The sequence below is a fragment of the Eschrichtius robustus genome, chromosome X, assembly GCF_028021215.1.
Source record: "Eschrichtius robustus isolate mEscRob2 chromosome X, mEscRob2.pri, whole genome shotgun sequence".
NCBI classification, from domain to species: domain Eukaryota; kingdom Metazoa; phylum Chordata; class Mammalia; order Artiodactyla; family Eschrichtiidae; genus Eschrichtius; species Eschrichtius robustus.
This window is the reverse complement of record NC_090845.1, coordinates 131,624,449-131,840,063: the sequence shown is the minus strand read 5'-3', so window position 1 is coordinate 131,840,063 and position 215,615 is coordinate 131,624,449. Positions and strand designations below refer to the sequence as shown.

Here is a 215,615-nt window from a genome sequence, read left to right as displayed (position 1 = left end):
TTAGCCTTCACCTCTCTGATCATTAGCTGCTTCCTCTGTAAAAAGGAGTCGAAGGCCACTTCCCAGGGTTGCTGTGTCCTAGCACAGCAGGGATAGGGGTGAGTGTGCGGTAGAGTGTCAAGGCAGCAGTGTGCCCAAGCTGCCAGGTGGCTGATGGGAAGAGAGGTGGGAGAGGGCGGGAACAGGCCCCTGGGCATTGGCACGAAGGCCCCTGGGCTCGTGCTAGCTCTTCCATCTGTTGGGTGTGTGACTTTGGGCAAGTACATCTCTTGGAACCTGGATTTCCTCATCTGTGAAATGGGGATATTAATATCTACTTCATAAGCTTGTTGTGCAGAATAAACACATGAATGCCTAGGACTAACTTCTGCTTCTAAAAGAACCGCAAAGTCCTTCTGCTGCCTCCTCTCCACCCCGCCCTTTATTTAAAAAGTAGCCTCAGCAGAATGGTGCAGCCACTTTGGAAAAGAGTTTGGCAGTGAATTATCAAGTTAAATGCACACACGACCAAGCAATACCACTCCTAGGTACTTATCTAAGACACAAGGAAACTTATGTTCCTAAAAAGACTTGTATTCAAATATTCATAGTAGCCTTTTAAAAATAATAGTCAAAAAGGTAAACATCTCAGATTCCCATCAGCTGATGAATGGCTAAACGGGGATAGGTCCACACAATGGAATACTACTCAGCAATAAAAAGGAAGAACCACTGAAACGTGCTACAACAGGAATGAATCTCAAAAATGTTATGCTAAGGAGAATACATAATATACAAAATGTTATATACTGTATGATTCCACGCATATTACATTGGGGGAAAGGCAAAACTATACTGACAGAAAGCAGATTTGTGGGGCCAGAGGTATGGGAAGGGGATTGACTGCCAAGGGACAAAGAAGGGAGTTTGGGGGGTGATGGAAACGTTCTGTGCTTTGATTGTGATGGTGATTACATGACTGTATACCAATGCCCCAAACTCATTAAACTCTAAACATGAAATAGGTGCATTTTGTTGTAGAGAAATTATACTTCAGTGAAGTTGAGTTTTAAAGGGCGGGAGGAAGTAGCCTCAGTGAAGGTTCCTGAGGCTGCCCACAATTGTTCATATGCTTCTGTTTGGTTGGTTGGTTGGTTGGTTGGTTTGTTGGTTGTTTTTAAGAGGCCCAGGGCCTTGAAGGGTAGAGGGTGGTGATGCTTGCCTTACACATACCAAGGGTGTGCTGTAAGGCAAAAGCTCGGGTGGGGCTAGGGAAGAGCCACCACCAGGAGAAGATGGTGGCCCAGCCCCGTAGGGGTGGGATGAGGAGTGCTTACCTGGATGGAGCATGACACTTGTGGGCCCCAGGGACAAGAAGTTTCCCCCTCCTTCTCTCTGGGAATTGCCAGTGACCTGTGGCGCACACGGAGGGACTCCAGGATACTGTGGGGGTCCACCTGGACCCTGTGTTCATCTGTAGACCAGGGTGCTGTTGCTGCCGTTTCCCTTCCAGTTCCCTGCGAAACTCAGTGTTGAGTCAGGGCCTCCTCGGCGGGGCCCCGCTGGTCAGCAGGGTCTATTTTCCCAGGTGCTGGGTGGAAGTCTGAGCCAAGGAATGGGACATGAAAACACTTACACACAGAGAGAAACCCAGATTTTTTTTTGTCTCAGGGCCCCTTAGACACAGGGACCAGACATGCAGGGATTATTGTTACGACGTCACAGTATTTCCAAGGGCCACCTCCATTTGTCTCCCTCATCACCGCTAGGCAAATAGAGGGTGTTCAGGGACGGCTTTGAGGTTTAATCCACAAGCAGCCTGGTGAGAAAATTGCCCCAGGCCCCAGTCGGATCACACATCAAAAGGAAGCCACTCGGAAGAAAGGCCAACTCACAAGATACCCTCCCTCTGCCCCCAATTATGAGTTTTATTTAAAAATCTCAGTTTCTTACACTAAAATTTTTTTGAGGAAGTAAGCCCCATGAGGAACTATTTCATGATACATTCGAGTGTGTTTTATTCAAAACAGATTTTTAAAAAGAGCTTTATCTTTTTATTTAAAGGGGCTGGCCTGATTCATGTTGAGGTAAATAGTACGCTATTTTCAAACACTGAGAGATTTGGAGACCCAAGATTGAAACTGAACAAGAATATATGAGAAAGGGAGAAATGAAAGGGGAAAAACATGAATCTCAGCAAATATTTGCTGAACCTGAATCAAATTTTGTTATTTAAGATTAATTAATCAAAAAGAATAAAATACTTAGGAATAAACTTAACCAAGGAGGTGAGAGACTTGTACACGGAAAACTACAAAACATTGCTGAAAAAATTAAAGGCAAATAAATGGAAAGACATCTGTGTTCATGGATTCAAAGATCTAATATTATTAAGATATCAGTAGTACCCAAAGCGATATACAGATTTAATGCAATCTCTGTTGAAATCCCAATGACATTTTATTTTTGCAGAAGTAGAAAAATCCATCCTAAAATTCATATGGAATTTCAAGGGACCCCCGAATAGCCAAAACAATCTTGAAAAAGTAGAACAAAGTTGGAGGGCTCACAGTTCCTGATTTTAAAGCATACTACAAAGCTACAGTAATCAAAACAGTGTAGTACTGGCATAAAGAGAGACATACAGACCAAGGGATAGAACAGAAAGCCCAGAAACAAATCCTTACATATAGGGTCAAATTATTATTAACAAGGTTGCCAAGACCATTCAGTGGGGAAAGGACAATCTTTTCAATAAATGGTGCAGGGAAAACTGGATATCCACAGGCAAAATAATGAAGTTGGACCCTTATCTTACACCATACACAAAAATTAACTCAAAATGGATCAAAGGCTTAAATGTTAGAGTTAAAACTATAAAACTCTTAGAAGAAAACAGAGGGAAATCTTGACATGGATTTCTTAGATATGACACCAAAAGCACAGGCAACAAAAGTAAAAATAGGTAAATTAGACTACATCAAAATTGAAAACTTCTGTGCATCAAAGGACACAATCAACAGAGTGAAAAGGTAACCTATGGTATGGGAGAAAGTTTTGCAAATTGCATATCTGGTGAAGGATTAATATCCTGAATGCATAAAGGACTCCTACAACTCAACAAGAAAAAATCAAATAACCCACTTAAAAAATGGGCAAAGGACTTGAATTGACATTTCTCCCAAGAAGATATACAAAAGGCCAAAGGCAAGGGAAAAGACGCTTGACATTGCTAATCATTAGGGAAATGCAAATCAAAACCACAGTGGGATACCACATCACACCCATTAGGCTACTATCAAAAACAAACAAACAAACAAAACCCCAGACAGTAACCAGTGTTGGCGAGGATGTGGAGGGATGGAAACCTTGGGCACTGTCAGTAGGAATGTAAAGTGGTGCAGCCACTATGGAAAAGTGTACGGTGGCTCCTTGAAAAGTTAAACATAGAATTGCTATATGATGCAGCAATTCCATTCTGGGTATCTACCCAAAAGAATTGAAAGCTGAGTTACAAAGAGATTTTTGTATACCCATGTTCATAGCAACAATATTCACAATAGCCAGAAGGTGGAAGCAACTCAAGTGCTCATCCATGGATGAATGGACAAGCAAAATGTGGGCTACCCACACAATGGAATATTATTCAACCTTAAAAAGGGAGGAAATTCTGACACTTGCTACAACATGGATGGACCTTGAAAACATTATGCTAAGTGAAATAAGTCAGGCCCGAAAGGACAAGTATTGCATGATTCCAGTTACAGTTATGTGAGATACCTAGAGTAATCCAGTTCATAGTGACAGAGAGTTAAATGGTGATTACCAGGAGCTGGGGGAAGAGGGACGGGGAGTTATTGCTCAATGGGTACAGGGTTTCAGTTTTTCAAGATGAAGTTAGAACCCTTCACAATTGCACAGCAATGTGAATGTACTTAACATTACTGAACTGTACACTTAAAAATGGTTGAATGGTAAATTTGATGCTTGTAAGTATTACACCACTATTTTTTAAAAAGATTAATTAAGCCTCCACAGTAGTCTGAGCTAAGGGGACCAAAAACCTAGACTCATTGACAAGGTCCTTCATGGTCCATTTCAGATGTGATTGTACACTGCCAAGGTCAGCTTCCACCCAGGACTGGAGGTCCCGTGTCCTGCTTCAGAAACAAAGCCTCCCACAGGGAGCCAGAATTAACCAAGAGCCCCAGTCCCAGGCAACTAGAAGGATGAGGGAAGCAAGAACACAGGTTCTTTCCAAAATAAATACTACCACCTCTTCTTTGTGTCACTGCCAAAAACTCATGGGAGTTGTGGAGGGAGAGCCTTTCCCAGAATGTCTTCTAGACCCTTCCTCTCCACTCCGGAGGAAAAACACCAGGGAGAAGGCTGGGGTGTGCAGAGGAGCAGGATGCAATGGAATTGCCCTAGAAGCGGCCTCCTAAGGGTCACACCTATCAGGGGTGGGGAGCTGGGGGGAGTTCTTTGGGAAAGTGCCCCAGAGAGAGTCTGAGCGAGGCGCTTCATTCCCAGTTAGAGCTTCCAGGGATCACTTCAAAGAAGTCCTCAGCCAATGGGGGGGGGCATGTGCACCCCCCAAAGGAGCTTGTTAACCCTATGAGTCTTCAAGTGGGGGCCTCCAGGGGTAGCTATTTGTGAGCAGGATGGAGCCTCAGCCATCTCAGCCCTACCGCTGCCCCTGTGGGGCCTCTAGGGAGTAAAATACCAGTGTTTCTAGTGACAGCTGCAGACCACCCACCTGCCCTTCCTCACACCATGGGGCTTATGGGAACAAAGCCGAAATGCTGGGGAATGAGAGCGCTGGCAACTTTTCAGACTGCTAAGGGAGCACCGGCAGAGCCCGGGCCTCAGTGCTACACGTGGGAACCTGCTTGGGCTAAGCTCCCCCTCCCAAATCCTTGCCCCTGCCCCCAACACAGAACGTGGCGCATGCACTCTGTTAACAGTTTTATTGAGATATAATTTCTACACGATAAAATTCGCCCACATAAAAGGTACAATCCAATGGTTTTTAGTATAGTCACGGAGCTCTCTAACCACCACCACTAAGTCCAGAATATTTCATCACCCCCAAAAGAATCCCCATATCCGTGAGCAGTCACTCCCCATTTCTCCCTCCCCACTACCCCCTGGAAACCACCAATGAATTTTCTTTCTCTATGGATCTGCCTGTTCTGGACATTTCATAGAAATGAAATCATACAATGTGTGACCCTTTGTGTCTGGCTTCTTTGGCCTAGTATAATGTTTTTAAGGTTCATCCATGTTGTAACATAAATCAGTATTTCAGTTCTTTTTTTAATTGAAGTATAGTTGATTTACAATATTATATTAGTTTCAGGTATGTACTTCATTCCTTTTTTTAAATTTTATTTATTTATTTATTTATTTATTTAGGTTGGGTTGGGTTGGGTCTTCGTTGCTGTGCATGGGCTTTCTCTAGTTGCATCGAGCTGGGGCTACTCATCGTTGCGGTGCGTGGGCTTCTCATTACGGTGGCTTCTCTTGTTGCAGAGCACGGGCTCTAGGCACACGGGCTTCAGTAGTTGTGGCGCACGGGCTTCGTTGTTCCACGGCATGTGGGATCTTCCCGGACCAGGGTTCGAACCCGTGTCCCCTGCACTGGCAGGCGGATTCTTAACCACTGTGCCACCAGGGAAGTCCCTTCATTTCTTTTTATGGCTAAATAATATTCCAGTGTATGTCTATACCTACCACATTTTGCTTATCCATTCATCCATCGGTGAACATTTGGGTTGTTTCCACTTTTTGTCTCTTATGAATAACGCTGCTATGAATACTCGGGCACAATTTTTTGTGTGGACCTATGTTTTCATTTCTCTTGGATATACACCTAGGATTGGAATTGCTGGGTCATATGGTGACTCTCATGTTTAACATTTAGAAGAACTCCCAGACTGGTTCCCAAAGTGGCTGCACCATTTTACATCCTCACCAGCAATGCATCTGCGTTCCAGTGCCTCCATATCCTCACCAATGCTTGTCATTGTCCATCTTTTTTATTCTAGACATCCTAGTGGGTATGAAATGGTACCACATGGTGGTTTTGATTTGCATTTCCTGGTGACTAATGATATTTACCGTATTTTCATTAGCTCACTGGCCATTTGAACATCATTTATGGAGAAATGTCTATTTAGATCTTTTGCCCATTTAAAAAAATGGAGTTACTTACTTTTCTATTGTTGAGTTGCAAGAATTCTTTATATATTCTGGGTACAAGTCTGTTATCAGATATATGATTTGCAAAATTTTCTCCCATTCTGTGAGTTGTATTTTCACTTTCTGGATGGTTTCTGTTGAAACACAAATGATTTTCATTTTGATGAAGTCTGATTTGTCTTTTTTTTTTTCTTTTGTCACTTATGCTTTTGGTTCCATATCTAAGAAATCATTGTCAAATCCAAAGTCATGAAGATTTACCACTGTTTTCTTAGAAGAGTTTTAGTTTTAGTTCTCACGTGTAAGTCTATGAGCCACTCTGAGTTAATTTTTGTGTTTGATGTGAGGTAGGGGTCCAAGTTCACACTTGTGCATGTGGATATCCAGTGGTTTCAGCACCACTGGTTGAAAAGATTATTCTTTCCCACTGAATGGTCTTGGCACCCTTGTTGAAAATCAATGACCATATGTGTATGTGTTTCTTTCTGGACCCTTAATTCTAGTCCATTGATCCATATGTCTAGCCTAATGCCAGTACCATACTTCTTTCTTTCTCTTTTCTCTCTGGGTTCATTAGGAAGGCCACCTTGGATGGCTCCTAATATACCCAGTACTTTCAAGTTCCCCAGGCCCTCTCAACCCCTCTTCTTCTCTGGTCCACACAACAGCACTCAAGGACAAATTAATAAGGTGATCATACCTCTTTTACAGATGAAGAAACCAAGGCTCAGAGAGGCTACAGGTAGCTCAAGGTAACTGTGTAGATAGGTGGCAGAGCTGGGACCAAAACCCCAGTTTTCAACTATAAACTCAAGCTCCCTCCTGGACAGCCCAGCTCTCTTTAAACGGCAAGACTCTGAAGACATGCTATTTGACCCTTTGAAATAAAGGCCGCTTCCGCTTCTCCTTTCCCTGCCCTCGTTAGTTTACAGAGGTGTGAGATTCAACGTAGTTCATTTAAGTGAAAACGTTTTATAAACTCTCAAGGACTAAAATACACATGAGGAGTCACTAGTCCTGTGTTTCTACAATGGCTCTTGCCTGAAATCATCTGGATCAGGGGCTGAAAAGGGCCATTTCGCACACCTTCCCCTGCCCTGCAACTATTGCTGGACAGCAGACTACTGTCACTGTATCACTTCTCCATCCCAGTAGAACAGTCACTCCGAGACCCACGATTGCCCCAGTTGCATTTATTGTCCAGGAAGGCCCCAACATCACATGGTATTCCCGCAGGGAGGGAAGAACATACAATATCCCTTTTGACTCTTAGTATTGTTCAGCCACTGAGTTACGTTCTTAAATAAAACACGATCTCAGTAAACAGGCATCGAGCCCTTGGATGTTCTAGACACAGTAGCAGGTGCTAAAGGGGAGAGAGGGGATGAAGACACAGCCAAGATCGGCAAGAGGTGACAGCTTTACAGGGAGGACAAGAACTTAAACAATCGCTTGTGATGTTTCTTCATTCAAATTGTGTGCCAGGACACAGACCTGGTGCCTGCCACCAGTGGGCGGGAGCAAGTACTGGATTACCATCACGATAAGACTCACCCAAATAGCTCATTACAGCCCGGGCTACAGACCGACCACGAAGGGAGTGGAGCCCATGGTACCATGAAAGCAATGGCCAGGGCTCTGGGCCAGTCAGGACATCAGGGAGTCATCCTGAGAAGAGCTGATTTGAGCTGACATGACGTAGTGACAAGCATTGTGAGCTGGAACTGTATCAACTGCCCTGGGGACCCAGAGGACAGATTGATGAGAACTTGGCTGAGGCTGGGTATGTTTCACAGAAGCAGTGATATTCAAAATGGGCTTTGACCAACGAGTAGAAGTTTACCAGGTAGAAAAGGAGGATCACTCAAGCTGGAGTTAGCACAGACAAACGTTAGTGGGACCACAGGTACAGCGTCCAAATCAGGATGCCTTTGAAAAGGGGCACTGTTCACCATTATGCTGCGACGACGGCCATAAGCCGGGACTGTTCCTGGAAACCCGGATGCGTGATTCCTCCGAGCCAAAGCACACGATGGAAGTGGCGAGGCTGCTGGGAGCGGGTAAGGAACAGAGCAGTTGGAGTGTGAGCTTTGAGGGTGGGGGAGGGATCCGCGGAAGGTGCGTGCATTAGGGCTTCGGGAACAAAGTACAACAAACCGAGCGGCTTAAGCAACAGAAATGTATCCTCTCGGTTCTGGAGGCCAGAAGCCTGAGATCAAGCTGGCCTTTCTGTTCAGATGTCCCTTTTTTATGAGGACACCAGTCATTGGACGAGGGCCCACTCTGAAGACCTCACCTTAACTTGTTACCTCTGTAAAGACCCTATTTCCAAAGACGGTCACATTCACAGGTACTAAGGGTTAGGACTTCAGCATACTTTGGGGGGGGGACACAATTCAGTCCTTAACAGTGAGGCAGAAGATGGAGACAGCTGTGAAAGAATGACAAGCTAAAGAGTCTAGACCATCCTGAAGGTCATGGGGGATTACTACCAGTTGGTAGGCTGGCATGTAACACGATCTGTTTCAAAACAGTCACCCTGGCAGCCCAGCCCTTCAATTTAGTCCAATTAGAGATGGACAGCGCTTTGGGGGCTTTTTTTTCCCTCCTCACATTTACAAAAATATCTTTTCTTCGTATTGCACTTCCCTTTGGGAAATCAAAGAAAGCAAAATATGCATCCTGAAAACAATGGGATCCCTTTAATAGAAAGGGTAGTTCCTCACTCGAAAACCATTTTCACCACCTGCCTTGCAAGATAACAATTGTTAATCTGTTAAAGTACACCGTGGAGGCTGACTCTCAGTGAATGCTTTGGGGGGAGTAGAATAAACAGCTGTGTCATTTTACGGGGTGAACTTTAGGGGTGGTTGTCAATGCCTTGGTCCTGTGTGTGATGTACAACCAGCACTGGAAAATCTCATTTGCCTTTGATTCCTGACTTACGACCAGGGTTTCCACATGGCTCCTGGTGCCCCAGGAAGTACCCCGGGGACTGCCCAGAGGGTGGGCAGGGCAGACCGGAAGGGCTCAGCTTGGACTGCTTTTACACTTGTCAGATTTGTCTGAAAAAATGCCCTGTACTCTTTTGTTAATAGCTGGGAAAACCTGGGACTTTGTGCCCATGACCGGCTTCTCTCACCCGAAGGGCAAGTCCTTTGGGCCATTAAATGGATTTCATTGTATTTATTCATCTGGCAAATGTTTACTGAGCACCTACTATATACCTGGTACTGTTCTGGGGACCGGCATACAGCAGTGGTCAGGGTGTGTTTCTGAGGTAACACCGTTAGAGGGGAATTTGGTGATGATGGAAACCACTTTGAAGCACATTTTTGTCAATTAACAATATTCTCACAAATAACAGCTAATAAAGATTAAATCTGAAATGCTTACTTTGGCACAAATTTCAGTTAGGAGTGTGTAGTGGGTTGAATAGTATCCGCCCGCCCTCCCATTCATGTCCAGCCAGAACCTCAGAATGCGACCTTATTTGGAAATAGGGTCTTTGCAGATGTAGCTAGTTAAGGATCTCGAGATGAAATCGTCCTGGCTTTTGTGTGGGCCCTGCATCCAGTGGCTGGCGTTCCTGTAAGAAGGGGAGAGGACAGGACGCAGAGACACAGAAAAGAAGGCCACGTGGAGATGGAGGAAGAGATTGGAGTGATTCAGCCCCAAGCTAAGGAACACCTGGGGCCACCAGAAGCCGGAAGAGACAGGGAAGGATCATCCTCTAGAACCTTCAGACACAGCACGACCCTGCTGTCTCCTTAATTTTGGACTTCTGGCCTCTAGAAGTGAGACAATAAGTTTCTGTTGTTTTGAGCCACCCAGTTGGCGGTAGCTTGTTCCAGCAGCTCTACAAAGGCCTTCCAGCAAGTCTCTGCAGACCCCTTATTTAGCCTTCTCTCACCAAAAGAGGGACAGACCACAGCCGTTTCCACCCACACACGGCATGACACGGTACAGCACCAGCCCTGCTGGAGCAGAGAAATGGGCTGCTTCTCGTTGCTTCTCGGCCTTTTCCTCAGCTGCTCACTCAGAGCATGAGTGCTGGGGCCCCTCCGCTCCAGAAGGCCCCTGGGAGAATCTAAACAAGAGGAGGGGCGGACAAGTCTGGATCACTTCGGCCCCCCCCACCGCCCCCCCCCCGCCTCCTGTCTCACGGCAAACACGCTTTGCACACGGTGATCTCAGCAGCAGCTCCAGCCCTCTGCACACCCCGGCCTAACCAACCCAGGCTGGCCAGCGCAACCTTGGTGGATAAACATTAACCAGCAAAGCCCGGTTCCCCTCTCCCCACACGGAGCCATCCATTCTGTACCCTCCACCCTCGCGGCATCCACTAGGCCAACAGGAAGCGGGGTGCAGTCAAGCCCGCACCAGGCGGGTCTTCACTCAGTGAAGAGTGCAGAGCGAAGAGTGGTAACTGTGCGAACAAAATGCCCCCAGCCTGACGCCCACAGCTTCCTGTCTGTGGGCCATTTATTAGCTCTGACTCTGACAAGAGGGTCCATTTCTTGAGCCCTGAACAGAGCTTCCCATACAGTATCTTATTAAATCCTCACAACTGCCCTGCAAGGTCAGGATGATCATTAGACCCATTTTAGAGATGAGGAAACAGAAGTTCAGAGAGGGTCGGGGGCCATCCTAAGGTCATGTGGCTCTTAAGTGGCACCCAAAGCAAACTGAAGCCAGGCCAATCCTGCCCAGAGCCCACGCGTGTGCCCTCCACTATGGAGAGGGCGAGCCTGGTGCCTCAGCCTGCACTGGGCCGCTGCCTCATCTGCTTGTTCATTGTGGTTGTTTAACGGTCACTTCTAAGATGGATGGGCTACTTCCCAAGGCCTCCAATTCCTACAGTAAATGTATGGGAGCTAGAAAGAAGGCATTGCCCCTACCTTCCTCGGGGCAGGTGTGTGTGTGTGTGTGTGTGTGTGTGTGTGTGTGTGTGTGTGTGTGTGCGCCTGTTTCAGGAGTGGAGCGATCTAGACCTTTAAAATACTGTCCCCCTCTAAAATGCTTCTAACTTGTGCAAAAGCAAACAAAATCATTGCTAGTTTGCAATTTCTTCCTGTTCGCATCTTTTATTATAGGCCAAATTAAGTTCTGGTTTTATGTGGGCCATGTACACTTTGTGTGACCTTGTACACTTTGTGTGTCCCGGGCCCTGTATAACCCATGTCCAGACAACATCCGTGCCCTGGTGAGCCCTGATACCCCTTTTCTCTATTTTCAGTGCTTCTCGGGATTTAGAGAGCTGCCTCAGTTCCTGGGGGCCACACCTGCACCCTGGGAGCCCTGAGTTGCTGTCAGGACCAAAGCCACTCACGCTCCCTTCCCCAACTCGACCCCAAGCCCTGCTGGGGAAAATGACGAATTCCACAGCCTCTCGGAGTTCTCAGGGCATCGCTGGCCTGGAGCTCGGCAGTCCCTTCCAGAAATCCTCTCCAGGAAGCCTCTAACCCTTCAGGCCTTTATTCCGTGGGTGGGACTCATCCTAATTCCTCTCTTCCTCCCCTCCCCCACCGGGGGCTGCCCCTCCTTTATCACACAGGGTCCAGGGCACTACTGGACAACAGCTGCCGCTCGTTCCAGGGCTCCAAGTTGCTGTAGAGACAGTTTCATTCTAGGGGGTAGCGGCAGACTGGGGACTCTAGTCAATGACCCCACCGCTGCTCTTCCCAGACAATGTCCCTTTGGGCCATTCCCACACGGCACTCCCCAAAGTTCCCAGATTTAGAAAATAAAAATACAGGTTGCCCAGTTACATTTGAATCTCATGTAAACAATGACTATTTTTAGTGTAAGTACATCCCATGCAATATTTGCGATATACTTATACCAAAGTGATGCCCTCACCCCCGTTTGTTTGTTTGCTTATCTGTAATTCAAACGTACCTGGGCATCCTGTATTTAACCCCATACCTCGCACCCTGCAGCCCCATGATTCACACCCCACCTTGGTGTTTGCACAGGGCAGCGAGTCCCGCTCGCAGCCCGCGCTGGAGCCTGAAATGACTGGTGTTAGCAGAAAGCCCAGGCCCGCTCACACTGCATCCTCTGGGCGCGCAGAGTCAGGCCTCGGGCACAGCACTTCCTGGCTTCCAGTCTAATTAGGGGTTTTCTCGTCTTACTCTCCACTGGGCTTTGGGAGCTTCTTGTGGGCTTCTTGTGGGGTGATTCATCTTGACTCTTGTCCCCCACTCTCTCCAGCCAGCCCTCCGTAAAATGCCCAGCAGAAGTCGGGACCCAGGGTGGGGAGAGCTCAGAGGAACACCCACAGAGATAAATGAGCCTCTGATGGCATCTAAATACAAAGGGCTGGGACACTAGAATGGCGGGTCCGTAAGGGCAGGAATCTTACCTGTTTCCAGCCCTACTCTATCCCCGCCCCCCGCTCACCCAGCAGGCGTCCAACACCCAGCAGATGCTCAGTAAACACACTTGGCTTGAATCAGCGGTTGCTTTCACGGCGACTGGCCCACCGTGTCTGCTACCCACCTCCACTAACACTTCAGAGCTGCCGGGTCCCCAGCTCCCACGGAGGAGCTGAGCTGAGTTGACAGTGACCGGCTGTTAAGTCCAAGGGCCGGAGGGCAGCGGGAGGGAGGCTGAGGGACGCAGAAGGGGCGCACGTAGGGGGGGAGCGAGCAGCGAGCCGGCGGCGGAGCGAGGCGGGGGCCCGAAGGGGTGGCTGCGCGCGGGGGACTTGCGAGAACCCGGCTCGGCGGCCGCTCTGAGCTGCCGCCCGCTGGTCAGGGCGGCCGCGCACGTGACCCGGCGGCCTATAGGGAGGAGGCGAGGCCCGCGGTCAAGGGCACGGGTAGCCGCCGAGGCCCTGGGAGGGCCGTGCTTTTCCGGGGCGCTGTGGGGTGGAGGGGGACGGGCTGCCCGGAACCGGCTGGGACTCCCCCTCCGGCCGAGTCCTCCGGGAACGGGACTCCTAGTGCGGCCCGACGGGGAAGGGGAGGCGGCCCCTCAGCAGCCGGCCTGCCCTCCCTCCCGGGGAGCCACCCTCTGATGTGCGGGGGACAGCTTCGGAGGCCCCCTCCTCCCTGTTCCACACACCTGGAGCCTGAAAGAGGGGCAGAGAGGTACCCAAACCCTAGGGGATGGTTAGTGAGGGAACCCCATTGTTCACGATCAGCTAGGCGGGGCTGGATCACTCAGCCCGCACCTCACAGCCCGCACTTTTAGTAGGTGCTTCCCAAGTATTTGTTGCTGAAGAAGCACGTGACCGGTTGAACGAAGGAATGAATGAATGAGGCCTCGGCAAGTGCTGCAGAGGCTGAGGACTGGCCTCTTGGGGGATGCTTCCCGATCATCATCGTGGGTGTCTCCATCTGAGGGGCTGTGAGCATTCTCCAGTGAAGTGTGACTTTTGCTGCTGTTCTCTTGTTCCCAAATGGAGTGACCTCAAGCCAAATAACCACAGTGCCCCCTCTGGGGGGGATATCGGAAGTCTGAACAATATGATAATACAAGTCTCCTTCTTGTCCCAATGTCCACTCCTTCCAGCACCGCTGTCTCAGGCAGGGACCCTCATGGGGTCCCCACTGCCACACTTTAGGGGCCCTCCAGTTCAGCAAAGCCAGCTGCTGGACCTCCTTCTTCCACCAGAGGCACGGAGCCCTCCCTCCCCTGGACCTCCTGCACTTTGTGTCATAGTTCCACCCTCTGGGCGGGTCCAGTCTCCTGGAGTCTGAGAAACCTGGGTTGAAATCCTGGCATCCCCACCCCCTAGCTTCTGTCTTTGAGCCTCTTTATCTGCATCTATAAAACTGGATGGTCATAATAGCACTAGGATCATTATGAGGCCTGAACGCAACGATTCCTATAAAGTGTCTGGCACAGAAGTGGGCCTTGACAAATGGTAGTCCTGGGGCTGCTGGAGGGCAGGGGCTGGATCTTCTTAGCTCACCACCGCATCGAGCTCCGAAGGCTCTCAGACAGCCTGGTGCAAGTAGGCACTCCCGGGAAAGGCGCTGAGTGAGCTGGGCAGGGCTGGGCTTGCAGGCTGCTGCTGGGGGAGGGAGGGAGGCTGACCAGTGTGGGGTAGTAGTTCAAAAGTCCCCACCACCGAGACCAGTTGGGTCTCTTTTAGAGCTGGGTGTGGAGAACTGCCTTCCTGGGAGCTGAACCCACAAACAGGAATCAGCCTGCTTGGCTGTCCCCCTAGTTCAGTGGCATCCACAAGATGGCTGCTTCTGGAGGGCTGGGCAGCCTTGAAACCCCACTGCAATTTGCCTAGTGACCCAGATTTGTGGCCAGGAGCCGGTCTAAATCCCAGCTGGTTTGGCTGGAGCCAGGGTTTCCAGTTTTAGCAAATAAAAATACAGGATGTGCAGTTAAATTTAAGTGTCAGATAAACAATGAATAATTTTGTAGTATAAGTATGTTCCATGCTATCTTTGGGACATACTTACACTACAACACTATTTATTGTTTCTCTGAAAATCCCATGTAACTGGACTCCCTGCATTTTCCCTGGCAAACCTAGCTGGAGCTTGTCCAGCCGCTGGGGATTGGAAGGGACTCAACCTTGGGGGAGTGGAGAGGGAGGGGACTGCTCCCACCCAAGGCACTTTGAATTGATGTCAGAACAATGGCATGGGTTGTTCTGTTTTTCTTTGCATAGAAAAAGAGCATTCCATGTCACTCAAAAGAAAACAGAGCGGTGGATTGCAGCTCTGCCTTGCTCGACTGATGTTGACCCGGAACATGCCTGGATTCTGAAAGGGATATTGACTCTTAGACAAGTGGCTCTTTCATCTTTCTCTGCACCACGCCTTCTCATGGTTGGTGCCCACCACCCCGTGGCCTGTTTGAAATACACTCGGGATGGGATGCGCTGTGGCCATTTGCCTCTCCAGAGGTCCCTGTTCTGCTGGGCTATTTGGATGCTCCAAGTACAAAGGCCAGTTAGTCAAGTGGCTTGAGCAGTGGACCACGGAACAGATACTGTAAAACAAAGAAGGGTAGTTCAATTTCCCGAGTACCTCTGAAGCATCGGGCCTTTTACGTCACATAACTTCTTCACAACAACTCTGAGAGGCCATGCCATTATTCCCATTTTACAGATGGGGAAACTGAGGCCCAGACAGGGAAAAGCCTTGTGTGGTGTCATACAGCAAGCACGTGGTGAGGCTGTGGTTCAGACTCCGTTCTCTCCGAATCCAGTGCCTAAACTCTTCCGCCTCCAGCCCCCTGCCCTGTGACCCTTGTGCCTGCCAGCTTGCTCAGTCCCTGCTCCAGGCCTCAGTTTCCCCATTTGGTAAATGAGGGGAGACAGACGAGGTGATTCCTGAGGTCTGTGCAGAGATTGTCTTTTCACTCACCGTTTTCATGCATTCGCTAGTGGCAGGAAAGAGACTTCTCAGGATATTGTCCTTGTCTCAGAGCAAAAAGACTGACCAACATTCATATTGCAAAACTTGGCCAGTAACACCCCGTCCCCCATAGCATGGGTCTGGTGGCTGTATAAACACACTGAAGGTCAAGGGCTCACAGCACTTCGTATGCAGGCTGCAGGCCACTGCAGAAAACCCTTGGTCTTGAGGCCTGAGTAGGAATGGGGCAGTAGGATTAGCTATGTGCCCAAAATACTGTGCACATAACCCACACGTAACTCATGAAGCATGGGCCCGGCCTCTTCACCTGGACTCCACTCCCCCAAACACCATGAGGACACAGGAAAAAGCAGGTCTGAGAAGACTTGCTCTGCCCTCCCCTCCCAGACCTGCTCTGACCCAGCAAGTGGCCAAGATGCCTCATAGATGCTGCCAAAGCACCTGCCAGTTGGCGGCTGTGCAGCAGCGTGACTGGAGTTGGCTGGGGCTGGGGACCAGGAGGCGACGCTCTTTCTCAGTGGGAGCAGCCTTGTGGTCTCAGGAGTTCAAGGCTTTCCCTTCTGATAGGGAAGAGCAAGTCTGACTCCCTATGAGATCTGTTCCTTTTACTTTAACCGTTTGTGCTTTGTTGCCTGTGCTTAGTCATGCTGGCTCTGCACCTTTTGTAAAAGAATGTTGCCAATAGCCTGAAATATACAAGATAGACCATTCTCAGGACTCTGACCTTTAAGAGTCCATTCATATAGAGATAAAAAGTTGCAGAACAGAGAATAACATTTGTTCTGTTGGAGGTTTACAGGAACATCGTGACCTGACCTATGTGGACAGCGGCAGGAACGAAGGATTCCAGCACCAAGAAGTCTGCGGCAACCAACCTTGCCCCTCCCTCACCTTGCCTTTAAAAATGCTTTGCCGAAGCCCTTTGAGAATTGGGGGGGTTTGGGGGCAGGAGCCACCTGTCTTCTTGCATGACCCTGTAATAAACCTTTCTCTGCTCCGAACTCTGGCATTTCGGTTTGTTTGGCCTCACTGTGCGTCCGGCACACGAACTTGCGTTCCGTTAACACCCCTTCTTCCTGCCCTGGTTGACTCTTGCCCCATTCTTCAAGGGCCAGCTCAGGAATCGTCTCCTTCCCTGCCCTCACCTGCTCACCCAGACAGAGTCGGCACCCTCCTGTGTGTCCCCCCAGTACTCCATGCCTGTTGCTCTCGGAGTGATTTCACTGTCACTCAGCATGTCTCCCCCACTGGGCTGCGAAGGTGGAGTCCACGTCTTTCTCATCTTGTCCTGGAGTGGCCTTCTCCCAGCTCTTAGTGTGACAGGCTGATTACCTTCAAGTCTTAGCTTAAATGTCATTTTCTCTGAGAGGCCTTCATTGACCTCCCTGGCTAAAACCCACCCCACCCTGGTTGTTCTTTTTTCAATGTCTACATAGCACTAATTGCTACTGAAATCAAGTCATGTATTTGGTTTTCATGGAGGTGAAATTCACATAACCATCTTAACCTGTACAGTTCAGTGGCAGTTAGTATATTCACAGTGCTGTGCAACCATCACCTCTACCTAGTTCCAAAATATTCTCATCACCCCAAAAGGAAACCCAATCCCCATTAGCAGTCACTCTCCAGTACCCCCTCCCCCAGCCCCTGGCAACCGCTATCTGCTATCTGTCTCTGTGGATTTGCCTATTCTGGACATTACACATAAATGGCATCATACAATACGTGGCCTTCTGTGTCTGGCTACTTTCACTCAGCATAATGTTTTCAGGGTTCCTCCATGTTGTAGCAGGTGTTAGTACTTCATTCCTTTTCATGGCTGAATTATACTCCATTGTATGTATCTAACACATTTTGCTTTCCCAGTCACCAGCGGATGGACTTTTGGGTTGTTTTCACCTTTTGGCTATTGTGAAATATGCTGCTATGAACATTGGTGCACAGGTTTTGGTGTGAACATCTGTTTTCAATTATTTTCTGTCTATAGCTAGGAGTAGAATTGCTGGCTCAAATGATGACTCAATGTTTAACTTTTTGCACAACTGCCAAACTGTTTTCCAAAGTGGCTGCACCCTTTCACCTTCCCACCAGAAATGCACAAGGTCTGCAATTTCTCCACATCCTTGCCAACAATTGTTATTATTTGTCATTTTGATTAGAGTCATCCTGTGGGTGTGAAGTAGTATCTCATTGTGGTATTTTTTTAAATATAAATTTATTTATTTTATTTATTTATTTTTGGCTGCGTTGGGTCTTCATTGCTGCTCACGGGCTTTATCTAGTTGCGACGAGCGGGGGCTACTCTTTGTTGTGGTGCATGGGCTTCTCATTGCAGTGGCTTCTCTTTGCTGTGGAGCACGGGCTCTAGGCGCGCAGGCTTCAGTAGTTGTGGCTCGAGGGCCCCGTGGCATGTGGGATCTTCCCAGACCAGGGCTCGAACCCGTGTCCCCTGCATTGGCAGGTGGATTCTTAACCACTGCGCCACCAGGGAAGCCCATTGTGGTATTTTTAAATTTCTTCTTGTCCTTCCCTCCCGAATGTGGGTTTCACGAGGTCAGGGGTCATGCCTGGCCTGGCCTTTCCTATATCCAGCTCCTGCCCCTGGCACATGGAAGGTTCTCAATACATGGAGGTCAAGTCAATGCATGAGTGAAATTGTTCTTGCTGAATCCTCGGCTCACAGCCCAGGGCCTGGCACAGAGAAGGCCAGTAGTGGCTGTGTGTTGCGTGTCCTGACCCAGTGGGCCCAGGATGTGGTCTGGCCCCCAGGGGAAGGGGCTCTCAAGGACCACCCAAAGGGAAGGACCCCAACCATGTGGGTTGTGGCTCAGAGAAGTGGTCCTGCCTCCATGGGACCTGGAGTAACAAGGCAGGGACTGGAGCTGGGGCTCAGCCCATGACAAGGATCCCTGTTCCAAGTGAGGGTTTGCAAGGAGGTGAGTAAGCAAGGCAGCGGCACCCCAGGAACACTGGCTCACAAGCTGACGGCTCCTTGGCAGTCCCCCTTCATAACTCCTCCTGTAGCAGCCCCTTGGGAAGTTCCTTCTAGCCTGGCCTCCGCATCTCATGTTGCCCTTTGGGATTTGGAGACCAGGCTCTGGGCTATCAGCCTGTGGGGACTGAACCTCTTCAGATGCAACTCCTGGTAATTATCTCTCAGCTGCAACCACAGGGATGGGGGGCTCCTCTCACTGCCTGGTGGGGGAAGTGTAATAGGGAAGAACAAATCTGACTCCATATTCAATCGGTTTCCTACTTTAACCTTCTTCTTCTATTGCTTTTGCTACAAGTTAAGAATGTTGCCTCTAGCCTGAAATATACAGCGTAGACCATTCTCAAGGCTCTGACCTTTTCCATTCATATAGAGACAAAAAGTTGCAGAACAGAGAATACCATTTGTCTTGTTGGAGGTTTGCAGGAACATCATGACCTGACCTACTTGGACAGCTGCAAGAACAAAGGATTCCAACACCAAGAAGTCTGCAGCAACCAACCATACCCCCTCTCCTTTTAATATAGAAGAAGCCTGAATTCTGACTTGGGGAAGATGGTTCTTTGGGACACGAGTCCACCATCTTCTCGGTCTGCTGGCTTTCCGAATAAAGTCGATATTACTTGCCCCAGCAACTCGTCTCTTGATTTATTGGCCTGTTGTGTGGTGAGTAGTTCAAGCTTGGACTCGGTAACAGTTTCTCCAAAAGTTAAGCACATAGAGTTACCCTGTGACTCAGCAATTCCACTCCTAGGTTTGTACCCAAAAGAATTGAAGACAGATGTTCAAGCAAAAACTTGTGCACAAATGTTCATAACACCATTATTCACAATAGCCAAAAGGCAGAAACAACCCCAATGTCCATCAATGTACGAATGTATAAAATGTGGTATTTTATTAAACTATTAAAACATGAAGTATCAAATCAGTATGTTGTACACCTGAAACTAATATAATATGTCAATTATATCTAAATTTTTAAAAAAAGTAATAAAGTATTGATCCATGCTACACCATGGATCAACCTTGAAAGCATTATGCTAAGTAAAAGAAATCAGATATAAAAGGCCACTTAATGTATGATTCCATTTAAATGAAATGTCCAAAATAGGCAAATACACAGAGACAGAAAGTAGATTACTGGCTGCCAAGGCCTGGGGGTAGGATGGGGACTAATGGCTTAATGGGCACGGGGTTTCCTTTTGGGGTGATGGAAATGTTTTAAAAATAGGTAGAGATGTTAGTTGAACAACATTGTGAATATACTAAATGCCACTGATTTTTTTTTTTTTTTGGCTGCGCCACGCTGCATGTACTAATAGGATCTTAGTTCCCCGACCAGGGATCGAACCCACGCCCCCTGCAGTGGAAGCACGGAGTCTTAACCGCTGGACCGCCAGGGAAGTCCCACTGATTTATTTTAAATGGTTAATTTTATGTCATATGAATTTCGCCTCTATTTAAAAATTTAAAAAAAGCAGTCTTCTCTACCCAATGCCCGTTTAGCCTCAGGATTGCAAGTCCTCATCAGGGCTCCGTTTCAGGTGAAGGCAAGAACATGGTAGGCAGCCTCATGCCAGGAATCACCGGACTTTGGCGTAAGAGCCCGCTCAGGCCCTGTCACCCTGCTGACAGCTCAGGCCCATGGAGCCTCCCCGACCACGGCTTCCTGGCCTTTGTCCATCACCTCAACTTGCAACGTCACTATGCCCACTTTAAAAAATTTAAACAGGAAGGAAAGTTATTCACTCATAACAGGAAGTCCAAAGGTAGGGCAGGCCCCACAATATCATCAAGCACTCAGATTTTTCTGCCCCTCTTCGCTGTCAGCCATAGCGCTCATCCAAAGGCCGACTCCCCTGGGGCCCCTAATATGACAGCGGATAGCAATTCTGGCTCCGGGACTTCTTGTTTGCATCAAGAAGAGCCAGTAAAGAGCCAGTAAAGAGCCAGTAAAGGTTTATGAAAGAGCCAGTAAAGGTTTCGATGGGCCCGCTTAGTTCACAGGCTCGCCCGTGGATCAGTGACTGTCACGGAAGGAAATGCCACGTGCCTTTGGCTTAAACCTAGGTTCCCGCTTTTCACCCTGAACTTCGGAACTGCACGTGTGGCCAGGCCCCACCCAGTCCCCACCCCCTCACCCCGGGCTGAGTCAGGCCTTCCCTTCTCGGGGCTCCCCCAGCCCCTGAGCCTCCTTATCACAGCAGCGCTGCCGCTGTGTGTTCATGGAGGGTTTTCTTTTCACTATGATCTCTGGGAAGATGGGGGGTGGCGGGGCGGCTGTCTTGGATGCTCTGTGGCCCTAGGGACCATCCCAGAAGAGCTGCTTTGCGTTACTTGTTGAATGAAGGAGAGGATGAGTGAGTGAGTAGTTGGGTGGGTGGAATGCCAGGGATAGGAAGGAGTGGGGGTGAGGGCAGGCCATTGCTACGGGCAGGTCCTGGGGAGTAGAGGCCAGAGTTGAAGCGGGATGTGCCTGCGTGTGAGCGCTTGGAGCAGCTTGAAGTCCCCAGAACTCTCCTCCCATCTGGAAGTCCTGAGCTGCAGCCACAGGGAGCCCCGGGTGACCAGAGGCCAGCCTGGTGTGGTTCCTTTAAGCAGCTGGGCCCGCACCAGGTCTGACCCATCCTCCCTCCCTCATACTGGCCTTTCCTGGCCACTGACCTCACTCCTCCTTTGCCTGCCTGTCTCACCCTCTGGATTTGACACACACTGGTGCCCTCTGGTTATTAATAATACTCCAGGGTCATGCTAACAGTGCCTGTTCCCGGAGAACTTTCTCAACGCCAGGCCCTGCGCTAGGGGCTGCACCAGGCACTGGATCTCCTTCCAGACACGCAGTGACGTGGGAGTCATCACCCTGATTCCCAGAGGGCACTGGGTTGGGGGCGCAGGAAGAGGGGTGCTGCCTGAGGGGTGGAGACTCTGCAGCTGTGCCTGGAGAGAACAAAGCTCAGTTGAGGCCGAAGTCAGGGTGCAGCGCAGTGCAAAAGCTGCAGAGCCCTCTTTCCAGGGAAAACATAGGTGTGTCCCTGTAGAAAGATGGATGACGATGGACCTGCTGGGGCTGGGAGTTGGGCACAGGAGCCCTGCCTCTTCAACTCCCCATTTCGTGCTCAGTGGACCCTGAGGCTCAGCCTGTGCTCGAATCTCATCTCTGCCACTTAGTAGCTTGGTGCCCTGAGCAAGTGGCCTTAGCTCCCTAAGCCTCTGGTGGACCATCTATAATGAGGGGGGGTGGAGGGGGAGAGCCGGGAGAGTCTTCGCCTCTGAGGATTCTTGTGAGCATTGCTTGGTGTGCTCGGTGGGCTGCCCAGCACACCTCCCTGCATTCCGAGGACCCCTTCAGAGTGCAAGCCTGCTTTCCCTGTAGCTCTCCCCATCCTCTCCCAGCCTGCCCTGTATCGCCTGTGTTCCCTCCCCATCCCTGCATCCGCCCATCCACTTATTCATGTGACAAATCTCTGTCGGGCACCTACTATGTACCAGGCATTGAGCTGGGCATGGAGACCCCGCCAGGTCTCTGCCCTCACGGCACACTTGTGATCATTCAGCGTCAGGAGAGTTGGACTAGGAAGGCATCCCTCTCCAGCCTCCAGCCGTTGCCACAGGACCAATCCATGAACATCTCCCCATGGCCCCCGCGCTTGCTGCAGGGGAGGCTCTGGGGTGCGTCCTGATGGCGCTGGGAGAAGGCAAATGATGCTAGGCTAGCCTCCCGCCCCCCCTCCCTTGGCCAGGCTTTCCCCAGGGTTCTGCTGGTGCCCTCAGCCATGCACATGTGCTGGACAGTCCTGAGCCCAGGAGACCCCCTCGGGGCCACTCTGGGTAAACCCTTTGGGGCTTGACTCAGGCAGCTGGAGAACCCCTCCCTCCGCTGTGAACCTAAAATCCCTTGAAATCACAGTCACTATGGAGGGGAAGACAGCATTTGATTTACAAAAATCCTGTGCATATATGTCCAGCAGCCTTGAGTGACTTTCTGGGCACTCTGTGGTTTGCCACTCTCCTAGTCCATTTGGGCTGCTATGACAAAGTAGCACAGACTGGGTGGCTTATAAACAACAGAAACATATTTCTCACTGTTTCGGAGCCTGGAAGCTGAGATCAGGGTGCCAGCATGGTCGAGTTCTGGTGTCAGCCCTCTTCCAGGTTGCAGACAGCTGACTTTTCGTTGTGTCCTCACATGGAAGAGAGCAGAGAGGAAGCAAGCTGTCTCGCATGACCCTTATAAGGGCACTAATCCCATTCACGAGGCTCCACCCTCATGACCTCATCTAATCCTAATTACTTCCCAAAGGCTTCATCTCCAAATACCATCACATTGGAGGGAAGCGCTTTAATGTGTGAATTTTGGGAGGACACATTCAGTCCATAGCAGCCCCCTTCCCCTGCCATAGGCATGGGCATGGGGAGTTAGGGGGATGCCCCTCCAATGAGACAGCTACACCCTCCCTTCCCCCCGGATCCCTGAACTGGGCCAATGGGGCCCTACTTTGGCAAGCTGGGATGCCAGGTGGACGCACGAGCTGCTCATGTGCTCACGGGTGCTAATCTGGCCTGCCAGCCTGGTTCTCATAGCACACACGTGGAGGTACTTGGAGATCCTTAGCTGAAGAGGGTGGTCGGTTCTCTGATTATTGAAAGGTCAGCACAATGGCAGGAGCACGTGGTGTTGGCTTCACCTGGAACGCCTTTCCTTCCCCAGACTCTTAGGGGTCCTTCTTGCCTCATCGTACACATCACTTCCTCCAGGCGTGACCCCTCCCCCGGCACCCCCGGCCCTGGCCAGGCCTGGCCTCCTCCTTTGCGGTTTCACAGCTCCCGGAGCTTGCCTTGACCAAGACACCTACCAACCTACCATCCTGTACTATCATGTCTTTTTCCACCATGACCCTGTGATCACTTCCTTACACCCCAGCTCCTGGCCAAGGACCTGGCATAGAGTAAATGATCCAGAGCATGAATGAGTGAGCATTCCACTGTCGAGGATGTCTTCAAGGGCAGGAGAGATTAGCCATACGGAGCCCGCCAAATGCCTCCGATCGCCCAAGCACAGCCCTGGCATCTCAAGTGGTGGGATGCAGGGCCCATTGCCAGGCCTGGGGGCATGTAGGGGCCCTGGGTTGCTGCCTGGCTGAGGTATGCAAGGCCTTGAGCCCTCACAGGGGCCAGCAGCACAGACGGCCAGCCAGGGACGGCATGGGGCCACCAGGAGGAACAGGTGCCAGTGCTGGGAGGGGGAGTGAGCAAGGTCAGGAGGACCTCTGCCCCATGGGGAAGGGGGAAGTGGTGAGCACTTGTTAGTACTGAAAGGCAGCCTGGAGCAACGCCAGCTTTCTCCAGCTGGGATCCCTACAGCCTATGCCCTGTCTTCCTGGAGGGTAAATTTTGCTCCAAAACTGGGATGCAATAGTTACTTTAACTGGTCAGTAATGTAAAGATTAGGTTTTTCTGTTGAAACAGACATGGATGTAGTATGCCTTCGAATGCAAACTCCATATGGAGTTTTGAGCTATAACATGAGGTATCAAAATGGCAACTTTGGGCTCTGACCCAGCCCATCCTCGGGGGCTGCACCTCACTCTGTTCAGTTGTTAGGGAGACGCAGCTGAAAAACATGAGGGGCACTGGCATGTTGGGGGGGCCTGGGGAAGGTGGCCTTCAGCGTCAGATGGGCTTGAATTTCCATCCCCCTTCCCTCCATAGCTTGACCTCCCTCCCCATGGATGAGACCTCTGGGAGCTTGAGCAGGCAATTCTTTTTCTTTTTTTTTAATTTAATTTTTATTTTATATTGGATTATAGTTGATTTACAACGTTGTGCTAGTTTCAGGTGTACAGCAAAGTGATTCAGTTATACACGTACATATGACATATGTATATGTATCATTGAGCAGGCAATTCTAATACTTGGGAATGACGCCTACCTTTGAGATGGGCGCAGGATGAGAGACCAAGGAACGATGGCAGGCCCTGCACCGACCCCGCCTGGGGCCAGGAACCCAACCACCTCCCCCCATGGGCATCCCCATCGGAAGTGCATGCTCTTGCTGTCTGGTGGAGGTGTGTGTGTGTTCCTGCGCTTGTGAGGCGTCTGCTGTGCCAGGCACTGGGCTGAGCTTTTACCCCCATGATTCCCCGCCATCTTCCTTGCAACTATGGAAGAAGTTCGGGGGCCTCTGGGGCTTTGGGGGAGAAGGGAGACGGGGGCTTGAGGGCCCAGGAAGGCTCTAGTTTGGACACTGAGTGTTGATTGGCTGCTCCCACCCTTGGAGAAGCGCCCTCCCTCCCTCCTCTCTGGCCACCCCAGCTTGTGGGTCAGCCTTCCCCGGTCTGGACTCTACATGACCCCAAGCAGTAGACTGACTCAGCCTGACAGCCTATTCTGCTCGCTTGGCCACGGTGACACCTGGGCCTCCATGTGGGGCAGTGGTCCGGTTCCCGGGCCCAGGCAGGACTCTGGCAGGGGCCGCCGTCCTTCCTCAGTCTCTCGTCCTCACACCAGCCTTTGAGCAGGTGTCATCAACCCCGAGTGTTAACATCACCTGCTCAAGGGCCCAACGATCTTCTCAAGGGTGAAGTCAAATTGCGGAGGGAGGTTGTATTAGTTTTCTGGGGCTATGATAACAAAGTCCCACAAACTGTAAACAACAGAAATGCATTGTCTCCCAGTTCTGGAGGCTGGAAGTCTGAGATCGAGGGGTGGGCAGGGTTGGTTTCTTCTAAGGGCTGTGAGGGAGAGTCGGTTCCAGGCCTCTCTCCCAGCATCTAGTATTTTGCTGGCCATCTTTGATGTTCCTTGGCTTATAGAAGCATCCCCCCAATCTCTGCCTTCATCTTCACTTGACTGTCTTCTCCCTGTGTGCTTGTCTGTGTCCAAATTTCCCCTTCTTTTAAGGACCCCAGTTGTATTGGGTGAGGGGCCCACCCTATTCCTCTAGGACCTCAACTTACCTAATCACATCTGCAACGACCCTATTTCCAAAGAAGTTTACATTCCGAGGTCCTGGGGGTTAGGATTGTAACATATGGATTCTGGGGCGGAGGGGGGTACGCAATTCAACCCGTAACAGAAGTGAAGTGGAAATTTAAATTCATCTGATACCAAAGGCCACCTTTGATCCCAATTCGCTGGTGCTTCTCAAATTTTGCCACCGAGTCTCCCTAACAACTGAAGAGAAGGAACTGCATTCCCTGGGCCTCCGTTGGAGGACTTGGAGTGACCGACCCCAGTCCCACCCTCCCAGGGTGCCTTTGCTCAGGGCCACCTCCTGCTGCTTCACATGCCTTGGTCTCCCATTTCCCATCCCACCCCCAGCCCAGGCCAAGTCCAGGGTAGGTTTCAGCTCCCCAGTTTGTTCTAGAGTCCTAATTTTGATATCCCAGCCTTCCTTCCAGAAGGGAAGGCTGGGAGCCCTCACGCAGAGAAGATTCCCATTGGTCTACTACCCAGAGCATCCCTAGTGGCACCTGGGTTCGGTTTCCATGGGCACCCTTCCTGCATTTCATCGTCCCACCCATCTCTGGCTTTCCCTAGACTGGGAGAGACATCATCCTGGCCCAGGCTCCTGTGTTTGTTGGAAGCCTCCAGACTGCGCCTTGAAGAGCAACTGCTGGGGGGGCCACGTGGAGCCCTTCCCTGGAAACGTGCCTCCTCGTTCGTGCGGTCTGTGTCAGTCAGAGCGTAAGGTTTCCATGATTGCCTTTGCTGCATGCTAACCGCTCATTTATCTGGACTCCTCTCGGGAAAGCACCTGCGACTTGATTCCTTTCAGCCACACTGTTACGCTGCTCTACCCTATTTCTATTTAACAGTTTGAGCACTGAAGTGCCTTGATTAGAATAATCAATTCTGTACCAAGAAACAGCCTCCCCGGGAATGCAGAATCCAGCCAAGTGCCCAGATGCTGAGTAAACAGACCTCTCTTCCCAGCCACCTCCCCCAGACCTCAGGAGAGCTGTGCGTGGTGGGCTCCCCAGTCCCCAGGTCCTGCCACTGTGAAAAATGAAATCGATTTTGACTGGATCCTTCTCAAAGGATTTCCGAAGGCAGGCTGCCCCTCCTGCACCGCAGCCGCAGGTTTGAGGCTGGTCGGCATTTTCCCGCAATCCCGTTGGTGGTAGGCGCACTTCAGGACGATCAGGAGTGTGTGATAACAAGATGCGAATCGCTCGCCCTCCTGGAGCACTCCTGGGACAGCTGCTTTCCCTGCGTGAGGAATCTCACTTGATCCCTGCAAGCCTTCTTCAGGGCAGCTCTCATTATGACGCCCATTTTACTGATGAGTAGACTGGGGCTCAGAGGAGGTAAGTAGCTTTGGGATAATGTAGTTAGGAAGTGGCAGCGGCCAGATTCAAACACAGATTGTCTGGCTCCGGGCCCCCAGAATAGAATCACCCTGCGGAGCTGAGTGATGGTGCTGGAAAGAACTTGAGGATTTCATCAAACCCCTTCGTCTCTAGGTGAGGAAACTGATGCCCAGGGAGGGAGGGGAACCTGCCCAAGTTCATAGAGCAAGTGTGATGTCACACGTCCCCACGGTGGGTGGGGGGGTGCGTCGAAGGGCACTGGTGGCGGGTTTAGTGGGAGACTCTAGTCCTTTGGTGAGGTCCACTCGCTGCTGCCCCTTCAGGGACACCTTGCAGTGGCATGGCTGCCAGAGGCGGTGGGCAGTGGCGGCAGCAGAGCAGAGGAGGAACGTGGCCTACGGCAGAGGTCAGCTTCTGGCCGGCCCTGGCAGGTGGTGACTTCCCGCCGGCAGCAGGGGACCAGCTGTCCCCTTCCTGCCACGGGCAAACTTGGTTTTCCCCAAGTCCTCTCGGGTATCAACTGCAACCGGAGCCTGAGTTCCTGATGCCCACAGGAAGAGTTCTTAGCCATCCGGGAGGTCTGTCTGAAGGACAACAGACACTGGACCCTCTCCTCAAACTTTGTGAAGCCTGAACTAGGCACCTGAGGAAGCCCCCTGAAGTCTTCACGCCAGGAGCCTCGCAGGGACCACTCAGGACCTGCCGAGCTTCTCATCTGCAGAACCTCGACTGGTGACTTTTATAAGAACTGACGTGGTGAACTGATGGCCCTGGAAACCCGACTGGAGTGGACTGGGGAGACAGTGGGCACGAAGAAATGACAGCAGGCTGTATAGATGACTCTTCTAAGAATTTATGCTGTGAAAGGAAGCGGGGAAGCGAGGCAGTTAGCTCAGGGAGATAAGGAGTTGGGGGAGGGAGATACTAGAGAACCGTGCAGAGAAGGGAGAAATTGACAGTGCAGCCGTGAAAGAGCATAGCTGTAGGAGCAAAGCTCTTTCGAAGGTGACGAGACTGGGATCCAGGATCCTGGGGAGGGGCCCGGGGCCAGGTCTCCTGTGGTAACAACAGGGAAGGCAGGTGAGTGGTTCCAGTTATGAGTCCTTGGTAGGTATGGCGACCAGAAGATGAGACAGTTCTGGTCTGATTGTTTCTACTTGTGGGTGGGAGGGAGGTGAAAGTGTGAAATAGCTGTTTAGGGAAGTGGAAAAACACGTGTACTTGGGGGGTGTAGTTGGATAATGGACAGTGTGGAGGGCTCAGATGCTGTGTATTGTTATCATTCTAATTCGGAAGACAGATAACATCATGTCCTGGCATCACTACTGGGCAATGTGGTATCACGGTTAAGAGCACTGGCTTTGAGCGTCTGCATCTTGGATTGGCCCTTCCTGGCTGGGGAGCCTTGACTGAGGCACCTGAGTTGCCCAGGATCACACCGCCAGAGAGGGACTGAGCTGTGACTCAAACCCAGAGCCTGCATGCAGCCTTCCCCCTGGGCCACGTGGCCTCTATTCACCAGAGAAAATGTCAAATACCAAGAAATAGCCAACGTGCTTCTGCCATTAAGATATTGTTTGGGAAAACATGACTTTGGGGGCCCTGCACTTTGCCTTATGTTCATTTCTGGTTCTTCCAGCCTGGGTTTGAGAGACTCAGGAACGCTCCCTGGGCTGCCCCTGCCAGGTTCCCAGGCTCTGCTTCTTTCCTCTCCCCAACCCTTGGGCAGCTTGTCCCTGGCACCTCTGAGCCCCTCTCTTGGGGCCTGGAGCCCAGCCCAGCCCAGATCAGCTCTGTGCATCGAGAGTTTTGAAGAGAGACAGCCTTTGTCAGGCTCTGTGGGATCCTTCCCTCATTTTCCCAGAACTATGAGGGGTGAGGCCTGGGACTCTCTGATGATCAAAAAAAAAAAAAACAACCCCAAAAACAAACAAACAAAAAGCTTCTCCAAGGATCTTGAGGAGACTGGCAGAGGGGCAAGCTTCCACCTCACCAGGCCCATTAAAAACGCTCAGCCCAGTGCCGGGCGTTCACAGAGAAAACACAGCAAGCACTATGATTGGTGTTGAAAAAAACTTTAGAGGCGAAGATATTTTAAGCCAAAGACAAAATCTCTTATCAGAATTTTGGGGGGAAGTCTTCCATTTTTAAAAACGTTGGCAATGAACTCAAATCAGAACATGACATTGAGTGCCCCGCACTCCTGTCCTTGTCATAGCTGCATCCCAGCAGAACACGAGCCTCTTTGGTGGATGGGGGAATACGGTCACCATGTCTTTAAGGCATCCATGGAACCCAGAAGAATCACAGAGGTGTCCAGTTGACTTTATGGGTGAATTGAAGCTCTGCTTCGTCAAGGAACATTCTTGGAGACTGCCTGGAGTCTTTTTTTTTTTTTTTAAAGATTTATTTATTGATTGATGGATTACTATGTTGGGTCTTCGTTTCTGTGCTAGGGCTTCCTGTAGTTGCGGCAAGCGGGGGCTACTCTTCATCGCGGTGCGCGGGCCTCTCACTATTGTGGCCTCTTTTTTTGTTGCGGAGCACAGGCTCCAGACGCGCAGGCTCAGTAGTTGTGGCTCACGGGCCTAGTTGCTCCGTGGCATGTGGGATCTCCCCAGGCCAGGGCGCGAACCCGTGTCCCCTGCATTAGCAGGCAGATTCTCAACCACTGCGCCACCAGGGAAGCCCATGCCTGGAGTCTTTTTGATGTTCTAGTGCTGTCTGCCTTTTTCGGGTTTGTAGCAGGCCATTTTGATGACAGACTTGTGTACTGCTGACTTTTATGAGCACGTGCCCGACACCGCGCTGTGACTCTGTGGGTGCCTGCCAGGCACTGTCGTATTTGCCTGCTAGAGTTAGAACAGGAAACCAAGAACCGTCGACACTGGCCACGCATATGGGCTTCATTTCTGTCCAACTGGGACACCCTTCAGCAAGGGCATTTAACAAAATGCTCTCAGATGGGGAGTGGGGGGTTCTCTTAGCTTTCAGCTTCCCTGGACCACCTTCCAGTGTGGCCCCAGCCCACACGTAGCCTGCACGGGACTCTAGCCCCAAGTGGGGAGGTGAGACTTGCTTGTCTACTTCTCGCTCTTTCTTCCTTTTCCCACCATCCCTTTGGCCTGAAGTAGAGTTGGGGGGATGGGGGAGGGGAGCCCTTACCGCCTCTTTTTCATCTTATCTGGAGTTTCTGCACCTCTAGCACGTAAGAAAATGGGCTTGGTTCTTGATCTGATGACAATGGGCACTGCATCAGTCAGGGTTCTACCAGAGAAACAACCAGCAAGAGGGAGAGAGAGAGACGGAGACAGAGAAAGAGGGAGAGAGAGTGTGCGTGTATTAAAAGGGATTGTGATGGTGTGGGCTGGCTAGGCCAGCCCACATTTGCCGGGCAAGTCTGCAGGCTGGAAACTCAGCAGGAATTGATGCTGCAGCCTTGAGGCAAAATTTCCTCTTTCTCAGGGGAATCTTAGTCTTTGCTCTTAAAGCTTTTCAAGTGATTTTCCACTGGATGAAGCCCACCCAGATGATGGAGGATAATCTCCTTTACTTAAAGTCAACTGATTATAGATGTTAACCACATCTACCAAATACCTTCACAGCAACAACTGGATTAGTGTTTGATTAAATAAGTGGGGACTACAGCCTAGCCAAGGTGACATGTAAAGCTGACCATCACAGTGAGGCAGGAGATAGATGGGCCCCAGGCTGAACAGTTTCTCCCCTGTGGACAGAAACTCCATAATAGCAGAAACTCAATAAAAGCAGGATGATGGAGGAGGCTGGCCCCGCCCAGATAAGAGATAAAAGACGACATATTCCTCATTCTCGAAGTCAAGGAGACCTCCCCGACTACACATGCGCAGAAAGGCTCCTTGGAGGTCAAAAGGGAGGGGGCGCCACCTCATAGTAAGTGACGTCAACTACCCATAGGCCTCTTCGCTAGAATCCATCTTGGCTAAGAGATGCGCACGCACACAGGGGAGGACCCTGAGTTCTACCAAATACGGACTCAGAACCAGGCAAAGCAAGACGACTGGCCAGAGGAAACCCGGAAGAAACGCCCCATAAAAGTGATTCAAACCACCACGCGGGCGCGACTCTCTCTCTGAGCCTGCTCGTGCGTCTGTCCACACGTACTGGACTCTTCTGCCTCCTAATAAACACTTTACTTGCTTCACTACTTTCCTCCTCTATGTGGAGGTTCATTCCTACACAGCTGACGGGCCCGGGCCTTGTCACGGGCCGCTGGTCCCTGGCGGTCTGGTGGTGAGGGTTCAGCGCTCTCACCGCCGCTGCCTGACCTCCACCTCTGGCCGGAACCGAAGCCCTGCTTCAAGCCGCTGCACGCCGAGGCCCCCGGAGATCACCAGGAGCCAAAGGAATTTAGAAGAAAAATCTTTTCTCTGTAGATGAAGTCTGGTTTTCCAGGCTGGTCATGGACACAAAAATCCTATTTGAGGTATCAAAAGTTGTCTTTATCTTTCTTGTTATCTTCTTCCCGTGATTGGAATACTGTGGGTGGAATATCTCCCACAAGGAAATGTGATTGAGAAAAACATATTAATAAATTTTTAGTGTGACATTTTGCCCAAGGAAGGGCATTTTGTCTTTACGATTACAAATCATCTCCTTGAAGAATAAAAAGAAGCAACTAATGAAACCAGCGAGCTCCCGTTTGAAAGGAGCACGTACAAGGGTAGGTGGCAGAGTTTGTCCCCCGGCTGGGTGGGGGGGTTGTCCCCGGGCACGATGGGCACAGACTGCTGGAAAAGTGCCAGGAGAGCCAAAGCTGAGGAAGAGATGAGGGCTCGGAAGATGCCAAGGGTGGAGCAAGGGGCGTGTTTTGAGCCCCGCTTGGCACTTGGTGACCCCAGAGGAGATGGGTCCCTTGCTTAGGGAGGCAGATTTAATATGAGCAGCTGCTAGAGGTAGAAGACCAACTCAATCCCTTATTTATTGCTCATTCAAGAGACAGTCTCACCCTGCAAAGGGTCCAGCTAACGTCACCACGTGGGAACAGCCACGTGAGACAGGGCGGGGTGGCAGCCTCCAGCTCCCCTCGGGGACTTTTGTCTCCAGGGTCAGGCTGACCCTGACTCATGATCGTGTGCTCCCAGAAGACTCGAGGTGGACGTGGGAGGGAAAGAGGTCAAGGTGGCCATCCGTGTCTGGTAAATTTCCCTACCGGTTGCTCGGTTGAGGCTCCCTGACCCACCCTACCTTCTTTTCTCTCAAGGGCCTCTGCCCTCCCCCGAACCGGAGGCCCCCTCCTGGGCAAGGCCCCGGTCTGATGCCTTGATCGTCGCAGCCCACTCAGCGCCAGGCTGGGCCCAGAGGTGGGGAGTCGGGTGCTTGGGCTCTGCGTTCAAATCCCCCGCGGCGGTGAGGCTCGCAGGAGAGGGCAGTGGCTGGTGTCCAGCACTATTCTCCAGGCTTCACGTGTGTTGCTGCTTCTGTTTTTAGAATTTAATTCAATGGGAAAGGACAGGTTTTTGGAGTGACAGTTTATTTTCAGTAACATAACATTTTTGGTTGTTTTTTTTCACACCAGTTTTGTTGAGATACGCTTCACATAGCATACAGTTTACCCAGTTAAAGGGCACAAGTCAATGGTTTCGAGTCGATTCGCAGATCTGTGCGGCTGTCACCACAGTCAGTTTTAGGTTTTCATCACCACAGTCATTTTGAGAACGTTTTCACCACCACAAAAAGAAACGTTATACCCTTTAGCTGTCGCTGTCCTGCCCCTCCATCGCCCCCAGCCCCTGGCATCCACTAATTTACTTTCTGTCTCCTTGGATTTGCCTATTCTGGACTTTCAAATGAATTAAATTATATAATTTGTGAGATTTTGTGACTGTCTTCTTTCACTTACCATATTGTTAAGGTTCATCCAAGTTGTAGCATGAATCAGAATTTAATTCCTTTTAAAGGCTGAATAATATTCCACTGTATGGAGAGACCACATTTTGCTTACCGATCCATCGATGAACATTTGGGTTGTTTCCACTTTTTGGCTACTATGAGTAATGCTGCTATGAACATTGGTGTACAACGTTTTGCGTGGACATTTGTTTTCATTTCTCTTGGCTATTGCCCAGGACTGTCAAGTGGTGGAACTCTATGTTTAATTGTTTGGGGAAGGTATTGGCTCTTTTCCTCCTCACAACAGCCCTCTGAGGTGGAGATACTATTATTTTTTTTTAATTTATTTTAATTTTTTAAATTAAAAAAATTTTCTTTTAAATTTTTTGGCTGTGTTGTGTCTTTGTCGCTGCACGTGGGCCTTCTCTAGTTGCGGTGAGCGGGGGCTACTCTTCATTGCGGTGCGTGGGCTTCTTGTTGCGGTGGCTTCTCTTGCTGTGGAGCATGGGCTGTAGACGCACAGGCTTCAGTAGTTGCAGCACGTGGGCTCAGCAGTTGTGGCTCAAGGGCTCTAGAGCGCAGGCTCAGTAGTTGTGGCGCACGGGCTTAGTTGCTCCGCGGCATGTGGGATCTTCCCGGACCAGGGCTCAAACCCGTGTCCCCTGCATTGGCAGGTGGATTCTTAACCACCGCACCACCAGGGAAGTCCGGAGATACTGTTATTATCTTCAGATGGGGAAACTGAGGCACAGGACGCTGAAGTGGTTTGCTGACCTGACCTGCCCCAGGCCCCACAGGTATCAGGAGGTTGAGCCGTGATTTGAACCCAGGGGCTTTGGCGCCAAAGTTCCTCGGCTTCACGGCTGCCCCGTGCTGCCCCTCGGCTCACAGCCTCTGTCCAAGTCCCACGAGGCCCTGGGCCAGCCAGGCGCTTGCCTTTGGCTGGAGTCCACACTTGCCAAGCCCTCCCACTTCTGCTTGCAGGCCCAAGTGGTCAGCGTGCCAAGCCTGTCCCCTTGGTCCCCAGAGGAGCTTTGTAGCCATGACCACTCGGAAGGAGGCAGGGCTCTGGGTTGGCAGGCAGGCAGGGCAGCCAGGGCTCTGTGTGATGTCTCCTCATTTGTTGCCAACTGTGGGCCACGTCGTTGAATGCAAGCAGATCGATTTATCAAATCCAAAGGCAAAGGACTTCCTTGGTGGTGCAGTGGTTAAGAATCTGCCTGCCAATGCAGGGGACACGGCTTCGATCCCTGGTCCGGGAAGATCCCACATGTCGTGGAGCAACTAAGCCCGTGCACCACAACTACTGAGCCTGTGTGCCACAATTACTGAAGCCTGCACGCCTAGATCCCGTGCTCCGCAACAAGAGAAGCCACCGCAATAAGCCCGCGCACTGCAATGAAGAGTAGCCCTTGCTTGCCGAAACTAGAGATAGCACGCGCACAGCAATGAAGACCCAACACGGCCAAAAATAAATATAAATAAACAAATTAATTTTAAAAAAAATCCAAAGGCAAAGTGACGCAAGGAGGCTGCACCTCTATGAAGGCTCTGTGCCCTGGGCCTTGCTTCTCCAATGACCAGAAGATTCAATTTACAAAGAACCAGCATTCGCTGCTGCGGCGGTGGTGAGGCTCTAGATCTTCCAACAGTGAAGCCTCCATTCAGGGGGACGCCCTACAGACATGGGGAGGGGGCTGGAAAGAGAAGGAGGAACATCCATGCCAGAAGAAAAGAGATGGAGCTGGCCTGGGCCGTAGAGGTGACCTGGAGGCTGGAGCCGAGGCCAGGCAGACGGGCCAGGACGAGAGCCTTTTGCAGTGGGGTCTGGAAAGCCCTGGGCTGAAATCAACAGCCCCAGTGCCATGTCAGCTTCGTGAAGGCCTAGCCTGAAGCCCTTTCAAAAGTGGGCCAGCTGACTCTGGGACAAATGAAATCTGCTGGAAGGCAGGGCTCTATGTTTCAGAACCACAACAGCAAAAGCAGGAGTCCCCCTTGCTCCTGCCCCAGGGATAACCTCTGGGAACAGCTCTGGGGACCTTCTTCCTGATGAGCAGACTGGGTTACTGCAGGTGGCAAGAACTCTTGTGAAAATATCACTCTGTGTGTGTGTGTGTGTGTGTGTGTGTGTGTGTGTGTGTTCTCTCCTTACAGGTCCCCTACGTCAATGTCAAGTGGCGAGCCTGGCCTGGCTTCTTCAGGCGTCCCTGTCTCAGGGGAGGTTAGAGAGGAGGGAGTAGTGCCTTGAAGCCCACTTCCTTTCCTACCATTTGAAAAGCAGATTGAAGTGATGATGCAGAGTAGTGGGTGGGCAGGGCATGAAGGGCAGGGAGAAGCAGGGCTTGCACTGCGGTGGGTCTCAGGTATGTGCATGGGGTGGGGGCGGAGGGGGCTCCTGCCACGCCCTTTGTTTTTTAAGGCAAACTGAGTTTTTAATGGTAGGTTCCTTTAAACACATGTATTTGGTACTGAAAATGGAAAGACAATTGGTATGGAGCAGAAAACACTTACCTTAATGCGATCATGTTTACTTAAACTATACAATGTCAAATCACCAATGCCTATTTCCACATCTCTTTCTCCCAACAGTATTTTGCTTTATACTTTACCCTTGATACAGGGTCTACTCTTACCATCCACCTTGGAATCTGAAGACACACATGTGATGTGCCAAAGAAGGGCGAATCAGTACAAAGGGACTAAGCACATTAAAATCTGAAAGGCATTCCAACTATGTAGATAACTGTATTTATTTATTTATTTTTTTGGCTGCTCCATGTGGCATGTGGGATCTCAGTTCCCCGAACAGGGATCGGACCCACGTCCCCTGCATTGGAAGCTCGGAGTCTTAACTGTTGGACTGCCAGGGAAGCCCCTATGAAGATAACTTTAGATTGTAGATAACATGGAAGGGAGAAAGACAGACCTGGGAAGGAAAAAAGACAACTGCCATCACAGAAACCTACCAGCTTGCCCCATCGTGATCCTAAGATTACTAGTGGAAAGTTTGGATACTGGCCCTGAAATTGAATCAAACCTGCTGCTAATAAGATTCTTTGAAACACAAGAGAAGGAAAAGACCTACAATAACAAACCCAAAACAATTAAGAAAATGGTAATAGGAACATACATATCGATAATTACCTTAAGTGTAAATGGATTAAATGCTCCCACCAAAAGACATAGACTGGCTGAATGGATTCAAAAACAAGACCCGTATATATGCTGTCTACAGGAGACCCACTTCAGACCTAGGGACACATACAGACTGAAAGTGAGGGGATGGAAAAAGATATTCCATGCAAATGGAAATCAAAAGAAAGCTGGAGTAGCAATTCTCATATCAGACAAAATAGACTTTAAAACAAAGACTATTACAGGGACAAAGAAGGACACTACATAATGATCAAGGGATCAATCCAAGAAGAAGACATAACAATTGTAAATATTTATGCACCCAACACAGGAGCACCTCAATACATAAGGCAAATACTAAAAGCCATAAAAGGGGAAATTGACAGTAACACAATCATAGTAGGGGACTTTAACACCCCACTTTCACCAATGGAGAGATCATCCAAAATGAAAATGAATAAGGAAACACAAGCTTTAAATGATACATTAAACAAGATGGACTTAATTGATATTTAGAGGACATTCCATCCAAAAACAACAGAATACACATTTTTCTCAAGTGCTCATGGAACATTCTCCAGGATAGATCATATCTTGGGTCACAAATCAAGCCTTGGTAAACTTAAGAAAATTGAAATCGTATCAAGTATCTTTTCCGACCACAACGCTATGGGACTAGATATCAATTACAGAAAGAAATGTGTAAAAAATACAAACACATGGAGGCTAAACAACACACTACTTAATAACCAAGAGATCACTGAAGAAATCAAAGAGGAAATCAAAAAATACCTAGAAACAAATGACAATGAAAACACGACGACCAAAAACCTATGGGATGCATCAAAGGCAGTTCTAAGGGGGAAGTTTATAGCAATACAATTCAACCTTAAGAAACAAGAAACATCTCAAACAAACAACCTAACCTTACACCTAAAGCAATTAGAGAAAGAAGAACAAAAAAACCCCGAAAGTTAGCAGAAGGAAAGAAATCATAAAGATCCGATCAGAAATAAATGAAAAAGAAATGAAGGAAATGATAGCAAAGATCAATAAAACTAAAAGCTGGTTCTTTGAAAGATAAACAAAATTAATAAACCATTAGTGAGACTCATCATGATAAAAAGGGAGAAGACTCAAATCAATAGAATTAGAAATGAAAAAGGAGAAGTAACCACCGACACTGCAGAATACAAAGGATCATGAGAGATTACTACAAGCAACTATAGGCCAATAAAATGGACAACCTGGAAGAAATGGACAAATACTTAGAAATGCACAACCTTCCGAGACTGAACCAGGAAGAAATAGAAAATATGAACAGACCAATCACAAGCACTGAAATTGAAACTGTGATTAAAAATCTTCCAACAAACAAAAGCCCAGCACCAGAGGGCTTCACAGGTGAATTCTATCAAACATTTAGAGAAGAGCTGACACCTATCCTTCTCAAACTCTTCCAAAACATAGCAGAGGGAGGAACACTCCCAAACTCATTCTATGAGGCCACCATCACCCTGATACCAAAACCAGACAAGGAAGCCACAAAGAAAGAAAACTACAGGCCAATATCAGTGATGAACATAATGCAAAAATCCTCAACAAAATACCAGCAAACAGAATCCAACAGCACATTAAAAGGATCATACACCACGATCAAGTGGGGTTTATCCCAGGAATGCAAGGATTCTTCAATATACGCAAATCAATCAATGTGATACAGCATATTAACAAACTGAAGGAGAAAAACCATATGATCATCTCAATAGATGCAGAGAAAGCTTTTGACAAAATTCAACACCATTTATGATAAGAACCCCTCAGAAAGTAGGCACAGAGGGAACTTTCCTCAACATAATAAAGGCCATATATGACAAACCCACAGCCAACATCATCCTCAGTGGTGAAAAACTGAAACCATTTCCAGTAAGATCAGGAACAGGACAAGGTTGCCCACTCTCACCACTATTATTCAACATAGTTTTGGAAGTTTTAGCCACGGCAATCAGAGAAGAAAAAGGATAAAAAGCCCAGAGATAAACCCACGCACATATGGTCACCTTTATCTTTGATAAAGGAGGCAAGAATAAACAGTGGAGAAAAGACAGCCTCTTCAATAAGTGGTGCTGGGAAAACTGGACAGCTACATGTAAAAGAATGAAATTAGAACACTCCCTAACACCATACACAAAAATAAACTCAAAATGGATTGAAGACCTAAATGTAAGGCCAGACACTATCAAACTCTTAGAGGAAAACATAGGTAGAACACTCTATGACATAAATCACAGCAAGATCCTTTTTGATCCACCTCCTAGAGAAATGGAAATAAAAACAAAAATAAACAAATGGGACCTAATGAAACTTAAAAGCTTTTGCACAGCAAAGGAAACCATAAACAAGACGAAAAGACAACCCTCAGAATGGGAGAAAATATTTGCAAATGAAGCCACTGACAAAGGATTAATCGCCAAAATTTACAAGCAACTCATGCAGCTCAATATCAAAAAACCAAACAACCCAATCCAAAAATGGGCAGAAGCCCTAAATAGACATTTCTCCAAAGAAGATATACAGATTGCCAACAAACACATGAAAGAATGCTCAACATCATTAATCATTAGAGAAATGCAAATCAAAACTACAATGAGATATCATCTCACACCTGTCAGAATGGCCGTCATCAAAAATTTACAAACAATAAATGCTGGAGAGGGTGCGGAGAAAAGGGAACCCTCTTGCACGGTTGGCAGGAATGTAAATTGATACAGCCACTATGCAGAACAGTATGGAGGTTCCTTAAAAAACTAAAAATAGAACTATCATAAGACCCAGCAATCCCACTACTGGGCAGATACCCTGAGAAAACCATAATTCAAAAAGAGTCATGTACCACAATGTTCATTGCAGCTGTATTTACAAGAGCCAGGACATGGAAGCAACCTAAGCGTCCATTAACAGATGAATGGATAAAGAAGATGTGGCACATATATACAATGGAATATTACTCAGCCATAAAAAGAAAGGAAATTGAGTTATTTGTAGTGAGGTAGATGGACCTAGAGTCTGTCCTACAGAGTGAAGTAAGTCAGAAAGAGAAAAACAAATACCGTATGCTAACACATATATATGGAATCTAAAAAAAAGAAAAAAGAAAAAAAAATGGTCATGAAGAACCTAGGGGCAAGACGTGAATAAAGACACAGACCTACTAGAGAATGGACTTGAGGATATGGGGAGGGGGAAGGGTAAGCTGGGACAAAGTGAGAGAGTGGCATGGACATATATACACTACCAAACGTAAAATAGATAGCTAGTGGGAAGCAGCCGCATAGCACAGGGAGATCAGCTCGGTGCTTTGTGACCACCTAGAGGGGTGGGATAGGGAGGGTGGGAGGGAGGGAGACGCAAGAGGGAAGAGATATGGGGACATATGTATATGTATAACTGATTCACTTTGTTATCAAGCAGAAACTAATACACCATTGTAAAGCAATTAGACTCCCATAAAGATGTTAAAAAAAAAAAAGATTCTTTGGCAAAATCCTGCATCGTGTTGCTACTTGTTCATTCCTCATTGCTTTCAATTCCTAGAAAGCATCTTTGCAAGGCAACATGGACATTCACACCTGTATCCAATCTGATCTCCATCCTATGAGTAACATAAGCCTTTACACATAAATCACTGGTGTCTCAGAGTTTCTCTTTCACGGAGAAATGCCAAGTCCCATTTCTGGTTGGATCTTTCCTTCTTTGTCCTGCTGTTGGAATAACTCTTCTAGTTGGTAGGACTGATGGTCAAGTTACTGAGGTCCTTAACTGGCATCCTGGATGAGGACAGATGAGAGGATCTGAACAAGAAGGTGATGCGTGAGGCTCTCAAATTGGTAGAAGTTGGCCTGGGAGGGATTCCAGCCTATTTTGGACAGTGGAACCCAGACTTCCAAGAAATGAGAAGTCGCGCGTGCTTTTTAACAGCTGCGTAATACTCCACTGAATGGCTTTAACTGGCCCTTATTTTGGACACTTGGATTGTTTGTAATTTAGGGCTAGGTCCAACAACGCTGTAATCAACAATTTTGTGCCCAGATCTTTGAATGCCTGTGTGAGTTTTCTCTGTAACAGACTCCTATCATGTCCAAAGCCAAGCCAGTTATCCTCAATCCTGGAGCTTTAAATACAGATTCCTGGGCCCCACCCTAGCCCCTCTAAATGATATTCTTTGAGGTTAGGGCACAGGCAGTTGTATTTTTCAAAAGCTCCATGGGTGGTTCTGATGCATGGCCAAAGTTGAAATTCGCCCAATAATTGCCAAACTGTGCCCACAAAAGTTGCATGAGTTTGTCCTCCACTCAGGAGTGGAGGAGAGAGAACACATGTGTGCCCAGGCCCCAGCTTCACCGACTATTATTTGTTGTTACGTCTGAGGCGAATCTGATAGAAAGGGCTTGACAGAGCACCATTGGTGCTATTGGCCTTCCTTTCATTACGGGGGAGGTTTAGCATCCTCTCTGTGTTCACTGGCAATTTCCATCTCTTCTGTTAACTGACTACTTGTGTCCTTTGCTCATTTCCTCCTCCTTGGGCAGTTAGTCTTTCTCTTAGTGATTTGAAAGAGCTCTATTTTAATTTTTTATGTAGTACATACAAAAGAATAAATGCTTATCAAGGTAAATACTTTAACTAAGAAGATGAAGATAGAAACATTTAAAAAGAACAGTTAAAAAAATATTGACAGACATAGAAAACAAACTTATGGTTACCAAAGGGGAAAGGTGGGGGGAGGGATACATTAGGAGATTGGGATTGACATATACACACTACTATATATAAAATAGATAACCAGCGAGGACCTACTGTATAGCACAGGGAACTCTACTCAATATCTTGTACTAACCTATAAGGGAAAAGAATCTGAAAAAGGATACATATATAGCATAACTGAATCACTTTGCTGTACACCTGAAACTAACACATTGTGAATCAACTATATTTCAATAAAAATTAAAAAAAAAAAAACCACTTACCTGTGATGAAAAAAAAAGAATATCGAGCCTATAGAGATAATTCAAGTGAGCAAAATGTTGTCAGAAGAGGTGAGATAAAACCAATTTGTCTGGTCCTTTCATGTAGTGATTGGCTGTTGAGGTGCCTGTAGTTTTGTGCTCAGCTATGCTGGCTTCCGGAGAAGAGGCCGTAGGAAAATCAAACATTCCTCTTCCTTCTCCCAAATACAAACTTGGTCTCTATGGCCTTTTCCTTCCACCTCAAATTGCTAGATTTGTATTTTAAAAGCACCCTCGTACTTTTAAAAATTATTTTCCCCCAATATTTGATTATGAAAATTTTTAAGTCACCAGAAAAGTTCGAAGAAATGCATATTGAATCCTTATAGACCCACCTCCTAGATTCTAAAAGATTAACACGTTTTTCTACTTGCTTGATCACATCTCTCTATCTCTCTACCCATCCCTCTCTCCATCCATCAAGCATCTTTTTTTATGTGTTTCGAAGTCAGTTGCAGACATGAGTATACTTCACCCCTAAGCACTCCAGCAGATCATTAACTAGAGTTCAATATTTAAGATTTTTCTATTTTAGGCAAAATGTACTTAACAACAAGATGTCCTGATCTTCAGTGAACCATTCTCTGAGTTTTGGCAATGCATACACACGTGTAACCCACATCCTTAGCAAGACAGAGGATTGACCATCACTCCCGAAAGTTCCCTTGTGCCCCTTTTCAGTCAACCCCCATACTTGTTCTGATTATTTTTCACCACAGATGGCTTTTGTCTATTTTACCACTTTATATAAATGGAATCATACAGTACGTGTGTTTTTGTGTCTGACTTCTTTCTGGCAGCATAATGCATTTGACACGTGGCCGAGGAGTATCACTCTGTGTTGATGCTGGTATTGCATTGCATGGACACACTGGAGTTGGTTTATCCCTTCTCCTATTGATAGACACCTGGGCTGTTTGCAGGTTTTGGTTACTGTGAATGAAAGTGTCATGAATTCTTGTACCTGTCTTTTTGGAGACAATCTACTACTTTTATTTGTAAGTATCGAGTAAATCACCCTGTGTCTGTCATGTGTTCCAAATCTTTGTTTTCTAAATTTGTCACTTATCTTCTGACTTTCATGGTGTGTTTTTCTGTATGCAAGTTTCAAAATTCTATGTGGGCAATTTTATCAGTTTTTTCCTTTATGGCTTCTGGATTTCATGTCATGATAGGAGAAGGTTGATTGACCCTGATATTATAAAAATACCCACCCTTGTTTCCTTATAGTGCTTTTCTGGGTTCTTTTTTCTATTTTAATCTTCGAATCATCTGAATTTATCTTGATGTCAGGAGTGAGGTAGAATACCCAGATTTATTGTGCAGATGGCCAGTCAGTTTTTCCAGCACTGTGTATTTGAAATGCCACCTTGCTCATTGTCTTAATTCCCATATATGCTTTTCATCTATTTCCTTTCCACTGACTCATCTGTCTTTTCCTGTGTCAGGGCCACATTGTTTTAAATACGGTAGCTTCACGATACATTTTAATATCTGGTAGTGCTAGAACCCTTTCTTGATTCTTCTTTTTTAGAAGTTTCCTGGCTATTCTTGTCTTGTTGACCCACTGGATGAGTCACCTTGAATCATTTTGTCATGTTCCAGAAAGTAATCCTGCTGGGATTTTTATTGTGATCACAGAGATTTTGCAGATGGATATGGGGGAGAAATCCCATCTTCCCAGGATACAGAAGCGGTGAGAGAAAGGCAAACATCGAGGATGACTCCCAAGTCTGGACTTGGAGACCAAGTGGATTTGGGTCCCTTAGCAGGCTTGCAGGCATGATGAGGAGTTCAGCTTAGACCTCCAGAGCTGGGGATGTCCAGGGGAAGTCCTCATGGAGAAGGAGGCCTTCCACACTGGCCGCCCTCATTCTTTCTGGAGTCCATCCTCCACATGGGTTCAGGAGTGACCCAAGGCTTCCCTTGAGGAACCAAGACAGCCTCCAGGGCCCTGCCCTCCTCCACACCCCCTCTCCTGCCTCCCCCCCCCATCTTGCTCACTGGCCCCACCCACCGACTTCTTTTCCCTTCCTCCCCGCATTTGTACGTGCTTTTTCCTCTCTCCGGAATATCCCTGCCCGAGCTCTTTGCGTGGCTTGCTCCCTCCCATCCTTTAATCTCAGCTCAAATTTCACTCCCTGAGAGTTGTCTTTCCCAAGTGTCCCCACCAGCGCTACCACACTGGGGTCTCTCACTCTCTGCCCCTTTTGTGTTTCCTTTGTAGACCTTAATGCAACTTGTTACTATTTTCTTTGTTAATGTGTCAATCATCTGTCCCCCTGTCAACTCGGCTTGGCTATATGGGCCAGTTATTTAATCAAATACTGATCTGCTGCTGTGAAGGTATTCTGTAGATGGGGTTAACAGCTAGAGTCACGTAAGGTGAAGGAGACTGCCCTGAATGATCTGGGTGGGCCTCAGCCCATCAGCTGAAAGGCCTTAAGGGCAAAACTGAGGTTTCCTCGAGGAAGAGAAAATTCTGTCTGTGGACTGCAGTGTCAACTCCTGCCTGAGTTTCCAGCCTGCTCTTCTTGATAGCTTGTCCTGTGGATTTCAGACCTCAGACTGGGGTTTACACCACCGGTGCCCCTGGTTCTCTGGCTTTAGGAATGACACTCCCGGCTTTCCTGGGGCCCCAGCTTGCAGATGGCAGATCATGTGGCTGTGGAGAACACACACCCACGCACACACACACACACACACACCCCCACATCTCCCCCTGGTTCTGTTTCTGTGCATGACCTTGACAGACGCACCCCCTGGTGTACTCCATGAGGCTGGGGACCATGTCTGTGTACCTCCCGGTGCCTGGCACAAGCATGCTTGTTGAATCATGGAATGGCCACACACTAGTGAAGCCAACAGCGTGTGCTTTTTCCGAACCTCGTGTCCACTGCCAGATCCCCTGACTTTCTAGGCTGAAGGGGGACAGATGATAAACAGACCTCCAGGGGCCTGAGCCTGCTCTAAGGGAGGACGGAGGCTCCGGGGGGTCTCACACACCTCCCTGGGGACTTCTGGCATTTACCCCGGGGCTGGCCTCAGAGTTGGGGAGCGGGGTGATGGGACAGGGTGCGTAGTCACCAGCCTCCCAGCTGGTGACTGCGGGTCTTTGTGCGGAGGCCTCAGGCCCCACCTGCAAGCTCCTCCCAGCCCTCCCAGTGAAGGACCTGTGCAGGCCGGGGCCTGGGAGGGGCTCCCATCAAGGCTGCTGTCTGATGCAGGCTGAGGGTGAACCCTCTTGGTGGGGCGCACCCAGCAGCCTCCAAACTCTTTCACTTTTTCTTCAAGGGGCCTAGAAGGCTTCAGCCCAACGTGCAGACCGGTCCAGCAGCGATCCCCTGGGGACTGAAACTTAGGGCCCTGCCCAGACAGACGACGCTCTTTGTGGCTGGACTGTCAAGATGCTGAGATGCTGGGGTGCTGGATGCGGGCTCAGGGACCTGCTCGTCTCCCAGGGGAAGGAACCGGAAAATAGGGAGAGAGGGAGAAGCCCTAGTTGGGTGAGAGGAAGCTACGGAAGGAGCAATGTCTCCTTACAGAGCGGCAGGAGAGAAGGGACCTCAGAGGGGAAGAAGCGTCCCAGGGGACTGTGGCTCCCAGGACCCCGGGGGCGGTGCTGTTCTGGAAGGAGGGAGAGTCCTATGCTGCTAGAGGGGCAAGTCCACTGAGAACTGAGAAGCTTCCATTGGGTTCAGGCCTGGAGGGAGTTGGTCCTCTGGCCAGTGTCCTCGGGGAGGAGCGGGGACGGGAGCCAGATGGCTCTGGGCTGAGGAGTGAGTGCGGGGCGTGGCAGCAGGGCGTTGGAGCTGGAGCTGGCCGGGCTGAGGTGGTGAGGACCTTTCTCACGTAGCCCAGTTCAAAGCCCCTGAGAAGAATCCAGGAGAGGAGAGGCTGACGGTGCCGGGGGTGCAGGAGAGAGGGGAACTGAACGATGGCAGAATGGTGGGAGCTGGTGTCTCCGGGCAGGAGCAGCCTGGGACGACCACCGCCAGGAGCAACAGAGAGGGCAAGGCCTGCTGGGGGTAGTGAGGCCAGGCTGGGGTCAGGTAGCAGGAAGTGCTGGGCGTGGGTGCTGCCCACGCTGGCTCAGCCTTGAGGTCACCACGTGCTTGAGGTGAGAAGTGAGCCCTCTGGGAATGGAAGGCGGGACAGTTCAGCAGGCCAAGGTCAGCTTTCATTTCGGACTCTGAGGGCTGGCAGAGCTGAGCGGGGACAGCTGTGGCTCCAGAAGCCCTGGGGCGGGCTGAGGAGGCCCCGCTTCACGGGCTGGCCTTCAACACCCCAACTGGCTGGCTGTGAACAACAGTCTCTGGGCAGGTGGGTCCAACCCTTCCTGCCCCTGGGCCCGCAGGAGAAGTGGGCCCAAATGCCCCGGTGTGGCCCTGAGGGGCAGCCGGGGCCTGCCTGGGACCTGGCACCACTGGGGCGCTTCAGTCAACACTGGGGGAACAGAGGTCAAGCCCGAGACCCAGAGTCGTGACTGGCGCTGAGGGACGCCCGCGGCACGTATCCGTTCCCCAGACCTAAGAGGAACGCTCTGCGGGAAGCAGGAGGGGCCTTGTGAGCAGGTGGGCCAATTGCCCAGGCTTTGGGGCCATGACTGTTTCCACGACCCCTCTGGCCCGCGGACTAGGGAGGCCTGCTTCCCCCTGTGGATCTTTGCCCTCAGTCACAGCCATTGAGAGTGGCGCGTGGCGGCATCTTCTTAGCATTTCAGGCTCTGCTGGACAGGACAGGCCTGCCTCCGTGCACCTGGCTTCCTCAGCCCCCAAAGTTCCAAAATGCGTTGGAACATTGCGTACCTTGAGGATGAGGATATAAACTCTCCCTGCCAGTTAGGGGACTAAATGTGTGTATTCAGTCTGGACCACACCTGATCGCAGCTGCTGCTTCAGCTGCGCTCTTACAGCACACGGTGTGTGTGTGGGGGGGGGGGGGTTCCCAGCTAGCTTCCTGACTACCTTTGCGGAGATGTGGTTCCATCTGCAACGCCCCTGCCACCTACGTGCCAGATCCTGGCCACCTCGTGGGAAAGGCACAGGTCCCACCCATCTCTTTAGGGTCCCCTTCAGAATGAGGCCACATTTCAATGAAGCTCTGTGGCAGCCACCTTCTTGCTGTGAGGGGGGGGGGGGCCCGAGTGTGAGGTGACAGGAGTCCCTGTAGATTTCGTGCAGTTTAAATTGGAAACAGCCTGCAGCCAAGATGCTGGCTGCAACTGCTGGTGGGGAGGGCGGGGAGAGGAGGAGGCCGAGCGGGGATTGAGTAGCAGGTTGGGGCGGGGCTCCAGGAGCCTGACGTGGGAGGGACGGCGGCACAGCCCCTGGGTCCCATCCGCTCAGCACCCCTGGCCGCTGAGCTCTACCCGCTCCAGTGCTAAGGACGAACAGGGCTGGCCTTAGCTTAGACTTTGGGGGAGGGGCAGGGGACGAGGAGGCGGGAAGACCCTTCTCTCCCGGGACCACGCCTTCACCAGGCTCTTCTGACTCTGTGAAGTGATGGACAACCTCCAGCCGCCCTATGTGGGTCCCCCTTACGTGGGAGGAGCTGGATCTTTAGTTGGGTGTGTCACTCTCTCAGTGGAAAGAGGCTGGTGGTGGGAGAGTCTAGATTCTCAGCGCAAGCCTCCCCCCGCCCCCCGCCCCCAGCGCAGAGTCACCTTAGCGGCTCCCCTGTCTCGTCCTCTGTAGGAGGCATTCGAGTCAGAAATGATGTGCTTCTATGCTGTGATGTGAAAGGATCGCGGCGCACGCTACACAAGCTTCTCACCCCTCTCCCCTCGGTGCCCAAGCATCCCAAGACAGGCAGTGGCCTCAGAAAGGCCCGAAGACACTAGCGGGCTTAGCTGACAGGGGTTTGTAGATACTGAATGCTCCCTGGAGAAATGAAAACATAGAGGCACTTTTCTCCTGGCTGTTTATTACAGTACGAAGAAAAAATGCACTGGTTTGAAACAGAAGCCAGGTTTCAAATGTAGAGGTGAAATACGAGGTGGCAATTAAAATGTGATTACACAGAATTTGGACACTGAGAAAAGTTTACAGGACAGTGGGTGTGGGTTTTCTATAACAGACACTTAAATACACATGACGATAACCGCAGATAGAAACCATCAAAGACAAAGCCCGAATCAACAATTAACGTTTACAGACTCATTTTCCCCCAGACCACAGAGCCTGACATCAAAACAAATACCGAAAGGCTTTAAACCGGGGGCATCTCGCCTCCACCCTGCAAGGTGCGGCTGGAGTAGTGCCAACCGTCTGAGTGATAAAGGGAGGGCGCTCAAGATACTCAGACAGTGCCCAGCTCACACATTCTCTCTTTGCTTCTCCCAAATCTACAGAACTCTCCGGCCTCCTGGCAAATAATTCCTCTGAGGGGCACTTAACGATAAAACGGCTTGTGCTGTAATATGCTCACCAGGAAAGAGCTAGCAGAGACTGAAAGGTTTGCGAAAGAGGATAAGAACCACACAGGGCGACAGAAGTTTCAGTGGAAATGGCAATAAATGGCCAAGTGAGTTTCTATTTGGTATTCGTCAGTTTGCACAACACCTCTTGATCACATCCACCATTGCATCTAAAGCTTACATGACTCCACCACCTGGTTGATAAGGTATGGCTGGAGCGAGGAACACAGTCTGCGTATTTGCAACAATGTACAACAAACACAGACAATGCATGATGAACACAGCTCTACTGAAAGGAAAGCCGTCACTTTATTTACAAAGTCACAAAACGAAGTATAAATACTTCTGTCATGAATGTTTAGGAAAACCATTTACAAAATTTTCAGATATGTACAGGTAGCTTGAAAAATCACCAGCTTTCCATTTTGTCACAGGTAGAGAGAGGGGTGGGCGTGGGCTGACGCCCCTCAAATTGTAATGAGGCAACAAGCGTGTGGCTACGTGGGACCAGCTGCGAATTTGCTGTGGACTCACACCGCTCCCCACGTGGAGGTTTCTCTGGGCATTTAAAGCTCGCCAGCGTCCTGCGGGATGTGGCCAGCCTGCTCAGGGACGTGGCCGGCACTCTGGGCTGCGGCAGTCTGGGCAGCAGCGTGCTGTTCTAGAACGTCATCGATCAGCCTCAGGTTGCACACCCAGTTTTCATCTGGGCTCACGTCGGGGCCTTTCAAGAGAGCTTCGATGAAATCCACCTCAGTGCAGTCAGGGGGTGAGGTGAGATCGTTCAGTGAGGCCTGGGGCAACAAGGCATAGGGTGGCAACTCAGGGGGGCTCCCCACGCTGTTGAAGGGACCGGGGGACGGGCTGGCAGCGACGGTGGAGGCGGCGGCGGCGGCGGCGGCGGTGGCAGCCACATAGCTTGGTGGCTCGATGCCCTGGATGGGACTCATGGGCCTGAAGCTGGCCATGCCTTGCTGGAGGGACTTGGTGGCGTGCGGCGGGCTCTGTCTGAGGCTCTGGTGGCCCAGCAGGCTGAAGCTGGGGTTGGCGGGGGCAGCACCCACCTTCTGGCCGGGTCTGCCTCCCGGGGCCACCTGACTGGGGGACACAACTGCCTGTTGTGATGGAAACTCTGGGGCTCCCAGGGGGACTCTCACGGGGGCCTTGGCAAAGAGGGAATTGCTATCGAAATGCTGCTGGATGCCACGGGCTGCTTGGCTCGGGGGTGGCTCCCTCAACACCGTGGTGGTCAGAGCTGCTGCTGCCACCCAGGCAGCGCTGTGGAGCACGGTGGGCACTCTCGGCACGCAGGGCTGTCTGGACTGGTGGGGACTCAGGGGCTGGCTGCCCAGGGGGCTGGGACAGAAGCCGGGCAGGGGCACTCCCGTGGGGGCGGCCTTGGGAATCCGCGTGCGCTGGCCGACGGACCCGAGGCTGCCCGCGGGGTTGTGGCTCAAGTGCAAGGGTGTGGGAAACGGGGGGCTGAAGCTCCCTTGCTGCTTGCCTGGAGTTGGTGAGATCAGGCCCACGCCCTCCTGGCTCTGGTGCCTGGTGGGTGGGAGCATTCCTGGACTCAGACTGTTCTGAAGGAGCCCAGCTCTGGGTGGCATCATGGGTTGGCTAGGTAGGGAGCTTGCCTTGGTCCGGCTACACTTGGAGGTGACTTGATCTTGGACGGCTACAGAAAGAGAGAAGTGGGGGTCAGTTCCAGCACTGACCTCTCACCTTCCGCCCCTGGCGCCTCCCGAGTGTCCCCCGCTCCCCTGGTTCCTCCACCCTCAGCCTGGATGGCAGTTCTTGGCGGAAGCCCTCCCAGACCCCCTGGGTCTGTGCTCACAGCTCCCCCTCCACCCAAGAGCAGATCATGTTGCACTGAAAATGCCAGTAGGTTGTAAGCTCCATGAAGCCAGGGTCTGGGTCTGCTTTTCTACTCAGTATCCGTACGCAGGCCTGGCACCGCCCACCCCCTGAAGGATGTCCACTCCAGCCTGGGCAGGTGCGACATTCAGCTGGTATCAGGCCCAAAGGAACAGGGGTCTTTGCAAGAGAACGGAGGAGCAATGGGCCATTGCTGGCCCCTGGGCTACAGTGAAGCTGCTGAACACCTGTCGGAGGGCAAGCAGCTTCCCCCAAACCCCCGGCAAGAATACCCTTGGGCTGGTCCAATGTCACTACTGGCTGGGGAGGACTGCTTAACGCATGTCTCCCCTGCTAGTCTGGCAGAGACCGTGTCTGGTTTTTGGCTAACAGCTGTATCTGCGGCCAATCAATGTTGATTACAGTCATAGCTGCCATGGTTGAATCAATCTCTTGAATCAAACAGTGATTTCAGAGTCATTAAGACTGAGCGTTTAATTGGGACTCTGCTTAAGCTTTCCATGTGACAGATCCAACCAGGCTGCTACGGAAGTGCCTTGCAGGCCTCCTCTCTTTCCCTCAATGCTTTTCGGAAACGTCTCAGTAACTGTTTATGCTGGAGTGAATTCTCCCCCAACCTCACACACACTCCCCCTGTCCCACCCTTTCGAGAACATTGACTGTTAAGTGCTTACCTTGAAATTGACTCAACTGTTGGGCGAGATATGCTCTCTGCTGTTCAGGGATCATTGCCATAAGACCTGATTTCTGCTTCTCTTGCTAAATAGAAGACGAAAAAGAAGTGTTAGGTTAGGGCTACCGAGAAATACTAGCCTTGGGATCTCTGTGTGGGGACTCAGGACTTGGCTTTGGTGTAGCAGAAAGCATGAGTGAACACACCAACACACACTCGCATGCATGCCCCACCCTCCCAAGCAAAACTCCGCAGGTATAAATAAAAGTAGGATTCTGCACCTGGGTTAAAAAACCAACTGCGACAGCGTAGGATGGGGCGGGAGACACAGAGCTTAACAGCAAGAGCACGGGGGAAAAAGATTTAGGCATTCTGGATGTCCTCCTGCTCGGGATGGGGCAGCAGTGAGATGTGGTCACCAGAAGAGCAAATGTGACATTAGGCTGCATTAATAGAAGCAGAGTATGTAGAAGGAGGGAGGTGACAGTCCTACACTACTCTGCCTTGGCCAGACCATGTCTACGGTACTGACAAGAGTTCGGGCATGCCAGCCTCAGGGAGACCCAGACAAACTGGCCGCGCTCGGAGGACACTAAGTGATGGAGCCTGTAGGGCTCGGACTCCCAACCACGAGGGCAAAGAATGGCTGAGCGAACCGGGGATGTCGGGGCCGTCATGGGGAAAGGGCCAAGGCTTGTTCCGGGTGGTCCTGGCACGAAGGGTGGGATGACCACACGATCACTCGGTCCCAGCTTCCCTTCGCTTGCCTGACCGGCCGCACATGGGCCATGGGAACGGGCTCCCGGTCTCCATCTCCAAGCTGGGTGGGCAGGGGGAGGAGCCGCGCTTGAGGGCTGCAGTCCCAGCCCTGAGTCTGGGAGGTGCTCAAGGGGACAGCCGCGAGAGCGCCAGCTGAGGGCCAGGAGAAGGCACGCCTGGCCCCAAGCCCCTCGGCCCTTCGGTGCCAGGTTGAGACTGGGTCCCAGCTCTGACTCCCAGGCCAGACTGCTCACCCGCTGCCGCCTCTCTCCCCTTCTCAGGAAGTCTGCTCCCGCGTGCGCCACCAACCAAGGCGGCTCTGTCGGGGAGCACACCTCCCTGAGTTTACTTTCGGAACAGCGTCCCCCGCCCCCCCAGATGCCAGAAGACTTGACCCGACAACACAGGCTGCCCGGGGCCTGCTTCTCTGCACTCGGAGGGCTGGCGCCCGGGAGAGCGCCCGGCTCCCAGGCCTGTCGGGCAGCTCTCGGCCTCGGGTCCTGCCAAGGCAGAGAGGACTGACACGTGGCAGCGGGCGGACCACGCCGCAAGCGATTTCAGCATCCCGCCCTCAGCCTGCTTCCTGTCCGAGCTCTGGCCCCCCTTGCCCTGGGGCTGCTGGGAGATGGGTGCCAGGGACGCTGTTCTTCAGCCCTGGAGCTGCCGTCTTCCTGCTAAAGCGTGGGGTGCGGAGACAGGGCCTGAGGAGCACAGGGGTCACATGACCACCCAAGGCCACCCCCCCCCCCGGGAACTGGGGGAGCCCTGCGCTCTGCCTGAGCTGCTCAGGGCGGGCGGGCCTTTCTGAAGGCAGCCCTCTCACCTCTGTTCTTCCCATCGAACCTCCCACCAGCCCTAGGAGATCTGGCCAGAAGACCTATGGCCCCAGCTTACTGACATGACAACTGAGGCTCACAGAGGGTAAATGACTTGCTCAAGGTGACACGGCTGGGGAAGCGCAGGGTCTCCTAACCGCAGATCCAGTGCTTCTGCCTCCCCAGCCCGCTGCTGCCAGGAACCGGCTCCTGGGCCCTGCTGTCTACACCAGCCCTAACGCCATCCCCACCAGCTGCTCCAGTAGGTTCATCAGGTAACAGAAAGTTGTACAGAGTGGGGGAAGGGCAGGGGGAGGCTACAGAGTGCGACCAAAGACAAAGCAGGGGACAGGCAGAAGAGTCCAAAGGGAAGGAGGTAGAGAGGGCCTGGGAAACCAAAGTGAAGGCGAGGCTGGGGCAGAGGTCAGAGTGGAGGAAGTGGGCAGTGTCTGCCAGATGAAAGGGAGTGCTTCTCGAACGGTCCACGGTTACAGGGACAACGGGATGTTGGCCAGCGTTCATCCAAGGAAGCACAAAACTCCAGAGCATCCAGAGTTCAAGCGAAAGTCTGGTGAGCGGCACGGCTACAGAAACTCCCAAGTCCAAAGGGCACGGCCGACGCCGGCCTGGGGGACGGGCCTCTGCCATCCTGGGGTGCCGCCATCAAGCGGGGGGTCTCTTCACGCTGCTGGGGCATCCGGGGGGCACCGCCAGCCCTCTGCTCCCGGCCTGGCCTGTTGTCCCTGGCAGAGCAGCCAGAGCATTCTCTCCAGGCCTCCCGAGGAGGCTGCTTCCTTTGTTTTGCAGGCGGAGGCCCCCATCCTTTGTTCTGAATCAGTGTGCTCCAAAGATAAGCCCCAAGAAAACAGTTGTTGCCTTTTGACACTGACAATTGGAATCGTTGGAAAATGGAGAAAACAGGAAATGACAAATGTTTTCAGTGACCAGGAGGAAGCAGTGGCTGAAAGTGGCTGCTTAGTGATGGACACTCCGAAGGATGGCCCAGGCAACCTGTGGCTTTTCACCGGCATGGTTATGGAGGAGCTCATCCAAGGACTGCTTTTCCTAGGGCTGCGGTCGGTTGTCGTGGAGCTGGGTGCTGCTGTACCAGGTGACGCCGGCGGGGCAGCGTCAGGTGGGCCCTGTGTGAACCTAGGTGTGCTTCCCCACGTGGTCCCCGGAAGGAAGTCTCCCCAGGAACGAGGGCCCTGGCTCCTCCTCCCACCTGGCCAAGGGGCCACCTTCACAGACAGGCCTCAGCCAGGATGGTGGTCCAGGAAGTCCTGGGGCTGGCTTTCTAGGAGCTTCATGCTGATGCCCAGGAAGCTCTGGGGGCTCACTTGAGGGCTAGCGTTCACCTGTGGGTGCTAGGCACAGGCAGCAGCAGAGACAGGCGAAGGGCCGGCCCGAACCCCAACACAGCAGAGCCCAACCCTGGGCCCCCCAGGAGGCCAGGCCGCCCTATGGGCCTCACCCTTTGGCCACCACAGGAGGATGGCTCCTGTGAGCCCCAGAGCACGCACCTGATGCGTCCTCTCCCCACTGCAGGCCAAGAACGGTCTCATGACTGATTCAGCCACTTCATGAGACCCAGGGACGCTCTAACTGCATGGGGGAGGGGGCAGAGGCAGAATATCAGCAAGCCTTCCACACGGATGTGCACCCAGGGTTCCTGCGTTTCGGGCAGATTCGGCCTGAAGTTACTTTTGCCCCACGATCCCCAAGAGGAGAGCGTTCGGACTGGGAAGGGGACTCCAAGGGAATAGCTCTGGGGGAATGCAGGGATGGATCTGAAGCCTTATTTTGTGCAGCACAGTTAAGAGAGGGAAGGAGGGGGGAGGGAGAGAGAGGAGAGGACAGAGAAGGGAGAGAGGGAGGGGAGGGGGGAGACGGAGACAGACAGGAGGAAGAGGAGGAGAAAGGGGGAGGAGGGGGAGGGGGAGGAGGAAAAGGGGCAGAGGGAGGGGCTTTCTTTTTCCAGCACCAGGCAGCTCCTTGCTCCTCTCTCAGTAGACAAGGCCCTTGGGTGCCCCACGCAGAGCCAGCCTGCCACAGCAGAAGCCACTCGCCTCTGTGTTAAAGGTTCAAAGGTTAGTGAGCTCTAGTGTGTGGGTTGGTTGGTTGGTTTCTTCCTCCAATAGGAAAAGCACCTTCTTTTGTGGTTTCGGGAAGCCAGATTTGGAAACAACTCACCCGCTCTTCTGACTTTTCCTTTGAAATGACGGGAAGACAGCGTTCTGCATGGAGATCTGAATTCTAGGGACTCCCACACGCCTGTGCACGGGGACCCCTCAGACCCGAAGCCCTGTTTGAGGGGGCGCGATTGCTCTTAGGCTAAACTCTCCCCACGTGTCCTTCAGAAACGGGCTGCCCACAGCGAATGGCAGGCCAGCTCCAGTGTTTCCTAATCCCCGCTCCTAACTCTCTGAGCCCGTGACTCAGTTTCTCCAGAGTGCCTCCAGATGGGAGTGCCGAGTGGGTCATCAGGCCACTACTCTTCCCTGCGGACCTCAGAGGCCAAGGCCAGGGCGGGGGCAGGGGCGGCCGCACACCTGCCCTTCCCTTGGGCCTCTGCTCAATGCCTTTCCCTGCCCGGAGGGCAGCCTCCCTGACTCCGGGTGGGAGGTGAGCCCCTCTGTCAGTCAGCTGATAGACATTTCTCATGGGTCTACCATGGGCCAGGCTCTGTCCCAGGCATGGGGGTGGCACTGTGTGTCTCTACTCTCATGAAGCTTACAATGGAGGGGGCAGCTGACAAGACGCAAGCAAATCAATCAAAGAAAATCACTGCCAGTGGTGGCACATCTACTAAAGAGAATACAACAGAGTGAAGGGATGGGGAGTGGGCGGGCATGGCAGAAACCCAGGGTCAGGCCGTGGGGCCCTCAGGGTACACGGGAACCAGCCACACCCGGAGGCCGGGGCACCAGTGGCCTGCTGGGGTCTTTCTTTGACCCTTGGGGCCTCTGGAGCAGGAGCCAGGGACCTCCCCCACGGTCATGATGCTGCCCTTGGGTTTGAACCGATCTGAAGCTGCCGCTGGGGACTTCACAAAATCAACGCCATTGAATATGACCAGAGCTGTAGTTCAGCTTTTTTCTTTTCCATTTTCTGCCTTTGCAGTTGACCTCCAACTATATGAACTCTCTCCTGACTCCAGACTCCACCTCCATCTCGGTGGTTTCAGGGCCGCCTGGTCCCGGAAGGGCTGGGTCTACATGCTGGGATTGATCTGGCCGCAAAGGAAACAAATGTCTTTGCAGCTCGCCTTTCTTCTTCCCCTGGGGTGCCTGCATCCTCCGTCTCACACTGTGTCTGGTCTTCCTGAGTCATGGCTGAGCTGGAGGTCCTGTCCCTCAAAGCCCCCCGAGGTGGGCCCAACTTCCAAAGCTTCGTAGGGAAGATCTGAGGGCCAAGCCTCTGCCCCACCCTCCAGCGCAGGGTGGAAGGCCTGGCTTGGCTTTGAAGAGAGATAATAAGGTGGGGAAATGAATTCTCTCGAGGCAAGCTAGCTTGGATCCCTCATTTTTTTGCCTTTTGGGGACAGGGCAAAACAGGTCAGACCAGGGTGGAACTCAGAGACGTCCTGAGTGGACGATGTCCCCATCCATTTTGTTAATTCTGTTTCCCTGGCAGCTTTGTGCTGGACAAGCCGAAGAGCACTGTCACTCTGAGAGCACGCAGAGAAAAGGGGAAAAAAAAGAGAGAGAAAAATCGATAGCCCTTGACTGGAAAGCACTGCTTGTTCTTGCGGGCCGAGGCACGTGGGATGGGGAGAGCAAGGCCTCACATACCGAAGCAGCATTTCCATTAAAGGCCAGAATCCCGGAGGTCCTTTCAGCTGGATGAGCATCTTCTGATCGCTATCACTCAGCCAATGCTCATTTCTCTAGCTTTCTCTGCAGAGAGGTCTGACATCCTGTACACACTGATATTTCATGCACCAGAACAACAACTCCACGAGCCAAATGAAATTCTCTGCAAAGGCCCGCTCTGGCTGGCGTCCACCATCTTGCTCTCACGACCACTAACGTGACTCTTCAGGGCATATGCAAACTCACAGCCATCTTGGACAGGCTTGGCTTGGCTTCCTTCTGCCCCCGCCCCGGGGCTACCAGTCCTCCAGCGGGGCGCGATCCAGCTTCCCACTTCCTGGGGTGCGTGAGTTCCAGGTGGGGTCAAAGAACACCTTGGGGTTGCGGAGTCCACGGCAGATCGCTGGAGGGAGAGGCGGTTCCCGAGCGCCCACCAGCTATGGAGCAGGCAGGCACGGGGTCGGGGCGGCGGGGAGGGATTCGGAGGTGCAGAAGCGCAGCCCCTGTGCCCCACGGACTCACAGCCTGGCCGCACGGACAGACAGGCAGGGAATGCGCTGGGGTGCTGGAAGGCCAACAGCAGGGAGGGAGCAACTGCGCCCAGGGCGACCCCCACTCAACGCCCCGGAGATGAGGTGCCTGGAGCACTCGCTTGCTTGGGTGGTCTCTCTGCTAGAAATCCCTCCTAGGTGAACAGAGCTTTACCGGCCGGGCTGTCACCTCCTCTGTGCCTCCCAACAACCCTGTGCGGCAGGCGGGCAGGCTGAGCAGGGGACGGTGCCCAGCTGACAGATGAGGAAAGCGAGGCTGGGGGAAGTGACTTACCGACAGCGTCGCAGCTAGGCAGTAGTGGAGCGGGCACCTGCCTCCAGGCCTTCGGATCCCAGCCGCCCCAGGGCGCTGCCTCTGAGGTGCTGTACGAGGAGGTGACTCGGGCCAGCTCCTGAGCAAAGGAGCTGCCGGGCAGGAAGGACTCACTCCCCAGGGCCTGGCAGGATGGGGGCTGTCGCCCGAGGCTGACCTGGGGGGGCCTGGCTTCCCCAAGCTTGCAGGCTTTGTCTACATGAGTCTACAACAACCATTGAACAGTCCATCAGCGGCGTGGCCACGACATGCCTCTGACTGCTCTTGTCACTGCCCTGACCGCCTAGCGGGGTCGTCTGGGTGCTTGGTTAGACACACCAACTGGTCTGGGCCAACCAAACCCAACAGCTTTGTGGTCTTAATTATTGTCTTGGGTCACAGACTCCTTTGAGAACCGGTTAAAAGCTATGGTCTCTCTCCACAGAAAAAGCACTTACGCTGGTGTCTCCCCCTTCCCAGCCCACCGACATCTTACCTATAATCTCAGGGGTTTTCTGGACCACTTACTACCCATCCGTGGGTCTCAGTTAAGGAGCCTCTGCCTCCATCAGTCACTGTCTTGTTGGACATGGGAGTCAAGCTAGGTCATCAGCAATGACCTTGACCAATCCCGATCCCTCCCCACGCCCCTCCCCCCCAACAGAGCACACCATTCTAAACTGGTTTGTAGGTACGTGTGTGTAGACACATGCTGAGGAATCTGCAAAACCAAATGGTGAGTGCAAAACCAAGCAGTCAAGTGGCAATCTCACAGCAGCCCAGCCCTGAGCGGCAGCCCTCACTGTACTTCACCTTGCCGGGGCCCCCACGTCTCAGGACTTGCGTGTGAGTGGCACCTCCCCCTTTCCACCATATTTTAGAAGGCAGGGATTTCGCCCGAATTGAACATCTGACCCAATTCTTTCAGCCAAAGGCAATTAAAACCCCTCACACTTGATATCCACGTCACAGGAAGCCTCAAGACTCCAAGGAGCTGCCGAGACAGCTCTGACATCCTGCCGAGCGCACCGAGCGCTCGGCCACAGGGGTGCCCAAGAGGACCAGGGGGAGCCTGCCTTGAGGAGAAGGTCTTTCTACGTGAAGCAGCCTCTTCACTCTCGTGCTTTTAACACCTGAGCTTTGCATGATCACCTGTGTCTCTATCAAACAGCCCAGTAGCAAGGGAGATATTTATCCTCCGAATCTAAGCTAAACAGTCGGAGTCAATTCAATTCATGACAATAAACACGACTAAGCGCCTACTGTGGGCAAGTCTCTGCGATGGATGACAGGCCAGTAGATATTTGGATGCCGTATTTGAATTAACGATAAAAACTGCCACCACTGAATTTATCGAGCATTTGCTACGTACCAGGCACTAACCCAAGTGCTTTCAATACTCAGTCTCACTCAATCCTTGAAACAGCTGTATATGAGGCAGGAACGATTATTGTCCTTATTTTACAGATAAGGACACTGAGGCCCAGAGAGGTTAACGAAGTTGCCCAAAGTCACACAGCTAGTTAGTAGCAGGGGAAGATGCAGATCCAGGTTTGCCTGGTTCCCAAGTCCACATGAAGTTTGGCATGGTGTGTGCGTGTGTGTGATTAGCTTGTCATATGGAAAACAAGTTTTGAAATGTAGAAACTGTTCAAGTGTGTCATTAAGAAAAGTACAGGCCAGGTTTTACAAGGGACCCCCAGGCAAAATTTTAAGAACACATTATAAATACTTAAAGATGGGATTAGGAAGAAAACCTAACTACTTGGAGAGTTTTAGAGATGACACCCCTCTCCCCAAAGAAAAACAAAACCAAAAAACCACGTGAAATACGCTTAGCAAGTGAACTCACTGCACGTGGGAAAGAAAACTTCTTTGCCATTCTGACGATAAGCCAACTACAGAGGGCCCGGCGCCCCTCCCCTTGGGCTGGTGCATTAGTGCAGAGCTGAGCTCACTGGCCACCTGAAGCTTCGCTTCGTCAAGCTCCAGTGTGTCCTTGGACCAAGGTCATCTGGGACATGAGCAGAAACGTCGCTCTCTACAATGGACTATTCTTTCTGCCTGCATACCTAGCGCCTTGATAATTCAAAACACTATTTTATAGCCACGTAGGAGTTTTTACAATCCCCATATGCAACTATTCCTAGAGGTCTGATTCCTTGCCCACCCCATGACGACACAGTCTGAAAGCAATGAGTGGGGCTCATTTGTAGGGAACTGAAGCATTTTAAGCTTTTGCTCAGGAATCCCTGGTAGCTTCATGTGACTTGTAGGATATTAATGACGGGTCAAGAAGCAAGAACCCCCATCAGCACGAATATATACGCTCACAGTGCCTCGGTAGTTCATCAGGCAGAAAAAAACCTGCAGATGGCACATGGAAATTACCAGCGGCAGAAGATGCCCCGACCGTGTGGGCAGTTCTGTTTCGGCAGCAGTTGGGAACGGGGCTGCAACCACCCATTCGAGTGGAGCAGAATGGGAGCAGGCGCTTCGCGGACCGGTGTAATCCTCGGTTAGAAAAAGAAAAGAAATAAACTAGATGAGATTCAATCTTGACTCTGACTGACAAGGAGCTCTGTAGCTGATGCTTGTGTATCTTCTCCGTTTTATTTACTTTGGAAAAGAAACTGCTGTCACACGCCCTGTAAGTGGGAGGTCCAGCTTCCAAAGAAAAAGTGGTTGGGACTTTTCAACGCCTGGAGGTTTCCACACATAAGGTAAACCCATCTCTCTCTTTGGAATCACCGAAAATCTCAGAAAAGCAAGTCAATCCATAATTGGTGGGCATGATTACTACCTCTCAGACTGGCTGGTTCCACGTGATTCCAAATTTCAGAGAATCAGACCCTGGGATGGATAGTGCCTGATGTGGTGCCCGGTTTCACAGAGCTCACACCCACTGGGCTTCCCGTGATTGCTAGAGAACTTGCTGGAACGAGGTTGTCCCTGGGTCGCTCTGATGGCTTGCAGCCACTTAGAGCCCCAAGCACATCCTGCTAAACTTTGCAATTAGGGCTCTTTGTCCCTTGGCCTCCTGCCTTCTTGGCAGGCAGGTTTCCTGTCCCATGGTGTCAGGTGCACTACCCCGCAGTCATACCCACGTCCTTGGAGTTCCCCCAGACAGGCTGCCGCCTGTGTTCAGTCCCCTGTGCTCGCGCTCCTTGCTTCGCCAGCCCAGAGAGCCCTTTCTCCAAGTTTCCCGTCTGGAACCCTGCGTGTCCTTGGAGATCCACCCTGGGAATTCTGTCTCTCCTTTGGTCCAGCTCCTCTGGCTGACTGATACATCCTTGTCGGGCCAAGTCTTAATCATCCTTAAACCCCTCTGGTGCCCAGACAGTGCCTGGCACAGGCAAAGGGTTCAGCAAATATTTGGAAAATTCAACTGACTGTATCTGTTATGAGCTTGGCATGATATCCCGGGCACTCGGGATATGACAGTCCAGTGAGCACTGTTAATGATAAAAGTGAGCCTTGACCCTCATTTTAAGCACATTTACTCATCTCTTTTCAACGCTGTTGGGTTAATAAGACCCATCAGTAGAACAGAGATCATCATCACACCGTGGAAATCACATCAGCTAACATTTACTGCACTAACCGTGCACACACACATATATTTGAGACTGTCCCCAGTTTACAAGACAAGGAAGTGGAGATAGGTTTACCCAGGACGCACAGCAGGAAGGTGGGTACAGGCCTGGACCTGATCTACAGAGTGACTAAAACCCAAGCAAGTGCTGGGTTTGGGAGAAGAGGGCTCCTTCTCTGCACACGGAGAGAAGCAGTCGGGTGTCCTTCATCCACACTGGAGTAAACTCCACGTTGTTGGCTATCCTGTGACCTCACCGTAGAACAAATGGGCTCTGATGTAAGGAGCTCAGATTATGACTAACCTCCACAGATACTCAGACGCTTTGCAAGAAGCAGATGACTGCTCTGGCTTTATCAATTATTGACTGGATTAGATCTTGGTCCAGTCTTCGCCGTGGAGGTCAGAAGGAAATATATGTGCATTCACAAGGTTACAGTTGTGTACTGTAATTCCACTGGCTTCTGGGAGCTTGTTGATCTCTAGACTTACTCATCCTGAAAGTTCAGGCAACAAATCCTGTTCAACTCCTCCTTTACTTTACTAACCGTGTAACAGAGGCGAGCAGAGAGAGCCCAGAAGAAGGAACAGGAGACTTGGTGCATGTGCCAGAGACTCTCAGAGGCCAAGGTCACTCACGGCTGGGCTGACTTCAGAAGCCAGCCCCAGCTGTTCAAGTCACGAGTGAGATGAACATGCTAGGGTACTAAATGCTATCCAGATAGCTCAAAGAGGGCAAGGCAGAGCTGCAGAAGAAGCTGGATCTCTGGGCAAACGGATGAATGTGCCGACTTGTCAGAGGTGACAGGAGACGACTTTGTAAATGTGAAGTAATGCTTTGGGAAACCAGGAAAGTGTAATGTGAGTCAGACTTCTTGGCCTCTTACTTGCCATTACACTACTTGGCCAAATGCAAATGGGATTTCAATATATCACAAGCATGCATCTATTAATAACACTAGGAGAAAGCTATACAACTCAAGCCTGAGATTTTGTAAGAAACAGAATCGTAGAAGCTCAACAAAGCAGCATAGTCCCACAGAACTTTGCGATGATGCTCAGTCATCCTCCAGAAAGAACGGAATGCTCTATACCTGCGCTGTCCAGTATGGTAGCGCCTGACCACATGCGACAGTAGAGCACCTGAAATGTGTCTAGCGCAAATGAAGAACTGAATTCTGAATTGTATTCACTTTTAATGAATTTAAATAGCCCCCTGTGAATGCTGGTGACAGTAACGGAGAGCACAGTTCTTCGCCATACTGGCTAAGAGTGCAGGCTCTGGAGAGAGAGGGTCTGGACTCGAATCGTGGATTTGCCACTTCTTAGCTATGTAACTGGGGGAAGTTACTTAACCCTTCTGTGCCTTACTATCCGCATCTGTAAAGGGGAAGTAATAGAAGTGCGTCATTCACAGAGTGGCGGAGGTTATGAGGATTCACCGAATTAACTAACACACGTGTAGTGCCTGCATGCTGTATTCTCTGAAGGTTAGTCAGTGGTAGTCTTAATCAACAATAATACCTCTGCCATGTATCAAGCACTTTTACAATGTTCCAGGCACTGTCCTGTGGGAGGAGGTGAGTTGCACGTCCCTTTATTCCACCATCTTGATCCGCTCCTCCTAGAACTGAACATGCTCTAAGGCGTGGTCTGGCCAACATAGCTCAGCGGAGCTATCACTTTTCCTATCTCTTGGTAAAATAGACTAATAATAATAATAAACGACGATGATAATATTAGAAACATTTACTGAGAACTTAATCTAAGGCACTGGGTTCAGCCCTTCCCTGGAGTCATTTCAATTAATTAATTCTTAGAACAATCCGAAGACGGAGGCACTGTTATGATCCCATTGTAAAGATGAGGAAACTGAGGCACAAAGAGAAAAGGTTAAGCAACTAGCTTGATGGAGGTCACTCGTTAGTAAGTGCCAGGGCCTGGACTAGAATCCAGACATTGTCTGACTACAAAGCCCAGGCCCCGAGTTTTGCTTGATCCAATTGCCCGACTGAAACTTTTGCTAATGTGATATACAAGCAGACCAGCAGCAAGAAGATTCTGGAGTGCTGCTAGGGTCTCATAGCTGTGCAAGGGCTGCTGGGTGGGCTACTGTGTGACCCAGGTGTTGTTTTCCTTTTATAACAACTGTATCCTAAAGTGAGGAGAAGTCCAAGTTGAGGGATTTCTGTTCTGATACATGTGGTACAGGGAGTGGGAGGGTCACTAGAGAGATTCTGCAAGAAACCCTCTAAGGCAGCACCAATCCTATCATTTGCTGGATCTCTTCTGTACATTTGCATTTTGTAAAAGTTTCCTTTCAGCTTTTCTGGACTTTTCCTCTATAAATGTATATAACTGAATGTTAGTATTTCCAGGTTTAAATGTCTGGAGCTGTTTTTCCGTGGGGCGTTTTTGCAGAGTGGCCAGGGCTGTGCCCGTCGTTGGTAACGCTGGGTTATAGAGGAGGAAGACTACGTGTCTGGTCAGGCTACGTGGGCCACTGGGAATCACCCTACGGGCAAGGTGAGGTCAAGATCACTGCTACGAGGAGCGCCAGGGACTGGGTCAAAGGACACCAAAGCTCTCGACGAGAGTCCAGAGCCTCTGGAGCCAGGCTCTGACAGCTTCTGGAAGGCTCCGATCGTCTCATGATGATGGGGGAGATGACGATGAACAGCTGCCACGTCCAGCACATAACCCTTCTGCTTCTGCGCGCCGAATCCTCCCCCGTTCCGTCCAGTGTCTCCCCGCCGGGTGCAGTAAGCACTGCTGACAGGCCCCGGGGTTCCAAAGAAGCCATCCGACTAACCATCACATTCAGGCAACCGAGGAAGGGAGCGGCAGGATTTCCTTTGGAGACTTCCGGATCGAGACAGCAGATCTAATGCATGCATCTAAATTCACTCCCTCACAAAGCCCCACTAAAAGTCCCGTGAGGGGTTGGCCTGGTTTGGTTTTTAAAGACACAATCCTGCAAGAATAAGGCGAATGCATCATCCCAAGCTCAAAAGCAGTCAGACCAGGGTTAACTGGCTCCACGGCCCCAAGGAAGCTGCATCACAGAATGGCAGAGGGGAGGGTGGAAGAGCAGCTTGGTCCACATGGCAGGCTCAGGAACAGCAGCCCCAGGTGGTCTCTGGCGCTGGCAGGTGAAGTGCACGTGGGTGGCCAACACAATGAGGCAGACGCCTGGATGGCCATCCCGCCTCCACACCCCTGCGTATCTGCCTCTCCTCCCCTCTGGCAGAGATCTGGCTTGACCATTTGCTGCTGAATTTCCTGCTCTGCCTTCCATATCCTGCTGCCCGGATTTGCTTCAACCCCACAGAGGTGTTCTCTGTTGACCTCCACCTGGAAGCTGGAGGGCCTGGAGGCAGGCTGTGGTGAGAAAAAGCCCTCAGGCCAGATTTCTTCTGCCTGTCCGGTACCATGCCCATGACTCCGGTACCATGCCCATGACGCCGGTACCATGCCCATGACTCCGCCAGGAGTCCTGACGGCGGCGAGCTCTACAAGTGGCCGGACCCGTCGTACCTTTAGTCACTGGCTTCCGTAAGAGGGGAGCGGCTTCTCTTCTGGAAGCCTCCACTGAATAGTGGCACCCTGACCCTTTGCTGCCTAAGCACCTAGATGGTGCCTGCCACTTGGCTCTTCAAAACAAATCGATCGCTTGTTGAAGAGTTCATGAATAAGTAGTGGAACCATATAGAAAAGCAAGAGAACGTTGGAATCAAGATAGTGGTTAATTCTACCAGAAGGGGCACATGGCAGCAGGGGTATGGGGTCTACTCGGGGGTCGACCATGTTCTATTTCTCAACCTAACCAGCAGTGACACAGGTTTTCACTTTATACTTCTTTAAACTGTTCATATAGGCCTTGCATACTCTTCTGTATCTATGTCACGTTTCACAATAAAAGGAAATGCTATATACACAGCTCAACGCCAGTCATGTGAAATACATATTTTGGCACAGAAAAAAAATAATGTGTATTCCAGCACGTTAACAGCGGTTATCTCTGGCTAATTTATACATTGTATATTTATGTATTTTATTATCTCATGGGATTTGTGTTTTTGCTACACTTTTCTGCATTTTCAAAGTTTACTACAAAGAGCATATATTATTCTTGTAATCAGAAGATCTTAAAACATACTGGAAAAAGACAAGGTCTCCAGCTAAGATTGAAACTGTGGGAATCTATGCAGAAAATAAGTACCTAAAGAGACTGGTGATGCACCTAATCTAACTAGAATGAGCTCGAAGGTCACCAAGGAGCATGACTCATAAAAGGAAATATTGATAAATTAGCCTTTATCAAAAGTAAAATCTTTTGCTCTGTGAAAGACACTGTGAATAGAATGAAAAGCACGACTAGGAGAAAACATCTGCAAACCTCCTATCTGATAAAGGACTAGTATCTAGAATATATAAAGAATCTCAACAACTCAACAGCAGGAAAACAAACTACCCAATTAGAAAATGGGAGAAAGACATGAAAAGACATTCCACTGAAGAGTTTCTACGGAAGGCAAATAAGCACATACAAAGATGTTCAATATCATTAACCATTAGAGAACTGCAAATGAAAGCCACAATGAGATACCACTACTTACCTATCAGAATGGCTGAAATAAACAGCAGTGGGAACACCAAAAGCTGGTCAGAAAGTGGAGAAACTGGACCACTCACTGCTGGTGGGAAATGTAAAACTAGCCATGCAGCTGTAGGATGACACAGCACTTGCACCCTAGGGCCTTTGTTCCAGGGTATACTACTGGTCAGTTTGTAGACTTCATCTGTAATAAATAATCTGCCTTCTCTAAATAAAGAATTTTCAGGTTGGGTTGAATTTCATTATAAAATTATACTTAATAGTAGGGAATTACAGCATTGGGGATAAAAAGTGTACGAAGGGGCTTCCCTGGTGGCGCAGTGGTTGAGAATCTGCCTGCCAGTGCAGGGGACACGGGTTCGAGCCCTGGTCTGGGAGGATCCCACATGCCGCGGAGCAACTGGGCCCGTGAGCCACAACTACTGAGCCTGCGCGTCCGGAGCCTGTGCTCCGCAACAAGAGAGGCCGCGATAGTGAGAGGCCCGCGCACCGCGATGAGGAGTGGCCCCCGCTCGCCGCAACTAGAGAAAGCCCTCGCACAGAAACAAAGACCCAACACAGCCATAAATAAATAAATAAATAAATAAATAAATTAAAAAAAAAAAAGTGTACGAAGTTCATATCTCATTCCCAGATCTGAAGCCACCTGTCTGCTTCAAGATGCAGAATTCGTGAGCCCAGAGTCTGAGCCAGGAGTCAGGAGACTCAGGCTGTTGCTTGGGGCCAGGCATTTCAGGGCCTCGCTAGACTCACACCACCCCAGGGGGAAAATGCGGGCTTCGCCCAGACCAGCTCACTAGGCCCTGCTGGGTGGGGCATGCTGTGAGCTGCGGGGGGCTTCCACTGACTTCACCCAAATGCCTATCTCCAAACTATGGGTGTGGGAGGGGTGGAGCTGGGCGTTCAGGAAGCTGCTGTCTGGAGAGAGGAGGCCCAGGGTGCCTGGTAAGGAGATACCTAGTTCCCAGGTGCCAGGTTCCCAGAGAGAAGGCAGGAGGGGTATGAAAGATTTGGCTGCAGTTGCCAGGGACCCTGAGGCTCTCTATCAGTGTGTTTGTTTCTTCTGAGGGCTTGTCTGTTTCGTTCCTTTGGAGCAACCATCACTGCACATAGTAGAACGTATAGTATAGATTGTTCGATAGCTTTCCTTGTAATAAAATACGGTGGCTGGAGTCTGCTCACAGTCTGCCTTTTATAGCATTCGTGCAACACATATTTACTGAGCACCCACCAGGATCCAGGCCCTGTGCTGTGATAACACTGGTGGACAAAGCAGAGATGGTGTTGCCCTCTTAGAGCAGGCACGTTCATGTAATGGAGATCACTTAAACGGGATTTATAACAAAGGTGGTTAATTAAGTGCTATAAGGGAACACTGCAGAGAACAACAGGAGAACCCAGCCTGGCTGGGGTGAGGGGTTAGTGAGAGGAGGCTTCTTGGGGGAACTGAACTTTAAGCTGTGACCTGAAGGACAAAGAGATGTTGTCCAGGTGAGGGGGTCCTGGGCAGAAAATTGGCGAAGTTCTCAAATCAACTTTATCTACATCACAGCTTCACCCAGTGCCACTCCTATCCCAAGACCTGATGGATACGCAGATTATGTACGGAGAAGGCTTTCAAAATGAGGCCTAAGGATCTGGGTTCTCCCTGGAAAAAGGGCTGCTTTCTGGAGTCACACAGAGTCAACCCAAAGAACATCGTGCTGCAGTGGATGGGGGCGGGGAAGACAGATGAACAATCTTCGTATTTCTATTCCTAACTTATTAAATTCAAGAAAGTCGTTGGCTCTCCTGAAGCCCTAAGCCCACTTGCTGAAAATCAGATAACAAACCAAAGCTGGGGGTCTGAGATGTTTTTAGCTATTCACATGGTAGGGTAGGGTGTGTCCCATTTATAGAACAATCTGTTGTAAATCAACGTAGAACGAAAGAGATAGCTAAGAAAAAGCTGAGTCCCAAATGTCAGAATCAGCAGGGCCTGTGGGACTCATCTACACCAGAGGTTCTCAAAGTGCGAGTCGTTGGGCCAACAGCAGCAGTTAGAAATGCACGTGTCTGGGTCCCACCCGGACCTACTGAATCAGAAACTCTGCAGGTGGAGCCCAGTACTCTGCACTTTCACAAACCCTCCAGGACACACTCCAGAGAGAACCACTGCTTTAATCCAACCCTCTCGTTATACAGAAGAGGAGACTGAGGCCCGGAGAAGCAAGGAACCCCTAAGCCCGTGGATGCTGGGCTAGTGACCACCGTGTGTTGCTTTCCAATTCCTCCTTTCCAAACGGGAGCTTCTTTTTTTTTTTTCCTGTCCTGTACTTCTGCTTTTTCTCTGCCAAGGTAAGCGCGATGGCCAGGGGTCCCGGGAACAGGAGGGGCTGTGCTCTGACCAAACTGAGGGGATGGCACGACATCTGCAGTTTCTGGATTGGAACTGAACCCCTCTGGGGAGGGTGTACATAGGTTTTCTGGAGGAGTGAGCATTTCGGGAGGCATACGCATGGCAAAGAGGGAGGGTTTGACTGTGGATGGCCAAAGAGGCCGATTACAGCAAAGACAGATGATGGCTAAGCTGGCACCTAGTTCTCCTGCTCTCAGTGCCTTCCACAGTTTCCGTTCAGGCGGCCTCACTTGCCCCATGTGCCCATGTGCTTTGGGGAAACCTGGCTCCACCTGGGCTTGCAGAGGCCGGGCACCGAGCTCCGCTTACACGAAGCCGAATAGTAGGCATGTGATCAATTCAGGCCACTGTGCCCAAAGTGCCAGGGGCTTTCTGGGAAAGACGCTTCCTTGCTCTTCTGACAGACCTTCTCGAAGCAACTCTCTCTTCTGCTCCCCTGGATGAGGGCAGGAGGCGGCCTGCAGCCCCTGGAGTTGCTGAGGGCTATCGTGTGCCCACAAGGGGGAGCCGGCCTGAGGATGAAGCAGGGAGGAAAGAGCATCTTTGGTGACACTACCTGCAGTTTGCCCAAGCGCCGGACTTCCACTTACAGGACTCAGTCAGTTCCCTTTATTGTTTCCTGCTATTTGCGACTCAATACATCCTAACTGCTAAAGACTCTAGCCTGGCCGGACCTTCACGACGTCTGCGTCACACCTCCAGCCTCACGCTGGAGGACAGCCCATCTCTGACGATGACGCCTGGGGCCTGTGGGACCCTGCTCAGCCTTGAGTCATCTTCCTTTACCCACAGACCAGTTCATCTAAAGAGAATTCTAGCACGCCTAAGCTGTCTGTACAACGTGACCCAGCAAACGCATCGAGTGCGGATCCCAGATTGCAATCTTGGGCTCTTTGCTCAGATCTCAAGTGTGGTACTCAAGCTCTTAAATACTCTATTTTGCATTAGTTGAATGTGATCCACGTTTTAGCAGCAATAATCTAGCTTAACAACATTATGAATTCCTGGATCAAATTCAATTCCGACGCTAACTCGAATATGTACTTTGTGGCTTTCTGTGAAGAAAATAATTGACAATCCAAACTGGAATTCATCTATAGCAAATAAGCAGTGCTGGCTCCTAAAAGCAATTACTGGCACCGAGCTCCTAAATTTTTAAATCCCTTGAAAAGTCCAAGACCATACCAGAAAGTCAAGATTTGATTTCAGAGGTAATAACTGTAAACAAAAAATTAAAAGCCTGTAAGAGGTGTTGGTGACTCGGGTGCTGATGGCTCTAGGAGGGTTCATTCTCTCTCTCAAACCCTAGTCCAATATTATATCAAAACTTTATCGATTAGCAGATATACACTAAGGTATATAAAGTAGATAACCAACAAGGACCTACTGTATAGCACAGGGAACTCTACTCAATATCCCATAATAACCTATAATGGAAAAGAATCTGAAAAATATATATATAAAGGAATCACTTTGCTGCACACCTGAAACTAACACAGCATTGTAAATCACCTATACTACAATAAAAAAAAAAAAAAAAAAAGAGTGCCAAAAAAACACCTTTTATCTACTGAAGAGTGGGAAATAGACATGGGAAGGCGGAGTCACAAGTTGGAGTTGCCTGGGCAATGAGTGTGGGCAGGGCAGGTGGGGCTGTGGCTACTGCCATGGCAGGTGAGATGGAGGAGCAGGAATGAAGCGGCGGCGTTGCTGGGAACAAGGGGAATGACCCTCCTGCTCTCCCCTGCGCAGGGCTCATGCACCTGAAGCATTTGGGTCAGTGCGGTAAAGCCTTACCCACCCAGAGGGCCTCACGACAATGCCCTGTGCTCAGTTCAGAGAGAAATAGCCAGGAAACGGGCAAAGAATTGGGGGTGGGAACATCCCAGTTGTCTTCAAACCTCTGAAGGGCTCTGAATTCTCAGAGGGCATATTGGACTACAATGTCTTTTATTTTTTTTTAAATTTTTTAAATTTTATTTATTTTTTTATACAGCAGGTTCTTATTAGTTATCCATTTTATACATATTAGCGTATATATGTCAATCTGGACTACAATGTTGATCAACCTCACGATTTTGTAATTTGTTTCCAAAAATGGGGCACATGGAGAAGGATCCTAAACTCTAAACTGGATGTCAATCTAGCTCTGACAAGTCACAAGCATATTTGTTGCTTGCAGCGGAGTCCGGTCAGTTCCTGAGGCCATGAGGTCATTCCGATAGTCGGCTGACATAGTTTCATCAAAGGATGGGTCCTCTGCTACAATCCTGCCTTTTGCAGTGAGGATGGGGTAACCACAGCGCTTGGAAGAGCAGTACTGCCCACCGGCTGCTGAGGAAAGGGCCAGGCAGAACAGATCTATATGATGCTGGAGCTCTATGAGTTCAGAGGGAATCGACAGGGTCAAGGCCATTGCCAGAAGCTGTCCTTTTCAACCCCATTCTGCTACTTTGATCTGTACCAATCTCAAACTCTAACAGCTAATATAGCAATAGGGGACATCAGGAGATCTTTCTGGAGGGTGCCAGGAAGGAATCTCTGTGATGTAATTATTCTGCTAAAGAAGACACTTCCAAATGAAAAGTGAATCAAGCAAATAGAAGAAGCTAACAATACAGCTGTCAAAATGACAAAAACAAACAAATCAAAACGAAACCCCCAAAGATCATTTCCACAAAGGATATAAAAATCTGTGCTCATGAACTAGTAAAAAAAAAAAAAAAAAAACCTTTTAATTCTTTTAAACCAATGGGGAAAGCTTATTCAAATACAACCAACTGTTCTTATAAGTTAACATTTAAAGTCTGACAGGACAAGAACACACGCTGAGCAGCCTTCAAAACTGAAATTGATTGGGTTACGTTAGGAATAACAGTGCCGCCCCAGAGCGGCATAAGCGAATCTGAACTGGGGGAAAAAGCAATGGAATGAGTGGCCTGAATTTCTAAGCCAGCTTTTTTTTCTTTTCTTACATCATGTGCTGCTGTCATTGTGGTATGTGAAATAGCAGCCAGAGGTCTTGTTTGTCCTTCTAAAATGCACGAAACAACCGCTACCACCGCAACAGAACAACCAGTGCAAATTACCCCTGGAGGTCCAAAACTGTGCTATTTGTTAGAGTTTGAAGAAATCAAACGCATTCAGATAGTGCACTTGTAGAATTGTAGGCAAGTGTCTGTCCTCGTGGACAGTCACAGTCAGGGGGGGTAGGGACCCTGCGTGCAGAGGCGGAGCTCTCCCTTCAGTCCAACACAAGAATCTGAGCTCATCAGCCTCCTGGGCTTCGAAGATTGGGGATTTCTACCAATAATTACTCTAAAACACTCAAAATAATCTCGGGAGCGTCATTCTCAGAGGCCAGCAGATGCAACTGATTTATAGGTTCATTCCTTCCTGCCTTCTTCCAGTCATTTGTTCAAAGGCTCCTCGAGCTCACGTTTACAGACCTAGATAAGACATCATGTGCCTGAGGAATCTGCTAGCAAATGGGGGCACAGGCAAGACACAAACGACTCTGATTAAAAAGTGGACACTGCCAGGCCCTGAAAGGCAGAAACCGAAGGTCTTGAGAGCTGGGGTGTGAGTGGGGACACAGTGACCAGGTGTGTCAACTTCCCAAAAGTCATTTGGACAACGGCTAGAGGCTCCTGTTTCCTACTTTGTGTGTCAGTGTCACGCCTGGTTCTCACCGTAGCCGAGACCCTTAACCTTTTCCAGAACTCGACCCCAGGGCCTAGCACTTGCTCCAGAGGGACACTGTGCACAGAAAGTGAGTCCCTAGCATTGTTCCGTTGGCTCTTGTATTAATCAGCAAACTGTGAGCCATCCTAGCGTTTCTAGGCTTGCAGATGCACCAGAGAACCCATGAAGCCAGTGGGCTTTCTTACCCCATTCCGGAGCAGAGACCCCATTCTGTCTACATCACTTCTTTGTTCCCCCATCCACATGTTGTCATTTCTCTAAAATGCCCAGAAAAGGACAGAAGTTGTGATCAATTTATCAGGAAAGTTCTTTCTAGGCGTTGGCTATGCCCAGGAACCCTACGCCGTGCGTGTAACACGCATGCACTAAGTGAAAAGGGGAAGTGCACGCATGTCACTAAGGCATCTAGGAAGTGCAGCCGGCCTGCACAGAAGAAACATGGGTATGGTACCCGTGCAGTCAGTACTCTCCTCTCCATGAAGGAAGACAGGCAGCTCAGCTGCTGCCACCTCGACATCACACGTTAATATTATCAAAATTAAACACTGCCTTGACTAGGAGAGGATTAGCTCATGTTTTAAAATTTGCTTTTTCTTTTCTTTTTTTCTTGCTGTTAAACTGACCGTTTTAAGCGCATAGTTCCATGGCATTAAGTACATTCACAGTGTCGTGCAACCATCCCCACCATCCATCTCCAGGACTTTTTCATCTTCCCAAACTGAAACTCTGTCCCCATTAGACACTAACCCCCAGTGCCCCAGCCCCAGGCAAGGACCACTCTGCTTTCTGTCTCTATGAATCTGACTCCTAGGTCCCTGTTATAAGTAGAATAATATGGTATTTGTCCTTTGGTGACTGGCTGATTTCACTTAGCATAATGTCTTCAAAGTTCATCCATGTTGTAACAGGTATTGGAATTTCCTTCCTTTTAAGGCTCAATAATATTCCACTGTGTGTGGATGGATCACATTTTGTTCATCCATTCTTCTCTCTATGGACATTTTGGTTGCGTCTACCTTTTGGACATTGTGAAAATGCTGCTAGGAACACTGGTGAACAGATATCTGTTCAAGAACCTGCTTTCAATTCTTTTGGGTATATACCCAAGAATGGAATTGTTGGGTCATATGGTAATTGCATGTTTAATTTTCTGAGGAACCACCCTACTGTTTTCTACGGCAGTTGTACCATTTTACATTCCTACTAACAGTGCATATGGTTTCTAGTTTCTCCACATCTCACCAACATTAGTTTTTTCTATTTTTTAAAAAATAATAGCCATCCTAATGGGTGTCAAGATTTTGTTTTTTGACGACATGAAACTAGAAAGCCATATTTGAGAGCTTTGCCTGTTCACATTTTCTAGAGCTCATCTTTGAAAGTGTTGCCTGATAGAGGGAAAGGTCATGGAATTGTTCCCACTTACTGCCACTCAAGGGTGGTTGGAGGCCTCCCACATCTTTCAAAGCTTTGTCACATGGAAATAAATGATCATTATGCAAAACTGCGAATAAGGGGTCCACCTTCATCTACTAGCCTCCTGAGTCAGCTGGCTTGGCAAATTCTTTTCACGTGCCACCCAGACATGGGCCTGTAGAAAAGTCTGGGTCCCCACAATTCTGCTCACTTCCTCTGCTCAAAAATGGCCAAACATGGTAGCATGCTGCAGGGGGTAAGGCCAGATAGAGCCTCCGCATTTAGCTTCAAATCCAAAGCTCCCAAAAGCAAAGCAAGAGTTGGAGTAATTTCTGATGAAGTAGGGCTATGCATCTTTCAGGCTTCCAAGGTCACATTTAGGCCAGGACTTTGTGATCATTTCCTGGACTGCCCACTTCCCCTTTTCCCGTGCACCTAGCTCTCCATCACTGAGTCAAGGTCTACGGGCTCTGTGCGAATCCATGCTGCCCACTTTCTAATCTAACATGAAACTCGGTTCACATGGGGAGAAGGAGCGAAGGATGGAAGAAATGGAGAAATGCTGCCCCTTTCTTCCACTGTCTTAGAAGCTGTTATTCCCCTGGGAGGCAGGAGCCAGGGAGGGCTCAGCTCGGGGCACCGCATGGGCTCTCAGGACCGCCACGCACGCACGTGGGCCTGGGGTGGAGGTGTGATCTCTTTGGACCTTTACGCTGCTTTTAGCTCTCAACAACCTCACTGCTTTTTGTTGGGAGAAGCTAACATGATAAGCCCTCATCCAACAACAACAGAGCACAATCAGACAAAGCAGCGCTTGTCACTGTGGGCAAAATTCACGAGATCAAATCAAAACCTAAACTTTTTCAACTCCTTAGGAAGAAGCAGAAACTCTCTGGGGGTAGGGGTGGGGTGGGCTGCTTTCATCCGCTGCCCCCTTCAAGCTCGCAAGCCACCAGGAGCATATGCACACTGTTGCTTTGCCCAGCAGGCCCAGGTTGTGCGATTTGACAACCCCCAAGGGACAGAAGAGGCTGAACGTACAAACGGGCTCAGGAGAGGTTGCCATAAATTTGTGCTATGGCGCCACGAATGGATTTGAGAGAGGGAAGCTGGGGAGGGTGCAGGAAGGAGGGGCAGGGGTGCAGTGGAGCCCCCTTAGGACACATCCCTTGCTCGCCCGGAGGGTCGCATCTCTGACCTGCGTTGCTCCTCTGGCGCCATCCTGAACTCAGCGACAACGCTGGCTGTAGGTGCTAGGGTCACAGCCGAACGGCGCAAATCCACTGTGACCCTCCATCTGCCCTAGACATTTTTTCTATTTTGCTAACTTTTCACTTGGGGTCATAACAGTAGCTGACCACTTCACTTTCAAACCTGTTTTATGTGTGGAAGTGGACGGCCTCTCCTTGACGTGGTCTACATTTTGGGTTTGTAGATATTCATAAGCAGTTACAGTTTAAAGGAACATAACACAATGATTTATTTCTGTCCTCTTCGACTCTTTGAAAACTGAAGTCAGATTCCTTTCCTTGCTTTACAGTGACAAATATGCAGCTTGTCTCAATGAACTTAGTATAAAATAATTTACACACTTCATTTTTAAAACGTCTTATTTTGGGCACCCCAACTTCAGCAAAGTTTAGTGTTCCTTTCAGGTATGTAAAGACAAAAGGAACAAACAAAAAACCAAACAAAAACTTCACAGGAGGTTTCTGAAAATGGCTGCCTTTCTAGCTTTCATGAGTCAATTGTCAAGCAATTAAAAATTAAGGCTGGTGATCGCCATTATGGAGGCATCTGAACTGGGGGGCTTTGTGCATCCCCATTAATTTTCTTGTTGACCTTACTAAGTGATGGATCATTACTCCAGGGGCAAAAAGTAATGCTGCCTCATTGCAACGCGACGTTTCACTTATTCTTCAGCTTCTGGCACAGAAAAAGCTTGATGTTTAAAAAGTTAGCATTTGATAGGCAGCTCATTTAAAATTTCCACTTCTTGAAATAAGGACATAGCTTTGAGGTGGAGGATCATTAATGGTACTTAGAAACCAAAAAAGAAACTGAAAAAAAAAATCTGATTCTTGGTAACATTAGTACCAAGTTCTGAGCCTGCGTTTTGCCAAACAGACTTTCATTTCCTGGCAATTCAGAGTGGTTAAAACAAAACTTATTCAACACAGAGATGTCGGTCTCTAAATTATCAAAATGTATTATTACAGTAAGTCCCCTACATATGAATGAGTTCTGTTCTGAGAGCGCATTTGTAAGTCCAATTTGTTTGAGGTCCAACAAAGTTAGCCTAGGTACCCAACTAACACAATCGGCTATGTATCACTGTATTGTAATAGGTTTATAGTATTTTTCAGACAAATAATACCTAAAAAACTAACAAAGACAAAAAATAAAGAAAAATTTTTTAAAAATTCATTAATTTATTTATTTTTGGCTGCGCTGGGTCTTTGTTGCTGCAAGTGGGCTTTTTCTAGTTGTGGCGAGCGGGGGCTGCTCTTCGTTGAGATGCGCAGGCTTCTCATTGCAGTGGCTTCTCTTGTGCGGAGCACGGGCTCTAGGTGTGCAGGCTTCAGTAGTTGTGGCACGCGGGCTTAGTTGCTCTGTGGCATGTGGGATCTTCCCGGACCAGGGCTCGAATCCATGTCCCCTGCATTGGCAGGCGGATTCTTAACCACTGAACCACTGGGGAAGTCCCGGCAGGCGGATTCTTAACCACTGTGCCACCAGGCAAGTCCCAAGAAAACATTTTTAATCTTACAGTACAGTACCTTGAACAGTACTGTAGTACAGTACAACAGCTGGCATACAGGGGCACGTGCGCATCTTTGAAAGCTCATAACTTGGAGGTTCGTATGTAGGGGACTTATTGTAAACTTTGTCTAATTATATTTCCTCCCAAAGCAGCTAAAAAATGTTTCCCCAAACTAAATAGTTCTTTGCTGCCCAATTTAAAAAAAGAAAGGAAAAACTAAGCTTGTATGTACAATCGTGCTTAAATACAAAATAAAGATGCTTAGGGACTTCCTTGGTGGTCCAGTGGTTGAGAATCCATCTTGCAATGCAGGGGACACCGGTTCGATCCCTGGTCAGGGATCCCACGTGCCGCAGGGCAACTAAGCCCACGCGCCGCAACTACTGAGCCTGAGTGCTACAACTAGAGAAAAGCCCGCGTGCCGCAACTGAGACCCAACACAGCCAAAAATGAATAAATAAATAAATCTTAAAAATAATAATAATTTAAAAACAAAATAAAGATGCTTATTCAGGAAAATGTCCTCATGTCTGGTAGAGAAGACGTGTGTAAGGCGAGGCCCGAGCTCGGACACATGGGCTCTCTGAAATCTGACTTGCCTGCCCCGCTTCTTCCTTAGTGCACCCAGAGCTTCCCCCAGGGGCCTCTGCTCTTGCATTTCAGCAGTACTAACCTTTGAAATGAAATCTGTGATGCTTCTCACCAGAATTCGTAGAAGACAAAGGCGAAGAAGCTTTCCTCATTACACGGGGAGCAGTGCCGCTCTGCCCTGCCTCTTAGCCTCAAAACAGCAGAAGAATTAAGGGAAGCTGCTGAAAGGACTCTCAAGTCCAAGGTCACAGGCCCTTCCTTGACAACGTGTGGTACATCTGATCCCACGGGGGTGTAGTATTCTGGCAAGATAGTGGTCACTTGCTTTTAAAGGGCCATGAACGATGTTGAGGCTAGGAGCAGACTCACACGCTGCCATTTCTCCTGACTCTCTTCCTCCAGTGTAAAATGGAGCCGGCGTAACTTTGACAAGAATAGGGAATTCTCTCGGTCTAACTAACCTGGTTTTATCATTTTGGTTTGCAATGGGAGGTCACGGTGTGAAGGGAAAGATTTTAATTTGCAGTGTTAATCGAGACAGCAGTAATTCAAGGTTCTGCTCTACCGAGCAGTCGAGTCCAACCTCGGAAGTCCAAACCAAGTCACCACGCTGAACCAGCGCTCCTGGCGGCGTTGGCGCCGGGGGGCCGGCAAGGCTGGCCCTCACTTGCCCTCCATTCTTTCTCTCCGCCCATCAGCAGCAGTCCCTCTGGATCTAGAAACCCAGGCAGCCCTCGGCCTGCTGCAAGCGGCGGGGTTGGGGCCCAGCTGAATGCAGGCAGGATTTGTTACTGCCGTTTGTTACTCAGCACACACGCGGGGATGGTGCAGCCCCCCGCATGGCTCCCAGCACCTCTGCCATCTGTGCTTGGAGGGAGAATGGCCAGCACTGTCCCCTCCCCACTGGCCAGGGTGCTCGGGAAGCTGCAGCCGGGCCCGGCTGCTCTGCTCCTTTCGGGGGTCACCAGTCTGTGTCTGCCACTTGGCCTCCCTGACACCCCACGGCTGGAGAGCGCTCCCCCGCCCCTCCTCTGCAAGCCACCACCCAACTCTGGGAGCCGGAGGGGAGCCTGGCAGCCTAAACGCATTCCACTGGGTGCCGAGTTTCAAGAGCTTTCTCGAAACAGTACAGCTAACATCGGTGGAGCATTATTGTGTGCCAGGCCCTGGGCCAGGCACTTTTACCTCATCTCGTTGAATCCTCTCAGCAGCCCCATTTGATAGGTATACTAGCATCTCCATTTTGCAGATGGAGAGACTGAGGCGCAGAGAGAGGAAGGAGCGTGCCAAATGAAAAAGTGGCAGAGCCGGGATTTGGACCTCAGTGATCCAAGCCTCAAGCCCAGTCCCGGGGCCTGCACCCTGCCAGGAACCAAGGGCCAAGGCCCCGCTGTCCCTGGCTCTGTGCTGTCTCCCTCCAGGCCCTGGGTGCTGGGAGTGCTGTGCTTCAGGGGCTCAGTTCCCAGGGACAAGAGGCACCCACGGGTGAGGGTGACAAGAGGGCTTCCTCACGGTCCCACTTCAGACCGAGGCGCCCAGATCCCCCTCCGGCCCAGCCCTTCAGGAGGGTGGATGGCAAGTTCCCCCGATGAGCCCGCGCCTCCACCATTGCTGGGTGCTCACTGCTGCCTAAGCACGGGAGACTGGCGGCTGGCATTAAAGGCGGAAAACGGGGCAGACGCAGGCGAGGGCTCGTCCAGCCTTCCCAGAGGCAGGCTCAGGTCCCCTCTCTCGCCCCTCTCAAAATCTCTCCAAACCATAGCATGCGCCTCTTTGGTCTATTTCTCTGCAGCTGCCCACCCCCCCACTCGGCCTGCCTCAAGGATCAGATTTCAGGCTTTTTTGTTCTTATTCCAACTGGCCACCATCCTCGTTCCTCCTCCCCGCCATGCTACACTCCCAGCTCTGCAACCGCACGTGCACCCAGGGCGCTCTTGCTGCCTCTTGCTTCCCCGACTCTTCCAGAGCACAAGTCCCATCTCCTGGACAGAACTGTCTCTGTCTTTGAGTAAATGTCAGTTCCTCTGCCAGTGGCTGATAGTCAAATTGAAGTCCTAACCCTGATGTTCACAATACCCTAAGGTATCCTCGATGGTTTTCAGCGAGAAGGGGCATTCAATTATGGCAACAAAATTCATTTTGCCTCACTTCGATTAAAAACAGAGAGAAGGGCTTCCCTGGTGGCGCAGTGGTTGAGAATCTGCCTGCCAATGCAGGGGACACGGGTTCGAGCCCTGGGCTGGGAAGATCCCACATGCCGCGGAGCAACTAGGCCCGTAAGCCACAACTACTGAGCCTGCGCGTCTGGAGCCCGTGCTCCGCAACAAGAGAGGCCGCGACAGTGAGAGGCCCGCGCACCGCCATGAAGAGTGGCCCCCGCTCGCCGCAACTGGAGAAAGCCCTCGCAAGGAAACGAAGACCCAACACAGACAAAAATAAATAAGTAAATAAAAAACCAACAACAACAAAAACAAAACAGAGAGAAGTCACCCAGCCTTGGGAGTAGGGTGGGGAATACAGTGAGGAGATTTGGGGGCCTTGAAAGTCAACACACCAGGGCTGGGTGTCACGACTCCATAGTCCTTTCCTTAATAATTCTAGGTCCACATCCCTTATCTGTAATTTCAAGGCCAAAAGCTCTGAAAGCCTATTTTATTTTTGTAAATTTGGTGCCAAAATTTATTTGGGAACAAAACTTGACCTGGGCTTAGTTAAATATTCATATTTCTCTGCAAAAATAATAAAATGCTGCCCCAGATTCCACCGGAGGGTCGTGTCATATTTGGTATATGCACCATATTACTTTTCTAAAGTCCCCAAAGTTCTGAGTTTGGAAACGCGTCTGACCCCAGGGGTTCCAGATCCAAGTCCGGGAGCCCACGCCTGCCATGCCTGGGCGCGGAGTGTGGGCCGGGCAGGGGTCTGAGCGGTATCGGTTCAGCATCTCCTGTCTTTCAAGGCCTTACGAGATGGGGCCCATCCCTTTCCCCAGGCATGGCAGTCTGGAAATAAGAACGAGCTCCTCGCGACAGCTGGATTTGGCATTTCAGGTTTAACATGAATGCCCAGTCCTTCTGTGGTAACCACTACCATCCCCGGAGGTGCGACGAGCTAGTCAACGCCATCCAGGGGGTAACGAGTGTTTCCCTGAGGCTCAGCTTGGCCATCAGTAAAACACGGCAAGTTCTCCCTGCTGGGAGCAAGAAGCATGTACTTGCCCACCATGGGGGCCTCAAACACTCGCCTCTCCCTTTCTTCCACCTTCTCCTGGACAAGTGACCGGAGCTGGGTTCTCAGGCCTTAAACTGAATGCGGAAAGGCCACGAGAAGGAACAGCGGAGCTGCTGATGTGCCCGTTTGGAGGCCTCGTCAGTGCATCTTGGCTAAAAGAACGCCGTGCACAGAGCAGGGTGCTGGGAAGCGGGGTGGAGCCAGCGCGAAAGCACAAAGGCGGCTCCTTCCCCTCGCCCAGCGGGCCTGCGGTGGTCTAGGCAGGGCAGGGCCTAGGACGAGAAGAGCCCACGAAGCTAGTGGGCCCCACCACTCCTGTCCATCTCACTGGCAGGCATGGGGTCTGGAGAGAGCACTGCTCATATTCTGCCCCGACACAGCCCCAGGTTTGAGAACCATCTTCGCCCCCAGGAAACAGATCTGGAGACTCATGACTAGGAGTGAGAGCAAGCTTTCGTTGGCAGCTTTTGCGCCAGGCTGTCTGGAGTGCTTCAGATGCACTGAATCGACGCTTTTAATCCTCAGACAACCTCAAACAACCTACCATCACACCCACTTTGTAGAAGAGGCAACAGTTAGGAGGTCAAGGCAGGAACAAAGGGCTCTGGAGGCAGGGCCCCGTGCGTGGGGTTACAAGTGTGGGCTCTCTAGCCGGACCCCCTGCTCTGGCCCCGACTTGCTGTGTGACTGTGGGCAACCCTGGGGACTTCTCAGCTTTAAAGAGAACGATAACAGCCCCCACCCCTGAGGACTAAGACGAGAAAAGGCAGGTGAAGTACCAGGTAGCACGCCCAGCCCCTGGGCACTGGCCAGTGCTGGCTGGGAAGGTAGCTCTTGGCAGCAAGAGCATCCCATTGGGGAGCCCAGCCTCCTGCCTCTGTCGGCAGAGATCACCTGAGCCCCTCCTGGCCTGGGGAGCTCGGCTGCATGCGCCTTCTCCCGGACACTTTCTCCAGCCCCACCTAGCGAAATCAGTCCGGTGTGATTTTCACGACCCTAATCATGAAAGGTTCTCTCTGTGAGCCAGCTGGTCTGGCTCCGAGGCAGCACAGTCAGGCTACACACGCTCCCCACTGAACACAAAAGAAACCAAAAAGGCTCACAATGTTAGATGCTGACATGGCTCCAGGCTGAGGATCTTGCCTGCTAGGATAAGGGCTCCGGTGCTGACGCTGGCGCTCCCCCAAGCCAGCTGCGGAAGTCCACGAAAACAGTTGGCAACAGGCCTATAACAAAATCAAACCAAAGTGCTCCTGAACTGTGGACAAGGGCTGGCCGCTCACCCTGGCCACCCCCACGGGTGCTCCCACTGAAGGACCGATCCCTGGCGTGGAGCGCTCTGCTTGGTGATGCTTCATGAGACCTGGATGAAAAAGACACGGTCTCTCTCCTCTGGGGACTGCCACGGCCATGGTCATCCAGGGCCCTCAGCAAAGAGGTCAGCCCACACCAGGAGCTTCCCTTGGGCCACATTCCCAGCCAAGCACTTTACGGCCACCTACTCCTTGGCTTCTCTACAGAAGAAGGAGGCAGAGTGGGAGACGGAAGTCCAGAGGACAGTTGGGGAAAAGCTGCCTGGGGGGCGGGGGGGATGGTGACTGAGCCTTAGGAGCTGTAAGAGTGGGACAGGATAGCAAAGGTGGGCAGGGAAGGCCAGACACAGGCCAACAGTGGGAGTCAAGGCCAAGAACGCAGAGTGGGCCGGGAGCTGCAAGCCCTTTGGGGCCCGATGGACACTGAGTCTAAGGAGGTAGATGGAGCCAGCTTATGGGCCTCCAGAATCTTCCGAGCAAGTGTGAACATGATCAGGTCTGTGTTATAGCAAGGTAATTCTCAGAGGAACGGATGGTTTATTGGGGCGACCAGTTTAAGAGTCAACTGTACGAGTTCGGATGAAGAATCAAGAGGGCCTGAACTTGGGCAGGCCTGAGAGCAATGGAAAAGAGGAAGCATGAAAGACGGTATTTGGGGCAGGGAGACATCTAACGTGGTTCCCAGGGATCCCTGCCTCCTGGTACCCTCCCCAGCCTGTAATCCCCTGCTGGTATTCACATCTTCATGCTCGCGTCTAATGAACAGAACACTGCACACGTGATGCAATGTCACTTCCCAGACTAGGTGATACAGACTGTGACTTCTGACTTGCTGGCACTCCCTCTGCCTCTCTTGCTGGCACATTCTCTTTTGCTTGCTCTGATGAAGCTGGCCGTCATGTTGTGAGAGGCTCTATGAAGAGGTCCACGTGGCAAGGAACCAAGGGAGGCCTCTGGCCAACAGCTCATGAGGGACCGAGACCTCAGTCCAACAACCCGCAAGGAACTGCTTCCTGCCAACAACCACAGCAGTGAGTTTGGAAGCCAGTCCTTCCCAGTTGAACCTTAAGATGACTGCAACCGTGTGAGAGACCTGGGGCCAGAAGGCCCTGCTAAGCTGTGCCAGGATTCCCAGCCCCCAGAAACTGTGAAGTTATGTATGTGTCTTGTTTTAAGCAGCAGTTACGGGCTAATTTGTTACGCGGCCATAGGTAACTAATACAGGCAGAGGTCAGAGCAAACGAAAAGTGGGAACTATGATAGACACCGCCCAGGGAGAAGTAGCTGAACTGAGTGATTGACAAGACTGTAGGAGATGAGAGAGACATCATGGGGATTTTGAGAAGAGCACGGGCTCTGGAGCAAGCCCGCCTGCCTTCAAGTTGCTGCTGGGCCTCTGGCTAACTGTGTGACTCTGGGCGAGTCATTTCAACACTCTGAGCCTCAGTTACTTCGTCTGTAAAATGGGGATGGTAAGAGTAACTACCTGACACGTCTCTGACATTTTCATTTAGGACCTGCCTCAGCACCTGGCGCAGGGGTGAATGGCACGCTGCCGCTGCCCAGCAGACGTTTGCTGTGACACTTCTAGAAGGCTCGGTGTGCAGCCTTACGCCAGCAGGGAGACAATTTAAATGCTTCAATGCAATTTCCTTGCATCCTATGAAGGCTTCACTGGTCCTGGGTGAGGGAACGTGCCTCACGGCCCAGTTCTGTGTGATTCTGACTCGTCTGCCCTGGTTCCTTCCCCTGGCGGCACCTTGTGGGTGCACTTTTCTCCCAGGGAAGCTAAGCGACCTGCACAGGAACTGAAACCATAACCTTGACCTCATGAATACTGTGCTTCGACCGCGCAGAATAAGTTGGCTTCAACAGACTTTTCCAGAGTGAAGTCCACTCTCAAAGAGGACTACAGCCTGGATCTGCCTCCAAAGCCGGCTCTCAATACCATGAAACATGGTTCTTATTTCCAAAACCAAGGGACGCAACCAGAGATGAGATCGGCTTACCTGGCTGGGCAGAGAAGGCATGGAATCCGAGGCCACCGACCGCTGAACGCGCTGCGGCTGCTGCGTCACGTGCTGCAGAAGGAACGAAGCAGCGTCCGGCTGCTGCTGCAGCTGCAAGCTGGCTGTGGCCGTGGACGAGGCCGTGGCAGAAGAGGCCGGCGTCAGCGTCGGCTGCTGCAAGTAGTGGAGCAGGGCAGGCTGCCGAGACGCGGCGGGCACCAAGGGCATCTTCGGGGGGCCCGGCTCAGAGACGAAATGTGACAAGGGCTTGGTGTGGCCGAAAGTAAAAGGCTCCGGGGCTCCCGGGCTGGGGCCGGCCAGCCCCTGCTGCGTGATCAGGCTCAGGGTTCTGGGTGAGCTGGTGGCCATGGGCTTGAGGATGGTACTGGCTGGCGGCGGCAGCGGCGACAGCTGCAGCTGCGGCTGCTGCGGGCCGAGCGGACTGCTGGTGGGAGTGAGGCTCCGGATCAGGGGGCACTGCGGCAGGCCGGAGCTGGACAGCTTCTCTGGGTGGTAGGGAGTGGAGGGCCCCGGGTTGCTGGTGGGCAGAGTGGATAGCAGGTGCCCTTGAGGGTGTTTGATGGTGGAGGACACCAGGTTGGCGAGGATGGAGGGCTGCGGGCTGAACTGCGGCTGCTGCTGGAGCGCGGGGCTGGGGAGCTTCTCGGGGGCATAGGTCATGGCCGGCCCCAGGGCAGCGCCGCTGCTGGGCGCCACGCTGGACAATAAGGCATTGGGAGAGCCCTGCAGAGCACTCGCCGGCAGGCTGCTCGACGACATGCAGGACACCATGAGGCCCTGAGGGCTGAAGGGCTGCAGCGGCTGTGGTGAGGGCAGCGGGCGGTAAGGCGGGGAGAGGCTGGGAAGAGGCAGGCCAGACCATCTGGGAGCGGGGCCCGGCTGCTTCGTACTAGAGCCCTGCTTGCTGGCCGCCAGCGCCTTCAGCTGGTGGGCGTGGTGCCACTGAGGCACTGGGAGCGGGGGCAAGGCAGCCGCAGGGAGCGGGGGCAAGGCAGCCGCAGGGAGCGGCGCCTGGACCTGGCTCTTGGCCTGTGCTGTTGAAGAACTGGGGGAGACCATCTGCTTACTGGTGGAGGGAATGACGTAGCTGATCCCCGCAGAGGAGGGCGGGATTTGAAGCGACACCCCAGGGACCTGGCTGCAGCTCGAAGCGAAGTCCTTGCTGGAACCAAGGCTCTCCAAGTGTGGCATCTGAACCGCAGGCTTGGGAGTCACGCCTAGGGTGGCCGGGGGGTGATCTAAGACCAGCAGTTCTTCCGGCTTGCTCCCCAGGATTTTTTCAAGGTCGAGCTCACTCGGAGAAGGTTCTTGAATTTTTGTTAGCTCCTCCAGCAGATCTTGAAGTTCCTGGTCCACAGCAGGCACAGTGTTGGTCTTGTCATAGTAAGAAAGAGGGGGGCCTTTCAGTCCCATTTCCGCAGTTGGTGGCACCACAAACGGTGAGCCCATTACGCTGCCGTTCATGGGGTTATTTTCGAGTAGTAATGAATGGCCAGCTGCTCCCATCGCTGCAGAGCTAGGGTTCATGGCTAACGCAGGAACCTGCAGCTCTGCACAGGCTGTGCTGGGATGGGCGCCGGGGCCCATCGAAAGGGTGACATCTTCAAGGCATGGTCTCTTAATTTTATTAGGGTAACCTCCTTCGGCCATGCCTGAAAGCTGGAAAGTTTCTCCTTCCTGTCTCCTCTTAACGGTTCCCTGTGGCTGGAAGAGAAAAGAGGGGTGGGGAGGAAGGGCGGGAGGGAGGGAGAGGGAAGGGGGGAGACAGAGGAATGTTTATAAAGGCTTGGCACATTAAAGCTATTGAACAGGAAACTTGCAAGATAAAACAGATCTCTCAGTTTCAAGACTTAGAAAGAGTTGTCAAAACTATACAATACAGCCTATTTTTAGAACCATGAGGCTTGTTCTTTTGTTGCTGTGTTTCATTTAGACTGTCGTGTTACAGTTCAAATAAAGCATTATGCTGTCTCTACACCAAACACTACAGAAAGTCACGCGAAGGATATTCTCTGCCCCCTTAAAGGAGCTTTCAGCGAAACTATGCAGAAGGCACGGAGTGCACTGGGCCGCGGGCAGACATTGGAGGGCAAAGGAGAATCGCTAAGAAACTTGCAATTCCCACCTGTCTACTGGTAACCTGATTTTTTAAAAGGAAAAGCGTGACGTAGACATTGAACTTTTTAGGTTGCTTCCCTGTCTCGGTTAAATGCATCAGGCTCTGGTGAGAAAATGGGATAAAGCAGAGGCTTTGGAGGAGTGAAGTAGATCTGGCGTGTTCTTTTGGGCAGCTGTCTGAGAGACACTGTTTGGAGCGTAACACAACTGCATAACAGTCACTATAGCATGGTTCCATTTATCTGTACACACACAGACACACACATGTGCACGCACATTCACACACATTGCTATGAGTGCACAGAAACACCTTGGAAGGAAGTATATGCAACTCTTTGGAGTAGTCATCTTTTGGGGGTGACTGGAAACTCACTTTCTATTCTCTGTATTTTTCTATTGCTTGTTTTTAATGGAATAACTTACAATCCTCCACCAAAAAAGTATAAAGCTATCTAATTAAGAAATGCCTCCGTGCAGATGCATCCTCAGGTTGGGGAGATAGGAAACAACAGGAAAAGGCCCCGATCTGTGATCTGCACTTGGGGGAACTGCCCGCCATTTATAAAAGCCTAGCCTTTGGGAACAAATCAAAGAAGTTACTAATGCCGTATTTCCTACTCTTTCAAGGCTTCATACAGTCATCCGTGGCTGTCTTGTAAATGACCATGACCTGCAGTGAAGGGGAAGGGAGTGGAGTGGAGGATTATGTGTGGGAAGAGATGGGCCTGGAAATCACCTAAAGGCCAGCGCTCTACCAGATACATTTCCCCTGAAGCACTTTTGCACGAAGAAACCTCTTTCCAGCTTTGAAGTCTTACTGGGACATCCACTGCTGATCCTCTGACGTCCCCTTACGTTTGGCTCACTGGAGGGTCAAGGCGTGCGTGAGGGCCACCTACTAGCACGACAGTGGCCGTGACTCTTACAGCAGAGTGAACGTCAAAAGAGATCCCCCAGGGCTGCACATCTGGATCCTTGGAACCCATCAGATGCACTTAGAAACCCCCAGATTCCCAGGCTCTCCTACCACAGCTGAACTGCTTCAGTCTCCTCCGGGGCGGGGGCGGGGCCCAGGCACCCAAGGTTTGTTACAGCCCCCTGGCTGACTCTCAGTGGACTGCCAGGTTGAGAGCATGGGTGGAGGCAGGATGGCCTAGGGCCCTGGTCCCGAGGCAGACGCAACCCCTACGTATTGGCCTCCACACAGAATCTCTTGAGTTCTGTCTCTTCATTTGTAAAATGAGTGTCATTTTAGTTCCCATCTCAGGATGCTGCTCGGGCTATCATGTGAGACGGGACAGATTCCATGGCACCTAGTGGACCCTCATTAACTAGTAGCTGGCATTACAGAGGGCAGATCTGGAAGTGCTCTGGGAGTCCAACCCTGGCCTTTAAAGACAGGGAGGGCCCCTGAGACCCTGGGATGGGCAAGGCTTGCCCCGAGCGGCTCAGCTAGAGGGCCCCAGGGCCCGGGCAGATACAGGGGCCTGCCACCGTCACTCAGCTGCTCCCCGACCCGCAGCCTCCATCCTCCCCCGCCGATGGCTGGACACTGACCGTCCCATCCCCGCAGAAAGGGCTCCCCCTCTCTTAGCGAGGGGACTTGCCTACTTCCCTGCCTTTCCTTTTGAGATGTCCACCACCCGGAAAAGGGCACTTTGAGGGGCAGGTCCGCCACCAGATTCACCTGAGGCCTGACTACCACGGGGCAGGCAGGAAGGGGTTGGGGGGTGAGGTAGAGTAGGCACAGGAAGAGGCCTCTCCAGTCATCTGCTCCACTCTCCCACCCAGGAGTGCTCACTAGGTATTTGGCCCACGGCAGGTGCTCAGTAAACAGAAGCTGAATGAATCCGTGGACCAATGAACACAAATGACTCAGCACCCAGCGAGCTCCGCCTCGTGTTTTCCTGGCCGTTCACTCAATCCATTATGGGCCACAGAGAAGTCACTGCATTTCAGGCTGAAATTTGGTCTCTTCTACATTTTCCCAAAGACTTAAAACAAATCCAATATATTGAAAACAGAAATGTCTAAAATGGATCAGTAAGGAACGACTCAGTGTGGGCTTTACATAGGATCCCCTGCCGGGAGTCCGAGCTGGCGATGGCCGTGCCCAATGCACTGTTCGTGATGTCTTGGACTCAAGGCGAGTTTAACGCCAGTGAAGTCTGCATAGGACCAGGCGGGGGAAGGATGGGCTTGGGGGATGGGAGGGAAAGGAGGGAGGGCAGGAGCTGTGAGTTGGAACGGCCTGGCAGATACTAGGGCTTTCATTTAATTGTTGGTCTGCCATTATCCTGTTGGGACTAAGGTGGCAGGAGGTGGGGAAGGTGGGACGTGACCACCAGATGCTAAAGTTAATACTGGGAACCACTGGCGAAGGAAAGGGGTCTCCAGCTCTCTGAACTGAGAGTGTGTGTGCCCCCAACTTTTCAGGCCCTCAACCCCACAGCGGACCCCAGGATGCCCCTGCGAGGTGCTGGGGGCCGCCGTGCTGCTGGTGGATCCCATCCGCTGGAGCAGGTGCTACCCTTGCTGTGCCAAACCTGCAGCCGGACGCCGCTGGTGCTAGCTTCCCTGAATGCTTTGGGAGGCTCCCTAGTCGGCGGGCAGGCTGTCCTTGCTGTCCCTGGGGGTCCAATGGGGGGCGCTGGTTGACTCCGCAGTCTCAGCGGCGGGGGCAGGCGGGAGCCTCTTCCCCGCTTTCCTTTCTCAATGGACTAAACGAGACTCCACTTTGCTAGAGGCCGCAGCTCTGCATTTCAGATTTTACGGGGAGAGCTTTCAACAGATTGCCTAAAGCACCCTGGCCGGATGGCCAGATCCCCAGCCAAGCCTAAACAAGCCGAGGGAAGGCGGCTGTGTTGACATCTACTACGAGTTAATTTCACCCCTAGCCCCAGGCTGCTGCCACCACCGAGGTCAGCCTGTCTGGGCTGTTGTGCTTGACTGAACCCCGTGGCCACACTTCTAGATCAAGTGCAGCAGAGAGCTTGCTACCCCGGAATGACTTCCCCTCTCAGCGTCATGCTGGGGGTGGCAGGTCCCCACCAAACTTCCAGACCCTTCTAAACAGCTTTACCTATGTGCCGTTTGCCAGTCCCTGTGGACTCTGTACAGCAAGCTATGGGTCCCAGCTCCCAGCCAGCCCCTACTTCCTTCAGGTCTTGTACTACACGTGACTCTGCCCACTCACTGGGAGGACATTTTTTTTTTTTTTTTACCATAAGTGAATCAGTAGCCGCTAGCAGGATTGCTAGACAACACATCTCAACCTTCACTTTTTACAGAAAACAGAATGGGTGGTGATTTGCTTGTGGTCCCACGGCTAGTTAGGGGCCAACACCAACACTAGACCCCAGGAGGCCCAGCCCTCACAGGTCCGGGCAGTGGCAGGGCAGGGAGGGGGAATGAGGGACGGTGTCCTGGCGTCTTCTAGAAAGGAATGATTTTATCTCCATCCACCAGTGCCGGCGGAATCCCATTTCATAATCGGGCAGACAAAGCCACCAATGTGATCCCCACGACCTTATAGACATTCATTAAAATGCATTTCAAAGCATGTGATGCCTTCCCCACCCCCTAAATAATGAGAAAACAAAGGCAACCCTTCTGATAGAGGCCAAGTTCAGCTCTGAAGTCAACATTATTTCTGGTTCTGTCTGAACAATGACATATGGCAATTCTTCCCTTTCTACATTTTTTTAGTCCAGAATGGCAAAAAGGGCAAAGATTTCTTGGTAAAGGGTCTAGAGTATAAGAGTACAGTCCAGGCTCAGAAAATGGGCATAAGGAGAAGAACATATATGTATATATAATATATTTAATATATATATATAACTCTTTCCAAAGAAGTCTGGCAGGTTGCTATAAACACTTGATTTTGAACACTCTAGCTGGAGGTTTAACACAGACATCTACAAAAGGCCAGCAAAAATATGCACAGTCCCTCCTGGGTAAGAATGCAGGAAGCCGAAGGTGTCCAGGAGAGATTGGCTCAGGCAGCCTCGTTTTTCCCTCCAGAGAGCCCCGGGCAAGATCGTCAAAAAGCTGGAAATCGCCTGTGGCGTATTTAGTCTCCCCTTCCTCTCTCATTAGCACCTCCCGCGGGGGCAGCCCCGGCCAATCTGCTTCTGCTTCTCTCAGCCTCTCTCACACGAGTCCACGCATGCTCCATCAACACCTTTCCTCAGTACTGTTACATATGCTCCCTGGGAGTTCCCAAGAACCTCACGCTGGCCAACTAGCTTGCATTTCAAGCCCTCTGAGACAGGAGTGTTCCCCAGTAGACTTGCTCAGAAGAAAGGAGAATAGCTAGGACACGATGCAGCAGGACTGGGTTTGCAGGAAGAGAGACAAGGAGGGAAGGAGGGAGAGAGAGGGAACCTGCCTGCGTGTAGACATGGGATCAGAGGAGCACCCACAGCTGCCTGTACTAGCTGATGTATCATTTGCACAGTTGTTTTGCAGAACGACGTCCCCGCAAACTGATCTTTCTGTAGAACAAACAGGACTTTCAGCATTTCCAGAATTGCAAGACCTGAGGCTCTGGAGAATCCCAGGGTGGATGGGAACTGCAGGGAATCCTGACTGGCTTCAAGAGGAGTCGGTTTGTCTCAGGAATGAATCTCTGCTAACAGGTGGTTTGGAGCAAGAATCTCACCCTAGAAAGAGGGGCTGTATTGGTGCCGCGGGCTTGCCCCGAAGTGACAGAGACTGCACGCTCTGCAGGCAGAGGCGGGCTGGGGTGGAGGGAGGAGCATTGGAGTAGGCAGCAAAAGACCTGATGGAAGTCCTAGCTCCTCCATTTGCTGTGTGACTGTGGGCAAGTCACTCCCCCTCTCTGAGCCTCAAGTTTTCTTCTGCAGAATGAGTCCTCGGCCTTCCCTGGGTGCCTCACAGCACCTTTGAGGAGTGCACATCAGAAGCAGTCACTGTCACTGATGTCACTCTCCAGGCCCTGGGTCCCCAGGCTGCCCCAGTGCCCTCCAGTGTGGGCCTCGGCTTGCTCTCTGGCAAATAAGGACACATGCTCTAGAATCGGGACATGGGGTGGGAGTGGGGGGAGACGAGCAGCCTGGCACCGATGGCACCGACCTGACAGCCAGCGCCCACCACTCTGGGCTCCACCGCACCGTCTGCACCCTCAGGCTTCCCAACATGAGGGTGTGGCTTCAACAAGCTTCAACCAGAGCGGCCCCAACAAATGCAGAAATGAGCAGACCTGGGGGTTTTTGAGAACCGTGCTCTCCCTTTCTGTAGTGTAGACACACCAGCTGGAAGAACTGGCAACTCTAAGAATGGCCCCAAACCGATAGATGCATGTGGATTTGATGGGCTCATAATTCAGCTGTACCACCCCCCGAGACACCTCCAAGTATTCCGTCATTGACCAGGCGTTTCTGGAGTGCGAGCCTTGCACTCCTAGGCTGTCAGAACTGCCAGGTCCTTAGTGACAGGCCGGTCCCTCCCATTCACATGAGGGCTCATGAGGCTGAGAGCCAGGAAGAGATGTGCCCGTGGGCCAGTTTCTCTGACTGCCAGGTTGGCCTCTTTCCACTGGAAGAAACCCTGCCCCGGTTTCCTCCAAAGGCCTTCCCATGTAGCATCGTTAGTGGGATAAAGATGACCACTTGCGGGGAGAAGAGAAAGGTGGAGTTGGTTTCAAGCACCCGGACTTGATGAGGTTGGCCTAGAGATCAAGCAGGTGCTGCCTGCGGAGCCACACTAGAAGCCGAAGGTCAAAGGCAAGGGCATCGTCTCAGCCCCGCTGAGTCTGTCTGCGCAGGACTGAGGTTGACAAGCGTCATCTGTGTCTCACCTGAATTAGGCTGACGCGCCCGGAAACATGCAGGCAAGAGGAAAAGCGAACGCAGAGCCGGGGCTGGAGACCACCAGGGCCACTGGGCAGACCTGGGTTTCTACATATGAAGAGGGCAGAAGGGCCCTCGGAGTTCATTTAAGCCCAACTTTCTCACTTCTCCCAGGGATCTGCTTCTAAGTATTGATATCGTGTGGTGTGACCTCTCACAGGTCCCTTACTCACTCTGAGCCTCAGTTTCCCCACCCACAAAGTGAACGGGTCCCAGCTTTGGTAAGCTGATGCTATGACTTTCTTTCTGGACTGCTCCTGCAGAGAAAAGACGAATGCTCTTCTCCCCCACCTAAGAGGGCCTCTCTCCCTGGGGTGCAGATAGGCCAAGGAGAGCCTCGTGGTTCACAAGTGTCCTTGCCATGGGCAGGAGGTGTACATCACCTCCAATTCCAGACCATGTTAAAGAAAGCACAGCTTGCCCCAGACCAGCTGGGGTCAAATAGCTCTCCATGCCCTTTCAACAAGGAATGACTGGAACAGTGTGTGTGTGTGTGTGTGTGTGTGTGTGTGTGTGTGTGTGTGTGTGTGTGTGTGTGTGTGTGTGTGTGTGTGTGTGTGTGTGTGTGTGTGTGTGTGTGTGTGTGTGTGTGTGTGTGTGTGTGTACGTACGTACGTACTAGCTGTGTTGATCTGGAGAGCGGCAGGCAGCCACGTCTGAGGAGCCAGTAGCTTAAGTGGGAAGAAGAGAAAACCAGCTGGGGATTGATCAGTACCTCCTTCCCTGCGCCCAGGTTCAGACCTCTGCTTTGTGGGGACTGAAGTTTATACAATGTGAGGCACCAGCTTTATAAAAGGGAATATAAGGTTCAGAGAAGAAAATTACGTCCCAGACTTTGTAAGGTTCGAAGGCCAGTCCTGAAGCTTAAGCAGAAGGGGACTTTGCTTCTGCCTGTGTCCCAACAACGGGCTAAATAAAATGGCGACAGGCTTTAGACCGTGGCAGGAAGTTCCCTGCATGAGAAACCCAACAGCTGTGTAGGTGGGGGAAGAATCCAGAGACACCCGGTTAGTCCAGTGTATTCTGGAGGTCACATGCTTACTGAATAAGCACATTTTAGTGGCTAGGTGCCAACTTCCGGCTCTAAAATATACTAATGGCCTGCAAATGTACGCACCCTAGTTAGTAGATCTTTGAGCCAGGCTGTTGGAGCTCTGATGCCACAGAAGCAGAGGCTGCGAAGGGACATGGGCTAAGGAGCTTCAGGTCAGTGCAGAGACCCTCCCCATGGTCTAGGTCCTCTCTTTTTTCCAGCTTTACTGAGGTATGATCAACAGCTAAAAATTATACGTATTGAAGTTGTACAATGTGATTTTTTGAAAAGTGTGCAACGTGATGATTTAACATATGTATACTTAGGTCCTCTTTTTTTGAAATTGAGGCAAAATTTACAGAGCATGAAATTAAGCTTTTGCAAGTGTACAATTCAGTGGCCTTTGGTACATTCACAGTGCTGTGCAACCAAGAGGGGAGAGTTGAGGCCACCTCACAAACTTGTTATCAGAATCACATGAGCTTAGACGTGGAGATGGTGTGAGCGTAGTGCCTGGCATGGTGTTCATACCAAATAAATACTCTCTCTCTTTCCACTCTTGAAAATGCAAACACATTCTTGGTGGTCCTAAAATAGCCTGTAACATAGTTACTCAGCAGCATTTGCCATTCAAGGCAGATCTGCCTTTACTCATTGGCTGCATTCCTGAACAGCTGTGTGCAAGGCTAACTTTTGTCAACCAAATCATAATAAAATGCAACAAGAATCTGCCATTGAAAGGAAATCCTCAGTAAATCCTTTTATGAAGTGAAGATCTCTCATCCAAACTTATCTGTCTTAAAGTTGTAGTACTCGGAGATATTAGCCTTTCTTGTAATGAATCCTAGTTTAATTTTGGCCACAAACACATGCTGATGTTCCATAGTGCCAAAGCTCACAGCAACAAGAGTAGATTACATAATGAAAATAATGAAAACCTGAAAATATTTCTTTCTTTCACTGTGTGTGGAAGGTGTCTGTGATTACATCAGGGAGCATGTCATAGAACCTGAAAAATTTCCCGTGTGTGTGTGTCTGTGTGATGGTGTTGGTGGTGATGGTGGTGGTGGAGATGGTGTTGGTGGTGGTGGCGGAGATGGTGTTGGTGTAGGAGATGGTGTTGCTGGTGGAGATGGTGTTGTTGTTGGTGGTGGAGATGGTGTTGTTGGTGGTGGTGGTGGAGATGGTGTTGATGTAGGAGATGGTGTTGGTGGTGGTGGAGATGGTGTTGGTGTAGGAGATGGTGTTGGTGGTGGAGGTGGTGATGCTGGTGGTGGAGGTGGTGATGGTGGAGATGGTGATGGTGGAGGTGGTGGTGATGGTGTTGGTGGTGGAGGTGGTGATGGTGGAGGTGGTGTTGATGTAGGAGATGGTGTTGGTGGTGGTGGTGGAGATGGTGTTGGTGGAGGTGGTGGTGATGCTGGTGGTGGAGGTGGTGATGGTGGAGGTGGTGTTGATGTAGGAGATGGTGTTGGTGGTGGTGGAGGTGGTGATGCTGCTGGTGGTGGTGGTTGGTGGTGATGGTCTTGGTGGTGGACGCGGAGGGGTAGTGATGCTGGTACTGGTAGTGGCCGGAGTGCTGACCGTCAAGGGGCTGTTCCTACAGAGTGATTCCTCCTCGCTCCACCTCACTGTAAGGAGCTGCCCTGAGTGGGCCGGAGAAAGAAGACTCGCCCTGAATGTGTTATTAACAGAGACCTCAAAACTGTCTCCTTGCCATCATTCGTAATTACTTTTTTCTCACTTGGAAAATTGAAGCTGAATTACCGGTGAAAACACAGGAGATTTTTGTTTGTTAAAATGCTGCCAATAAAGTAATTTTATGTCAGATTTAACTACAGGAAAGGGCAAGGCATTTCTAAGTTCCTTAGCTGTCCTGTGGCTTAAAAACATAGGACAGACAGCACTTAGCTACCGTACACTTAGCTCTTTGAAGCCATATATTCAGAAAGCAGATGTTGGATGTTGGTGTTTGGGGGCTGACTTCCTGGAGGTATTTTATATCGGCCAAGTTCATTGTTCTAAAGCCCAAAGGCTTGACTTAAAGGAGAAAAAGAGGCAAGAAAATGTTGAGATTTTCTGACAGCATCACACAGACAGCCCTAACACTAGACAACTTTATTGCCTCAAGTTTATGTTAGAAAAAGAGGCAGCTAGCGAGTGGCACTGAGCACCTGCCCACTACAGAGACGGAGGTGTCTACTGTACAGAGCAAGGCTGTCGAGGGGGCCCGGAACAGAAAGCCCCCTGAGAATGAGCACATGCCGGGGGAGGGGCGGGGAACCAGAATGAGACGGAGCTGGAGTTCTAGTGGAACAGACGGTATGGAAACGGCAAGAACAAGAACAGGGTGTGAGCAGGATCCTTCAGGGGACTGAAGGGGCGGTGATGTGACAGAGTGGCCAGGAGAAGGCCTGGGAGCAGAACGCTCCAGGCAGGAGGGCAGAAGGGAGAGGCCCTGGGGAAAAGCTCTCGGCGTGCTCCGAGGACGGGCAGGTGGCCACTGTGCTTGGTGCACAGCGAGCCAGGGGGACAGCCGTGGCTCACAGAGGGACCTGCAGCCCTGGGAAGCGGGCGGACTGTCAGATGTCTGCGGTGGGAAACCACTGGGCGGGGCGTTACACCGAGGAACGGTCGGCTCCATCTGTTTGTAAAAGGTCTGCCTGGATGCTGATGGGAGAGACAAAGGGATGTTGCAGGAAGGACAAGGAAGAATTAGAGAGGCCAGGCCTCTGGAGAAGGGATAGGTCCAGAGGGGGGTCAGGCCAGCTGCGGCACAGGAGAGGAAGCAGAATGCCTGGAGAGGTGCCAGGATCTGTGATTGTCCCTCAAGTGGCACAGAGCCGAGCACCCACTTATGGGAGGAAACTGCGGCCTCGGAAAATATGATCCAAAGCCCAGTGACCTAGATCAGGGGCTCGTAAACCTTCTGTAAAGGCCCAAAGAGTAACTATCTTTGGCTTTGCAGACCCAAGTGGTCCCTGTTGTAACTCCAGACGATATGTTAATGACTAGGTGTGGCTTGTGCTAATAAAACTTTATTTACAAGAACAGGCTGCGGGCTGGATTTAGCCCGCGGGTGGGAGTTTGCCAAGCCCTGACCTACAGCACAGGCTGGGCATCTCCCCCGAGGCACAGAGGTTATTTCCAAATTGCCCTCCTCACACTGCAGGGGGCCACGTAGGCCTACTGTTCACGAGACAGTGGCAGGCAACATTTTCGGAGCTGAAAATCTTCAAGATCTCTACCATCATACAAGTTAGGTGACCACTTCTGAATGGGTGAGGCATGCAGCAGTCGCAAACGCCACGTTTAACCTTCGCTAACGGTGGTTATTGTTACTGCCCATCTGTCGGGCGCTCCACGGGGTCCATGAAAGAGAACGCCGCCTCCCGCAGAAGGCCCGGCTGTCTGCTTGCTCTACCAGCCTTCGTATCCGCAGCAACAATTCGCACCTTGTCCAGCAGATGAAAGCGCACCCTCCTCCCTCGGGCCTTCAAGGGTCTCTAGGATAACCCGGCCCCGAGTCCCACCCCCTTCCACCCCTGGCCTCCACAACGCAGCTCTCAGAAGGCTGGGGCTGTCTCCTCCTCAGCTCTGTACCCGCAGAGCACCTAGTGTCGTGACAGGGCTCAGCTGGCATCTGCAGATGTGAATTAAGCCCCGGAGCAGGTTTCCTACAAATGATCCTGTTCTCTTCCATTCCCAGCACAAGGCCCAGAGGCAATCGCTTTCCAGAAATGGTGATGAATTCACTAACTGGCCCCGTGAAGGACACGCCTTCTCCTTCGTGTGTCTGGGCCTCTTGTGGTCAACAAAGGAGGCGACCTGGACGATTTCTAAGGGACCTTCTGGCCAAGAGGAAGGGCAACCGCTGTCCACCGAGCATTTACTCAGGGTCACGAGAGTGTCTGTGTGCCAGCTGACAGCCTTGGGAGGGGGGCGACCGGCCTGGAGAAACAGCTCTGGATGGAGTCAGAAGAGGGACCGCACCCTGCTGCACCAGGGGGAGGCACACAAAGGGGGTTTGTGAGGAAGGGAGGCGGGGGGAGGGCAGGGAGGGAGGGGTGGCAGCAGCCACGCCTGGGCCTTGGGTCTGGGCCCTCAGGGGTCGAGTCCGGCCTGGGCTCCTGCCTGTCTTTCTAACTTTGGTACTTTGGGGTTGGCGATCTGGTGAGACAGGGGAGGTGGTAGATGAGGAGGAGAAAGGAAAGGCCAAGGGGCAGGAGGCAGGGTTCTGACAGATTCTTCTATGTCAACTGCAGAAATCAGAATCTGTAGCCTAATCTTCAGAAGTGCATGCTTCCTGTCGCCTCCCCAACCTGAGGTCTAGAACTGGGTACCCCAGGGGCAGCTTATGACCCAAATATCTGTCTGCAATCAGAGCCACGTTGAGTTCTCCAGCTGGGGATTTTCAACAAAAGCAAGGGGCCTCAGCCTGCACAGGCCAAGCCAGAGTTTGAGGAGCCCTGGGTCTGCGTCCCAGGGCTGCCCCCCTCTGGTTTGCACACACCCTAGATGGGGGTCGTGCCTGAGTGTCAGCTCAGCCAGACTCTCCTGACACCCTGACCTGGGGTCCAAGAGTGTCCACCCTCCCCCTCCCCCAGGCAGCTCAAGCTCCAGACACCTGTCACCTCAGGCCTGATGTCAAGGAAGCTGTGGGCAGAGGCCGGGCAGGAACGCAGACACGGCTAACGTGGGCTCCTAGAAGTTCAGAAATAGGCAGTGCCGAGCGCCCAGATGCCAGTGGGCGCCAGCTGCCAAACAGACCTCCTCCTCCCGGCAGTCCCCCCTGCAAACTGACTGCGATTTTCAGGTCACTGCTTTGCTGGACGGGGCTACCCAGGTGGGACCCGGATGCAGAGCCCAGTGGTGTCCTGCCAGCCGAGCAGCGCTTCGCAGAAGAGCCGAGCTGAAGGCAAGGCCTCTGCCTGGTGGCCCAGCCCGGCGGGGTGTCTGGAACAGGGCCGGGCCCTCACTGCAGGAGGAGGGGGCGGGAGGAAAAGGAGCGAACAGCTGCGTGCTCCGTGGGGAGGATCCCCAAATAGAAAGGCACATACGCACTGCAGGCTTTGACCCAGAATGCTCAGAGCTACACCATAAATCCAGCGCTCCTCGGGCAGCGGGGCTGTTGATGAGCCTGAGATATCCTCAGGGGCCCTGTGTCTCTACCTGAGCTCCAAGGACACTTGTCTCTCATCGCCTTTCTGAACCAATGCCCATCTCTGATCATTAAAAAAAAAAGTGCTCACAGCGGCAATACCCTGTGTGGTTTACACTGCGTTCATATCCACACTGTGTTCATCGTCATCTGACGTGGGCAGAGGGCACAGCCTCGTGCAGGACCCCAGTAACTGTCGGGGACAGCTGCCTCCCCAGTGAGCTGATTCCTGGACCCCCTGGTTCCTGGAAGCCGGGGCCATACACCCTGCTCCCTTCTCCTGGGGCCAGTGCACCCTGCCCACAGCCGGCACGAAGCAGGGGACACTGGCTGCCTCTCCAGGCTTCCAAGAGAGCTGTTTACACAACTCAACCCAGGTCCTGGCTGGCTGTCCCTACTCCCTGTGGGGTTTTAATTAGCCTGGCTCTCGGCTCACAGGCTGGGCATTGGACGATGCTGGTCAGGGCACCTGGGTTTGAGATCGGAATTTCCAACCTACTGCCCGCGCCACACTGGGAAATTCCCTCGGTCTCCTCCCCGGTGAAGTGGAAATATTAGTCCCTGTGTCACAGGAGTAGACGAGCTATTGTCTACAAAGGAACGTGCACAAGGGAGCCACTTGGCCATCCTCTCCTCCCGGCTTCCGAGGAGGACAGGCAGAACTACAGAGTAGGACACATCTGTTCCCAGTGCAGGAAGCCTGGGAAGAGTCTACCTACCCCTTGACTGGGAGCTGCTGTAGCCCATGGTCTAGCACAGGGCTGGGCACACAGGAGGGACCCTGGAAATGTGGCAGAAGGCCTGAGATATGCAGGCCCTCTGACCTCAAGAGCAAAGGGACTTACCCAAGGGCTCACAAAGTGCTAGTTAGAGCCCTGGGATGAAATTTGAGGTCTCCTTACTGAGTTCCCTGCGCTTTTTGCAAAGAAAAGTGTGTGCTTCTGAAGATGAGGGGTACAAACCCCCAACCTGACCACACGCCATGGCAGCCGGTGAATGGTCCTCCTCCTACCGGGCATATCTAAGGTCACCAGTCTAAAGCAGAGGGACAGACAGGACTCCTTTCTGCCCCTTCCTCAGCTCCATTTGCATTCGAGGTGACAAGAAGGAGAAGAAGGGGTGAGCCGTTGGTTTAGGTCATACTGCAGGTGGAAAGCAGGCTGCACTTGGGGCCACCCAAATGGGGACCCTTGATAGAGCTCCCCACCTTCGCCGTGAGCATCTTACTACAAGTCACGGGATTTCTTGGATCTTAGCGTCCTCATCCATAAAGAGGGGCAATGGCTGGGAAGGCCGGAAGGAAGACTGGGCATGCCAACTCGTGGTAACCGTAGAGTCAGCCATTCACTATCATCACATGACGACACACAGAAGGTGCGCCGTGAGCGCAGCGTCCCGTTCCTTCTCCGACTCTATGTCTAATGCCCTTCATGCCTCCATTTTCTCGGGAGCTGCCTTATGAACGGAATAGGCGGCTGCTCAGAGCTGGGGAATCTTCGCAACTTTGGGTGCAGACTGAGACGGAGACGACTGGGTTCCAATTCCATGTGGGCTCTGAAGCGCCCCCATCTGGAGTGCTAGTATTTTAGAGATTCGTGCACTAGTAATCAATCCACTCACCGTTCTGGGGGAGGAGTGGAGATCTTAACTTCAAAAGGAGGGAGCAAACATTCTGCCTCCTGTTAAAACTCCATACACTCACTGCAGAGACTGGATGCCTTATTAAACTTGGCTGGATGCCCAAGTGTTCAAAAGGTAAAACTCCAGATCACGAGTCATTAAGCAATCAGGCTGCTGAATGAATGAACAAATGCTGAGAGGGTGCTGCACTTTCTTACGACAACTACTCCCACCTGACATGTGCTTGGAGCTTTGTGGTTTTCAACATGCTTCAGATCCAAGAGGCAGCAGAGCACAGTGGTGAAGAAAGCAGGCTCTGAGCTCTGTGTCTTGCCTCTGTGACTCTGTCAAGTTGCTTAACCTCCCTGAGCCTCAGTTTCCTGGAGCTAACCTCTTCATCTCAGGGTTATCCTAAGGATTACAGGAGATAAGGCGCCCCGAATGCTTAGCAAGTGCGTAGCACCTAGTCAATGCTCAACTAAACGTGGCTGTTCTTACTCTTGGTTCATTTGATCTTTGTCCTCAGGGTGGGCAAAGGATGGACAAAGCCCCATAGCTAGTTAGGAGCAGAAGCAAGACTGGAATCAGGTGTCCTGGGCCCTGGTCTTAGGCCAAGAAAAATCATCACATCAGATGCACGTTTTCCTGCAAGGGGACTCTCAATAATTCACATGGAGAAATGTCTATTTAGGTCTTCTGCCCATTTTTAAATTGGGTTGTTTGTTTTTTTGATATTGAGCTGCATGAGCTGCTTGTATATTTTGGAGATTAATCCTTTGTCAGTTGCTTCGTTTGCAAATATTTTCTCCCATTCTGAGCGTTGTCTTTTTGTCTTATTTATGGTTTCCTTTGCTATGCAATAGGTCCCATTTGTTTATTTTTGTTTGTACTTCCATTTCTCGAGGAGGTGGGTCAAAAAGGATCTTGCTGTGATTTATGTCATAGAGTGTTCTGCCTATGTTTCCCTCTAAGAGTTTTATAGTGTCTGGCCTTATATTTAGGTCTTTAATCCATTTTGAGTTTATTTCTTGTGTATGGTGTTAGGGAGTGTTCTAATTTCATTCTTTTACATGTAGCTGTCCAGTTTTCCCAGCACCACTTATTGAAGAGGCTGTCTTTTCTCCATTGTATATTCTTCCAAGAAGATGAATGTGATTTTTACCTTTTGGAGCCCAAGGCTTGGTTTTTGGATCCCCTCAACTGGGGAAAATCCATGGTCTTCTAGGACAGCTTGGCTTTTCAGAAACAACTCACTCTGAGCCACTGGCGGAGAATAAGGTGTGCCACGGAGGAGGGAGAAGGGCTGATTTTGATCAATACCGAGGTGTGACTCTAAAGCAATTAATGTGAATTTTTGGCAAGACTTACAAAGGACTCTAAAGGCCACCTGCAAAGAGAAGCTTAGCCCGGAAATGGCGTGAGCAAGGGCCGCTTCTCCAGAGTGAGGGCACGGGTGGCAGCTCCAAGAACCTGTTCTAGGAAAAACCCATCCTGCGCTGAGATCTACACTGATCAAAACCAAAACAATTACTTACTAGTCACACTTTTTAAAAGGGTGTTGGTGGGGCACATGGGGGGAAGGGGAAAAGGATCCTGCATCTACAACCCACCCACTCTTTTCCCCTAGGGATAGAAACAAGCCTGAAACAAAGGAGAAACTGCAAGGCCCGTTGAAACTGACCACGAACTCTGGATGAAACAAAGGAGAAACTGCCAGGCCCCTTGAAACTGACCATCAATTCTGGATGCATTATGGAGAGGCTTTCCTTCGCTGACTTACTTCTTGACCATAAAAGAGAAGCAAGAACTAAAAAGGGTAATTAGGATGGAGGGTAGAGATTGCCATGGAAAGATGCCTGACGGGAGGGCTGGCAATTTGGAGCACAGGCCAAAGTAATTGCTCCCTCTCTGCCATCCCATCTTTCCGCCATCTCTGTGAGAGCTGGAACTCCAGTAAACAAAGTTTTGTAAATGTCTCAACTGGATACCACATTTTCAGTACATTGTTGGTGGCAGACAACCAGGGCAAAAAAGAGCAACAGGATTGCAACAATGTGCCCGCACACTTGTGCACAGATCAGAATCCTCAACTAAATAGAAAACTGACTTACTGAAAGTGGATTGCCCTTGGAATTGGAGAAGCCAGGCCCTCTAGTTATGTGAAATGACATTACCTCAGGGCCCCCAGCTCCCAGTTCTCTGAACAGGAAGGAAGCAGACCCACGGGTCTAGAAGAGCCATTTCCTCTCTGCTCTATTAATTGCAGAGATTAAGTGAGCCACTCCTTTGTGGACCTAATACACTGAGATAACAGCCATTGTGTTTGCGGCACCTCCTACTAACTGAGCTAACCCTGGTAGACTGGCGAGGTTGCAGGCTTTTATTGTCAGATTCAACCAACCAATGGCTCTCTGGAATCCCTAACCCTGAGGTTCGGACCCATGGATGACATCTGAGTTCCAAGGGAGGAAAGCAGAAATTTGTCAAATGAGTTTTTGAAAGGACATCAGGACCAGAGAATCGAATGGGAATATCTTTCTGTGCCCCACTCACCGGCTTCCTGCTCTCAGTGGTACTAGGAAGCTAATATAATATATCTAGTGCCTGTCATCCCCACATTCCTGGTTTCTATTAAGGGAAAAAGTAGGTCTTTTTCCCTTTGCACCCTTCATCTCTTTCCAGTTGAACGGGTGCAGTACAGAGAGAGCTGGACTGGGAATCCACATGGAACCTTGGACTCTATTTCCTGCTCTTCCAAAAACTCACAAGGGGCAAGGTCAGCTCATCTCCTAGATCCTTTCTAGGTCAGATTTCAGTTCCTTACATTTTGGGTTGGTTGCTTGCCACCAAGTTCGCACAGAGAATTTCAATAACACATCTTACGTTCAAGTTTAAGATTAGAAGCATTCAAAACCCCCCTCCCCCCGATAGCCCATTGTCTGACCGATTCCTGGAGCTTTCTGGGCTCCTGACGATTTCCCACCACGGCGAAATGGGGAAGCATGCTCTTGATTACAAGCCGACTTTTCCAGTCATCCATTGTTTGACCTGCAATTTTATTCTTGACTCTCCAAGGCGCTTCCCAAACGACCTAGACACAGGGCTTAGGGAGACAAAAAGTACACTGTCTTTCAGATATGAAGATGAGACCATTGACCCCGTGAATCACAGACTTGCATTCTGAGGACAGGTTTAGGTGGAGTCAGCCACGTTCGTTTTCCTGTCTCTCTTCCCACCCCACCACCCTCATGGAGCCCCTCCCACCTCCAGGGATGAAGGGCACCAATGGGAGGCACTTGGCTGGGATGAGACCGCAGTCCCTGGCCATGGGGCAGAGTGAAGTTCACTGGAGAGCTGAGGGATGGGTGGAGAAGCAGCCCAATGTACCTTAAATAACAGCGGGCTTAAGGGCAGGGAATGGGGCTCCTGGGTCTGGCTTTGCTTGTGTGGTATGCAGTGAGATCTGAGGAAAGGCTTTTCTGTTTTCTGACACATTTTTTTTTTTTTAATATGAAAACCATGGTGGTTGGATCAGGTGATGGCTTATTGCCCCTTCAGCTCTACTGAAGCCTTTGGCCCATAGAAGGAGCAACTCCCCACTCTGCCCGTTAGCACCCAGCCAAGTGAGCTGACTAACAGGTCATAACCTGACAGTCAATGGAAAGAAGCAATGGATGTTGGAAGGGGCTCATGAAACCCTGGTGCACTGGTTTACAAAAAACTAACCGAGCCGGCTGCGATCATGGCTGCCCCAATTTATGCCCTCCATGACAGATGAGCGGACACGTGCAAACCCAGGTACAGAGGATTTTTTTCCTTTTGTTTTGTTTCATTTCTTTTTGTTCTCACAATGTAGACATGGAATAAGAGCTCTGCTAAGACATTCACATGTGAGGGAAGCTCTCCCTCCCATAGATCTACTTGGCAGTACAAAACCAGGTCTAAAATTTCCATGTCCAGATGCCTGGCTCTGGAAAAATGGAGAAGTACTTTCCCCATTCTCCCACTGAGTACAACTGAAACCTCTGGACATTACATATAAAACAAACATAAGAAGACCCTGAAAAGTGGAGAGAAGAAAACAGGCTGGGTAGGGACCTTGGGACCTAAGGAACAACACGGTGGCGAGCTCCCTGGGTTTTCATTCTGCCTCACAGATCCCAGATCAGGACCTGAAGAAGCCAACAATCCAAAGTGCCAATGAACACAGACAAAGAGTCTCCAGCAAAAGCCAAAGGACCGGGAAAGGGGCAGCCTCCCAAGACCGAAAACTTTTATACAAGAACCACTCTAATTCAGCTAAACACCATAGAAAAAAAGGGTGGTCCCACCCAGCCCCATCAGTAAAGGCCAACTGGGGGCCTAGAATCCACTCCCACAGAGCAGTAATGAGTCATCTCTCCCTGTCCCTGCTAGGGTGGTGTTAGAAGAGGCCTCATAGAGAGCCAGGACCTTTGCCCCCGGCACAGTGGTAATAGGTCCACATCCCATCCCTTCCAGTGTCAGTGGAGATCACATGGGGAACAGTAATGAGGCACTCCTACCCATCCCAGCCAGGGTGGCATTAGTGGAAGCCCAGTGGGGAGCTGGAACTGTCACCACTGCCCAGCAGTAATGAGAAGCCCCGACCTCCCCGGTGTCAATGAAGGCTAAGTGGGGAACCTGGATTTCCATAGCTACCTGGCAGAAATGAGAGCGTGCTCCCCTTTCCCTGCCAGAGCATTGTCAGAGGAAGTCAGCTAAAACAGAAGATCTAAATAAGTGCTGAAAAATATGCTTCAGGTATGGAAGGGGAATCAAGACATTCTTAGATGAAGGAAAACTAAAAAGGAAAACTAAAAAGGAAAACTAGGGGCTTCCCTGGTGGCGCAGTGGTTGAGAATCTGCCTGCCAATGCAGGGGACACGGGTTCGAGCCCTGGTCTGGGAAGATCCCACGTGCCGTGGAGCAACTAGGCCCGTGAGCCACAACTACTGAGCCTGTGCGTCTGGAGCCTGTGCTCCGCAACAAGAGAGGCCGCGATAGTGAGAGGACCGCGCACCGCCATGAAGAGTGGCCCCCGCTTGCCACAACTAGAGAAAGCCCTCGCACAGAAACAAAGACCCAACACAACCAAAAATAAATAAATAAATTAATTAATTAAAAAAAAAAAAAAAAAGGAAAACTAAAAGAATTTGTTAACAACAGACCTCTCCTAAGAGAATGGCTAAAGGAAGTTCTCTGAACAGAAAGGAAATGATAAAAGAAGAAATTCTGGACATCACCAAGGAAGAAAGAACAATGGAAAGAGAAAAAATATGGGTAAATAGAATAGACTTTCCTTTTCCTTTCAAGTTTTCTAAATTATGTTTGGTGGTTGAAGCACCAATTATAACAGTGCATGCTGTGGTTCTAAATGTATGTGGGAGAAATATTTAACGATTACATTATAAACAGAGGAGGGTGGTAAAGCAGTGGTAAGAGAGGTAAGGTTTCTATACTTCACTTGAACTGGTAAAATGTTGACATCAGTAGACGCTTATAAGTTATGTATATACGATGTAATACCTAGAGCCACCAAGAAAAATGGTATACGAAAAGAAACATGCAAAACACTGTACGTGAATCATCAAATGGAATTCTAAAAAATATTCAAGTCACCCACAGGAAGACAGGAAAAAGAAAATAGAGAAACAAAAATAGAGAGCAAACAGAAATTAAAAATAAATTGGCAGAATTAAGCACTAACATCAATAGCTACATTAAGTGAAAATGATCTAAATACACCTATTAAAAGACAGAAATTGACAGAGTCAATAAAAAAACATAAGCCAACTATATGATGTCTGCAAGATGCTCACCTCAAATATAATGATATGGGCATGTAGAAAGTAAAAGGATGAAAAACGTGCAAATGTTAATTTAAAGAAAAAGGAGCAGGGGTGGCTCTAGTAATACCAGATAAAGTAACTTCAGAACAAAGAAAATTACCAGGCACAGAGAGGGGCATTATATTATGGAAAAAGGGTCAATCTACCAGGAAGAAAAAGTAATCCTAAATGTGTATGCACCAAACCACAGAGCTACATGATATATGGAGCAAAAATTAACATAACTGAAAGGAGAAATTTACATTTATCGTGGAGACTTCAATGTCCTCTCTCAATAACTGACAGAACAATTAGACAGAAAATCAGCAAGATATAGAAGAACTCAACACCACCACCATCTAATAGGATCTAATTGACATTTATAGAACACTCCACCAAGAAACAGGAAAATTTACATTCTTTTCAAGCATTCAAGAAATATATACCAAGATAGACATATTCTGGACTATAAGACAATCCACAACATTTTAAAAAAGTTGAAGTAATACATGATGGCTTAGGTACATTGTGAACGTACTAATGCCACTGAATTGTTACGTGAATTTCACCTTTATTTAAAAAACTCAATACCACCAAATACTGGCAACAATGGGAGAAACTGGATTACTCATACATTGTTGGAGGGAATGAAAACTGGCACTTTCTTAAAAACTGAACATGCAACTCCTACATGACCCAGCAATTGCACTCCTGGGTATTCAGCCCACAGGAATGAAAACTTGCAGTCATACAAAAATTTGTAAACAAGTGTTTATAGTAGATTTATTCATGATAGCCCCAAACTGGAAACAACCCAGAAATCTTTCAATGAATGAAGGATTAAACAAACTGGTACCTGTATACCATGGTATACTCCTCAGCAAAAAAAAGACACGACTGTTGATATATATATAATGACCTGGATGAATCTGCAGAGAATTATGCTGAGTGAAAAAAAAAAAAGGCAACCCCTCCAAACTTACATACTGTGTGATTCCATTTATATAATTCTTAAAATGACAAAACTATAGAAATGGACTGATTAGACGTTGCCAAAGGGTAAGGAGGAGGTTGGTGTGGGAAGGAAGTGGATGTGTCCATAAACGGGCAAAACGAGGGATTCATGTGGAGATGGAAATGTTCTGTACCTTGACTGTACCCATGTCGGCATCCTGGTTGTGATATCATACTACAGTTTTGCAAGATGTTTTCATTAGGCGAAGCTGGCTAAAGGGTACATGGGATCTATTTGCATTATTTCTTACACCTGCATGTGAATCTACAATTATCTCAAAACGACAAATTCAATTAAAATCATATGACCGTATCATGTGATGCAGAAAACGGACTTCGCAAAATTCAACACCCATTCACAATGAAAACTCTCAGAAAACCAGAACTAGACGGGAACTTCCTCAACTTGATAAAGAACATCTACAGTATATCTACAGCTAACATCACACTTAATGATTAAAGACTGAATGCTTTCCCTCCACGATTGGTAGCAAGGCAAGGATATCTTCTCTCTTCACTGCTTGTACCAAATTGGTATGTTGTACATCTTAAACTTACACCATGCTGTGTGTCAAATATATCTCAATAAAACAAAAACACAGTACTGGAAGTTCTAGCTAGTTCATTAAGGCAAGAAAACTAATAAAAGGCATACATATTAGAAGCAAAGCTATATTTATAGGTGATATGATTGTCTACATGGAAATCTTAAGAAATTTACAAAGTAACTCATAGAACTAATAAGTAAGTTCAGGAAGTTCTCAGGATACAAGATCAACATATAAAAATCAATTGCATTGGGACTTCCCCGGTGGCGCAGTGGTTGAGAGTCTGCCTGCTAATGCAGGGGACACGGGTTCGAGCCCTGGTCCGGGAAGATCCCACATGCCGCGGAGCAACTAAGCCCGTGCGCCACAACTACTGAGCCTCCGCCCTAGAGCCCGCGAGCCACAACTACTGAGCCCACGTGCTGCAACTACTGAAGCCCACGCGCCTAGAGCCCGTGCTCCGCAACAAGAGAAGCCACTGCAGTGGGAAGCCACGCACCGCAACGAAGAGTAGCCCCCGCTCGCTGCAACTAGAGAGAACCCGCGCACAGCCTAAATAACTAACTAACTAACTAACTAACTAAATAAATAAATAAAATCAATTGCACTTATAAATACCAGCAATTAACGCATGGAATTAAAAATACGATGCCGCTTACTATTGCTCAAAAACTTCTTAAGTGAAAACCAAGCAAAACACGCATAGAACTTGCATGCTAAAAGCTATGCAACACTCATGAAAGACCAAAGATGATCTAAACGAATGGAGGGATACTCCGTGTTCACAGAATGAAAGGCTCAACATTCTAAAGATGTCAATTTTTCTCAAATTGATATACAGCTGTAACCAATTCCTATCAAAATCCCAGCACGATTTTTTGCAGATATAGACAAAATTATTCTAAAATTTTTATGGAAATTGCAAAGGAAGTAGAAGAGCTGAAACAATTTTGACAAAGAAGAATCAAGTGGAAGGAATCAACCTACCCGGTTTCAAGACTTATCATATGACTGCATTAGAGAAGATAGTGTGGTGTTGGCAGAGGGACAGACACATAGATTACTGGAACAGAACAGAGATTCCAGAAATAGACCCACACAAATATGCCCAACTGATTTTTGACAAAAATGCAAAAGCAATTCAGTGCAGGAATGGTAGCATTTTCAACACATGGTTCTGGAACAACTGAACATCTATAGGCAAAAAATGAACTTCAAACTCAACCTCATACCTTACCCAAAAGTTAACTCAAAATGGACCATATAGCTAAATGTAAGATGTAAAATTATACAAGTTTTAGAAAAAGGTAGGAGAAAATCTTCAGGATGTAAAGCTAGGCAAAAAGTTCTTTCTTAGACTTGACAGCAAAAGCATGACTCATAAAAGGAAATATTGATAAATTAGACTTTATCAAAAGTAAAATCTTTTGCTCTGTGAAAAGACCCTGTGAATAGGATGAAAAACACGACTAGGAGAAAATATCTGCAAACCTCCTATCTGATAAAGGACTAGTATCTAGAATATATAAAGAATCTCAAAAACTCAACAGCAGGAAAACAAACTACCCAATTAGAAAATGGGAGAAAGACATGAAAAGACATTCCACTGAAGAGTTTCTACGGAAGGCAAATAAGCACAAACAAAGATGTTCAATATCATTAACCATTAGAGAACTGCAAATGAAAGCCACAATGAGATACCACTACTTACCTATCAGAATGGCTAAAATAAACGGCAGTGGGAACACGAAAAGCTGGTCAGAAAGTGGAGAAACTGGACCACTCACTGCTGGTGGGAAATGTAAAACTAGCCATGCAGCTGTAGGATGACACAGCACTTGCACTCTAGGGCCTTTATTCCAGGTAAATTTATGTCCTCAGAAAAACCTGCAGCGATATCAATTTTCTGGTTTTGATACTGCACAACTATTTTATAAGATGTAACCATCCAGGGCCTCTCTGGACCCTGTTTGCAACTTCCAGTGAATCTATAATTATTTCAAAAAAAGAAGCTAACTTCTATTCAAAAAAGATTTCAGTGTCCAGACCCACGGGGACACATTCTTCTTATTGCTTCTGGGGCACGTCCAAGGTAGCATTTTTTAAAAGTTACTTATGTATTTATTTTTGGCTGCCTTGGGTCTTCGTTGATGCGTGGGTTTTCTCCAGCTGCGGGGAGCGGGGGGGGGGTACTCTTCGTTGTGGTGCACGGGCTTCTTGTTGCGGTGTCTTCTTTTGTTGCAGAGCACGGGTTCTAGGCGCATGGGCTTCAGTAGTTGTGGCCCTCGGGCTCTAAAGCACAGGCTCAGTAGTTGTGACGCATGGGCTTAGTTGCTCCACAGCATGTGGGATCTTCCCGGACGAGGGCTCGAACCCGTGTCCCCTGCATTGGCAGGCAGATTCTTAAGCACTGCGCCACCAGGGAAGCCCCTAAGTGGCATTCTTTTTTCAAGCAATGTACAGAAGTTTGCGCAGACCTTTTTATTCTTGAAAATACAAGTCCCACCCAAATCTTTGTTGAGTGTTTCAGGGGCCAAGCCCAAGGCCTCAGCTGTGACCACACTCAAATACTAGGGTCTAGAGACACCCTAACGAGGACAAAATGTCATATAATATGCAGTGCATCCAAATAAAAATGGAAAAAGGAGACCTCATTTACTGCTGAAGCATCACTAACTCCCTGGCCCAGCATCTCGAGCCTGTGTGAGGGATGGAGGCCCAGATCTCATTTTAGCACTGGCAACACAAAACCTACCAATACCAAACAAGCTACCCATTTAGCTCTAAGGAAAAAAAGGCAAAATTAAAAAAAGAAAACGCCGCTTTGGCTCTTAAAGACTCCACTCTACTGATTTCTTGACCCGCCCCTTTGCAGTTCCCAGCAGCCAATGTAGAGAGAACAGGTGGAGGTAGCGGCCAGAGCTCCGAGGATAAAGGCCCGATGCTCTGGTCTGCAGGAGCGGCCTACTGACTCAGCACCGCATCACGGAGCTTGGGTACCGGCTGGGCCCAGGGCTGGAGAGCGTGGCCAACAGAGGAAACGCAGGTGGAGAGTTCCTTGCCTGGAAATCGACTTTGTTAGGTCCAAGTCAGAAGGCGTCTCCTGCCGTCGGCACGCCAGTCTCTGTGGCCATGGTATCGTTTCCTCTTTCCCTGGAGATGAATCTGGGCCTGGGAAACAGCCCTTGGGCAGACCTCCCTGCCACAGCCAGGGGTATGCTACCTTCCCACCCTCTCAGCAGCATCCATGAACACCGGCACAGGAAGCCTATGTCCCCCACAAAAAGAAACCAATCCTCAGCAATGTTTCTCCCCCAAGCACAATCCAGGACTGTGGATGAACCCCCCAGATCATCTGCCATACACACTTTGGATTTCACCCTCAGAAATCCATGTGAATTCAGTTTTCTATATCCGTGTCGGGTTTAATACACAAAGCAAATGCCCCCCACACCACCCATCATCAAGTTAAGTCGATGCTCCAGGGAGAGGCTTTGCTCTGGGGCTCTGGAGCCTGTTCACGTGGGGAGCGCGGTGGGCTGAGGGCTGTACTCACACTTCAGGTTCAGAGCAGAGGCCTGAGGGCAGTCTCTCTTTCCCCGTCAGCCTGGGCTCTGAAGGCACCCGAGGGCCCCCAGGGTTATCACTGGCTCACCCCTCTCCATCTTAGCCAAGGCCTCTACTACTGGACCTCTTGCTGCCCAGACCTGTGGACTCTGCCAGATGCCTGATGTCCACGTCAAAGTGCCAGTCGGGGTCAGATCTACGTTGTGGTCCCTGAGTCTGGACATGACAGAGGAAGGAAACGAAGAACCAAATCAGAGGCACTTGGCAAGGAGGCAAGCAGAGCGTGAAGACGGAGCAACCCTGAAGGACTGAAACCTTTCCGAGCGCGAAAGAGTCCCAGTCCCCTGCCCCCCAGGAGCTAAGGAACAGAAAGAGGCTCGGGCTTCAGACTGGAAGGTATACAGGTGAGCTGCGCTGTGAAGCCAAGCTGGGAGCACCCCACATCCCCGAGTGCGTCCCCCATCTTAGCTGCTTCTTCCTCTGCGCTCCCCGGATGAGGTGACGGGACAGGTCCTGCTCAGTCACTCCCAAAGGAATCTCTGACACCATGATGTCCCATCCTGGGTCTCTGGCTTGTTGGGCATATTTTTGGTCAGGATAGGAGACACTGGATATTAGAGTCCTCATTTTTGCAAGGGTGAAATTGAGCTTCCAAACCAAAGAAAAAGCCAAAAGATCTCTGGACTTCAAATGGGCTTACAGAGGAATGGAACACATCTAGTCGGGTGAAGGTAACGTGGATGGCAAAATAATTCAAATCTGTCTTCAGACGTGTACATTGGTGTTAACACTGAATTGTGTCTCCCCCTCCCCATTCATGAGTTGAAGTCCTAACCTTCAGTATTTCAGAATGAGACCTTATTTGGAAATAGGGTCATTGCAGATGTGACTGGTTAAGGTGAGGTCATACTGGAGTAGGGTGGGCCCCTAATTCGGTATGACGGGTGTCCTTATAAAAAGGGGAAATTTGGACACAGAGGCACGCACACAGGCAAGGGCCACGTGAAGACTGGAGTTATGCTGTCATAAGCCAAGGAACTAGCACGCACTGGAAGAAAGCTGGAAGGGACCCTTCTGTGGCACCTTCAGAGGGAGTGCAGTCCTCCTGACACCTTGATCTCAGACTTTACCTTCCAAGACTGTGAGAAAATTCTTGTCTATGGTTTAAGCCACCCAGTCTGTGGAACTTTCCCACGGCAGCCCTAGTGAACTCATACACTGGGGATAAAAACCTTTCTATAGCAAAGGCGTGGATGCCACTGAGGGCCGGCCTGTGCCAGAGAGGACTCCCTCCGGGAGCTTTGGGGCTTGTTTACTCTTCGGTTGTGAAGGATCCTCTCTTGTTTGGATGACTAGGAGCTGGAGCGTTCTGAGCCCAGGGCCGTCTTTGGCTCTCGGCACTTAGAGAACGCCCTGTTCTGGACCCTTATTACTCTGACTGCCCCACGAACCTGCAGCCAGGAGTCATCTGATCCCAGGCAGCTCTGGAGTGGAGCACCCAGCACAGGGCTCTGCTCATGGCAAACGCATCACAAACTTTTGTAGACAAAACTGGGGTGCAGGGCCACGCGGAAAGCGAGAGGAAGCAATGGGAAGGAGGGACCTCTAGTGAAGAGTCACACGGCTTGATGGCGGGCTGAATCCAGGCCAGGAGGCTAAGGCCATTACTACCGTCCAGACTTCCAGCAGAGAACGCCTCGTGCGGAAGAGATCCAGAAGCTCACTGCCGTCAGTCATGGGCACTTTGGGCTGCAATCGCAGCACATGACACCCCACTCGAAAGGAACTGGATGCTGCTAATTCCGATCTGCCGCGAGCAATCTTGGTGTGAAGGTGTAACGAGTCAAGTGAGACGCCCCGGTCCAGCGGGAGCCAGTCCTGGGAGAGGCAGGCAGAGCCCAGGCTGGAGACAGGCGGGTCGAGAGTGAAGAAGGTCGGCCTTCTAGATGTTAGGAGAGTCAGGGCCTCGGAGCCCAAGGAGAGGCCGTGAAGCAGGAAGGCTGGCTGCTAGGTCATGAGTTATGGGGCTCTGGGAAAGCTGCTTAACCTTGAAGAGTGAGTTTCTTCATGTGTAAAACACAAAGTTCTGTACAGAAATCTAAGAGCTACCACTGTGTATGAACGGATTCAAGCTTGGGTGGCGGCTGCCCTAGAACCATTTGAAGGAGTCCCTCAGCCTAGAGCCTTGGTGACTCGTTGGGTTGGAGCCCATGTGTCCTTAGGAAGGCATAACACGCTGTTCAATATTTCTGTGCATTTGAAAGGACTGCTTTGACAGTATTCAAGAGCCACAAGGCATATAATTATAGCCTTGTGTTAATAAATACAACAATATTCTAAAACACACACTTTTCATTTTTAAAAGTTGACTTGAAAAAGCCCAAAGTGATGTGGAGAAATTGGAACTGTCACATATTGCTGGTGGGAATGTAAATGGTGCAGCCATTCTGGAAAACAGTTTGGCAGTTCCAGAATAAGTTAAACATAGAATAGCCATATGGCCCAGCAATTCCACTCTTGGGTATATATCCAAGAGAAATGAAAACATGTCTACACCAAAGCTTGTACATGACTGTTCACAGAAGCACTATTCATGACAGCCAAGAGGTGGAAACGACCCAAATGTCCATCAACTGGTGACTGGATAAGCAAAATGTGGTCTCTCCATACAATGGAGTATTATGCAGCCATAAAAAGTCATGAAGTACTGGTACACGCTACAACATGGATGAACCCTGACAACATCATGCCAAGTGAAAGATGCCAGGCACAAAAGACCACACAATGTATGCTTCCATTTATATGAAATGTCCAGAATAGACAAGTCAAAACAGTAAAACACATTGAATTGTATACTTTCAACGAGTGCATCATATAGTATGTAAATTATATACTAATTAAGCTTTTTAAATAAAGCCCAAATTATTATCACTCCTTAATCTCACCTGGGGTTTTAGAAAGTTGTTCCTTTTAGAGAAACAATGAAGCCACATCTTTTAAGTTTGGGGAGAAAAAAAAAGTTTGTATCCTGCACTCTTAGCAGGACTAGCTCCCTCTGAAATGGGGTGTCAACAGGCCTTTTCTTCCCTTAATGACACAGTGGTGCCGCGACCTTTCCCTAGTGACCCATGTCATCGATAAACAACTTACAAAGTTGGTTTGGAAATAATACCTCAAGATCTGGTTGACTTGAATTTTGACAGCCACTGCCAGGGACCTCCCGAGTCCCCCTCCTTTTGGATTTGGGATGTCATGCCACTGAGGTTACAAATGCCTGTCCTCCACACACACCCCTGACCGTCCCATGCCACCCAGTGATGAATCCGCTTGGGGCCGGGGCTTCCTGGCAAGTACCAATGTTCTACGACCCCATACAGTGGGCTCGGATGGCAGAATCCTGCTTTAAGGAGACAAGACTTGCCCAAACCAACAAGTCAGCTGGGGTCACTGTGTCTCCAGCTGGCCCTGCCCGGAAATGGATTCGACTCTAAAACCGAGTGGCACACAGTGTCCATCCATGATAGCAAGCAGAGAACAGAGTTTTCTGGAACTTGGGGACACCCAGAAATGAGGGCAGACCGAGACAGTCTTACAGCAGGGAAAACAATGCGGATCTTGTCACGTGATCGACTGCAGCAGAAACAGCCTCAAGGTGATGTGAGGCCAAGTTTCGTCAAGACTAATTTCTCCCTGAACTTGTTCAGCATCATCTTTTTCTGTTCCGGACATCATGTGCTTTGAAAATTGAAAGAGCCCTGGGATTTAAAGTGGTAGTCCAGACGGCCCTTCTAGGTGCTGGCTTTCCTGTGTGCTGAATGCCCACAAGCTGAGTTCCCCTAAGCTTCCCCACAGCTGATCACCAAGGTTGGGGTTGGCCTGGGGTGGGGGTGGGTGCCAGGAAACTGTCCCGGTGTCCTCTGCAGGGCCAAACCATGCCACTCACACTGTGGTACACACACAGACACAGATGCACACATGTACACACAAACGCACATACAAATAGACACGCACGTGCACACAGATAGAGACGTGCACACAGACACAAAGTCATACAAATACAGAGGCACACACAGACACACACAAGCATGCAGACAGATACACACGGGCACACACATACAGAGACACACAAAGACAGGCACAGACAGAGACTCTCTCTCTCTCTCTCTGTCTCTTTCTCTCTCTCTCTCTGTCCTAGAAAGTACCCAAGCACTAGAGGCCCAGGGGGAAAGGCTCCTTTCTATGTCCCCGTCAGTCCCAGTGGGTGCCTGGCCCCTCTACCTTGCCATCCAGCTGGGCTTCTGCTCAGCAGCCCTCGGGCGGCCCTGGCACCGCCAGCAGAGGGGAGAGAACCTAAGGTGCTCGCCTCCCTTCCTGCCCCTGCTCTCCCCTCAGCGGTGGCCCTGAAGGCAGATATGCAAGCAAGTTTCTTTTCCCCTCAAAATGATTTTTTAAACAATGCTGTCCTTAAGACTTATCGTACAATAACTGGAGATGCTGGGCTAGGGAGGAAGTGGCTTGGTTTTGTGGCAATTTCGGCACGCGATAGCTTCAGCGTGTAGAAACAACTTATCAACGTGTGCCACTTGGGCCCTGATGCCAGCCGTCACAGCAGGCCAAAGCAGGCAAGTGAAGGTTTGCAAAGTGTTTGTAGCTGGTGACCTAGGAGAAATTGTGGGCGGAGCACCGGAGCCAGGAGACCTGGCTTCCACTTATATCTTAAAACAAATCATTGACTCTCTGACCCTCAGATTCCTCATCTGCAAAGCAGGGCTGATGCCCTTTGCTCTTCGCCTTTCACGTGTACCGTGTGAGGGTCAGATGATAACTTGAACCTGAAAGTCCCTGTGACAGAGGCTCTGGGGGAAGGCAGCCCCTTTCTGCACCTCTGAGCAAATGAACTGAACAAAAGGAAGCAGTCCCCTTTGTCCCCCGACCCTTTATAGTGACGCTTGGTTAAAGCCCTAGAATCAGTTTTGGGAGGCAAACTAGAGATTGTAAGGTAACCCTCTTCTTGAGCAGAGAGGGAAATCAAGGCAGAGACTGGAATGAGGCAGATCCTTGGATGAGGATCGCAAGGAACGGAGGGCAGGAGGTTCACTGACTCCCGAGATTGCGGTGGGCTGGGCTGGGCTGGACACAGACACCCCATCTAATGCCCCCTCTGGTCCACATTGCAAAAGGTACTGACCCAAGAAGCCTAATAAATATCCGAGGCCGCCTCCCAGGCCGTCCAGTGACCCCGCCTCTCTTCAAAGTGTCAGCAGCACTGAGGTTGCTGCCGCCTCCCTCTGCCAAGGCCGACGAGCGCACCGCTTCACCTCTCCGGGGTTCACTTTCTTTCAACAGACGAAAGAGTCTGGCCTGGACGATCCTATGAGCCTTGCCGGCTGGCACCACCTCAATGATCATCCACCTACTGTAAGTCCCCGGCCGGAGTGTACAGACTTCCCTTCAGCGGCTGTTGGAAAGACCCTCAACTACCTTCAGATTCCTAGTGGGGCCGGGCAGAGTTTGGGGTCCCCTCTTTCCACATTCAACCAAACAGTCGTGTGACCCCCGCCCCCAGATTCTAAACAAGGCCATCTGGGGATCAGAGCCCTGCACCGTGAATTAGGACAAGGCTCAAGAATTCAGCAACCTCAGAGTCCAGAGCACTCTCAAAAGAAAGTGGGAGGAAACAAGGAAGGCCACAGCTGCGAAATGTGGCACTTGTCACCGGGCATTGCACGGAGGTGTCCCCGAGGTCTGCATCCACGGTCCAGCCTTCTGTCTCCATCTACACTGTGGCGGGTCCAACTTAGAAAATTACCTAAGAAGGCGTGTCGGGGGAGGGGAGGGTACGTAACAAGTGGCCTAAGGAGCAGTGACATAAAAGAGCAGCCTCTTTTTTTTTTTTTTTTTTTTTAAATAAAGACCATTAGGCTAGAAAAGATTTGTGAAGAGTTCATGTTTAAATTGCCTTCCTGGGGACTTCTCTGGTGGTGCAGTGGTTAAGAATCCGCCTGCCAATGCAGGGCACACGGGTTCGAGCCCTGGTCCGGGAAGATCCCACATGCCGTGGAACAACGAAGCCCGTGCGACACAAGTACTGAGCCTGCGCCCTAGAGCCCGTGAGCCACAACTACTGAAGCCCACGCGCCTAGAGCCCGTGCTCCGCAACAAGAGAAGCCACCGCAATGAGAAGCACATGCACTGCGAAGAAGAGTAGCCCCTGCTCGCTGCACCTAGAGAAAGCCTGCGCACAGCAACGAAGACCCGACGCAGCCAAAAAAAAAAAAAAAATTACCTTCCTGAATACATTCCACTCTCCTGATGGATTTCGAATAATAAGAAAAACCTTACTGTTGCACTTAGAGACTTCATGTGAAATCCCATTTGATGGGAGGAAATGTGCCTTCAGTACTTACTCTGACGCAATAAATTCTCTCCATTCTTGGAAATCCTTCTCTGCAACTATTTTAGATATTATTTCATAAATGAAAGAAAACGGTCAAGGCTGCTACCATCAGCTTTGGAGGAAACAATCTAATTTCGAAGATATTTATCTATTGCAAGTTGGCAACAATGGCTCCAGTTACTAAAGAAAGTGGGAAAATGGCTGTGCGTTTCAGTAATGGTCCCCAGACATTTCCCTTCGAGAACACAGTTAACAAAATACATAGAAGCAGGCATTAACGACGAATGCAATTTAATAGGCAAGAGCAATGTTGAACACACGGCCCGATTCTGGCTTCTAGAAGAGCTGGAGGGGAACACTGACGTGAATGCTTTTGGTAGGCTACTCGGGTTGAGAGCAAGAGTGGATCTCCACAGTTCAAACTACACAAGTTGATGTCTATGGCCAGCCCTATGCAAAGTTAGCCTACCTATCAAGCAAAAACTATTCCAACCCAAGAGCCCAAGTGCTAATACCAGGGCAAATAGGACGTTTTTGCTTGATCAAAAGTGTCTTCCCTGAGTCAGAAAAATACGATGCCCTTGGCTGGAGCTTAAAACTGGGGGGTGGGGGGAGGGGCCCTGTGCAGTGTGCTAGTTTAGCAGGAGGAAGAAGGTTCGGGAAAACGAACCAAGTCCTGCTTCAGGCTCTGTGCACCTGAGGAGGCAGCCAGGAAACATGAAGTTCTGGTTTCTCCTTGATTTTTATCCACTGTATTCTTCTAAACTGATTTCTTCGAAACCCAAATCAGGAGCACCTAACTCCATTGTGGGTCAAATACAAATGTATATTTCTGTTGTTTAAGGGTTCCAACAGCTAAAGCTTCAAAGGCATATTCCTAAGACCATTACAGACCCACAGAGCTCAAGACTCAGATGGAGTCTCACCCATTCCCGATGCTCAAATGTGCACAGAGTTGATTTGGAATTCAGAAACGCTCCAAATAAACACTTCTGTGCCAAGACTTTGCAGTTCTTTCATCCCGTCAGCCATCCGTTTATTCATCCAATCAAGCTGCCTGTGTCATACTGATTCATCCTTCCTCTTTTTCCTTATACTAAGGAAGTCTGAGAGAGTCGTAGAGAAGGTATAAAAAAAGAGACAAACTTTTCATTTTGTACTGCAGCGAAGTTAAGGCTCAGTAGAGTCCTGTTACTTCTCTAACCTTGGTGCATCCAAAAGGTACCGTTTTAATAACGCTTTTGTTTTTAATGGTTAAGAAGCCTACGGTGGTTCATGAAATTCATTTCATAGTCATATAAGAAACTGCTTTTTATGAGAGAGGATCTCTGCTGCGTCTCCCTTGGGCACTGGAAGTTAGAGGCCGATAGGGTCTCTGCTTTCCATGAGGGTGTTTTCCAACTCTCAAAGCATTTGTCAATATACTCAGAAGAATCAGAAGGAAATGAGCCCAAGGCTTGGTATTCGGTACGCGGCAGACTACGATGCTGCCTGCGGGGTCGTACTCAGCCGCTCACTACAAAGCTCTGAAGTTGGAATCGGGAGCCCTGGGTTCAAGTCCCAGCTCGGGGAGGCCACTGGTTACACCGCCTGTAATTTGGGACCTGCCCATCACCCTGTCTTTCCCCAGCTTGACGACCTCCGCTTGTGTATATCGCTGGATGGGAAGTGGGGAGCCCCAGGCTCTAGGGGCGGCCGCGGCAGCCACTGCACCTTCACACCCAGTGGGCCATGGCAGACGCTGCCGCCTGAGGCCATGGTCACCCTGACGGCAGGCCCAGCTCACTGCTGAATCACGGTCACGGTCAACTAGAAGCTCCCTGTTTTTTTTTCTCAAACCCCCGTTCCCCCATCCTATTCTTGGGCAGACGGATTCAGGACCCAAATATAGGACCTTGCCATTTGTCCGTGTTCAATCTCGCATGTCAATCTGGAGCTCGTCAAGATCTCTTTGGATTCTAACTTCCCGCTACAGAGAATTCATCACCCTCTGGCACTGTGTCAGGGCCAAACCTGGTAAGAGCAATGAGAAAAAGCGAAGCAGGCCAGGAGGCACTTGCCTTGAGACTTCCCTCTCTAAGGGGGGACACGAGAATCCATGATCCACGGCCTTTGGATTCATTCCTTTCATTGCTTACACAATCACATAACTGAGCTGTAAACGAGGATTTCACAACCGCCGCTGCCAAATGCTCTGCTGAGGTCCAAAAACACTTGCCTGCTTTTCTCTGCCCTACCTGCCCAGGGGGCTCCTCCAACAGAAAAGAAGATTCTAAGCCGACGCGCTGCTCCCGCGAGCCAGTGGTGGCTCTGAGGGAGTCTGCTCCTTCTGCTTTCGTTTCGGACCCGCTTTTTGCTGGCCTCGTCTAACTACCCACTCGCTCGCGATTGCTCTGGGAGCATGTTCTACAATTTTCCCAGGGAGCCACGTCAAGCTAACTAGAACCACATAAGCTATCCAGTTTAAGGAATTTCTTTTCTGGAAATTTGGAAGTAGCTGCCCGTCTGGTGGTTTATGGTTCTTTTTGGCAGTTCTGCGTGATTCCAGAATGCTCTCCCTCCCTCTGCGCCCAGGCCTGTCATTCACCCCGGCCCTCAGTGAGCAGGCAGCCTCCCGAACCCCTTCATCCGTCACCATCTTCTAGTCTAGCTGAACCGTCTCACCAGCTGATCTATCACTCCCAGGTTGAAGGGCATTCTCTTCTACAAAGAAGCCCGAAGTTTTTCTCCCAAGAGCCTGGGTTCTCCTTCTGTGGGAATGAGTCTCTTCACCAGCCCGGGGCTCCCTGGGTATGGGGTCTCTTTACCTTCTACTCTGTCTCACGTCACATTCCCCCTGTGCTCCACCTCTGACTCAGATGCATCTCGGCTGCTTCTGTCCGATATTGCTGCCTCTCCAGATGGTCTGGAGCTTTGAGCTTACAACTGGTTGTTTCTTGCTCATGGAACAGGGTTTCTTCTTCCCTGTCTCATGCCTCTCTCCACTTTCCTGACTTTATCTTCTGTCTTCAGAACAGTGTTCTTGGGTAACCGGGGGAGGGGAGAGCCACACCTCCATAACAAACTCCGAAGTGTCCAGCGCAGGCTTATGATGACTTGCCCTGGGCTCAAAGCCGCCCAGTGAGTGTCAATCGCTGCATTTCCAAAACAGGAAGCACGTGATGCTTACACAGAAGGGAGGGAATCTGAGAAATACTGTGCAAGAGAAGCCAAGCGGGAGCAAGGGAACAAAAAGACATCTCAGATGATTTCTCAAGATCCCTGAATAAGTAGGAGAGGTAATCTGATCATCTGCAGTACTAGAAAGAAGATGTGGTCTATATATAAACTGGAATATTACTCAGCCATAAAAAAGAATGAAATAATGTCATTCGCAGCAACATGGACGGACTTAGAGATTACCATACTAAGTGAAGCAAGTCAGACAGAGAAAGACAAATACCATATGATATCACTTATATGTGGAATCGAATAAAAAACGATACAAACGAACTTATTTACAAAACGGAAACAGACTTACAGGCATAGAAAACAAACTTATGGTTACCAAAGGGGAAAGGCAGTGGGAGGGATAAATTAGGAGTCTGGGATTAACAGATACACACTACTATATATAAAATAGATAAACAACAAGGACCTACTGTATAGCACAGGGATCTCTACTCAGTATATTGTAATAACGTGTAATGGAAAAAAATATGAAAAAGAATATATATATTAACAGTCACTTTGCTGTACACCAGAAACTAAAACAACATTGTGAATTAACTATACTTCAATAAAAAAATTTAAAAAGAAAGGAAGATAGGGACCAGCAAGTGCACACCTCAAAAATTCCAAAGTTGGGTTTGTGATGCCTGAGGTAGCTAAAGGAGTATAGCAATTGGAATAAAATGAATAGTATTCAATTCGATCAATAACAAACTTGTCAGGCTCTTTATGAGAGACGGAGAGATCAAATTAGTGGCGGAGGTTATCACAGCTCCATATGGACCTGAGGCAAAGCCCATCCACCCAGGCCACGTCCACTGGGCTGGGCTCTGGTTGCCAACAAGGTGCACAGCTGGACCAGGGGAGGGACTGGCCACAGGACACAAAGGGCTGCAGAATGGCAGGGAGCTGGCCGAGAAGGGCAGGCCACCTTGAGGGATGCAGGAACGGGAGAGGCTGAGTCTGGAGGTGGCCCTGCGAGGCGGGGAGCGGGTCTCTGTCCTGGGGGATGGTTGAGTCAGCCAGAGCCTGGAAGGGGCAGGGTGCCGGCTGAGGGCACAGTGTTAGGACAGGGGAGAGCTTCACACGTTGTTCCCCAGTGAATAACAGGATTTTCTTTCCTTCACAGTCAGGATTGTTTTGAGGTGTTCTGATGTCGGGTCATGGGCCTCAGGGTCGCACAAAATAGCATCCCAGGGCTGTTGATTTGCTGATTTGCTAATTCCGCCTCCTTATGAGTGACTATGTTTCCTTCTATGAAAATCGGTATGACCACATTAACACCATACTAGCTTTCGAACATTCTGTGTGGTCATTTTCAATCCTTGACTTTTAATATGGTTCTAGATCTTATGTTTTTGTTTCTTTAATTGATTAATTTTATTTATTTATTTTTGGCTGCATTGGGTCTTCGTTGCTGCGCACAGGCTTTCTCTAGCTGTGGCGAGTAGGGGCTACTCTTCCTTGCGGTGCACGGGCTTCTCATTGCAGTGGCTTCTTTTGTTGCGCAGCATGGGCTCCAGGCACGCGGGCTTCAGTAGTTGTGGCACGTGGGCTCAGTAGTTGTGGCCCCTGGGCTCTAGAGCGCAGGCTCAGTAGTTGTGGCGCACAGGCTTAGTTGCTCCGTGGCATATGGGATCTTCCTGGACCAGGGCTCGAACCCGTGTCCCCTGCACTGGCAGGCGGATTCTTAACCACTGTGTCACCAGGGAAGCCCGATCATATGGTTTTAATGACTAAATTTTCCCTAAATCTGCCTCTAAATAATGTGACGTGCAAAGCAAACAGGCCAGTCGTACAAAGTGGACTCAGTTCACTTGTGGCCCGCCTGCTTCTCCCATCAGGAAGTGCAGTTTCTGCTCCCAGGGCTCTGACAGCCTGCGACAGCTGGCTTCCTGGGACCCAGGAAAGAAGGAAATGGGCCAGAGAAAGCCACCTTGGCAGCAAAGGGTCCCACTGGGCAGGTCTGTAGGGCAAGCTTGAGATCAGGGCAGTGTGGGATGTGGTGACAGCCTCCCAGACACGGTGACAAACAGCCTCTGGGCAGCCTCTGGTCCAACTTGTTGCTCACGACGCCCCTGCTCGCCACAGTGGCCTCGGCTAGAGCCTCCCCGCCTGGCTTGGAGGCCAAACCCAAGAGGCACCGTGCGCACCAAAGGCTGAAATGGCCTTGCAGCTGGCAAGACTGCTCCTTGGTACAGGCAGTGGTGGTAACCAGCTCACCCGGCATGACACGGTCTCCCATTCTCTGCAAAACCTGGTGCCCCAGCTTGGATCCCAGAGTGACGGTGGAGGGTAGTCAGTGCTAATACATTTTTGGGTGGGGAGCTGGTGTGATCAGAGCTGGCGCCTCAGAGCCTCATCGTGATTCTGTGAAGCAAACAGGGCTGGGCTTCCTTCCCGGCGGAGGTGTTTGGGCTGAGAAAGGGGAACGGGGCACTGGCCAGGCCTGGCCAGATAGCACCTGGCTGTCTCGGAGCTCCTTCCAGGGTGAAGGTACTCACCCTTAGTAGGGAGGACCTAGGGCTGGACCCTGGCCTGGGCCTTCCTTGAACGTGGTGACTTCAGATTCTGCCCCATCCAGACTTCAGATTCTGTCCCAAACTGAGAGTGCAGTAGCCGAGCAGTTAAAGCATGGACTCTGGCGCCCAATGGCCTGGGTTTGAATCTCAGCTCTGCTGCTCATTAGCTGTGTGGCTTTGGGGAAGTTACTCAACCTCTCTGTGCATCTGTTTCCTTATCAGTAAAAGGGATGATAGTAATAGCATCTGCCCCGTAGGGTCGTGGTGAAGATCAAAGGCATGGTATCTGTAATGTGCTTTAAACGGTCGCTGACGTGTGGTAAGCCCCACCAAACATTAGCTAGTGGCACTGTCTTCCTCTAGACCGCCCTCCAGGTCCTGGCAGAGGGGAACCTGGCCACAGTGGCCATAGCTGTTGGGTGGGGTGAAATGTTGTCATGGCGCAGACAGCCACGTTGACTCTTTTTCTGTCCAGTCTCTCCTGACTAGAATACGAGCCCATGCTATCTGTCAGTCCCTAGAAGAGAGCCGGGCATGGGGCAGGTACACAGCGACCAGCGATGGGCAGGGGCCGGGAATCCCCCCTTGCAGCGGATGACCCTGAAAAGGGTCTCAACATTCAAAAATTACTCACTTGGCTGCAAACACTTTTGGGTGACAGAGAGCAAAAGAGACCAATGCAGGATGCAGACATTCTACTGGGACAGAACTACGAGCCGGCCTAGGAGTCAGGAGGCCGGGCTTTGAAAGGTTTTGCTGCTCCCTCGCTGTGGGGCTTCGGCAGTCCCTGACCCTTTCTGGGCCTCAGTGTCGTCTCTGGATGACAAACAATGTAAGGTGGGCCCCTGCTCTGCGCCCTCCAGGAAGTTCCTTTCCCATCAGGGCCCAGAACACACAGGGCACTAGCCAAACAAGAGGGGAAGGGACACACCCAGTTCCGAGGCTCAGGCTCACTCCTGTCAAGTTCAAGGTCAGGCTCAATTTCTGACAGCCACATCCACACACCATCTCTATGTTAACTCTAGGAGCCAATTTCTCTGGCTTACTTTATAAAATGTTCATTTCCCTTCCCCCCAGTTCCTAAATGTGAAACTCACACTTAAAAAAGACATTTTGGAAAAACGGGGTACACTTTCCCTTCTGGAGCACCCCGTAGCATCCCCACAAGAGAGGCTGCCTGGTCTCTGCCTCCTCCTCTGCCGCATTCTACGTCTCTGTAGTTTGAAGTTCTCTTGCTTGCCACCCCCATCATATTTCCTTTCTCCATCATGTGTTAGCACATTTCACAAGCGGAGAGCAGCATATACAAGTGGCTTACAGACTGTGGCAAGCTAGCAGAGAAGCATCTGAAAACAGCTCATGCTGCGCTGCCATTCGCAGACATAAACATCCACTTACGAGTTCCGAAAACACCGTCTAAGCCAACATTTGGACCCAAGGAACGCTAACAGGGCTGCATAATCAGCCAAGTGACTTTTCTGCTGTGTGCCTTTACAGAACTCTCTGGGAAGGACGCACTGGAATCTTCCAGATAAGAGTTGACCAGTACATAGAAATACTGGATTGTAAGTTAAAAAAAAAAAAAAATTGCACTCTGCAGATAAAGAGAACAGAGATTTCTTTTTTCCTCACCTGAGAATAGATCCTTTTACAGAATTGCTGAAATGGAAGTAATTATCAAGAACTGAGAACATTCGTTAAGAAAAACCTGTTCTTTCCTTGATCTAAAACTGTGTAGATGGAAGAACCAATCGACTGAAAATGAAATTAACTTGGACCACAAGAAACATTTAGTTTTCTCTCCCCAAACCCATCTGATGTTTTACATTTTTCCCAGACACAGTATAGGTTGTCCCACCGTCACTGTAGTAAGAGCGGCCTCCCATCGCCCCCCCACCAACCAAGTAGCGTGCGGGTAAATGTTGAACAAGCAGCTTTCCAGGGAAAAAAAAGCTCTGATTAAAAGCTCTGTCACACATATATACACTAATATGTATAAAATAGATAACTAATAAGAACCTGCTGTATAGCACAGGGAACTCCACTTCGCTGTACGTAGAAACTAACACAACATTGTAAAACAACAGTACCCCAATTAAAAAAAAAAACAAAAAAACCCCAAGAGCTCTGTCACAGCACTTGATGATTTCTGTTGAAACTATTCTCATATTCTTACTGTGGCTGATTTTGAGCTACCAACATGCTATCAACCAGCTGGTAAATTTCCTGAAAACAATTGGCTTTGGGGAGCCAGTATAAGCCAACTCCACCGCACCACTGCCCCCTCCGCTGTCTGTGTATCCTATGCGTTCTATTCTGGGATCATGGAGACAGCAAAGAGATAAATCACCAAAGAATAAGGCAGATTGCTACAATGGTCCACACGTGCTGCCTTTTGGTTGATAAATTCTTTCCATAATAATATTTATTATAGCTGACCTTTATGAAGGACCGACGCAGTGCCAGGACGTTTGACAAGTATTATCTCATTTAATTCTTGTGTCAACACTACGAGATAGGTCCTGTTATCATCCCTGTTTCACAGGGGAGAAGACGGGTGTTCAGAGAGGTTCAGCAATTCACCCAAAGTCACACAGCTCATAAGTGGAGGAGCTAGGACTGGAATCTAAGTTCCCTGCTTGTGCTTTGGCAGTAAGAGGAAAGTGCAGTACAAGAGAAAGGTGTAAGGTCGACAGTTTCACTCAGCTGAGGAATCAGGGAAAAAAAATCCCACCTAATTAAATAGGTTTCAGTGTTGCCTTAGCAGGGGACTCTTAACCTAGGTCTCGTGAACAGAATCCAGCGAGTCTGTAAACTCGAATGAGGAAAAAAATCACATTTCTATTTTCACTAACCTCTAACAGAAATTTAGCATTTCCTTCAATTATGAATGTTGGCAACAAACCACAGTAATATTTACAGAACCTGTGACTGTGTCGCCAAGAGAAATCACAGATATTTTTATTTCACATTACAGTCATAGCAGGGATCTCCAAATATCACTACTTTGAAGTTACAGTAATTATGAGACCTACTGCTAGATCTTATTTACTGTGTTAAGAAACACGTCTATAAATATGTCACAAATTTGTTTTGTTAATAACTATTTTGATAGTATTTTGACCTGACTGCTATCCTTTGTGATAGCATTATTTTCTTTCGTGCATTTTAAAACATTTCTTTCTTTCTTTTTGACAAAGGTCCATAAGTTTCACCGGAAAGCCAAGGGCAACCATAGCACAGAAAGAGTTAAGAATCCCAGCCTCTGAGAGGAATTTCACCAGCACCCAGTACTAAGCCTCTTCCCTTCCAGGTTTGAGAACCAGCTCGGCCCCAGTGAGCTCAGAAACCACCCATCACAATTGCTGTAAGGATCCTATGACCTACAGCCCTCCGTGCCCCATGCCCAGGTATAATGAGCCTTTTGATGGCTAGTTAGAGGTTCTCCTGAGAGCTCCATGTCTGGTTTCCAGAAACAGGCCTACTTGTTTATTTAGAATGGCTGGGCCCATTCGGACAGAGGCTGTGCCCATGGCCTGGGATCATCGACGGGCACTCCAACATTCTTCCCGAGTGAGACAGCTTGGGATCATGAGTCAGTCCTTCCTGGGAAGTAGCTGAGACGCAGCTTGCCGAGATGAAAACTGGAGTGGAGAGGGCGCTGAGGGAGAGGCAGGGGAGAGGCTGAGGCAGGCCCCTGACGGCTCTCGTAGGCTATCCTGCAAGCCCTGCTCCTCTGCCTGCATGCCCTTGGTGGGGGCCCAAACCCGGCCAATGTCTGCCACAGAGAAATTCTAGAACGAGTGTGTTACTATTTTAGTGGAAAAATATGAACAGGGTGGGCCATCCAGGCAGTAATGGGACACAGCTCGCTTGGGCTGAGCATCAAGGGATCCCATCGGCACCCAGACGATCCCGGGGCACCTGTATTTTAACAGACTAAGGAAGCAAAGCTGCAGTCTGGGATTTTTGGAGCAGTTCAGTTTGGGCGGCGCTTGTTTTTGCTCATTTTTCCCCAGGCTCTGCGAGGTGATGGAGGTCCGAGGGCAGCGTGCCTTTCCTTCCTGACTTGCATGTTTGGATTTCATCTTGCTGGAAAAGGAGGTCCTTGCACGAATTCTTTTTCTTCTGAACAGCTCTGCCACTCCCTGGCCATGTGACAGGGATCAAAGACTTTACCCTTTCCGTGCCTCAGCGCCCTCCTCTGTAAACGGCAATAACAATAGAATCTACCCATCAGGTGCTCTTTTAAAGCCACCCTAGGAGCAGGTCTGCTCCAGAGGATCAACTGCATGCTTGGCTAAAGGGCAGGCCCAGTACACGTTCAGACCTTTCTCTTCCTCCTCATCCCATCACTTCCACCCCGAGGGTGGCCAGAGGAGACGGTACCGCGCCGGGGTGGGAAAGACCCCGGCAAGTGCTGGCCGTGTACATTTCAGAGATGCAGAGACGAGAGCTTTGACGTGAAATGTCTGCAACACACTCCTTTCTGCAAGTCAAGGACCAGGACGAGGCCCTGGGGCTGGGCTCAAGTTCTACTCCTTGGAGTCAAGGACCGAACACAACCCCGGAGAGCCACAGAGCAACGCCTGGCACAAAGGCCTCTGTCCCTCCGGTAGGGGACTTCCAGGAGAAGGCGTGGTGTCACCCAAGCCCCCTCTCCACCTTGCCTCTCTCCAGTCAGCCTTTAAAGAGATAACAGGAAAGAGAAGAGTTTACAAAACAGTCAATGCTCCAAGGGTGGAAAACAGGTAACGGCACAGCTGCCCTCTCTTTCTAAGAAACTCATTCCAAGTTAGAGGCCAAGTGTCTGCCGCCCCGTTGCAACGGGTTCCCAAAAGCAGGCAATAACATGGCCACACAGATGGGCTCCAGGGTCTAGAAGTGGGCGCCCAGAAAAACTGTCCACTCATTCTCCAGAAAGTTTCCGTTTCTTCAGCAGGCAGCTAGAGCAAGGCTCTGAGCACTTCGTGGGCCCCTCCCTTCCCGAAACCTCTGACCCCCTCATCCAGTTTTCCCTTCACCACTTGCCCCTCCTTCCCATCTTGTTTCATAATATAGACCAAAGGTTATTTCTGGATCAAGCCCAATGTCTAATTTGCTGCAGGACCTGTGAAAAGCCACGGACTTCTGTCAACCCCATAGAAAGCCATGGATTTAAAAAATCACACCAGCATGGAATGCGATATGGTACGACTACTTCGAAACAACTACTTCGAAAAAACACCTTATGACCCAAGCATCCTACTGCTGGGTATTTAGCCTAAGAGAAACGAAAGGGTACGTCCATGCAAACACTTGTATGCTTATGTTGACAGCCACTGTATTGATGGTCGCCCCAAACTGGAAAAAACCCAAATACCCATCAACAGGTGAATGGATAAATAAACCGTTGCATAATCCATACAACAGAATAATCCTCAGCAATAAAAGAAAAAAAAAAAAAAGAATGAACAGTGGATACACACAGCATCACAACATGAGTTGGATCTCAGTCATTAAGCTGAATGAAAGAAGCCAGACACAAAAAAAGAATCCCGATTCTCTGATTCCATTTATACAAAACTTCAGAAAATGCAAGCTACTCAGGATTGACAGAAAACAGATCACTGGTCGCCTGGAGGTGGTGGAGACGGGCAAGAGGGAGGGATTACCAACGGGCATAAGGAAACCGTGGGAGGTGATGAGTATCTTCATTATCCGCTGTGGTGATGTATACATGTGACAAAACTAATCCAATGGTGCTTCAAATATGTATAGTAATTGTCTGTCAATTACACCTCAACAAAGCGCTGAAACCATCCCACCAGCAGCTCAGTTTCCGGAGCCTCAGAGTACGGCAGTGTGCGCCGTGTTCGGCCTTTCATAGGATGTGTCAATGCACTTTGCTCAGCCGGTGCTTTCCCAGCTTTCTGGGTGAGAGTCTCCCGTATAATTTCACTTGGACTTTGTGGAGGGCTCCCAGCAAGCGATCGCACGAATGCGCTGGGCCTGGCCTCTTTCCACTGCCATCCTACCCCCTGTCCACCACAGGGGGCACTCAATCCACCCAGAAGTGACGCCCAGGAGGGTCTGGCGACCTTGCCCTTCATTCCAAATGAGAGCCAGTGTCCGCTCACTCGGGCCCTCCGGGCTGCCCGGCCCTCCTCAAGGCCACAGATAGGATTACTGATCTCCAAATTTTCAGAAACCAAATAATAAAATATGGTTGGTTTCAAGCCCGCAATAATTTTGTTTATTGGGGTAAAAATCACATACCCAAGTTAGCCATTTTATTTTATTTATTTTTTAACATCTTTATTGGAGTATAATTGCTTTACAATGGTGTGTTAGTTTCTGCTGTATAACAAAGTGACTCAGTTACACATATACATATATCCCCATATCTCCTCCCTCTTGCGTCTCCGTCCCACCCTCCCTATCTCACCCCTCTAGGTGGTCACAGAGCACCGAGCTGATCTCCCTGTCAAGTTAGCCATTTTAAAGTGTACAATTCAGTGGCGTTCACAATGCTGCACAGCCGTCACGTCTGTCTGGTCCCCAGATACCTTCCTGAGCCCAAAAGGAAACCTTGTGCCCATGAGCTGTCGCTCCCCCCAACCCCCAGTCCTCACCCCTGGCAACCATTAATTTGCTTTCTGGCTCTTTTGGACATTTCCTATAATGGGGTCATACACTACGTGATCATCAGGGTCTGGCTTCTGGTCCTTGGCATCATGTTGTGGAGGTCCATCCACGTAGCGTGGCTCAGTATGTCACTCCTTCTCAGGGAACTTCCGGTCTGTGCCCAGGAGGTTACCACGTTGTTACCACTGAAGCCACAGGGCAGAAGGAATTTGTAGATCTCTTAGGTTACCATCTTGTGTCTCTGACAATAGCACGTGACAAGTTCTGAGCAACACCCAGTATTTTTTTGTTCTAATGAGCATCTCTTTAGAGAGCAATGGGGCAAGCTGGGTTACAAATATAAGACGATCTCTTCCCAAGCCGCCAATATAATCGCTGCCAGATTTCTACACCATGAATATTTCCTCCTAAACCCCCTCAAGAGTCCCTGAGAGCCCATTCAATTGTTCTTTCATACCGTTCATATTAGTTTTCTGTGGCTGCCATAACAAATCACCACAAACCAGGTGGCTTGAAAACAACAGAAATTGATTCTTTCACAGTTTGGGAAGCCGGAAGTCAGAAATCAGCGTGTCAACAGGGTTGGTTCCTTCTGGAGGCGATGAGGGAGAGTCTGGTCCAGGCCCCTCTTCCAGCTTCTGGTGCTGCCAGCAGCCTTTGGTGGTCCTTGGCTTCTAGATACATCACTGTATGTCTGTCTCCGTCTTCACGGGGCCTTCTTCTCTCTGTGTGTCTGTGTCCAACTTTCCCTCTTCTTACAAGGACACCAGTCATACTGGCTTAGGGCCCATTCTAATGACCTTATCTTGACTTGATTACATCTGCAAAGACCTTACTTCCCATGCTTAGGTTGTGGAGGTTAGGACTTCAGAACATATCTTTTGGGGGGAACACAATTCAACCCATGACACCATTCAAGTCTCTGAGTTGTTGAAAACGGTAGTTCCATCGCAGATTCTAGCCCACATCTCTGTACGGGTGAAACACCCGTGAAGCCTGTCTTTGGAGCGATAGGCATCTGTTGATTGTGCCTCTTAAGCGTCTGTCTGGTCTGTCTGCTTCCACTGCCCTGGCTTAGCCTCATCGTCTTTCCCCTGGAACCCTGCCACACTCCTCCCAGGGAACCTCTCCTGCCTCCCGTCTCTGCTTCCCGCTTTGTCGTCTACGCTGCAGTCAGAGCAATCTTTCCCAAACGCTGATCTGACCACCTTCCCGGCTCAAAAATCTGGGTGGCTCCACACCCCCTCTGGGGAAAGTTCCAAAGCACGGCCCCTCCCTGGCCTGCCTTCGGGCCTCTGGACCCCCTGCTGGTCCCGAATTTGCCACCTGAGAGCCTAAGCAAAGGCCAACCTGCTTGGGGGATGCCTTCTGCCCGGCATGACCCGCTACTCATTGTGCGTGGCCTCTGAGCCGTACGTCCCCCTCCTTTCCCTGAATGTGAATACTTGGTTTGGACCTTTCTAGCATCCATCCATCTAACCCCTGAGAGCTTACTCTGGGCTGGGCATTGGGCTAGTGGGAGAGGCTGACCTATGACACACATCAGATGGTGCTGGAAACCAAAATTGAAGGCCGTGAGGGTGACAAAGCCCGGCCTGATGGTAAGCTCCTGCACGGCAGAAAGCATCCCTCCCCAGCATTTCATATTCAGTGCCTCGCCTGGCCCAGAGCACATGCTCAGGAAATGCTGTGGAATGAATTCTGACAAAGGAGATGACAGAGAGCTTTCCAGAAGAAGTGACATATGAGTGAGACCCTAACGAGTGAATGGGATTCTGATGGGGAAAGAGACAGTGGAAGATCCAGAGGTGGAGCCAAGACAGTCCCTGCCCTAAAGGAACTAACCTTCTAGAAATAATTCCACTACAAGGCTGCAAATAACCAATACCTTCCAAAGAAAGAAATATGCTATTGGGGTCCACAGAGGAGGCTGCCTTCTATCGTTTGCTTTGTACTTATGGCCACTGATACATTTATTTATTGGCCTGTCTCTTCCACTAGCCTGGACGCTCCCTGATGGCAGCATATGTGTGTCGCACACTCCAACTGTGTCAAGGGAGTAGGAAATGGCTGCTGAACAGCCATTATTGAGTCCACGTCAAAAATGCCCCCCCCCCCAAAAAATGCCCCAGTGTATCTGCAGCAACATGGATGCAACTAGAGATCATCATACTAAGAAGTGAAGCAAGCCAGGCAGAGAAAGACAAATACCATATGATGTCACTTATATGTGGAAGCTAAAATATGACACAAATGAACCTATCTATGAAACAGAAACAGACTCACAGACATAGAGAACAGACTTGTGGTCGCCAAGGGGGAGGGGGGTGGGGAGGGATGGATTGGGAGTTTGGGATGAGCAGATACAAACTAGTATATATAGGATGGATAAACAACAAGGCCCTACTGTATAGCACAGGGAACTATATTCAGTATCCTGGGATAAACCATAATGGAAAAGACTATGAAAAAGAATGTACATATATGTCTAACTGAATCACTTCGCTGTACAGCAGAAATCAACACAACATTGTAAATCAACTATACGTCAATAAAATGAATGCCGCAGTGTAACTATCACTGACTGTCTTGCTACTAAAGAGGCCGATGCTGCCCGTTCTCTTCAGCTCCATGGAGAGAGGAAGAAAGAAGGAATATCCGCAACCACTGTCGATAAGGGCCTTTGGAAAGCTAATGTCTTCTCGATCCTTCCTCCTCCCCCTCCTCCTTCTCCTCTTTCTTCTGGACTGCCACATAAAGGAGTGACTTTCCTGCCCCTGGAAATGTATGTTCAAGCGTATGCCAGGAAACCACGGAATGGAGGCACTGAATACAGAATTTAGGCATCAGAAGTATGGTTAGGCTAGAAAACTTTATGATCCTGTCTGACTCGGAGATTACATGATCACAGCTTCTAAAATGCTAGAGAATCAGGACTTTGTGACCAATTAGCTAGTGAGGGGGTGGTAAAACGACGAGTTGGAAGTAACGCCCCAGTTTCTGGTGAGTGTTTACTATTACTGGAGTGAGGGTGAGGGTGAGGGTGAGCAGGGAGGAAGAGAAGTTGATTCTTGCACGCAGGGAGCTGAGGGTGTAACAGAGCTACCAGGTAAGCAGGTGGAACAGACTGTGACAAATCTGGGTCTTGAGCTCACACGACACGCTGGAGATCCAGACGTGAGAGTTACAGGTTTACTTCCTATACCCAACTAACCTTAGGGAGGAGACACACATGATAGGAAAGAAAACCCCGTTTACAAAAACAACAAAGAAAATGGCACCCTTAGGAAGAAACATAACAAGCATGTACAAAACCTCTCTGAAGGAAATGCTAAAACACTCCGGAAAGACTTGAAAGGAGACCTGAACAAATGGAAAGACACTTTTTGCTTTTGAATAGGGTGACTCAACATCATAAAGATGTCAGTTCTCACTTACTTAGTTTATAAATATCAAATGCAATCCCAATAAAAATACCAACAAGCTTTTTAACGGTGCTAGACAAGTTGATACTAAATTTCATACGAAAAAAGCAAACATACAAGAATAGCCAGGGAAACATACTATAGGACTCTTCTGGTTCTGACCAAGATGGAGTAGCCCCATTCCTCCCAGGTCCTCCCTCTATAATTAAAAAAAAAAAACCTCGCACATTGTCCAACAACATGAATATACTTAATAATATTGAACTGTACGCTTGCAAATGGTTAAGATGATAAATTTCATGTTGTGTGTATTTTACCACAATTAGAAATGTTTTCAAAAGCAAATTGCAGAGACAAACAAGCAAAACCTGGACATAATACAACAAACTAGCAAAGGCAGATTCTAGAAGGTAAAAAGAAAAGGCAGTCAACCTAGAGACTTGAGGAACAGGACAGCAGGGAGTTTCCTGGGTTGCCTCATTGACTCTCACATATCCTGGACAAATTGCTGCAGAAGCCTCCAACATGGAACCTCCAATGGGTACAGGCACACACGTGCATGCGGGCGTGCACACACACACACACACACACACCCTCTAATAAAAGCCTTTCCCCTCAGTCAAAGGACTGTGAAGAAAGTAGCCTATGTGACAGAAAGCTTTCTTGAACATACTCACTCTGCTCTAGCCAACACCAACAGAAAAGCCATCCCCATCCTGTGGCTTCCGCCAGGCAAAGTGCGTTCCACCTCACCCCAGCCCCACCCTCATGTAAGCAGGTTGCGCCACTCTGATTCCTCCACCCAGAGGTGTCAGGGGTCTAAGCACGCTCCCAATCCCTCACCTGGGGAGTGTCAGCCAGGTCCAGAGGGGAGCTGAGCCTCCACATCCTCCTGGCAGGCGTAAGGAGGTGTTGTGAGTTGCAGGTCATCAGCACTAGACTTGACCAAGTCCTCCCCTCCCCAGGTATCAGTGAGATCGTATGGGAAGCTTAACATCCACCCCCAGCCAGCATTGATGACACTGAACAAGGTCTTGCAAGTCTGGGCTGGACAGGACTCCACTTTCCACCTTACCACTGGTGTGAGTTAAAAAGGACCAGTGAGGAACTGAACCTCCACACCCTCACCTGCAACAACAAGACTGAATGAAGCAGAGTGAGGCAGGCCGACACTGCCCTCTTGTCCCCCCTCCTGGCCTGATGTCAGCTGGACCCAGCAGGGATCTGAGATTCTGCTCTCACCTTGCAGCAAAATGACAATGTGGGTCAGGCCTCCACTTCCCCCCTCCCCAGCAGGACCTAGTGGGGAGCTGAGCTTACACCCCACTCAGAGGCTAGGTGAAGCAAGGCAAGGCAAGTCCATGCTCCACTTTGCCAAGGAAGGTATCGGCACAGCCCAGGGGTAGCTAAACATCCACTCCAGCCATCAGCAATAAGGCTATGTCAGTTCAGCTCTCTACTTTTGCCAGGGTGGTGTTAGTGGGGCCCAGCAAGAAATTAAACATACATACCCAGTAAGCCCTCACATTACACCTCGACAGGGGGACTGCCTGCCTAAAAGTGAGATGCAATACCATCCAAGGTCTCATAATATAGTATGCAAAATGTCTAGGATACGATTTTTTTTAAAAAAATCACTCATCACAACAAGAACCAGAAAAATCACAGTGTGAATGACAAATGATGATCAACAAATGCCAACACCAACATTATTCAAATTTTGGAATTATTCAGTAAGAATTTTAAAGCAATTATCATAAAAATGCTCAACAAGAAATTATAAATACTTGAGTCAAACTAACAAAATAGAAAATCTCAGCAAATAAATAAAAGTTATAAAAAAGAACCAAGTGGAAATTATAGAACTAAAAAATAAAATAAAAAAATAAAGTAACCCACTGAATGGACTTAGAGTAGAGTGGAGATGAGAGAAGATAGAACTGGTGAACTTGAGGACATAACAATAGAATTTGGCCAATCTGAACGACAGAGAGAAAATAAACTAAAAAAGGAGGAGGAGGAGGAGGTAGCCCTCAGGGAAATGGGGCAACAGAAGGTCAAACATTTGCATCATTGGAGGCCCAGAAGAAGAGAAGATTGAAAAATTAGTCAAAGAAATAATGGCTGAAAATTTTCAAAATTTGGCAAAACCATAAACCCACAGACTCCAGGATCCAAGATAATCCCAAACAGGAAAAATCCAAAGAAATCCATGCCAAAACACTTCAGAATGAAACTTCTGAAACTAAAAGACAAAGAAAAAAATCTTGAGAACGACCAGCCAATAATGACACATTATGTAAAGGGAGCTATCAAGTCAAATGACAGGGGATTTCTTTTCAGCAACCATGGGGTGCAGAAGGAAGTAGCATAACATTTTTCAAGTGCTGAAATCAAAGAACTGTCCACTCCAAATTATATATTTGGCCAAAAATATCCTTCAGGAATGAAAGGGAAATCAAGACGTTTTCAGATGAAGGAAAACTAAGAGATGTTGTTGCTAATAATCCCACCATTAAAAGATGGCTAAAGGAAGTTCTCTAAGCAGAAAGGAAATGATAACAGAAAAAGATCTCAAACTTCATAAAGGAATGAAGAAATTCAGAACAGGTAAAAATAGTGATAAGCATAATAAACGATTCGCCTGAGTTTCTTAAATCACATTTGATGGGTGAAGCAAAAATCATAACACCATCTCATCTGATACTCAATGTATACAAAAGAAATGGTTAACACAATTTTATTTTAAAAGTGGGGAGGTTAAAGGAGTTTAGATGAGGTTAAAGGGATTTAGATGGAATTAATATTTCTATACTTAAAGTGATAAAATGTAGACTGTGGACTGTGATAAATTACTTATAGCACACTGTTATTAGAGTAACGACTAAGAAAACTATGCAATGTGATATACTCAAAAACGCTAAATAAAAATCAAGATGGAATCCTAAAATATGTCTAAGTAACCCACAGGAATGCAAGAAAAGAGAACAAGAGGAAGCGAACAGAAAACGAATAACAAAATAGCACACTTAAAGCTGGAGCATATCAACAATCACCTTACATTTATGTGGTATAAATATACCAATTAAAAGACTGACAGTAGCAAAGTAGATTTTTTTAAAAAAGGACCTTACTATATTCTATCTAGAAGATACTCCAAATACAATAGCACAGGTAGGTTGAAAGTAAAAGGATGGAAAAAAAGATATACTGTGCAAACATTGTTTTAAAAAGCAGTAGTGGCTATATTAATAACAGAAAAAGACTTCAGAGCAAAGCAAATTATTGGAAATAGACAGACATTACATAATGATAAAAGAATCAATCCACTAGTAAGATATAATGTACCAAACAAAAGAGTCTCAAAACACATGAAGCAAAAACTGAGAGCTAACAGGACACACAGACAAATTCACATTATAGTTGGGGACTTCAACACCCCACTCTCAGCAACAGATACAACCACTAGTTGGCACCAACAAAGATGAACTCAAGAATATTTCATTTATAAAACACTCCACCCACAACAGGTGATTACACATTTGTTTCAAGAGCCCACAGAACATATGCCAAGATAGACCATACCTTGGGCCCTAAAACACACCTCAACAAATTTAAAAGAATGGAAATCACACAGAGTATGTTCTTTTATCACAATGGAATCATACTAGGCATCAACAACAGAAAGAAATCCGGAAAATCTCCAAACACTTGAAAATTAAACAACACACTTTTAAGTTATCCATGGGTCAAAGGGGACGTCTCAAAGGAAATAAAAAATGGCATTGAACTGAATGAAAATGAAAACACAACTTATAAAAATATGTGGGACACGGCTAAAGCAGTGCTAAGAGGGAAATGTATAGCGCCAAATGCGTATATTAGAAAAAAGGAATGGTCTCAATTTAGTAACTAACCTAAATCAATAATCTAAGCTTACACCTCAAGAACCTTGGAAAAGAAGTGCAAAATAAACCCAAAGCAGCAGAAGGTAAGAAATAAAGATAGGATTAAAAAAACAACAACAATGAAACTGAAAACAGAAAAACAATAGAGAAAAATCCATGTACAAAAAGCTGGTTCTTTGAAAAGATCAGTAAAATTGACCTCTAGCAAGACTGAAAATAAAGAAGAGAAAAATGACCAGTATCAGAAATGAAGGGGATAACATTTACAAGACCTGGCAGACATCAAAAGGATAATAAGGGACTATTATGAAAAACTCTATACACATAAATTTGACAACTTAGATGAAATGGACCAATTCCTTGCAAACCACCAAAATAGATTATTTGAATAGCCCCATCACTATCACTCTTAAAGAAAATGAATTCATAGTTTAAAAACTTCCCCCCAAGTCACCAGATCCAGATGGTTTCATTACAGAATTCTACCAAACATTAAAGATAAATTGATACCAATTCTATACATTCTCTTCCAGAAACTAAAGGGAAGACTTTCCAATTCATTTCATGAGGTTAGTATTACCCTGATATAAAAACCAGATAAAGACAGTACAAAAAAAGAAAACTAGAGGCCAAGGCCCATTATGAACATAGATGCAAAAATCCTCAAGAAATTATTAGCAAACTACCACAACTCACACAATACGAATTATAGAACCCAAGTCACCCTATAACTATCAAGGAGATTAATTTGTAGTTTAAAAATCCTCAGAAAGGAAATCTCCAAACCTAGGTGGTTTCATGGGAGAATTTTACCAGATGTTTAAAGAAGAATCAGTACTGCTTTTACACACTCTCCTTCAGAAAATAGAAAAGGCAGGAAAACTCACCAAAACCAGTCAATCACAGCACAGAAAAAGAAAATTACAAGCCAATTTAAAAGACTTGAATTAAAAAAAAAATTAGCAAATCAAATCCAGGAATATATAAAAGGAATAATACACAATGAATAAGTGAGGTTTATCCCAGCATTCCAAGGCTGTTTCACTTTAAAAAAATTAATCCAGAGAAAGACAAATATACGATATCACTTGTATGTGGAATCTAAAAAAATAGTACAAATGAACTTATTTACAATACAGAAACAGACTCACAGACATAGAGAAGACTTACGGTTACCAACAGGGGAAGGGGAAGGGATAAATTAGGAGTATGAGATTAACAGATACACACTACTATATATAAATTAGATAAACAACAAGGATTTACTGTATAGCACAGGGAATTATATTCAATATCTTATAATAACCTATAATGGAAAAGAACTGAAAAAAAGAATATATAAATATACACCAAATCACTTTGCTGTACATCTGAAACTAACACAATATTGTAAATCAACTATACTTTAGTTTAAAAAAACAATGAAATAAGAAAAAAGTTAATCCATGTTATCCACAATATCAACAGGCTAAAAAAGAAAAACCACATGATTATATCAATTGATGTGGAAAAAGTATCTGACAAATTCAACGCCCAGTCACAATAAAAAAAAGAACTCTCATAAAAGTAAGACTACGTAAACAAGAACCTTCGTCAACTTGATGTAAAGCATCTACAAACTCTACAGCTAACATTATACTTAACGGAGACAGACCGGATGCTTTCTCCCCACGATCAGAAACAAGGCAAGGATGTCTGCTCTCACCACTGCTATTCAACAAAGTACCTGTAGTTCTAGCTAGTGTAATAAGCTACGAGAATGAAGTAAAAGCCATACAAATCAGAAAGGAGGAACTACATCTGTCTCTATCTGCAGATGACATGATTGCCCATATGGAAAATTCCGAAGACTTGACAAAATAACTCCTAGAACTAATACGTGAGTTCAGCAAGGTTGCAGGATATAAGATCCACAAACAAAAACCAATCATATTTTTATATTCTAACAACATTTGGAAATGTTTGATTCCAAATTAAAAACTTTTAAATTAAAAACACAATACTCTACTGGCATAAGGATAGATGTATATAGATCAATGACATAGAAATGGGGGCCAAGACCTAATCAAATTTATAAGCTTTTGCACAGCAAAGGAAACCATAAAAAAAATGAAAAGACGATCTACAGACTGGGAGAAAATATTTGCAAATGATGCAACCAACAAGGGGTTAATTTCCAAAATATACAGAAAGCTCATACAACTCAGTATCAAAAAAACAACCTAATCAAAAAATGGGCATAAGACCTTAATAGACATTTCTCCAAAGACGACATACGGATGGCCAATAGGCACATGAAAAGATGCTCAACATCACTAATTATTAGAGAAATGCAAATCAAAACTACAATGAGGTTATCACCTCATACCTGTCAGAATGGCCATCATCAAAAAGTCTACAAGTAATAAATGCTGGAGAGGGTGTGAAGAAAAAGGAACCCTCCTACACTGTTGGTGGGAATGTAAATTGGTGCAGCCACTATGGAAAACAGAATGAAGGTTCCTTGAAAAACTAAAAACAGAGTTACCATAGGATCTAGCAATCCCACTCGTGGGCATGTATTCAGAGAAGACTCTTAATTCAAAAAGATACATGCAACCCCATGTTCACATCAGCACTATTCACAATAGCCAAGACATGGAAGCAACCTAAATGTCCACCTACAGATGGATAGATGTGGTATGTGTGCGTGTTCATATATATATATATATATATATATATATATATATGATGGAATATCACTCAGCCATAAAAAAGTATGAAATATTGCCATTTGCAACATGGACGGACCTAGAGATGATCATACTAAGGCAGAGAAAGACAAATATTCTATGATATCATTTATATATAGAATCTAAAAAAAAATGACACAAATCAATTTATTTACAAAACAGAAACAGACTCACAAACATAGAAAACAAACTTATGGTTACCAAAGGGGAAAGGGGAGGGGGAGGATAAATTAGGAGTATGGGATTAACAGACACATACCACTATATACAAAATAGATAGACAACAAAGATTTACTGTATAGCACAGGGAACTATATTCATTATCTTGTAATAACCTATAACCTGAAATAACACAATACTGTAAATCAACTCTAGTTAAATTTAAAAAATAGATAAAAGAAATGAGGGTCAAGAAATAAATCTTACATTTATGTTCAATTGATTTTTGACAGGAGTGCCAAGACAAAATAATAGTCTTTGCAATAAATGGTGCTGCGACAACTCGATATCCACACGCAAAAGAATGATGTTAGAACCTTTTTTCACTATACACAAAAATTAACTCAAAATGGAAGACAGACCTAAATGTAAGAACTAAAACTATCAAAGTCATAGAAGGAACATAGGAGTAAATCTTTGTGATCTTGAATTAGGCAATGGTTTTTTTTGGATATTGGCATCAAAAGCACAAGTGATAAAAGAAAAAATAGATAAATTAGACTACATCAAAATTAAAACTTTTGTGCTCCAAATAATACCATCAAGAAAGTGGAAAAACGACTCAGAGTGGAAGAGAAGATTTGCAATTCGTATAACGTATAATAGTTATAGGTTTAGTATTCGGGATATATAAAGAACCCTTAAAAATCAACAATAGAAAGACAAACACCCCAATTTTAAAATGAACAAAGGATCTGAACAAATATTTCTCCAAAGAAGGTAAACAAATGGCCAGTAATCACATGAACAGTGGATTGACATCAGTGGCTATAATGAAAAAGACAGGAAATTACAAGTGTTGGTGAGGATGTGGAAAAATTGAAACCCTTATATATTGTTGGTGAGATTGTAAAATGGTACAACTACTTTGCAAAAGTCTGGCAGTTCCTCAAAATGTTAAACATAGTACCACCATATGATCCAGAAATTCCACTCCTAGGTATCTACACAAGAGAAATGAAAGCTATCCCTACACAAAAAACTATACACGGATGTTCATAGCACCTTTATTCATAATAGTCAAAAAGTGGTAACAATCCACATTTCAATCAACTGATGAATGATACAATGGATTATTTGGCAATGAAAAAGAATGAAGTAGTAATACAGGCTAAAACATGGGTGAAACTTGAAAATATTATGGTAAGGGAAAGAAATCAGTCACAAAAGGCTGCCTATTGTATGGCTGCATTTATAGGAATGTACATAAAAGTCAGACCCATAGACACCCAAATCAGATTACTGGTTGCTAAGGGCTGAGGGTGAGGAGAAATGGGGAATGGCTGCTAATGGTTTCTTTTGGGGGTAACTAAAATGTTCTGAAATTAGGTAGTGGTGATGGTTGCACAGCTCTGTGAATACACTACAAAGCACTGAATTGAACACTTTAAATGAATTTTGTGGTTATGTGAACTATATCAATAACGCTCTGTTCAAAAAACACAATACCATTTACAATTGCTCCAAAGAAAATGCAAAGTAAATCTAAGAAAATGTGCACAGAATCTGTATTCAGAATATTACAAACTGCTTATGAAAGAAATGAAGATCTAAATAATGAAGAGACACACTGTGTTTATCGATTAGAAGACTCAACAGAGTAAATATTTCAATTGTCCTCAAATTGATCTACGATTTTAATGCAATTCCCATAAAAATCTCAGCAAGATTTTTTTTTTTGTAGCCAAGACAAGCTTATTCTAAAATTTATACGGAAAGGTTCAGGTCCCAGAATAACACAATTTTGAAAAACAAGAATGAAATAGGAGTCACTGTACCTGATATCAATGTTTATTATATAAAAAACATTAATCAGGAGTGTGTGATATTGGCAGAAGAATAGGCACATAGATTAATGGAGCAGAAATAGACACACGCAGATGTGCCCCATTAATTTTTGACAAAGATGCAAAAGTAATTCAATAGAGGGACAGCCTTTTCAACAAATGGTGCTGGAGCAACTGGCCATCCATGGGCAAAAAAAAATGAACCTCAGTCTAAATCTCACACCTTGGGCTTCCCTGGTGGCGCAGTGGTTGAGAATCTGCCTGCCAACGCAGGGGACACGGGTTCGAGCCCTGGTCTGGGAAGATCCCACATGCCGCGGAGCAACTAGGCCCGTGAGCCACAACTACTGAGCCTGCGCGTCTGGAGCCTCTGCTCCGCAACAAGAGAGGCTGCGATAGATAGTGAGAGGCCCGCGCACCGCGATGAAGAGTGGCCCCCACTTGCCACAACTAGAGAAAAGCCCTCGCACAGAAACGAAGACCCAACACAGCCAAAAATAAATAAATAAATTAATTAATAAATCGCACACCTTATACAAAAATTAACTTGAAATAGATCGCAATCTTAAATGTAAAATGTACGGCTATAAAACTTTTTCAAAAATGAGAAAATCTTGGTGATGTAGGGCTTTATGAAGAATTCTTAGACTCAACAACAAAAGTATGGTCCATGAAACAAGTTCTCTGCGAAAGAACCTGTTAAAAGAATGAAAGGACAAGCTACAGACTGGAAGAAAAAATTTTCAAATAACATATCAGACAATGGACAAGTATGTAAAAAAAATAAAAAGATGTTCCAAGTCACTCAATAATTAGAAAAATGCTAATTAAAATTACTGAGGTACCATTTCTCACCTATCAGATTTACAAAAAATTAAAAAGTATAGCAAACATTTTGTTGGCGAAGCTTTAGGGGAAAAGGCACTCACGCATCGCTGATAGCAATACAAACTGATAACAACCTTTCAGAAGGGGAATTAGGCAATACCTAAGAAAACTACCTACGTGTTTACTTTGTGACACACAAATTTCACTTCTAGGAATCTACCCTGAAGATGCACCTCCAACAAAATGAAAAATACATCTGCATGCGGTTGCCTTATGGCATTGCTTGTAATCGCTAAATACGGGAAACAACATACATGCTCAAACATAGGAGGGTGGTCGAATTAGCTACAGTCCATCAACACAATGCCATACTATGCAGCTGTAATACATGCATGAGGAAGATCTCTATGAATTGATACGGAGTGATTGCTAGGACATACTGTCACATCAAGCAAAGCCCAAAAGAGTATCTATAGTACACTACCTTCATGTGAGAATGAAAGGGGTATAGGAAAATACACAGATACCTGCTCATTTGTGCAAAAAGAAACCCAGGAAAAAGAATGAGGTTGGTTACTTAGAGGGCACGAATGGAAGGTACAGTTTTAACCTTTGGAATTATGTTATTTCACATGCTAAAAAAATTAAAATGAACAAAGATGGGGAAATAAAAATCCTCAAAGGAATCGAGACAGAAACATGTGAACTGAACCATATTCAAATGAGCACATGGGGGCAAGGGGGATGAAGAAGTAGCCCAGGTGATTTTGGTAACAGTCTTCCGGCAACACACCCTTAAGCTAAACACAAAAAGAATTCTAAACAAATATTTTACTCTAGTTAGTAGGCTTCTTTTCATAGACTTATGGATTAGCAATTCTGAAACTCCTTTCTGTGTATTCTAGAATTCAGTAAGTAAGTAAATCTATTAGGGATAATAGCTGAGAGATTTCTGTCATGGAAGGGTTTACAAATATGGAAAGGGGAAAAGAGAGAACGAACTCTGGTGTTGGACTGGAATTTTGAGGTAACAGTGTGAACTCATGGTTTATAGATAGGTAGGTAAGTGATAGATTACCACAATAATAAAAATGAATAAAATAATAAAATGAAATATTGATGGAGATAATTACTTCATTTCCTAGCTTTGTGGACTGAGAGGGTCTACTAGCAATAGCACTCCTGTAGAAGTGAGCACACATTTAGTTCCCACACTTTGATTTCTAAATACTATTCTCCACCAAAGGGAACTAAGGCTCCTTGGAAAAATGGCTGATTTTTAGGGCTGGAGCAGAAAATGTACAGATGAGCCTGGAGCATCTTGTTGTGCCATAAATTAAGGCCATGCTCAGAGAATGATTAGGGACATGTCAGAAAGACCTAAGAGCCAACATAAAGGGGCTCCCACTGGCCAAACCTGGGACAATTTGGACATCAAAATAAATAACAATAGTCAAGGATCATAACTCACTGAATAAAATCATAATCCATGAGTTCACCTGATATAAATAAAGACATAAGTAAATAAATGATGGCGGAAAGAACACTCTCTTCCAGTAGAAAGCCAAATATAGAAGGGATAATGGAATTAGAAATTCATTATTTGGCAACCAGAATGATAAACTTGCCTCAGGCAAGGATCATTGATGGATGCTAAGCTAGGGAGTGAAACTTTGCAGAGTAGCAATTTATCGACATATTTTCAAAATATATTCCCATAAGATCCTTATTAATTACCAAGGAAAAAATAGTAATTTGATTGTGGAGAAACATGGCCGACGACCACATTAAGCAAGTGCAGAACCTGAATGTAATCATGAGGAAACATCAGACAAACCCCAAATAAGGGACATTCTGCAAAATGACTGACCTGTAGTCTTCACAAATATCAATGATACAAAGATGAACTGAAGAACTGTCCCAGTTTAAAGGAGACGTAAGAGACATAATGACCGAATGCACCATATGATCCTGAATTTTCTTTTGTGATAAAGGACATTATTGGGACAATCATTAAAATCCGAAGAAGGTCTTTAGATTAAATTGGTACCAATGTTAGCTTCCTGATTTTGATCAACGTTCTGTGCTTATGCAAGAGAATGTCTTTATTCTTATGAAATATACATTCAAGTGTTTTGAGATAAAAGTGCATTGTGTCTGCAATGTATTATCACACAATTTAGAAAAAGAAATGTATGTGCGTGTGTGTGTGTGTGCGGGCGTGTGTGTGTGTAGAGGGGGGAGTAGATAAACAGAGAAAATGTGGTAAAATGTTAATATTTGTGGAATTGAGTAGAAAGATATTCAGAAATTATTTGAATTCATCTAGAAAAATGGTACAGATCAACCGGTATGCAAGGCAGAAATAGAGACACAGATGTAGAGAACAAACGTATGGACACCAAGGGGGGGAAAGCAGGGGTGTGGGTGGTGGTGGTGGGATGAACTGGGAGATTGGGATTGACATATATACACTAATATGTATAAAATAGATAACTAATAAGAACCTGCTGTATAAAAAAATAAAAAAGAAATTATTTGTATTATTCTTATAGCTTTTCTTTTTTTTGTTGTTTTTGTAAATTAATTAACTTATTTATTTAATTTTGGCAGCATTGGGTCTTCGCTGCTGCGCGCAGGCTTTCTCTAGTTGCGGTGAGCGGGGGCTACTCTTCATTGCAGTGCATGGGCTTCTCATTGCGGTGGCTTCTCTTGTTGCGGAGCACGGGCTCTAGGTGCGTGGGCTTCAGTAGTTGTGGCACGTGGGCTTCAGTAGTTGTGGCGTGCAGGCTTAGTTGCTCCGTGGCATGTGGGATCTTCCCAGACCAGGGCTCGAACCCATGTCCCCTGCATTGGCAGGTGGATTCTTAACCACTGCGCCACCAGGGGCGTCCCAACTTTTCTTGAAGTCTGAATTTGTCAAGCTAAAACTTAAATTTAAAAAGCTTAGAAGTGATCAATTAACCCACCAGAGAGATGGTGTAGACTAGAGGCCGGAGGGCCAACCGTTAGAAAATATTCACAGTTGATGCATGGGTTTACAAGAGGCAACGGGACAGGAGTCTCAGGTACACACAGGCATTCGGGGAATGCTAACTGATGTTTTGATAAATTTCAAGTCAAAACTGGAGCCTCTTCCCAACAAACGACCTGTCTCCAATGACCCTCAAACCCGGCTTAGTGTGGCGGACAACGGCTGGTCCACTGAACTCCCTCTAGGTCCGCATTCAGAACCCAGAACACGAGGCAGAAAAACTGAGAATCCGAGGGCTCATTTCCGGTAGAGCCAATTTGGAGAATGGATGGATGGATGGATGGGTGGATGGATAGATGGACAGTAGACATATGAGACTTAAGATATAAAAGACTACTAAATACCCATGGTGAAACAACTTATGTAAGTTAATGATGATTAGCAATATTAGTTGTTTTAAATAATTTCAGCCCAGTCAGCAAAGAAAGCACTCTATAAAGTATAGTTCATCAGTGACCTGCTAAAATGAGAATGTTTAACTTGAATAGTCTAGTTGTGTGCTTTCCAATATGGTAGCCACTAACCACATGTGGCAACTGAGCACTTGCAATGTGGTTACTCTGAATTGAGATGTGCCGTAAGTGCAAACTATACACTGGAATGTGAGGACTTAGCATCATAAAACAAAAACTGTGTACAATATCTCAATAATTTTTGGACTGGTTACATGCTGAAATCATAATTTTAGATAGATTGGGTTAAATAAAACATGTTATTCAAATTAATTTCATGTTTCTTTTTTACTTTTTTAATGTGGCCACTAGAAAATTTTAAATTGTATATGTGTGGCTCGTATTTATGGCTTGCATTATATTTCTAGTGGGCAGAACTGGCCTAGTTGATAAATGGTTTTGCAAGTTTTTGCTCAAATCTTACCTTCTCATCAAGGTCCTCGCTGGCCACCCTATTTAAAAGTGTGCCCTTGAGGTAAAAGACTTACACTCTGAGAACTCAACACTCAATAGAACATTGATAAATGAAATTGAAGATGATTCAGAGAAATGGAAAGATATCCTATGCTCTTGGATTAGAAGAATTAACATTGTTAAAATGGCCATACTACCCAAAGCAATCTACAGACTTAATGCCATCCCTATCAAATTACCCATGACATTTCTCACAGAACTGGAACACATAATCCTAAAATTTATATGGAACTGCAAAAGACCCAGAATTGACAAAGCAATCATGAGGAAAAAGAACAAAGCTGGAGGCATAACCCTCCCAGACTTCAGACAATACTACAAAGCTACAGTAATGAAAACAGTGTGGTAGTGGCACAAAAACAAACACATAGATCAATGGAACAGAATCGAGCCCAGAAATAAACCCACACACCTATGGTCAATTAATTTTAGACAAAGGAGGCAAGACTATGCAATGGAGAAAAGACAGTCTCTTCAGCAAGTGGTGTTGGGAAAGCTGGACAGCCGCATGTAAATCAATGAAGTTAGAACACACCCTCACACCATACACAAAAAGAAAACTCTCAAAATAGCTTAAAAACTTAAATATAAGACATGACAGCATAAAACTCCTAGAAGAGAACATAGGCAGAACACTCTCTGACATAAATCGCAACAATATTTTTTGGATCTGTCTCCTAGAGTAATGGAAATAAAAGCAAAAATAAACAAATGGGACCTAATTAAACTTAAAAGCTTTTGCACAGCAAACTACAAACAAAATGAATTGGAATGGGAGAAAATATTTGCAAGCAATGTGACCAACAAGGGATTAATCTCCAAAATATACAAACAGCTCATACAGCTCAGTATCAAAAAAAAAAATCCAATCAAAAAATGGACAGAAGACCTAAATAGACATCTCTCCAAAGAAGACACACAGATGGTAAACAGGCACATGAAAAGATGCTCAATATTGCTAATTATTGGAGAAATGCAAATCAAAAGTACAATGAGGTATCACCTCACACCGGCTAGAATGGCCATGATCAAAAAATCTACAAATAATAAATGCTGGAGAAGGTGTGGAGAAAAGGGAACCCTCCTACACTGTTGGTGGGAATGTAAATTGGTGTAGCCACTATGGAGAACAGTATGGAGGTTCATTAAAAAACTAAAAATAGAGTTGCCATATGATCCAGCAATCCCACTCCTGGGCATATATCCGGAAAAGACAAGAACTCTAATTTGAAAAGATACATGCACCCCAATGTTCACAGCAGCACTGCTTACAATAGTCAAGACATGGAAACAACCTAAGTGCCCACTGACAGATGAATAAATAAAGATGTGGTATATATACACAATGGAATATTACTCAACCCTTAAAAAAAAGAATGAAATATTGCCATTTGCAGCAACATGCATGGACCTAGAGCTTATCATACTAAATAAGTCAGACAGAAAGACAAATATCATGTGATATCACTTATATGTGGAATCTAGAAAAATGATACAGATGAACTTATTTGCAAAGCAGAAACAGACTCACAGACATAGAAAACAAACTTATGGTTACCAAATGGGAACAGGGTGGGGGAAGGATAAATTAGGAGTATGGGATTAGCAGATAAACTAACATATATAAAATAGACAAGCAACAAGGTGTCTACTGCATGGCACAGAGAACTATCTTCAATATCTTGTAATAAACTACAATGGAAAAGACTCTGAAAAAGAATAGTTGCTGTACACCAGAAACTAACACAGCATTGTAAATCAACTATACTTTAATAGAAAAAAAAATAAAGTACCTCCTAAGGAGAAAAAAAAAAGTGCACACTGACGCGACATCCCCCAACTCCCTTCCCTGATTTATTTTGCTTCAAGACACATCACCTCAAACATACTATAGTTTTTACTTATTAATCTTGCCTATTGTTGGTCTCCCCCACTAGACTATCATCCATGAGGCTTTTTGTGTTTTGTTCACGCTTGTATCCATGACACATCATTAACTGGCATAAGTTCTTTCACCTTGGGTATTTTTTTTCAATTTATTTATTTATTTATTTTTATTTTTGGCTGTGTTGGGTCTTCGCCACTGTGCACAGGCCTTCTCTAGTTGCAGCGAGCAGTGCGCGGGCTTCTCATTGTCGTGGCCTCTCCCGCCGCACAGCACGGGCTCCAGGCGCACAGGCTTCAGTTGTTGTGGCTCACGGGCTCTAGAGCGCAGGCTCAGTAGCTGTGGCGCACGGGCTTAGCTGCTCCGCAGCATGTGGGATCTTCCCAGGCCAGGGATCAAACCCGTGTCCCCTGCATTGGCAGGTGGACTCCCAACCACTGCGCCACCAGGGAAGCCCCACCTTGGGTATTTAGTAGCCTTTTACATCTTAACTCTCATGTATCTGCTTATTCTTCCTTCCATCCATCTGTCCACCCATCTATCCCCATCCATCCATTTTCCAACAGTGCCTGGCACATAGTAGACACACACACAAAATCTTTGCTGAATCAATCTTTCAAAATGACTTCTGACCAGTTCCTGAATTGACCAGCATCCAAGTTCCAGTTTCATCCTGACCCCACCTTTCCTGCTGTTCAAGTGGCAGAGGAGAGGCAGCCCCATGCGCCCTCCCCCCCGCCCACCTGAGAAGGTCCACAGGAGAGAGGAGGGTCTTGGGCACTGCCCTCCTTTCCGACCTCCCTTTTTGCTTTGATTTCAAGGCCAAAGCTCTTTAATCTGTGTGAGGGGGAGGGAACAGATACATTTTTCCGAAAGGCAGACAGCCATCAGGAACTATGTGGGCAGAGAAGCACATATACTTAAAAGTGCCAGAGCATTTCTTTTTTTTTTTGGACTTGTCTCCCTTCCTCTTTCAGACAATCACTGAATTTTACCACTAGAAAAGATTTAAAGGTAATATACTCCACTGGTCAAATCATATTCTCCAAATAGAACAATCCAATCCAATGAGAGGAAAATCTCAGAGAGTCCGCCATCCCTCTAGCCAGCCCCTCATTGTAGCCAAGGGAACCACGGGGCCCAGAGAGGGAAAGGGACTCATCCAAGGCCACACAGTGAGGCAGCAGAGCTGAGCCTGGCACCCAGGCTGCCTCCCTCCCAGACCAGGCCCTCCCGGACTCTGCATCCCCACACAGGTCCTATTCTAGGACAGAGGGGGTGGTGGCCTGGCCCAGACAAGAGGTGGTTGGGCCGGGACCAAGAGAAACAGTCCCAGAGCTGGTGGCCGTGTGGGGATGAGCGGGCAGCTTTTGTCATAAGCACCCCATGAACCACAGGTGGCCAACACATTTCTGTGATTTGAAAACAAACAAATACGCAAACTTGGCGAGTACTATGGTGCAAAAGCTTCTTCTAGACAAGACAAACTGTTACTCATTACAAAAATCAGGGTGGGGTGGCTTGTTTTTTCATAGTGAAAATTAGCAAATATGAAGTTAAAACGAAAACATCCTATATGTTTAAATTAAAATCATTTCAAATAATAAGCCGCCAACGACCACCCCTCCAATTATTAAAAAAAAATCTGGTTTATTTAAAATTAAGGGCAACAAAGGTATTTACTTTAGCTGAGACCAACTTGGATGCTGGGGGCAGAAATGGGGACAAAAATCCCTTTTTTGGTAAGCTGCGATCTGATTGCTAGAAATGAACATCTCTCAGTCCTTTATTCTGCTGACTGCAGGCCCATCCCAGCTGGAAGACCGTATGCTTCTTCTGTAAGGGTCTGTGACCTACGGGGTGGGGCAAACAGCCCCCAGGTGGGCTGAAAGCAGGAGTGCCTGAGCCCTGGGCCAGCATCCTCATGTGCAAAACCAGGGATATCTAAGGGAACTTGTGGTTTCCCCATTCTTTGGCCCTACATAAATCCATATCCACTTTTTGTCTTTACCCAAACTTCTGGAAGTGTTCTTGTCTCTGTAACAGTCATAGCCACGACCTACCAAAGTGAAATGAAACCCCACGCTTTCAAGTCTCAGGTCATTTCAAAGAGAACAAATTATGATTTATGCTTTTCAAATACTGTAATTAACTTAAGAGTTTAATTTGCAACTCAGAATCATGAAATGGCAGAGGGGGAGGAGCCTTCAGACGTCCCTAGTCAATTCCTTCACTGCACAGATGGGGAAACTGAGGCTCCCAGCTGGACCTGGAGCACATGTTGGCCAACCCCCAGGTGAACAGTCTTCCCACTGTGGCACTAGGGACCCTCCCAGACTCAGAAATTTGGATGTAAACAGGGACTCTTCCAAAGGGCAAGGACCAACTGCCATACTTTCCGATTTAAGAAGCACTGTTGTTTCGGTTGATTATGTGACGATGCCTGAAATTGCTGGGTGGCACCTGCTTTCCAGTGACCTGCACGATTCCTTCCCCTCCAGGTTAACAATGAAGCTAAGGCCGAGACACTCCAGCAAAGGACAGGAATGGGCAGCACACCACATGATGGGCCGGTACCAAACATCCGTGTTCATCATCGTCTCCATTGACCCAGCCCTGGCAAATCTGGCTGCTTTAATGAAAGAAAGAAAGGGTGGGAGGAACACCTCAACCTGTCTGCAAGCCAGCTTGAAGCCAACCAGCACTCTTCTTTACAAAGGAGAGGGGAAGCCCAAGCTCCTAGCAACACACTCTCTTCCAAAAGGTTCCTAACCTGGGGCTGTGGGGAGGGGAGAAACAGCTCTACAGAGCCGCCGAGCGGCCAGGATCATCGTCTGAGGGTTCCAAAGGGCTTTCCAAACCTGCTACTGACTCTCTCTCGAGCTGACCCTGATGACTGGAGCATTCCCAGGTGAATCTGATGACGGGCTTGTATTTTTAAGAGGCGAAAGACACTATTGTGAGGACCCGGAGAGCCTGGAGGGAGCACAGGCCCCACAGGGGCCAAGGACATGTCTTCTTGGCTGGCCCCTGACTTGTCCTGTGACCTTGGGCAAGCACTGAGCCCTCCCAGGGCCTCAGTTTTGCCATCTGTGATTTACGGGCCCTCCTGGCCTTGCCAGGCAGATCCCGCCCAATGCGGCTTCTCTCCAAGGAGAACACGACGCTCTTCTCCCTCAGGACACGGCCCTAGACAGATCCCAGGCAGGTCCACTACCCATCTTTCACCAGGAGCTGGCCAGACTTTTTTGGTGATTTGGCGGGGGGGAGAGTCAAGGATCCACTTTGGCCTCCAGGTGTGACAGTACTGGACTGTGGAAGACTGAACCCAACCATTTGCCTTCTCAGATCCCGTTTGCTAACTTCCGTGGCAGGCAGACGCGGAGCTCCTCCAGGGCACGGGGCCAGGGACACACCCCCTGACCCCACTCCAGAGCCAAGGAGGGCTGGGCAAGCAGGACCCCTAACCAGGTGTGGCCTCGGGAGCGGTCTAGATCCCAAGACCCACATGCCCTTGCAGGGCCCTCCCAAGCCAGAAACTCTTTTATACTCGTTTGCCTGGGTGTAACTTATGTAAGGTCAAAAGAAGGGACAAAAAGACTGTTCACGTCAAAAGAGACCTGCCTTTCTTTTGTTTAATTTCTCAGGCCAAATGGTAAGTCAGCAACCCAAGAGTGTGGCCGAGCTTGCCGTTTGCAAGACGGACTCTCCAACACCATCTAGTTGGAATCTCCCACGATGCCATTGCACTGGGCGGGGCCAGCCTTCTCATATTCCCACCTGACAAGTGAGGACACGGAGGGCAGGTTCATGGACCTGATTAAAATCCCGCAGCTGGCCAACGCCAGGCACCAATGGCAAAGCGCACTGTTCTTCGCACCACAGCACAGCGTTTCTGCCCGTGTGGTAACCAGCGGTGACCCCGCAATCCGGCACAGCCCAAGGCGCCATGCTGAGGTGTTCTTAACCTGTCTCGAAGGATCCCTGAGGGAACCATGAATGGGCTTCTAGAAGGGTCTATGAGCCCCTGCAATTAGACGCAACACTGCATATAATTCGCAAAGAAGTCCGTGACCCACAAAAGGCAAAGAGCTGCCCCTGCCCCAGAGAGACAGGAATCAGTTTTGTTATGATCTGGGTCTCAGGAGACCAGCTAAGGTCGGCTTCCCTGAAATCAACCTCAGAAGAGGCTTGGCAGCCAGGTGATCCTGGCCGTGTTCCAATCTCATGGACAGAACCAGCTTTACGTGGGGGCAAGATGCCACTTGGGGGGGGCCAGAGGCCCTCTCTAACCCTTGAACCCCTCCTACCTGAGCACTGAAGAGCACGTGCTCTCCAAGGCATGGCAACCCTTACGTACCATAATTCAAGTCAGAGGTTCCAGATTCTCCCAAGGAAGGGCTGAGGATGGTGCCTTTGCGGCTAAGGGAGAGGGGACAGGTCTAGGACCCAGGAAGGGAAAAATGGGGGGACTGAACCCAAACGAGTTTGCTCAGAATTTTGCAAAGGGCCAACCCCAAGGCATGACCGAAAAGGCCAGGCAGCCTGTCCTCAGCCATGGGGGGAACAAGGGCTGCTGACTTAGCCCTTTCTATCTGGGTCCCGCCTGCCAGAAAGGATGGGCTGAGGATACTAAGAGAAACAATGTCAGCATCTTGTTTTTGACTCCTGGGACAAAACGTGCTCTAAAAGGCAAAGTGCCTCTCCTTTCTGGGAGGAAATGAAGAGCGATCATGCTTCTCGGCTCCTGAGATAGGGGTGCGAGTGTACGAGTCTGGCTCTCCACGACTGCCGGGCCGGGAGGCGAAGCCCCACAACTGGCTCACCCGCTCGGCACTCTCATCCCACAGGTCTATTTCCGTGCACTTGGAAAGAGGAAGCAAAGGATGCTGCGAAGGCCTCCTGCCCCGGGTCTGAGAAGCCAGACTTTCCAGCCACCCCGGGGTGGGGAACGGGCCTCTGACCGCCACAGTCGCTGCCGCTGTTTGGGGAGGGCTGCTGCTCTGGCGGGGGTGGGGCGCAGGGAGGAGGGAGATCAGCCTGCTTGGAGAACCCCTGTAGCTTAATCTTGCAATTTCCCTGTCGCTGCGCTCTGAATGGGTTCTGCCTCGGGAGCAGACCCTCGGGAGGCTCCAATTTGATAATGGCCTCACCTCTACTGAGGGTACAGACCTCACCACCTTGCCCTATTAGCGGGCAGGAAGCGCCTCCAGGCTGCCCTCCCGTGCAGGGCATTAGTCACGCTCCAAAGGCAACACACGGGCCACGTGTCGGGAGCACTGGCTGCCCCAGTGGGACTGATGTGGTGACTCTCCCATATTTTCAGGGCTCATTTTGAGGGCTGCGAGGACCACGATAATAATATACAATCATAGCACATAACCATAATACTCTGTACCCCATCGCTGGGGGATCACTAGCAACAACCAGATTGTTCACTTTCATTTGAACGTCAGCACCATTATTTTAACACTAAGTGTGTCCGATTTGACTCCGTATCCCCCCCAGACGAATTTGAGAGCGGCGGCAAAACGAAATGGCATACTTCTTTGAGCTTTTGTTACAACATGTTTGTGCAGCAAACTGCGAAGAAAACGTAGTAATTAGAGGTTAAATTAATCCTTGACAGACAAGCGGCTTAGAAACGCCCTCCGCCCCAAACCCAGCATAACGCACGCCAGTCTTTGAGAATTAGACACGCAAAGCATGTGACGCTGGCAACTGCACCGAAACTACTCTCCCACTTAAAGTTCCGAGGTCGGCGCTGCAACTTCCAGAGACAGATCTTGACACTGAGATCTCATTAAGAGCAAAACCCAAACAACCGTCGCCACTGCCAACAGAGCCCACCCAGCCAAGCCCTCCAAGAGGCTGGCGGCCCAACTCTCTGTCAGCAACTTGAAAACAAGACATGACACACGCCTTTTGGAGGCACCAAAGCCTGGGCCCCGGTCTGATCCTTCATTTACAACCTCCGATTTCAACTGGTTCTAAGCTTTGGCTTCTGATGCCAGCATGGCCCTCCGCCATCCTAACAACGCTAAGCAAAGCACACACTGATCCAGGGCAAATCACGTTACCCCACAATTAAACGTGGTTCTTCTCCACGTGCTGCATCTCCTGTCATATCTGCTCTTCCTCAAAAAGGGAAGCCCGTGTGCCCACAGCATGGGTGCCAAGTGGGCATTCCGGACCCAAGTACTTGACTGAGAGCAGGAGACCGGAGTTCTATCTCCTCAGGGCTCCCCTCACTGTGTCTCCTCAGGAAAGTCGGGCCCCCTCTCTGGGCCCCCGTTTTTCTTTTGTAAAGTCACAGGGCTTTACTCCTCCAGCTTGAAAATTCTTTCAGCATCTGAGTATGTAGGTGCCTTGATTCATCTATGCCAGCTATGTGCAGGAACTCGGGTCAGCTGGCTACTGGGCCCGCGAAAAGGAAGGCAAAGCTGGATCCTCTCCCCCTCGCCCTCCATGTCATATGGGGGTTTCAGGTTCAAACGCTGGGCAAAACAGAAAAGCACTGTTAGGGACGGGGGAGGGGGACTCGGGACAACTGGACAGAGGACCCGAGGTTGTCCGAAGCATTCAGGATGACTTGACTTGGCTTTTGTCCTGTCTTCAGTTCCCAAAGGCCCACACCTCCCCTCCAAAGAGGGAAGGCACCAGCCGGGGCCACCAGGCCCTTCCGACGCAGATGCCATTCACTATCTCAGGCCCCGCGGCGTCCAGTGGCTTCTTCTGGAATCAGCAGAAATGTGTCCCTGTGGCCTCGAGTCCAGGAACTCCCACAGGTGGAGGAAAGGGGGAAGCACGTGATGAAATCCTACGATCGGCCCCATCCTCCTCTGGGCCTCGTGGAACAATTCTCAGTCTTAAGAAAGCGGCATTTCCCAAACCGCACTTAATGGTTATTTACTGGGCAGAGCCAGCAGCAGGGCACACCGGGAGGGGAAGGTGGCTGGGACCCCACTTCGAGGCTGGGACTGGGCTGTATGTAAAGGGGCGCTGTGTGCGCCAGGGTCAGTGGGCAGCCGGGGTGGGACTTGAGCTCTGTCTCTGGAAGCCTTCACTCTGCAGAGCCTGGCCCAGTCAGCAAAGCCCCTCGCTATGCCTCACTCCGGGGGAGCTTTCTGGGCTGTGACAAGTCTGATTGCTTTGGAAATTATGAAGAGGTCAGATTTTAGGTGGGGGGACTTGAGGCCCTAAGGAAACTGGAGAGGTTCTGTGAATGGGGAGAAAAAAGAAAGCAATGGGGTGGGGGAGGGAGGGAACCCCAACTTTTTGCTTCCATCCTCTCCCCTGGAAGAAAATGCTCCTGGGGCTTCAGTTGCCCAGGCTGGTCATTTGTGAGCAGGACCCCACTGGGACTGTGCATCGAAATCGTCCCAGGTAAACCGTGTAACACAAGCCACGCCCCTCATCCCCACAGGGACCCGCCCCAGACTTGCTGCCCGAGGGCTCCCCGCTGTTCCTCCTTTGCTACATTTGCAGATGAAATGACGACACAGTGATGACAGAAACAAGTAATAAGCACTGCCATAAAACCCCGTCAGGTTCATACAGATTTATGAAGTTTCTCTCCTCAAAGTCCAGAAGATGTTTCAGGACTCAATGTCTGAAAAATCAGACTGTTCCAACTGAGCTTCGTGACGCCGCTTTCCTGCCGTACAGTTGACTGCTGCTGCCTAGGTTACCTCGGTGGCTGGCGTTGTGAGAGGTGTATGATGGGAATTGGTTTATTGTGCTGATCCATAGTAACTGACTCCTGTTCCCCCATCATTTATCTCCCTCCCCAGCACATCTGGGTCGGTCTATTCACACTCTCAGCATTCTATCTGCTCCAACAAACACTCAGCCTTTTCTGCTTGGATAAGGAGATTTTTTAGTTACATCCATTATATGTGTATCAACATTTATGGCAGCAAGATAATTGCCAAAGAGCTCAGAGGATAAAAGGTCCTCCTTCATAATGTCTACCCGCCCCCCATCCGTTAAAAAAAAATCAATATTAACATCAAGCAGGACAGTGGCAGATTCTTGCATGGCTGCTGCGTCCTCCAAGTTGGTAATGTGATTTTTAAAAAATACCCAGGTGGACTAGGAAGAAGCGGTTCAGCACTGAGTTCAGAGCCCACACTCCAGTGGGGCACGTGCGTGGAGACGGAAGGCCTTTTTGTCCTTGAAACCTTTGCTGAATAACTGCAAAGCAGCAAATCTGTTCTACATTAGATGAGTCCTTTGGAAACATGCCAGTCTAATTTCAGAGAGTTTGGATCCCGTTAACTGGAAACCAACCCGATGATGAGAAGGCCTGCCGTCAGTAGGTCCTGAGACCACCGGATTAAGGGTACCGAACAGGAAGCCCTCAGGGTTGCTTCCCAGCCTCCACCATCCAGGCTTCTGGGTTAGATGTTCACATGGGTGAAAGATACAGAGAGGGAACAATTCCGACTTCTATGTTGTTTGGATTGGCCTTCTGTCCTTTTTTCCTCCTCCCTCTTCTCGCTGCCCCTCAAAATCTCAGTCCCATTTCTTTATCAATCTAGCTGCTTTCCCCCACAGCATTTCATTTTCCCAGAAAATGACTATTTCATTCACAAATCACAGTATGTTAGAGCTGGAAGGGACTCGGACTCCGAGGTCACGGTGGTAGGGGGACAAGGAGGGAGGACTGACTTGCCCAAGACCACTGTGCTAATTAGTTGGGAGACTGTTCTAGAACACAAGTTTCCCAGCTCCTAGGCTAATTATCTCTCCGACGCAGCGCTGCAGAAAGAAAAAATCAGAATCGTAAAAAAAGTTTACTGCAGATAGGAAGCCCCCTTAAAGGAGGAGAGTGGTTCTACTGTCAGAAGGACCACTTGCCTTAAGATCAGTTTCTGCCCATTTCAGAAGCCTAAGCAGCAATTGAGTTTCCTAGGGATGATCTGTTAACAGGTGCATTTTAAGCCTTTAGGTGATCCACTTAAAAGGGAAAAAAATGATATTAAATGTGCTGGCCAAGCTTGACAAAATCCCTTTCCTTAGTGAAAAGAATCAACAACAGTAAATCTCCTACCTTAAGATGCAATGAATGTATGGCCCCGCTCCCACCCAAGCAACAGGCTATTTCCTGGTTGAGTTTAAAAATTCAATGACGTTCCTGTTTCAACCCACACATCTGTGTCACTGTCAGCGTCAGTGGCAGGAAAACAGACGAAGTCACCCTTTGCTAATGATTTCCTAACATGGAATTTCCTCGTATCTCCTCAAGCCTTTCTTCTTCCAATGCCAAACTGTTTTTTTCCCCCCCCCCCTTCTCAAACACACTGTACTGAAGGAAAACTGAAAATGGTCACAGCCGGAAGAGGATGATTTTTAAGGAGATCTTATAAGGAAGAGCTGCAGCTCTTTGTGATATTTTTTAGGGGTGGGGAGAGAACTGCTAGTTTTTCTAAAGCCAGTACCAACAAAACAGACTTCCTCCTGGGCATCTGGGAATCTCTCAGTCTGGCTCTCTTTCCCTTTTCCCGCCTCCTTCCCAAGTTCCACTTTGGGCAACGTTCGTACATCAGTGTGGAAGGAAACACGCTCAAACGCTGGAGGCACGCGTGGGGTGAGGCCAAGGCAGCCCTCAGGGCAGGGGACCAGCTTTGGAGAACTACCAAAGCACAAAGCAATATAGGAGCCCATCACGTTTCTCCTCTGGAGAATATCCTATTTAATATGCAAACTGGTCATCAAGAGAAAAGAGGGCTGTTACTTTAAGGGGAAGACGCTGATTAGCTGCTCTGGCTGGCAGCAAACAGCTGGTCTGTCCGGCAGGTTCAAGGCCATTTCAGCTTCTCTCTTATGGAGGCACCATATGTTCCATCTCGCACATCAGCAGCTTTATTTTCCAATGATCTTGTTCCAGAAGGGAAGCACAAAGGGGGAGGAGAAGGTAGAGCCCACAGTTTACCCTTTGAGTACTTTCTTGTGGTTTTAGATGCAGTTGGGATGTGTGTGTTTCGAGGGTGGGGGGAGTGAACGCTTCCCCTTCTGTTCCAAAGACCAGAGAACAAATGTTCGACCAGCACTTACGAATACCCTCCAGAGATCGGAGGAGAGCGCAGTAGGGGAAAGATATGTGAAACAGCACACACACTGTGTCGCCGGGAGATTAAATGGGAAGAGGGGGTGGAGCTGGCGAGAGACCGGGAGGAATTTGACTTCGCTCAGGAGACCTACCAGTCGAGTTTGGGCCCCGCCCACTTCTCCTTATTTGTCAATTTTTCTTATTGTCAGTATTCCCCTTCCGAACAAACTTTACAAGTAGAGAGGCGGACCGGTCCGGGGGGCGGGGGCGGGGGCGGGGCCGGCCAGGCCGACAAGCTGGCTAAAGGTTACTCCAAACATTATGTTTAACATTCCTCCGCGCAAGCCCGAGTTTCTGCAAGTTTGGGGGGCAGGGCAGGTGTAAGAGATAGGGGCCGGCTGAATCCTCAACTCCAGCTAATGCCGGGAACCCGTGGGTCCTGGACACCCCCAAATGCAGGGCCTTGGCTCCGTCAGAGGCGGCAGGCTGACGCACGTTCCGGAGGTGCATCCTCGTCCCTACCGCCTGCCGAGCTACACGAGCCTCGGAGGTGGCAGTTCCAACGCCCTCCCTCCGTGCAAACAAAGAGGCCCCGCGGAGCGTTTGAGCCCCTGTGTAGGGGGTTGGGGGTGGCAGGAGGGCGCGGGAGGAGGGAGGAGTGCAGCCGCGGGGTGGCGTTAGCCTCAGAGTCGCCGCCGTCGTCTCAGCCGTCGTCTTGGCCACCGGCAGGTGCGACAGCCGCCCTGAGTCTAGGCGGCGAGGGGCGCGGGCTGCAAAGCGAAACCGAGGAAAGAGCGCCCCCTATGCCCGCGCCCGGCGAGCGCAGCGGCGAGCGGCGTCTGCCCAACCCGCCGAGCGTGCGCCGCCTCTGGCCTCCGCGCCGGCCCGCTAGCCGAGCCGCCCGCCCAGCCGTCCGGGCCGCGGGGGCCCCGGGTGTCCACCGCCCGGCTGCCGGGCGCGCTGCAGGCGCCAGGAGCCGGGGGCTCCCCACGCCTTCTGGGGTTCCCGCGGAGGGGCTTCGAGACTCGGCCTCCTCCCCACCGCCTACACTTGCCCTCCTGTCCCGGGCGGCTCGCCCCCGCCCCCTGCCTCTGCGTCCCTTTCCCCTTCCCTCTCTCCAGCCTCCAGGGAAACAAAGGGGCTTTTTATAAAGCGGATTGTCGGAGGCAGCAGCGGCGGCGGGGGTGGGAGGGAGAAGAGAATCTATAAAGACAAGAAGAGGTGGAGTGGGGGAAGAAGCTGCGCGGCCTCCGGGAGCCCCGAGCGGCGGCGGCGGCCGGGAAGCCCCAGCGGGAGCGAGGCCGACACCACCCGGCCCGTGGGCACCCGGGAGGCGGCCCGCGCCTGCGGAGGGCTGGGCTGCCCCGCTGCGATGCTGCCCTCCGGCTTGCCGCAGCCTGGGAACGGGATCGCCCGGCCGCGGGGCCCGGGCCGGCGCGATCCCCGCGGGGGTCTCCCCCGGGAGACTCGGGCCCTCTTCCCAGCCAACTCTTTCGAAATTGCTCAGGCTCGGGGAGACTTTGCGTCTTTGTTCCAGCGCGACCGCCTCTCGTACGCCCGGCTCGCTCGCCCTCACAATGTCCTGGAGCTAGCCTTGGTTGGCTACCCGCAAAGGGCACGTTCGCCGTGGGGACGGCGCCCTGGGGCGGGGGGGGGGGGATTCCTCCTGCTGCCAAAAAACGACAAGCCACCCCAGCAAGTGGAGTCGCTTCTCTCCACCTCCCTCAGCCATCCTGTGCTCCCGCCCGCGCACACTCTCCCACCCACACTCAGGGTGTCCCGCTCGGCCGCACCCAGCTGCAGAAGCGCGGCGGGGCGAAGCCCCCGGCCCGAAGTGCGTCTGTTTGCTCAGGTTCCGACGACTTCAGGGCAGTTTACTGCAAGCTAATCCTATTAGTGTCTGCTCAGTCCGAATTTAATCACGGATCAAAATAAGACCGTATGGCTAGCTTTCCAAGCAGCTTCGGACACGCTGCATCGGGACGGAGCCTGGCCGAGCCAACTGGCCGTGAAAAGTATTTGGCGGCGCTCCGGGGGGCTTCCCGCCCGCCCTCGCTGGCGCCGGGCGCCGGGCTGTGCTGCCGCTCCGAGGCCTGGGACCTCGGGGCGCGGGGGCGCCGGGAGCTCCGGGCAGGAGCCCAGTCGGGGCTGCCTCGAGCCGCCAGCTCTGCTCGGGGCTGCTCTCCAGAGGAGAATTTGGCAGGGGAGGGAGCGAAAGGCGGCGGGCTCGGCGCGCGCACACTCCACACTCCCGCTCGGTGGCGGCAAACTGGGTACGGGTGGGGTTGGGGGAAATCCTGCGCCCAGCGCCCACTGCCGACTGGCCCGAGCTCTGGGAGCCGGTATGCGAAGGCAGCGTCGCCGATGGCATCCGGGCTGCGAGCGGCCCGGGGTGCGTCGGGTCGGAGCGGGAGCCTACCGTTAGCCCGGCGCGGCCGGGGGAGCCCTCGTGGCCCGCGCCCCTCTGCCTTCTCTCCTCGGTACTCGACTGCCCCTGCCCGATTCCAGACGCCCGGCGGGCGCCGGGGTGCAGGCACAGGCCACAGTCCCGGGCGATGCGAGCTGCGCTCAGCTCGGCCCAGCCAGTCCGAGAAGGGGGCGACCACGCGCAGCGCCAGGTGGGCCGTGTGCTCGGAGCAAACTTCGGGGTCCCTCGGCTCTCGGTATCCCCGGGCCCCCGCTTCTCCGCGACGGGGACCACAAGTGCGGGCCACAAGTGCAGCCCGGCGCCCCCAGACCAGTCGGACCTCCCGCGCCCGCCCTCAGCCTTACCGTGCTGCGGAGCTCCCGCGGCGGCGGCGGCGGCGGCGGCGGCGGGGGCAGTGCCCGAGGGGCGGGCGGCCACCGGCGCGGGCAGCCTGGCCTCCGGCGCCCGCCGAGCGGCCCGGCCCGATTGCAGATCACCTCTGGCTAGCGGCCGGTGCCCCCGCGCCCGCCCGCGTCCGGCCGCTTCAGCTCGCAGCCAAGTTCATGCCGGCGGCGCTGCAGCGGCGGCCTCAATCTGCTCGCTCCATTCCCACCGCCCGGCTCCGCGCCGCGCGCCCGGAAGGTGGAGTTTTCGGGGGTTTAAGTTACTGATAGGCATTTCTCACTGCTGTGTCACTCGGGGAGGAGGAGACACGCACGCCGCACACTCACACACCCTCACACTCGCGGCGACGAGCGGCTCTGGCCTTAAAGGGGAAGCCACGCCGCCCCGCCCGCGACCCCGCCGGCCCCGAGCCCCGAAACGCCGAGTTTCCAGGCCCGGAGGGGGCCGGGGTTAGCAGAAGCGCGGCGGCCGCCCGAGGGGCCTACCGGGCCCTCCGGTCACTCTTTAAAAGGGAAAGCGGCCGCAGGCTGGCTTCGCCACGGTTGCCTCGTTTCTCCACTCAACTCGAGCCAGGGCAGCCGGGCAGCAGCGGGAGGGAAGGAAGGGGCACGGGCGCACTCACCTCGGTGGCTCCGCACGCAGCGGGAAGCGGTCGGTGTTTTAGGTGGCAGGTGGCCCGCCTAGACGGTGCGCTGCTGGCGAGAGGCGACAGCGGGGTGACCGTGCGCCCCCGGGCACGAGCGGATGGAGCTCGCCCGAGGGCGGCAGGCGGAGCCCCGCGCGCTCGGGAAGCCGGCTCACGGCAGGTAGACTTCCCGCTTCTGGGCCGAGCGAGCTGGTGAGCGGCGCGCGCCCCTGACGGACGCGGAACGAGCAGGGAGAGCGGGAGAGCCGGCGCTCACCGGCGACAGGGTCGGAGAGCGCTCCAGACGGACCGAGACCGAGGGAGACGAGAGACAGGGAGAGACCGAATCCCAGAGAGGCCCTGGCGAGAGAAAGAATGAGAGAGATGGCAGCTCCCCGAAGGACCCCGGATCGTCACCCGGACCGGGGCGTCAGCGTCAAGTAGCCAGTTCCATCCCCTCCTCCCCCTTTTCCCGTCCTCGGCAGACACCGACCTCGAGCAGCGGCCGGGCCTCCTCCCCCTCGCCCCGGAAGGGTGCTCACCTTCCGCGGGCGGCTGCGGGCCGAGGAACGCCGGTCTCACGGCCGCCGCGTCTGCCCGCTGGCTCCCGCCCAGACGGCCAAGGCGACCCGCTGTGACGGCAGTGGGGACCAGGGCTCTCAGGTGGCGACTGCCGAACTGCACCCGCCCCGCTCCTGGCCTAGCGGCCCCCCTCCCCCCACCGGGCCCCCCACCGGGCCCCCCGCCGGGCCCCCGCCCCCTCCTCCTCGTGCACTCCCCCGCCCCCGCCCAGGTGCAGACCCTGTCTGTGCCGCCCGCCGAGGAGCCCGGGCGCGCCAGCCAGTCTCCCGCCTCCCTGGCCTCCGGCCGGCGGAGCCCCCTCGGGAGCTGGGCCGGCCTGGCCTCTCGCAGCGCGGGGTTATCCCGGGGCAGACACCTGCGGCTTCTGCAGGAACACGGGTTCCTCGTGAGCTGCCCGGCGACGAGCCGGAGCGCGCCGTCCTCCCTCTGCCCGGGCGCCGAGGCCGGTGGCTCCTCTCCCCGTCTCCCCGGGGGCTGGCCCGCGCCTCTCCTCCGGGGTCCCCAACCGGGCCGCGTTTCCTAACCTGCACTTCCCGGGCGGCGGCAGGGAGCGAGCTCAGCTCGCGGACGCCGCGTCCGGCCCGACAGCAGCAGCGCCGAGCGCAGCCCCAGAGCGGGCTCCGGGCTCCCGCCTGCACCTCTCAGGAGCGACCTGTCACCAGCACATCTGGTCACACTCGGCCGAGCTGCGGGCCGGGAATAAAGGGGTGGGCCCACCGCCCACGCGGCCCCTCCTTCCCTGCACGCCCACGCCCTCGGCCCGCGGGAAGCGCGGGGCCCCCTCCCAGAAGCGAGCGAAGTCCTTTCGTGGGCTGCGTAGGCGCGACGGAGCCGGGCGCTTGCCTCTGAGCGTTTCCCAAGTTTCTTGACTGACGAGCGGCGTCCGGGCCCCACCGCGGGGTACAGGTGTCGGACTCCTGCTCCGCGGCCCCGGTAGCGGGGCGAGCGCGGCCCAGCGGGCGCGGCGGGGGTCCGCGGCTCAGCCGGGCTACTGGGAAGGAATCCACCTTGGCCGGGCCCAGCCGGGGCTGCCCTGGAGAAGGCCAGCGGCCAGGAGAGGGTATTGCTCTCTGGTGACTGAACTGATGGCAGCCCTCACCTTCACTCCCGACAAGGCCGCGATGGAGTCCCGGTCCCCGGGCCTGTTGGGCTACTGCGAGGAGGGGGGTGGCCATCCTGGAGCGAGTTCGTGTCGGCCGGCTTCCCGCGGGCCGAGGGCGAGTTCGTGTCTTGAAGGGAATCGGATTAAACAAAACGGAACCAGGGATACCTGTGTCTATCACCGAGCACGGCCCAGTGTTTTTAAAATTCGATTCCCGCCCGCCTCAAGGTGCACTGGTCCCAGAGGTGGAAAATGGGGATCTGTTCCCAGAAACCTTCACTCCACCCTCATGTCCCTTCCCGTCTGCTTCCCCAGTGGCGCGGGTGATGCCCACTCCCCCCGTGGGTCCTGGGAGCCTGTGAGATCACAGCCGCACCTGTGCCAGAGGATCAACGGCCCGTTTCGCACCACCACCTGGATGGCTGCTGGACATCTTGAGCTCCGCGCAGCCTGAGCTGAGCTCCTGATATCTCTGAAACCGGCTTCTCCCATGGTCTGCCACCCGAGTTCACGGTGGCTCCATCCTGCAAATTGCCCAGGCTGAATTCTCTAAATTGTTTTTCTCTTTTGCTCACACCCCACATCCAGAGAAGCAGACGGTTCTGTTGTCTCCATCTTCAAGATGCATCCACACTCCCAGCCTTCTCCCCCCGTCCACTGCTACCCTCTGGGCTCAGCCACCAGCATCTCCCACCTGGATTATTCCAGTAGCCACCTAACAGGTCGCCATTTCCCACCTCCCTCATCCTCCCCTCCCCACCCCAGTATGGTCTCTGTTCTCTGAGCACCTGCAGCCGCTCCTCTGTAAACTAAAGTGCTTCTGGTGGCCTAGCAGATGTGCCCCCATCCCCCCACCTGGATGACATCATCTTCCTTCTTGCCCTCGCTCTCGCCCTGCTCCAGGCCTCCTGACTCTTCCTCAACACACCAGGCACGTCCCTCCTTAGGGCCTTTGCACTGGCTGTTCCCTCTGTTGGAATGCACTTTCCCAGATATCCACTGGGCCAGCTCCCTCATTTCCTTTCATCTTGACACAAACGTCACCTGGCCAACCTATGTAACAATTCAAAGCCCCACACCCATCTCTGGCACTTCCTCTCCCCTTCCCTGCTTTGTTTTCTCTTTAGTACTTAATGCTAGCTGACCTCCTCTATAGGTTAGATCCCAAGAGGGCCACGATCAGTGTCTGTTTTGCTCACTGCTGTATTCCTAGCTCCTGGCGCGGTACCTGGCAGGGAATATCTGCTCACTGAATGTTAGTAGAATTCTATTTTCCTGGAACTTTTCAGGAGACTCTGGGGGCCACAGGATTGCACACATATGCTGGGGAAGGGGCCCATAGCTGTCATTACATTTTCAGGAGGTTCGTGGTGTCCTTAAGAAGGATGGAGGTCAGGCAAAGAGCTTTGCATTCACATGATGAAACCAGTCTCAGGTCATGTCACCAAGGGGCACTGTGGCCCAGATGTGTTGTGATTCTTTCAGTTACTGTTGGAAACAGAGGTTCCCTTCTAGTTGTCGCCTTGGGTGTTCCAAGTTTGTTGGAGAAATGGGAGAGGAGGCCAGAGACAGTGAGGGTGAGGGCTTTGTTCTCATTGAGTAGACTGGCTGTGAGACCCTTTTGTCACTCCAAATGTGGACCAGGTCTGGAGCTAACAGCTCCCTCCATGTATCAAGGTGTACCATGTACTTTACCTGCATGAGTCCATGTACCCATTGCAGTGTTAGCCATTGTCATCTCCGTATTCTCGATGAGGAAATGGGAGGCTCGGAGAGGCGAAGGGGCATGTCCCGGGTCAAGCAGCTGGAGAGTGGCCGAGCAGTAAGCAACTGGGCCTCAAAGCTTGGGCTGCTTCCACCTGCCACGTGGCCACTCATGTTTAGCATGTGCAGCCCTGGCCAGCGGGTCCAGGCAAGGAAAGGGATCCCACAGGTTCTCCAGGGGCTGCCCTTCTCCTGGGGGAATCTCCTGGCCCTGTTGCTGAGAAGCTGCCAAGCAAAGGGTCGGGCTTGGGCTCTGGGGGTCCAGGAGCACCATGCCAAGGCCAGTGTGGGCCCTGCCTTTGGTCTGACGCAAACCTGGAGCTCAGGAGATATGAAAACAATCAGCAGCCACCTGTCATTCAAAGGCATAGTCCTGTGAACATACACGAAGTTTTCCCAAGTTTATGTGACAGATGTTGGGACCTTCACTGGGCAGCTTCTGGAATTCTGTGTGCGGCCTGCACAGGTCGGGGCCCGTGGAGAACAGGCATGCTGAGTGCCAGTAAGAAACACACATCCAGTTGCACTGTTCATCGTTACACCCTTGTTCCAAAGCCTCCTGTGGCTCCCTATTGCCCACAGCTCTAAATCCCAACTGCTCAGCCTGGTGTTCCACAGGTGGCCCCAGCCTCCATGTCCAGATTCATCTTCTGGTGTTTTCACACATGCTTCTGGGCCTCCTGCCCGGCTGGACTGTTGATTGGACACCAAACAGCTCTGGTTCTTCCGGCCTCTCTACCTTTGCTTATGTATTTCCCATGCCTAGAATGCCAGCTCTCCTGTTAAAATCCCACCTGACTTTCAGGGCTCATCTCAAAAGGCTCGTCCTCCGTGAAGCCTGGCCCAAGTTGCAGCACAGCACTGGTGCCCTCCCTCCCTCGCTCCGCCAGCCACGAGCCTGTCTGTACCTCTCTGACTCCGCAGGCCTTTGCCCTAAGCTCTTCCCGTTTCACTATTTTACCAGAGACGTTTGGGGTTCCCCCAAAGCCTCCCTGATGAACTCACTGCTGACCCATGGCTGGGGCAAAGGGGGGCTCAGGGTGCCCTCCAAATGACGGAATCTGGACCCAGAGGGAAGAAATGGGGTGATGCACGTTGCAGGGCTCACCACAGCACCTGACGTTTCCCACCCCTCCCCCAGCTGCTGCGCAGGTGCAGAGGCTGTTGGCTGTGCCCCCCTGGAGGTCACCCCTCCACCTGCTCCTCCAGCCTCTCCCCTGGCTCCTGGCCCCCTGCAGCTATGCGCCCCCCCCTCCCCGCATGCAGAGGCCACACCCCACAGCCCGGGCTCTGAGCCCTAGGCTCCTGGAGCATGCCCTCAGGGCTTCGTAACTCCTCCACTGCGTAGAGTCCTAAGCCCGATGACCAGTGTTTTCTGATCCCAGCGGACTGGAGGCCACAAGCAACAGGCACCTGGACAGGCAAATGCCCGTGGGGAGGCCCAGGGTGGTGACTGGCCCACGCGGAGGAAGTACAACTTGACCTGGGAGGCTGGCGGCCAGGCTGTAGATTCAGGTTCTGCCACCTCCCATCTGTATAAGCTCCTGAGCCTCGGGTGTCTCCTTTGTCAAATGGGGTCATAGTGGGACCTGCCTTACTGGGGTGTAGTCAAGAGTTGCAGCCCTCTCTGTATGGGACCACCCTTGGCAGGGCGCCTGGCCCATAGGTTGTTTGTCCTCAGAGAATAGGCTACTGTTATGTACCCCAAACACCCCCGAAGACAGGAGGCAGGTATTGAATGAAAGATGTTGACTTTAAGGTGAAACACGTTAGGATGAAAGCTCGGTCCTGCACACGGGTCGGAACTCTGTATGACACCGGGCCAACGGTGAGTGTTTTGATATGTCTGGCAAAAGGTGATTCTGTGCCAGGTGAGGAGCCAGACTGGGGCACTTGCGGAGCGCACGTGGCATTTTGCCCTGGTGGGGTGGACGAGAGCCACTGGGAAATCATTTGGAGCTGAAGTATTATTTCGAGTTGAATTATTTCTCTTCACCATGTTCTGAAACAATTTTAATTTTCTCAGGGACGTTGGTGGTGGTAGGAATTTTTAAGACTCACAATGGAAGCAAATGGGAAATTGTTAAAATATTGATTGTAATTTCCTGGTGACGTCACTGTTTAAAAAATAGGAACCTTTAAGAAAAAAGCCCTCATTAGCAAGCGAGCAGTTAATTAAAGGGCTGTAGAATGGGTTGCACTGATTTCACCATGAAACCAGAAAGCCGTGGCTACAAGTCAATTTTTCCCCTGCAGCTCCTTGCTTACCATAAATGCCACTTCCAGAATGCCACAGGTAATATCATCAAAACATAGATAAGGACGGGAAATGGTTATTGAAACAGAGATGGATAAATAATTTAGGGAATTAACGTAAATCCAGATGGCTGCCAGTTTTCCTCTTGCACCATACATACAACTGAAAGACATTGTCAGAGCTTTTATATAGAAAAAAGTATGCAGATGGCTTGCTAATTATTACTCTTTATGCAATGACATTTTTTTCCAATAGCACAGGCACGACTCAGGCCCCACATGGGAAGAGACTCCATCCACTATTCTAGGACCCTTCAGACCATTTGCAATTTTGTGATTAGGAAAAAAACACACACACACAACAAAACCCAGGCCTGTGGCTGTCCTAGCAACCAGCTAGGCTCTTGCTGCACCATCACTACAACCATTCAGAAGGTTAATATGACGTAACACCAGGGAACCAGCCGGAGCCCAGCATCGAGCAGGCATGCTATCCAGGCAGACGTCGGCGGGGGCGGGCGGTGGTGGTGGGGGGAACAAAAAACGGACAACGTGCTCCCGCTGTTCTACGTTTGGAAACACAATCATCTTAACAATAAAAGCAGCCCAAACTCTGGGTACACCAGTCCCTGTGCTTCACATCGTGAGCTCAATGAAGCCTCATAAGAACTAATTTCAGAGTTGAGCAAACTGAGGCTCAGAGACGTTCAGCAACTTGTCTGAGATCACACAGCTACTCACCGGTGAAACCGAGATTCGAATGTCCTAGGTGGCCTGGGACTGGGACCCAGCAGCCTCCACAAAATCCCATTAAGACAAAGCTCACCAGGGGATTGGGAAGGAGCACACACTTCTTCACATGTTACCAGCTCTGAGCCTGGTGCTTTGGCGCTTTGCTAGTTGGCTGGCTTGCACCAGCTCATGAGAAAGAACTGCTACATCTTTAGCAATTTTGTGAACTTGTTGATGACTCTTTGGTAGCTTGAAATTGGCCGTGGTGGGAGTAGCTACACCACAGAAATGGGCAAATGCTGCAAATCAGGGCTGGTTGTAAACACTTACCAACATTCCATTGCATGCAGGCATTAGAGCCAGACTGTCCGGTTCAAATCCTGGGCCCACCGCTTACCGTGTGGCCTGGGGCAAGTTTCCTAGTCTGCAAGACGGAGATACCACAGTGCCTGGCTCATCGGCTTGTTGCAAGAGTTAAACATAATAATCCATGTAAAAGCACCTGGCACAATAGAAGTGATGGGCTAGTGTTAGTTGTAAAAATAAGTGTACTGCAACTACTAATTATTACTATTACTATTATTATTATATTAGGCCGCCATCCACTTTCATCTAGAGTACAGCAACATGTCGTAAATATTCTCCCTGCCTCTGATCTCGTACACTCCAGTGCATCCTCCTCACAGATGCTAGGGTAAATTTCTAGAATACAGATTTTACCTCATTCCTCCCTTGCTCAAAATATTTCTATGGCTCCCTATTACCCTCAGGGAAAAGTCGCTGCTCCAAAATACCAAAATCTCTTAGTCTGCTCGGGCTGCCCTAACAAAGTACCACGGTCTGGGGGCTTAAACAACAGAAATGCATTATCTCCCAGTTCTGGAGGGCAGATGCCTGAGATCAAGGTGTGGGCAGGCTTGGTTCTTTCTGAAGGCTGTGAGGGAAGGCTTTGTTCCAGGCTTCTCTCCTTGGCTTGTAGATGGCTATCATCTCCCTGTGTCTCTTTACATTTTCTTCTTTCACTGCACGCCCTGTGTCCAAATTTCCCCATTTTTATAAGGACATGGGCAGTATTGGATTAGGGTCCCACCCTACAGCAGTATCACCTCGCCTTAACTTAATTAATTACATCTGCAGTGATCCTAGTTCCAAATAAAGTCACATTCTGAAGTACTGGCAGTTAGAACTTCAACGTATGCATTTTTATGGGACACAGTTCAACCCATCACAGTCTGCCCTCTGGCCCCCCCCCCCAAAGTTTGTGTCTTTCTCACATGAAAAATACATCCAACATCCCATCCCAACATCCGCAAAAGTCTTAACCCAATTCAGCATCAACTCTCAGTCCAAAATCTCATCCACATGTCATCTAAATCAGGTATGGGTGAGGCCCAGGGTATCATTCATCCTGGGCCAAAATTCCTCTTCATTTGTGAACTTGTGAAACCAAGCAACAAGTTATCTGCTTCCAAGATGGGTGTAAAGGTTATTCTGTTTTTCCTTTGAATCCAGCTTTTTTTTCTTAGAAATATATTGGAGGCAGTTTTTCAAATTAATAGGTCTAAAAGATCTATGTTAACATTTTTTTTTTTTTTTATGTTAACATTTTTAATGCCTTCATAGTATTGCATTTCATGTGTCTTAGCATTTATTTAACTTAACATATACTAATGAGTATTCAAGTTGTTTTCAACCTTTGGCCATTATGAACAGGATGTCTCTCTTTTTTTTTTTTACACATGTGAAATTATTTTTATTGATATTTTCATTATAATTCAGAAATTCTGTTTGATCAGAAAACTTATTGCATATAACATATTGTTAAAACCATAACAAAATTGTACTTTTCACTCAGAGGAAGGATTCTTGACCCAGTGTTTTCACAATGCGAGTGCTTGAATTAAACTATGAGCTGACAGCAAAAGATAACTGACATATTGAATTAAAAGCCTCTCTTTTATGTTAAACTTTGACCTCTATACCCGGCTTGATATGTGGACATTTTCCTTCTTTTTCATGTGTATAATTAGACTTGGTAATGTAGCTGTCCCGTTGACAGAGTAAACTCTTGTAACAGTAAGGGTGGGTGACTTCCAGATATCCGAAGGACTCACAGAGTAATTCAGACTGTGCCAGTGTGTGCATTAGCAGTGACTAAGAAAAGCTCAACAAGCAATATCTACCAACAGCTCCATGATTGCTGGGGACGGTGTTGAAAGACTTGATTTCATCTGCACGTTCTTGCATGGAGGCAAATGAAGGTGTGTGTATGTCTCCGGGAGAAGGCATTTAATGAGCCACTACTATGATGCAAGAATGGATGAATGTATTTTTCAAAGGTTTTGGAAGAAACGTAATGGGTGGCCGGGTACCCGTGCCAAGTAGATCGTGTCTGGGACAAAGAATTACTCAGAAACAGTAACTTTACCCAAATGAAGAACAGACTCTGCGGTTAAACAAGATCACCTCCCCCCAGATTGTTAGTTAATCTCCTGATTGTCACTCAGGATTTTCCCAAACGGATCCATTTGGGGACAGCTGAGTGTTTCCTTCATCCAGCAGATTTATAGCTTTTTCCCTTTCCTTCAGAACTCTGAGAAGAACATGAAGAGGAAAGGTGCACGCACTCTTACACACTCTTCTCTTTGAATTAAAATCTGCAATCACACACAAATATGAAAAATTTTATTTAGACTACTTCATTCTGTGAGTCACAAATACTAGATAAATGCTCCAATGGGTAATGGTACTTATTTTATAAACCTTTGAAACTAATTCCACTCGGCATTATATGTATGTTTCTCCATTAGCTCAGAATATTTCATATTTCCCCTCACGTATTCCTTTGGAGGGGTTAAAAGGTGGTCATTTCTATCTACATTTAACATACTGACTTCCAGTTGAAACATCCAAAGTTATAAACGTGGGAGAGGCAATACTAACTAAATCTAAGGAACATAGTTGCTTGCATCTACTTTGTGTTCTTTCCAACTGACCAGAGCTTTCCCCTGGTTCTTGGTGTGGGAGGATCCCTGGGGAATTAACTAGCCTGATTTCTCATTCCTGCCTCTTTTCCTTCAACTGTAGTGATCTTTTCTATCTTCATTCAATATCTCCTTTAAATTTGGCTGATGTCAGAATACCTCCAATTAGTCTCCCTTTGATTGTAATCACTTCTCTACTCTAAAGCACCTTAGCAATTAAATACAGCATTCATTGAGAGTTTATTTTGTGATCTTGAATTTTATGTGGGTATCTCTGTTCTTCTCTAGTCTGTAAACTGGTCATCAGAGACCCAAGACGCTATTTATTTGGAATCCCCTAAAGGCACCTCGCACTTTAAATAACACACATATTGAATATAGTATTTTAAACTATACTGTATCTATACCGTAATGAGAAATATTTTAGCTTTTGGACACCATCAATACTTTCTCATTATATTATGTAAAACTATTTATTTACTGTATTAATTAATTTAAAGAGAAAGGGTACTTCAGGTAGTTTTCAGTTCTACTTTGAGTTCATTTTGGAGAAGCGATTTGAAATACAAAATCCATGATTTGGGTTTTGTTTTGTTTTTTTAATTTATTTTTGGCTGCGTTGGGTTTTCATTGCTGTGCGCGGGCTTTTCTCTAGTTGTGGCGAGCAGGGGCTACTCTTCGTTGCGGTGCATGAGCTTATTGCGGTGGCTTCTCTTGTTGCGGAGCACGGGCTCTAGGTGCGCGGGCTCAGTAGTTGTGGCTCGCGGGCTCCAGAGCACAGGCTCAGTAGCTGTGGCGCACGAGCTCAGTTGCTCTGCGGCATGTGGGATCTTCCCGGACCAGGGCTTGAACCCGTGTCCCCTGCATTGGCAGGTGGGTTCTCAACCACTTCACCACCAGGGAAGCCCGAAAATCCATGATTTTTGAACGTTGAAAACCATTAGACTAGAATGAAAGAAATATATGGAGCTGTATTACATATAAATATTATTATAGCATGGTTTTTTAAAAATGCTTGATAGTTAAGTCAATCTCATTTGATTTTTTATGTTATTTACTATAGCATTTTTTGAAGAACCTTTTAGCAAAAATGCATATCTTTATACAATTTGCCCAGCTTTTGAATACAATTTTCCATACTTTCAGAGGAGATCAAATGATGGCAATACAGTTTGGAAATCCTTGTCACAGATCCATTTCTTAGGATTTTCCTCTCGGATATGTTGACTTCCATAAGCATCAGGACCATACTTGCTTGATAAATGCATTGTTGGGACGTACTTTTTATTTTTATGGTAGAAAGAAAATGGCAAAAACATATTGTCATTCACATTTCGAGTCCATTCCTGTCTCTGGAGCTGTGCTCTGGCCCCATTTAGCCCATCGATCGGTTCTGCCACTCGCAGTGTCGGTTCCACAGGCTTGTAGCACTGTTCCCATACTTCAGAGACATCGCAGAAGGGTCCCTGACATCGTTTCCTATCAATGGGTGGCAGAATTCCGGACGGAGGAAAGGACCAGGCACTCGGCAAGGCTCACAGAGTGCTTCGGCTTCACTTTAGGTCTTCAGTGCATTAAAGGCTTTGCCCTCTGTAACCACAGCTCCCATGGATCAGGATCTTTTCTGAACGGTGAGTTGTATAAACCTGGAATCTGCTAGTGTTGGAGGGTCTCCCGCCGAGGTGGGGGGCGGCTGTGGCTCACCGTGGGGACAAGGACACTGGCCAAGGTTATTTTTATGTGCTAACTTGACTGGGTTAAGGGAGGGCCAGAGAGCTGGTAAAGCCTTATTTCTGGGTGTGTCTGTGAGGGTGTCTGTGGAAGATATTTGCATTTGAATTAGTAGACTAAGCCAAGAGATCTGCCCTCACCAGTGTGCGTGGGCATCATGCAATCCATAGAGAGCCCAAATGAAACAGGCGAAGGAAGGGCGGATTCCCTCTCTCCTCTAGAGCTCAGATGTCCATCTTTTCCTGCCCTAGAACTTCAGAGCTCTTGCTTCTCCCACCTACAGACTCTGGCACTTACCCCATTGGCTTCCCGGGTTCTCAGGCCTCCGGACTTGGACTGAATTGTACTCCTGGTTTTCCTGGGTCTCCAGCTTGCAGATGGCAGATCTGGGGGATGGGACTTCTTGGCCTCCATCCCGTGTGAGCCAGTTTCTATCATAAATCTCCTCTTCTTTCTCCTATCTGTGTATCTATCTATCATCTCTTCTTGGTTCTGTTTCTCTGGAGAACCCTGACTAATACAGTGGGACAGGCAGAGGATAGCCATTCCCATTCCAAAAGGGAGAGATTGGAAGGAAAATAGGGACCACGGGTCCCAGGAAAGTCTGAAACCTAGCAGGGCAAATTCCTTTTGATTTTAAGGCTTGCGAATAATCCTCTGGCTCAACGGTCTGCCCTCCGGGTTTGTCCCTCAGCCCCCGCAGAAACAACTCAGGCAGTGGACACAGCCAACAACTGGCTGTTCCAAAACACATTGTTCTTTCACACCTCCATGCCGCGCACTCCGTGTTCCCCGCGGACCAGAGGGCCCTCCTTTCCCTGCTCACTTGGGCCACTCCTCTCAGCCATCAGGCCTCGGCTGAAGCCTTCGTTCTCGCCTGTGTGACCTTCATGGACCACGGCCCCTCCTCCCCAAGGTCAGGAGAAGGGGCTGCCTTTTTACAGAAAGCACCTCTGGCGGGTGAGCTGCCGCTCCGGTGGATCCTTATAGCCCTGGCCTGTAACTGCGGATCCGCCCACCTCCCCACTAGACTGGGTGCCGCTGGATTTCAGGCACCAGCTGTTGTGTATCAGGTTTTAGCCCAGGGCCGGGCGCAGAGCTGCTGTGCGATATGTGAATGCCTGTGTGTCTGAGTGACGAACTGCACAAAGGAGCCTTTTCTGAACACCTACTGTGTGCAGAGCGTTGGACTTGGGCTGGACACTCTTGAGAGGGCGGGGAGGAACCATCTCACACTCATCATTAGAGACAACAGATGTATCGCCCTGCAGAGCTGGAGGGGCCCTTGGCAGCAGGCGCTGGCACCTGACACATATTAACTCATCAGATCCTCAAACCAACCCTGCGACCCTGCGACCCTGTGAGAGATTATGTAGCACAGTGTAAAGGCAAGCAACCAGGGGCCAGCCTGCTTTCAATCCAGGCTTTGCCAGTTAGAAGCTGTGTGACTTTGGGCAGTTTATGCCTCCCTCTCTGTGCCTCCGTTTCCTCTTCTGTAAAATGGGGCTAATTGGGGTACCTACCTCACAGGGTTGGAGTGAGGATTCGGTGACTTCATATCTGTCAGGTGTCAGCTGTCACTCAGCTACAGCCAGTTTCTAGCTGCTGCTGCAAAATGCTTGCCAGTGCAAAGCATGCTCATGCACCCAGGGACAGGGCTGGGAAACGTGAGTCCTGTACATGAAATGACTATCGTGCACCAACAGGCAACATGGACAAATAAATGTGTGTATGTGGGGAGGGGGACAGTGACACTGGATGTCTGTTGGTGGCAGCTTCTTCACATGATAAGAGGCCTGGCCTGGGAGGCAAGACCCCGGGTTCCCAGCTCAGTCTTGCACCTGACCCAGTGTGGGACGTGGGGCAAGCTCCCTTCCGTCTCTGGGCTTCACTTCTGGCTCTCCACAGGCTTAGACCTCCCATCTGCAGCATTTTCCAGAAAGTCCCCCCACTTGCCTTGGTGGTTGAGAGACCAATCCTGGGTTGCAGGCGGCCACCAATTGTGCTGTAGCTGTAGCTATGCCTTCACATCCTGCCCCCTGGCTGCACAGTGTGTCTTCCAGCAGGGAAGCACTGCTGCCTTGCGGAATGAGTATAGATGCCACCTGGTGCAATTCGAGTAACAAAACCAAAGGGCAAGGCAGCGGCTTGCCACTCTTCCAGTGAGCTGGGCCATTCGTCTCCCCAGCCCTTTCTCCTGAGCACAGAGGCAAGCAAGGCCAAGAAGATGCTTCAGTACCCAAGTGCATTCTCTCCGGGCACCTCATCACTGCCCCAGCACCTCAGGACCTAAGATGCAGTGCAGTCTTCTTGCCCCTGACATGCTGCCCGAGGCTCTTCCAAGGTGGCACTATATGGGGAATTACGGTACTGGGCATTTGCCAGGAGGAAGAGAGTGTGTGCTTTACATGGGACTGAAATGTCCCTGCTGTTCAGAGAAAGGAGATTCAGAGAAGAAGGCAAAATCAGTGCCTTTTGCAGCAGCCAAATTTCCATCTCATTGCTGTGCGCGGCAACGTGATGCCCAGAGCCAGATCACACAGGCTGGTGTCACGTTGCATCAGCGGCAAAACAAACAGCTTTAGTAATCAAGTCCCCTGGATGCGGTGGCAGATGCCTGGCTGGCGGGGAGGGCCACAGTGATCACTTTAGAGATGTGGGGCTCTAAGCAAGCCAGACATGGCGCCACACCGAGCCTTGAGGAGGGCTCAGCGTCTTCCCCGTCCTGCCCCTGTCCCCAGCCCTGTCCCACAGAAGCCCTCCTTCCCAGTATGCGTCATTGTCTGTGAAGCCATAGCCACACACTGGCTCCTCGTTCCTGAAGAGCAAACGTGGCAGTGCGCCACATCACGGGCACCGCCCCGCCATGCCACTTCGTGGGCTCAGTGAGGCTGGTGGAATCGGAGCAGAGCCCTCGAGAAAGTTCTGGACTGTAAATTCTGTAGTGTGGCCACGAGGGACCGCATTTCTCTCTAGTAGGATCAACAGCAAGCAGAACATTTCCTGCCCCTGATGGAGGCAAGAACCCGCTGTCCCAGCCAAACTCCATGCCAACCTCTCTTGCTCTCTGCTCAGGGCTTGTTCCTGATAATGAAATGGCCATTTTGCCTGTGTAACGTTAGTGATTTATTAGTGATTATTGATTTTCTTTTTTAAATTTGTTTATTTATTTATTTATTTATTTATTTATGGCTGCGTTGGGTCTTCATTGCTGCGTGCGGGCTTTGTCTAGTTGTGGCGAGCGGGGGCTACTCTTTGTTGCGGTGCAAGGGCTTCTCACTGCGGTGGCTTCTCTTGTTGCGGAGCACGGGCTCTAGGCGCTCGGACTCAGAAGTTGTGGCTCATGGGCTCAGTAGTTGTGGCGCACGGGCTCAGTTGCTCCACGGCATGTGGGATCTTCCCTGACCAGGGATCGAATCCGTGTCCCCTGCATTGGCAGGCGGTTTCTTAACCACTGCGCCACCAGGGAAGTCCCTGATTATTGATTTTCAGTTGTGGTTTCTTGGGACGGTGGGACAGAGCAAATGGAAGGCGTCCTGCCTGTGGATCTCCATCCATTTGCTTGAGGCCACGGGCTCGGATGCAAGCGGCTCATCCATGGCCCAAAGGGCCGCTTCCGGCTGCTCAGTTTCCTTCCACTCACTGGCTCCCGAAGAACCCTCCCTCCCTCTTCCTCCACAGCCCTAGCTGCAGATGGGAGCGGACAGGGCTTTAAGTGGCGGCTCTGATGATTTCTTTCCATGGCCCTGACTGGGTCCTGTTCCCACCTCTCAGGACCCGCTCTGCCCCCTTTTTCCCCAGAGGCCTCCCTCCTTTATTCTCCCTTAAAGGATTCTTACTTCTTCTGGCTGTCCCACTGTTCCCGGGCTTGGAAAGTGGTGGCCTCCGTCCCGTGGCAGGAAGTAAGCAGAAGCCCCTGGGCCCGTAGTCTGTGTTGCTCGTGGTCTTGGTCCTTCCTACCAGCAGCTTCCTGGGTCTGGAAAGGATCCTAAGCGAAGGGGTTCAACTCCTTCCCCGACCCTGTCCCTGATTCCCGGCTCCAGCTTCCAGCCTGAGAAGGGGCAGGCCCTCCCGCATGTCTCCTGGGCACCTTGCCCCAGCACCATACGAGGCATGGAAGAAAGATCTGGTTTTTTGGTTTTTGTTTTTTTAAAAAGAATGAAAAAGAAGAAGAAGGGAGGGCTATTTCACATGTGCTTAGCCGCACCTGTCTCTTACTTCAGTTCTTTCCGTGTGGACGTTCAACAGACGTCACGCGGGTACAGCTCGAGAGCACCTCAGCCCAGGTGCTCAGCTGCACGCCTCTGTCCTGGCCTCCTTTGCCGCTGTGGCATGGAGGCCCAGGGCAGCTTGTCTGCCACGCGCATGTGCCACCTGATGGGCAGTTAGGCTCCCATGGAGGGAAGCTGGCCAATGGGGAGAGGAGATGACAGGTAACTGCTCCCCTTCCTCCCCCTAGTTCCGAGACATATTTCATTTGGCTTCTCAGAGGGTCATATGGCATCAGACAACCAGTCACCCACCACGGTGCATAATTAGATATCATATCCTTGTTCTGGCTCTTCCTCCTTCCCGATGTTGCCCCCCTGCTCACCCCCACCCCTGCTCTCCGGGCTCCCGTTTCCCAATAAAGATACATGCATATAACCCTTTGTCTTAGGTTCTGCTTTCTGGGGAACCGAGTAGTTGGTACTGTGAAGGGCCTTAGAAATCCTGAGGATGGGATTTGGGAGCTGGATCTCTAACTAGTCAGTGGTAATAAGGACCCCCTTTCTGGTGGACAAAGGGGTGTGGTAAGCTCTGACGTGCAGTGGCATCACAGGAGTTCAGATTTTCACCGTGAAGCACGTGGTTCTGCGGTAGCTGTAGCCCTCGAAAGCATGGGAGCGACAGGAACCATTAGGATCTGGGGGCTGTCTGGCTTTTGTTACTTTGAGAAACTTGCCGTAAAGAAAATGGCAGACTTGGGTCAGCCAACCATCAATTCAAAACAGCCTGTGAAAACTAGAAGGAAGCATTTAAAGGGATCCTTGTGTCCTTCAGCAGTAGAGCAGACCATGACGAAAATCCGACCCAATATCAAATCAAAATACAATGCAGCAAAGGAGATTAAATAGAGCCCCAATAGTTTTCTGTATCAAGGTCTCAATGGGAAAACAGTGGGACTTGGAGACCTTGAATGGGGACATTTGGGTGCATAAGCCTGAGACTGTTGAACCCCCATACTCTCTGGAAACCTCCACTACCTCTCATTGCCTTCAGGGTGCTAACCAGGGTTAGCTCTCAGTGTAGCCTAAGCTTGGAAGTACAGTTCTTGTTCTGAAAGAAAGTAGCTTGCATGAGAATTGCAGAAACTGGCTAATACATGCGAGCAAGAATTGTGACAGTGCTGATGGGAGTTGGCTATTGAAGACGGTGGACCCAGTGAATTGACAGGGGAGAATTTATTGACAATAGTGGCACTCACTTGTGCCCAGGGATTCAATGTTCAGACAAAACCATCGGGAAAGGGTCCTAATACTCTGCTGGGGTGCTCCTTGAAATTGGACAAGACAACAGCCTATAATAAATGAGATGGAGTTGTCCTAACGTTCTTGGTATGGTAGCATAATGTTGAGAGACGTGTTAGAACAGATACATTATGTGATACCAGAAAACCTACCATTTGACTGTGTTCCTTGCGTAGCGCAAAGAACGCTTCTGTCATCCAGGCAATATATGAGAGGGGCACTGGCATATTTGAGAATCTTTGTAGGTAGCTGCCTTCTCTAGGTTGAGTGTTACAGTAGGAGATACCACCATGGAACTGGGTTCCTTTGTATCAGTGGAGATGATGAGATTCTATTGATAGAATGGCAGAGGCCAGGTGGCAACACTTAGCCATTATTGTAATGGGAAGCAAGGTCAGACTAGCAACTGGGGTGCCATACCTGCTGGGATCTGTACAATGACCAACAGACCATGTGTTCCTAGGACGGATAGGTGGATCGATAACTAAGGTGTCACTTGATTAGTGTAATTTTAAACAAAATCTAAAGCTTATGAGCAGAAGGTGGGTGTCAGCCACCACAGTGAAAACCTCAGTTTCTTATTCAGTTTCCAGATCTACGTCACGTTCCAAACCCAGAGCCCAGATTGAAGGGGAGACTGGTTTCCTTGCGGAAGAACCCTACGGTGCCACCACAGTTCCGTAGGACAAATATTCTCCCAATCCTTCCCCAAAGGGACCTAAGGACATTTGTGACGGTAGCTGTGCTAGGAAAAGGGAGCTACTTACACTTTTCGAGAACTGTTGAATACAGGGTATGAACTTACATCAACATCAGGAAACCCAAAATGCCATCATGGTTTTCTTGTTAGAGTGGGGACTTACTGAAGTCAAATGATAAGTGGAATTCTGGCCCAATGGTCTAATGGGTCTGTGGACCCATCCTGTGCCATTTCCCTGGCTCCCAAGTATATAATCGGGATAGACACCTTTAGCAGCTAGAAGAACCCTCACATGGGTACCTGACTTGTGGAGTAAGAATTATTTTGATAGAAAAAAATCAAGTAGAAAATGCTGAAACTGTCTGCTCCCTCAACCAAGATAGTAAATCAGAAGCAACAGAGGAGGAATTGCCAAAATTGTTCCACTATCAAAGAAGTAAAGGATGCAAGGGTGGTGGTCCCCATCACATCCTTGTTCAGTTCACCTATGTGGCTCCAGCAAAAACCAGATGAATTGTGGAAGATGATTGTGGACTGCTTACTGTAAACTTAACTAGGTGGTCGTTCCAGATGTGGCTGAACTGCTGGATGTGCCATCTTTACTAAAGCAAACCAGAACATCCTTTGGCACTTGGTGTGTGGCTATTGGTCTGGAAAATGCATTACAGTAAGTCCCCTACATACGAACGAGTTCCGTTTCAAGAGTGCGTTCATAAGTCCAATTTGTTCGTCAGTCCAACAAAGTTAGCCTGGGTACCCCACTGACACAATCGGCTATACAGTACTGTACTATAATAGGTTTATAATACTTTTCACACAAATAATACATAAAAAACAAATGAACACAAAAAATAAAGAAAACAATTTTAATCTTACAGTATAGTACCTTGAAAAGTATAGTAATCCAGTACAAGAGCTGGCATCCAGGGGCTGGCATCGAGTGAACAGGCAAGAAGAGTTACTGACTGGAGGAGGGAGAGGAGGTGGGAGATGGTAGAGCTGAAGGATCGTCAGCCATAGGAGTCAGAGGGCAAGCTGCAATTTCACTCACACCAGATGTTGATGGAACGCACGTGCACATCTTTGAAAGTTCGCAACTTGAAGGTTCCTATGTAGGGGACTTACTGTATTTTAATCCCCATCAGTAAGTGGGATTAAAAGCAGATTGCCCTTATACAAGAAGGCCAGCGGTACATATTCACTATTTTACCACACGGTTAGGCGAATCTCTGCTCTCTGCTCTGTCCCAGTGTAGTCTGTAGGGGCCTTGATCTTCTTGACATTTCACAGAGCATCATACTGGTCCACCATATTGATGAAATTGCTGACATCAGGCTAATTGGACCTGGTGAGCATCAAGTGACAAGTACCTCAGCTGTCCTTGTAAGACACATGCAAATAAGAGGGTGGGAGGTAGAACCCAAGGAGATGCATGGGCCTGCCATGCCAGGGAAATTTTTAGGGTTCTAATCATCTGAAACGTGCCATGAAAAAGACAAAGGACAAATTATTTTTACCTTGAATCACCCACACTAAAAAAGAGACACAACACTTAACGGGTCTTTTTGGATTTTGGAAGCTGCAGAGAATGCAGTTGGGAATTTTGCTCTAAGATATTTATTGGGTTGTTCAGAGGTTGCCAGTTTTGAGTGGAATTTAGAACGAGGGAGGGCTCTGCAATGGGCTGAGGCCGAAGTTTGAACTACTCTACCTCCTGGGCCTAATGACTCAGGTCTGATGGTGCTAGAGGTATCTGGGGTGGATGAGAATGCTGGGTGGAGTCGTTGGCAAGCTCTAATAGCAGAGACACCTAAGTGCAGACTCCTAAGGTTTTGGAGAAAGGTCATGCTTTCTGTGGCAGAGGATTTTTCTCCTTTTATAAAAGGGCTCTTCGAGTGCTATTGGGCCTTGGTAGAGACTTAGTGTCTGACCATGGAACCCCAAGTAACTATAGGTCTGCAGTTGCCCTTCATGAGCTAGGTATTTTTAGATCCAATAAGTTATAAGGTCAGGCAAGTACATCCTTTGTATGATGAAAAACATTATAATTGGACTTTGGATCCAAGAAGGTCCACAGACTCAAGTAAATGGCACAGACAGGTGGTCCAGATTCCTGTGTCATCTACGTCTGTTGTGTTGACCACGCCTTTCCATCAGCTCGGACCTACAGCTTTATGGAGTTTCCCAGTGACCTGCTGATGGAGGATAAAGTAATTTGGGCCTGGTTGTCAGATGGCTCGGCACAACGTATTCGTGAAAGCTGAAAAAGAAGTAGACTCTTGCTCCATTCCAACCCTACTCAGTGATGACATAAAGAGGAGTGGTAAAGGGAAATACTCCTAGTGGGTGGAGTTGCAAGTGACAGAGTTGGTCATCAACTTGATGTGGAGGGAGAAGTAGTTTATAAAGGTCAGACCCCTGGACGGTAGCGACTGACAGAGCTTGTGGTCATGGATTGAATTTTATCCACCTTCCAAATTCATATGTTGAAGTCGTAACCCTGGTACCTCAGATTGTGACCTTATTTGGAAATAGGGTCATTGCAGATGTAATTAGTTAAGATGAGGTCAAACTGGAGTAGGATGGGCCCTAGTCCAATATGACTGGTGTCCTTATAAAAAGGGGAAATCTGGACACAGAGACACACATAGAGGGAAGATGGTATGAAGAGACAGGGAGAGACGGCCATCTGCAAGCCAAGGAAAGAGGCCTGGGACACATCCTTCCTTCAGGGCCCTCAGGAAGAACCAACCCTGCTCACTCCTTGATTTTGGACTTCAAGCCTCCAGAACCTGGAGACAATACATTTCTGCCCTTTAAGCCACTTTGTTATGGCAGCCTTGGCGAATTAACATACTAGTTGGCTAGGGATCTGGAGGGAACATGCTTGGAAAATCATGTTCATGGCAAAGAAGGTGCAGCAATGGGCTCACTGGGATGACCGTGTAGCCAATCACTCATAGTAGCGGGCCTGATAGACTAGCCTGTTAAAGGCTTATCTAAGATGCCAGCGTGGGGACAACACACTGGGGTCGAGGCACTGTCCTCCAGGACACAATAATGCATGGATCCAATGGCTGATATATCGTCCCCAATAGCTAGAACCCACAGATCTGGAAACCAAGGGCTGGACAGACAGAGGAGTGGGCCTTCTCACCATCACTCCTGGTGACCCATTTGTGGAATTTGTGCTTCCTGTTCCTGAAGCCTTAGTCTCAGGCAGATTAGAAGTTCTGGTTTGATGGGACAGAATGTTTCCCCCAGGGGTCACAGTAAGGATTCCATTGAACTTGAAGCTGCATTGACCATCTTGTCAGTGTGGGTTTCTCATGCCAGCAAACCAGCAGGAAAAGAAAGGAGGGGTTAGGGTTGCTGTCATACAGTGGTGGCGGGAAGGAATGTGTTTAGAGCCCAAGGAATTCGATGGAGGTGTTTGCTTGGTGCTTCTGTGTCCAGTAATAAAGGTGTGAACGGGCAATTGCAGGAACCATGACCCACTAAGGTCAAGGCAGCTACGGGCTAGACTCCTGGGGGGGTACAGGTCTGAGTTGCCTCACAAAGCAAGCAACACAGAGCAGTCAAAGGAACAGAGAGTGGAGGAGGGCGGTGAGGACTAGCAATTATGGCCCAGGCACCACCTGTGGCACTGGGGACTGTCATTTTTCCACAAAACCTCTTGCATTAAATCTCTGCAGAGATTGCAGCTGACCAGCACCCTGAAGGGGCCTCTGGGTAGAGTGGTCTCGGACTTTGAATGTCTCAAAAAAATGGAAGCCCCATCTGGTAATGTGGGAGCTGGGTGTAACGGAGGATATGAGGCAACCTGAGTGGTTCAAGGAGAAGGCTGCGTCAGACGCCTTTCACGCCCCACTTCGATTCTCTTGGCCTCGCCCATCTCTTATTCCAGCCACTGCTGTGGTGACTGGCTTTGTGAAGCTTCTGGCCACCTTCACACTGGTGCAACCTGCCAGCGCCTCATGATGCCTATGATGCCTGCTTCTCCCCTCCTTCCCTGGGCTTCTCCAGTGCCAAGGGATGAGTCACTGTGGGAACTCAGTGCCCACGCATGCGCACCCTGGTGTTTGGGGAGTTAACACCCCCTGAAATAACTGCTTCCCTTTTTCTTCCACTGTGGATGATCTCGAGATGCATTTCATACGGTGCTTAGACAGTGCCATAAAAATTCAAGAAGCCAGTCGCCTTTCACGGCGGCCAACTCTATCAACACGCTCCAGTATGGACTTTCCTTCCGTCCCTGCGTGGCTCCCCCGCCCTTCACTTCTGTTGCCTGGGGTCACTCTCTCCCCAGAATACTCGCACATAAGGCTTTGTCTCAATTTCGACTTCCTGAGGAGCGCAGGCTAAGAGCAAGCACGTGCCTGCCCTCACTGCGCTTCCAGACTGGCTGGGAGACCAACACAGGACATTTATGTACCTGGTGTCACGTGTCCCATTCAGGGGCTGTACCCAGTACGGCGGGAGTGCGGGAGATCACAGCAGCCTTAAGTAATCTGGCGGGGAGGCTTAGGGGGCTTCCTTAAACTGTGATACCTGCAGCATGAGTAGAAGTTTCATCAGGAGAAAGGGCCAGTGCTTTGGGGGAAGTGTTTGTTCAGGGGTAGAGGGGTTGGGGACGCATCCAAGGCTGCTGGATGTTTCAGCCTTAGAAGCAAGGGCGGTTTGGGTGAGAAGCAGAACAGCTGGAGCAGTGCATTCTTTCTAGAAGCAGTGAATTCCTGGAGGAGACGGGGCAGGATGGGGTTCAGGACCCAGAGGAATGGGTCCCCATCCACAGGGCAAGGAGCAGCCCTTTCCCTCTGAGGTTGAAGAGAAAGAAGGAAGGGAGGCGAGGGAGGGTGCGGTGACTTTGAAGTGGCGAGGGCATGGAAGCCTCAAGTAGGCTGACTCCGGTCTTCTCTGCTAAGTCCAAGCCGAGCCGCTGCTGGCGGAGTCCGGGCGGGCCGGGGGAGGCTGGTGGTGAAGGTTCAGGGCAGCTGCTGTGGGGGATTCCAGAGGGATCCAGTGGATGGAGGGCACGCCCTGCCCTACCTGCCTGCCAGGCCGGCGGGGACTTTGCATAGAGGAGGGCCATGGGATGTCTGCTGAACGTAGAGGGCTCGCCATTTGTGGCCTGAGTTGCTGTGAGTTCTCGCTTACCCTCCTCTCGACCCCTATCGGGTCCTCCTTCCTCCTGCCCCTAACACTCTCCCAAATGCCCCCCTTTTCCCATCCCCCCAGCCTTTGCCTGAGTTGTTCCTCGTGCAGGCAACAACTGGTCTTAGATCTCCCTAAGCCACAACCCACATTCTTCAAATCGCAGCTCAAAGCCCCACCTCTAAGAAGCTATCTTTGTGATTAATACGGACCATTCTCGAACCCCTCAGCAGAAGCCCCAGACCTGCCCTCTTGTCCCATGCACTCGTATAATTCCCGTTGCTTTCTGAATTTAGCCAGGGCCCATCTCTGGGCCCATGTTAGAATGTCAGCTCTGAAGGGCAGGGGTTGAGTCTCCTGCCCCCCACCTCCCACCCAGACAAGAAAGAAGTCTCCAGACTTCTGTTGGGGGGATGGTGGTCAAAGGTTTTTGGAGATGAGCCCCATCCAGGAGGCCAAGACTATTCCAGGGGTTCTCAAGCCAAGCCCAGACGCCCCTAGGAAGCCCAGGAAGGGCTTCAGTTCATTCATGAGACCCTTGGATTTGGATGCAGGATATTTTGTGTGCATACATGTGCATGCATGTGTGCTTCTGTGTGTTTTTCTGGGGAGAAGTTCCATAACTTTTCTCAGCTCTTTGAAAAAAACCTACCATCCCCAAACAGCGCAGAATCACTGCTGTAAACCTTTCCTGGAGGACACAGCCTGCAGTGAGCCTACACCTACCTCACTACACAACCCATCGGCTGTCAAAATGTCGAATCCAGACAGTCGAATGGTTGCTGTTCCCAAGTCCCTGGGCCACTGCCAAGGGTGTTGTGGCCGCAGGTATTTGCACTCAGCCGGAAGCCAGTCATAGCATCCCCCCACATCCCAATGAATGATTGACAGCTACGATAATAGAGACCCAACCAGGTTTATAAGTCTAATAGAAGTTTTAAAAATACTAACCTGTTGGAGCTGAAAGGCTGTTAAAGGACACCAAGTTCAATATTTTTAGCAACGTGCTCTATGGGACACGAGTTTTACCAGATGTGAATAGAATAGCTGTTCTAAGAGAAAAGGATTCTGAAATCAAAAAAGTGCAGGAGATACTGGTTTAAACAACGTTAAATGGCTCTCTTTCCAGTACGACTTCTCAGAGTCGTCATCAGGTAACGGAGGCTTTGAATTGCAGGAGGGAGATAGAGTGTTTCCCAAATGTAAAGTACCGTGAAATGCCTTTGCAGAGTATCTGGCAGAATCACAGTCTTCTGTTGACCAGGTTTGCGTCGGAGACCATTTTCTGAGATTCGGGAAGTTCCGTTCACTCCCTCTTTGATTGGAGAACTCTGCTGGGCACGTGAGCTTCCTTGGGGATGAGTGGAGGGTTGTGGGCAGATGCGTGGGGCTCGGGGACCATGCACCGTCACTCTCCAACTCCTGTCCTGGCCCAGCTGCTGGTGTTTATCCAACCAGCCCTAGTGTAGGCTGACTTCTGGCCCAGACACCATTCCAAGCACTCTACAGTTACTCACTGTAGCCGGCAGGGCTCTCCAGAGAAACCGAGCCTGTAGGCTCTAAACATATAAGGGCTATTTCAAGGAATTGGCTCATGGGATTCTGGGGGCTGGCAAGCCCCAGATTTGCAGGGCAGGCCAGCAGGCTGGAAACGCAGGCAGGGTTGATGCTGCAGTCTTGAGGTGGAATTTCAACTGATTAGGGCAGGCGGCTAGCCAGTGACCAAGGTGGGATAGCCAAGTTCACGGGGCGCAGTGACCGCTCGAAGCAGCCTGCCGACCGAAAGGAACGGGTCTCAGGGCAGCAGCCCTCTGGCTCTCAGGTCAGGCTTTGGGGCCAAAGCTCAAGGCCAGCCATAACCTCAGCCCAACGGGGCTGTTATGCACCCCTTCCCCAAGATTTCTCCACCGACAGGAGATGCTCCTACAAAGGCGGCAGAAACTTGGCACGTGTCTGGGCCCGGCCTCCAGGGCCTTATTTGTTTGGAAGTGTCTCCAGGTGGTATTTCCCGGCCAGGTGTGCTCAGGCCCGTGGTGGGGCGCGTGCAGACCTCCTGCCTGTTTGGGCTGTGGAGCGGCAATATCCCCCTGCGTCCAGCACTGCTCATGAGCCATTCCAACGGCCTTGAGCCTGAACCTCAAGCTAGGACTGTGGGCCACACATATCCCAAATGGGCATGTTTCAGGGAAATGCCCCAAAGTGCCTTCCATGCCGGCCCTTGGGCTAGAATGTAGGCCTCGGGCTCTGATGAGGCTGTGAGTTCAGCTCGGGCTTGGGCTGGGGGCTGATGAGGGGACGTCCCTTGGATTGGGCCTGTCCTGGCAACCTCAGAAGCGGCCTGCCCCCTCTCTGGCCTCAGCGATCCCATCTGTATGATGAGAGGGGAAGACTAGAATGATCCTTAGGGCGCTCTCCATCTTAAAACTGGTCTTGGGGCATCCCTGGTGGTGCAGTGTTTGAGAATCTGCCTGCCGATGCAGGGGACACGGGTTCGAGCCCTGGTCTGGGAGGAACCCACGTGCCGCGGAGCAGCTGGGCCCGTGAGCCACAATTACTGAGCCTGCGCGTCTGGAGCCTGTGCTCCGCAACAAGAGAGGCCGCGATAGTGAGAGGCCCGCGCACTGCGATGAAGAGTGGCCCCCGCTTGCCGCAACTGGAGAGGGCCCTAGCACGGAAGCGAGGACCCAACACAGCCAAAAATAAATAAATAAATAAATAATAATTAAAAAGCTCTTTGTGTCTTTAAAAAAAAAAAAAAACAAAACTGGTCTTAACGGCAGTTCAAAGCCCTCTCTTTCCCAGGTATGGAGAGAGGCGTTCCAGAGAGCTCTATTGAGGACTCTTTCTGGAGTTGGGTCTCAGGAGCTGGCTGCAGACGGCTAGTGGCTAAGCACGCCTTGTTTGCACACTGTGGAAAACAAACAGACAAACAAAACCCCAAAGTAGGGCTTGCCATTCTAGAGGCAAGGGATGGTAGTGTTGAGACTAATCAAACTTGGGAGGAATCAAGAATTTCAGGAGACGCAGCCTTTAAGATTCCTCCATCCTGAACTCCCTCTCTTCCTTCTCCCTTCCCTCCCTCCCTTGCCTTCTGTTGTCTGACCCCAGGCACAGGTCAACTCGAACAGCTGAACAAGGACGGCAGGCATGGCCTCTTGGATGGTCTGGGGAGGGGGCTGAAAAGCAACATTGTTCCCTTTTCGTCCCCTCACAGGGAACACACACTCCCCCATTATTCTGAAAGAAATATACCAAGATTCCAAGAAACAGTACAAATGTGTGTTGACCCTGGGGCCCCAGAGCCATGGTAGCAATTTTCCTCAGAGCAGAAGCCTGCAGTGCGCTGCTGCCGTGTGCCCTCACTCTCTGCTTCTGGGCCCCAGGGTGGCTGATCCTCGGGCCTCGACCCTGATCACGGGGAATGCAGGAGACACCCTGGCAGGCAGCCCTGACCGACACCAAATTTAGAAGGAAGAGCTGGCCCAGCCAAGGCACTCCAGGGAGGCATCCTCTGCTGGGCTGTCTCAGGAAGAACAGTCTAGAAGCCTGAGTTCTTGTTCCTGCTTTTGGCCCACTGGGTTTCCATAAGAGGACTCCCTCCGGTGTGCACAGCTCTTGACAGATTACCAGACACGTTCTCGCCCATTCCATTCATCCATTCATCTGTCGACTCTTTTTTTAATTTTTTTTTAATATGTTGAGAGTGAAGCTCTGTTTTTTGTTGTTGTTGTTGTTTTTTTAAGAGCTCCTGACTTATTTATTTATTTATTTACTTTATTTTTTTGGCTGTGTTGGGTCTTCGTTTCTATGCGAGGGTTTTCTCTAGTTGTGGCAAGCGGGGGCCACTCTTCATCTTTTTTTTTTTTTTTTTTGCGTACACACGTTTATAGCAGCACTATTCACAGTAGAAAAATCATGGAAACAACCCAAATGTCCATCAATGGATGAATGAATAAACAAATTGTGGTATATACCTACAGTGGAATAGTAATTCAGTCATAAAAAGGAATGGAGCAATTAAATATCAAACAATTACACGGCCAAAAACATTTTTTTTTAAAATATTCTTTTCTTTTTTTTTTTTTTAATTTTATTTATTTATTTATTTATTTATTTATTTATGGCTGCGTTGGGTCCTCGTTTCTGTGCGATGGCTTTCTCTAGTTGCGGCGAGCGGGGGCCACTCTTCATCGCGGTGCGCAGGCCTCTCACTATCGTGGCCTCTCCCATTGCGGAGCACAGGCTCCAGACGCGCAGGCTCAGCAATTGTGGCTCACGGGCTTAGTCGCTCCGCGGCATGTGGGATCTTCCCAGACCAGGGCTCGAACCCGTGTCCCCTGCCTTGGCAGGCAGACTCTCAACCACTGCGCCACCAGGGAAGCCCCATTTCTATTCTTATTTTATTTATTTATTTTTGGTTGTGTTGGGTCTCCGTTTCCGTGCGAGGGCTTTCTCCGGTTGTGGCAAGCGGGGGCCACTCTTCATCGCGGTGCGCGGGCCTCTCACTATCGCGGCCTCTCTTGTTGCGGAGCACAGGCTCCGGACGCGCAGGCTCAGTAGTTGTGGCTCACGGGCCTAGTTGCTCCGCGGCATGTGGGATCTTCCCAGACCACAGCTCGAACCCGTGTCCCCTGCATTGGCAGGCGGATTCTCAACCACTGTGCCACCAGGGAAGCCCACCTGTTGACTCTTAACTTGGGCGCTGGGCATCGGAGGTGAAGTGATGACAAGATCCGCCTCATCACTGCCCTCCTGATGCTTTCCATCCTGCAGGGAAGATAGAAGTGGAACAAAGAATTCCAAGAGGGTTACATGTTTCAAAGACTATGAAGTTCTACAGCAGCTCTGAAAGGGTTGGGGATCGCCACAGTCAAGACCGTGTCATTAGAATGAGGTAGGCTGGAGCATTGGATCCCTCATGTCCTACCTCATTCATCCAGTGAACTCGGCCAATGACAAGGTCCTGCATTGGCTTCCTCTTGGCAAACCAGGTGACAAAGCTGACCTCCCCTTGGCGAGGTCGAGAGAAGGCCAAGCCATGGGCAACCAAGACCGCTTATCAACCTTCCCTTGGCATCCATGCTTGCCGGCAGGGCCAGGTTCAGCCCCAGAACTCCTGACACTTGGGAGTGGGACAGGGTTACAGGGACCCGAAGGGGGGGCCTTTTGGGCTGGGGCTGGGGAGAGAGTGACCTGCCTCAGTGGCGGATGCTGTGGATGTGGGTGTGTTTAGCATGTAGGGGGAAACAACCAACTCTGGGCCCCTCCCGTGTGCAAGAAGGTTGCATGCTACAGGTAAAGAAGCTGAGACTTAGAATGGGTAGGAATGTGACTTTCCCAATGTCACTTGGCTAGTAAGTGACCAAGCTGGGAGCAGACTCCACTTCATTGGGCCCCCACGGTCATTTTTTTTAACTAATTAATTAATTAATTAATTTATGGCTGTGTTTGGTCTTCGTTGCTGCGCGCAGGCCTTCTCTAGTTGCGGCGAGCGGGGGCTGCTCTTCGTTGCGGTGCACGGGCTTCTCATTGCGGTGGCTTCTCTTGTTGCGGAGCACGGGCTCTAGGCACTGGGCTTCAGTAGTTGTGGCACGCGGGCTCAGTGGTTGTGGCTTGCGGCTCAGTAGTTGTGGCTCGTGGGCTCTAGAGCGCAGGCTCAGTAGTTGTGGCGCACGGGCTTCGTTGCTCCACGGCATGTGGGATCTTCCCAGACCAGGGCTCGAACCTGTGTCCCCTGCATTGGCAGGCGGATTCCTAACCACTGCACGACCAGGGAAGCCCTGCACGGTCATTTTTATTTGCACCGTGCCATACTGCTTCAGAGGGTTTTGAAGGGAAGAGGACCTGGTGTTGACTGTCCCCAGCGTAAGGGAGCTCGGAGGGCATCAAAGAGTATCAAAAAGGGGCGGGAGGGCGAAGCTGTCTGGGTGGCAGGGTGGGCTTCCAGCCCTGGCTTAGATGGCTCTGCAGAGAGGGGGTGCCCGCTGCTGCTCGTGCCTGTAGGGATCACAGCCGCTGCCGTCTTCTCTTGCTTCGCACTTGCCAGGTTGTCTGAGGTCATCCTGATGACTGCCCTGCGAGGAAGGTCCGGTTGGCAGTCCCATTTGAATAGAGACCCCGTGGCACAGAGTGGAAGGGACATCCTCAAGGCCAACTGGCTCCCTACCACCTTCTCGTGCCTCTCTGCCCCATACTGAGGTGTCTGTGCCTCTGCCTTTCTTCAGAGTGGGGGCTTGGCTCACGCCAGCTGAGCCAGTTTTCCCAGAATTTCCCAGAAGAATCTGGAACTCTGGGACAGCCCCCTCCCTCTAAAGTACTGGTTCCCTTTGCTGCTGCATGGATTTCATTCTCCCAGCAACTTGCCCTGCTGCCCAAGGTCCACCAGGAGCACGAAGCCCTGCCCCCAGCCCTATGACCAGACCCATCAGCCTTCCTCCGCCCTCAGGGGGCAGCTAACAGGCAGGCCCCAGACCCCGGCACTCAGGCCTACTTTTGCTCTGCTAAATCCTATGGTTTGGGGCCAGAAAGCCAGCCCCTCCCGGAAATGATGGCCCGTTGTCATTACCCAGACAATCTCAGCAGCTCCATCATGAGGAGTCCAGCCCATTCCAGGGCTAAATTTGGCAGGGGAGGAATCCAAGGAATTCTTTAGGCTCTCAGATTCCACCTTTTTATTTTGGGGTTGAGGAAAGAAGGGGTGGAAACTATGAAACTGAATCCTCAGCCCCAACCCTGGCACGGAGGGGAGAGGGAGGGTGGGGGAGCCCGCGCTGGGAGCCCGACGGAGTGACGGTCCCCTCGCCCACCCTCACCTTCTCCCTTGTCACCATGGCCACCAGGTTCCCACAGTGGGGTTTCTGGTTCAATGCAACCTCTCTGGATCCCTGGAGCCCCGTGCCTGGCCCTTCGGGCCCCTCTCTGCCCTGGGTGGGGCTTCTCTGGGGGCCTCAGCTGCCGGCCCCGGGGGGCCCAGGGCTCCTGCCAGGCTGGCCTCTCTCCGCCCTCCCGTCTTCATCCTCATGCTTGTCCTGGGGGCGTCTCACGCCCCCAAGCCTGTCCTCTGCCCCGCGGCTGCCACTCCCGCTGGCCCTCTGTGGGTGGCCAGGTGGGAGCCCGTGGGGAGGAGAGGCTGCCTCTGCAGGCTGTGTCACTGTGTCCTGCTCCGCCTTGCGGGGACAGACACCCAGCCGTCCCTGTGCCGTGGGGCGGGCGCCCCTGGGAAAGCCCATCAGCCAGCAGCAGGACCAAAGCAGGGCCAGGGCGCTGCTTCGGAGACGCATCCTGTCCTTTTAGGGACTGTGTGCTCGGCAGATGCCACCTGCAGCAGGCGACCAGAGTTGCCCGGACCCGGCCGACAGAGTCTCCGAGGAGAAAATCCCCACCGGGCCCCAGCGTTAGACCAGCTACTCCTGGGGATGGGGCTGCCTGCCGAAGCTTCCGGAGCCCACGGGCACCTGGGGAGGCCCTGCCAAGGCCCTGGCCCGGGACACAGGGACCGCGTGGTGGCCCTGACTTGCATGTGACCTTGGGCACAGCCCTGGCCCCTGTTGGCCTTGTCTTCCCACCTGTCAGCAGCTTGCGGGGGCGGGGCGGCTGGCTGACCGGAAGGGCCCTGCCTGTCCCTCCCATAGGCCCCGGGGGACTGGGACCGACCTGCTCAGGGCTCCAGGTGTGCCAGGGCCTGTCCCCTGGGCCACCCTGGGTCGGCTCTGGCTGCCTGCCGCCCCGGGACGGGAGGCCACGCCAGCCGTGCGCCCCTCTGTGTCCCCCTGCCCCGGTCCCATCGCAGCTGTAGGGACGGGACGCTCCCTCCCACTCTGCAGAGCCGTCCTCCCCACTGTGGACAGTGCTGGTCCTGGGGGGCATCCCGGGGCAACCCGCATTCTGCAGGGGATGGTGACCAGAAGCCGCAGATGCAAAGCGTGCAGCAGGACAAAAGCTGGCCGGCCGCCCTCAGGCCGAGGCTGAAACTCCCCCAGGTCACCACCCTCAGGAATCCCCACAGCAGCCCTGGGAGGCAGTTTCTTGCTGTTGCCACTGTATAGATAAGAAAACAGTGACCCAAGGCCACACAGTGCCCAGCGGGTGTTGGCACCAGGAGCCAGTGTTCCAACCCAGGCTGTACTCTAAGGTCCTTGGGAGCTGACCCTGTCTGGACACCCAGCCCACCCAGCGCCCAGCACGTGGCAGACATCCAGCTGGCACTTCTTGACGAATCGTACGGCTACAGGAGACTCCCAGCCAGCTAGATCGGGAGCATTGCCCTGTCTAGGCCTGTCGGGACCCACAGGGTCCGCGGCGGGCTGGCCTGTTTCTGCAGAGGCGCGGTCTCTTGGCACCCCAGGCAGCATGGGCTGCTCGCAGGGTGTGGAGAGCGGCCTCGGTGGCCTCCAGCTTTCTGAGTGAAGGAAGAAGGCCAGGTGGGCTTCCAGCATCAGTCTGAGTGCATATTAGATCCCAAGGGCTACGGTCTCTCCCAAAGGAACCCCAGAACCCCCTGAACTGCAAGGCCCTGCTGACTAAATTCTGGCGGGAGGGGCAGGGCGGGGCCGGTAGGGAGAGGTGGGGAGGGATGCCTTCAATTTCTTCCAAGGAATTACATTTCTAGAAATAAGCATAAGTTACAATCAATTTCCAGATAATACATGCCTTGAAAGACAGATTGGTGGCTTGCATGTTCCTTGTACCCAAACTTTAATTAAACCCTTTAAAACGAAAACCTGCCTGGCATTATTCTGCTAATTGACCCGACCCAGGGAAAGAAGGCCCTGTCTGAGACTGCAGTGATTGTGTGTTAATACAATTTATTTCTGCGGTCTTGCCCAGCTCCCTATTATGTATTCAAGAAATGTGTGGGCTCAGAGCCACTCATCACAAAGCAAAAAGTAATAAAACCTCCAAAGACTCCTTCCCCCGCCCTCACCCCCGCCTTGCCATTTCTGGCCAGGCTCTGTCTCGGGTCCCTGTCCAGCGGTGGGGATTTAGAAGTCCCTGTGTCCACTGAAATGAGCGGTTTGAAGGCTCACCAAGTTCACAGGGCCTGCAGCCAGGGATGGGCAATATGCTATGTGGCTCATTCTTTACGATTCCCTTTGGAGAAACCAGCGCTCACGGCCAGGGTAACCCCTTAGCCTCATCTCCTTGGCGGCCGTGGCTCCCTGAGCCGTGGCGGCATTTCCAGAACCTCAGACCTGGCTGCCCTGTCCGTTGGCTGCCCACGTGTCTGGCAGGAAAGTCAGCTCCCGGAGCCTCGGCTCCCTGGCAGTGGGACAGGGCTTGTGGGACGGCCTTTCTTATGCCACACGGGACGTGGGTTCACCCTGAATTGGAGAGACTCTGGTCAGGCGCTGTCCCTCTGGGCCTTGGTGTCCCCATCAGTCCAGGGTGGGGCAGCGGCTTTGATGGAGAGACCACGGCTCAGGGTGTCGCCCCGGCCCCGCCTGCCATGACTGTGTGTCCTCAGGGGCTTGTAAGTGCGTCCCCCTGGGCATGGCCCCTGGGTCTCCATGGGGCAATAAGTCTCTCAGTCACTCAGCAAATGGGTGCTGAGCACGATGAAGCAACTCGGCGCCAGGCCCTGCCTCGGTAGCTGTGGAGACAGAAATATCTAAAGTACCACTTGGCAAGAGCTGTAAGAGTGATGCTTGAAAAGAACTGTGGGAACTCAGACGAGGGAGTGACTAAGCCTTCTGGGGTGCAAGCTGCCAGACAAGCAAGGCTCCCCGGGAGGGGGCATGGGACTGGGCTTGAAAGGAGAAATAGGGATTTACCAGGAGGAGAGGCAGAGAGGGTGATGAGCGTGGAGACGGAAAGGGCACGGAAGCCGCCAGTGGGCTCTGGGGCGCCTTTGGCCTTGCCTGTGTTCACCATGCCCGCACCCACACGAGGGGGGAGATTGTACGCTTGTGATTAGGGCTGGATGAGCGCACAGCTCCAGACCCCTATCTGGAGAAGGCAGGAGGCGATCTCACTCAGGAAAGCTAGAGGGGGCAGCGGTGGAGGCTGTGGCGCATACACATGCACACGTGCACACACACGCAGACACAGGCAGACATGGGCATCAGGCAGGCACACACACGTGCACACGGGCGCCACTGTGGACTGAATGTTTGTGGCCCCCCTCAGATGCTTACGTGTGGCACATACACATGCACACGTGCACACACACGCAGACACAGGCAGACATGGGCATCAGGCAGGCACACACACGTGCACACGGGCGCCACTGTGGACTGAATGTTTGTGGCCCCCCTCAGATGCTTGCGTTGAAGCCCTAACCCCCAGTGCGATGGCATTAGGATGTGGGGACTTTGGGAGGTGATTAGGTTTAGATGAGGTCGTGAAGGTCGAGCTTCCCTGATAGGATTAGTGTCCTCATAAGAAGAAGACAGACCAGCGTGCTCTCTCCGCCGTGTAAGGACACAGTGGGAAGGCGTCTATCTATAAGCCAGGAAGAGAGGTGACGACCAGGAACCAAATCTGCCAGTGCCTTGATCTTGGACTTCCAGCCTCCAGAACTGTGAGAAATAAATGTCTTTTGTTTAAGCCCCTGTCTATGGTATTTCGTTATAAGCAGCCTGAGCTGAGTAACACAGGCACACACGCAGACACATGTGCACATGGGCACATGCATGCATGTGAACACGCGCGCGTGCACATACACACACGCACTGCATGAAACCTACAGGTGCACGTGCACACACTTGCACATCAGAGAAGCATTTATGTGCTCACCCACAGATGCGCCCGCATCCAGAAGCAGGCTCAAGGCACGCCCACACAAATGCATGCACACAGCATGTGCACGTCGACCCCCCTTCCCTCTCGGGTACCCCAGACCTCTCTGCTCCTGGGCATCCAGTCAAAAGACTCCCCTCTGGGAACGGAAGCCAAGTCTGAACAGACCCGCAGTGTCCCATTCATCCCACAGGCCGAGACTCTGAGTTGCCCTTTCAGAAAGACATGGAAAGTCCTGTCCTGGGCCTCCTAGATGGGACGGTGTTCCTAATGGGAAGGCATCGGAGTCCAGGCTTTCATCTTTGCTCACACTGCCTCACTCCCACCACCACTGGCCCGGATGCCAGGAACGGAGCCCAGGGTGGAGCCAGATGAGGCAGCGACTGCAGCTCTGGGGTGCGGGGAGGGCAGGCAGCTGTGACTCTGGCCCATGCGAGAGGCCTGTGGCCTTGTGTGTGTGTGTGTCTGTGCGTGTGCAAGTGTGTGAGAGTATGTGAGCGTGAGTATATATGATATGCGTGTGTTCGTGTGTGTAAGTGTGCACAGGTGTGAGAGTGCGTGTGAACTGCAGGCAGCAGCCCTTGCTGGGCCCCCTTGGAAATGCCGAGTCACCGAAACCTGCCCCCTGGGTTCAGGCTAACCTGAGCAGGACGGGCTGGGTGTGAGCAGCCCCAGGGGAGAAATGAACTTGTCCTGGGACCTCAGAACCCATTAGAGGGGCGGGAGTTGGGGCAGGGGCTCGCAGCCAGCAGGCAGGGGCTGCTGGGAGGTAGAGGGGGCTCCCTGGCAAGCTGCCCTGAGCCCTTTTCCTCAGGGGGCAGGGCCTTCTCCAGAGCGGTTTCCAAGTCCCCTTGGTCAGTTCCCAGACCTGCTCCCAAGGGGCCAATGGGAAGCACAACTTGACCTGGGACGCTGCTCGCTCAGGTTGAAGGCCAGCTCCGTCCCTGTGTGCTTGTGAGCAAATCCATTCCCTCCTCTGGCCTCAGTCAGCGCATCTCAGGAACTTGTTCAAAAGAAATAAGTAAAACAGTTGCTCCCCTTGTTAAAGGGGGAAAAGTGAATTTGGGGGATCACGAGGCATCTACCCGTAGTGCCTACAAGTTCATCCCACAACATACAACCAGCGCAGATGGACCAAGGGCCAACTCTGTGTAGGCTCCGTGCTTGGGCAGGGAACGTGTTCGGGGTCATGTCTGGCAGTGAACTTGACCAGCTTGTGTCTCCGCCTTCAGGGAGGTGGAATAGACAGAGCTGGGGGCAATGGGTGGCTTCCAAGGGCCCTCCTGGCTCTGAGGCCCCTGAGTTGGCTTCTGACTGACTGGCCTGGCCAGGAACGGGAGTCCCACTGTAATTCTGAGGGCCCTGGACAGAGGAAGAGAAGATGTGGTCAGCAGAACAATGGTCCCCCCAAAGATGTCAGCACCCTAATTTCCAGAACCTGGGAATATGTTACCTTCCATGGCAAAAGGGACTTTGCAGGTGCGATGAAATCAAGGATCTTGAGATGGGGAGATTTCCCGGATTATCTGGGTGGACCCCAAATGTAATCATAAGGGTCCTTATAAGAGGGTCAGAGGAAGAATTCAGACATGTGACAAGGGAAGCAAGAGGCTGGAGTGATGTGAGGAAGGGCCAGGAGTCAAGGAATGTGGCCGCCTCCAGAGGCTGGAAGCGGCAGGAAATGGACTCCCGTAGAGCCTCCAAGAGGCACGCAGCCTGCTGACACCCTGATTTTAGCCCGCTGACACCCATTTCAGTCTCCTGACCTCTGGCACAGTAAGAGCATAAATGTGCGCTGTTTTAAGCCACCAAGTTGGGGGCCATTCATTACAGGAGTCACAGGAATCTCATACAGAAAGGAGTGGGCTCTTAAAGTCTTACGGTGAGCCAGGCACTCTGCAGAGGGGTTCACACCGATGGTCTCATGTGACTCGTAGAATGGTCCCTGTGGGTATGGCGGACTCCCATTCCAATACCTATGTGACAGAGGGGGCTCATGGGGGAACGGCTTGTCCATGGTCACCCAGCAAAGATGTGGTAGCACGAGGACTGGCCCCCGGCCTGCTGGGCTCTGGGCCCTCTACTCTCTGAGCTGCAGGGGGAAGGGACCACCAAGACTGGAGGGTAGATGCCCGGGTCATCCAGCACCGGGGCAGGAAGGGGCTGCTCTGGATCCGGCTGGACTCGAGTTCCGTCACCAGCTCCCCTGGAAGCCTGGGGCTGGTCGGGCCTCAGGGTCCTCTGGTAGCCCCCTGCCCCAGCAGTGATGCCCTCTCTAGTACCATGTCTGGGCATTGACCTCCATCTTCAGCCAGAATGTCTCCAGGGGCAGCCGCTGCCATGGCTGGGCAGCCTCGTTCTGCCTCGACCAAGGGGGTCTTGTACATCTGTGCTCTGAGGCCTGGCAGACCGAACACTGAGCCTAGAGAGGGCAAGGGCCTTTGCCAAAGTTCACGCAGTTGGGTCAATGTCACATCACCGCAGGGCCTGAGGCTACCGACTGCCAACTCCTCACTCTTTTTGTTGGCTGAGATCATTGACCCTGATTTATGGGCCCAAGAGGCCTGATTCAATAGCAGGAACAAGCAACACCCAATTAGCCCGCTGGCGTGGTGGCCAGCGTGGCAAAGTGAATTTCTTCACTGGCCCTTACAAGACCTGTTTGAATAACACAAGAAGGTATTAGCATTGATCTGGGAGGGCTCACTTCCCAGCTGCTTGGATTAGCACTGACGATTGTCCGGTCTGTGACAGCGGCACTGACTGGGAGGCAGTCTGGCTCACGTTACTGATGGTGTCACCTTCACCTTTGCGTGATACCCCCATGGGGAGAACAGCCAGAGCAGAGGAGAGTTGCGCAGGCCTCCATCTCACCAGACTCAAGTCTGGGAGGGATGGGTGAGGCGGAGCAGGCCAGGGAGTGGGGTGGGGACAGGCCCTCCCACATCTGTGTCCTGCACTTTCCTCTGGCTGCCAGGACCCTCCTTTTGGGCAATGCCAGAGATAGACTTCTAGCAGCACCTGGGACAGTAAAACCAAAAGATGGGCAGGGTTCCCTTTTCCAGGCTCCGGCTCACTGGGGACGCCACAGGCCCTCCTGCAGTTTCTAACTGGTGTTGCAGAAAGTAGATCTGTACCCCCGGTCCCCCGCCTCCCTTCCAGGGTCCTAGTTCCATCCTCAGGAGCCTCTGAGCAACCCCAGGTCAGCAGATCCCAGAAGGTCAGAGCGGCAGTCCTGCTCCCAGGGAAAACTCACAATCTAGTGGAGGACAAACCGGGAACTGAGGTCTCCCCAGAGCACACGTCCCCAAGAATCATGAGTAAGGGCCTCAAGCCCTTCAACCATCACCCCAAACTCTGTGAGACGGATCTTATGCCATTTCAAGAATGATAAAAGTTAGACGGAGACTGTTGCCAGTCAGAAAGGAGCTGACCAGAGATGGGACCCCACAGAGAGCGGATGGGCCAATGGTAAGCCGTGTGCTGGGCAGGCCCTCCGGGGCCCCCATTGTCCCTTCATCCACAGGCTGGGATTTCTCATTGACTTGCATCCTCATTTGGGAGCTGCTGTATCTTCATTTCTGATTGATCTTCAGTATATTTTCTGTATTCCAAAGTGGTTAATGGTTGGTAAACACATTCTTAAATGCACCTGGGGGCTATTTAGTCAATGCAATCTTTTTTTATTATTCTAATACAGTGGTCCTCAAAGTGTGGTTGGCAAACCAGTAGTAATAGCATTACCTAGAGCTCCTTAGAAATGCAAGTTCTCAGGCCCTGCTCCAGCCCCAAACTGACTGAAGCAGAGATTCTAGGATTAGGGCCCAGCCAGGGCTGGCTACCTCATTGGTGGGGCTGAGTGCAAAATGTAAATGCTGGACCCCTACTTCAAAGATCCGTAAGAATTTCAGGAAAGTGCCAGCAGAGCATTCAACCAAGCACAGGTCCACGCCCATGAAGCTGCCTTCGGCCCAGGGTGTTTTCCCAAGCCCTTCAAGTCATCCCGGTGCCCGCTCACGAGTGAGGACTGCTGCTGTAGTGATTTCTTCATTTGAAAAGTAATACCCGTTAAAGAAAATTTAGGAAATACAGAAAGATGCAAAGAAGAAAATTAAAAAGTAAGAACCAGAAATGATCTCATACCCCAGAGACAATCAACTGCAAACTTCTCATCATATTTCCTTCCTGTCTTTTTTCTAAGCACAGGTTTTGGATTTTTATATGCACGTGTGATCCCACTGAACATTCAAGGGCATACCCTTTTCTCTTCACTAACATGCTGTCGGAAGCATTTTCTGTGTCATCACGTCTTTGTTGTAAATATCACTTATAGTGCCTACATACCTGTGTTGGCCATCTATTACCCTCGTGTCCTCTCCTCCCACGTTTTTGCTCCTTTGTGGTGGCCTGCGTTCACCTCAGCTGCACCAGACATCCCCTACTTTCTGTCCCAGAGCTAATTTACCATAGCAGTCTGCTTAACCGCTTTCAGCACGTGTACAAATCTGGAGACGAGTCAACACTCACTGGGGCATTCTTTGATAAACAGATAAATATTCTCCTCTTCCATGTCTTGGGAAGACAATTCAAGGCACATTCTATTGGGTCTTCGGAATGTCCCCAGCTGGTCTGAGCCCCAGTTGCCCACAGCAGTGACCAGTGCAATAACACACCTTGTTTCATTATTTCCAGTCCCTCCCTCCTATCCCCTGGGACCACTTCTCAAAAGAAACGTGTGTCAGACTCTCTTTCTGGGGGGAATGCAAGCTAAGATAATATTCTTCCAATTAAGCAGGTAGAGCTTTATCGTCTTTTTTTTAAAAAATTATTTATTTTTTTATTTATTTGGCGGTGCCGGCTCTTAGTTGCGGCACGCGGCATGCATGCGGGATCTAGTTCCCCGACCAGGGATCGAATCCGGGCCCCCTGCATTGGGAGCACGGAGTCTTAACCACTCTACCACCAGGGAAGTCCCAAGAGCTTTATTGTCTTACCCACTCTCATTTGTAGGCACTTGGTTGGTTCCCGGTTCTTCTCGATTTTATACCAAGGTGGATCTCTCTGGGTGTGAAACTTTCCTGTGTACAAGTGAATTTCCCAGGACAGAATCCAAGAGATAGAATTCATGGGTCAAAATGTTGAGCATTGTTTAGGCTCTCAATCCTGCACTATCTAAAGGAGAACAAGTCAGCCTCCGGCTGGTCGGGCCAGCTGCACTTGACTGATAGAAAACCTCTTAGCCAAACTTTCCTGGCCTGAAGGTGTGGGAAGTATGGCCTGGACACAGTTCTCACACCATCCACTGAGCCTAAGTGGCAGGGACAAGTCAGAGGCAGGAGATGGGAACATAGGTGTATTAGTTTGCTGTGGCTGCCATAAGAAAATACCACAGACCGAATGGCTTAAACAGCAGAAATTTATTGCCTCGCACTTCTAGAAGCTGGAAGTCTGAGATTAAGATGTTGGCAGAGCTGATTCCTTCTGAAGGCTGTGAGGGAGAATCTGTTCCATGATTTTCTCCTAGCTTCTCAAGGTTTTCTAGCAATCTGTGGCTTTCCTTGGCTTGTAGAAACATCACCCCAATGCCCACCTTCATGTTCACACGACATTCTTCTGTAGTATGATGTCTCCAAATTTCCCCTTTATATAAGAACACCATTCATATTGGATTATGGAACCACCGTATTCCTGTATGACCTCACCTTAACTAATTACATCTGCAATGACCCTATTTCTAAACAAGGTCACATTCTGAGGTACTAAGGGTTAGGACATGTGCATTTTCAGGGGACAAAACAATGTGGTCATAGGCCACACAAGAGGCCCTACCTGGGGCTCTGCGCCTCCATGGGAATCGACGGGAACCAGGCAAGGGCTCTCCTTCAAACCACAGCCCCAGAAGCACCTGGGAAGTTATAGGTCGAGAGAGCCATGGTTCCCGTCTGGAAGTGGATGTGGAGTGGAGCTTGTCCCAAACCACACACAATGCCCTGAGCCAAGGTCCTCCAGACACCAGGCCAGCACAAGTCCCCTCCCATGCATGACCCCCGGCAAGATCAGAGGACCCACAGATAGCCCCCAGCCAGCTCAGCCCTCGTTTCTCAGAGAGGAGGCCGAGGCCCAGAGAAGACAAAGGGCCTGCCCGGGGGCCACAGAACAAGGAAGTGGCGGTCAGGCCTGGGACCAGGTACTCTGGACTCCCACGCCTGCTCCACAGCCGACTGTCTCCTTCCTTTCCCTCTTTAGCTGAGACTCTCAGAGTTGTGATCTCCAACTGAGGCCCAGGCAGGAGAAGGACTCGCTCCAGGCCGCCCAGCAAGTCTCTTGACTCCGAGCTCAAGGCTCTTCCTGGCTCCCGTGCAACTGGTGTCCACCCGTTTCCCACACCACACTCCATGGACACCTCGTTAGTAGTGGTGACCCACCAAAATGTCCCAACTCAGTTACACGTGAGAAATGCTACATTCTTCAAAGTTCAACTGCAGGGCTTCTCAGGGCCTTTTCTGTGCTCCGTGCATTGGGATTCTCCAAGATGAGGATAGAATAGGCAGGGTTTTCACCTGCTTGGACTTCAGAACTCCTTTATCCGTGAACCCCTGTTGACTTTTCTCTAGACCCGGCGGATGGGACTCTGAAGGCCATGGGTACCTCGAGGTCTCTCTGCAGGAAACAGAACAGTGTGGGCCTGGTGGGGGCAGCGGTTTGCAGGCCCAGGTCTGCCTTCTGTGGACTCAGGAACTGAAACCATCTCTGGCCCCCATAAGAACTGGTCAAACCTCATCTTGACGGCACCCCTTAATGAACCCCTAGTTTATCTGTGCTGAGGTTTCATAGACGTGTCCACCTCTCTACAGAATCATGTCATCTTCTTTTCTGTTCTCACCCACACCTACCCTAGCCTTCAACAGTACCTTGCACCCTTCGCCTGCAGCCAAGAAAAATACAGCACGCTCCTTACGCCAATTTCCATCCTCATGACGGAGCTCAGTGTTTCCAGAGGGAGCCTGAGACCTTCCAGCAGCAAGGGAAGGGGGTCTGGGCTGGAGCCGTGTATGCCCTGTCCCATGGGAGGGCTGTGCTGGCCTCCATTGTCACACACCTGCAGCCTGCCCCCAGGGCTGGATGGCTGATCTGTGTGCGCTGGACCCTTTGCAAAGAGGGGCTGAGGGTGCAGAAAGGGAAAGGTCCTCTCCAGCACTTCACTGAAAGGGCTTCACCCTGAGGCCCAAAGTCGAGGATTTCAGAGTCAATAAGGCAAATGCATGGAGATGAAATGTCCCCTCCAACGTAACTTGTTTCCCAAGCTGAGGGAGAGCGTTTGGCAGAGGACTTTTGCTGGAGCCCAAACTTGGCAAAGCCAGATGGATGTGGGCAATGACCCCCAAGCTCTCGAGGCAGAGACACACAACAAAGAATCCCAACGAGGGCTGACCTTAGCGTACAAGAACGCTCACGTCTCAGCTCCGGGTTTGCGGAGCTGGAACTAAGCAGTGCGGAGCGTTACCGCTTGGAGCCAGCAGATGCAGATTGGCGTCCACGTGGCCACTGGGTCTCCTTGTTATTCTATAGGAGGCTGCGAGCTCCGTGCTTCCTCCCTTTAACAGACAGCAGATGGGGGCAAGAGGGGTGAAGGATTTTGTCCAAAGCCACACAACTATCTCACGGCAGAGGTCCCCCAGGCTCTTAGAAATATGCTTGTCAGCGGGTAGAGGAGCCTCTGACTTGGCCCCCTGGCCCCCTGGCTGGCAGGAGAGGGGGCGGAGCCAGCCGGGGGCTGCGGGCACCACCCAACAGCCTGGGCTCCACTGCCTGCTCGGCGCCCAAGGAGACGGCTGGAAGCCAAGTGGGCAGGAAGACCCTGTTATCAGCGTTCAGGTTGCCTGTCATCGAAGGAAGTGTGTTCTCTGCCCTCACTGCAGGGGAACTCAGGAGCCGTGAAGCCAGTTGCTGAGCTCAGGGTCTTCCTCTCCCCCTGGGTCAGGGCTGGTGTGCTGATGACTTCGGGGGGGCGGGGGAGAGGATGGGCAAGTCCACCTGACCTCCAAGTACATGACAGAAGGTGTGCTCTGAATTTGGCAAAGTATCCTGTTTTACTCACGAAGCAGAGTGGGAACGCTAACGTGCGGCTGTCCTGGCAAGCCTGGAGAGTAAGAAACAAAAAGCTCTCAGCCACAACGCTTTCCATCTCAACTTCAGGCGGGAGAGTTATGTAATTGTCACTTAGTCATACTATTAAGTATACAAACTGCCAGGCTGATAACGGGCTGGAGGAGGGTGGGGAAGGATTGGCTGCCCCTCCCAGCTTCTCAGGAACTGGGTGACTGAGCGGCTGAAGAACTGGAATTTGGGAGGCGAGAGGAGCTCCCCCTTCCATGCAGCCTCGTGTGCCCCTGACAATGGCTGCAAACAGGAAGCCCTGCCTAGATCCCCTAGATGACCGCTGCACTCGCAAGTTTGGGAAGACTGATGGCCAGGGAAGCTGGTTTTTCCAAAGCTTATTGGAGGAGCCAGCTCCAGAGCTGCCCTGGAAGGGGGCTGGGCTTCAGGCCACCCCCCCACCGCCCCCCTCAAGGAGCCTCACCCACTATCACCACCATGGACAGCCTCAACCTGGCTTCTGGGCCAGAATCCTGCCTGCGGTGAAGGCTTAGTCAGGGGTGACGACACTGGAAACCCCAGCGCCTAAAGAAAAATGGCATTCATTATGCTGCACTGCCCTGAACCAGATTTAGTTGTTGATCTAAGAATTGAGACACACACACACACACACACACACAGAGAGAGAGAGAGAGAGAGAGAGAGAGAGAGAGAGAGCTATTCTACTGAAAAAAAAAAATACAACCCTTCAGAGGGTGGCAAGGATAAAAGCTCCCTAGAGCATTTCTGGCTATTAGGAGAGCATTGATGAAGCCAGCCCTGACCACACAGAGGGCAGCCTAGTGCCCAGGAGAGGACGCCAGACTGGCATCAGCAGCCTGGATGCCAGTCTCTGTTCTGCCACTTGTTAGCTGTGCGACTGTAGGCTAGTCACTAGCTCTCTCTGAGCCTCAGTGGCCCTAACTCTAAAATGGGGACAGTAAACATTCTCACCCCATAGGACTGTTGCAAGGGTCCAATCAGCTAGTGGTGGTGGAAATGCTTTGAAAAGCATTGTGGGTGGAGAGGAGCGCTTGCCTGCATTGTGTGATCGTGTGCTGTTTGCCCCCGTACACTTTAAACCATACGGCCAGAGCTCTTCCTTTTGTGCTGTTGAATGCTCAGCATTGAGTCTGGGGTCTGGCCAGAGGTGGTGCTCAGTGAATGCTGAATGAATGAATGAATGAATGAATGAAATGCTCTGCCCGCCTCAGCAAGTCTCAACTTCTCTGAGTTGCACTTTCTTTGTCTGCTGAGTGAGAATGACGGTGTTGATATTTCTAGCAGTAATAATGGCAGCTCATTTGGAGCCTTCTGTGTGGATGATCTTCCAACAATCTGATTATTATCCACAATCTACAAATTGGGAAACTGATGTTTGGCACACTCGGGCAAATCTGGTCTAGGTCACACAGCCTATAAGGGGTGGATCCTGTAATTGAACCCAGGTTGGCCTTACACTGGGAGCCAGTCTCTGCATCATGTCATTGTGTGCCCTAGGTCCCTTGGTGGGGGGCTGAGGTTACTAGGGGGAGAAGGCAGCAGGAAGGGGAAAGTCAGTGGGAAGAAAGGAGAGTGGGAGAGACTAGATTTTGAGGCAAGCGCTGGAGATCTCGGGTAGGATGGAGAGACGTCTGGCACTGGTGATCACCCTGGACTGGGGAACTCATGCCAACCTGAGGGTTCAGGCTTCCCCACGGTTCTCATCCGTCACTGGCCTGTTTCTCCTAAAAGCCCATCCTCGACAGACAGACCAAGCCGGAGCAGGCAAGGACCACAGCCTGGCCCCCGCCCCGAGCCCAGCTGACGGGCGTATCGCCACAGAAATGCGCATGCTGTGTGAGCTGCGATCCTTCAAGAAGCATGTGAGGATTTTACCAGAGGAAACGCCTGTGAGAGACTGTGGGGAGGGGGCCGGAGAGGTCTGAAGAGCCGTCAGAGCACAGAGCAGGTCTGACCCCCAAGTGAAGGAGATCGGGAAGGAGGGTGGTGTGGAAACGTCGAGACTGGCCTCCAGTCTAAGGAAGTCTCGGCAAGGCCATCAGGGACCCCTCAAGCAAAAGTCAACCGCCAGAGGAGGCCGTGTCTCCCAGGAACGCGCCCGACTCAGCACTCCTGCCAGCTCGGTCTCCACCGTGCGCCGCCTCACCCCACTCCCACGCAGTGCAGAGGACAGGGCTGCGCCCAGGCCAAGGATGCCCTTGCAGGTGGGGGCCTGTGAAGTGCATTCTCACGGCCACCACAGGCTCCCTTCAGCTCACCTCTCTCCCCCAGCTTTCCCGTGGCTCTGGTGTCACAGCTCAGCTTCTGGGCTGACTGAGGACTTCAGCTCCTATCCTGGTCTCCGGGCCACCACTCACAGCCTCTCCACGGAGGAGGCTGGGCTTGATTCCCTGCAAATCCAGCTCGGTTGGCTGGCTTGTCTGGGCATCTGCTTTCTGTTTCAGGGCAGAACAGAGCAGTCTTTTGCCAGGTGTGAACTAGCCCAGCTCCACAGAAACCTCCCTTTGTCATGTGCTGTCAGAGATCCTGTCACAAAACAAACCTCCAGCAAAGACACTTCCCGCTTTCTTCCAAGGGCAAGGGCAGACCGCCACCTTCACTTTGATTTTGGTCCCAAAGTCCCAACTCTTTCTACCTTCTTACTGGCCTGATGGGCACCTCTAATGTTTTTTCTCCACTCTCAATCTTTTTCACGTTCTTTAGACTCACTCTGGTAACTGCCTCCTCTGAGAAAGAGGATGAGAGACAGACAGAGACAGAGACACAGAGGCAGAGACAGAGACAGAGACACACAGCGAGAGACATACACACACAGACTGAGAGACACAGTATGGGAGAGAGAGAGATTTTAAGAGAGAGAGAGAGAGCCTGTGTGAAGGACAAGCTAGTCAGGACAGGTCTAAGTGTGAAGAGGAATGTGATGTCAGAGAGGGCTGGGGGAGAGAAGGGGAAATGGGCGTTTGGCCGTGGTGGGCAGGGCAGATGGGGAGAACGATGGAGTTGTTTGTCATGCTCCCCCAGAGGGAAGCTACACCCCCAGCAGAAGAGGAAAGGAGGAAGGAGGAAGTCCAAGAAGGTAAGGGCGGAACCTAGCTTGGGCTGGGACTAAGCCTCTGGGTTTCCTTTGTGAAAGAAGGTGGCTAGGTGAGTGTGCTTTTCCTAGCATCCATCCACTTCAAGCTTGGGCCCAAGCGGGAGGCGCCATATTTACCAGAAGACCTCTCAGTCCACAAACCTCACACATGATTTGCCTTTTACTCTGGGGCCTGCCAAGGACAGAAGGTCCTTTGGGGACCCTTCCAGTAATTGTAGTGACTCACCTATGTCCTTCATAACCCCTCCAGGCTAGCCTCACATCCTTGCTGAAGTGTCCTCTACTTTCTCACCCCTGTCATTTTGCCAACTTGGAGTTTCTCCCCCAGCCCTCTCCATCCCATCTATCCTTCTAGGTGGTAAATCAAATGCCACCTGTTCCATGAAATCCTCCTAAATTCCCCTGAGGGTAATGAATCGCTTCCCTCTCTATTCTCCAGGAGCAATTTGCTTTTATCTAATTTAACTCTTCATTGCTCTGCTGTGTGTTTCATATATTCTAATTACCCAAGCATGCTTATGGGGACCATCAGGCAAAAACGAAACTCATCAACAAAAAAGCCATGGGAGAAAACCAGCCATAATTCCCTCTCCTAGAAACAACTACTGTTAAGATTTTGCCATATTTCTTTCCATACACAGTTTCCTTGCTGTATATACAAATTGGTATCCTGAAGCAGAGTACTATCCGTGTTATAATTTTTTGCTGCAGCCATCAGCATAATTCAGAAAACTCAAGAGGAGGAAAATCTAATGTATTTACCCATATTTTTACTCTTTCTGTTGTACTTTTTTCCTCCTAATGCTCCAAGATTCCTTCTTTTATCATTTCTTTTCTATCTAGAGACCTTTCTCTAGCCATTCTTTTAAGGTAGGTCTACTGGTGACAAATTCTCTTAGTTTTCCCTCAGAAAGATGTGTATTCTGGATTTAGATTTCTAGATCGACAGTTCTTGAAAAAGGTTGTGTCCCTTCCTTCTGGCCTTCGTGGTTTCCGATGAGAAATCCGGTGTCATTCAGATTGTTTTACCCCAATAAGGAAAGTATTCTCCTTCACTCCTTTCAAGAATTGTTCTTTGTCTTTATTTTTCAGGACTGTGGTGTGTCTTGGCATATATTTCTTTGAATTTATCCTATTTGGAGTTCACTCAGCTTCTTGAATCTGTAGGTTTGTATCTTTGGACAAATTTGAAAATTTTTCAGTCATTATTTTTTAATACTTTTTCAGATCCACATTCTTTTTCCTCTCCTCCGGGGACTTCAACGACATGAATTTTTAACGATCTTTCATTATAGTCCTGCAGGTCCCCGAGGCTCTGTTCATTTTCTTCCAGTCAATTTTTTTATAAATTCTATTGTTCTGTCTTCGAGTTCACTGAAAATCCTCTGTCATCTCAAACCTACTATTGAGTCCAACCAGAGAGATGTTCATTTCACTTATCACAGTTTTCAGATCTAAAATTGCATCTAGTTCTTTTTTATATCTTCTATTTCTCTGCTCAGCTTTTCATATTGTTATTTGTTTCAAGCATGTTTGTCATTGTTGAAGCCTTTTTATGACAGCTGCTTTCACATTCTTGTCAGATCATTCCAACATCTGCTTTTCTCAGTGTTGATGTCTGTTGATTTCCTTTTCTCATTCAAGTTGTGATTTTCCTAGTTCTTGGTGTGACAATTGATTTTGATTCTATCCTGAACATTTAAGGTATTATGTTGTGAGGCTCTGGGTTTTATTTAAACCTTCTCTTATAGCAGGCCTTATCTGACACTGCTCATTGGGTGAAGGGGAGTGCTGCCTTGTTATTGCCAGGGGGTTAGAAGTTCAGGTTTTCCACTCAATTTCCTCTGACACCCCGGGGGTGGGTGGATGAGGATGGACACCTTGTCACTGCTGGGTGTGAATGGGAACTCAGGTTCTCCATTAGGCCTCCAAAGGCTCCTTCCTGGCTGAAAGGGGCAGGGACTCCTCCTTACTGCTCCCCCTGTGGCCTCCATGACATGATGGGTGGAGGTCTCTTTAGTGCTGGAGGGGAAGTAAGACCCCACCTCCCTACTTGGCCTTCTCTGATACCACCCTTGAGGGTGGAAGTATAGGCTTTCCACTCAGCCTTTGCAGATCGGGGAGTTTGGGGTGGTGAGGGTCACAGTTTTTCTGTGATGTGTGGTTAGATTAGAGCAGCTATTTCCTAAAAGTTTTCTGTCTTTTTATTCTTTCCCTTTCCTGGTCCCTTGGCCAGAGAGAGCAGGCTTTTGTTGGGGCTTTTTAAAAATCTGCTCCCATTGATATTTCTGAGTTGCTGGCTTCTTCAACTCCAAGTCTGGGACATATGAAGCAAAAAAACACCCCCAAAACCCAGGGAACTCACCACGGTGTTGTTCCCCAAGTCCCCCAGCTTCTAGCTGGTCTACTTCTTCCCTCCACCTTTCAGAGTCTTCATATATTTGTTTTACATGTAATGTCTAGGAGTTGTTGCCGTATTTAGTGAGAGGGATAGGAAGAAGTATCCATCTCATCCCAGCTGAAACTGATCTTTTTTGAGCCTCATAATGAGCTTGTAAGGCAGGTAGTAACATTATGTCCATTTTAAAGATGAGGCAACTGAGACCGAAGGAGGTCACTCAAATACCACGTACTAGAGCCAGACTAGAACCCAGGGCTCTTAACTCCTGGTGTAGAGTGTGTCCTGTGACATGAGGCACATCTCCGTATGTTCCATATTTTCTTGATACCCAATAACACTCAGGCAGGACATAGCAAGAGGAGTTCAGCTTTTCAGCAGGTAACTCGAGGACTTGGTATCAGAGACTGGGCACAGGGTGGGCAGCGGGTGTAGAGTTTCAAATCAGAGGAGGTTTGTCCCAGACATGGTGGTTTCTGGGGCCAATTTGGAGAAGTCAGTGGCTCTGCTTTCCATGCCCTCTCAGGGAAGGGAATGGGAACCTCTCCCAGGCCCACCTTCCCGGACAGTGTGGCTCCTATCCAGATTTCTCAGCAGAGGGTCCTGGTTCACAAACTGAAGGACAGGGGTGGGCAGGCCACGAAAGCATCAGGTTGAGACCCAAGCCAAAGTCCAGCAGGCATTTTCTAAGGACCAGGTGTGTGGCAGCATTCCTGGGCCCTTCTCTTGCTCCTTGGGCGCTGGTGGGCGTGGTGGAGGATGGCAGGGCTCACCTATGACACTCGCTGCCTCTTTATGTTCTCGGAAGCACTTGCGTATGTCTTATCTCATTAGAAACTCACCTTCTGTTATTCTTGTTAGCCCCAGTTTACAGGTGAGGACATTGAGGCCCAGAGAGGTGAAGTGACTTGCTAAAAATTCTGCAGGTTTTAAATGCTTGTGCATCTGGTGCCCCCAGTGATTGAGAAGACCCATGGGTGGGAGGTACTCTACCTGATTCAGATGAGTCACCAGCATCTAGTTCAGTGACTGGCATAGAAGTGAAGGAGAATTTGCTTTGTGTTTGCCTCCTACCCTGGCTCAGTTGTGGATGGGGTCAGGGGGGCTGGCACTCACTAGACCAACTCTCACTCATGTGCAAAAAGCCAGGCCTGGGTGTGGGTAGAGGGCAAAAATGAGGGGCAAACACCCCAGCCCATCTGACCTTGGGGCTTGTTGACACATGGTTTCCCGTTGCAGAGGGACCAGGGGATGGATGGCCCAAGGCTTGGCATTAGGCAAAAGGGGCACAGTGGCGTAGCAGTGGGGTCTTCAGGCAATGGGGGGGCTCTTTGGCTGCCTTCTCCCCAGTGTTTGGGAAATGGTTCTTGTGGCTGGGCCCTTTGCCACCCCTCCTTCGCACCCCACCCACGGCCTTTCCAGCGGGATCGAGCTGGTGACTTCATGCTAATTACAAGGCTTCAATTACAGGGCCCCAGACAGTGGCTAAGGCAAACATATCTCACGTTACATCTTTTTGGAGCAAGCCGAGCTTATATATGTGCTGCTAAATAGAAATATTGTTATCGGATAAGATTCATAATAAACTGCTTCTTGCTCAGAGTGGGGAGTGGCTCAGGAGACAGGGGAAGAGGATTCATCCGGCTCCTCCACAGTGAGGCTCTTGGTAGCATCTAATAAACCCAGCAATTTGTTGTGCACGGCCACACACACACACGCACACACACACGCACACGTGTATGCACACGCAGCAATTCTCTCCTGTTGTTTTTCTCCCTCAGGCAAGAGGGGAGCTATTTTGCATCATTGGAGGGTGGCTGTGGGGTGACGGGGCTCAGGGCGGCTTTGGTGTGGCAAAGGTCTACTCAGAAAGAAGAAAGTCTTCTACTGATGAGCCAATTCAACTTAATGTTTCTTATTTCTCCTCAGAGATCAATGAGGCTTTTCATCTAACCAGGCCTGTGAGGCCAGAGAGTTTGCAATTCTTGACAATAATACCACCAAGTTGTGGTCATTTGTCACAGGAAACTAATACACCCTGGCAGGTGGGTTGTCAAGATTCAAGAAGAGCCTATCTCGATATGCAGGCTCTGGCATGTGCTCAGCGAATGGCGACTCAGATGCGCATCTACAGAAAGTGCCAGGCCAAGGGGTATGATGTGGCCACAAGTCAAGGAACGCTGGGAGCCACCAGCAGCTGGTGGGAGCGAGGAACGCATTTCTCCCCTGGAGCTTCCCGAGAGACTGTGACCCCACTGACACCTTGACTTAGCCCAGTGATACTGAGTTTGGACTTCTGTACGCCAGACTGTGAAAGACATAAATTTCCTTGTGTGTCAAATCTCCCTCTTAGAAGGACACTTGGGATTCCATTTATGGTTCCTCTGGATAATCCAGGATCATTTTCCCGTCTCAAGATCCTAAAATTAATCTCAGTTTTTGGCCATGTAAAGGAATGCTCCCAGATTCTGGGGATTAGCGCCTGATATCTTTGGGCAATGTTTCCACTTGCCACACAGGGGTATTATTGTCAGTTCTCCAGGGAGATGAGGTCCCCTCATCTGGCCTCCCTGGCAGAGGCATGATGGAGCTGTGAGCACTTGCCGGGTGGGGACAAAGGTGCAGGGAGACAGTGGGTCTATGTCAGATTCCTCGCCGTGCCTCTCACCAAAGAGCTCAGCCCAGGGGCACACCCAGAATCAGGGCTCAGACAGGCTTGGAGGGAGGCATCGAATGGAGGACGGAAGGATGAGTGCATAGACCAGAGGACGAGTGGATACATGGACAACGGTGGGACAGCTGGACCCACCAGCATGCCCTGGGCCCCTCATCCTATCTGTCTGCATTTCCCCATCATCAGGGTCTCTGCGTGTCTCCCTGGAATGTGTTTTCTCCCCCAGCCAAGGTCATTCTTCCCCTCCATCCAATGTTTCTCACTTGCTCTGCTTGTTGATTCTGATTCAGAGCTGAAATGCCTTTGGAAGCACAACCAATAGTCTCTTCGGTGAAGCTCACTGGCCCAGCAACATGGAGATCAGGTGCCAGCTGGGTGGCCGCAAGCCTCTCTCCACACAGCCCCAGGACCAGCTTCACGGGCCCTCCTCTCCCCTTCCCTGGCCAGGCCCTGAAGGGATGGCTGGAACCCTGGCAGGAGACCTCTCCGTGTCTCTCTTGAATTTCCTTCGAGCGTGGATGCTGTCCTGGCTGGAGCTGAATTCAGGCTTTTCTTCCCCCAGAGAGCGTGTCCCAGTCTCCATGGAGTCCTCACCACGTCTATTGAATCCAAGCTCAATGACAACACTGTCATTGGAAGAAAGTCTCTCTCTCTTTCCCAGATGCTCCGTTCTCTTTAGACTCCTCCCCAACTTGGTCAAATGAGTCTGGGAATTTGTCACTGCTGCTAGCAGAATCTACTCCCGAAGTGACTTCTGCGTTTCGAGAGCCTCAAGCTCCTGACAGCTACATCCTTCGGCCAAACATAGGTGACCACTGCCGATCAGTTACACCCCTTGCGTCTGAGCCTGAGCCCCGTGTGCCTTTGGAAGGTAGAGCACGTTTCCGGAACAGCCCTTCCGTGAGTCTGAACCTTATTTTTAAGCCACTCTACAAAGAAGAGCGATCTTGGGTGGTGGATATAGTAGAAAGAACGTGGGCTCTTGAGTCACAGATAGGTGCTTGGCTCAGTGCCAAGCTGTGTGACTTTAGGCAGCCACGGAAACTTTCTGAGCCCCCGTATTCCTCGTCTGAAAGTGAAGGTGCAGTGGTCCCAACCTTCTAGGTTTATTGTGGGAACTGAATGGGTTAATGCCCATCAGGGAATGCAGGGTCCTCCTCTGTCCTCCTCTGTGGGAGGTGATAGGGGTGTGGCTAGAAGTTGAACCCTAGCTCTTCAAAGTGAGCCAGGAGGGTGAGCTCTTCAGGGCTGGGCCCACCAGGGAGAGTTGGGAGCCGGCTGTGGAGGACAAGTCCCAATGCAGATGTGAGCATGCATGGGGAGGAGGGCTTGGAAGGGAGGACAGATGTGTTCACAGGGCGGGGCTGAGTCTGCGAGCAGGTGGGCTGCTTGGAGGGCTGAGAGGGAGGAGGGCTCTGAAGGGTGGACTGTGTCCATGGCCCACTCACTCCCTCCTCAGAACTCAGAAGCCCTCCAAGACCACCCAGGCCTTACCTTAGTCAGGATTCTCCCAAGGAACAGACCCCAAAGGACATCATCCATCCATCTATCTATCTATCTATCTATCTATCTATCTATCTATCTATCATCTTAAGAAATTGGCTCACGTGCTTTCTGGGGGCTGGTAAGTCTGAATTTGCAGGACAGACCAGCAGGCTGGACACTCAGGTGAAAGTTGATGTCACAGTCTTGGGGCTGAAGGCTGGACACTCAGGCAGGGTTTCTACGCCACAGTCTGGAGACCGAATTCCTTTCTCAGTCTTTGCTCTTCAGGCCATCGACTGATGAAGAGACCCACCCACATTATGGAGGATAATCTGCTTTGCTCAAAGTCAGTTGATTTAAATTTTAATCACATCTAAGAAATACCTTCACAGCAACATCCAGTCTGGTGTTGGACCAAACATCTGGGCACTCTGGCCTAGCCATGTTGTCACATATAAGTAACCATCACATGCTTCCTGACTTTGGCCACTTTACCACGTCCCCAGCTGCCCTCAGCCTTTAGTCGGGGCCAGCTCTGTGATCGGAGAAGCCAATCCCAGGAGCCTAGGTTCTGCTCTTCAGAACTGAGATGGTGACAGCATCTTTGGTGGCCTTCAAGTCACATCAACACAAGGTAGGCAGAAGCTGGAGGCTGAATTCCTGTTCACATTTTAAATCCATCTTCCTGAGCGTGTTGTCTCTAAACGGTGGGATGGGGGGCACAGGACAGACAGACAAGGGAGTTGGGTTCTGAGGTGCTCTGTATTTTCCCCTCTGGCAACCCCCTTTTGCCCCCTAACCCGTAGGCACAGTCCCACATCTCTCAGCCTCCTGCCCTTGCTAACACACGTTGTGTTCATCCTTTCCCTTTGGTGCAGCTCTTTACCACAGACCATTAGCACTCCAGCCTTGTGATGTGGCCTTGCTCGGCTTCAAAACGTGTCAGCCTTAGTTCCAGATCTCGGATGTGAAGGGCTCCTCACAGGTCAAGAGGTCAGTTGACATCCAGAACCTCAGGGTTATCAAAACGTTCTCTGCAGGTCACTGCCCACTACCCAGCCCAGACAAACACACACACCACACACACAGTAGCCTTGCCAAATGCTATAAAGAATGTTCTGAGGCCGTCAGAGTGTTTGGGCTTGGATTCCGTGACAGATGCAGCTGGGTTCCAGTTGAAGGATAGAGTCCACCGGGTGACGTCTCGAGTGGTCCGCAGGGGAATTTTGTCTTAATCTACTAGGACATGGCTATGTTGGATCTACTCTGGAGCCTCTGGAGGGAGTGTGAACTTGCCGACACCTTGATTTCAGCCCAGTGACATTGATTTTGGACTTCTGGCCTCCAGAACCATAAAAGAATAAGTTTCTGTTGTTTTCAGCTCCCCAGCTGATGGCACTTTGTTACGGTTGCCCTATGACACTAACACAGGTGGGCTGATGTGAGTGTCCTTCTCTGAGAAAAGGAGGGAAGATCATGAATTGGCTATGCTGGAATGGTCTGGAACAATCTGGATCAGGCTACTTGATGATGGGGAAACTGAGACCCAGAGAGAGGAAGGGCCTCACCGAGGGAGTGGGTGGCCGGCTGAGACCAACTCCACTCTGCCGCCTCCTGGGCTCTGGTCTTCCTGGGTCTCAGATCCCCAGGCTCTCCTGGCCTCTCGTTTGGGCCTCCAGCTTCCCGTGGGCGGGGCTTGCTCCCTCAGACTCTGTGGCTCGGCTCCCCTGGCCAGCCCTCCCGGCCGCAGACAATCTGTCTTCTAGCTAGCTGTGTGCTGCCTCAAGGCAATCTCTCACCTGCCACCAGAACACACTTAAATAACATCGCATTAACACCAAATGTACAAAAGATGCTTCCTGTCTGCAGCTTCAAGGGGTGTGTTCTCCTTAGCCAGCTGATACTGGGGCCAGGCTCCCCCCATCCCGTTTTGTAGGCTTCAGTCTTTCTAGGATTGCCCAGCTCAAATGCTGAGAGAGCAGGCTGGCAGGCAGGCAGGCAGGCTGGCACTCTCTCTGCCCCCTCACTGTGTGGCAGCCTACCTAGCTCGCATGCAGCACGCCACGTGGTGGGCACTCAGCAGACAGTGGCTGCTGGGCATCCTGGGCCGGCCCCCGCCGGCCCCCTGCTTCACCTACACCGCGGTCTGGCCGCCTGGTCCTGAGCGCTGCCCCCGCGGCTGCCACCACACCAGCACCGTGTCAGCCAGCCTTGCTATATTTATCCCCGGGAATAGATGGAAAGGGTACCGCTGCTCATTTAAAAATAAATGCCATTTCCCAAGGAAGATACCAACTGTCCCGTTCAGGATGGGTATCCTGTCTCTCTGGATTTGATTTTATTTTAGTTTTTTCAAGCATCACAATTTTATTCATAAATCCCTAAGAAAACAAAGCCCAGACTCTGGATTACGAAGATGACCTTCACCTTGTCCTCATGCACAAACTGACTCTCACGAACCCACTTTGAAATCTTCAGATGCGGCTCCTAAATGTTCAAAACACACACTGTCGCCCGACACCCAGCCTCCTTGAGGAGGCCTCTGCAGGTGACAGAGCAGCTGTCGGGGGGGACCCACTCGCTGCTCTAGAGAGGCGACGTTGGTCTCCCGAGGTGTTGCTTTCCACCTCTTAAAGCATCAAATTATGATTAAACCCATGCTCAACTTGGCCTTGAAAATGATGACTCGTGCTATGGCAAAACCTTTCACCTTTTGGTAGCTCTGCTGCCATCAAGCCCTTCCTTGTGGGGAATGCCGATCTGCTTCTGGATGCTTCCACAGCAGAAGCCTCAGAGTACGACCTTGCTCTCAGTCCCAGGCCAGCCCCCTGGAGAGCTGAGGGCATCATTCACAGCCCTCATGCCCTCCTCGGATGCTGTGGGCCCGTGTCCCTTTCCCATCTTGGGCCTGTTCCCCCAGAACACTATTGTTTGTCACCAGGCCTCTTACTGCACGGGACCCAGAGTGAGCTGAGCCATCAAGGGACAGAAGGGTAGCAGGACTTTCACCTCCTTGGTTCTGGGAGCTCCACCTCTATTAACACACACCACGGCTTGTCCGGCTGCCAGGAGTCCCTGCTGCCAAGGCCCACTTCCATTGCCAAGTTCTGGGGCACCTGCCCTAGGGCCTCTCATTTCAGAATCTCACACCCCTCCCTCTGACTGTGTTCTGTTTGTCCCGGACCCCTTGGCACCCCTGGGGCTGGGGTTGGATACCTTGGTTGCCCCCCTCATCTCAGCATCACCCACATTTGATGCTCATATTTCCTCTCTCGTCTTCTGGAGTCAGGTGCCCCTCCCCTAAACAATTATAGGAGTCCCAAGCCCCCAAGCATACCTGCTAGGTGAGAACGCTGAAGGGATGCGGCTGTCCCCACCCACCACGAGGAACGGATCTATTCCAGCAAAGGAGCCTGCCGAGTGCGTCTCTGCGGAGAAGGTTCACTCTTTCATGGATTGCCATTAGGTTTTTCTATAGGAGAAAAGATACTTTCTAGTTGCCTGAGCTAACAGCCTTTTGGTCAGGATTGGGTTATGGTGGGGTCTTGTCCCAGGGGGAATCTTGTGCTGGGACCAGGGCCAGAGTCGTGTCCCCTTGGCATGAACTTCCTACGTTTTTTATTATTTTTCTGCAGCTCCTGGAGCAAAGTACCATAAACTGGGTAGCTTAGAACAACAGAAATGTCTTCTCTCACAGTTCTGGAGGCCAGAAGTCTGAAACCAAGGTGTCCACATGGCCGCGTTCCTTCTGAAGGCCCTTAGGGAGAAATGCTTCCTGGCCTCTTCCAGCTTCTGGTGGCCCCAGGCATTCCTTGGCTTGTGGTCACATCACTCCAGACTCTGCCTCCGTCTCCACATGGCTGTCTTCCCTTGTGTGTCTGTTTGATAAGGATACATGTGATGACATTTAGGGCCTATCCAGATAATCCAGGATAGTCTCTTCATCTCAAAATCCTTAACTAAATCACATCTTTTGCCATATAAGGCAATATTTACAAGTTCTGGTGACAAGTACATGGACATATTTGGGGGGCCACCATTCAACCCACTACATACCTCTAGGATCTCCCAGGAGCCCCAGATTCTGGCCACCATGCTGGGAAGGCCCTGATTCCACTTCCCATGTTCAAAGCTCCCCATCTGCTTCACAAACTGAAGCTATAGCATGACACCGCCACGGGCGGGTGGGCAATTGCCCGGCGGCCAGGTGGATGGGCCAGAAGGAGTTGGGGCGCAGGTCCATGCAGTCAAGGGGAGGATGCCTGTCTGAGGAGGGGTGTGCATTAACGACTGTCCATCTTTAAATGACGACGGACCTAGGGCTGGAAAACAACATGGGTTTATTAATGGACACGTAAACCCTGAAAGAAAGAGAAAAATGCCCCAGGGGGCTGAAAAGTGATATAGCAGCAGAACAGACAATACATTCTATGTGTTGCCCCAAAGCATCAGACCCCAGAACTGGGGGCGATAACAAGAGTCCACACAGCACATGAAGTCATGTAACTCTTCAGATAGAGATGGCACTGAGCTTGGCCTACAGGGGGTTGCTTCCTGTTGGACTCTCCCATTAGACAGGCAAGGAAACAAGGCTCTGGTCTTGTCTTTCCCTCCGTTGCCAAGCCAGCTACTCTGAACCTCCACTCATATGCCTCGCCCTGGATCAGTAGAAGACCCTTCTGTCAGGTTTCCTCATCCCTCCCCACTGTCAGCAGACTAAGGAAAACGTAGCCTATTTCTTCGCTGTGAGAAGTGGTCCTTCCCATCCTCTTACATGTTGTGGATCACCTTGAAAGTGATCGTAGCTGTCCAGCACATGAGGCTACTCAAACCGGGAGGAGCGGCCTGACCCATCAGTTGAACAGGACGCTGGCTGGCAAGGCCGTGTGGGTAGACCAGTTGGCCACCGAGTCTGTCTGCAGACACTCAAGGGACCTGGTGGGGAGGCGCTGGGTGAAGGATGAAGTCCAGAATCCTCGCGGGGGACTTGCAAGCCCTTCCTGCTTCAGCTAATCCGTCTGACTT

At 50.2% G+C, this 215,615-nt stretch overlaps 2 protein-coding genes and 1 pseudogene across 6 annotated transcripts; 1 reads left to right on the top strand and 2 right to left on the bottom strand.

Moving 5' to 3' along the window:
• Positions 1–46,863: 46,863 nt before the first annotated feature.
• MAMLD1 (mastermind like domain containing 1) lies at positions 46,864–158,939 on the bottom strand. 5 transcript variants are annotated; one of them, XM_068533790.1, is made up of 7 exons: positions 158,884–158,939; positions 100,524–100,682; positions 81,754–83,478; positions 79,535–79,657; positions 58,505–58,627; positions 49,883–49,967; positions 46,864–49,008 (listed from the first exon to the last, which is right to left on the bottom strand). In XM_068533790.1, the coding sequence occupies exons 2-7, from the start codon at positions 100,617–100,619 to the stop codon at positions 47,897–47,899; spliced, it is 3,264 nt and encodes a 1,087-aa protein (XP_068389891.1). In that variant the 5' UTR covers positions 100,620–100,682; positions 158,884–158,939; the 3' UTR covers positions 46,864–47,896. The 5 variants fall into 5 exon arrangements, with proteins under 5 accessions (XP_068389891.1, XP_068389892.1, XP_068389894.1 ...); XM_068533794.1 differs by lacking the exon at positions 58,505–58,627 and adding an exon at positions 56,096–56,339 and having other exon boundaries at positions 48,843–49,008; XM_068533791.1 differs by lacking the exon at positions 100,524–100,682 and having other exon boundaries at positions 158,884–158,926.
• Positions 156,565–161,594, top strand: LOC137756471 (collagen alpha-1(I) chain-like). Its single transcript, XM_068532713.1, has 8 exons — positions 156,565–156,661; positions 156,841–157,044; positions 157,233–157,708; positions 157,885–157,945; positions 158,128–159,160; positions 160,034–160,837; positions 161,068–161,315; positions 161,548–161,594. Exons 1-8 carry the CDS (start codon positions 156,565–156,567, stop codon positions 161,592–161,594), a joined length of 2,970 nt encoding a protein of 989 aa, XP_068388814.1.
• An 8,474-nt stretch (positions 161,595–170,068) lies between these two features.
• LOC137756470 (spermatogenesis-associated protein 17-like) lies at positions 170,069–173,022 on the bottom strand (annotated as a pseudogene).
• Positions 173,023–215,615: the final 42,593 nt, after the last annotated feature.

What these genes read in the sequence shown, in the direction of transcription:
- LOC137756471 (XM_068532713.1), top strand. Translation starts at nt 156,565, where the DNA reads ATGCAGGGCCTTGGCTCCGTCAGAGGCGGCAGGCTGACGCACGTTCCG. An exon ending in CCGCGCCGCGCGCCCGGAAG is followed by an intron (nt 159,161 to 160,033) that starts GTGGAGTTTTCG and finishes CGTCCTCGGCAG; the next exon opens with ACACCGACCTCGAGCAGCGG. An exon ending in TGCGGGCCGGGAATAAAGGG is followed by an intron (nt 160,838 to 161,067) that starts GTGGGCCCACCG and finishes CGGCCCCGGTAG; the next exon opens with CGGGGCGAGCGCGGCCCAGC.
- MAMLD1 (XM_068533790.1), bottom strand. Translation starts at nt 100,619, where the DNA reads ATGGATGACTGGAAAAGTCGGCTTGTAATCAAGAGCATGCTTCCCCAT. An exon ending in CCAGAAAGCTCCAGGAATCG is followed by an intron (nt 83,479 to 100,523) that starts GTCAGACAATGG and finishes TTTCTCTTCCAG; the next exon opens with CCACAGGGAACCGTTAAGAG. An exon ending in ACAGTTGAGTCAATTTCAAG is followed by an intron (nt 49,009 to 49,882) that starts GTAAGCACTTAA and finishes CTCTTTCTGTAG; the next exon opens with CCGTCCAAGATCAAGTCACC.